Source organism: Phymastichus coffea, unplaced genomic scaffold (assembly GCF_024137745.1).
Source record: "Phymastichus coffea isolate CEN01 unplaced genomic scaffold, Cenicafe_Pcof_1.1 PCOF00053, whole genome shotgun sequence".
NCBI lineage: Eukaryota > Metazoa > Arthropoda > Insecta > Hymenoptera > Eulophidae > Phymastichus > Phymastichus coffea.
In genome coordinates, this window is record NW_026706864.1 from 1,011,004 (window position 1) to 1,285,448 (window position 274,445).

A 274,445-nucleotide genomic window follows, 5' to 3' on the forward strand; every position below is an offset into this window, starting at 1 on the left:
AAATCGTCAAGTAGACAATCTTCGCCGATTTATTTACTGACTAAGATGGCATGGACTAGCGTGACTAGAAGATTGCTTTCTCGGGTTATTCCATTATCCTGAAACTCCTTTATCTACTTTCTCATTTTTTCGCGTTCGTTTCTTGACATGAAATTTGGTCTGATGGTTACCGCGATTCGTCATCTAATAACTCAATTTTTATCTCTGGAACTTTTGTGGAGCGTGCATCGATGTGGCTTATTTGTCGATCCGTTTGTTGTACGTCAATGTAGCAACACAGAAAATTTTAAAATAATCAAAGAAAACTTTTGCAAATATCATCTTCCTTCTATTGATCAATTTTCGTTATGACATTATGCCACGTGTCAGATCAATGTTTTCTCAAGACCCAAGAAACTGGAAGTACGTTTTCAGTCACACACGACGTTTTTATGATGTTTGATATTCGCTTTTAAGGGAATTGCTTTCTATTTTTATATTCTATTCGATGATACGTTCTCTATAATAGTAATCATAATTTGTTCATTGTTTTCTACTCTTTTATTTCTTGAATCAGCGCGTGAAAAACCTTTAATCACAGGATTACGTACGTGATTTATCATTATGCGAATAAGTTTACACTGTATGTTTTTATGTGTGAGCTTTTTTTCTCGATATGCAAGATGTTGACGTAGCCCAGATATACTTTTTAAATCCGAATTGCACTTTGTATACATGCTGGAAATTTATAAACGATATACACTGTGGGACAATAGTCTATATTAATTAAAAAATGTAAATATACTCAAAATTACTTATATCTTTTACCTGAATTATGGTATTAAAGATAGGAGAAACTATCACTAACAACTTTTAACGGCATTGATATAATCCTATTTTAGACAAATTATGTCGCTCAATATACAATTTGATTAAAAAAGTTTATTTGACATGTTCGCAAGCTGCGCGTCGTGTTCGACTTGAAAGTATTTGCATGCATATCTGATATCTGAAATGCAGTGATTTCATGCATTTTTAATATCTATTTATACATAACTTTACTGCATAGCGTATGCCATTGTTCATGCAATATTATTGTAATTATTTCGTTTTTGGTAACAAACAAAAAATTATTTTTTCAATTTTCTCGGTACATTTTATGAAAATTGGACAAATAACGTTCAAAACAGAATGTAAAATTAAGAGTCGAATCGTTAAAATAGTTTCTTCCATGTAGGTAAAACTCTCAAAAATTAAATCGATTTTCCTATAAGAGCAAAATTATTATTTTCACTATTTTAACTTGTTTTCTTAAAACGGACGTTATCATATCTCTTGAAAAGTCACTATACTAAACAAACATTGCAAAGAATAGATCACATAATTGAATGCCTTCGCAAACCTGTAATTTGGATAATTTTTCTATAACAGCTGTAGTGGATCTCAATTATACTAATGTGTAATTAAATTGTATAATATATTTTATTTTAAAAGATGGGCGATAATAATTTTTTGGTGAAGTTAACTAGAAGTAATTGAATTAGGTATGGCATTTTTACAATTACTGAAGTATACAGAGATGAGAAAGAAAAGTTTCAAAAAATAGTAGAGTATACTTGATAGATATATACTCAATAACTGACGTGGTTGAAAGAATTAAGCATTTATTATTAATTATTATTTATTTCGAAATATAAGAAATATAATACATTTATGGCATTTTTTGATAAGTATAATTATAAATTTAATTTAGATTAGTAGTAGTACTATTTATTTATTAGGTGGTTTCTATAAAGATCGAAATAATAAACAAATACAGAATAAAGTTAACTTTACCAATTAATTCTAAAAATTTATTTAATTATAATAAGATGAAGTGTTTTTAGAATTATTTTGTAAATTAATAATAACAAATAGTTTACAATTTAATAATATTACTAGTTGTACTAAATGCATCTCTTCTAAAGTAGTCTCAAAAATATTTTATATCTAGTTTCGTGAGAACAACTTTGCATTGTAAATTGAGCTTGTGTCTTCATGAAATTTATAATTATTACTTTCCTTGATAGTGCCTTTTTCATAATACAATGATCCCAAAATTTTATAAAATAGTTTTTATTTTTAAATTTATTAAACCTGGAAGTAGCTGATATGTTTCAACAACACCTACTTGAAAATTGATGAACTACAGCTGAAGTATTATGATTTGGGTAAGGGCACATATCATTCTGTAGTGATTTATAAACTGAACTACATTGCTTTTCATGTTTTTTCAGATGTATTGAACTCTTAAAAAATGATTCACAATTTTTACACACTGAAAATAATATGCTTTTTAAATTAATATTTACATAATAGTTATCAAATAAAAATCCATTTAGAAATTACCCACTTGCAGATATATCACTATGAAGTGTTTTATTATGTTCATTTAATTGGCTCATAGAATACGTCACCAAATCACATTGAAAACATTTAAAATATTTTTCTTGATTGCAAATGGTCTTCACATGAATTACTAATGATTCGTAAAATAAACAAAGTTCACCACATTTCTTGCATTTATATGTCAAAGTAGACGAGCAATTAATACAGGATTTTTTTACACTAACATCAGCGTTGTCTAATTTAAAATCAATATTGCAAATTTCACAGTGATGAGTAATCGACTGTGTGTAGCCTAAAATGTTATATGAAATTAATAAATGTACACATTTTTTACGCAGAGGACCAACCGGAATTAATAATGATCGCATTTTAATTTTTTTTTAATCACACTGTAAAATTTCTTCTAATAATACAGATATCGTCACGAAATTTTTTTTATCTTAAAGTACTCTTTATAAACTACAATTATAAGTTTAAAACTTTCAATCACAAGTCCTATAGTTTTTTATTATTTTCAACATGCCATGCCATGCCATTCACATAATATCTGTCATATAATGATTACTTTTTTCACCATTGCATTTTGTTTTAATTGGTTTTGGTTTTGTTTTCCCACATTGTCTCTTATGTAGTAACCAATAATGTCCACTCATAGTTTGATAATTACATTTGCTACATTTCAGGCTGCAATCGTAAGTAAAACCATAGTAACATGTTTGCATGTGAAGTTTTAAACTACGTCGTTTCAATATTTTTCCACACTTTGGACATGGTTCTGTAAATGTTCATTTTATTAACTGAATAAATGTTATTATTTAATTTAGGGAAAATACCTGATTTGTCCAATTTTTTCTTCTTAACTTGAGATACAAAATGTTTGGTTTGCGATTTTTGTACCACAGTTTCTGGAATTCTTTCAAGAAAATAAAGAATACCATTTAAATTGATTAAAGTCTTATTGAGAAAAATACTGGAGTTGTTTATTTTGATTTCTGCAAGATTTAAAACAATAATTAAAAGTGCAAATATTGAATTTTATCCTTTTAAATATTACTGTGAAAATGTAAGTTTTACCAGGATTACATTGTGGTTTTATCTCAAAACAGTCTGATTTCACATGAATTGATGGTTCTGGTAAATCTGGTAAGATTTCCTCTATTTCCTCTTGATCAATTGGTTCTGCTTTGAAACTTAAAGTTCGTTCCATATTTGTGCAAAAAAGTTAACTGAAAGCTTTACGAATGTTGCAGTGCATGTTAACGAATCACGATGTATAATACATTAACAACTATTATTAATGAAGACTTTTATAATTCAATATTGAATTTATGAGATATAAAATACTTTTTTATTCACAATTTTTTTGCTTACGCAATAAATAAATGGAAGAAACGTTTTTCTGATCCTATCATCAGAATCAAACGAATAGGATAGTTATAATGTCGAACATTGATATATTATCTTATAATATTTAATATTCTAAAATATAATTCCTATTTCTTGAAAATAATCCTGGGGTTCTAAGACCTGGTTGCTCTGATGTTTCTATAATCAGCTGTGCGAATTGCGAATTGCGAAATTAAGCCGCGAGATGTCGGAAAAGGAAAGGATATATATATATATATATATATATATAAAGAGGAAAAAACGTAGAGGCGCGAAAATTGGCGAATTAATTTTGAATTTACCGTATGTGTTTATAGCTTATCGGAAAGATATAAATAAATTTTTACTGACTTCCTAAGATTCACAATTAATGCATTGAATGTCTGTTAAAATAAAAGTTGAAAAATATATTTATTTCCTATTTATTTTTGTGCTCTAATAATTTCGCTTGAATATATTGATTTGATTTTCTATTATCGATTACAATAAATTTACTGGAAAATATGTATACGCATGATGGAAAATTTTTATTTTTATCATATATAAGTAGTAAAAACATGAAGTATAATCACTCTATTCAATATAAAAAACGATATATTTAGATTCTAAAAACGTCAATACCTTATAGAAGTTATGATTTATAATATACGTCGCTATTTTTCTATTTTTAATCATGTAAATAAAAGTGTACACATCATATGCAGTTTTGATTCACAATATTTCAAATGAATTAAATAATTTGAGTTTTTAATAAACTTTGTATTGCATTTTGGGTGTATGCTGAAAAAAATTAAATTCAAATATCAAATTTCAAATTTTGTAAAGGACTTCAGGAGCAAAGTTAATTAAAAGTTCCTCTTTCATACCTACATGAAAACATGGATTTGTTTTTACATTTTCTGGCAGAGGATAATACATTTCTTTTCAAATCACGTTCGTTCCTACGACTTTTCTCAGACTAAAGATCTCTTCGTGTGAAATTATTTATTTTGTGCAAACCTCTATTTTTTGAAGTTAATGCTATTTGTTGATTTGAAATTATTGAATGCTTTCTCTGTTCATGTCTTAATAATTTTTGTTCATTGCAAAAAATACTCGTACAATAACTACAACTGTAATTTATCGTTTTCTTAGGACAATGAGCATCATGAAATGTTAGTTTATCTGCACTGTTAAAAGATCTGCCACAGTTTGCACACTCGAATGTAAATGTATCTAAATAAACTTTAATATGCTCGCAAGCTTTCAGATTATCAATTGCAAATGCTTTGTCGCAAATTACACACCAGAGATGCATGGTATTCTTACATATTCCACAATCTTTTAATTGATAAGGGGACGATTTTCGCTTATTGCACATAAAGCAGAAATGATGTACTCTCATCTGAGCAACTGATTATAAAAATTTATTGAATTATAGTAAATGAAATTTCATTGTTCATAAATTTATGTTATGCTAATTGCTTTTTGTAGACTTATAACACGTACCTTTGAGCTTATGCTTTAAATTGATAGCAGATTCTTTATTGATATTGATTTACTGTATTTAACTATTCAATACTGTATTTAACTATTCCTTCGTAAGGGGAATGGGCATATTGAAAATTTTTTTTATAAAGTAAGTTACAAAGTATGAAAACAATGAAAGCAAAATAAGAAAAATAATGAAGTATAAATATTACCATGAATTTCTTTATAATGCCGTGATATTTGAGATTTAGTAGTAGCTTTGAAATTACAGCTGTTACATTGAATAATTTCTTAAGGCTTACATATTGTATTTAAATGTTGAAGAGCATAACTATATTGATAAAATAATTTATTACACATCGTGCATTTAAATCTTAGAGTTGTTTTGCAGTTGCTGCATTGATGACAATAAAACTGCCGATCTCGTAGAATATCTCTGTTACATTTTTTCACAGTACCGTGTAATTTTTCGGTTACAATCTACAACGAAAATGTAAAAAATTATATCAATTTTGTTTTAGATCAATAGTGACGAAATACTAACAGGTAATTTGCGGAGGTTGATCTTTGTGAAGGTAAAAGTCTAAAGCTGTAAGTATATTCAAATACTAATTGAAACGCTTCATAAAATGTATAAACAAAATATTACTAAAAATTTACATACAGGCATTCGTATTAACTGATTTAGAAATAACAGGTTGTTGACAACTTATTATATGCTCGTTTAATTGATGAAACGTTTCAAACGTTAAGACACATATTGAACATAATGTACTTGGAGTTTAATGCCGTTTATATCTTTATGGACTTTTTCTGTTTTACACCGTTCAAATCGATCGTTGATCCCAACTGTAAGTGTGATATCATATGCTTATGTGAATTGTCAAAATATTTCGATCTAAATTCACACTGAGCTTTTAAATGAAACACCAATGAATTGTAAAAATGGAAAGTTTTGCTGCATTGTTTGCATTTCCAAAAACACATGGTTCCGCACGATGTACAATTGCTATTCGGTGAATTTGGTTTCACTATTAAGTAACAGTTTGAACATTACTGTATAAATTTATCTGCATAATAATAATAGTATATTTATTAAAATGTTATAGTAAATATACTTATGCATATTCATTAATTGTGTTTGTTACCATCGATATTTTAATATTTATATGTGTTGATAATACGAAAGCTTTGTTCATTTATCACCATGTATGAATATACCATACTTCCGTCAATATTGCTTATAAAAATAGTAAATATTAATAAAATTAATGAATTGTAGAGAATCATAAGTTACAAACAAAAATAATTTCAAGATCTTGCGGCACTAGATTTACATTATGCAGATAATACATAATATATAATTCGATAATATATGTATTTATTTAAATAGTCATAAATTAGATTTTGTAAAAATAAATTTGTTAAAAAAATTAAAACCATATTGGATATGTTGCCATTTACATATAAATAGAAAATTTACTATTTTTACATAATTATTGCGATGTAGTGTTATGTTAACCCACCGTATCTATAAAAATATTTTTTTACCGTTTATAACTGCACCTTTTGAATGTATGCTAACTTGTTTATTACGTTTCGTTAACCATTGTTTGTCTTTCATTACCAGCGAGCGACTTTTATATTCGACGGGCAGTAAACACATTTTTAAATGTGTTTTCAAGTTTTTATTAAAAATAAATTTACTACATTCATTACACTCTGCGAAAGAAAGTTTAAAAAAATATAAGATAGATGAGTTAGTATATTTTGAAATAATTAAAACAATTACAGTATATCTACCTACAACAATGTTTGCATTGTTTACATTCATTTGTATTGACGGTTCTGGGAATAATTTTTTAAAAACAACTAAATTTTTTATTTCTACCGTCTCGGACGAAAAAGTTTCTTTGATTTTATTATCAATTCCTGGAAAATTTTTCATTATTTAAAAAACATATACTTTTAATTTGGAAATTGTTATGATTAGATTGAACATCTACCTAAAATGCTTTTTGCATTGTTTTGAGTTATAATATTATGTTCTAATTCTGTCTATTGAAAGAAGAGTAAATTGATGCTAATGAAAAATTTTGCATACTTGGATCAGTATTTCTCGAGAAATCCTCGGATATTTCGTCTTTTATTTCGATTTCTTGTTTCACTATAGCGTTATCTGTCATTTTTACAATTTCGAACAATCTGTTTTGTGGATTCAAACAATAATTGTAAAATGTTTAAAATATAACCGATAAATTTTTTTTATATTAATAATTGTTAATCGTAATTTTAATATTACTATACGAAAATCAATAAAAAACCAAAAACGCAGAAGTTTGAAAAGCTTAAATTGTGTAATGTTATATTTAATAATTTATTTATGAACAGTTGTATTCAACTCAATAACTTGTAAAAATTAACATAAAAATTTATTCATTTTTCGTTTTTTATTCGATTAAAAACGTGTCAGATGTTGGAATTCAAGTAACAGTATACACCAAATATTTATATTTCTTTTATGAGAAAATAGAGATACAAAAATTTTATCAGGAAATTTAATCTTTAAATTCATTGCATGGTCTCACGTTTGAAGCAATTCAGCTTTCCATCCAGCTATGAATGAGAAATATGATAAGCGATAACTTGATTTAGTTTTTTGAGCTAACATCGATGTATATTATGTGTGCGTAATATTTATTTTCAAGTAAAAATAACCAAAAACGATCTTAACCTTTAATTCACGATTGTTTCAGTTTTGACAATTGGCAACTGGCAGACATATACGTATTGAAGATAAATCTTGCGTCGGCAAAATACCTACTTTACCGATTTGGGAGTATTATTATTGAGAATGATGAGATATATATATAGCGAACGAGCGTGAGAGACTTAAAGGAAAAGATAATGCTAGTTTTCGTATGACACGTGGATTGATGTAATTTTTTTAAAATTCGTATTCTAATAATTTGTATTGAAACAATAATTGTTTGTTATGCTATTTGAAAAATATTAATGCTTAACAAATTAAATCTTGTCGGTATTTATGAGTTTCGATGTACGACAAGTGTTGATAAACCATTTTAACCATTTTACAAGCGCGACAGAACGCTGAGGTAGCTCACCTTAAATACTTTTTTCAACAATTATGTACGTAGAAAATATTAAATAAGTACACGTAGACGAGGAAAAAATACAAAATCTCCTAATAAGGAAAAACTGGAAAATAAGTACAAAGAATAGTAAATACAAATAAGAACACGAAGTTATTGTTTCAAACTACAACTCGCAATTCTTGTTTTCAAATAATTATTAATTAAATTTTTATGTAATTATGTTTCATAATGAATTATCTACATTTTATCTGTTGCGAATTCCTAATTGATATATATATATATATAAGTATTCCTCTTAAAAATATTCTGATACAAGTATATATTAATCCTCTGCAAACATGATTAAATATTCTTATTCTGTATTTTCAAAAATAGAAAGCTTTGATAGCATAAGGAGCTAATAGAATCAAATTGCTCAAATCAATCTTCAATAATAAATAATATACATTATTATTTATCTACATTTTTTACGATTTTCAGTTCATCATTTCAGAATTAAACATCCAAAACATAACTAGCGGCATAATGGTTAAACTATTCCTTTAATTATATGTGCATGAGTAGTGAATGGGAATCATGTAATTTATATACTTTCAATTAATTCATAATGCTGAAATAAATATAATAATAGTTATATAATTATATATAATAGCACTGTACTTTTAATATTTTTCTTTGAGCACTAAATTTATAATTTTTCATGTTATTATTATTTTATTCTTTAATTGTAAAAGTTCAATTACTCACCAGACTTTTATAGCTTAAAAATTCCAAATGAAATGTCAACGTATGATAATTCTTTACAAGATGTTTATTTTATTACAGAAACGCTGCATAGTATGTAGGGATTTCTTTTTTTCTTTTTAGTTTGGAGATGAAATAAATATTATATTTATAATACAGTGATAAAATGATAAGTTTACTAAGCGGAACTTTAAAAAAATGTCTAAATTCAAGTTACAGATAAATTGAATGTTTTTAATAGTGTCATATATTTGAATTTGATAAATAAAATTATTTAACAATATATCAGTATTATTAGAAAATAATTTATAGGAAAAACTATAGCATTAGATTGGAAAAAAAACTTGAATATTTGATCAATGGTTCGTAGAATGAAACGACATCGTTTGCTCGCATGTTGATCTTGAAAGTGACCCAATAGCTCGCCAAGTTGTGTCATCAGAGACTTTGGTTTCTCGGGAATATGTCGCGATGCGAACTTTTTTTAAAATATTTTCTCTCTCTTCTCGCGTTTGGTGGTGCTGGCCTACGTCGGTTCTTCTCTTCTTCTGCTTTTCTCTTTATAGCTACTCAGGCGGCTTCTGCTCTTTAGCTTCTTCCAGATTAGGTGGGTACCAATGGGTGGCTGGGCTGGACTCTCCCGCAAGCCTTGTTCAGCGTCTTTTTGGTATAGGCGGGGGCGATGCGCGCGTAAACTGGAACATAAAATCGACGCGCCCGTCGTGGCTCAGCTCAGACGCCTGTTTACTCTGTCCCGTGCACGGTATGTACTACTACTCGCAAGCTCTAAGTTTCTTTTAATTATAAACTCTTATACTTGATACTTTTTAGTGGAAAAAGTGAATACGACAGAGAAAGCTTTTCTATTATCATTTAAATTAAAAAATTAATAGTGATTTTTAAAACCTCGAACAAATACATTCAGAATCAGTTTTCATTTTTATAGATTTTTGAGAGTCTTCGTAAAGTTCAAATATTTCTGATCATTCACTGTATACTAATTTTTGTTGCAATAAGTAATATATACGATGAAGTGTTCAACGTTACTATTAAAAATTATAGTGCGTTATTTCGTTAATATTATGAACAAACAAGCATCAAAATAATCTTTCACAAAACCAAGTGATAAAATTATTAATCAAGCGTGAGTGTTCAATTAAAAATCATGATTCGTATAGCATATTCGTAAGGCATTCAGAATAAAAAAAAAATTAATTTTTTAAGATTTCGAAAGATTATAGCGTCGTAATTAAAGCACATTACAACAAAGTTTCACGAGAAAAATCTGAATAATAAAATTCCCATTAATCAAATGAAGTTTTAAAAAAGATATTTTTATAATTTTATTTTCATGTAATTAAATATGTCAATAAATGTCATGTATTTAGCATTCAGAATGCGTTGAGAAGTTTTATTCAAGAAATCTTGATAAAAATCTTTTAATTGAAAAATGCAGATCTGAAAAGTTCTTTCTAATTTTATTCTTACACCATGTAATCCATGATTCAAATTGCATCTTAGCGAGACATTTATTATACACCCGGAAAAAATTCATGAGAAAGTCGAAATGATAAAGTTCTCATTGAAATATTAAGTTAAAAAAATCTTTTTAATAATTAATGTGTGCATAATCCCTCGCAATTGAATTTAAAATAGTAATGGATAGTTTCATATAATACTTTAATATATATTCAATAATTTGTTCTCGCAAAAATTATCAAAATTAATCGTAAAAATTCGTTATAATTAGTTTTTTTGTTAAGTTGTAATTCAATATAATTCAATAGTGTTATTTTAAAATTTAGAAATTTACATCAAACTATCAGTTGCTTGACGTGAAAAAATTATCCTTGCTCAGAAACATCTAAAATCATTAAAAAAATTTGACAAGTCTAGTGAGATCTTAAAAAATCGCCTGTACTCTGACAACCCGTCACGATGCACTACGATTTATAATCAACGCTTGAACATATAGGGTTCGGGCGTCGTTCAGCTAAAATTACCGTGACGTGGCTGAAAATAGATATTTGAATTTTCGTTCTTTATCTCATCACTGCCAATAGGAAACTCAATCGGTTGAAACTCACAATTTCAGTGAACGTTATCGACGCTACTATTAATAGAATGTATTATAAAATGAGACAGACTTTATTTCGGTCTGACCTCATCAATGTGTGTTAGGGAAAAAAGTTATTTAAGAAAGAAGATGAAATCGAGAAACGATCGGGTTACAGTTTTATGTTAAATGTTAGTAAATCTGGACTGATTGCGTAAGACTTGGCCATAAATAAATCAAAATATATAGAATAACAATTAGAAATAGAAGAGACGGCGAAAAGATGGAATATATCTGATTGGACAATTTTTTTCATTACCACGTATTTATATTGCAACTTTTAACTCAAATAATTAATTATTAGAAGTTAATTAATTAGTGAACGTTTTTATTTATGCAACTTTCATATTGATTATTAAATTAGAATTAAGTATAAATATTACAATTATTCTAGGTACTTAATACTTAATGAATTTTGATGGATGTGTTTTGATATTTAGTAAATATTGTTTTAAAACGCATTTTTTATAATTTTTGCATGTTTATAAGGTTTTTGGAGAGCATTCATACGTATTACTGTGTAATTAAAATAGTTATTTATAGTAATTCATTTTTGCAAGTAAATTTTTTTGGCACATTAAAGAAACATTACAACAGTTGGCGAGATTTCAATAGTTTTGTCTTCATTTATTTATTGAATTTATAAAGCTCTAAAACCAATGTAATCACAATTCATGCATTTTCGCACCAGAGTTTAAATCGTCTAAAAAGCTGAATTGTCAAATGCGCAATTGTTGATGTTGTAGGTAAGAGGATAACCGAACCGCAAGTATGTGCGACGACGAAGTAGCTGCCCTTGTCGTAGACAATGGATCCGGCATGTGCAAGGCCGGTTTCGCCGGGGACGACGCTCCGCGCGCCGTGTTCCCCTCGATCGTCGGTCGGCCCCGTCACCAGGGAGTGATGGTCGGTATGGGACAGAAGGACAGCTACGTGGGCGACGAGGCGCAGAGCAAGAGAGGTATCCTGACGCTCAAATACCCCATCGAGCACGGCATCATCACCAACTGGGACGACATGGAGAAGATCTGGCACCACACCTTCTACAACGAGCTGCGCGTGGCCCCGGAGGAGCACCCGGTGCTGCTGACCGAGGCGCCGCTCAACCCCAAGGCCAACCGCGAGAAGATGACGCAGATCATGTTCGAGACCTTCAACAGCCCGGCCATGTACGTGGCCATCCAAGCCGTGCTCTCGCTGTACGCCTCCGGTCGCACCACCGGTATCGTCCTCGACTCCGGCGACGGCGTCTCCCACACCGTGCCCATCTACGAGGGTTACGCCCTGCCTCACGCCATCCTCCGTCTCGACCTGGCCGGCCGTGACTTGACCGACTACCTCATGAAGATCCTCACCGAGAGAGGCTACTCCTTCACCACCACGGCCGAGCGCGAAATCGTGCGCGACATCAAGGAGAAGCTCTGCTACGTCGCCCTCGACTTCGAGCAGGAGATGGCCACCGCCGCCGCCAGCACCTCCCTCGAGAAGAGCTACGAGCTTCCCGACGGACAGGTCATCACCATCGGCAACGAGAGGTTCCGCTGCCCGGAAGCTCTCTTCCAGCCCTCATTCTTGGGTATGGAGTCCTGCGGCATCCACGAGACCGTCTACAACTCCATCATGAAGTGCGACGTCGACATCCGTAAGGACCTGTACGCCAACAATGTTATGTCCGGTGGTACTACTATGTACCCTGGTATTGCCGACCGTATGCAGAAGGAAATTACTGCTTTGGCTCCATCCACCATTAAAATCAAAATCATCGCCCCGCCAGAGAGGAAATACTCCGTATGGATCGGTGGTTCCATCCTTGCTTCTCTGTCCACCTTCCAACAGATGTGGATCTCCAAGCAGGAATACGACGAATCAGGTCCTGGCATTGTCCACCGCAAGTGCTTCTAAATTACGAAAACGACAAAATCTCTATTACTCTATTTACCTCACATTTTTACATGCTTATTGTTTTACTTGGTGTGGTGCCATTTTATAATTTATAGATTGTATAATGGCTCATTCCATTCAAAACAAGTACTGTAATGAAAGTTCATGAAAATTCATTTTCCTGAAACATCAATAAAATTTTGTACGAATGAATACTGGCGTCTTTTGTACACAGCTATAAACGTAAAAATAAATAAATATTATTTTGTGAAATATGATTAAATTATTCAATTCCAAGAAACTAATTAGATTTTATAATTTCAAACCTTGAGTTTTACATGTTTTTTACTTGCTCCTTACTATTTTTAAAGTTGATATGATCGGGTTACTGAAAATTAAAAAAATTAATTATTTCGTCGTCTACTCAATGAATAAATATAAAAATCAATACGCATTAGGGTGTATATACGATAAAATAATCTTCATATGCATGATCTTTAGATATTTACAACAGAACTTTAATAACATAGAGAATGACATTGGACAGTAACATTACCCTTACATTACTTATCTTTTGGCATTTTATTGACGAACTTAAAATAAATATTATTTTATTTAACAAAAGTCTTATCTATCAAGCGATTATCAATGAATTGTAAAACTTACTTAGGTAGAAAATATCTAATTGTAAGAAATAAATAAAATAGATATTAATATAATCAAAATTTATGAATACAAAATTCAAGTATATATAAAAAGCTATAATAATAAACAGCACTGTCGCTTGAAGTTGCATTATTTCGAATGTTTTTTCTGTAGATGCATTAATTCGTACTATTCACGAATATATCAATTTTCCACATGCATTGTCGCTTATTCTTGTATAGATAATGTTCACTCTTTAATGGTTCGCAAAAATAAGCGCTTTGTTAGATTGGCTTCGTTTTACTGTTTTGACTTGCATTATGAACATTCTACAAAAAATTGTATACAATATTACCATTATGTATTTTGAATTTGTAAAAATAATTGATTAACTAATATGTAATTATTAAAGTTTCTATCCAACTAGAAATATAAAATTAAACATAGATTATATGACAAAAGCGTGTAAATAGAATAATATTTTGAAGATACAGACTTAAGGGAAAAAGTTGAGTTTTATAGCTTTGTATAATTTTCGTAATCCTAAACTTTAAATATAGGCAAAACCCCCATGCGAGAGGCTGCAGGTGCCTGGAGACTACTTTAGAATCACAAGTAATCTTCTTGCACGTATGATCACTATCGTCGTCGATATAGCATGCTCCTAATATAACTACTTGTGCGCATACACGGCAATTGTTTGATCTTCGACGCATCTCTCACCTGCATTTTCACCGTGCTTGATTTGCCCTGATACAATTCGATCTCGAGTTCGATTCGAAGAAACAGACCCGAGTCTTACAACCAATTTCTTCGCGACGAAACAGTCCTAGCATAGCTCGAATTTTAAATGGACGTTGTGTCGTCAAAAGTCTGGAAAAGCGTGAAATGGAAATGCGCGAGAGTGCGTGCAGTCAATTTTCGGTGAACCTCTGCATTGTGCACGCACAGCTGAATTTACAATCCCCCTCCTATCAAGCGCCAAGTTTAAATGTAAACATTACACCAATAACACTTCTGATCAACACGAACAAAACAATGAAGATGACTGTTGATTATAGATATAATATATGCGTAGGAATGAAACGGTATCCTGAGTGTCCTCGGGAAAGGCTGAAAATCTCTAAGAGCTGTAAGATTATGGAGTTTCTCGACGAAATGCAAACATTTAGGGTGAAGGCAGTCTGTGATAAATAATGCAAAAGAAGTCTTGGTTGGAATACACTTCAATTATTGCATCACCATCAAAAATCGCAGACAAAGATTTTACACATCCTTAATTGAAAATCGTGATACTATGTCGAAGCCATCGAATAAAAATTCTGAAACTACCATTTCTCACGCTACAAAACTAGCATCGGCAGTCTCTTATCGTCAGCCTTCGTCTGTACGTACGTTTCAAATGTGCTCGAGCTATCATTTGAAATGACTTGCAATTTTCCGACCAGTGCAGCTATTCTTTACTGGATCAGTGACGAAGCTGTAACGGAGTGATCGACGAGCGCTATCAAGATCGTCGCAGTAATTCCAACTATAGCCTCGAGCCAGTCACCTTTTTTTGCTTGGCAAACTGACGTGCTTGCAATTTCAGAAGTGAGGTTTCTTCTGGCATTAGTGCTAATTATTTGTCATCGCAATTAACGATACCGTTGGACACACGAAAATTGAAACCGAATTCAACTGACGTGTGATTTTGAAATCCTTTCGAAAATCGTCGTGATCAAATTATGTAGTGTTTCGATCCATAAAGCAAACTCTTATTAAACGTAACTCGCTTGTTTAGTAAGTCATTTTATTGTGTGTCTTACTGTGCTATAACGTTGCTTGATGTTTTATGAAGTCTTAGTTGAAATTTTATTAGTTTTCTGATTTATTAAAAGCTGCCAACGTCAACGATAATTTATTACATAGTATGTATTATGCATTACTAAACCAATTAAAAAATATCATATTTTGAAATATATTGCGCAATACATTTATTATCTATGATATATACTTATCAGCTAAACATGACAGTTGGCAAATTAATTGGTCATCAAGATCATACCAGTCATCGTGATGCTTAATTGTTAATTGACGAACTCTTTTCTGAATGCATGCATTTTATTTTACAGGTTTCGTCATGACTCGACTTTTAAATAAATTACGTTTTCCACTACTATTAACATTCCTTGTATCGATTGAAAATAGTAATGAATTACGAATTTTGGGTATATTTCCATTCCCCGGAAAAAGTCAGTTCAACATGGACGAGCATATAATGAAAATCTTAGCCGAACGAGGCCATCAAGTGGACGTCTATAGTCATTTTCCGCTAAAAAATCCAGTGCCTAATTACACAGACTTCAGTCTTGCTGGTTCGCTTCCGATTTTCGTCAACAATGTTACCTACGAATTCTTTATGTCCGCATTCCGAACTGTGGCGATGTCTCAGTTTCTGCCTGCTTGCGGTACACCCGGCTGCGAAATTTTGAATCTTCCAGTATTTCAAAACCTCGTCAAAAATCCGCCGAAAGATCCACCCTACGACCTCGTCATCACAGAAGTATTAAATAAATAATCACTTTCGTTGCGTCAACATACATAAAAAAAAGTGTAAATTATATTTATATTATGTAAATTATATTTGACATTTAGTGGTTTACGTCGAATTGTCATCTTGCTTGGGGCCGACATTTGAACGTACCCGTAATTGGAATCGTGACGACCTTCTCGCTATTTGAATGGGCAAACGAACCGAATGGAAATCCTTATAATCTCGCAGTGGACACGGGTGTCTTTGCTCGATCTTTTCCTCCAATGTCATTTTACGAGCGATTGGAAAACTTCCTACTACATACGTACATCAAGTGTTCATTATTACATTCGAGAGCAAGACGCTTACGTTGAAAAAATATTTGGATCTGGTTACCCCAATGTCGTCGAGATGGAAAAAGACGTGGATCTCATTTTTCTCAACCATCATCACGCTGTGTATGGAAACAAGCCTCTCGCTCCAACGATTGTGCCTGTTGGAGGACTGCACGTCGTTGATAAAGGCGAGAAATTACCACAGGTTCATATTAATGTTCAACTAGTCTTACATTTAACATCATACTTATGGATGGAGAACTTATGGAATGAAATATTTTTTCTCTATGCAAATGTAGAACATACAAAAATTCCTTGACGAAAGTAAACACGGATTCATTTACGTTACTTTCGGGTCGATGATCAGGATCGAGACCTTTCCTAAAACTGTACTGGATGCATTCTACGGTGCATTCGAGAGTATTAAGCCGATTAGAGTGCTAATGAAGATAACGAAACCTGACGAATTGCCATCTAGACTACCGTCGAACGTCATCAGTAATCCTTGGTTGCCACAAATCGCAGTTCTAAGTAAAATCAATTTATTTGATTAACGTTACGATTCGATCGTCCTAATGATTTTTTATTTATTTTAGAACATAAGAATATAAAAGCATTCGTAACGCATGGTGGCCTGATGGGTACGCAAGAGGCAATACATTACGGTGTTCCATTAATAGGAATACCTTTATTGGGTGATCAATTTCTTAATATAGAATCCTACGTTCGAAAAAATATAGCTGTAAGCCTCGATTGGGAACAAATGACGCAGCAAAGTCTTTCTGATGCAATCAATAAAATCATTAAGAATCCTATTTACAAGTAAGTTATATTATATAACTTTAGACTTTTAAGTATATACTTTTAGGTTTTTTTTTCCTTCCACTTATTGTCTTTTCAATTATAAAATATACAAATTACATTAAATTTTGAAGATAACTGTTTTATGTATAATAACTATTTTTTAGAGAAACAACGAAAAAAATTAGCAAAGCTTTTCGAGATGTTCCAATAAGTCCGAAAGAGCTGATTGTTTTTTGGGTCGAATACATAGTCAGACACGGAAAAAATGCATTACGATCACCTTTGGTCGACATGCCATGGTACCAAGCGTCTTTACTTGATGTTTACGGATTTATTATCATCTCTATGATATTAATTTTACTTATTGTTAAAAGAATAATTATAAGTATGATCAAAATATTATTACCTAGCTGGAAATTGGATGCTGAAAAAGTAAAAACGAATTGAAACCACGTGGGATAGCGTATTTTTAATTTTTTTTTCAATGTAACAAAATAGCGTTTTACTTAAGCTGATTAGTTTTTTTAATTAATTTCCATTTAAAGACTGCATATTTTGGTAGACATCTCAATAGAAAGGAAATAGTTTTCAGGCACAAAAATACTTATTTATTATACGTTCTATAAAAAAATGTTTACTGTCCATTATTACTGTGTCCTTTTCTACTGTCTCTTTCGCTTATTTTTTTTTGAATCCTGAAACAGTCTCTAAAGCTTATATCAATCTTTAAAATATTAACAAAATAATGTCAAAAAGATTATTTATAACAAAATAACGCATTAGAAAAGCATTTAGCAATAATTTTGTTTCATAAATTTCAAACGCGAGTAAAAGGTAAGAATGACTACAATTGACAGCTGTCGATGATAATTAAATGAATTGGATTAATAAAATTCGAAATAATTTTGATCTGTATTACATTTTTGGCTGTTACATTTACGTTTTAAAATATCAATTTGTAAGCTTGAATGGCAAATGCATACAACTTGTTACGCTGTAAAACTATTTATCTTGCTAATTCAAACAGACCGTTTCTGCTACTCACGTGGACTATTACGAGTGTATTTTATTAATGATTGGCTTATTTCGAAATAATTGTAATATTCGTGTATATATAGAATATTTCATTAGGATAAAATTATGTTTCCGTAGATCGCGTAAGGTGTAAAATGCCATAATATTAAGCTCTGCCACTGTAAATTGCATGTCACGTCGTTATCTTACTTATGTTTTGATAACAAAATCTTCCACTTGTCATCTTCAAATGATCGCAACCGTATAAAAGAAAGTAACTGCTCGAGCATTATATTACTCAACCTATATGTTTATAAAATTCTAATGAACTCTGATTGCGATCTGTCTATAGAAAACCAATCGTAATGAAAATTTCTTATCCGTCGCTTTCTCTTCCATGTTCATTGATTAATGAAAAATATTGTCATACTTGTACAGTACCTTGATTCATTTACAAAGTATCAAAATTTCCGCAAAGTCAAGGGTTAAGCGACGTCAATCAGTAGTGATTACTACCTCTATTCCTTCCGAGAATAGTGTTATATGTAATAAATCATATATTTTATAGTTTTTTTAAATATTAGTAATCACTATGCGCGCTGCGCGCGAAGAGCACTTGTTAAATTGTACAAAGTATATAAATAATTTCCAATTCTCACGTCAAATCATTACGGCATTTCAGCAAGCCAATGGGGTGAATGGGGTTATTTCCACCACTAAGGACAACACTATTTTACGGGCGCTAGTTGAAAACTTGAAACCAATACTTAGAAGAAAGAAATAGATATAATTTTTTGTGTTAAATTTAACATTTCTCAACTCAATCAGAAAACATTAGATGATTATTTCATAATTAGAACGAATTAGTGTTTGATAGTACCACTTTCTATGAAGCTTTTAAGAACTTCTATAACAACAACATGCTTATAGTGGGTCTTTGGCCTACTGCACATTCACAAGATACTCTAATCCATTGACTTCGTGCGACTCTATTAGCATTCGCGTTTCCTTATAACGAGTTAGTTATAGTTTATGTCTTGTATTAAGCAGAAAACTTATTGCAATTTATTTTGCTGCAGTCACGCCTATCTCCGACTATATCTTCCAGATCCTTTCGCGATACGACAATAATTATTAAGGCTGCATTATACATATTTTTACACACACACACACACACACACACACACACACACACACACACACACACACACACACACACACACACACACACACACACACACACACACACACACACACACACACACACACACACACACACACACACACACACACACACACACACACACACACACACACACATATATATATAGACCGAACAAAGAACTTTTCGTATTAATCCAGCTATAAACATGAAAATTTATGATGATTTGTCATAATAAGTGTTGATAATGAGCAAAATCTGACGTTAGCAATGTTTGAGTGAAATCATTTATGTTAATGGTAAACATTAATGTATGTGTAATCGCTTTCTGGTATACGCAACGTATTATTCGCTAATTAGTTGGCGTCTCAATTTTTCTCTGCGCATAAATAAAAAACTTGATAGTCTCGTTTTGCAGTCTGAATTTTAAAAATTGCAACAGGTGACTCAAAATAAAAATAGTCACGTTACAACGACGGTTTGATTTTCTTTCATTTTTTTGTAAATTGAATTTGGAAACATGTTGTAATAATCGCACTTGGTGGTTATCATGCCAGCATCTCGACGGATACGGGAGTATGGACATTCATCTGGAGATGAAATACCGCGCGAAGGACAAAAAGTAATAAACAATCTTGCAGTAATTCCGCAACGATGGATAACTGTTTTGGCCTGCTTTCTCAGCTTACTGAACTCTTGCAACGTGCAGATTTGCTTATCCATAGCTATAATTCAAATGGTTGAACCAATAAACACAGTATCATCAAATAACAAGGCATGTCAACCAGAAATAATAGAGGTTCAATCGTATCGCAATGAAACTTTCACGAAAGGGGAGACATTCGATTGGGACGAAAAAGCACAGGTAAACATACGATTTTCGAAGCCATGATTATTACAGAATTCATCAAAGATCACTTTTTTCAGGGCCAGATTTTATCTTCCTATTACTGGGGTTACATAATCACGTGCATACTCGGCGGCTCAATTCTTGACAAACTCGGTGGTAAACATACGATGGGTACGAGTATACTGTCAACTGCGTTACTCACGCTAATGGTGCCAAAAAGTGTTGAATGGGCCGACGCAACTTCGCTCACGATCATACGATTTCTCACCGGTTTGGGTAGTGGAATGTTAAATCCAGCGATCATGAGGCTGATGAGCCGCTGGATACCTAAAGACGAGCGTTCGTGGGCTGCTGCTTGGGCTTTTTCCGGTGGAATATGTGGAATTATAGTTGGCATGGGTGGATCTGGAATTATCATTCAAAGATCTGGCTGGCCAACGATGTTCTATACTTACGGTGGCTTTGGTATCGTCGTGTTTTTCGCTCACTGCGCGATCTGCTACGACTCACCTTACGATCATCCCTTCATTTCCAAAGTCGAGTTCAAGTTTCTCAAAGAAAAATTAAGTAAGTAGACAGTTGTTGAAGTGGGTTGTAATTGATTTTAAAAATGCCAATGTTTTCTTCAAGAACACTCGTACGAAGACTTACCACCAACACCATGGCGTCGAATAATCCGTTCAAAGCCAGTCTGGGCTGTTTTAGTAGCTTTGATAGGCAACAGTTGGTGCCACATCACAGTTGTCAGCGACATACCAAAATTCATGAGCAGCGTATTGAAATTCAACGTCGAAACAAACGGCTACGTCTCCGCCATTCCCCACATTTATGCGTGGATCGTTAGTTGCACGCTGTCATGGATTGCCGATCGACTGATAGCCAAAAACATCACTTCTACCACTTGGGTTCGCAAAATTGGTAATAGCATCGCAATGTTAGGTACAAGTACGTTTCTCCTGGTTGCTACTTATGTTGGTTGCAATCGAACTCTTGTCGTTGGTCTTCACGTCGTTGCTATGATAATGTTTAGTTGCATTAACTTTAGTACATTGGTTAATGCTCTGGATTTAGCACCGAATTACGCTGGTGCCATACAAGGAATTCTACTTGGTATTAGTATAAGCGTTGGCTTGGTGTCGCCTTATGTTGCTGGATTGTTGATACCTAATCAGACTGTCGACGAGTGGAGAATTGTGTTTTGGCTGGTTTTTGTCATTTGCGTGGCTACCAATTTGATTTTCTTTATTTTTGGCAGTGCTGAAGTGCAAGACTGGAACGATCCAAACTATTTGAAATACGAAGAACATGGAAAGAATGCTAATGTTAAAGAAAATATTAAGCTTGTAACGAAGAAAATGCCAAGAAATGATATTGTATAAAGTCTGAGTCAAAATGTACATTTGTTGTGTTTTCTTAAACGTTGCTGCACTAACGCTGGAAAATATCCAAAGAAATAAAAATAGTATATTTTTTCATTTTCTTTTCATTTCTCATCGCGACCTACATTATATTTTATTTAAAGGAGAGAATATTGAGGACTGCTTTTAAAAATTTTATATGTCGAGATATTCACTACAGAATCTAAACCAAATCACTTGAATATAGGTTTCACTCACATAATCTCATTTTAATACATATACGTATTACAATATAATGCAAATACCTATTAAATTCTCATCAAATATTGTGTTATTACGGTAGAATATGTGATAACGGAGGCGCCCTTGTTTACATAATATTTTATATTAAATTTCAAAAGAAATGATAACATTGTACTGATGATTTTTACGATAACATCAATTAAGGATTGACAAATTATTAATCTAAACTAAATGACAAATTTTTAAATTAATTTTTAATTTAAACTAAAAGAATAAAATCTAGGAACATCAAATTAAATTAATTATTGTGGCTCGTAAAACATTAATTTTCCAAAAATCCATTTTGATAAGCGGCGATGAAGCGCAAAATAATATTTCTTATCCGGTTTACTAGATAACAGATATACAAGATTTTTTCCATGACTTTGATTAAAAATTAATTAAATATTATAATAACGTTTTGAAGACTTTTCTAGTATTTAAATACAAAGGTTGTTCCACAAATTGGTAACTTTGTAAGGTACTCCTTCTAGAAAATAAAACACTCGTTATATAGATATATGAACCTAATAATTATTTTTGAAACGAGCATATTTATGAGATAAATATTACGAATAGGCAATTTACATTTGAATATATTGAAAATTTATATGCATTCGATCGTATTACTTTTGAGTTATCACTAGATCATTAATACCACAGACACTCTCTATCTCTTTCTTTTTACTTATTGTCTCGTGATATGCTATGAATTCACGTTACAACGCGATTGTTTACACTCACGCTTCAACAACGGCTTGACAAGCACAGACGCGATTCTAAAACTCAAACGTGTTTTATTTCATTAGAAATGTAAAAAGAATTATATGAAACTTTTAATTTGGTAATTTGAATTCATAAAACACAGAAAATATCAATTGTCAAATAATCACAAAAACTTTAATATGTATTCTTCATCAAAAAAATCCTGCAAGTAGCAATAAGATTTATATTTTATTTTTATAATCGTATTATTAATTTAAAGAGTATTCTGAATTAATTTTATAAATATTTAGAGAATATTTGTTTTTATATTTTTCTCGCCGCTACTCGTCAATGTAGTAACCTCCAAATATTACATTATTCTTGTTTAGTTTTGAATTTGTTGTAAATATGTCAGTCGTCCGCCATTCAAATTAACTTAAGAAATGGTGGATGACTTATATACAAGTTTTAAACTGAATGAGAATAATGCAATATTCATATGTTATATGAATATTGCATTATTCACTGTATGCATTTTATATGATATATACCTATTATCAAATGACTTGTAGATGTGCGGTTGTAGATAAGTTATCGTATTACTTATCAGATTCATTATTCCAATGTTTCTGAAAGCTTATAATAAATAAAAAATTATTTAAATATTTCAAATTATTAAAGTAATTAAACTATCCATTTTAAACATAAATTAATTATCAATAATCATATTTATTTATGAAATTAGGGTCATGTATTCCACAAAGATGGGTAATAATCGTGATGTGCTGCCTTGGCCTTTTTCATTCATACACAACACGACTTTGTCTATCGATAACCATTATCGAAATGGTTAAGCCAAAAAATCATTCTATCGAGTTTATAGATGATACGTGTCCCAAAACAGATTCGGTTTCGTTGAGTAACGAAACAGTTATCATAAAAGGATCTTATGACTGGGATGAAAAAACTCAAGTAAGTAAACGTCTAAAATAATTTTCACTCGAGTATTATATTCTGTAATACACTTTAATTCACAGGGTCTCATCCTGTCATCCGTCTTCTGGGGTTACGTGTTGGCCAGCTTCTTCAGTGGCACAATCATCGATAAACTCGGCGGCAAGCACACTTTGGGTTTGAGTATTTTATCCATCTCGATTCTGAGTCTCGTAACACCTCTAACAATCAAATGGGGCGGTGTAACGTGGCTCATCATTCTACGAATAATTATGGGTCTTGGCGAAGGTGCAATACAACCGTCAATTACAAGATTAATGGCTCACTGGATACCTAAAGAAGAGCGTTCATTAGCCGGTGCTTGGGCTTACTCTGGCATGTCATTGGGTACCATTGTAGGAATGGCTGGTTCAGGAACAATCATTCAACGTTCCAGTATTGGATGGCCAGCTGCCTTTTATTTTTACGGAGTACTTGGCTTACTATCGTTTTTAATTCATTGCGTATTATGTTTCGATTCACCCAGCGTGCATCCTTTCATATCTGATGCCGAAAGAAACTATCTAAAGCAAAAATTGGGTAGGTAACAAGTTATTTCATAATGTTCAATATGAAAACTCAAAAATCGTTGACATGCGTATACTGCCAACAGAAAATATACACAAAGACTTACCACCAACGCCATGGAAGCACATATTACGCTCAAAACCAATCTGGGCCCTCCAGATCGGTTTGATTGGCAAAGCGTGGTGCCTGCTTGTATTATCCAGTGACATGCCCAAATACATGAGTAGCGTGCTGAAATTTTCCATCGAAACTAACGGTTACGTCACCTCGATACCTCACCTATGTTCGTGGTTATTCTCGTGTTTTACCTCCTGGGTCGCCGATTGTATCATTACCAGAAAACTCTTGTCGATTGGATGCATTAGAAAAATAGGATGCACGATTTCTATGATTGGTACTGGACTCTTTCTCGTAATTGCTACTTATGTAGGTTGCGATCGCTTCGCCGTTATTGGAATTCAAGTCGTTGCGATGATAATGTTTGGCTGCGCCAATTTTGGAGTCATGGTTAATGTGTTAGATTTGTCGCCGAATTACGCTGGGACAATTCAAGGTATTGCGTTTGCTGTGGCCATGGTTCCGAGTTTTTTGTCGCCGTACATAGTAGGATTGTTAACACCAAACCTGATCATCACCGAGTGGCGACATGTGTTTTTATTGCTGTTAGCCGTTTCCGTAGTTTCGAATGTAGTTTTTGTAATATTTGGTAGTGGGGAAATACAGCAATGGAACGAGCCAAGCTTCTTGAAGGATAAGCAGATATTAAAAAGTATTACGAATGCGGAACGCGAAAAGTGCTATATACGAGAATAGAATTTTTCTATCATTCAGTTACTTATGACAAAACGCGATATGAATGTTTAGAGAAGCAACTCGTTTTAATAAAATGTGTATAATCTCTATTGAATTATAGCATTTATGTCATTACAACGCTAATAAACCAAATTTTGTTATTTTTCATACATTAAACGATACTACTTGCAATGACAAACTCAACAGTTATAATAAAATACTGTTTATAATATAACATCAAAGTACAACTTTACATTCGATATTAAGCTCTAACTTTGTTACTAATGCTTTAGAATATAATTATAATGTTTACTATATATAGCTATTCATAGTAAGATGAAAATAAATTTAATACCTTTAAAATTAGAATAACTTATTTTATAAATATGTTTGTAATTACTATAAAAAGTTGGTATATTTGGTATATAATATAAGAATATATAAATGTATAGGTAATTAAAAATTATGCCTAAAATTACCACGCACCTCATTCATAAATTGTCTATGTATTTTTGAAAGTTTATCAAGTACGTCGTGTGTTAGAATGTCTATTTTATAACATTTTTTTGAGCTCCATGAAAAGTCAGATGATGCTCTCTATACATTGCTTGGTATCAAGAATTCTCATGCGGGGAATCCCCTGATGTTTCACGAGTTATAGGATAGGAGTCCATGTGAAATACAATACATATACGGATACGTAAGAATACATAGTTACCGACATATTTGTAAATTTCGTTACTCTCTCTAATTTCTGAACAATATGTAAATATCTGGCAGTCCTCTTTCTTAATTTCAAAAGATTGCTGCGTCAGATATTATACAAAGTTTATAAATACATAAGAATTACACGTAGGAGATAGATTCTTATAATGTGCTTCGAAATTCTATTATAAAGTTTTACTATAAAGATTCAATTTACATTTTGTATGATACCGAGAAGCTATGTAATTAATGAATGTAATGTCAGTACATAACGTCTTAATTAAACGTAATAATTTTGTTCTTTATATCATCGATTACAGTTTTTATTAGGAACATTTTTAAAAAACAATTACATATTAATTTATTATCATTATTTGGCTTATATGTAAAATATTTTAGATTTTTACACGTGAATTATAACAATTTTTTATGGTTTATCTTATCGAATTCGATGAAACTAATCAAGGCTGCTTAACTTTTACATACCTCAAAAATCTTCGGAAATAACGTTTAATTAATTCACGTTATCTTATCTGAATTGACAAAAAATTATTATCTATGTACGATTTTTAATAAAAAAATGCATTTATATAGTTATTTGTTAGCAGTCGCTCTAAAAGGTAGTGGTATTAGTTGCCACATCGTAAATGTAAGCATATAGTGTAGTGAGTTGTTTATGATTATTTAAAAAACATTCTAAGAATGACAATGCTAGATTTATTTCTATAAATTCGCATAATAGTACATTACGATACAAGTGCGGGAAAGTAGATTCTTGTCTCATGTGGCGTTTACGCCCGAGCGAAGCGAGGGTGGAAAGGTACACGAGACAAGAATCTACTTTCCTGCACTTGTATCGTAATGTACTATTAATTATAATGACATAACCCAATTGTATTAAATCGACTAAATTTGAACGACTATTTAACAATTTGTAATAAATTAAAATTTGGTAAATCCAATAAATGACGATATTTGTTCACTACTATTACTGTACGTTTGATTAAGTCCCTTTCAGAAATTAACAATATCAACAGAATTATTTAATTGGTTGTTTTTGTATGAAATCGACAGATTTTTCTAAAATTTATTTAAGACATATTAGGATTCGAAATCTTTTGGACACGTGTATATAACAAATAACACTTTATATTCAGTCGGAAATTTCAATGTGTGATTTAAATACCAAACTACACAATGTGGGAAAATTTAGGAAAGGTTTAACTTTACTAAATCAGTTTTCAAAGTGTGGCAACTAAGTAAATAACAATGTACTGAACACTTAGTGATAAAATGATTAATTAATATGATATGTGATAAAGTGATAAATTATAAATTTTTACTCAAATAAACAATAAAAAATAACGAATAATACAAAAATATCTGTTATATATGAAAAAGAAGATAGCACTAATATTATTGATAGTTACAGTTCTTCCATTCACTTAAATTTACAACAAAAAGTTTCATGTAAATAACAAACTAAAATCTATAATATCAAATGTTTTAAAAGAACTAGCTACCCTTTTTATTGATTCTGACATTCAATTACAAGGTGCTACTAAAGAAATATAGCTATTTTATAATGTCTACAATTGTATTAAAAGTTTCCAGTCATAATAAAGAAAAAAATAACATAATGTATACTGAACAAAAAAGCATTATATTTATTCACAGCTATGTAAAAATCCGGTTAAAAAGTATCTGATAATGTGAAAAATCTATTCATATCCTTGAATTATTGAGAAACAAAGAATCGCAAAATGGATGCTGGATGTAAGGAGTCAGAGATACAGGCGTGAGTTTACTCCAAAAAGTATATCTGAAGAATGACACTGAAAGTGATTTTGAGTGAAAAAAACTGCAAGGAATGTGCAAGATTCATTGTTCACTACATTATTTCGTACATGGTTTTAAATGAAATATTTATTATTCTGTAGGTTAGAACACCAACATTTATGAAGAAAAGTATTAAAAATTATATAAAATTTATCAAGAAAAATTAGAAAAATAAACGAAAATAGAATCATTAATAGCCAACACATCTAATGTTGAAAATATAAAATTAATATTGATAGGTTATCGTATTTCGATACCTGCACAATAATTATCTTTTAGAGGTTACCTTATTTTGATACCTGTACAATAATTATCTTCTAAATGTAATTAAAGTTATCCTATCAATAATGGAAGTGATAAGATACTTATTAGTTTAATTTAGCACTCATTAATTAATATGTTAAACGGTTTGATTAATTAAGTAAAACAGATGAAATATATTATGAGTCAACAAGAATAATACTTGATCTCAATCTCAAATGTTGCCAGATCACTTTGATAAATCTTACATTTTATGTTTACATCTGATAAGCAAAACTCTAAATTATATATATTATTTGGTAATATGATTTTGGCATATAAATTGGTACAAAAAGTAAAAGACACATATTCCAAATCTACATTACATATCTTAAAATCTACTCTATGATAATTTGACTTGAAATAAAAGTTACTTTATCAGAAGTGAATTGTTATGACAAACCATGTACTTTCTCTTGATGATTTGTAACTATTCCTTGAAGGATACTTTTGTAATTGCATTGTGAACAATGATAGTATTCTCTACTATCCTTTTTAAAAGGACAAAATTTCCTTGAATGATCCTCCATAATGGTAAATGATTCAAAAGTGCTGTGACATTTCAAGCATTTGTATCGAACATCTGTTCCACAAGTGTGACAATAAGTCTCAGTTTGTGTATTGATACTACCATTTTCGATTTGTTTGTCGCAATGCTTGCAATATAATTTACATGACTGAACCACTTTTTCTGCATCTACGTATAATAAAATGTAACTTAATACATGAATTAGGGGAAGTTTTATTTTCAAATTATTACAATTAATAATCATAATCAAGACATACTGTTGTTTAAAGTGGTTGACTTTTGGATTGGTTGGTTAAAAATGGTCTTTGGCGATATAAGTGAATCTAGAAAAAGTATAAATTAAGAATAAATTAAATAATACTTAAAAAAACCAAAGTTTTATTAAAACAAAAATTAAATAATTCACACTTACCTACATATTTATTGACTCCCAAGTCACGTCGTCTTACATTCTTAATGACCCATTCAGTGTTGCTTTGGATTACTCTTTTCTTTTTCAAAACAATTAAGTTTTCAAATCGTTTCTTATATTCTGAATCTTGATTCAATATATTATTAAGTTTTTTAATATTTCTATTACTTTTTTTGGTAATTAATTCTTTATGATTTCTCGTTATGTGATAAGCTAATATTTGCTTCTTCTTCACAATATATTTGCAATGTGCACACTTATATGAATCTCGTGCATCACAACGATACAATAAATGATCTGTGATTGCACTGTAAGTTTTGGCAATCTTTCTACATGCGTTGCATTGAAAAAATGTCAATGCCTTACAGGTATCGCACCATACTTCATCACTACTTTTATGAATTTTTTGCACATATTTACGACAAGACAGACAAATTCTTTTACATAAATTAGTAGTTTTATCTATAAAATAAAAACAAATAAAATAAAGTAAAGATATTTAAAGTTATATGTAAATTGGGAAAAGTATAAATTACGATATGAAAAAATTCTACTCACTTTTTTTGGATCTTCTACCATGAACAAAATTTCCCTTTTTGTAATTATTTTGCTTTTTGAAGGAATTTTCTTTGGCTGCATCATTTGCTTTTTCTATATTCTCATTACATTCCTGTATTCTTGAATAGGAGAGATCACTAAATTGGTTCAAAGTTGAAGAAAATAAACTCTTTATAAATTGATCTTGATAAGTCGTTGTTTTCATCTGAATTGGATGTTGTATATCAACATTACCAGAAAGATTTTTTATTAAGCTATCGGTAGTACAATTATCTGATCTAACTGGGTACTTTGGAAGATCAGAAGTAGTGTCTTCAAAATCCGCAGTGAGACAACCCATTTCTGTATTTGCAAGATACTGTTGCATCATAGGTTTGGAAAGTTCTCTTGCAAATTTATCATTCTCGAAATTCTTTTTTTTGTTTAAAGATTGATTTGAAAGAGAGATTTCTTCATTTTTGTATTTAACATTTTCTATATTTGAATTGAATAACTTTCTTTCACAATTCATTTTCTCTTGATTTTTTTCTTTCTTTGCAAGGTATTGTTGCACTATAGAATCAGGAAGCTTTTGTACAAGAACTCTAGCTTTTCCGCTCATCTTAGCTGAAATAAGTTATTCATCATTTATAAATAACACTACATTTTTAATTCATTCTATTGCTTAATATAGCTTTTTTAAAAAATTAAATTTAAAAAATTTTTTAATAAATTACCCTCTCTGTCATCCATATTCCCATCACAATCAAATTTTTCAACAAAACAGTAATCATCTTTAAAGAGATAATAATATTAACAATTTTCTAAATTAATGATTAATAATATTTAGAGTTACATGTATGTATACATAATTACATGTATATCTGAGATTATAAGTAATTAATAGATGATAATACATACCATAAATGGTCAATCCTACAGGGGTGTCAACTTTAAGTTTATCGTGATAGTGAGATGCCATAGGATTTTTGTTAGATCGAACGTTGTTATTATTTAGATGAACCAAATTCATTTTATTATCATTTATCTGTATCTATTTTTACAATGCTAGAAGGTTTCATAAACACTCACACTTGAAAATATTTTTCAAAGAATTTGGAACTTTCAAAGCAAAATTAACAAACAAACAATTCACTAATTACAATTCACAGGTAAATAAATAACTGATAACTTTTAATGGTTTTCGCAACACGTGCTTCACACTTGTCGTGATTATATGCAACAAGTGTCAAACATGGTATTTTTATTATTTACGGAAACAAAGTATGTTACCAAGAATCACAAACAAGGAACTGCCGCGGTCAACTACTATAAATTATAAATAAAAAATAATAACTGACCGAATTTTATTCGTTACGAGATAAAAAGTTTAAGTGTTTGAAATAAAAGTTCGTTATAGAAAATACTGCATGTCTCGTAACGTTAGAGCCACAGCTCTTTTATCACTATTGAATTATTCACTAATGATCTTTATAAAGTGAGTAAGTTATTAAAAAATACCCCAAGCAACTGTAGAGCGAATTACGTTCGTAACGCACAACGATTTTCAACGATCGACACTACTAGCTTCAATGCATTGAATATAGGTTATGACGCAAATGTCAAGCTTGCCACTTAGTTGTTGAGAAAAGTTGTCGAAAAATTTCAATGTTTCATGAAAAATTTTCATGTATAAACTTGTCTTGAAAAAATTCAGGAGAAAGACATCTTACAATTTGTGTTCTGTCAACGTTTTTTCGTTAAAATGAAAATACTACAGTTCAAAGACCGAATAAAACTGCATACTAAACTGACGCCGAATCGCCAAATGCCAAAGTGAAGCCAAGCCGCATTCGGCGCTGATAACAGTACTTAAGTTGATAAAACAGTTTGTAATAATAACTGCACCGATGGAGTTACCTGCCCTGTTACTCTCCTTGAATAATATTCTTAAATTTACATGATCTGTATTTGTATTTAAAAGAAAGTTATCTACAATTACGTGAATATCATATCGATTTATTAAAAAGGAAGTACAATTTTTATTAATAAGGAATTTCATCACATAAAAAGTTTTTGTATACAAAAGCCGTTTGTATTTTACAAATCTTATAAAACACATAATGCATATCTGACGCCATATTGTATAAATATTGAAACTGGTAATATTATTATATATCTTATAAATTTCAACTTAATATTTAAATCATATTTGTTAGAATTATAAATAGACTTATCAAGATGATATGTTTACTAGACATGTGATATAATTACAATTGAAAGAACAATAGTTGCATTGAAGATAAGGCTTAATAATTCCAAAAATTTGTGAATGTGTATTTGGACAATGTTTTTATTTAAATTTAGCACCATCCTTTGAGCAAGCTGTAAATAAGATGTAATGTATTCAACCACCTCTCAATCTAACCAAATAAGTATACATTTCTGATGCTACATATAAAATTGTATGTGAATAATTATTTTCATCTTTAAAATGCGAGTCATTCATTCTTTTAACCCTGCTTTATAATGTTCATTTATAAACATATATTAGATATGGCTTTTTTAATTTTTTTTATGTCAGAGGCAACTTGGTGTAACAATTAAATTTATTTTCATTTGAGTTTTATATAAAAGTTTTACAGAAAAATAACAATTTTCAATTTCTTAATTTAATTGAAATGGCTGATCTGATACCAATTCAAATTATAATCAATTTATATCTAGTCAATTTAATTGCATAATCACTATGTTTTGTTACCATTATAATAATGTCAGTTTATATAGTCTTTCAATAGTCCATACAATTATGAGTTTTATAAGAGTACCTTCTTGCCACAATATTTGAAATGTTTAATTAATGATGTACTACTTTTTAATACATTTCAAGTTTGCGTACTCTGAAAAACAATTATATATGTAACTATCTTCTACTAAATCTAAACTAATAAAAGTATTCAAAGTATTGTAAAATTTTTGAATTTACAGTTTTTGAAGGTATTGGTTGGCATCAAGATGATAGGTACTATAAAATCCTTAATATACTTTGGAGAACTAAAACTTTAAATGACATATTTATAAAATATTTAAATATTATTTGAATATAAATGTTGGAATAAAAAATAAAAAATATCTACTAAACTTAAATTTAACTCACCATTCACCAACAGAAATAGATTGATATACATTTTTGTAATGGTTAATTAGTAAGTTTTTAATTAAATTCTGATTGTTCATTTAGTTCAAAAAGTATGTTTCGTGAGTAGCATATTTAGCTTTATAATGATAAACAATACCTTTATCAGATCTATGTTGTTTTCCAAATTTTGTACAATTTCGAATAATAAATCTAACTTGCAGTCCTTACATTTTTAAAGACCATAAATACTGTTACTTGTAGCAAATTTTGCGTCTCATTTTTTACAACATACAGCCATTTTTATAGTATCTGTAAATAAATAAAATTTCCTAAAAAGAACAGTTATGTGTTGATGAAATATAAAAATATTTCAATATAGTATTGAGTCTAGGAAAATGTTGATTTCGTTGATCTGTAAAAATGAAAGATATATAATAATTAAATAAATTATTCTTAATATAAAATCCATTCAGATATTTTTGTATAATGTATGTAGTATTTTTAATTTGAGTTGGCATTTTCTTTTGAACAATATTTCCACCTTTAAATCTAACTTGATCACCATTATTTAAATCACCACATGCTTTCATGTGATGGTTTAAATAATGTAAATATCTGAATCATTGACTACATTTCAAGCATTTGTGCACATATATTCTTCTGGTTTCTGTATCTCCCTTCACATTTTCCCTCCCTCTCTTATAATTTTCATATGATAAACTAATAAATTTTTATTTAACTTTTTCATATGCACTTGGATATAAACTTCAAATGCTGATTTATAAGTACATCTAGGATATTGATAATAATATCCCTGAGATTGACAAGTAGTTTTAAAATGGTATATGAATCGATTACAACTTATTGCATGTCTTTTATACTTTTTGCACTCATAGTCTAAAGAATTTTTGTATTTTGAACAATAATTTGTAGGCTTCAAGTCACAGTTAATTCTTTTCTTAGATTTTTCATAGAATCTTATACATTCATTTGAAGTTTCTGTTAAAAATAATTTGATCAATATTTTTCTTACTTTGGACTTGTTCTCAAAATTATAAAATACTCACTATTTCTGTAAGCTTTTTACAAGTAATATATTTAATGGGTTTACTTAAGCTTTTTTCATAACATGTGGAAATTTTTCAATCAAAACTACTGTATTGTAATATACAGCTAAAGAAACATACGAGTGAATGAAAAAATTTATTCATGTATTTTAAATATTTTTATTTGCTACTTTATTATTACCCACGATAAGTAAGTAAATCGGATCACGACAATTTTTGTTCGAAGTAATTGAAAAAGTACGTGTTGCCGACTGCGTGAGTATGTAAACACCTTGCTCTCTAACGCATATGTGTTTCGTCGGTTTATGTGAAGTAACATTTATAAATATTATAAGGTATTACTCATGTCGTAACTGTATTGTGTTTAAGGACTATACATCTAGTTTTAATGCGACCTGACCTAGGCAACGTCAGTCGCAAGCAATTTATTTATGATGATTCAGTAGTTACATTCTTATGAAACGACTGGAAACAAATGCTTTTATATACATCTAATTTTAATGTTTTTCTAATAATCATTTTTATTGTATAATTTTTTTCATTTACACGGTGAATTTTCAAGCTTAAGAACTGTATAATTTTTATTTATTTTATTTATATATTTAACTCGCGTTGGTAACGCAAATAAAAAAATATTATTAAGCACTAAAAAAATATTAAATTTTGAAATTTGCTGCTCTTATATTATATTTTAACGCTCATGATATTTTTTTTGTTTTTTGCAAAATCCTGGCGAAAAATAAGCGACGACGGCGGCGGCAACGAACACGACTGTGAATATCGGCACAGAATTTCACCGTGGAAATAATACATTTAGATAACCTCATTTAGGAAGTAGGCATTTTTTTTTAAATTAACGACAAATTGTAACATCGTAAATCTAATCAGTAATTTCTTCATAAATGGTATATACATAATATATTCACAAAGTAATATAATTTTTTTCAATGTTTATAATTTTTTGACGAGTATAACTTCTAGCGCTTCAGTGTTTTTGAGATGCCTGCTTGTCCTGTGTTTTCTCAAGTTGTGGCTGTAATTTGTTCTGAAAGGACAATATTCGCACATCAAACGAGGTTCTTTTCCACAATGATGTTCAATATGTTGAACTACGTATGATTCCTTCTTATATGTTTTGCCACAATCAGGACATTCTGTAAAATAGTCACTCGACAAGTTGTGAAAATTGCTGTCATTGCTTTCAACTTGAACGTGATTTACATTTATGCAATGATTTCGTACCGTAACGTGGGCCTTTGATGTGCATTCCATAAACATGTTTTTTCATTATACCTTTACTATGAGTTTTGAAAGGGCAGTGGTAGCACTCTAAATCCTGCTTTTGGCAACACTGCAAGTGTTTTTTTAAGTAACCCTGGTTTTTATATGTCCGACCACATTTTTCACAGTCTAGAGTACAAAAAACTTGAAAATATATATATTATTTTTCAAGTGATTTTAGCTAAGGTAAAAATATACCTGCGTTGATGTTGCCATAATGTTTAATTACGTGTTTCTTCAAATCATCCTTATGCTTAGTTCTATATGTACATTCGTTACATTGTAGATACAAATTATCTCCAATAATTTCTCCATTCACGCTCACTTTCAAGTGCATTCGCGAAATGTGATTGCTTAAATTACTTTTAGATTTGAATTTTTTCGAACAATCGTAGCACTGAAATCGACTCGGACTTTCACAAATTCGCAGATGCATTTTTAAACATCTTTCGTTTTTGAATACTCTGGCACAGTTTGAACATACTGAAACGATCAATAACGTTAATTAGAATTTTTTATTATCAAATCGATTCGACTTGTCGTGTGCACGCATTGAATACCTTCTTCTGTAAATTTCGACATCGAATGCATTGATGAAATATGGATTTTTAAATTAGCATTATACTTTGTTATGAAAGGACAGTATTCGCATTGCAAGTACACTTGTTTTTGACAATATCTTAGATGATCCTTCAAAACTTTCATACTTTTCAACGTGCTGTTGCATTTGGGACATTCTGTAAATAAAATATTTCCATAATGTCGTGTAAGTTTTCCATGATTCGTGAACATATAATACATAAATTAAATCAAGCTTATGAATTGTGATGATTTAAAAAATGACTTACTGCAAGCTTCAGATAAAAGCAATTCATCGCGACTCTCAGATGAATAGTCCATATTAGAAATTTTGCACTGACCTGTGTAAAGCGGCTACTGTTGGACTGTGTATCCATACGGTGTTATACGAACTCCGAAAGTAAAGTAGGTGTTATCAGAGTAAGCTATTATGTGATAATGCTAAACACAATTATGCCATTTTCTTTGGATAACGAGTAAAGATTGCGATAACCAATGTTTTTTTTTTTTACGTAATAATGCACACTGAATAATATATTTATTATTTTACTTCATATATTAAACAGTTTTTTTTCTTCTTTCTTTGTGGCTATATAGTTTAAAATTCTTACTTACTTTCAACTTCAAATAGATTTTAAATTTTTCACAGTAATAAGAAACATAACGAACTATTGCGATTCCTACACAAGCGTTGCAGTAAAAACAATGTAATATTGAAAAAATGTAATTGCATTAATTAAAAAATTAATTGACGGCTATTTTAAGATAAAACAAATGTAACAAAATTTTAACTGATTACATTATGAAAAGACTCATGCTCATTTGTCAACTAAATCCAAAATAACCACGTCATAAAATACTTAAACATTAACGTTCATCACCAAGCTTACGTAAAATATTCTGCTTACGTAGATCTATCTTGGACATATTAAATTCACATTACAGAACTGCTTGCACAACATCTCGTAAGCCATTATTCAGTATCAAATGCATTTTCATGGAAAAATCGTATTATTAAAAAATATATTTTTCAATAATTATTCGACTTGTATAAAAATATATTTGTCAACGATAAAATTGAATAATCAAAAGAAAACTTTGCGTTAAATGCTAATTTTTTTAATTGTATCTATTCGTATTTCTTACCAACATAGTAATTGATATTTCCTTAACGGGACTTTGAAAAAACAATTAAACAACAATACAGCAGTAGTATTTATTTCGATCTTAAAACATCGCACCTTCCCTGACAATGGAGAAGAATCTATGTTTTTCATTTTACCTCAGATATTCACTTATTTTGTCTTTCTCCAAAATATCGGTGGACACAAGTACGTTCAAGACAAGGCTGGAAAAAGCTCGTACAATGGTTGTTTTTGTTTCCATTATATTTTTAAAATTTTCTAAATATATCTAAATTTAATTTTTTTTATAACAAAAGTTTAACGCAGCAAAATTCTGTTTGATTCAAAAACTGGAAAGGATCAAAGTACTTGATACTATAGTAAAATTCATTACAAACATACAGCCATCATTTACCATTTATAAATTAAGTCGTTATAAAACTTTACATATGAATCTATCACTTTTGGATTTTTATACCAAAATTTGAGCGAAATCAATAAACAATACACATCTGATAAATGATCTTCATCTATAAATTTGTTTGGTAACTGTTTTTGCCACGTTCCGTTAGTTATATTATTCGATATCTATAATCGATAGTACTAAAAGACAAAAATTCATTCGAGTCAGTCTCGAAATAATGGTAAAAAAATATTCAGTTATTTTACTTTGATTATTACTATTTAATTAGGTATTTATATATTTCTTCAGTTTGTTCGTGACTTTTTCTTCAATTTTTGAACATCTATTTGAAATGTATTTCTTAAGATCGTACTCAAACATTATTTCCTAACAAGAGTTATCATATTGCAGATGAGGGTTCAAATACTATAAATACTTTTTAATATGTATTTATCATAGATTTTTGTAGGATTAAGAACTTAATTATACAAATTATTATACAAATTTTTATTAAAAACATATCTCTTAGCAATCATATCTATTGACAAATTATCTTGTAAAACGCAATACATATTTAAAATTCATATAAAATTATGAAGTAGTATACATAATTTTAATAAAGTGCATTTGAACAGAGTACAGTTTCGACGGTAATCAACTAACATAAATGTAGTAAATGCGATTTAGGATGAGATATTGATGCTTGATTAGTTGATTAAGAATCTTACACCTAAGCATGTATATATGTTATATATGCAACAAATATATCGTTTGTATTCGTTGGTATATTTAAGTATTTTTGAGTTCGAGTTGCAGACTTATTCATTATCGACTTCATAGTATTTGAAATTGAGTACGTCTTTGACCGTACAGATAGTCTATTGAAAAGTTTATAAGGGAAAAACGTATAAACTCCGAATCTGTACATATTTATGAAAAGTGTACTTTTAAAGAAAAATAACACCCAACTAAGATGAAATTAACATAGAATATTTAATCAAAGAAGTCAATATTAATTTAGAATTTGTATAACAATTTTTATAGACGTGTGGTAATAAATCAAAAAGACCATGATAGTAGTTCATAAATATTTTATCTAAAACTACTAGAAAAGCAAATTTTCTAATTTCTATTTACAGAATTGCAAATATTCCTTTCAATTTTTTTCTTATTGAAATTGAATATGAAAAATTATTTTGTTGAGCAATGATCAATTTTCAATTAATCTTCTATCTGGATATCTTTTGTCTCTTCTTGTGTCTGAATATTGTTAATTTCTTGGGAATGAATATTTCTGAGATGAATCCGTAGTGAATATTTATTATGTGTCATGTAATAGCAATAATTGCACTTTAAATGAAGCTTGGATGTACCACAAAAACGTAAATGTCCCTTACTAAACTTCTTACTTTTAAACGCCACTCCGCACTTAGGACAAACTGAAAACACAAAATAATACATAAGAAGCATGAAAATAATTTAAATAATTTATTGTAATCAATTTACAATCGCGGTCACTGTTGCTGTTTCTCAAATGTATTCGTAACATGTGATTTTCCAATTTTCCTTTCCGCCTTAAATCGTAAAAACCATTTTTACTACTAAAATTTTCTGGTCGTCTACAATTAAATAAATGACGTTTCATTCTCATTCGATTAAGAAAGACTTTTCCACATTTGGAACAATCTGCAAAAACATATATAAATGTCTTGGAATGAAACGTTAAGACTAATTTTTCACACGTATGGTTTTAATATCTACTCACCATTATTAGTTTTTTGGAGATGTCTATTTCTGTATGTCCTTGAAGATACTGGAATACCAGTCTTCAACGAACCATTTTCATCGTTCCAAAATAAAGGTGCATTTTTGTTGCAGTAAGTTTGATGTACCCTTAAAGTTCTTTCGTTTTTCAAAGTGATACCGCATTCAGAGCATTCTACAAAAATAATAAAGTCAAAAATATTATGTATAATAATAAATATGTAAAATAATTGACCAAAAAGTGAAATAGAAACATTGATTTCTGTGAAAAAATGCCAAAATAAATAAAAATACTACGATATTAGCAGATGAAAGTTTATGTAACATTTATTCTAGTATCAAAAAATAATCATTATATGTTATTTATGTTTAATGCACTATAAGAATCCTCACCTACTGAAGTTGGTTCATGAACGTTCATATAATGATCAAGCTCTGATATTTGAATTGAATTTTTATATTCACATTCAAAATGTTTGTTATTTTTCTGAGTCGTGCATTTTGTCATTAAATGTCGAACCATATTTGTCATTCTTTTGTAAGTACGATTACATTTCGAACATTTAATTAATAAACGTTCTTTACAGTTAGAACATTTCTTTGTAGTATTTATAGAATCTTTTTCTTTATTACAGGTCGAGCAATAATACACATACATTTTATTTACAACTGAAATATTAAATAAACGCTCAAATAATTTCAAATATGAATTGGAAAAGAATGTAAATTGAGCAATACAATATTATAAATATTACGTAATTTATCTGGAATCTTCGTTGGTGATGAACCTCCTAGAAATGTAAAAAAAAGTAGAAAATGAAAGAATATCTCATCAATTTTTCAAAAATATCTTTATATTTTTATCTTACGTTCTATTTTTGTGAAATTAATTTCATTACTTCTATAAATAGCACCTTTCAACTTATTATGGTACAATTTACAATGATTTAAAAAAAAACTTTTTTTTTTAAATAATTGATTACATTTTGTGCATGTATATAAAAATTTTCTTAAATTTTTCTGAAATTCTTCACGATTTATTTACTTGATGCCGTTTATTCGTTTATTAGAATGTTTTTTCTTAATATGACATATCACTGTATACCTGAGTATTGATTGATAAGAACAATCAAGTCACTGGTAGTAAACTCCTTGAACGTTAGATTTAGTAGAAAGGTGATACTTTATCTTATTATTTATTGTTAATTCTTTGCTACATATTTTACATTTGTAAGTTAAAGAACTTCTACATTTTCGGCAACGATTGCTCAACATTTTACTTCGAAATTGTCAGAAAAAAATGTTTATAGAGATTACAATAATTTAATATTAAATATAGTAAGATTCAATATTTGAGTAGGACTCTTAAAACATTCTGAAATTTGATATTAACTAGAATAATACTTAGATGCTGTAATTTATTTGCAATTGTGAGCCAAAAAAGTCTTTCTGTGATGTAAGTCATGATATGAATTTGCATCGAGTGCATTAAATGATTAACTAGTCAATTATTCTAAAGAAAAACTATTTTTAATTACCTTTCGGATTTCTCGCTTTTGGCTCTGGATTAGGATCGCAATTTTGTTCGGCAGGTTGGAGAATTTCTTTATTCGATTTTTCTTCATAAGAACGACCATCAAGATGTTTATTTGACATCTTACGTTTGCCTTTTTGTTCCGGAATTAACTCAAAGTTCTCGTTTTGAACAATTGCGTTTTTATGTTCAAGTGTGTCAGGAAGTCTTTTTAAAACAACTTTTGCACTGAATATTTTTATCATTACTTTCATGATTGCACGTTCAAATTCGCCTAGAAAAAAATAGATTTTCATTTTAACAGGTTTGTATAGATTTGCTGAACATTATAAGATTTTACTTTTCTTTGTTACTTTTATGTTTATCTTTTTATAAAATAGTTTTACACGTAGAAGTATTTCCTGAAAATATTTTTTAAGGCCTTATTTTTTGCATATATTATATCAAATTTATATATACTGTATATATACGTATATACAGAAAAAAAAACTTCAGATAAGAGCAATTATTTCTTAAACATGAATAAGAACTATGTGTTACTAACTGCATTCTTATAGTTAACAAATATATTTTCTCAAAAATAAAAAAAGATACAACAAACTTTTTCTTTTTCCTTTATAAAAGAAAAAAGAAAAAGTATATTTAATCCTTATTTTAATGTTGGTTAAATTCACGCAAAATAAGAAGAAAAATTGATGTTAGGAAGTGCGTTAATATAAGAAATTTTTATTTGAAATAAAAGTCGTTTGTTACTAATTTTGAGGAATATTTCTTGTTAAAATAAAACATTTTTCCTTGATTATTTTAAAAATCTACAATGGTGAATGCAACATACTTATGAAATTATGTAGTGTATAGAACGAAAGATAAACATTTTTATCTTCATAGTATACATACCGTCTTGATTAGAGATACCCATTGCTGTATCTTGTTTAGATAAATCAGATCACAGCGTGGAACACAACTTTAATCCAGGTAAAGTAATAACTCAATAACTTGTTGTTTATATAGTCTCATTGATTTTTAAATTTGAAAAAACTTCCGGTCATGCAGTATCTAAATGCCCAATTTCACTCTGTTTTCAGAACCTAAACGACTTATTTTCGAGCGAATGTATCCGAAAAAATACCACCAACTTCTTAATAATACATTCATTTATTTTATTTACAATTGAAAAACTTACAATTTCAACTCACAAATTAATGTCTAGTCGGTGGTTCTACAATGGAATAACGAATGCAAACGTTGCAAATAGCAAACTAGGTGTGACGCGTCCGGTGTCGGAGTCGGAACAGCTGATCGCAAGCAGTCGTTCGTTCCCCCACTGCGTATCGTTTCGTGAACTCTGTGTATGCTGGGAATCAGTCTCTGATGCATGCATATCTATGTGATCCTTTCGTTTCGAATTTGCTTCAGCAATATATACATAAACTACAAGTAATAGCGTATACAAAAACATTACACACTTTTAATGATCATCAAACCTTTTTCTTTTACTATCAAACAGATATTTCGACAATGAATTTCATTTAACAATAATGTTTTATGTACTCCTGGTGTTCGATCATTGATTGAAACGATGAATTTTATGTTGAAAAGTATTGTTGCGCATTACACATATATAAAAAAAATTTGTTAAGCGTTTTTTCAGCAAAATGACATGATATTAACGCTTATAAAATTTATTTCGTCACTCTCTTTTCAGCGCTTCTAATTACAACTTTATCTCGATCTTCAGCATAGCTGTGAATTTTCTAGTACATTCGTCATCACTATTTAAATCTTTGAATCTCTTATTATACCTGCTATAAATTTTTAGAATAGCTCGTCGAGAATCATAAAACGCAGGTCACAAATCTATATCTTGTAAAACTTTTCGTCTCTCTGTATTGTTACTTTCTTCAGTTAGTGTAAATATAGAAAAGCTTTCATAGATTTCAATCGTTTTGATATTTGCTACTATCAGTCAATAACGATTTATTCAGTATAATTATCTGCGAGCCATCAAACAGAATTTAGATAATCTTAATTCATTTATTTATCACAAAGTAGTGGTTTGAATGCTACCTAAAACTGTAGTTTTCAGTCATGATGTGGTGAGGGAGGTAGATAGTCTACTGCTGACTATAGAGGGAACTAAGATTATGCCTACAGGTACCTAGTGTATCTCTGGAGCGTTCCACGTGGACGTAGTTTTCGAAGTAACAACAACAACAACAACAATAAAAATAAACTTGACGTACATATTTGAGGAGTATTATAAATAGAAGAAAAATTGATAATTAGCCATTAATATGTATTTCATTTCAAATATCATTTCTCGAACATTCCTTTCGAAAAATTTATAAACAACTTTGAAAGTACTGAATATAAAATGTCGAATGCTATGTATTGAAAGGTATTTTCTACAGCAGGCTGATCGTTTCATAACAATAACAATTACGTAATAAATTCTTCATAAAATATTATTAACTTCGTTGGACACTTTCGAAATGATAAAAATTACAAAATGTATGTAAATAACAGCATAGGTCAATTATTATTATGGAACTAATTTTACAAATTGAACAAGTCATGAATATAATTACACGTATCTATATACTTCAATCAGAGTTGTTAAAAATCCAATGGAAGTCTTGTATTCTTCAATTAATCAACAATCACAGTAAAACACAAATTATGTACTAATTACGATACAAGTGCGGGAAAGTAGATTCTCGTTTAATCCGCACGCTCGGCAGAAAACGTGCGATGAACACCGCACTTTCCGCAAGTCGTATCAAAAAATACGGTACGGTACATGTGCGGGTTTTCGTCTCGTGTATTTTTTCGAGTAAACGCCAGACGAGACAACAATCTGCTTTCTATGTACTACACTTGTATCGTAATGTACTAATTTCACCACATTTCAAACAACTACACTACGCTGATTCGTTTGTATCACATTTTTAAAATCCGTTATTTAAAATATCCGATTTTTAAAATATCAAGGAAGTTAACGCGAATTTCTTCATAATATTTCATAGAGCATTGAATAGCCGTTGCTTTCATCTTTGATTAAACAACTGTAGTCATTAGTTAAAATACACGTTATTTAAAATTGTACCTTTTAAAATCACCTTTAACAATTTCTTCTATCTTATTTTTCTTTGACGTTTGATATTCCTAATATGCACGTTCGGATGTTTGTTTTTCATATGAAAATTAATTTTAGCTTTCATTGCATGTTTGTAATCACATTCAGTACAATAATTATATCCCTGAAAGTCACAAATGGTTCGCAAATGACATATGATCCCAGAGAATGTCGTCAATCGTTTGTTGCACTTTTTACAATCGTATGAAATATTTCTTTGGCAATTTTGGCATTGTTTTAAAGATGATCCTTCGGTTCTTTGGTCACATAATAAACAGTAGCGCCAATATTTTTCTCCACCTATGATTCAAATAAAGAAAGTCGTTTAAAAATTTAACAAGATTATCGACAAAGAAATCGGTAAAATATGCTACCTTGGACATCTTTGTTATTACACTTTTTTACAGTTTTGTTACTGTCAGAGCAATACTGTTGAATCACAGACTCGGGAAGCTTTTGTATCACAACTTTTGCGTTCAATAATCTATGTAATATCTTATAAAGTCTATTGTGAATTGTATCTGCAGATGATACATTTTCAGAGTAAATTATTTTATTATATTTCAAGCTTAGTTTAATTTGACCTTACCGTTTGTTGAACAGGAACAATATTGCGAAGTTACTATAATATCTTGACCGAGTTCTCGGTTGCTCACATATATCAAACCTGAAAAAAATAAAACGATTTAATTGCGCGAAGATGTATAATGTAAATATTAATTCTTTTGTTCTCACGATTCAAATCCTTCGACAGTTCACTCTGGCTCAGCACATTCTTATTCACATCATACTCTGTGACGTTGTCATCGTCATCTAAAATAAAAAAATTAATTTACTTGTGTTCTTTGAAATTTGACGTATCTGCTGTCTGCATACCAGAAGTATCAGATATTCTCAACTCGAAATCTTCATCGTCCGTAATATCACCTAATTCTGCATCACTCGTAGGAAAAATTAATCTGCAAAAACTAAAAGTATTTTTTTATTCTCTAAACTTACCTAATATTGCGATTTCAACGTTTTATTACTCGTTTTCCCGAGGAGTCGTCATTTTCACGAACGCAGGGATTCTATTTTCAAACAACTGATACACGTTCACACTTGTCAACTTTATTATTGTTTTGTCTTTTTTACTGAACAGTAAACAAAAAATACTTTAAAAGTTTTGGTAGTTTTTATTATTTATACTTTTGCCGAGCTAACGAACTTTTGACGAGCAGCTGATATATCGAACACTGACGAACACAAGGTCGTATTAGGTCAATGAACAAGACTGTATCTAAAATACGACACATAATGTACATCGGCAATTGGTCACGTGTAAGTAATCATTAATTAAGTGGCGTATGTATTGTTTATGTATGAGATCAGAAGTGGTTCATTCATAACATCCATGTGATAGCTGCGATAATGAGGCTATTACCTAGTTCTGTTACTACTATTCTGTTACTACTAATAATAATTTCTAAAACTTGGAGTATAACAACTGAAACTTATAAAATGGTGTAGATATAAAATCCGTATCAATAAGATTACTCTGTTTTTGGTACTTAACTTCGTTTCACTAGCAAGTTTTGTTTGGCTATAATTCTATATCTATAAAATAAATTATATATCATGTTACAAACATTTCCAATATAGTTAGATGATATTTCTTTTTTTGAAGCATTGGCTGAAGTATGTAATCGTCATCTTTCATGTAATTTAAAAAACTTCTAGTGAATTAGAGAAAATTTATTTTTAAAATCGTCGTTCTAACGTGGGATTTCAAAGCTTTGAAAAAATTTACCAATTTGTTTTTTTTTCGTAACTTCAATTATTTAAAACTCCTAACGTTAGAAATGATTGCATTTTATCGTTTAATCAATTTACTTGTTAATTATTGAAGATTTATATTAATAGACCAAACTCGAACGGTTTTAGAAAAACCACAAATTGAAACTAAAAATATGTATTTTTATATTATTATTCGTAAAATTTTTTTATAGTAAAAATGAAAGTCAAATTGAAGTGAATGGGTAGTATTTTATAGGGATATTAAAATATTTATTAAATCACTTTGAACTTATGTACAATTCAATTAGTATGTACAGAGGATGTACTAAATACATGTGTTTTTTTGTTTGTTTAAATAATTGCTATTTGAGTCGTGAATCTTTATGAAATCCACACAATGAAAATGACAATGTAAAAGAAGGAAATCTAGAGATGCTCTATCGTTCTATTGCTTACTCTAATAATCAACGTCGATTGCTAAAATACTGTACTGGTGATTTTGAATGAACTTGAAAAAAATTACTTTTCACTTTGTTCATCCTATGGATATAATACTTGATACACAATCGTTTATCTTTAGTAGAACACTCTTTATAATCACTTGCAAATTCTCACTTTGGAGATTGCGCTTTTCTCTAATGTGTTTTATGAAAAGTCCTTTGACTTGACCACAAATGTGTCGGTGCTTCTCGAAATCGTCATTCAAAGCAAAAGCCTTACTGCAATTCTATTTTGTAAATGCTTGTAGATATCACCATATTATTTACTACGCCAGTTGCACAAGATACATTGCCAGTGTAACCGACTTTCAGGAATATTGCATTCCTTCATATGATTGGCGCTGTGCGTAAAATTTTTCAAACGCAATGGAGTCTAGAGATGTACAATGAAATTCTGTAGATTTATTCAGTCCTAGAAGAAACAATGGATGAATTAACAAATATTTGGAAGAATTATTAACAGAGCTGACTCTGTTATGTATTATATTTGATGAATTAATAAAACATTCATATACTTATTGATTCTGCTTGAAATTCTTCTTCGGTTTCAAGGTTGGTTTCAGTGCTAATATTGGAACTATTAGTAATATTAGGTAGACACACTAGTTTGCTATCTAAAAAAATAAAATTACGATATATTTTAAAGTTACTTTCCATTATTATTATTATGGTGGTAAATTCATTAGTATTGTAAACCAATGTCTTGAAAAGCACTTCTCAAAAGCATTAAATAAAAAATTGCCCATGCATTATAAACTACGAAATTGTAGTCCACTCGATCGAAACTAATAAGCATTAAAAAAATAAAAATACATTTACCGGCTTCTGAAATGAATTTCGAAAATATTTTCGGATTGTTCCAAGTAGCTAGAAAAGAAGCAACGGAAAAGAATAAACGTGTTAGTGGAAGTCAGTTAACATTATGGCATGCTAGTAAGCACTGAGATAAGTCTGATAATATTAATAAAATCAACCAAGCACGAAACTCACCTTTTATGTGAAAATTAAGAAAGTGTTTCTCAATTGCATCTTTATTGCTGTGAGTATAATCGCACATCCGGCATCGATTCTTGCGACAGACGTGCGTCTGTAACGTAACATTACATTTGAAGCTAATATTACATTCGTAACATATAAACTGTTTAATATTACTGTCCGATCGCGCTAAACATTCTTTCCTTAAATGTCTCAAAATAGCAACATAATATTTGAATCGCTGTTCACAATTTTTACACAAAAATGTTAAGTCCTTTTTGCATCGACGACAGTATTGGTTCTGCGACAATTCCCCGTACATTCGTTGCTCGTTAAGGCACCTTTCACAAATCGTGTATATGTATGATTGGGCATCTGCAACTAGAATGATTTTCATTGCTACCAGTGACGAGCGATGAATATCATGAATAACTAAAAATTAAAAATCTACTTACCAACTTGATCAAACTTATAGTCTTCTAAGGGCGACAATATTTCTTTATTTTCTTCTTTTCCCATGTCCAACTCATTATCAGCTGAGTTTTTATGGGAACAAAAAAGCATATAAGCATATTTTTTCATTCTATATTTGTAAAAGAACAAAATCAAATTACCATAAATTGTATTATCAATCTCCATATCGTCTTTGAATAAATTCTTTGATTTTTCTTCATCATTGTCTATATTTAATTCTTTGGAAATATCAACATGTGACGAAATGGTACTGAATTCATCGTCGTTATTTTCTGAGCGTGAACTCATGGGAAGGGGTGACTTATTGTTAAACATATCAAGCTGCCTAGCAAAAGAAAAATTTGTAGAATCGTTGTTTTCAATATTTACATTTACAGCGTCTTCATTAATGCCTAATTGTTCGTCATTTACTTTTGTATTGTCATTGTGATCCTCATAATACACACAATCGTGTTGAATTACATTGTTTGTGGAACGAACTTCTGTGTTGTGATTTTTATTAATATCGTGTTTACTTGTTTTATTTGTGGCATTTACTTTTAATTTGTTTATTGCCTCGCCATCTGAAAAATAATTTTATTTTTTTATATTGTACTTTCAGGTAAGATTACATCTTGATGAAGACAAATACATGCCAAAAGAATCGGATACACGAAGGATCTTAAAATTTTGTAAGTACAGTTCATCGGAGACGTTAATATCTTGATTATCTAAAAAAAATATAATTAACAAAAATTTAATTATAAACTTAATTGAATTTTTTGTTGTTTGTCGAACGATCTCCTATTAACAATTTTATCTGTTAGTTCATGGTCATCTTCAATATCATCATATTCGAAATCTAGCAGCAAATAATTTAATATATTAATAACCATATAACATAATTTTACGAAGCTTACCGCTATCAGCCATAATAACTTCTTTAATACGTGGCACTTGTATGGAAGTCATTTCTGTAAAATCATATTTGATAATTACAAATTAAATTAAATTAAAAAATTGTTCTCAATCTCTCGTGTAATATAGCGTGTTATGTCAATTTTAGAACATCTTATGTAGAAAATCGACGGGGTAACATGAAAAATTTTAAAAGACGATAGTTTAGATAAATGATGTTGATTGTACATAAAAGCCGACGATCGGTTGCCGTGATTGGATTTTTCCATCGAGAGCAAGGTCCCCTCTCTACTTTTTGGTTGACATTACTAGCTGCAGATTCCAAGTTGACCACGCGGAAAACGACGAAGATATGCGTTTAGCGTTCATGAAAATGCACCCTCACGCTTTCCGCCCGACTCTTGGTAGTTTCCCGCAAATCTCTCTCTCTATCTCTCTCTCTTTCTCTCAATAAAACTGATCATTAATCAATAATCCGCGACAATTGTAAGATCACGACAAACAAATTTTCAACACTTCTTATTTGTACAGACTACGTACGGACATTTGCATCAGCGACATCGGTTACTTAGAATGTTCATGCATAATTTTCACAACTTATTATTCTTAGAGGATGCAATACCAAAACATAAAATGGTTAAATACGTACCGTCGTTATTTCACAAATACTACAACCTTCGAAGAAGAAAAATTTTTTACGAAACGCACGCTCACACGCACATATACATATCCATATACAGATGTAACATCATTGAAATAATCTCTTTCTCTTCTGCCTCACCCTCCCTCAATAACGAGGAATGCTCCACGATTAGATTAGATTGTGCCGATTAGATGAACAACCAGTCGCTTTTATAGCTAAACGACAAGAGTGGGGCATATTAAGGGAGGGCTATATGACTCTGCCGCTGCCGTCTGAATGCGCGCGCGCCTCTGACAAGAGTTCGTTGAAGGACGTAAGGTCGCTGAAAGATATGATTTAAGTAAAATCTTCGCTCTAATCAGGCATCTCATGTTTTTAAACACTTATTCAGCTTCAAGTATTCATTCGTTTTGCGCAAAGTAGGACTTCGTCGCAGGCTTGGCGGAAAACGTGAGTTTAACTTCGGGCTTTCAACACGTTGTTTTGAAAAATACTGTATGTACATATATAACATGTTTGGGAAAGATATTCTCGTCTCGCTTCGCTCGGGCGTTAAGCCTCACACAAGACGAGAATCTACTTTCCCACACTAGGTAGGTAACATACACTTACTATTTTTTCACGCATAGAGTAAAGGTATTATTAGTAGTCGGCCATAGCTAGATTATAAAGTAGCATTTTATCTTTCGATATGATTTTATTTTTAATTCTACTCACCGTAGAGTAGAAGTGATTGAAGCTTGGAAAAAATCGACATTTCACTACACTGATCGGCTATACTTTAGTTTCAGTTATATTGGTCGGCCATCAATTATATTTGAAACCAGGTATCTTTTATAGATTAATAAAGTATTCACAGTCTTAATTCCGATTTATTAAAGGTAAACAATCGCGGACAATTGCGAACACTTGGTCAACTGCAAATGCCTTTAAGGCATTTATACCCTATAAAATAAAAGACCTAATAGTGGAGGATTGCATTTTTTGGACCAATACTAGGGCAACACAATTATCATGATTTCTCCAGAAAATATAATATTAATTTGTAACTCAAGAGTTAATTATATTTAATTAGTTTCGATTAATAAACTTGTAGATAATACATATACATTCATTCGTTGTTATTAATATGATTTCAAAGGTATTTTCATTATATTAATAATCAGTTATTATATTTGCGACTGATGCTGATGTATTCAAAAATCGAATGTCTATTGAAATTTACCTACATCTAAAATATTACATTTATGATACGCTTTGCTTCTCAGAATTGTTAGTTTGATAGAATGGCGTGAAATTGTATACAAATGATCACAATTTTTCAAATTTTTATTCATTGTTTATTACGAGTATTTTCCTGTACACATATTTACAGTTATAAGTACCTAAGGTTTAACGTAATATAGTTGCAATATACTGAATAAAATTAGTATTTTTCAGTGCTATTCTTATATTAGCATAGATCTACAACATAAACTCAAACTATCATTTCAAAATGTTTGCTTATTATAATCAATGGTTCTTCTATTTAGACAGTTATTCGAAGAAAAAATTCACGTTCACTAAATAATCGACTGAATACAGCAGTGTACAGTAGTTTTATCAGACAAATTTACAAAAACTCTTGTGTTAAATATTCTATATACGCTTTTTCCGTTTGATTGCGTTTACTCGTACAAAAAGGTAATTAAAATCTTAAAAAGGAACTGAAAAGAGAACTTAGAAAAACCTCTAACAATTTTTAACAACAAAAAAATGAAAGAAAAAAGCAATTTAACGAAGCAATTGATAATTGTCAACGACTTGTTATGTTAGTTATTTCAAGTAGTCTCTACCTGTAAAGTGAATTTGAATTTGAATTTGATTTTCATCGTAACTTTTTCAAATCCAAAATCATAAATAGCATAAAAATGAATTGTAATTATCAAGACAATATAAGTAAGATGTATAATACAAGTTAAATGTAGTCATTTCAAATCCATGTCAATGTATGATACATAATTGTTTATGCTTATATGACTATTTATACAATAGTATAAATAATATAAATACAAAACATATAAGATCATTCAACCTAAACAGAGTGCACTTTTGAAGTCAGTAATTACAAGCAAGAGCGTAGTATAAAAAATGATAGTATAATACATGCAAGAGTGTTTTAACCTTTTTTAATAACATCTCCTGAAATTTAAAAAAATTCGTCAAACCTAATATCGATTCAATAATAATTTATGATCGATCTTTCAATATAAATCACAGGTTTCGATCATTGCACGAAAAAATGTACGTTTTTGAAGAAAAAGATAAAAGTTAATACACAATTAACCTTATTCGATCATTACACTTCCTCTACCCTTAGAGCTGGTTCTTCGTCTGATTCTTCATCCAATTCGAGAACAAGGTTATCTGGAACGTTACAAAATATAATTGAGTTAATGGCTCGACAGTGATAAAACTGTATTCAAAATATAAAATATTTCGTTATAAACATAATTCAAGCAATCAACGAAAGATGAGTAGTAAGAATAATATATCGTAACCATTCTATTTAAAATAAAATAATGATCAATACCTAAAGAGTGCGGCGTATCCTCATTGTTGTCATCGTCTTCGGATAACTGGTTTGTTTCCATGTTTACTGCACTATCGTCTTCCTTCTGTTGACCTGCAGGTCAATAAAAACGATCCGTTAATTTGTGCAAATTTCCTCTCATAGCGTTACAAATGTTTCGAGCAACATTTCACAAACAATCGTCCCTAAAATTTAACAGAGAAACTCACTTTCGCAAACCTGTTGGTGCAAAATTATATCCTCGCAATTTTTGCCGCAGTAGTTGCATTTAACGAGGCATCCGTAAATATGTGCTCGAGCGACGTGCCCGACGAGCTCGGCGAATGTATCCCTCAACTCGAAGCACATCTCGCATTTAAACACCAATGGAGACGAACATTGCCCACAACGCTTCTCACGCATGTACAAAATACGAGTTACGTTGCAAGTCACACAATGTAGTGGCAACGGTGGGCCTAGAAGAAACAAAATCAATGGATCAAAATCAATAACCGAATTTTATTGTAAAAAGTATTTGTAGTTTCACGTGCGATCATACGTCTCATTGATTCTATTCTTGTACTTAGTTATTTCAATGGCTACAATAGTGTCAAAAATTAAATTACTGTTAAAAAACTGTACATTGTTCTTTTTATTCTATTTCGTTTGAAGGAGCATAATGTCAATGACTGTTAAATAGCGTAATGCAAACAAGTTAAAAATTAATTATCAACAGTTGTGAGTTATGCTGAAATAATAACAGCGAGTGATTACATCAGCATATTTTATTATGAAATGAAAATTCATCTCTCCGGTGTTAACAGTACGTTTTCTTTTGCCAACATCAACGCAATAAGGAATTCTTTCATGGATTTTTTTCTAAACAATGGCATTTTTCTTATGTTTTCCGTCTTTTAAATGTCATGCGATCATATCAAAACTCAGCAATGCAAAACGTACTTACCGATTTTCTCGACACTTACGCGCGGCACATTATTACATCTCGTGTGAGGTGTAGCTGTGCACTTAGTCTCGTGGTGTTTAAGTCGACATGCAGTTGAGTAGCCACCCTTGTAACACTCATCGCACCATTGCAAGTTGAAAGCGCCGCAACGACGGCAACGACTTACCATATGCTCCACACCAGCAGCATCGTCACTACAGATCTCGCAGCGATTCTTCAAAGCTCCTGAAAAAAAAATAGATTATTTTTTCAAACCGACAATGTAGTTTTTTGAGTTTGTTTTTATCGAGTTTATCCAAACTGTTAAAAGTCAAAGTTATTTGAGCAAAAATCGAATATTACATATCGAAACTTTTATATAGTTTTAATATAATTCTAATATATTTTTTCAGAATGTTTTGTTAATTAATTTTGTTTTTAATTTAGAAAACAATTTTTTGTTTTGCCGCATTGGATCCGATATATTATATTTATACATATTTTCAATTTGAAACTTTGAAATCAGTTTCATAATCAGCAACCTAAAAACTTATGTTAACAAAATGTAACAGTAATGTACCACTGTTTCGAAAATATTGTCTGCTGTATTGGATCCGACATTTTGAATGTTATAGATTTGTAATCAGTGAGTCCGAGAATGAATTAATTAAAATTATAATTGTTATAAAATGATAATGATTACGTTGTTGTGTGAATATGATTAGGAAATTGTTGAAATGAAAACATGAGCATTTTCCTTGTATGTTTTCATAAATTTGATGTTCAACAACTTTTACAAAGAGTAAGAAAAAATCATTTGAAACTCGATGTGTCGACGTAAGCAACTTCAGTGCACCGTGCAGCTCCACAGATATTCCGAACGATTTGACACCTCAACGAATTAGTCCGTTTTCACCTACTTTCAAATACATTCTATGTCATGTTTGTCTGCTCATGATACAAATTTTTAATTAGAAATATATTCTATTTAGTAGTGTCACATAGTAGTATATTTAATTCACGGACTCTTACTTTCATAACACTCAAACTAAAATATAACAAACTATTTTTACGTCAGACTTGCACCTGTGATAAATATTACTCAAAATCAATACCTATTACGTAAATGAAGTTATGTATTATTAGATTCATTATTAAAATTTTATTTAAATCAAGTTTCCTCTACCATACTAATTTAAATTCAACTTTTCTAATTAAATTACTAGTTTTCTTTTTTAGCAGTTTTTATAGTATTTAGTAGATGCATTTCAATTTAGATTTGCAAACACGTTTTCTAAACGCGTCGTAATTTCAATCAGCATACTTTATAGATGAAATGTAGTTTCAACATCTTAAGTTCATGTATTGTCGAAAAACGTACAAAATAGTCGTTTTTGAAGCTAAATCTTTCAAAAATATTGTTGAAGTAATAATTCAAAATCAAAACTTGCTGATTAGAGAATGTGTATTTCGACTAACCGAAACGGAGTCTCCTCTTCTTCCTCCTATATCCAAATTTTCTTCTCAAAGCTGCAATTCTAGAGCTTATAGTAGTGGACTTCTTATGACTATACATATGACTCTTAAGATGATTTATATAAGCAGTTTTATGTCCAGTATTAAAAGGACACATGGCACATCTAAGAACATCGCTAAGTGGCGTGACAGGAACCTCGATAGTACCGTACACCTTTTGACACTTTTTCTCATGGATTTTCCGATAAGCGGTTCTGGCAAACCATCTACCACATTTAGAACATTCCGAACTTTGAGGATCAGTAACTTCACACGTAGCCTCGTGAATCTTACGATTAGTTGAGTTCACAAAAGTTCTGTCACACTTGGAGCATTTAGTGCGACGTTTACCTGGTGTGCCTGTAAAAAAATATTATACTGTGATTAATTATTTGCTTATTTTATTTATGGGAACATAAAGAACTATTAAACACTTACCTTCAATATCTTCATCGTTATCAAGTGATTCTATTTCTACTTTCTGAGTCTTTTTTGTTGAATAATTCTCGTCCTGTATGCTGAAAAATTTTTCATACTCTGCGAGGTCGATATTGTTACCGAGCTCCTCCCCGGTTGGAACTTTAACTGCGATTTGAAAACAAACTTTTTTAATAACTCAACAATACTACTTCAAAATAAAGGATCTTAGTTTTCAAATATTCAAAAGTAAACCCACAAAATTTGAAAACTTAGATTTCTTAATGTACACGAAAGTGAAAAACACTATACGAGGGTGGTCCGATAAGTACTTAGCCTCACCGCTCGATGGGGCCACTCTCACAAAAGAAATATTCCATCACGTAGTACAACCTTCTCAATGGTTACTGTCAAGATTTCAGCCGGATCGGAGTTGTAGTTTATTTTTGATGAGAGCGTGTGAAAGCAAGTGTGTCCGTTGATTTTTGAAAAATGGAAAAAGAGCAGTATCGGTCGGTGATTCGATTCTTGTTTTTGGAAGGGAAATCGCGCAGCGAAATCAAAAAGCGCTTGGATGCTGTGTACGGCGACTCTTCTCCTTCGATGGCAACCGTCAAAAATTGGTTTAACGAGTTTGAACGTGGTCGCACGTCGATTTTTGAAGAGCCAAGTCACTCGCCGGGCAGAAATTTGAGTCGAATGAGAAGGTAATCGCTGCTACGGAAGCCTACTTTTCAGACCCCGAGGAAACGTATTTTTCAGACGGGTTAAAGAAGTTGGAACATCGCTGGGCCAAGTGTATCGAACTAAAAGAAGACTATGTTGAAAAATAAAACGCCACTTTTCCAAAATTTTCGTTTTTCTTTTGTAGGCTAAGTACTTATCGGACCACCCTCGTATATTAACTACTTCAAAATAATTATTTCAATATATCTCATTCAAGGATAGATAGAAAATCACCAGTTCACATCATTTGGTACTTATTTTGAACAAGATTTGATTCTAACCTCAAATTGTAAATGTTTGCTTTTTACTCGAGCTAAGAAAAAAATCTTATTCTAGGTTTGACAAAGAGTATTCATAACAATAATAGTTTATCATAAAGATTTTACCATAGAAATTGTTACATCTCCTTTGATGCAATGGTACTTCTTCTAGAAGCTCCTCTGATTCTTCTACAATTCTCATTGAGCCATCTGTGAACAATAATTATTAAGAATACAGCGAATTAAAAATTAAAAAGATAATAAATAGTAAAAACAAAAGAATTTCATGGCTACCTAAAGATTCTTCAACAACAGTCTTGTTGTCTGGTAGTAACTCTGCAACTGTAAATAAATTATTTTGAACTTTTAGTATAACAGCGTTTCGATTGTCGAATGAAATACTTACTATAACTATCAACAGATACAGTTTGCTCTTTTGCAAAGCTGTTCATATTAGATAAATCTTCCTCAAGTGATTTCATAGGTGATAATTTATTAGGTATAATATCTACAATTACAAGAAACAGTCAAGATTAACTTTAAATTTAAATCATATTTTTTATAATCTATTAATTAAGTTTCAAAATCTTACCCATTTTAATCGGTATACTTTTATCAAAAGAGGCATCATTATATTCACTGTTCACAAATGTCAACTTTGTGTCTATCAAGTTAAAATCTGCTAAATTCATCTCCATCATATCAATATTACCTTTACTATTTTGTATTGTGGCTTTAACATTATCTATGCCATTCTGAATAGTTGTATCAATATTATCTACATCATTCTGACCAGTGCTTTTAACATTATCTATACCACACTGAAGAATACTTTTAATATTATCTATGCCACTTTGAACACTATTTTCAAGATTATCTATGCCATTCTTAATAGTACTTTCAACATTATCTATGCCATTTTGGACACCATCTTCAATATTGATTATATCATTTTTAATACTATTGTCAATGATTTGAACCTTCTTTTCAGTAAACTTAGCTTCACGCTTATCCCTTTTTTTTCTGCTTACAGATTTCAAAACATTAAGTCTTCGATTTCTGACATTTGATACACTAAACTGTTTTCGTGGAGATGGATGAGAGACTTTATTTTTAATAAGTGATTTTTTATCTAATTTTTTTTTACTTATATCTTCAATGAGAGACTCTATGGCAAAATTAAAATCATCATTTCCAGTTTGCAAGTCTACATCCAGATTTTCAAATGATTTACTTGATAACTGAGATCCATCTTTGTCTCTTACAAACGGGTTTAGAAATTTAAGTTTCTTTTCTGGATTGTTTGCAGTATATAAATGATTGCTACTTGATAACTCTTGATCTGCTTCCTTTAGACAATCATCAAATACAAGATCTGTAGCCAAAGACACAACATTCCTGATACTTGGTAGACCTAATCTATCAACAGATTCTTCTATTACAAAGTTAACATTATCAGTATTGCTTTGTATGTCACTATTAGCTAACTCTATTCTTTTAACTGGCTTTAGAACTTTAAGCCCCGTTCTTGGAGAGCTTTTTTTATTCAACTTATTAATATGTAAATTTAGACTTTCCTGAGATTTATTTTTATTCAATACCATTGAATTTACTGCCTGAGCAATAACCTCTTCAATTGTGGCATCTACTGTGTTACTGCTAGTTAAAAACTTGTTATTCTTTTTAATTTTATTGTTAATGTCTTTGACTTGTTCCATAACTTTATTTTGTAAGTTCCGTTTACTTTTAATTTTTGTGGCTGGTTTTGTAATTTTGAGAATTTTTTCATGAGAATTTTTAGAAACTGCAGAAATTCTTTCAGCGAGAGAAATATCTTCCGTGCTTTGTATGTCTGTAGTATGTGTAACTGTGTTTTCAATGTTTGTAATACTTGTAACACATGAAGTTACATTTGTAATTTTTGGTAAACTTTCAGCATACGACATTACACTTTCAATTTTAGGTAATTTAAAAGAATCTGTTGTATTGGCTTTTGTTATAATTCTATCACTGATATCAATTACAAGACTGTCATTAATGTCATTTCCAATCTTTCTAATAGTTTTGCCTTCTAGTATTATTTTGCCTTGAATCACTTTCTCATTGCTTTTGATAACTGGTTTGGAACCAATATTTTTCTGTACATTTTGTATTTTAACAGACTGTTTACTATTGTCATTTACTACAAGTAAAGTAGATCTATTCTGACTGTTTACTAAATCAACATTATTGAGATTTGTTTTACTGCTCTGATTTCCAATTTTACAATTAGGAATAGTAAAACATTTCAATTTTTTACTAGACAAATTAGTTTTTTTATAATCACTGCTTTTGATAATTGGATTTAAGACTTTTGGTTCAAGCTCTGGAGTTGATGTATTTGGTGCAACCGTAATAATGGAATTGTTAATATATGAATTATTTAAAATATTGGAAGTGACATTTTTTTTTGGTAAAATTTCTGAATTATCTGATGATATATTTAAAGCATTTGCCATACTTAAATAATAAATATCATCTGAAAATTTTTGAAAATATATTTGATATTTATTACTAAACAGAATATTATTGGATTTAGACTATAATTACCTGATTGTGACACTTCACAATTTTCTTCATTATATTGAGTACCTAAATCAGTTATAGATTCTTCCAATATGCTTTTATCAGTTAAATTGGTTCTATTAGGTAAAATATGCCTATTCTTAATCATTTGGATAGGGACTAATCTTATTATTTTACTTTTTATTAATGAATCATTTATTATTTTTTTGTTCACAACAGCACTAGCACTTTGGGGATTAACATTATTTTCTATTGTATTTACAATTTTTATTTCATCTTTATCATGAAAATTTGTTTGCTTGTCTAAAAGAACATTTATAAAACATAAAATGTTTTTAATTTTGTTGTTGTTAGGTGTCAATGTTTCAATGTTTTCTTACTTTTGCTACAGATTACATAAATCAATAATATATCACAAACCTGTATGTTTTTTATCTGTAAAATGTAGTTCTAATCCATGTTGTTCAATTTTTTGCATAATTTTAACGTTACTATGTGGTTTACTTGGAGGCTTCATCATTGCAGCTAAAAAAATATACTTTTTTGTGTACTCGAGTAAAAGGAAATTGTTTTTAAATTATTAATAATATTATTACCACTGTGATTTAGAAATCTAATTTCTCCCATTCTAGGCCTAATGTCTTTGTTATCTTCATTTGTATCTATGAAATAAAAAAATTGTTTTCTTTTTTACATTTTTTTCAAATGGACAACAAAAAATAAAATAAATATTTTTATTCTACATTTACCAATAGATATTGCATTTTTCTGAATGGTTTCGGCTACGTTTTTATCTACAAAAAAACCAATTGATTTATTTTATTTAAACAGAAATAAAAATAATATGCATCATTTGCAAAAGAACGAACCAGAAGAATTATTATAATTATCTGTAGAATTATCTGTAAGTTGTATACATTTGCTAACATAAGGGGCTATTTTTTTCTGTATATCTTTATCTTCTATATTTTTCAAAAATAGAAATAGAACATCAAGATTTATAATATATTATAAATATTATAAATAATTTATTTATTCCATAAAGAAAATTTATTCATACTCATATTACCATTTTTTAATTTATTTAAAAAAAAAACTTACGTAGCAATGATTTGACATCCTGAATAGAGTCATTTTGTTCTAAAACAGTAGGTTATAAATTAATTTTTTATTCATGATATAAAGTGAAGTAAAAAAGTTAGAACTTTGAGTATTTACTTTGGGGTGATTGATTTACAACTTTTCTTCTTTTATAAACTTCTTTCGTATTATTTTCTACAAACTGTCTTTTATTATTTTTTGAGTTTATATCACTTTTCCCAATTACCTCTTTAACAATAAAGTTATCAAAAAGTTGTACTATGTTAAAGGACAGTTAATTCGAGTTTCAATAGATTGTTATTTTATACTAACCATTAATACGATGTTCATTGATTAAATTTTGAAATTTTGAGAGAAATTCTGGATTATCTAAAATAATTTGATTTCATGTGCATGAAAGAATTTCATACTTAATTAATGTGAACAAAAACATTACTTATCAATAATTACCAAATAATGCTTTCAGATCAGAGCTTGCCATTTTTTTTTAAATTATAAACCTTAGAGCCCACTGTTGTAAAATGTAAAATGGACTATTATAACCATAACAGTTATTACTTGATATATAATAATAAATTTGATTTGCATAATTTATATATGATTCAAATGATTAATGAAATTTTTGGTTCGATAATTCTTTATTTTTTTGTGAATTAATAAAAATGTTTATATTGAAAAATATCAAATAAAATTAAATGAATTTCAAATTAATATTAATTTCTTTTCTAATTAATTGAAAAGTTTATGAACATTAAAATAACTTTACTTCCAAAAGTATACTCAACCACTCTTGTAATTTCTACAATTTCATTGGTTTACTTTGAAGTGCTTTACATATTTCAACTATAATATTTCTTAATTATACATGTACCTAACGTTTATAAAATTAATTTAAACATTACAAAATCACAATGAAATTAAAATAAACAGTCGATATAAGCGAATAAGTTGCATAAATAACTGTTTATAGATGTTTAATAATGCGGTTTTGAATCAACTAATTCCGAAGATCTAACCTAACAAGTACGAGAATATTTCGTAATATATGAAAATGCTATGAAAACAAGTTATACGTGTAAAATATATTGTTTACCTACCTCGTTAACCAGAATTTCGGTTTTTAATTAAAAACTCAAGATAGTTATTTGAAAAACGTCAAAAACTATGTACACAAGATTGTACGTATTTAAACACATTGTATCCTCTTATGAGGCATGTATTATTGTAAATTTCACTTAAACCTATCGAAATCAATGGTTTATAGGTAAGTTGATGAGATTTTCATTGAAAGAACACCCTTTATTGCATTTTCGATGCAAATAAAACAAGTGTTTGTTCGCATGTCACCAGCCATTAAATAAATAACCATAAGTGAGCGCGTCGGCTCTCGCACAACGGCGCCGGGAAACTATATGAAACTTAGGTTATGAGTAAGCGTTTCTATTATATGTATTACTGTTGTACAATCATCTTATCGAAATTCGAAATCTTTGAATTCTTTTAGAATAAATCGGTTGACACTTAATTTCTATTTTATTTAAAATATATTAATTTTAAGATAATGAATATATTTGAGAATCCATTATAGATATGAAAAGAACAAAAGAAAGTTTTAGGTATTTTCAGGTTTTGATGAAATGTTGGAAAATAGAAAATTTCGATATTTTACGTCGGCACTAGCGCTGATCGGTACCCTAATCGGCATCTTGCGCGTTAACGATGTTAGTGGGTTTGATATTTTGGATAAACTGAACTATATAATTCAATATTTTGATCTTTCAAAGTTAATGCTACGTGACTATTACTTCTTTAGGTTTCAATTTAGCTAAATACTGTCAGGGTAGTCGACAATCCTTTGTTTCACAAATAAGGTAAACTAACTAATTTTTATTATTATACGATATTACATTTTGTTAATTTATATTGTCATAAATCTGCCTTAAAACATTTATACTATAATTTTCTGTACAAATAAATAATCAATTTTATAATTGCATACATTAATATAAGCCATAACGTCAAATATAATCAAATAACTACATTTTTATTATATATTTCATTTGACCATTGCTTAATATATTTAATAGATTTGATAATTAATACTGTACATATTCTGATAGTATAAATTGTATACATTTTCAGTGGAAAGTTAATTAAATAAACGGTAATGCTAAATTATCTATATAGTTCTGCTGCTTCAATTATATCTTTTAGAACTTTATTACACAGATATCTAAAAATTCTTTCTGAACATGTGTCTGGCAAATGAACTCCTAGTAGAATCCCCAATGACATTTTTGCCGAATTCAATATTTCACTTCTTACCAATCCTCTTTTCACTTGTAGTTCAATTAAATAACTGTAATGAGTATAATCAGTTTTGAAGCTACTTGATTCTATGACTTTTTGAAGTTTATCATTTTTAGCATATATTGACATTTCATTTGGATCTTTGAACAAAATGTCATACAGTGTTGAATAACCATTCAACCTCAAATGCTTCATTTTGTCTATTTCATTCTGGCATTGCAGTGGGAAGTTATCATTATTGACTGGTTCTGTGTTTGAGTCTTTTAATTTTATATAATATTGGATATTTTCCCAACAAACATAAAAACCAATAGCTCTCAATTTACGTATATGATTTCTGAAAATGTAATAGATTTGATGGAAGTCATAGATCATTCTACCTAAAACTTCAATTTGATACTGATAAAAATACCAAAATGGTGTACAACCAGATCCATCTTTGACATTTATATCTGCACCTTTATTCAATAGATTTTCAACATTTTTTGCATTTCTGTTAAGGCAAGCCATATGCAATGGTGTCTTTCCAGCATTATCTTGGCAATCAACATTACAATCCAACTCTAAAAGAGGAGTCAATCTACTAGGACAATAACGAGTTAAAGCTGCCAAGTGTAATGAAGTCTGTCCATCATTTTTCTTTGCATGTATATCAGCATTTTTTGCAAGCAAGGCATTAATTATCTCTTCAGAATCAGGTGCAAGAAGATCATTAGAAGCAGCTATGTGAAGTGGGGTACAACCACTTTCATATTCAGCAATGTTTGGGTTAAAATTGTACTTTAGGTAAATTTTGATCAAATCAAGATGAACTTTCCTTAGAGCAATATGTAGTGGAGTTGAGCCTTTCAATGACTGAATATTGATGTTTGCTCCATAATTGATTAAAATTTGTGTTATTTCAGCTTTTTTGTCATCTCTAAACACTTTTTCTGTATCCGCTATACAATGTAGTACTGTTTGCCCATTTTTGTCGGTAATGTTGACATCAGGTTTAGACTTCAAAAGGGTCTCTATTATTTTATCTCTTTTAACATAAAATTCATTGATTATAAATTGTAAAGTTTGAGTCATACGACGTCCAAATTCACATTCAAAAGTGTCATTATCAATATCACAGGCATAAAACAGAGGTGTTTTTCCTAGACTATCTTGGGAGTTGACATCACTTTTATATTGCAAGAGCAATTCAACTATTTCTATTTGTTCATTTTGACTGGCTATATTATCCAACATCTTTTTAGGTGAACTTTTGAATTCAAATTCAAAGTCAATTTTCCCATATGCAGCTGCAGTGTTCACAGATTTCCTAAGAATTGTATGAATTTTCTTAGCTGACTGTTGACAGGCTAAGTGGAGAGGTGTGAAACCATTTTTTTCTTTGATATTTGGATTAGCACCATTTTCCAATAATGTTTTTACCGTCTTTCTTCTATTAAATGTTACAGCATAGTGCAAAGGTGTATAACCAGGACATTTTGATGAGTCAGAATGAATAGGAGTATCAATCATTACTCCACTCTGAAGAAAAGCTTCTATAGCTCCTATATTATTAGTAGTACATGCAATATGAAAGTAAGACAAGCCATTATTATTGACAGGATTGGAACTTTTTGTAATATATTTGGACAAAATCAAATTTATAAATTCATCATCTGAATGAAAAAAGCTGAAAGCAAAATGAAAAGGGCTATCTCCAGCAGTATTTCTGATTGTCATATCAGCACCATGACTTAAGAGTAATTCTATAATCTTTTGTTGCTTGTTTTTTATTGCAAAATGTAATGGGGTATAACCTGACCAAAAGGGAGAATCGAAATTGACAGGACAATTTATATCTACCTTACGCTGTAAAATACATTTTACAATTTCTGGCTGGTCAACAGTGCATGCTACATGAAAGTGAGAGAGTCCATGTTTATCTACTGGATTATTATTAGTTTTCTTCAACTCAGATAACAACAGCTCAATAATAGTCAAAGAATGTTTTGATGGATAACATTGTCCTCTTAAATATTGAGCCAAATGTAAAGCTGTCTGACCAACTTTATTTTTGAAGTTAATGTCAGCTTTATAATTCAAAAGTTCATGTATCACTTCTAAATTGCCATCTTGGACTGCAAAATGCAATGGGCCACCCGATTCAAATATTGATTTGGGATTTAGAATACCCAATTTTATGAATTCATCAATAACACTTGTACGGCCTCTGATACAAGCAGCATTAAAAGCAATACAATCATCATCACTAAAAGTTGAAAAAATCTTTCTTTGATTGAAGTATCGAGACAACATAATGTCAACAATCCCGTAGCTTTTCTCCCTCAAAGCCAAGCGTAATGGAGTATCTTCAGTAGCATCTCTGCCATTGATTAAAGCTCCCTTATCCAATAATATTTCAACTAAATCAGCATTATCAAATCTCACAGCATAATACAACGGTGTGTGAAAAAAATTGGTCTTAATTGGTTTATTAACTCTGCATCCTCTGTCCAGCAGTAGTTTTGCAATCTTTTTACGACCTCGTTGAAGTGCCTGAATCAAAAGTATGTAGTCGGTCCATGTTTCATCTATGATCAAAGCATCAGGGCCACTTAGTAATTTCTTTATTGCAGAAGATGAGTTCTTCTTAATAGCGAAAGATAGAGCTTCATATCCAGTTCCACAAAAGACCATAATTCATTATCTTTATCTTGATTGCCTTGAAGAGAAACTCTACTTCTAAGACTGGTAACCTATTCAACATTTATTCATAAACTGTAGTAGGTTTGCAAAATCGACATAAATTTACACAATGAGCATATTTGCAACTTACTGTTTGGTGTTTCATGTATTTTATTTGTAACCTTGATGGTTTTCACTCTGATCTACAATCCAGATTTCTTTTGTACATGTCACTGTTATTTCTCCAATATGCAAGTTTTTTCATCAGAAATGAAAAAATAATCATCGAATAATACATCGTGTTTTCTCGTACAATTTTATAATAAAACGTTTGAAGATCATTATACGTTGTTGAAATCACAACAAAGCTGAGAAATTGCGTCTTATATGTCTGTATTATGATACTCGAGATACGAACAGCTGACTCCTTTGTTTGGTATACTCTAGCAGACGATTTGACCGCCACCACTTCAGCCAGCAACCTCCCAGTAGATATAGCAGCGCGTGCCGTCACAAAATACGACAGCATAATACGCCAGTACGGTATGACGGCAAATTGCCGTCAATGTGACAGCGCAGGATTGGAGAAAAAAGTGCGCGGGCAATATGCTGACATATGTACCCTTTTCGGTGTCGGGGAAGAGTGTTGTTAACAAACTCTTATGGAAGGTGTCTAGGAATTGATAGGGCCAAATGATTTCACTACAACCAAGATAGATAGTAAGAAACTTTATTAACTATTATAGACGAGACCGACGTATAAGTCTGGTTGAGCAAGAAGTCTTTCAGACTGACTGGCGCGAGCGGGCGAGCGAGTGTTCTCACTATTATCCCTACTTCTCGCGCCTGGAGGTGTGTTCGCATTAGTAGGTTGGGCAACGAGCCCACGGTACCCCCCCCCCCCCCTCTGGCTGAAACTTTGACAACACTTTAGTTAAAAGTGATGCTTACTGTAGTAACATAAGTTGCGATAACTTGCGCGCTATCTTTTTATTTTCTTAGGATTTTTTGACCTATCCTTGTATCATAGCGTGTTAGTGTTCAAGTACGAGTTGATATTGCTGTAATTTCTATATTTTTTTAGATACTGTAAAAGCATAGAAACAATATTTATATAAGTAAAAATGGACAGATATATTTTAAAAGCCGTCATGTACTTTTTTCAAACATTTATTTGTTACGATCTTTACGATATTTATGAAAACATGATATCGAAAAACTCTAATGATTTAAATTGCGTTTAATATAATAAAATAAATTGCAATGAAGCAATATTTTATAACATAAATATGATACGTAAATTTTTATTATATGTTAAAAATAATATATAAGAAAATTTCTTTTATCGATCATATGTATACATGCACGTATACAAGTTTTAATTTTGAGTAAAGAAAATTAGCTTTCTATAATACGAGTAGCACTACATGATAGCAATTGACATTGTTTGAAATATACGAATAAGACATAATCATAAACGTTCTGATAGAAAATCTGAAATCCTGAAGAATACAATGAATCATACATTGTTGAATTCGATTAATACATACTTGTTAATCTTTTGATCATCCCACTGTATCATAACTAACAAACTATTCCTTAAATGTATAGTAGTTATTAATAATTATTGTAGTTGTTAATAGTTATATATAGTAATTATTAATTTATATTCAAAGAACCGATCATTTTCGAAACGAAATATATGCTAGATAAAATATTCAATCCATAAATTAATACGGGATTTTACGCCATATGTCTCGTTTGTAAAACATACGTCAGAATATTGACCAGTTTAATATCTTTTGTTACACGCGGAAACGCTGTGAAGAAAAAAACATTTATGAAAGACATGGAGTAACAATTTTTTTGTTTTATTAGATCCATCCGAAGCTATAATAAAGAAAAATAAAGTAAGCCAGCTTAACTTGACTAAGAGAGGGATAATACATTATTTATTTGTTTTTCTACTATATAAATTATTTTGAAAAAGTAATTAGATAAAGTAATCAGGCGGTTGCAGTTACAATGAGCCAAGATGTAGTTTTTTCATCTAATTACTTATTCGAAATATTGAGTATTTGCAAAATTATCGCCGTTGCAAAATAGTACATTACGATACAATTAGTGCGGGAAAGTAGATTCTTGTCTCGTGTGGCGTTTACGCACAAGCGAAGTGAGGGTGGAAAGGTACACGAGACAAGAATCTACTTTCCCGCACTTGTATCGTAATGTACTATAAAAGAAATTTTTTTTTAGAAAAACCAAAAGGGCATAGTTTGAGTTATTAGCATATTGTGAGGATGCAGATGTAGATACATCAAGTAGTATGGTGTTTAATACCATAGTTTGGACGATTTGTTTTTCCTTGCTTAGTGTCTGATTTGTAACTGTGTTCTTCTACGCGCGCGCGTGTGTTTGTGTGTGTAGCTATATGTTTTGATATACGTAAGTATAGGTAATGAAGCAGTAAACAAAGTTGCACGAGTGATAAAAATTATCCTATTGCTATAGATTGATTTGTATAAGTTTTTAATTAATTTAAGTGTGATATGTATGCGACACCTTTTATCACCGTAAACAATAAGCTTATATAAGTTTAATTTTAAAATAATGCAGTGTGTCCAATATAGAAGGATAAAAATAATATAAGTTTAGATAGCATATTAGAAGAAAATAAGTTATAATGATGTTTATTTACTTCTGACTTAGTAGAAATTTATATTAATTTTACAAAAATGTTGAGCACTGTTTATAAAAATGTGCCTTGTGGTGCAACTTTTCAAAATAATATTAGGCATTTTAACAGATGGTTAATAATTATGTTTAATAGGTATGTGAATACTTAGAAATATTGCAATAAGTTTTATTACTCGTGTTTTAATACTAATATAGTATTTTGTAATCAGAATTGATGACTCTCGAGTCAAACAAGTAGGGCCTGATCGAGCATGTGCAGAATGGCTTTTGCGTAACGGTGCATCAGTTAGATGGAAAGGTTACAAAAACTATTTAGAAGATTATAATTTATTGCCCAAAGAAAGTGAAAAATTATACTTACAAGCAGTTGATGCAACTGATTCAGCTATTCATCATGATGGATTCCCACATTTTTGTAAGTTTTATTGATTTAATCAATTAATAATGAGTTAAGAATTTCAAAATTTGATTTTATTATAGTTGGATGTAAATACGTAGAAGAAGTTAAGCTTGTCAGGTGTAATTACATAGAAAATGATGCATTATCACTCTTATCAATTGTCAAAGATTCACTTCAGAACCTTGAAGTTATAGAATGTAAAAATATCACTGATGAAGGTCTTTTACATCTTAAAAAGTTAATGTATGCATAAAATATTTGAATCATAACTATATTAGAGGGAGCATACATTTTTCTACATAGTAGATCATAAATAAGTAGATTGTACTTTATTTCAGAAATTTGAAAAATCTGAAACTTGGCAATTTTCCATATATAGAGGATCATAATAAAATTAAGGAAGAGCTGAGTAAGACATTGCCAAATTGTGAAATTATTTACAATGAAGCCAAATGATAATTTATCATATGCCCTTTGGTATTCTGACAATAAATAACTGTATAAAATGCTTTATATAAATTTAAAGAATTTTAAAGTATATTAATTTTTTTTAATAATGAAATATAAATGTTACATGTGTAAATAAATATTTTAATTCTTCTACTTACAAGTCTTAAAAAAAGTTCAGTTTCAGTACTAAGAAGTAACTAATGTATATATTAATTTTCAACAAATTAACAAAAATACATTAAACTTATACTAATTTCAAACTTGTTCTTTTGTATACCTGTTTCCTCATACTCATTTCCGTTACGATACATCCGCGCGCCTTCTCTGCTTTCTTCCATTACATTTCGCGCGCAAATCCAGTTTTTCCCTAGCATTGCGAAGCGAACAAAACCGCCAGAAGTAAGGTTCCATTTATTCTTCAATATTCAAAACTTTTTTCGTTGCCAGTCAACAAATTATTGAGAAAACTATTCTTCAATATGGTTAAAAGCGAGGAAAAATGTGTGCTCAAATACGTTAAAATGAGTGACAAAGCTTTTGCTCCTGAAAAAGGTTCACTTTTATCAGCGGGTTATGACTTGAAGAGGTGAGTGATTTTCTTAGTCTTTTGTTACTATTTAATGTTGAAATTACAGTCTAATCGAACTAATATTTCGTATTTATTATTCTTATTTTTTGTATGTTCAACTAAACTAAATTGCTAAGTTTCATGTAAATTATTCTCAAGACTTTATAAAATTTGAATACATTAACAATCATACATTAACAATTATATTTTCATCAAACGCGTTTTTAAAATGTGATTAAATGCGGACAATTCGCTATTTATGTGTGTAGTGCATATGAGCATGTTGTTCCTGCACATGGCAAAGTACTCATCAAGACTGACCTGCAGTTTGCTGTTCCCAAAGGCACATATGGAAGGGTTGCCCCAAGATCTGGTTTAGCTTTAAAGAATTTTATTGATGTTGGTGCAGGTGTTGTTGATGCTGACTACAGGTAATTTATATAGTTATTCATCTATTATTTTTCTAATAAAAATGTATTATAATGAGTAATTATCAGTGATTTTCATTTCTATTTTTTAGAGGAGAAGTAGGTGTACTTCTTTTCAATCACAGTGATAATGATTTTATTGTCAAGCCTGGTGATAGAGTAGCTCAGTTGATTTGTGAAAAGATTGCCTATCCAGAGTTAGAAGAAACTACAGCCCTTAACGACACTGAAAGAGGAGCTGGTGGTTTTGGATCTACTGGTATCAACTAAGCTTCTGAACCAAATATGATAATCTAAATGTTTTTATTAATGATAGTTTTAATGTTATTTAAATAAACCTTTTTGGATACTTTTTTTTATAAAAAACAACTATTCCAATAACAATCTCTAAAAAATATATTTATTTGAAAAAAATTGCACATTTTTAACAAGGGTATAACTGTAATAAGAATATTTTTAAATCTTGGATATTGCTAAGCCAGTGCTCAATGATGGAGCTTTTACTAAACTTTGTATTTGCTTAAAATCTTTATGTTTAGCATCTCCCAAGAGTTTGAATATTACATTTTCAGATGTAGCAATGTGACATCCCATTTGTTTCATTCTCTGTAAAATATTTATTCCATTTTATTTGAAATTTATTTGACTACTACATATATTAAACTTATACTTACATCTAAAGCTAGTAACCTATCCTCTTGAGTTCTAGATGAACAGCAATCAGCAATAGTGTGAACTTCAAATCCATTTTTCCTTAGATCAATAGCTGTATTTTCCACACAAACATGACACTCAATACCAATAAGAATGATTGATTCGGGTGGTCCATTACTACAAAGTGCAGACAGTGCTGTGCTAACCTATACAATTTGGTCAATCCTTAATCAAGGTCTGCAGTTTACTTTATTCAAAACTATTAACCTGAACAAACCTCAGATGTGTACATGCTAAATTGAGTTTTTGCAAAAACACCAGATGCTCCTCCAATATCCAGTTGAGGAACAGTTTTGCCTAAAGCTGATGGGTTTTGTTCGGTTACAATCATTGGAACATTAAGTATTTTACAAGCTTGGATCTGGTGAAAAAGTTTTTAATGTGCAAATAGTAATTTTAATATAATTGAAAGTAATCCAATGTAATTACTTACTAATTTTAAAGAATTAGTTGTAATTTTATCAAATTCATAGATAACTTTAGCAAATCTTTCTTGCATATCACAAACAAAAAGAGCAGTCTTGCCCTGTTTTAGAGCTGCCTTAGCTGCATTCAAAGCCATAACTTTTTACAATTATATCTTATATTTTTTAAAAAGCTGACAGCTGATAATTTACAACAATCAACGGTTAGTCCGTGAATTTATTACGTGTCAAATAATCGCATTCAGCATTCATCAGCTGACCTGACTTACACATAGGTTGTTTTATGTATTTATGTGTGCGCGATAAAATTTAATTCTCTGCCATTTTTCTAATGTTTTCTGGATATAACAATTAAACAAATGAATTGCAAGTTATTGAATAATATTAAGCATGAATGGGAAAGTGTATTTCATTTTATTGTTTTATTTACTTTAAATTTCAAATCATAACATTATTTCAGTGCTGATCAAATAAGCAAATTTGTATTCAATTCATAATATTTGAATTTATATACGTAATCGAAGCACGCGCAAATTATAATTATAAGCACTTATCAATTTCCATTGTAAAACGTTTAAAAATTGAAAAATTTAAATTAAATTTCAGTATTTTTATTTTCAGTAAAATGAAAGCAAATTAATATTTCACTATTATTTAATTTAATGTGATACCTATAGAAAAGTTACCAATATGAACAAACTATTAAAGTATGAAAATTAATTTTCTACTTAAAAAATTATTCACAAAACTATTTATAATAATTCATGGCAAAATCGAAGAAGATATAAATAAATCAAAATCACTGTGGTCAAGAACATTCAAAAATCGATATAAAAAGAGAGTGATGGTTCGTGCAAAAGGTGAAGAAAAAAGATAATTTTAATCACTGATTTATAGTTTCACATATTTTAAAGAAATACATCGGTAATATGAAGTATTTAAAATGAAATGGAGACATTTTCCAGATGTCGCTCGTGTGCCACTAGTTCCACTCGGCCGGCTATAGCGCAAAAAAAAAACGATAAAAGTATCGGCGTCTCTTGGCAGACGACGTGCGGAAGCATAAGTTTTCTCGCTTATTCTCATGGTTCAGCATAAAATTAATAGAAAAAGAAATGGTCAATCTGAGTAACATTCCAGAGGGACCAATCTTGCATGATTTCAGCAACGACATGTTCATTATTTCTGCCGTCATAATCATCAGTCTTCGCGGTATGTAGTGCGTACACCACGGTAGGGTGATTGTTGAGAACAAACGGGTTGCTTGCATTATGTCTCAATGTAATTTGATGTGGGTCTACGATATGACAATTGAACATTGCAATTGTACACATGGAATTTTATTGATGACGAGACTATACAATCAAGTTTCTATTCGTTCTGCTTGAAATTGCAAAAGTAATTGGATTTTTGCTAGATGTTTCTAGTCGTAATCAAACCTGCATATCTTTAGGAGAACAATATCAGTAAAAGTTGCGATTTATTCCTAAGTTTCTTTGCTATTTACACGTAAATAAACGGAAGACTGCCGGTAAACAAGTCTTCAGCACTTGCGCAACTCAGACTTAAATTCATCTTCAAAATCTCAAAGAACTTTGCTGTGTTTGCCATCGTCAAATCTCAGAAAACCCTGATGCGCTGTTCTTATTAATCCTCTATGTGATTGTAAAGACCTTGACATAGAGATGCATTCGTCATAAGAAGAGCCAGAAATTAGCTCTCGTGAGTAGCTCGCTGTACCATTATCATCGCTCGGTTTCTCTCTCCATCGAAGATCATTGACTCCTCCCCCTCACAAACTCACAGCGGCCACGTAGCCGGCCCGTTATCCGTGTATAGTATGTACATGTGTGGGGAGAGAACACCTCGTGCATGCAATGCTCGTTGGCAAGTTTTAGTCGTGTCGCCGTATGTTTCCACGCGCCTACGTCCGTTAGAACTATTCTGCTACTTTTTTAAAAACCCTGCAGGTATTTCTCTTATTCTCTTTTAAAATCGATCAATTGTGAGGTGTGAAGATCACGGCGCTTTAACTTTGAGTAGTTTAAAAATTATTAGTTTTGTCAATGAATATCGAATCGTTGTTTGAAAATTACTTTTTTCCTGGATGGTTCGGCTTCGTGAATAAGCATTAAAGTATATTTCTTAGCCGGCAAGCGAAGACCGTCGGTGCGTGTATGTCAATACAATTTCCGTTTTATTTTTTTAACGAAGCAACAAATGTAATTGTAGCCTACTTTTTCATATATGAGAGTATTAATTGTGATGTAGCTTTTCACCGGCTTCCGTCTTTTTGACGAGTTGAACACTACGCGATGATTCACGTGAATTGAAAAAAAAAATTCTTTTTTCGTATATAGATTTTCTCAATCGATTTATAAAGGTGACAGCGAATTTTAAAAAAGGCAACAATTCAAAAATTCGTAATTTCGATGATAAACAAATAAAGCTATCCACGTAAACTTGCAAGTTAAGTCGTTTTGGCAATATCGCCGAGTGACACGTAGCACGCATTTGTATATATTTTTATTTTTCTTCTATATTTCGGATAAGCCTGTGCGCCGTGTCACGGCTATTGGCAAGTGCGCGCTTTATCTCTTCGTCTCGATGGTGATCTTGGGGAGGACGGAAGATAAGATAATAGAGAGCACAACAGCTGAAAATGGCTAATCCATCGTGATCACCGGTAATAAGTAAAACGTAGCAAAAAGTTATTGTTGGACCAGCATCCACGTGTGGTTCGAAAAATAAGTCGGGGATTTTGTTCTTTCGCGCGAGGGACACTTGAAAACAGACGATCTTGTTTTGCACTCTGACGAATATGAATTCCAAACAGAGTCGGCGCCGAAATGCTGTCGTTATTGCTCTTCGGTCTGCGAAGTCTCTTGGTGTCAGCAACTGCCGACGAAGATGACGGCGATGACGGCGTTGTCGAGGACGAGCTCCCGAGAAATCCGTTCCCGGACGGCAAAATGCCGTCGGCCGAAGAGCTGCTGAAGATGCTCGACTCAATGGGCGGCTTGTCCGACGAGGATAAGGAGGCGCTGCGGCGCGACCTGCTGAAAAAGGCACAGGGCGGTTTCGTCGACGACGACTTGGTTGCCGACGAGCAGCACATCGCCACCTCGTTCTTCGCCTCGCAATTCTTCATTCTCGTGGTTATGCTCGCCGTCATCACTCTCATATTCGGTATATCTCTCTCTCTCTCTCTCTTTCTCTCTCTCGTCTCGCAGTGTTTCCAAAAAACGAATGTATAAATCGGCACGAAAAACAACTAGGCAAACGTGTTTCTATTTATAAACGCAGATGCAATACCTGCCGACAAGTTTTTGTGCCTGGTTGCGTAACGACAATACGCGCGTTACGCGGCGCCTAATCAGTCGCCTCACGGCAGCCCCGGGAACGATGGCTGACCGAGTCCGTCGTTTAGAGGATATTCGAGCGCTCGGAGCCGCCGATGACGGGAACAAGAGTGAGTTTTGAGCCTGGCGAAAGGCAGCCTGAAGGGGCATGTCGAAAAGTACGTGGAGAAAGTTCGCGACTCGCTTCCCTAAGGCACTTTTCGCTGCTTCTGGTCTTTGTTTTTGGCAAACGAATGTATTTATCGCGTGCGCCAAGCAACAGACGCCTCGACGTCAATATTTCTCACGAACACCACCTAACGCTTTTCTTGTTTCTCGTTGGTTCGCAGTGTTTTTCGGTTACAAGCTCTACAGCAGTTTGTCCGAACGGGAGAGGAAGCGCGAGGAGAAGAGGAAAAACAGACAGCTGAAGAAGAAGAAGTGAAGAGGACAACTGCTGAACTGTGTGTTGTGAGAACTCGGACAGTGGCGCTTTATCACTCACGTGCGACAGTGACTGGTGTACAATAACAACATTCCTTGTAATTAATTTAAAAAATTGTTTTGTTATGAAAAAATATATATATTTATACAAAGTATTGGAGATTCGTATTTTGAAATGCGCATCGTTCCGCATTATACAGACAGGACGACTTACCTAAAAATAATATGTAATATCGTTTATTTGAGGGAAAATGTTTGTTTAACGAGTCCACGATTCCAAATAGTCGATTCTATTCAATCATTTCCATTTTTCATATTTAAGTTAGTTCATTCAAATGCCATCAATTTTGTTAATTATTTATTTCAAGTTTTTATTAAATTATACAATAACAGTTTGATGGAGTTTTGTTACGTCCAGATTAAAAAAACGAAAACATTAATAGAGATAATTAGTTGAAAAGAACTAAATTGCTTGCATTTAATTAATTGATTAATTCACTTATAAGACGTAAAAACATATTTTACGGGTCCGTGTACTTTGGTTGTAAATAATACGCGAGTGAGCATCTTTTAATATATTTAGGATTTCCACGAGTGTTTTGAGTTAGCACTGCGAAAGAAATGTATTTTGATACGAGCAATAAACGTGTATTTCGCAGATTTCCTGCTTAATTTCGGGTTAGTACACATGAATGTGAGAGCAGGTAGTTACTAAATAGGAAAAAAATTGTAGACATAATGAAAAATTTTAAACGGTTTTGTTAAAGTAAACCGTGTTCTTATTAAAAAATAAAATCTGCAAGAGGCATTTTAAACTTGAAATAAGAAAGTGAATCGTTCAGACGCATTGTTTTCCAAGCTTTTAAAAAGAGTTAGTCGAAAGGTGGCGAAATCGTTTGGTTTTCGTCCGACGCACCGTTGAGATGGCATCTCTGATTGCAATTTTCGATAACACATTGATTTTTGGCGACAGGGCGACAATGGAGCTCCAGTGATAAATGAGGAAGACCAATTGTCGCGGGATACTCTAGGAACTTCTGTGAAAGTTGAATTCATCTATCCGCAGATGTACGATAGTGTCTAAAAGGCGAACTACATGAGATGGGTGGTTAACTTGCAAACTAAAGAATAAATAGGATATGTAATATATGAATGCGCGTGCACGTGTGTAGGTATGATAACGGACGATGAATCGTATATGCATCCTACTCCAAAGACGAACTTCCAAATTAATGTGACTTTCAACAATAATTCCAATCAAGTATAACCTTTACAATTAGTTTCTAAAACCAGCCAAAGTATATATAGGTGTAGTGCAGTATATAAAATTTAACGAGCTAATCTCCTACATTTTGTTCATAGTAGTCGTTATATGGGTTCCAGTAAACTGCACACCGTTATGTGTAGCAATTTTTACTATTGCCCGAATATATCCCAAGATTATGTTTTCTAGTAACTTTTACTGTGGATAATGACAAATTTTATAATATCAATTTTATCGATGTGAAAGATTTACAGCATTATAACTGTACACGTATGAGTTCAATGTGCGAATTATTTTTGGATTAACGTTCGTCATGACTATCTTATTAAGAATATCACAAAAATCATTAAGTTGATGGCAATGAAAAATCAATCAATTATAATGTAAAGCACTGATTCTGATTTTTTAAATATACAAAAATAGCACGGAGTTGTTGAATGTACAGTACTATCACGTAGCTTTTCGAAATGATTGTCAACAATTCCAAGTCGTGAATTTGAACAACGAGTTATGTATCACGACACAACGATAAAACGACGATGCACATTAAAGCTCCACTCACGCATCTAACTCACGACTACCGTTGAAGATACCATAACTCAGCAGCTACGTTTTTTTTCGATTGACATTTATCAATAATTGGACCAATTCTAAACATCGCATTATTCCTGCTCATACGTAATTATGACAAATGAAGTGTACTGTTGTCTGCAAATTCTGGGATTCTTATTTCGTAAGTTGAAGCTAAAAATAAATAAATAAAATCTTTCAAAAATTGAAATAGATTTCAGCATTGCTGAACCAATAAGAGGTGACAACGTGGTCATGGCAAATGAAGGCGAATTTCCATTCGTGGCGGCGCTCATAAAAAAAACGAACTGCTCGAACGTTGAACGCGGCCTAATTTGCACGGGTGTACTCATCTCGGAAAGGCTCGTTTTGACAGCCGCTCACTGTTTCGAGAAGGTATCATTGGACGATATGCAAATTGTTTTGGGTTCCGTCGACCTGAGACATGGTGTGAGATATGATGTGAGTAAAAGGATAACTTACAACGAATGGGCAGAAATTGAAGGAGTTCATAAGGCAATAATAAAAAACGACATCGCCGTTATCAAGGTAAACCGAGATTGACGTGTTTTATTTTCCGTTGAACAATTGGGCAAAATTTGTTTAAAGCTCTCTGAGAAAGTCCACAAAAATGTGTCAATATCAGCTGAGTTCTCGTACAAAAAACGCTCCAAATTAGAGAACCGAAACGTGACAATGTTAGGATGGGGTCACACGAGTCTCAGCTCGAATAGAACTGTAAGATACTTAAGGAAGACAATTCTCACAGTATTGACTAGTGAAGAATGCCAACAAAAGATACACGAGCTGATAAATGAAACTGTTCACGTGGAAGACAGCGTCTTCTGTACCAAAGCTGAACCATTTGCTACATCAGGTTGTGTGAGTTAGGACGAATAATACAATGAACAGTTCGTTCAAAAGCTAAATATTTGTATATAAATCTAGGGTGACAGCGGAGGCCCTATTCTGACTGAAAAGCAAAAACTCGTAGCGATAAACTTAGGTGTATGTCCGGAATACACCGCATTGCTTCCACATCAGATGAATAATGTCGTCAACGTTCATACGGGAGTGTACTACTACAACACATTCATATTGGACATGTTATGGTATTTTTGAAAATGAATAATTGAACGGACAAGCTGCGATCACCTACGCAAAAACAATAATTAAAATGTATCAATCGAGGCTTGAGCTCGCGATTATTATAATTCCTCTTTATTCATCCATGCGATATGTACTCGGACTGTCACTTGGCTTTCTTCTTAGGTTTCTTTACGAATAGACGTGCATATATATATTTAATTATTTATTTATTGTCATGGCTATTGAATACATTTGCAAATATCTTGGATTATATTATTATGCGAGTATTGTTATACCAGATGTATGTATCACTTCCACATAAGGAAAACACTCAGGCACCAAACCTTGGATAATTAAATCAAAATAGTCGCTCATTTGCAATCAATCAAAAAATTTGTTTAAATATAAATCTTGGTTGCTCTTTGTTGGTCTTTCTGATGCAATTATCAACGATTACAAGAAGCATAACGGGGCTAAAACCAACTATACAACGTACATTAAAAACGGAAATTATTTTTCTGCGAGAGAGGATTACGGTTGTATATTCAGAAATTGAAACTTTTCGAAATTTAACCACTTAGTACACATGATTTCAATGATAAAGTAATCAAACGAAATAGCTCATGTGGCTCATACAAACGTTCGAAAACAATGTTACTACAGTACACGTTATTAATTAAATTAGCATATTTCAGTTATAGTAGTTCAAAAAAATTGTAACCCTCCAAAAGTCACGAGTACGTAAAATAAGAAAAATAGAGTAACTCTCAGAATGAAAAAGTACTAACATTGGTGTCAGTGCAATTCTGTTCGCGTAAGATGGTCGCAGGTGATGGCAAAACAGATGCAAGTCCAGAGTGTAGCGTAGGTACTATCGGCACACCCACTGGTGAGGGGCTGTCGTTTATTTTCGCCCGACCTTCTGCTGATCTATTAACGAAGGAAGAAAAATATTTTTATTGACGTTACGCGGTCGTTTCTCAGCAAAATAGCTGATCACGATAAAATCGGATCGGGGTATAAATAGCAATCCTGAGTTACCACTCACGACAACCGTTGAAAGTGCCATAACTCAGCAGCTACGTTTTTCACTTTCAAAGACACTATTGATAACTGGATTCAAAAGTATAAACGTTGCTTTATTCTTGTTCTTGCACAATGATGAGAAACCTCGTGCATTATTGTCTCCAAATTTTAGGATTATTATTTCGTAAGTTGAAACCGAAAACAAATAGCAACTAAATTTTGTTATAAATATAAACAGATTTCAGCATTTCCGAGCCATTAAGAGGTGCAAACGTGATTGCCGTAAAGGAAGGTGAATTTCCATTCGCGGCGGCTATGATAAAAAAAACCGATAGCTCGAACGCTGAACAAGAAGAAATTTGCACCGGTGTACTTATATCGGCAAGGCACGTTTTGACAGCTGCTCACTGTTTCGAAGAATTGCAACCAAACGACACGCAGGTTGTTTTGGGTTCCGTCGACCTAACAATTGGTACGAGGTACAATGTGAGTAAATGGATAACTTACGATGAATGGGAAGAAATTGAAGGAGTTCGTAATAGTTCACACGAAAAAGACGTGGCCATTATCGTGGTAAGTCGAGAATGACGTGTTTCACTTTCCGCTGAACAATCGCGCAAAATTTGCTTCAAGCTTTCCGAGAATGTCGACAAAAAGATAGCAAAACCTGCTGAGTTGTCGAAAAAAACTCGCCCCAAAATATGTCTTCGAAATCTGACGGTGTTAGGATGGGGCCAGACGAATCCCGACTCGAATGAACGTCCAAGATATTTGCATAAGGCAAGTCTTACGGTACTGACTAGTGAAAGATGCGAACAGATAGTATCCGGCCTAATGAATGAAACTATTACTCTGGAAGACAGCCTCTTCTGTACCAAAGTTGAACCATTCACCGGGCTGGTTTGTGTGAGTCAGAAACATTACAATAAACAGTTTGTTCAAAAGCTAATATTTGTGGATAAATCTAGGGTGACAGTGGAGGCCCGATTCTTACTGAAAAGCGGAAAGTCGTAGGCATAAACATAGGCATATGTCCGAAACAAAAGTATTTGCTTCCGCATCAGATAAATGATGTCGTCAACATTCACGCAAACGTAGCGTACTACAAGACATTTATAAAGAAGGTGTTGGAGAAATTTTGAATATCAATTACCACGAGTTCTAGCTGCTATGGAATTCGCGAAACAATAAATAAAATCCCTCAATTGCAATAAAAACTTGAGCCAATGATTATTTTGATTTCTCATTATTTACCCATTCCATATGTACATGTACCATCACTTCCCTTTTTTCTTATGCCAATTTTCTTTATGAATCTACATGCATATCTAAATATTGTTGTAATAACTAAAATGAATAGATTAAAATGCCTTTAATTGTATTACTATGCGGGTTCTGTATCAGATGTATGTATCATTTCCTGGACAGAATTATTTATTTAAAGATACTACTGATGTTTAGTGTGCTCATCTTCTTCATCTGTTTGTTGCATTCATTTTAATGCACGAATTTTAATCCAAACTTTTTTTTGGTGAAATGAAAATTCGAAAATTTAATATACATTGAATATTCTCTTAATATGATATGAGATTGAAAAATATTATCAATGAAGCTCTAAGTTCCTATCAGGCAATTTTTTGTTGTTGAAAATCCTCGATAGTTTAAAAAACGGCTGAACAAGTGATAAAGCGTAATATAAATTCTAAAAACATTAAAGTTTTCCATAATCATATTCCTCACGATGTAAATAATATATACTTTGGTGGACGTTCACGGTTGCTATAAGTGCATTTTCAAATATTTTTCTCATACTTCATGTAACTGAATAAAACCAAAATTATAAAACAATATTTTGTCGTGCTAATCCATTTCTTTTATCGCTTATTCTTAATTGAAAAATTAATTAAAGCGTCTGTGTAATTGAAGCATATCTTTTGCAAGCTTAATTTAATTATCAAGGTACCTGACGGTTTTTAATTTAAAATACATGATTCAATTCATGAAATAATATTAAATTCTTTCCAACTATACTCATAGACTTTTCGAACGTTCAATTATCTGCGAAAATCTGCAGTTATATATTATGATCACGTGACATATAAGATTGGCAAATAAGATAAGCAGAATCAGGTTCGATCATTTCAACCCACTGTCTTAAGAAATGGGGCAAGGGGCGGAGCAGCATAAGATTATCTCAGTAGCAATATTTTCAAAAAACAACTTCACGGCTGAAAGCTTATATATATAGTAAGGAATTAATGGTAAAGAGTGGGAAATAAATTAAGTTTACTTTTTTTTCTTAATTTTTAAAACTTTAGCAAACATCAGGCAGGAAAAAACAAAAGAAATAATTTTAAATTAAAAAAACAAACATGACATCCGATGTTGGAATCTATATGAGAATATAAGTAAACGTTTAATTTTTAATGCCTACTCAAATCTATTACTGTCACCTTGGAAGTCTGTCGCACCCAAGGGTCGAGAGTCCACATTGAATCACAAGCAGAGTATAAGGCAACCCGTTTTAAAAAGGCAAATTCCTGAGGAGGCTGCAGGTAGTATATTAGCGTCGTAAAAGACTACGCTAGAACAGTGCGGTTCTGCTTTTGGAGCCAGTGGAATCAATTTTGCCAGAAAAAATATCGTTTTTCAATTTACCTCAATATTTATAATAATGTTCTTATCGCAATTCTTTCACTTTCAATTTATTTACTTATAAAGTTGGAAATCACATGAATGTGATCAGAATCATGAAAGGCATCTCAAATCTGAGACCGCAGTGACCAAAACTCACCACATTATCGGATGTGTCGATTGTATCAAACTAATTAGAGAAATTAGATATTCTGAATTTAAAAAATTGATCAGATGCAACAGTTATGTTGTCAACGTTAAGTACTGCGCAAAGGTTGACGTCATTGAATAGTAATAAAATAAAACGCGATGGCGAGTAATTGCTAATCGTTGTACCGGAGTTTATAAACATTTCAGATTCGCGGAGATTGCAGCAATAATTAAAACTACCGAAGTTTAACAAAAAACTCGTGTTTGCGTGGTATCTACAATCCGAAAATTCTTAAAAGAAACAGAAAACCTCAGATAAAATTGTATTCGATTGTGAATGCATCGACGATTGGTAGATAGATAAAGGATGTGATAAAAGACATTGGAGCAGGTGTTTCCATTTTTCCGCCCATTCAACTAAACACGCTCCTACTTCGGCAGCCTCTCCAAAAGATATTGATTTCGACACAATAAGATTGACTTTAGGATGGTCTCAAAAATAAGTTCATCCTAGCCATTTCATTAAGGATGCTACAAGCAATATTACTTTGATGGCAATGAAAATCAGTTAAAGCACTGATTAAGATTTTTGAATTGTACAAAAAACAGCATGGAGCATGTGATTTCTTTCTCCACTCGATATGGATGTAGTCTTCCGAAATGATTACCGATAATGCCAAGTCGTGAATTTGAACGAGTTATGTATCACGACACAACGATAAAACGACGATGCACATTAAAGCTCCACTCACGCATCTGAGTCACGACTACCGTTGAAGATGCCATGACTTAGTTGCTACGTTTTCTTCTCCAATGATATTTTAATAATTGGATCCAAGAGTTTCACCATCGCTTGAGGTCTCTTCTGGTATAACGATGAGAAATTTCGTCTATTATTTTGTGCAAATTGTGGGATTTGTTTTTCGTAAGTTGAAACCAAAAATAAATACCAATCGAATTTCTGTTATAAATTGAAACAGATTTCAGCATTGCCGATCCAATAAGAGGTGATAACGTGTTTGCGGTAAAAGAAGGTGAATTTCCACTCGCAGCGGCTCTGATAAGAAAAACTGAATGCTTAAACGATGAATGTGACTTCATTTGCACCGGTGTACTCATCTCAAAAAGGCATATTTTGACTGCCGACCACTGTTTTGAAGAATTGCAACCAAACGACACGCAAATTATCTTAAACTCCATTGATTTGAGATATGGTACGAGGTACAATGTGAGTAAATGGATAACTTACGATGAGTGGGCAATGAAGAAACGAATTCATATAGTACTATACGATAACGACATTGCCGTGATAGAGGTAAACCATGAATTATGCGTATTGCATCAGGCAGAACAACTGAGTAAAATTTGCTTTAAGCTGTCGGAGGATGTCGACGACAAGCTGGTACCAGCTAAGCTGTCGAAGAAATCACGCTGCGAATTAAAGAACCGAAACGTAACGATGTTAGGATGGGGTCAGAGAAGTTTGAACTCTACAGAAAACCCAAGATATTTGCATAAGGCACAACTTCAAGTACTGAAGATAAGAGATTGCCAACAGATAATGTTGAAGCTGTTAAATCGATTAGCTGATATTGAAGACAGTTACTTCTGTACGAGAGCTGAACCTTTTATTTTGTTGGGTCATGTGAGTGAAGAATAATACAATGTACAACTCTTTGAAAATTTCAATATTTTTGTATAAAACTAGGGTGACAGTGGAGGCCCGATTCTCACTGAAAAAGGGAAAGTCGTAGGCGTTAACACTGGCATATGTCCGAATTACTTCACATTGCATCCACGGCAGATAAACAAAGTCGTAAACCTTCACGCGAGCGTACACTACTACAAAAAATTCATAAAGGATGTATTGAACGGTTTTTGAAAATCTCCCAAATAAAATTGAGACTAAACTAAACTAGCGATAACTTTTATTCCTATTTATTTATCCATGTTGTTTGTGCACACTATCATTACTCTGCTTTTTTCTAAGTGCTGTTTGTACATATATTCGCTTATTTATTGTCATCACTATTGAATACCTTTACAAATATCTTTGCTTGTATTACGATACAACTTTTGCAACTTGGCAGTTCTCAAATGAAATCAGGGCAACAGTGCAGAAATAAGTTGCATCCAGTACAGAATCATGTCAAACTTCATGCGAACAGGCGGTAGTACAATTCATTTATATAGAAGATTTACTGAAGATCAACTAAACTTCTATTGTCGCACATGTACAAGCACGATAAGTAAAAAATGTTTAAAATATGTTTCTTATAGCTAACTTATTAAGGATGTCACAAGAAATTATTACATTGATGGGAAAATGTACAAAGAACAACACGAAGCATGCAATTGCTTCGTTTTAGCTTAATTCGTCAATGCAGTATGAACGTACAGTAACTATCACGTGGTCTCTTGAAATGATTGTTAACAATTTCAAGTCGTGATATTCAGATTGAACAACGAGCTACGGAACGTGACACAACCATAAAACGACGGTGCACATTTAAGTTCCGCTCGTGCGTGGAACTCACGACTACCGTTAAAGATGCCATGACTTAGTTGCTATGTTTTCTTCTCCAATGATATTTTAATAATTGGATCCAAGAGTTTCACCATCGCTTGAGGTCTCTTCTTGTATAACGATGAGAAATTTCGTCTATTATTTTGTGCAAATTGCGGGATTATCACTTCGTAAGTTGAAACCGAAAATAAATACCAATTGAATGTTTGTTATAAATTTAAACAGATTTTAGCATTGCCGAGCCAATAAGAGGTGATAACGTGGTTGCGGTAGAAAAAGGTGAATTTCCATTTGTCGTTGCGCTCATCACGAAAACTAACTGTTCGAACAGTCATCGCAACTTCTTTTGCACTGGTGTACTCATCTCGAATAGGCACGTTTTGACAGCTGCTCACTGTTTGGAAAAATTTCAACCAAACGACACGCAGGTTGTTTTGGGCTCCGTCGACCTAACAATTGGTACGAGGTACAATGTGAGTAAATGGATAACTTACGCTGAATGGCTCAATATGACAGGAATTGTTAATGTACCCCGGGAAATGGACGTTGCGATTGTGAAGGTAAACCGAGAATGATACAAGTCATGTTAGGCTGAACAATCGAGTAATACGTGTTTTAAGCTGTTAGAGGATGTGGACAATAACGTGGCACCAGCTAAGTTGTCGAAGAAAACACGCTCTACATTATATCAACGAAACGTTACGGTGTTAGGATGGGGTCAGACAAGTTTGGACTCCACAGAAAAACCAAGATATTTGAAAAAGGCGCGTGTTACAGTACTGAAGAAGGAACAGTGCGAACACATTGTACTCGAGCTGACAAATAAACAAATTTTTGTGGAAAAGACCATCTTCTGTACCAAAGCTGAACCATTTGCTGTGCTGAGTTGCGTGAGTCAGGAATAATACAATGAACATTTCTTTTAAAAGCTAAATATTTGTGTATAAAACTAGGGTGACAGTGGAGGTCCAATCGTCACTGAAAAGGGGTCAGTCGTCGGGATAAACGTAGCCGTTTGCCCAGAACAAAGCCTAATGAGTCAGCATCAGATAAATCTCGTTATGAATGTTCACGAGAGTGTGGTCGCCTGCATGTCATTCATAAAGGATATATTACGGAACTTCTAATAATCATCGTATCGACGAGCAAGGATCGCTTTTGCAAAGCAATAGATAATATTATTGAGTTGGCGATTATTGTCATTCCTCTTTTTTCATCCATGCCATGTTAACACGTACCATCACTTGGCTTTCTTTTCAGTTCTCTTTGTGAAATGATGTCTATATATTTCTAGTTATGACTATTGAATACCTTTACAAATGCCCTTAATTGGATTACTATGCATCTTTCGTACCAGATGTATGTATCTCTTTTCCAAGAGGATTTATAGACAAATATCGATTGATGAAATTCATTTTCACGTGATAACACTTAAGCATCCAGCCTTGGTCAATTTAATTGCAATAGCAACTCATTTACAATTAGTGAAAAAATTTAATAAAACGTATAACTTGGTAGGCGAGGGCTGTACGAAAACAGAAAATAATGTATTGTATGAAACATAAGAGTATAATATCGTTGTGGATCGCTCCAATACGCAATACTTGTTTATAAATTAATAAAATAAAGTAAAGAAAAATAATCATTCGGTGATAGAGAAAAATAATTTTTCCAATGAACGTATGCTTTTATCATACCTACAGAAAGTTTTTAAGTTACATTTTTATTCAAAATCGTTTTCAGTTCTTTCATGACTAATTCCAGAAAATAAATGAAACAAAAACAACGTAAAATATATATCGACCTATAGTACCATGTAGTACTTGACACAAATTGTGAAAGTTACAAATCACAAGTCCGAATCGTTTTAATATTTGGTGTGTTCACTTCTCAGGTAAATTAAACGATAAAGAAGTACAGTACTATTACGTAGTCTTCCGAAATGATTACCGATAATGCCAAGTCGTGATTTTCAGATTTGACAACGAGATACCTATCATGACGCAATGACCAAACGACGATGCACATTAAAGCTCCACTCACGCGTGTAACTCACGACTACCGTTAAAGATGCCATGACTTAGTTGCTACGTTTTCTTCTCCAATGACATTTTAATAATTGGATCCAAGAGTTTCACCATCGCTTGAGGTCTCTTCTGGTATAACGATGAGAAATTTCGTCTATTATTTTGTGCAAATTGCGGGATTATCACTTCGTAAGTTGAAACCGAAAACAAATAGCAACTAAATTTTGTTATAAATATAAACAGATTTCAGCATTTCCGAGCCATTAAGAGGTGCAAACGTGATTGCCGTAAAAGAAGGTGAATTTCCATTCGCGGCGGCTATGATAAAAAAAACCGATAGCTCGAACGCTGAACAAGAAGAAATTTGCACCGGTGTACTTATATCGAAAAGGCACGTTTTGACAGCTGCTCACTGTTTCGAAGAATTGCAACCAAACGACACGCAGGTTGTTTTGGGTTCCGTCGACCTAACAATTGGTACGAGGTACAGTGTGAGTAAAAGGATAACTTACGATGAATGGGCAAAAATTGAAGGAGTTCCTCAAAGTTATGACTCAACCGACATAGCCATTATCAAGGTAATTCGAGAATGACGTGTTTCACTTTCGGCTGAACAATTGTGCAAAATTTGCTTGCAGCTCTGTGAGAATGTCGACCACAAGGTAGCAAAACCAGCTGAGTTGTCGGAAAAAACTCGCTCCGAAATATGTCTTCAAAACGTAACGGTGTTAGGATGGGGCCAGACGAATCCCGACTCGAATGAACGTCCAAGATATTTGCATAAGGCAAGTCTTACGGTACTGACTAGTGAAAGATGCGAACAAATAGTATCCGGCCTAATGAATGAAACTATTACTCTGGAAGACAGCCTCTTCTGTACTAAAATTGAACCATTCACCGAGCTGGTTTATGTGAGTCAGAAACAATACAATAAACAGTTCATTCAAAAACTAATATTTGTGGATATTTCTAGGGTGACAGTGGAGGCCCGGTTCTTACTGAAAACCGGAAAGTCGTGGGGATAAACAAAGGCATATGTCCGGAAGATCAGTATTTGCTTCCGCATCAGATGAATGATGTAGTCAATATTCACGCAAACGTAGTAAACTTTATGGCATTCATAAAGAAGGTGTTGGAGACATTTTGAATATAAATTGCCAAGAGGCCTAGTTGCGACGGAATTCGCGGAACAACAAATATATTTCAATGAATGCAATAAAAACTTGAGCCAATAATTAATATGATTCCTCTTTATTTACCATGCCATCACTTCCCTTTCTTCTTATGCCAATTCTCTTTATGAATGCACATGCATATCTAAATATGATCGTAATAAATATAATGAATACCTTTAATTTAATTGCCTTTAATTGCATTACTGTGCGTGTTTTGTATCAGATATATGTATCGCTTCCTCAATAGAATTATTTATTTAAAGATACTACTAATCTCTAGCGTGCTCATCTTTTTCATCTGTTTTACGCATCCATTTTAATGCACGAATATAGATTTAAACCTTTTTTTGGTGGATATACTTTAGTGGATATACTTTACGTTAGCGATTGCAATACGTGCATTTTCAAATATTTTTCTCATATTTTATGTAACAGAATAAAGCCAAAATCATTGTACTATATTTTGTCGTGCTAAATTATCGATTCGTATTATTATTGCTTATTCTTAATTGAAGAATTATTTGTAGCTATTCTTTCGAATAGCTTAGATGGAATCGAGGCATCAGACGGTTTTTATTGTAAGCTTAGTATATACGATTAAATTCATTAAATCATATTAAATTCATACCAGCTATACCGATACACTTTTCGAATGTTCAATTATCTGCGAAAATCTGCAGTTATATATTATGATCACGTGACATATAAGATTGGCAAATAAGATAAGCAGAATCAGGTTCGATCATTTCAACCCACTGTCTTAAGAAATGGGGCAAGGGGCGGAGCAGCATAAGATTATCTCAGTAGCAATATTTTCAAAAAACAACTTCACGGCTGAAAGCTTATATATATAGTAAGGAATTAATGGTAAAGAGTGGGAAATAAATTAAGTTTACTTTTTTTTCTTAATTTTTAAAACTTTAGCAAACATCAGGCAGGAAAAAACAAAAGAAATAATTTTAAATTAAAAAAACAAACATGACATCCGATGTTGGAATCTATATGAGAATATAAGTAAACGTTTAATTTTTAATGCCTACTCAAATCTATTACTGTCACCTTGGAAGTCTGTCGCACCCAAGGGTCGAGAGTCCACATTGAATCACAAGCAGAGTATAAGGCAACCCGTTTTAAAAAGGCAAATTCCTGAGGAGGCTGCAGGTAGTATATTAGCGTCGTAAAAGACTACGCTAGAACAGTGCGGTTCTGCTTTTGGAGCCAGTGGAATCAATTTTGCCAGAAAAAATATCGTTTTTCAATTTACCTCAATATTTATAATAATGTTCTTATCGCAATTCTTTCACTTTCAATTTATTTACTTATAAAGTTGGAAATCACATGAATGTGATCAGAATCATGAAAGGCATCTCAAATCTGAGACCGCAGTGACCAAAACTCACCACATTATCGGATGTGTCGATTGTATCAAACTAATTAGAGAAATTAGATATTCTGAATTTAAAAAATTGATCAGATGCAACAGTTATGTTGTCAACGTTAAGTACTGCGCAAAGGTTGACGTCATTGAATAGTAATAAAATAAAACGCGATGGCGAGTAATTGCTAATCGTTGTACCGGAGTTTATAAACATTTCAGATTCGCGGAGATTGCAGCAATAATTAAAACTACCGAAGTTTAACAAAAAACTCGTGTTTGCGTGGTATCTACAATCCGAAAATTCTTAAAAGAAACAGAAAACCTCAGATAAAATTGTATTCGATTGTGAATGCATCGACGATTGGTAGATAGATAAAGGATGTGATAAAAGACATTGGGGCAGGTGTTTCCATTTTTCCGCCCATTCAACTAAACACGCTCCTACTTCGGCAGCCTCTCAAAAAGATATTGATTTCGACATAATAAGATTAACTTTAGGATGGTCTCAAAAATAAGTTCATCCTAGCCATTTCATTAAGGATGCTACAAGCAATATTACTTTGATGGCAATGAAAATCAATTAAAGCACTGATTATGATTTTTGAATTGTACAAAAAACAGCATGGAGCATGTGATTTCTTTCTCCACTCGATATGGATGTAGTCTTCCGAAATGATTACCGATAATGCCAAGTCGTGATATTCAGATTGAACAACGAGCTACGGAACGTGACACAACCATAAAACGACGGTGCACATTTAAGTTCCGCTCGTGCGTGTAACTCACGACTACCGTTAAAGATGCCATGACTTAGTTGCTACGTTTTCTTCTCCAATGATATTTTAAAAATTGGATCCAAGAGTTTCACCATCGCTTGAGGTCTCTTCTTGTATAACGATGAGAAATTTCGTCTATTATTTTGTGCAAATTGCGGGATTATCACTTCGTAAGTTGAAACCGAAAATAAATACCAATTGAATGTTTGTTATAAATTTAAACAGATTTTAGCATTGCCGAGCCAATAAGAGGTGATAACGTGTTTGCGGTAAAAGAAGGTGAATTTCCATTTGTCGTGGCGCTCATCACGAAAACTAACTGCGACATTATTTGCACCGGTGTACTCATCTCGGAAAGGCACGTTTTGACAGCTGCTCACTGTTTCGAAGAATTTCAACCAAACGACACGCAGGTTGTTTTGGGCTCCGTCGACCTAACAATTGGTACGAGGTACAATGTGAGTAAATGGATAACTTACGCTGAATGGCTCAATATGACAGGAATTGTTAATGTACCCCGGGAAATGGACGTTGCGATTGTGAAGGTAAACCGAGAATGATACAAGTCATGTTAGGCTGAACAATCGAGTAATACGTGTTTTAAGCTGTTAGAGGATGTGGACAATAACGTGGCACCAGCTAAGTTGTCGAAGAAAACACGCTCTACATTATATCAACGAAACGTTACGGTGTTAGGATGGGGTCAGACAAGTTTGGACTCCACAGAAAAACCAAGATATTTGAAAAAGGCGCGTGTTACAGTACTGAAGAAGGAACAGTGCGAACACCTTGTACTCAACCTGACAAATGAACAGATTTTTGTGGACAAGACCATCTTCTGTACCAAAACTGAACCATTTGCTGTGATGAGTTGCGTGAGTCAGGAATAATACAATGAACATTTCTTTTAAAAGCTAAATATTTGTGTATAAAACTAGGGTGACAGTGGAGGTCCAATCGTCAGTGAAAAGGGGTCAGTCGTCGGGATAAATGTAGGCATTTGCCCAGAACAAAGCCTAATGAGTCAGCATCAGATAAATCTCGTTATGAATGTTCACGAGATCGTGGTCGCCTCCATGACATTCATAAAGGATATATTGAGGAACTTCTGATAATCATCGTATCGACGAGCAAGGATCGCTTTTGCGAATCATTAGTCAATATTATGGAGTTTTCGATTATTGTCATTCGTCTTTATTCATCCATGCCATGTGAACACATACTGTCACTTGGCTTTCTTTTCAGTTATCCTTGTGAAATGATGTCTATATATTTCTAGTTATGACTATTGAATACCTTTACAAATGCCCTTAATTGGATTACTATGCATCTTTCGTACCAGATGTATGTATCTCATTTCCAAGAGGATTTATAGACAAATATCGATTTATGAAATTCATTTTCACGTGATAACACTTAAGCATCCAGCCCTGGTCAATTTAATTGCAATAGTAACTCATTTACAATGAATGAAAAAATTTAATAAAACGTATAACTTGGTAGGCGTGGGCTGTACGAAAACAAAAAATAATGTATTGTATGAAGCGTAAGAGTATAATATTGTTGTGGATCGCTCCAGTATGCAATACTTGTTTATGAATTAATAAAATAAAGTAAGAAAAAATAATCATTCGGTTATAGAGAAAAATAAGTTTTCCAATTAACGTATGCATTTATCATACCTACAGAAAGTTTTAAGTTACATTTTTATTCAAAATTGTTTTCAGTTCTTTCATGACTAATTCCAAAAAATAAATGAAACAAAAACAACGTAAAATATATATCGTCCTACAGTACCATGTAGTACTTAACACAAATTGTGCGAGTTACCAATCACAAGTCCGAATCGTTTTAATATTGGGTGTGTATTCACTTCTCAGGTAAATTAAGACTAGCTAAGAATCTCACAAGAAGGATGTTGCATGAAATGATGAAGTAGGACGTTGAGGGCAATGAAAAATCACTCGATGAAAATGTAATACATACAATCATTCTGATTTCATAAATGTATAATAAATACGGATTCATCTAAACGATAAAGATCTACAGTACTATTACGTTGTCTGTCGAAACGATGCTGACAATACCAAGTCGTGATTTCCAGTTTGAACAACGAGCTACGTATCGTGACACAACGATAAAACGACGGTGCACATTTAAGTTCCACTCGTGCGAGTAACTCACGACTACCGTAAAAAATGCCATGACTCAGAAGTTACGTTTTTTCTCAAATAACTATTTTAATAATTGGATCCAAGAGTTTCACCATCGCTTGAGGTCTCTTCTTGTATAACGATGAGAAATTTCGTCTATTATTTTGTGCAAATTGCGGGATTATCACTTCGTAAGTTGAAACCGAAAATAAATACCAACTAAATTTTATTATAAATTGAAACAGATTTCAGCATTGCCGAGCCAATAAGAGGTGAAAACGTGGTTGCGGTAGAAGAAGGTGAATTTCCATTTGTCGTGGCGCTCATCACGAATACTAACTGCGACATTATTTGCACCGGCGTACTCATCTCGGAAAGGCACGTTTTGACAGCTGCTCACTGTTTCGAAGAATTGCAACCAAACAACACGCAGGTTGTTTTGGGCTCCGTCGACCTAACAATTGGTACGAGGTACAACGTGGGTAAGTGGATAACTTACGATGAATGGGCAGAAATTGAAGGAGTTCCTCAAAGTTATGACTCAACCGACATAGCCATTATCAAGGTAATTCGAGAATGACGTGTTTCACTTTCGGCTGAACAATTGTTCAAAATTTGCTTGCAGCTCTGCGAGAATGTCGACAACAAGGTAGCAAAACCAGCTGAGTTGTCGGAAAAAACTCGCTCCGAAATATGTCTTCAAAACGTAACGGTGTTAGGATGGGGCCAGACGAATCCCGACTCGAATGACCGTCCAAGATATTTGCAAAAGGCAAGTCTTACGGTACTGACTAGTGAAAGATGCGAACAGATAGTATCCGGCCTAATGAATGAAACTATTACTCTGGATGACAGCCTCTTCTGTACCAAACATGAACCATCCTCCAAGCTGGTTTGTGTGAGTCAGAAACAATACAATAAACCGTTCGTTCAAAAAATAATATTCGTAGATATTTCTAGGGTGACAGTGGCTGCCCGATTCTTACTGAGAAGCGGAAAGTCGTAGGCATACACATAGGCATATGTCCGAAAAAAAGTATTTGCTTCCGCATCAGATGAATGATGTCGTCAACACTTACGCATTGGTAGTATACTTCAAGGCATTCATAAAGAAGGTGTTGGAGACATTTTGAATATAAATTACCAAGAGGCCTAGTTGCGACGGAATTCGCGGAACAACAAATATATTTCATTGAATGCAATAAAAACTTGAGCCAATAATTAATATGATTCCTCTTTATTTACCATGCCATCACTTCCCTTTCTTCTTATGCCAATTCTCTTTATGAATGCACATGCATATCTAAATATGATCGTAATAAATATAATGAATACCTTTAATTTAATTGCCTTTAATTGCATTACTGTGCGTGTTTTGTATCAGATATATGTATCGCTTCCTCAATAGAATTATTTATTTAAAGATACTACTAATCTCTAGCGTGCTCATCTTTTTCATCTGTTTTACGCATCCATTTTAATGCACGAATATAGATTTAAACTTTTTTTTTGGTGAAACTGAAAATTCGAAAATTTAATATGCATTGAATATTTCCTTAATTTAATGATACAGCCAACGAAGTTATTTATTGTTCAATAAATGTGGAGTTACGTTGATACTCGTGATTAAAAAGTAATATCAATGAAGCTTTAAGTCGCTATTATACAATTTTCTGTGTTGAAAACTCATCAACAGTGTAAAAAACGGCTGAACAACTGATAAAACGTAATATAAATTCTAAAAATATTATAGTTTTCTATAATCATATTACTCACGAAGTAAATATTATATACTTTAGTGGATATACTTTACGGTAGCGATTGCAATACGTGCATTTTCAAATATTTTTCTCATATTTTATGTAACAGAATAATGCCAAAATCATTGTACTATATTTTGTCATGCTAAATTATCGATTCGTATTATTATTGCTTATTCTTAATTGAAGAATTATTTGAATTCGAGGCATCAGACGGTTTTTATTGTAAGCTTAGTATATACGATTAAATTCATTAAATCATATTAAATTCATACCAGCTATACCGATACACTTTTCGAACGTTCAATTATCTGCGAAAATCTGCAGTTACATATTGTTATCACGTGAGGAAAAATAATCATTCGGTGATAGAGAAAAATAATTTTTCCAATTTACGTATGCATTTATCATACCTACAGAACATTTTTATGTTACATTTTTATTCAAAATTGTTTTCAGTTCTTTCATGACTAATTCCAGAATATAAATGAAACAAAAACAAGGTAAAATATATATCGACCTATAGTACCATGTAGTACTTGACACAAATTGTGAGAGTTACAAATCACAAGTCCGAATCGTTTTAATATTTGGTGTGTTCACTTCTCAGGTAAATTAAGACTATCTAAGAATCTCACAAGAAGGATGTTGCAAGAAATGATAACGTATGACATTAAGGGTAATGAAAAATCACTCGATGAAAATGTAATACAATGATTCTGATTTCATAAATGTATAATAAATATGGATTTATCTAAACGATATAGATCTACAGTACTATTACGTTGTCTTTCGAAACCATTGCTGACAATACCAAGTCGTGATTTCCAGTTTGAACAACGAGCTACGTATCGTGACACAGCGATAGAACGACGGTGCACATTTAAGTTCCACTTTTTATATTTTATAAAATATAAAATTTTATATCTTATATTTTATATTTTATAATATTTTATACAATATTAAATTATTGTAATATTCCCGATTCTCACTGAAAAGGGGAAAGTCGTGGGCGTTAACACTGGCATATGTCCGAATTACTTCGCATTGCATTCACGGCAGATAAACAGAGTCGTAAACCTTCACGCGAGCGTACACTACTACAAAAAATTCATAAAGGATGTATTGAACGGTTTTTGAAAATCTCGCAAATAAAATAGAGACTAAACTAAACTAGCGATAACTTTAATTCCTATTTATTTATCCATGTTGTTTGTGCACACTATCATTACTCTGCTTTTTTCTAAGTGCTGTTTGTACATATATTCGCTTATTTATTGTCATCACTATTGAATACCTTTACAAATATCTTTGCTTGTATTACGATACAACTTTTGAAACTTGGCAGTTCTCAAATGAAATCAGGGCAACAGTGCAGAAATAAGGTGCATCCAGTACAGAATCATGTCAAACTTCATGCGAACGTGCGGTAGTAAAATTCATTTATATAGAAGATTTACTGAAGATCGACTAAACTTCTATTGTCGCACATGTACAAGCACGATATGTAAAAAATGTTTAAAATATGTTTCTTGTAGCTAACTTATTGAGGATGTCACAAGAAATTATTACGTTGATGGAAAATGTACAAAGAACAACACGAAGCATGCAATTCCTTCGTTTTCACTTAATTCACCGATGCGATATGAACGTACAATAACTATTACGTGGCCTTTTAAAATGATTATTGACAATTTCAAATCGTGATTTTCAGCTTGAACAACGAGCTACATATCGTGGCACAACGATAAAACGACGGTGCACATTGAAGTTCCACTCGTGCGTATAACTCACGACTATTGATAAAGATGCCACAACTCAGAAGTTACGTGTTTTTCTCCAATGACTATTTTAATAATTGAAATCAAGAGTTTAAAAATCGCTTTAGGTCTCGTCTTGTACAACAATGAGAAATCTCGTCTATTATTGTGTGCAAATTGCGGGATTATCTCTTCGTAAATTGAAACCGAAAATAAATACCAACTAAATTTTATTATAAATTGAAACAGATTTCAGCATTGCTGAGCCAATAAGAGGTGAAAACGTGGTTGCGGTAGAAGAAGGTGAATTTCCATTTGTTGTTGCGCTTATCACGAAAACTGACTGCGACATTTTTTGCACTGGTGTACTCATCTTGGAAAGGCACGTTTTGACAGCTGCTCACTGTTTCGAAGAATTGCAATCAAACGACACGCAGGTTGTTTTGGGCTCCGTAGGCGTAACGTAGGCCGATGTCCGCAACAAAACTTCTTGCTTCCGTATCAATTTAATCGTGTCGTCAACGTTCACGTAAACTTGTACTCATTCAGGACATTCATAAAGAATGTATTGTCGAATTTTTGAAAATGAATAATTGAACTGACGAGCTGCGATCGTCTTCGTAAAATTATAAATAAAATTTTGCAAATGCATTAACAACTTTAACTGGCAATTATTTTAATTACTTTTTATTTAACTATGTCGTATGTATATACACAGTTCCATTATTCCGCTTTCTTCTCAGTTCTCTTTGTGAATATACGTATATATTTATGGTTGTGATTATTGAATATATTTACAAATACCTTTTTTATTACTATGAGAGTTTTGTACCAGATGTATTTATCACTTCTTCGAAAGGATTTACAGACAATGTCGATGTATAAAATTCATTTGCACGTATACCAGATAATACACACCATGAACATACCTTGGTTAATTGAATCATGATAGTAACTCATTTACAATCAATGAAAAAATTTATAAAATGCAAAAATAAATTGATACGGGTTGCAGGTTTACACGCTTAACAATATCCTCATTGAGGCATGCAATTATTGTTGTTCTTTCTGTTGTAATTATCAGCGTTTACAAGAGGCAGAGAAACGCGAAAAAGAAGTACACAAAGTATATAAAAAACGGTAATTGTTTTTATGTGAGAACTGACGATGGCTGTATATTTGGAAGTTTTAGGTAACAGTAACTGATGTACTTTAAAAATTAACACTCCCTATATGTTACTCTAACAATATTATTCATCTTATTCATAAGATATATTCCATTTTATTTAAAAAGAGAAAAATTGAGCTCACACACTCCACGTATCACTGAGTCTTTATAGTTGAGATTATTGGTAGATAGGTTATAAACGAATGAAAATAACCAGTATACAGCACGAAAACAACAAAAAACAAGTATTTTGCCAATCATAAGCTCGTATATTGTTAAGGATCATTTTATTATATAATACTCAATCACTACACAACAAAATAAAGTAAGGGAGAAAAATCATTTAGTCATAAAGAAAAATAATTTTTCCACACAAACACTCGGATCTATCTACTTTTTAGTTTCATTTTCGTTAAAATTATTTTTAGTTTTTTTTAACGAATTAATAAAAGAAACAAATGCAACGTAAAATATAAATTGCACTATAGTATCATATCGTACTTAAGATAAATCATAAAAGTCATAAATAACATATCTATAAAGAGTTTAAATCGATTTTTTTTTTCGTTTCACGTACATTTAAAAAAAATCACAAAGTTGCTCTTAATTGTACGTTAAATTTACGTAGTTGGCACAATTTTTTTTAATCATATCTTGTGAGGACATGTCCATTAATATAATACATAATAGTATTCGACTTCATTTTAATTATAGCGATATCATTCAACCGGCACGACTTTCATCACTCCGAGGTTTCATTCCGAGACAACAGGTCGATGAAATAAATAGTAATTGTAATGCAAATAATAATTATAATAATAACATTCGTTTGAGATGCACATAATAAAGATCTAATAATAATACAATTAGTTATCTTTGTTACTACAATAATAAACAATCTTTATAAGTTGAAAAGACGCACACAAGCAAAAAGAATAGGCAAAAAAATGGAAATAAATATATTTAACAAATAGTTATATTCTCTTTTGTTCACAAGCAAGGGAATCCATTAATAAAGGAAAAAATAAGAAAAATAAAACGTAAACGATGTAAAATTAAATTTGGAATAATTAAAATAGCGGAATAATTCTAGTGAAACTACATCTATCTGTCTATCTATATATCTTTGTTTTTTTTTCACGTAATCCTTTTCGTTTTCTTTTTTTTTCAATTCACATTTCACAATAAAAATCAACATGATAAGTTCAAATCAACTTTGTAATTGGAGAATACGTTGTTGCCTTTCAGTGGTCGCTGCATCTGGTTAGTTTGATGATGGTTTTAGCAGGAGTTTGAATTGGTCGCTACCTGGATCTGAAAAATACAAAGAAACATCATGACTCATATCACTATACGTGACTTTTAAGTAACGATTTCGAAATTAAAAAATACATGATAAGTTTTCTTTTTTAGATCACAATTTTGAACAGCCAACAACAATTGAAGTACATCTTTCCTGTATGCAAATAATGGATCTGACGGGGTATTTTTCAATGATACTACAATCACCATTTCATAAGCTTAATTTTATTTTGAAAAATGAAAAAAAAAAATGTTTTAAAAATTGAAATAGCTTTTTCAACACTCCGTGCGGAAAGTGCGTTTTTCCCGCACGCTCGGCAAAAAACGTACGTTAAAAATCACACTTTTCACACGTCGTATAAAAAAATACGGCACGGCACATGTTCGGGAAAGAGTTTCTCGTCTCGTGTACCATTCCACCCTCGCTTTGCTCGGGTGTAAACGCTACAGGAGACTAGAATCTACTTTCCCGCACTTGTATCGTAATGTACTATTAACAGTGCCGAGTTAATTAAAGACTACACGGTGGTTATGGTAGTAGATGGATAAATGCCATTTCTTGAGTCGATCACAAAACACAATCGCCTTTAAAACACTAACCAAGGTCATGACTGTATTGGAGTGATTGTTGTAGGTAATAACAGCGCACTGTTTCATGTGTTTACTTCTGAAGTAAATTCAGTTATCTTAGGATCTTTAGATTTGATAAATTATACCAAGTATTATCCTAATACGTAAATAATATATAATCAATGGGCAGAAAGTAAGGAAATTCGTAAAATATCGTTAATCAATGACATTGCTGTCATTAATGTAAACTCAAAAGTTTTAAGAAATAAATTTTTGTATATGAACATAAAAAAAAATTACCTTTAATAATCTCGACGGCAAACATACTTTCATCCTTCATGTTAGCAATAAGTTCGTTCGTTAACAGCACGTGAATGCCTTGCGGTCCGAGCAATAGGACCGAGTGCAATCGTTCGTGAGGTAAATTCAGAGCTCCCAATAATTTGCTGATAAATACATTGCTCGTCAAACTTTCGAGATAAACTGCACGCCACAATCGATCCTCGACCGCAAAATACAGGCACAGTTTGGCTTTCGAGTGTACGGCATTGAATAAGCGTATGCCGTCGGCTAGACCGCAGATCTGAATGAGGTCGTCGCGTGATAAACGTAAGATGTCCGAGGCGGAGAAATTTGCGAATATCGACTCGAAGGTGTGGAAGCCGCGTGCTCGTAACCAGTTGCTTGTTTGTGTGGCGTTTGCGTTGGGTGGTAACGCGTTTTCTGTGGATATCTATAGGAACGATAACAAACGAGAAATTTTTTAAAATTATAGAAACATTTTAAATACAAAAATTAAAGTTGAAACTTCATCAAAGCTTAACTACTAGGTAATCATGATTTTAATAATAAATTAATCAAGTGAAAAAGCTCATGTAACTCATACAAAAGTTGGAAAACAATGTGACAATTGTATACACTGTCGTGTAAATTAGCATTTTATTGGTAGCAGTTTGAACAAATTGTAAAAAATTGAAAACCTATTGAGTAAGCAAATTAAGAAAAATACAGTGACTGCGAGTGAAAAAATACTAACATTGATGTCAGTACGATGCTGTTCGGACAAGATGACCGTAGGCGTCGACAAAGCAGGTGCAAGTCCAATGTCTTCCTTGACCAAGTCTGACGTAGGTACTATCGGCACAGCCACTGGTGAAGAGCTGCTGCTTGTCGTGGTCAGGCTCTCCGGTGAGCTATTTACAAAAAAAATGTATTAACTTTGCGCGGTCGTCGTTTTTCGGTAAAAATGCTGATCACGACAAAATGACATTGATATAAAAGAGTTATCTAACACGTGCATCTCGGGTAAATATCAGATAAAGAAATATTCATATATGCAGCACGTGAATTCCAGTTTGTAAACTAATGTTTCCTTAAAGAAGATTTAATGTATTGTTCGAAAACCAGTTGCAATCCGATTACAATTGAGTCAGTCTGATAGCGAGACATTGTTGCTAATTTTTGTTATGAGTGATGCCATAATTTCTTTCGCCAGTGACGTTATCCGGGTAAATTGGATTTTATCAGAAGTGAATGATATTTGAATAATGCTCTCCACCGGATGCTTCGATTAGCCTTTATGACTTTCAAGCGAACTAATAAAACTTCATAAATTCAGCAATTGCGACCAGTTTTTCAGGTCCCTCTAGCGGTAACATATAGACCATCAAAATGTAGAAAATTTGCCTCCCTCGTTTTGTCTCGGGTATATATTAGTTATTTGTGTACCTTGGGCGAGCCAAGTGCAAATATGGTATGGGGAAGATGTTTGTTGCGTAGAATAGTATAAGACTGAGACAACGAACGAAGCGAGATGCGCGGCCTTATAGCTCGCACTACAAACTTCTTTTGCATGCCGTACTATCGCTAGGCTCGTTTATAACATTTCATAACCTTGGCGAAGCCGTACTCGAGTTACGCACAGGAGGCACTCAATTGACAAATAGGTGGTGTACGACGTAATTGTGTACTATCCTCTCTGTTGACATGTAACCCATGTGCTAGGCCGACTACCATACGGTTGTATACAGTAGTCATCCCCTCCATTACCTCCTCGGCTTTTAAGTTTCAATACAGTCCAGGAGCTTTTCGGGCATATACGATCTATTTACCTATTGAACGGCCTCTTCACAATTTGACGCGAAAAGAACTATACGATGCAATAATTTCGATTCCATTGCAGTTCGTTTAATAAAATCGATTATTTAAAAATAATTGATGAGAATCTTATCTTATCTTTAACATAGCTCTAACCTATCATGATGACTAAACAATTAAAATTCGATGTTTATGTTTTATCTATTTCTTTTTTTATTTTATTTTTATTTTTATTATTACAGAATATTACAGAAAATGTATTACCAGGTCAACAACCATCAGATCGACCTGATTTAGTCACCTGAATCTTTCATTAAAAAATGCATTATTAAACTTCATCGTCAAAGATACATTTTTTAGTGAAATTGAAGTTTATATTTATAATTTCGAGTTTCAGAAGCGCGGCTTACCGCATTTCCATGAAAATGCACGCCACTATTATTCTTATGAAATTCCTGAACAATGTTTTCTAAAAAGTTGAAATTGAGGGGAAAAAAGTAAATAGATGAATTAAGAGGACAACAAATGTTAAAAACATTATTGGATGAATATACACAGTTAATCTAAGTCAATTTGAATCATTTCATATAAGAGTTTTATTACTTCGAATAAAAGGACCTACAAGTTTTGAATTAAGAACAGTAAATGGAGTAGTTCATGAAACCCTTTTGTAGCTCACGGTTTTATTGAAAATGGCTAATAATGGACTAATGCAATCAGAGAAGTTGTAGTATTTATGATGCCAAAGTAACTTCGTTATTTGTCCAAATATGAATTTAAATTTAATTTACCCTATTAAACCACCTAAACTTTGGGAAAATTTCAAAGACAATGTCTGAAGACTTTATACGACAATATATTAATAAAAATGAAAGTTATTCCAATGCACTTACAGGCATTCAAACTTTAATTGCAATGGAAGATAAAAGCATTGATAAATTTTTAAGAATTTTTAAGATATATTTCAAGAGGTCAACGATATTTTACCTGATAATGATATGTTAGATTTTTGTTTAACTATTAGTTGCGAATAATATCAAAAATGAAATGAAAAATAAAAATAAATAGCTGATGCAATTTCAAATGATGTTTTATCTGACATCCACGATAAATACAGTATAGAAAACTCCGACAATGAAAGTTTTGAAGGTGTTAAATCACCAAAGAACCAAATATTTCATCTATATCTCTTTCACCTCATGATTTGAAATGAAGATAAAATTGTGTAGTAATGCTTATTCGAAATCTGTGTATCAACTAAGGTTTATGTAATGGCACTATGTTATTGGTTTCAAACATTTTTGGTAATTTATTAAAGTGTGAAATTTTAACTGACAATAAAAAAGTTGAAATTGTATTTATAAATCACATAACATTATATTCATTTGAAAAGACTACTCATTTATTTGTAAACTTCTATAATTTACTATAGCATTTCTAATGACAATTAATGAGGCATAAGGCCAAACTTTAGAAAAATGGGAATAGATTTGAGAAATGAGAAAAGATATACAAATTTTCCTAATAAAACTAGTATTAAAAATTTCGTATACGAAGAGTTATATTTATAAATTTTATTGCAATTTTAATATTTTAAATTGTAATATGAAATAGATAAAATTTACTATTCAATTGCTTAAAAGATTAAAAACTAAATATTATATTACACACTGACCCCTAAACGAGATCCACGTGCGTGGTGCTTGCGTTCAATCATTACCTAGTTATTTTTAAATAATCGGCCTGGCCAAACGAGTTACGATTTAATCAATGCAATCGTACAACACGAAATTATCGAATTAACAATCATAGACTAAGCACCGCTCCGATCTGCTTCTGGTATGCTCGGTGCTGCTGTGCACACGTTTCGCGTGACTGAAAACGAGCGCGTGGCACGAAGCGAAGCGAGAGACAATTAAATTCGTTCAGGTTCTGAATCATGAGCGAGGATTGTTAGGGTAGTTGATGCGGGCAAGCATGAAGCGTCACTTCAAATAACAGAAACTTCAAATGCAGAACCTGTACCATGTAAAAATATCAATAAATATAAGCCTATTGAAACTATCTATGATATAACAGACAAATTAGCTGAAGACAGCAACATCAAGCCAAAAATATCTAAATCAGAGTATGTCCCTGGGAAACCTAAGCAACACTCGAACTGTGTTAGGATGACCTATGCGAACATCATCGATTTAGGAAATAACAGACAATATTATGTTTTGATAGAGGTACAACTGGAAGACAAATTTTCACAAATTTAATTACAACCAAAACACAAGGACCAAATAGTTGCTGACGATATAGTTTTCACATATACTTGCGAGTGTAATTCAACTTTTCAACAGCACAAACGATTGTTACTTGTTCGTCACGAATCTACCACTCAGAAAAGATCATTTATGTAAGAAATTGGAAAACTAGCATGAGATATTATACAATAGCTAGGCAAATGTTTAGCAGAGTCTGGTGAAAAAGAGGAATTAAACAGTGCAATATTGACTATTTTTGGTAGTGAAAACTATCGTTTAAGTAAAGCAGAACAAAACGTTTATATCGTATACTTTTATTTGGTTGTGGTTTAGTTTTACTTTAAAAATTGATCCAGACCAGCTTACAGTCAATTCTTTCCTCTGGTGGATAACAAACATTTTACAGTGCATTGATTTTATGTAAATATGTATATAATTTAGAATAAATAAAAACAAATAAATGTTGCGACAACAGAATAAAAGGTTGTTTTGACCGAGAGATTTAGCGCACTCTATTCCGTAGACAAGCCAACGCACTTGTTGATCGCAAATAGCAACGAAGAGTGAGTGAGTGAGTGAGTGAGAGAGAGAGAGAGAGAGAGAGAATACGAAAACAAAAATTGACCGCGGGCTACTTGCGATATCGCAGCGCTCTCTCACGAGGCAAATAATTATTGCCTACCTGTGGGAGGAGTAGGAGGAGGAGGAGGAGGAGGAAGAAGACATTGTTACTATAAACAACAAAATCTCTATGAACTAGCAGGTGATAATCGATCCCGAGCACGCTTCTTTTGGTGTGGTCTTCGGAGAGCATATATCTCTCTCTCGCGAATCGCAGCAAGAAAGGATTTTTCCGGCGAGAACAGAACAACGAAACTCAGTCGATTTCGCCGGTCACAGCTACACTGCTTCTGTGACGCGTGCCGCTCTCCCCCTTCCATTTCGCGCGCACATGCTCCTCCTAGGTGCGCTCCTGAATTCTTCGACTGGTTTCTCTCACATTCGCACTCTCTATTTTCCGTTACTGTCGTGTCTTAATATACGTACGTGCTTTAAATAATATCCATTCGTTTTACAATATACAATATACATACTTAAGGCGAAACTAGGAAGGTAAATTTTCCATATTTTCGTGATGCACACAAAGGGACCTATTATACAAAACTTCGGCCACGGCTGAAGTAACACAATCAACGAAAGAACCGCACAATAAAGTTGTTTATATAAAAACGCTGGACGCGCCACAAACAACTTCAGACTCAATAAAAGTTTCTGTGCTGATAGCGTGACAAAAAGAAGATATCGTGTAAGCACATTGACTTTGCAAAGTCGTACACAAGCACTGGAAGCTTCGAATTAAAACGAGTTTACTTTCATTAAAGAACCTAAACCGTCTCATGAGTGTCCATAGTTGAATCAATACTGACCGCATTTTTCCGTTTGTCTTTTTACAATTCCTCCCTCAACAACAACAGGTTTGATTTTCTCATGTAATTCTCGTGTCTCGACGTATGTAATTAACGTCCGAGATAATGCTGATTTGATTCTATTAACTACACACGGTTGACATTTTATTTCGAAAGCAATCTACACGTAGTTGTGAATGATTTACTGTTATTTTTCTTAAGACTGTTCATTAGTTTGCTGCGCAAGATCGTGGCAGCAACTTCATAATGGAATTTTTATTTTTTATTTTTCAATCAATAGCACGAGCTCTTATAAAGTTTTTCGTACGCCTCAACATCTCAAGTAAAATTGGTATTTTGTAGCGGTCAGACAACTAGAAAATCCTCATTGGATGAAATGTACATGGAAGTTAAGGCTGATAGATAAAAAAACTCAATAGCTCGAATTGTTATCATTGAAAATGATCTCTTTTGGCTCAAGTCAAAATTACGTGACAAAGTTAGAGCCATGTATAAGAAGAAGAAAGCGATCCGAACAGATATCAATCAATGTTGAGGCTATAAAGAGCAAAACCGTAGCCTGATTACGAGACTATAGAAGCAAGAAAAAATCTTACGCGTCCAAAGCCTTGGGCGTGGGCAGCAATAGTTTACCAACAGTAGCATTGGTGATTCTCCTCATCGGTCGTTTACTCCTAACGACGAGACTGACAAGACCACCTTGTCGCCTAGCGACGCGTCTTGCATTCGGTAGTGCGTGCAGAAATCTAGCGATGAGCTCGACATTCGAACTACTGACTGTAACCTCGTGCTCGAATAATAATCCTTGCAAACGCTCGTGCTGGCGCAGTCTCCAGCGACTGCTTACATCCCAGTGTTGTTGCAGCATCCCTTTTCTACGTATTTCCTTGGTATAACAGTTTCTTTCCGTCAGTCTTTTTTTCTTTTGTAAATCCAAGATTTCTTTAATATCTAATTTCTCTCTCAGTCCTCTTTTCTCTCTTTTTTTCGATTTTACGTGGCAGTGCAAACAAGCAAATAGCAGAAACAATGACTTCCTCGCTGGTCTCTACATTTTTATTTCGTCGAAATTGTTGAAGAAAACAATGGACTGAAAGAGCTAGAGAAATCACAAGCAAAAAAAGCAAATATGAATCCCTTTCGATTTCGTTGTTTTGATTCCGTGTTTTGTTTCTAGTGCTATTTAAGTATTGTCTCTCTATATGGGGGGAAAAGCGAGGTGTCAAAAAGCGCAGCTTGCATATCTTCTTCTTCTGGTTTCCTCGTAAAATTCGAACGTAATCATCATCATCGATGTTTATAACCGCCGCTGAGAAGTAAAACGTATATATATATACAGAGCAGCAGCTTGAGACATAAACGCTGTACAATGCACATATATTTCAATGTCTCGACAAACGATAATTAAATTTAAAAAAAGAAAACGTGTAAGCCCGGCTAGATATTAATTTATCAGCTCGGCTCGCTGGCTACTCGTCATCTACTGCACAGTCGATGATCTTGTCGGGTAAGTATCACCTGGACTACTTCCACCTTTCCATAGGTGAATAACTTTTGTTGTTGTTTCGTCAGGGTGAGTAACAGCAGCAGCAATACCTTGGCCTTTGATGCCACTGAATAAATCCAACTCGTCGGTACCATTCCACTTATGATGCACTTCTCTTAATGTGGAAAGTCGAATTCTTTAATAATATAGTCACGAAATATGCACTGAAGGATTATTTTCGATTCGAGAGTTTTATTTTTTCCTGTTTCTTGATAAAAGGCTTGTCCACACTCACACACTTCTCATGTATACGTATATGCAAAAGTGCAAAACTAGGTGTTGTGTATATCGCTGAGGTCGTTCACTATTAATAAAAGCGCGATGTGCAGCGGTGAAGGAAGAAGGGGATCTTTTTAGCGGTAGATCATGTCTGCGGCGTCTCGTTCTCTTTGCGCAATGTTGCGCAACGCGTTTCGCTCCCGTCCCCTCCTTAATCGAAAACAACGCGCGAGCAGTATAGATATATATAAATATATATATATAGATGTGTGTGTGTGTGTGTGTATGTGTGCGTATGAATACACTTGAGGACTTCGCAGCTTTTTTGTTGTTTTATGATGTTAAAAAAGCTCCGTGCGCGAGAACGTCCCGACGTAAACTGAGCGCAGAGACTATAAAGCGAACGAAAACGCGGCGACGGGGGGGCCCCCTCCGCAACTCCGAGAGGCCGGTTCGAACCAGTTTTGCCGCTCCGTCTCTCTCTCGCTCGCTCTCTGTTTTTCTGCGCGTCGCTTTCTGTTATATCTAGTTTGCTGCTGGTTTGCTGCTGCTCGCTGCCGACAATGTGTGCGGCTCATTCGATTACATCGACGATGCGGCTGCTGCTGCAGTTCGTTGACGTTTATAAAAAGATGAATTTAGCGGGAGTGAATGCGATTTTTATTCGACTTTACAATGGGTTTACTGCTGTAAACTGCACTGAAATAACACTCCGATTGCGCTTTTTGAATTGCTTGTTTTGCGCTCGCGAGGAAATTATCAATTTCGAAGTGCGCCTCCAGTCGCGCAGATTCTGCGTTTATTTTTTTGTTTTTACTTTGTTTAAGTTGTTTTGTCACCAAAGGTCGTTATGTTTTATTGACCTTTGTAACAAAAATGAAGCAGCTATTGTATCTCCAAAATATGCTTCGAATGACAAAGTCGCGTTGAGCTCCTTTTTTTGCTCATCTAAACTTGCACCTGAGGTCGTACGGACACGAGTCTGAATTTTCCTCGACTGAATCTCTTTTTTGCCTTATTTCTCCATTACATGTATAAATGTGAGAGCTTCATGAATCTTTAAGGCTGCGCTGAGGGAGTATGATTTATGCATTCGGTATCAGCTGGCGGTTGGAATAACATTGTATTTTTCGTCGTCACTCAAAATTAATTTTATTGTTTTGGTCAATGCAATACGGCCAATCAATTCAATCACTTGGAAAACTTTTCACACAATTCTTTTTTCTTTCTAGTTCGTAAAATTGATTTACTACATTAATGATCATGCATGGCAGTACAATTACAAAGTGAAAGGAAAATAATAGAACCCATATGTCATCCGTTTAAAGAAAAAAGTGGATTAATAAGGGATCAATAAATTGTTAAGCAGTGCAAGGACGTCGAGCCGTGCTTCCTTGTTCAATTCTTTTATTTTTATACGGTCTTTTTCATCTTTCGAGGAAATCAACACACTCGATAGATCAGTATTATCTTGAACGATCGCGTTTTCCGTTGTCACAAAAGCATTGAACGCTGATTGGCATTCGTAGTTAGAGTTAATTGCGCTCGCGTGCCAACAGTCACGAGGCGCCGAAGAATGTTGATCATATTTTTTTACAATGTTGCTTATTACACTTTTGACGTCTATCTAAAATATGAATTATCGAAAAGAAGAAAACAAATTGACAAAACCGAAGCAGAAGGTAGGAAAGTATAATAATATTTCACGTACAACCCAAATCGAGACTGATCAATCGATGCAATTGTTGCATAATCGACACATGCCAAGATTTCCAAAATAGTGCACGGATCAGATCGTAAAACAAGATTTCTTGCTTGATCGCGGGCGGGTGCGCGAATGTTCCTCTTACCAATTCGTAACTGTAGATTTCAGCGAACTGCCACATCGTCGCGAGCTTGTTTATTTTTGCGCACGTCAGCTTTTCTTTATAGTCGGAATCGCTTCACGGAATATTCGTTCAATTTCAAATTGACGACCTTTGTATCCTCCTACACTTTTGATTAAGCTTTTAGAAGGTTTATCGTAAAAATCCTCTAGACTCTTTGACGAACGGCTCATTCTAGGTCGCGCTTGAGCAAACTTTTACACGGGAACGACATAAGCTAGTATGTGCATCGAACTGATTTCTGGCGCGCGAAAAGAAGTTTTATCACACGGCCTTGTGCATCATAGTAATAGGCAACTTCTGCGAGAGAGGGAGCGAAGACAAGGTTTCATCGTTGATAACTGTTGCGCTGTTGAATTATGACGAAATGGTTTTTCTGGTTTCCGTTGATTACACTGGCATAAGCGTGTATTGCAATATCTGTGAGATAATTGCTCGAGAAGAAATTGCGTGTTTATCGCTTCGCGAATAAAACCTTATAGTTTCCGCAAGCCTCTGTGTTGCTTGCACCAAGGCATTTGTGTGGGCCAAGTGAAAGGCAAAAAAATCGAGCGTAGGCAGAAAACTGGTTTTTCTATCTTTAGAACGGCAAAATTTTCGTCGATAATTATAGAAGCTCGCCGTAGTGTATTTCGTAATCGACTTGTTAATGTTCCTCTCCGCTACACGAGAATAACAATAACTTAGCGGAATCGTTATTCGTTTGAAACGAATTCGACAATTTTACATGAGTAATATCCTTGGTAACTACTCGTTTGACTTGAAATTTTTGCAATAGTAATAGTTGTGTGACAGAAAAAAACAAGCATTACTGCTAGTTAAAATTTATACACCGAGTTACTTAGCAAATGCAAATTGACGCAGTCGTGAATTTAAAGAGGGAAAGATCCATGGTTTATCAAACATTACGACGTGCTATATTATTTCAAAATTCGAAAAAAACAATGTTTGCATAGCGAGTGTGCACATCAGCGCCAATAAAAATCAATCAGCGCAAATATCAAATGAAAGCCCTGCAACATATTGTCGAGCGAGTGTTTGAAAAGCGTGTCAATTATGAGCCAACAATGTATGTATTGCAAGTGATTTTCCGCGCGTCTGAATTCAGTCAAATAATAGCCGTGTTGTGTATGCCGTTGGGTGCCGGTGCGATAACGCGCACGACCAACCAAACCGATCCCGTCTTAACCGGAAAGTGTCACCGCGGCATAGCAAAGAGAGCTCTCGCTTGATAGATATTCGGTACGGATTTTTCTGGTTAATACTCACGATAACGACTCATTCGTCCAAATCAAATTAAAGGAAATATAAATAAAACAGTTCGCTCGCTGTGATCAGTGACGCGCGATCGAGATTCACACTTATATACTCGGATTGATCCCAATTTGTTTGTTTCCTTTTCTTATTGCCAAGCCATTCAGTTCTAGTCGCAATGACAAACAAAAAAAAGACTCGAGAAAACATTACTTACATAGCGTCGGAAGAGGCATAAGGGCTGCAGATATTCTGGCCAATGGAGTTGGACGGCGAGAACGAGTCCAAAGGTATCTGGAATGTCGGGGAACAAATATCAGTCTCCATTCAATTTACTTGCTGTGCCTCGTTCGATTGCTAGATGAGAATAGATACAAATTGTCTATTTCTATTTTTTTCCGACCCGTGACGAGTTCGTTCACTCTTTCATTCAATCATACGGGTGCGCTTTCAATTTGATGTTCGTGAGTGGACTATGTACGGTGAAATGAGTCACGCGTTGAATTTTATTTGTCAAGAGGCTGTGAAGTCCTTGGTGCTCTAAAAATAACACGAGCGCTCTTTATTATTACATAATTAATTATTATTGAAAATATACAAATATCAAAGTTGAACGATCAAGCTTAATATTTTCCATTAAAAGTATCATTTATTTGTTCATAAAGAATTTTCAGCAAAAGTCACATACTTTAGTTTAAGTATAGAGTATTCTACTTTAAATACAAAGTGCGAATGCTACAATAAAAACTTCATCCTGAATGTGGGTTTTATCATTCAAAATTATACTCTGTTGCTAATTATACATCCAAAACTATATTATTCTACACTTACATCAGATAGGATGGTACACTCATAACTTGGCTGATACTTGTCCTGGTCATGTGGTGGTTGGCGTCGTATTTTGTCACGATCCTGCTTATGTTTACGATCGGCGCCCTTTAGCTTGAATACTTTGACCTGACAGGAAGCAGCGTGAAGCCGTGGCCCACTAGGGATTCTCGACTCAACTTTTATACGGAATGGTACACCTTTCTCACCACCATGCTTCTTTGGAGTGAATTCCGTGCTAATGCAGTTGACCTGAAATATTAAGGTGAATGAAATTTAATTTTAGCGTAATTTTTACAGATAAATTATATTAATGACACGATAAATTTGCGATTTTTGGTCTATGAAACGCTTATTCAAAATAAACAATTACCTTAATGTAACAGCCGACTTCTTTAGTGGGATCCCACATGAATTCAATGCTGTTATTGGATGAAGTGGGTTGACAAACATCAACCAAGCCATAACTGAGGGGCACATCTACCTCCAGGAGACGCTCGCCAGGTCTGGCACGTTGCCATGTTAGAATTTGCTCGCGCTCGGTATATTGGAGACGGCGCTCGTGGAAACAAATGCGTACTGTTGACTGGAATAGTACAGGCCGAGGTTCACCGCAAAGATTTATCATATATTGAATAGACAGAGAAAGTAAATAATGTTTACCTTTAACAATTTTCCTCGGAAAGTTGATACATCTCCGAGTTTCTTCAATTTAATCTCATAAGATTGACCCTGATTGAGATACGTCAAAGTTTCTTCATTTACCTTGGTAGCAATGCTAGTCGCCGCAGCCAATACATATTGAAAGCTAAAAAACAAACCAAGAAAATTCTGTCGGTAAAAAAGTTTCTTTTTCGTTATCATCGTCCACGACTTACCGACAGTCGTCGCCAAATTCGTGGCCTTGCGAAGAGGTGACGTGATTGCCAGAATGGGAATTAGACGGGTACTCCTCGCTGGAGGTGTACAGTAATTGATGCAAGCTCGCAGGGTTCTGGCCACCATTGTTGCTGTCTGTCTCAACAAGTACGTTGCTTCCGTGACATGATGGTGGCACGCTGACATTTTGCTGTGCCACATGATTCAGACTACAAATATATGGACTTTCTTTAGTACTTTTCCTTGAATTATGTAATCGCGAACGAAATGATAGATGGAAAAAGTTGCTCAAACGGGATGCTCTCTCATCTTATCCTCTTCGATACCGCTTGGTATTTTTCTTTATCGTGTTAGTGCATGAATACGCAAGTTCGAGCGGTTATATACATCAATAACGTGATCTTACAAGAGATTGAAAAACAACGGAGGTGGTGGAACTAACGGAGGTGGTGGAACCAACGGAGGTGGCGGTGGTAATAATGGAGATGGTGGGATCCTCGGATCCGGATAACTCTTCATGAGCATCGTATTTCCACAAGAATACATTACTCTAGTAATTTTGCCTTCACGTCACTTTTATAAAGAAAATGAAAACTAAACCGTAGGTATCACAGATTTCTTTGTACAGAAAGGTATTCGCGTAATAATACTGACAACCAATCCGAAACCGTTCACATGAAAGCACGATTGTTCATGTATTTAAAGAACCGGTTCATCGCCTCGTAGAACTTGAAACATTTCATTTTTCCGACTTTCACTAGTAATTGATTCTACACGAAAAGAAAATAATGAAGAAATGAAGAAATGAGATAAATCGCTCCACGCGCGTGCAAAAGAGACTCGTGTGATTCCCGACGACCGTGCTTCTCGCTACCGAGACCGACGATAAACTGATCGCTCCGAGTTCTTGTGCGCACAAATACTTGACCCCGGAGTACGAGTTTCGTGATAATGACTACCACGAGCAGCTCTCAGATCAAGCTTGAGAGAGCGAGAGATGAAGCGGTTTCTCGCATCTCTTCTCTTTTCGGAGGATACATATAATCGATTCTCAGTTACCTATCTCTTTTATGTAATTTCAGATACGAATAGCGCTACACCGGTAGCAGCACAAGCAGAAAATTAAAATAACCATTTTTTTATCCACTGGTAAGAGTAGTTCTATCTTGTGCTTTTTAATCTAGACAGTTTTCGAGATTGAAGGGCAACGAGCTCTCTATTTTATCAACGATCGATAATGCGTTATAAATTGAGCATAAAAAAAACTCACTTTGTATTGGTCTGTTGATTCTCGGGCGATGGAGCTTCTTGCTTGAAAATTGTGAGTGACGGCAAGGCCAGCAGAGCTTCGCTGTAACACGACAAAGAAAAACGTAATGTAAAGTGCCATCACTCGATCGATCAGTCAATGGAAACTCATCGACGAACGTATCACAACGTCTATATCTAGAAGAATTGCACGTCTTATTCTATCGATCAAAATATGAACAAATTCTAATCTATAAGTTCGTACGTGCTTCTCGTTCGTACCTAGGTTTCACGTAGAGCATGGCGCACCAATCGAGAGCCGAAAAAAAAGAGATGTGATCTACACACAAAAGAAAAATGACGGCTCACGGTTATATCCTACCGAGGCACGTTGGATGACTGAAGGGACTCGACCCACGCGGCCTGCAAGTGCTATTAGGACTTATTACTGAGCTTTATTGCGTTGTACCAAGTCTTCTCTCATTCTCTCATTCTCTCTCTCTCTCACTCATTCTCTCTCTTTGCGTGTTATCATGACCGCAAGGTGCTTTCTTTACCTTTGTCCGGTATTGCCTATGACTTTTATTCAATTCTTTTTGGTCACGCGGGCATCACTTTAAGGAGAGGGAATATCGTGGTTAAGCTTTTTTCTAAAGCCAAAAATGTCAATTGTTTGATAGCGAAGACAGCCAATGCGATTTGATACTGGAACACCTAAGAAAATCTTATTGCAAATATGTCGAGTCGTGAGGTAAAGATTTTTTTATCAAGATTTAGTTAATTCTTCCCAACAGTTCTAATAATAAAAGTGTACATTTGATGCAGGGTCTAAAAACAACATATTTAGCGATCGGGTAATCGCACATCCCCAATCGCTTTCGTGCTCTACTTGTGCTTTCATCTATTAAAAATTCGTTAATTAGGCATACTTCCGAATATGACTTCTTTCGCCTGAATTACCATCGTTTTTTCCTGTATCAGAACTGAGTCTAAACAGTACGAACATACATGTATGCAATCACGTGGCGGCTTCATGAATCAAGCGTAAGTACTCTAAACCAGAACGCTACTAAACCTAATCCAGCCTAAACTGGATAAGCATCCGACCGATTTTCGACTCCCCCACCTTCATCATTAGACACGTATAACGCTAGTAACCTTTCACACGTGACCTATCGCTGAATTCTTCTTTTTTTTTTCTTATTTACATTTTGGTACGAGAAACCGTCAATCGAGATTTATTTTTGCTTATAAGAAAGATTTTAAGAATGTGTGCCGAATTTTTTTTTCCACATATTTCATATATTCGTTGCATAATTTCGGTTTCATTGATAAATGAGGATAACAGATTTTCATTAGTCACTTGCTACCGACTTTGATATATTTTAGACACAAAAAAAAAATTTTAAACATTCGAATTCAGGTAATGATGCGAGGATTAAAAAAAACGTGCACTACACAATAAAGTTTTTCTTTGTACGTGCTACCTGTATTCGAACCGGCAGACACAATTATGCCAAGAACAAAAAGCACACAAAATCTCATTTGCCTCGCAATTAATAAAAGTGATCAATATCAATCTGCTATTTCACTTTTTTTTTCAAGCTGATAAAGCTATGAGATTCATTACCGTTTAAAAAGACGCAATTAAAGGTACACATATGGAACGTTATCTTACAAGAGATTGAAAAACAACGGAGGTGGTGGAACTAACGGAGCAGCAAATTGTTCCGGTACAATCCAGCTTAAACTAATCTAATGGAGACTCTCTCCCACATTGTTTTGTCTTTATGCTACTTCGTCCGCATAATAATACTCCAGCGCATTGTTTGATTTTTTATAACCGTGCATGAACATGAAACGATCAACCGTTTGATTCTTCTGCCATTGGCTAGTGATCAGGATAAGGCTTTTTGAGTGAAAAATTGCATAATGCGATACTACACGGGGAACCAAGTAACTGGTATGAAATTTTTTGATGGAGGCTATAACAACTGAATCGACGACGCGCTATTGTCGAGTTTATTCCTTTATATGCTGGACTACGATGATTAACGATTGAATGTCGGATTGAAGAAAACCGAGCGAATCTGTGTTTTTGTTTCTATTCCACGAACGCGAGGACAGTCGCGTTGAGTCATTTTCCTACATTGACGTAAAATTTAACGATGATTTAATTTTTTTGTTTATTAGCTTTCTTATTTTTAATGCTATTTTTTATTTTATGGCAACAACTATAATAAAGTATTTTTAAAAGTATAGATTGTATGAGACTCGGTTTCTTAAGCGTTGCACTTTCGTCTTTTTGTTTACCGCGAATCAATATTATCGGATAACCATGCTAATTATCGTGAAGGTCAGGAATGCATTTTACAATGATCCTAACCTTGGTATGTAACCATTTTACATTGGATATATAAATATTTGTCGACAGTCTGTTAATGAATCATAAGAGAACAGATATACAGGCGGATTATGTGAAATTGATAACGATTATTTTTCGGGTTGTAGCAAGTTTTTATTCTGATTTTTATTTTTTGTGAATGTGTAGAGAGTAAAGAAGAATTTTTAAATTCGTTTTTTACCAAATGATTGAATGTAGAATGTCTACAAAAAATCTCTTTTTCCACTTTTACGACCATTTATGACCCATGAAATTATGTTGTAAATTGCACGTGATCATAACTTTGTATCAGCCGTTTGCATCACATGGAAAATAAAACAAAATTATTTCGCGTTGTTAGCATATTGTAATGGTCCTTGCAATAAATATGATTTTTATAAATACACAAAAAAACTACTTAAATGAACAATTTACAACACTTTGAGAGACAGTAACAATTAGCAGCGTCATAGTTTTCCTCAAAATATGAACAAAAAGAAAAACTCCAGACTCACCGACGTTTAACATAATGTTGCGTCTTCATGATTGTCTTTAGCTTATTTGTCAAAAGTGATCAAGCGAGAAAATCAGACGTACTATACCGTAACCGAAATCCACAATGAGATTGCCAAAAGTTAATTATGCAGGTTGGACACTATGCATCTTTATATGACGTGAATACCAATCGATTATTCCTGCAAATCGATAGATCGTTTACAACTTTGTAATTCAACTGTTAGAAATGCTACAACGTATTTTTAACAGTAAAATTGAAAATGAAAGACTACAAAATGGAATGCAAAAATGGAGTTGGAGGTTCTATTTTTTACAAATTTGAGAACACGCGCAATCCGGAACTGTATATACTTTTGTCCAACACCACTCGAGACAATATTACACGCGTTATCAAAAAAGGAAATCTTTTTTCAAAAAAATCTACGTTGGTCTTGTCCGATTGATTCCATTTGTAAGTGTAGTCTTATCGTTTTCGATGTACCTGTATTTTGTGTATATGGTAACGAGTGACACTTTTCACGGGAGTTTCAAAGAGAACGTATCATCAATACCACCCACGTACTGACGAATGCCCGGCAGTTAACTCTGATGTATCTTCAGTATGTGTCTTTCTGCATGTGCTCGTTCTCCTTTTCCACGAGCTCGGCTGATAAAACAGCTTTGCGCGCCTCGTTAATTAATAAAGACGGTATAATCTTTGTCTCGACTCATCCACGATGTCACGGAACTTTATCACACGACTCAAACTGATTGCAACCATATTTTTTGGTATTGTCTTAGGCACACGGTCGTTCATTCTTCTATTATTTCCTCCGCGCTAAGCGGGGCTCTTTGTTTTTTTTCTTTTCGAGGCTTGCGAGTGTCTGCACGGGAGAAGTTATTTTTGAAATTTAAAAATAATTGTTAAAACCCGTCGGTAGGAGACAGCTGATTTTACTGCAGTCGGTAAAGTGGGGCTTGAACAGCCATTGTTTTATCTTATGGTATCGGTTATTCTATTTTACCGGCATTTGTACCAGATAATGTAGGTCGCTTCATTTTATGAATTAACGATCGTATCAGAATCTCTACTTATGAATGTCAGAACAATATTATCAGTAGAAACTGATAGTCTACTCGAGTTAGCGTGTTAAATTATTTGTTTGCGATTAGACAATGAATTTAGTGCAATTTATATTTTTACGTAAGAATATTTCTTATATCCTCATTATATTAACCAAACCTGATTTTTCTGAAAGCTATACAGTTTCCATTAAATAAGATATTCCTAAAATATATTCTGTGAGCCTATCGTTTTCCTCAAGTACAATTTCTCCTATCTGGACTATCATAACAGCATATTTTAATGCGTACCTCATATTATAAGAAGCAACAGCGGTCGCAAGATCGGAGGCTGCGAGGGCTGACAACGAACCATCGAAATCTGCAGCCAGGTGTTCGGCAAGCTCGTCGACCTGCGATGACCATCCCTGGGAGTCATTGCTTCCTACTGATCCTGCAATTGAATTGTTTAACATTAACCATCATATTAAACACGCTCTGTTGAAAAAATGATAATTGAGTGAAATTTTTTAAATTCAAGATTGGAAATTTTGTACTCGATTATTGTTTACCTGGGCTTTAAACAGAAATTTAAACAAAATTATTAATTATTAACAGCAAACATAGGATTCCTAATGTAACAGATCAGACAGGAATTATGCGCTTTTTCAAGATTTTATAACGTGTAACTGTATACAGAGTAGTCAATTAAACCGAACCGCAATATGGATAAGCAAATAAAAAAAAAAACGGTTAAGCAAACAATTTTATGAACATAGCTAATCTGAAAGCTGATCATTTAAAAATCTTTCGCAATACAAATAGGAGCAACGCGACAAATCACGTAAATTATAAAGCCGTTCTCATAACATTAAACGAGTGTTTGTCTTGTTGCCTGCAAACTGGTTGGTGTAGGATAAGCGATGTGCGAAATCGTAAATGAGCGTGTATTTTCGTAAAAGATAAATAACGATCGAGAATCGCATACTCACCAATTAGGAATTGTCAGAAGATTGACAAGTTGAAGTAAGCGAAGAAAACGAGTTTGAGGGAAATAACTTTACTCTTGTACATGCTAAGAATGCATTATGAAGTTCTTTCGGTTTGTTCCATGTGCAGTACAAAACTATCATTTAAAATCATTTAAAAAAAGACGAATCATGAGAATTGAGCATGAAGTTTTAAAAGACGTTGGTATTATTTTTATATTGTATAAAGTTGCTTGGGCTACATGCAGTTGACATGTAATTCATAATTTCATTGAGAAATTTCGATTCTTTTTTTATCAAAATAAAATGGCGAAAGATGTACTTATGTTGAAGGCATTTTTACTGATGATTTTGATTAAAATTATAGGAAAAATTCTGTTTGACCGTAGTAAGTAAATTATTCGAATACTAACATACCGAAAACTAAAAGTTTAAGAAAATAATATACAGACAATAATGTTGAAAGAACGGTATCAATCAACATTACAAACCAATTGTATAAATTTTGAAATATCGTTAATAGAAACAACTATAAATTTTTGACGCAACTCTAAAGGAGTCACTTCTAATCATGGAAAAGAATAAAGAGGTCAAGCCTCCATGGATTTAGATAAACAAGCTCCTCAACGGTGATTAGCGTGTGACCGATAATGAGAAGCTAAAAGCGGGATAATTATACGCGCATACTGATGCATTCCACTGACAATCGTTGTTAACTTTTTTTACTATGAAGAATGAAGTACATTCCTTTTTTTATTGTCGCTAATAAATTGAATTGTTTTTAGCAACAAATGTGGAAATAAAATAAGCAGTCCTAAAATTGCGTAAAAAGTACTTATTCATTAAAAAAATTATTGATTGAAATAATGTCGTGATAAGCATTCTAGCACTTGACAATCTGATGACGTCTTATAGGAACAACGAAAACAGATGTTCAACAGGCGTCAAAAATTATCAGACCTTGCGAAGTTTCTCACTGTAAATTACGACGTAACACTCCATTATCGTCTGTGACGTTACAAAAGACTTCCCGAACAAAGTCTCCTCACAGTATGCAAAGTATTGCAGTAAGATAGACAAAGAGAAATATGTTGTAACCAAAACAACATTTTATTAATGGCAATCAAGCAAACAAACAAATACCAACATTGACGCTGTCCCAATGAATGAAAAGTATATTCAAGATTCTACCGCAAGGAAAAACCTACGCAGACGGGAAGAATTCGATGAAAAGATAAGCGCGAAAACAGAAAGATTAAGCATCATTGTGTGCCGTGCGTGTCCCAGGAAGATGACAATGATTAACGCTCCGACACTTGGCGCAGGAAAAAGATTACGCTGCAAGCTTTGCTTTCACACGCTCGGCTGCTGCGTCACTACGTGCCCTCCATTACGTAGTTAGCGTACGTCGGAGTTGAACAAGTAGACGAAATCGCGACAAAGACGGTCCGCCTGTTGTAAATTGATAAATTTATCGGAAGCCGATGATTGCGCAAAACGAGCGTTCTTCGGCAAGCTCTGTGCGTCGCTCGCCGTCCACATGCACGAAACTCGTTCGCCCCTCGAAAGATGCAGCTTCGCGAGGAGGCTTTCGCGTGTCTACGCGAGCGACGAGAGCCATTCAGGAAATTAGCGATTGACCCATTGGAGGACTTGGCATGTGGCGGAGCTAGCCCAGTGCCCGATTGGCGGATCAGCGCGCAAACAAGGGTGCCAGGGAGACTGTCTGCACGCGACTGGCGATGTAAAGTGGACCGAGCGATCTCGACAGCGACGGTGCCGCCTGTGCAAGCGAGTCCGTCGTACTGACCGTTTCTGCGCGAGAGTTTGCGCTCGGGCTGGTCGTCGAGCTGCTGACGAAAGGCCTCGTAGGCGGGCGCGTGGTTATTGCGCCTCTTGAGCGGCGGCGGTTGCGGCTGGCGTTGCGGCGAAGGCCTGTGCTCGGGAGACTGACTGGCGCTGCTCGTGCTCGACCTCGACGGCGGCGAGTCCGCTTGCTGGCGATAGCGTTGCAGTACCTGCTGCTGCTGTTGCTGCTGCTGTTGCGACGGCGCGGCCTTCGACCTGTCCTGCCAGGCAACGGTTTGCGCCGTGTGGCAGCCCAGCGGCGCCTGCTTTCGAGAACGACAGAGAAGGGGGGTGCGATTAGACGATTATTGCTCGCGCAAGCCACCAGTTTGAACCTCTGGATCGCGTCGAACGCGCAACTAACGTTCGTAGCTTCCGATATCGCCGAAGCGTGGCCGTTGATCGAGGCGCCGTGTCTCGAAAAACCGAAAGCGCACAGCCCTGCGCGATCAATGCATCGAGATCCAAGTAGCGCGCGAGCGCGCCTCGCACTTGAGATTCGCGAAATTGGCCCAATTGGCAAGGCGAGGGACAGACGTGGACCTAGCGCGCAGCGACTCGTCGCAGTCACCTTGAAGCGGCAATTCAAGCCGATCGCCTCTCGTTTGACCTTTCATTTTCATGTCTGCGCGGAGCTCTCGAGGACGGCACATTTCTGGGTGCGTACTGCCGAGACTTACTGCTTTCCACGCGCGGCGGGTTCAATCGCCTTTCGCGCTTCTTTATTATCCATCGTGCCAATCGTTTCGTGTTATACGCACACACATTAGTCAGCGCCGCACCATCTCCGCGGTTTCAGTGTGCGTCGCGAACAAATTTTCCACTCCGAATTCGAGGCTTTGGTACCTTCTATAACGCGCGCGTCGCTTCGTCTTTGCGCAATTAGATCGGCTATCAAACTAAATTGGCCGTAAGGTTTTTTTGAGTCAGCGCGTCACTGCTGAAATAGAAGTAATCCGTTGTACGTGCGGCTTTTCGCCTCGAGCCCATAAAAAAAATGTTCGATTCGCGTTCGCTTGGCCACGGGAAATCATGACGAGCGCGGCCCGTACGAAGCCCCCGATAAATGTTCTCAATGAAGGATTCGCATTACATACTGGCTCGTGTCGATTGATACGCGCAATCTGTCACGAGGGTATTGGAAAAAAAACACAAAAAAAATAGACCAGAAATACGCGTATACGTGATGCACACGGTCGCGTGACTAAGAAAAACCCGAGAGACGCGTCTTTTATTTGCCTAAATTAGCTGAATTGACTAAACGCCCTCAAGTAAAAAGCGAATACAGCCGACGAATCAGATCTGAAATGGACGACGATTGCTTCATCGCACTCTATTGAAGAAAGACAGACACGTGGATTTGCAGCTCTCTCATTTTATGGAGTCGTCAAGCTACTCGGCTGCGTCCTTTATAGCGAGCTGGCAATTGTCTTATTGGCAAACATTATATCGTCGCGAGCCTTCTGTGAGTCAATTTTGAAATTTACTTTTCAATGGCCTTTTATCTTATCTATAGACAATGTTCGATCAAGACACACCGCTAGCAATTTTCATCTCGATTTTCGTCGTCATAAGTTTGTTTTAATATCCGTGCGATCTGAATCGAATGCTTTGCACGATTGGGCACTCTAGAACGGCTGATGTGTCTGTTCAATAACGTGCCCGCGTACCGAGGACACAACATCTGTCAATCGGTCTATGCATGTACGTATCGACTAATACATTCGACAGAAAACATAGTAGCCTTACTCTTCACCGCCAGATGTTTCTTCACCGACCATTTTGCTAAATCTTCTTGCAAGTAAAAGAACCGTTACTCACTTGTTGGTCAATGACGCGATTGCAGTCGTTTGGTCTATCAGGTGATCGCTGTTGATAGGTGAGCGAAGCAGGCAGCCACATCGAGGCTTCGGAGTCGCCGTTGTCCATTGTAAGTTGTAACTCCATTTGGTCGCCTCCTGCCTCTTAGTCTACCTGTTGTCACCCGCTGATGTCGTCTGATCGCGGTTCCTCGTTAATTTCCCCACCGGCTATTCCCTTTCCCTTGACGACCACGAAAACGTACGACTTCGAACCAAAGAGGGACGCGGTGGTCGTAAATTTTTACGGTACAAAATTCAAATTGAAGGACGAGAAGAAAAACAGAAAAGACAGAAAAAAAAAGAAAGAACAAAAAAAAAAGAGTCCCAATATTTCCTTGATTACTACATCGCCAGCATATTCCTCTGATTTTGTTTTATCAAGTCTTAAGAAGAAGAAATTAGGGGGGTAAAAAACGGGGGCGAGGAGGAAGAGTGGCGAGAATTCTGCGATGTTGTTACTGTTAACCGCGTGAAAAAAACTTCTCTATGCAAAATTCTGACGAACAGTGCACGTCTAACTTTATGTATTTGTTGGCAATCCTTGTCGAAGAATAGAGTATCTCCTAGACGAACCTATCACCGTCCAGGCGCACGTCGTCCGGTTTTCTAGGATACTCTTTTTCGACTACTACAACTGGGGTCGTTCGCGCACACCAGGCACGCATAGCTTGCGAACAGGCTTGTTACCCCTTTTGTTAGTTCAATATCGAATAAGAGCTCTCTCTGCCCTCTCACTTTCTCCCGAACAAAAATAATCAGCGGTAACACGACGAGGACGCACACGATGATAATGACGATGTTTTGTTTTACGTCTCTTGATTATTCTGCCAACTGATCGTCCTCTATGGTTGTTTTTCGTCTTTTTGGCTTGGAAATCAGGGCCCTCTCCTCAAACTGGCGAAGAGAGATCGCCAAGCGTTGTGCTTTGCTGTATGAACTTCTCCACAGACCTTAGAACATCACGAAGAAACTGTTATACAATTTCTTGATGCCCGTTGTCTCGCGTTGCCGATGAGTCTCCAGGAGGGTACAGCCCCGTGACTTGAGAGACAAAAAACGTGAAAACACAATGTAAGCGTCCTCGAACACCATCGCAACGCCCTGGCCGCTGCAGCGCATCATCCTCGAGAGAAATCTCCTGTTCGATCTTCGACAAACGTGGCTAAGCTCGAGGAAACACTTCTGCCGTGCGCCCGTTCGGCGAGCCTCGCGCTCGGGTACTCTTTCTCGTCGACGACGAAGAAGCTCGTCGATCGCCGCCGATCTGTAGAGCCGCAACCGGCGAACAGCGGGAGCGGCGTCTCTTTGCCGTCCAGAGCTCGTAGATTCTGACTGCCCGGCTATTCCACTCCCAGACGCAGGCTGGAAGCTGACTGATGCTCGACCTCGAGCTTGCACTTGGAACGGCCCAGATAAACGACGAAAGCAGCTTATTCGGATAGTCGTCGAGGAAGCGCGATTCGCTGAGCTGGCTTAGGAGGCCGATTAGCCTCCTCGAGAAGATGGCGCTGAAGAAGATGCAAAAGCTGGCTTTTCCCGACTACACGGCTCACACACTCATTAGTGTCTCGATCGATCTAGGCATCAGCCCGTCACGCTGTCACCACATTTTCAAAATCCTCCGCTCCATGGCTAGCAGGAGTTACGAGAATGCACACCGTGAAGAACAACGAGAGGACGATGGCGCTAACGATGATCGCTCGAAGCACGATCAAACTGTCGCCGAGGAAGCAGTGCGCCTACGCACTAAGCAACGCAGCTGCCGGCTTTTCTTCAAAGTGAAATCTAAAAGTAACACAATCACCACAACAATTGCCTCAAACCACCGAAATGGAAATGAGCTGCAAACACAGCGGAAATGCGCTACAGGTGTTTACCGATGAAAGCTCGCGCAAAAAATTGGGACGAAAGGCCGTCCGTCCGTTAACGTCTCTCAAAGAGGAGCAACCAATAGATCTGGGCCATTCGGAATTTTCTCTCTCTCTCTCGCACGCGCGCTGAGTGTCCAAGTGCGCGAGCGCATCCACTCGCAGCTCCGGCGTCAAGTTCAAGAGCAAAACTGCTAGAACGACGACGACGACGACGACGACGACGACGACGAGGAGGCGCGGAACGATGTATATGTATATGTTTGCTACGGCAGCTCCCTGAGCGACTGACAAAACTAAGCTATGACAGGCCTTCCCGCGGCGCGTCAGCGGCAGCGGCAGGCTAACGATTAAGAGACGGCCTGACCAATCGCGAGACAACACTCTCAATTGGCTCGATGACGACGCGCCACAAGTTACACAAGATTGCTAACGGCGCGCTCGTACACCACAACGCAGCTTATCTATCTATCTACCTATCTATCTCTCTTTCTCTCGCTATGGACACGTCCGTGCGAAGATCTCTGTAACCTGCTCCTTGTTTTTTCACGCCATTGATTGCGCGGATCTGTAACAGAGAAAGAATATTTGGTTGGCATTCGGCTGTGATTTTTAATCGATTCATTCGTTCTTTCGTCTTCTCTCTCTCTCTCTCTCTCTCTCTCTCTCTCTCTCTCTCTCGCTCTCTCTCCCTCTCTCTCTCTCTATTTCGCTCTCGATGTGGGTTTTTGCTTACCAACTTTTCCATATCTATTTTATCTCACTATTTTACCTCACATGTTCTTTTTTCCTTTCTTTTTTACGCATTACTAGAGAGATCGATCAACGGACTGAGCTCTTGTTCGGCTACCTTTATTGCAAAGATATCGTTACATTTTCAAGTTTCAATTGACTTTAGCCGCGAAAGACTGATACTTTACACATGACTGTACACAACAAAGGATATAGCGATGCATAAAAAAAAAAATTTTTTTATCTTATCTGTATTATCTTAATTGCGTAAATCATGCTTTTCGTTAATTTTACGCCGCTCTTGATGTTGGAGTGATCGTCGTAAAGAAAACAAGATAATTGAATGCGTGCGTCGCCGTGCACTGAGCCTTCGATTAGATACCGATAATATTTGGTAAGATATAGTTTCGTGAAAATTTTATTGCATCCGCTTCAGTGACAGCTCGGCTGCTTTCAACAGTACCACAAGTGATAGTGAGCTTTCAAATAGATAATGGATCGGTTGGATAATATTTTTTCTAATTTCTAAGTTTGATCAATTCTACACGCAGCTAGTTTGGACTGTTCTGAAAATCAACTGTTTTATAAAATTTCTACTGACTAGCAAGAAAGATAACGTTGATAACTAAAATTGCGATATTGACGTAATATCAATATTTGCAGGTAATATTTGCATTATATATCTTTCAAAAATTAACGTTTTAAAAAAAATTAATCCTTTAACATTGTTCGTAGAAATGCATTTATCGTTGAATAAAATATATTGTAAGCAATCGAAACTTCCATTAGAAAAAAAACCAAAGATCGTGATGCCTTCTCGGAAACATAAAAATTGTCAACCACTAATAAAAGTTAATAAGCAACAACAAAGAGGCAATAGAAAAATCTCGTTTTTTTATGTGTGCTTTTAATCGAGCATATAATAGTGCGTCAAGAGGGAAACTAAAGCCGCGAGCGACAATTGGCTGAGTCGTCACTTCGAGAGGAAAGACGTAGCGCCGTATATTAGAGCGCGAATAGTGTCGGACGGAATATCAGGCGTGATCGATGTCAATGGGAAAGGTCGACCAACGAAGATCGCTGGGATGCTTTTTAATTTTTCTGTTTGTTTCTTAATTTTTGTTGTATTGTAAATCCAAACAAAATACTGTTAGCTTCCTCGTTGGATATATTTTTTATTGTAGGTAATGTGCATTTTTTCTAATGATAACATTTCGTTGTGCTCGTTGTGTTCGATAGGAATTTCCTCAAAGATTTTCGAGGCCGATGCTGGTAGTTTACGAGGACTCACATTCAAATCGAAATATCATTAACATTTTCAGATAGAAAGCCTCGATAATAATTACAAAGACTTAACGTGATCTCGAAAAACTTAATTTCAAAATTTCGATACTTTTTCAAATAGGTCTATATATAACGGTAATAAAAGATATCTATCTGACACAAGCTCCTTACACTTCAATGTGTACCGTATATCAATTTCATTGTTATCCAGTAATATCTCAAGTGTTATGGCAAATTCTTTATTTACTTCTATCTAACTACTATCTAATGTTTATCTACTTTACATACATTTTTCATACAGTATAAGTACAACGCGTGATCAAAGAGCAAACTTTTTATATAGCGGAAATGAATCAGTCACTCATGAATTGCGATCATTGCACAATTAAGGAGGTTCCAGCGAGGAGGGGTATTGAAAAGTTTCGATGTTAGTTATAGTGATTTCGATAAGTGAAAATGCACTGAATCCAACGGTATCCTTCTTTACCCCTCAAGCCGTGGAAAATTTCGAGATATTTCATCTCAAAGTTTGCGCTTTTTGTATAGTATCTTATGGAACAAGGTGAAAAAATGTTAGAAATTCATCAATAACTAAAAGTAATGGTGTAGTTACGCAATGAAAAACTGATCTTCTTATAGATAAAAACTTGGTCTTTCGAATGATGTACTGCAAAATATGGATAGCCGTGGAAAATTTTGAGATATTCTCCAAAAAAGTCTGAAATTGTCTACTTTATAGGTTATGTGCGTCGTACCAAACTCAAGTTCTGGAACTTCTGTTGTAAAAAGTTACCAACTGTAGTTGAAAATCGTACTAAAGAGGCTCCAGCGACTACCGCCGGGATCAAAAACACAACAAAAAATAAACTTTCAAGCTAACGGCTAAAAAATCTTATAAGCAGTTTCTAAAGCAATATTATTACAAAATAGTACGATTTTCAACTACAGTTGGTAACTTTTTACAACAGAAGTTCCAGAACTTGAGTTTGGTACGACGCACATAACCTATAAAGTAGATAATTTCAGACTTTTTTGGAGAATATCTCAAAATTTTCCACGGCTTGAGGGGTAAAGAAGGATACCGTTGGATTCAGTGCATTTTCACTTATCGAAATCACTATAACTAACATCGAAATTTTTCAATACCCCTCCTCGCTGGAGCCTCCTTAAGTTAATAATATTTTTCAAAAACAAATTTATGACTTTTGATCGAGAATGTATTGAATAAATACTTTACAATCATCGCGAGCTATGATGATAATAAAAACACAATCATCCTACATATTTTCAACAAAAGTATGGTCAAACAAATGGAGATACTGGTTAACTTCAATTTGATAGGTTAGTGCTACTGACTCAGTAGCTTTACGTGATCCTACTTTGGAATTGGAATTCATTCAATACCGATCACTTAATAACCTCAATAAGAAACCAATGAATCAAACGTGTCCCTTTTAAATAAAGGCGCAATATTTTTTCTGACTATGCTTATCAAACAACTTATTTCTTTAACTAACATTTTAAAGCAACGACTAGTTCTCGATTATTATTCAGATCATTTAACAAAAAATACATACTCATGTCCATTTATCCATGTTTCTAGTTGAGTAATATCAACGAAAACCGCATCTATCTTCGTTGGTAATAGAATGAACACGTGTGATCAGTAAAATACGAATTTAGTTGTTATCTTTCATGTCAATAATGGATGGACCGTATATTAGTATACATTATTAGGGTTTGTCTTTTAATAGTCAAAATGAAAATGTGAAAAACATACAATAGTATCTGAATTTTCTTGTTAAATTCAACATATAAGATTAAAGAAAAAAAATTCTATTACGTGGATAGAATTTTTTTTCTTAATTTCAAAATTTACTATGCTTTGTTTAAAGATAACTCAATTTATTATATTGATAATAAATAATAACGTTTTAGACCTTAACGTTTAATACATAGAAAAGTACATTAAATATTTTACTAAACTATAAGGAATATTAGACGAGCTCCACGCGCTTTCATATTATTTCTTAAATTTTATCATATTGATTAACATATATGACATAAATAACTTTTTTAAAGATGGATTTTTCAATTTTTTTTACAAAACACACATAGCGCAGTGAACAAATGTGTATTAGTAAAACAGTTCCGCGTTTTCAAAATTTATAATTTATCATATTATAAACGGCTATAAATAATCTTATAGTTCTTTTTAACTATACGAATCAAATTATTGATTTGTAATAGAAAATAATAAGAATAATTTGAAAACATAACCTCCTGCTTTTACGAAAAGATTTACTCGCTGCTTGTTGTATAAAATGAGTGTTGAAACAATAGTATATTTTTTTACTTTCATTATCTCTAAAATGACTCGTATTTATTATGATAAATTGAATTTTCATTACTAAACATTTAACTTCAAATAATGTATGCATACTTATTTCCCGTCACATAGCAGTGATGACAGCCAATCAGATCACGAATAAAATGCTTCAACATGGCATCTATTACTTTTTTATATAAGGGGATAAAAAGATTTTATAAGGGGATTGTGCGGTTGCTATCTCATTTTTTTGCATACTCAATAGAAACATCAAAGTAAATATAGAACCTCGTTCAACAAACCTTTATAATGAAAATGACATCTCAAAACTCTTAAATAATAAATTTTATTCAACATATAAAAAAATGTCATGAATCAAAGGTAATAATAAAATCGATTCGTCCGTCAGCTGTCAATTACTTGGCACGTTTCAAGTATTCTATTACATTCATCTTCTAAGATCCCACTCCAAACTTGATATCGATGATTAAGTCCTGGTACAGAATGCAGAATCGCCTTACTACCAAGAATACCGGTTCTTAAATTAGCAGCTCCATAAAATATTCTTGATACTCTCGAGTGCAAAAGAGCCATAGCACACAGAGGACATGGTTCTTGCAGAAGAATTGCCCAGTAACCTGTGCAGAGATAAGGTCCACACTTGACATCGAGATCATTTTTTAGTTTTCTTCCCTCTTTTTTCTCAAAAGTTAATTTGGATTCTTGTGAAACCTCTATCGTAAACAACGAATCTGGATATCTGAGAGGTAAATCATCGGGAAACTTTCTTTTAACCTTATCTAATTTGAATCTTTCAAAATCATTTAGCAATCTCCAAGCACCGCCGCCTTGAATCTTGGCAATTAAGTCAACAGCGATCAACGATGCATGCCACATTGGATGTTTATCTACGCTAGAAGCAGCAATAGCAAGTACTTTTCCTTCTTCTGGATCAACTATTACTGCACTTCCATTACATTCTCTTGAACCCACAGCAGTATTCTGGGCAGCTGAAATAGCAAGTCTAATACACGTTTCAAGAGATGCAAGTTGATCATCATCGAACAAGGATCCAGAAATGAAAGCTTCAAGATTTAAATCGGGATGAAAGTTCATTGGCCAAAACTTGGATCCATAAGCCATCTGAGCTCGAGTCCTAGGTGGAGCAGCAGGAACGTCAACTATTTCAAATTTATCCTCCAGAATAGACATATCAAAACCATTCTGGATCATAAATTGTTTGAGATCCTCGGGTGTACCGATGACTTTCGACAAGAAGATTCTCAATCCGGAGCAACGTTTGAGATATTGCGGACAAGGTAGACAGTTGGTCAAACCGGTTATTGATTTGGAGATGTTTTTTTTGTCTTTCAATACTCCGACATACGACTTTTCAAGGACCGGTAGCTGCGTTAATTCTTCAAATAGTACGGGCTTGGGTTTCACGCGGACTTTCCTGTTAGTCATGTCTTCTTCGTCGTCCCTCCTCTTTTTATTTGGTTGCTCTTCGGTATCCATCGTCGTTGTTACGCTGCGTTACGGAAAAACGAAGTATGTGAGACTAAACTTGCCTACAGCTTGTGTCATCGTTGTGCTTTAAAAACTATCAATCTTTTGCGCGAATCGCATTAGTGCTCTTCGGACATTCAAATTTGTACGCAAACGGAGAAATGTGTATATAGGTGATCAGTTTGCGTCTTACGTGTTTACGACAGCTATCTTCATTACCGTGATTCGAACGCACAAAAAAAGCCAGGAAGATAAAAGGGGAAGGGATACGTATAGAAGGGAGGGAGAAACTTTGAATTGCTGTCAACTTGGGCCACGGCCGAATCGTTTGATAGAGTTACCAAGCGCAATTGTGCGAACTTCTGTCACGCTGCTCCGCGAGTATGGCTATACACATACATCTCTTTCTATACACGTCAAAGTCAATGTTGGACACTTGGCAGGATAACACGGTATCCGCTTAGAGGAGATTTCAATCTATTTTCAGACGCTGCGCATCTATTTTTTTATATATAACTAAGGTGTTTGGAAATATTAGTTAAGTTATGTGATTAATATGCAAGCGTTACATTTACAATTTTTTTAAGTTTGATTTATCCTCCAATAATAGGGGACCAAATTTACATACCATTTGATATAGTGGAGGTCTAATTAATCGAATGAGCATTGAGTGAAAGTATACATAAATTGGCACATGAGTTGCAATAAATATCAGTAGTAATTAATGTATATAAAAAAAATAACAATATAAAGTTAACAAACACGACTACCCAGATTATTCATAAGGGATCTAAAAGAGAGAAAGGAGAAGGTGAATAGACCTACAAGCGATTGAATCACATAAAAGATGAGTATCATACAGCACGCATGCATGTTTATATTGAAACATTGACATTGAGGGAAAATCGAGCTGTTTCAAACTAGTTCGGATCGGTTCTACCGAAAATATATATTCGATATATTGTAGCATTCAAATTAGCATTCAAAAGTTATATTCGATTCATTTAAAGTTTTTAACTTTTCTAACGACGAATCGATGATTATTGTTGGATCGTCGCAAAAGTGAATCTTGTGTCGATTTTTTTCGGCATCGATAAACATTACTTCCCAGAATATAAGGTACTTTTTAAGATGTAAACTATTCTAAATTATAAATTCTAAATTAAAAATTGAAACCATTGCAGCAGCATATTAAAAAAAAATCTCGGATTCAGGTACTCGACACGAGTACTGCTATGCATTTCAGCTTGCTGAATTCGAATCCACACTAGAATTACTCTACCAATCGTCAGTTTACTAAGTTTACAGGATAAGCTTACATTCAGGGTACATTTTTAATAGTATTTTGACTTGTCAATTACAAACCTGCAGTCAGATTTAATTAACCTCTCTTGCTTTTTTTTTAATCGTAAAAGTTAGTCACAAAATTTGAAAAAAAAATGGATTTTGTATGATTATGGTGATGTTTATATTTAAACATAATCAACTGACAAACAGAAACTTAAACGTATGTTTGTCAAACATTTTTTTATGCGATTTACTCATTAAATACGATTCTGACGTTAAATTTGACCCAATATGTCACATTGTAACTAAAAAAAGTGACGGGAATGAAATGTCCAGAAACATTAAACTAACATTATATAATATTATTCCAATGCAAGAATCATATGTACTCCAACATGATGATTTGAATTACTTTGGTCAATTTATTTCCTATAAATCCATTCATTATACGATCGTGATACGATAAAAATAGATTAATTCGTGATTTTATCAACGAAGTTTTCAGTGCCGCTTTGAAAAGATAGAAGAAAAAATACGTGGAACAATTAACGCGTGTAAATGAGAAACTCAGACTCAGTAACCTTCTAACGATACCTCAATAGTCGAACTTTAGGGAGTGCCAAACAGGTGGTGTTAAGTGATTTGAATGGCACATCGATTTTTCGTCGTAACCGCGTCTTTTTTTTTCCTCTCCAAATTACCCGCCAAGTTCAAATGAATAACGATGATTTACAAGTATAACACCATCACGCTCGATAAATAACGTAGCAGATATATCAATCATCGTTATAAAAAAATTTTTATTCTTATTTTTCTTACCAAATTGATTTAAATTGAAACAACGTGCATTACAAAAAGTCGTGTTTTTTTATGCGAGTTCATCAATCACGAGATTCTCATTGACAATTTAACGACGCGCCCGCACGTGTATGTCCTGACGCGAGAGACTTATATAATCAGTGTACAAGGGAGCGTCAACGACCAAATTTACGCTGCTGCAATCGCAAAAATGTCGGGTGTAAAACACACACACACAGGCGCGCGCTTGTAGAGTTGTTTATGAGGATGAGTTCGTCGGTCTTCGGGGCACGTAATTGTTCAGCAATTGTAATTGTAATAAATACACGTAATTGTAATAAAAAAAATTAAATTATTTGCGAATGGTAATTATGAGGACTTATTTGTCAGGTATATCAAATTTTTTTGCACAAACAAGTAGGACGCGCGTATACTAATGTGTGCTCATTTTATAAAACATAAAAAAAAGTTGAATAAAATTGCGGTGTGCAAAAAATATGTATCATAAAAATGTTTACATGTCGTGATAAACAGAGATCATACATGAAAGGCATAATAAATAATGTAGATAACTATGATAAAGCTCGTACATTCAAAAGATAATTATTTCACAAAAATAAAAAAGAATTTATTATTATTTTTTTTTAAATTCTTTAAAAAACTGTTTCATGAATAATCAATTTCTATTCTACATGCATATATTGTTGCGGCGTCATTCTGTCAACCTGTTAATGTAATTCGTGTTTGATCAATATTAACTCAGAATATTTTTTCAATATAAGTTCAGTTCTAAAAAGTTTCGAAAAATCTATATTCAATGAACTTATTCAAATGTACTATAATTTATTACTAAAAACAACATGAAAAAAATATTATAATCTTGGATTTACCTGAAATTCATCACAAGCTTTAATAATTACGTACATGACCTAGGATTTTTTACTCATTGTCATATCACTCACACATCAAATATAATTTAATAAAGTACAAAAAGAAGTTTAAAAATGTTCAAATCCATCGTCAAAATTCTTTTCATTCGCTATATATGGAGCGATCACAGGCTACTACCCACCTCCACAATTGAATCATAGAAAGCGAAACAGTGATAGATACGACAAAAAGTCTTCTCTTCCGTATAATAATTTACACCGGGACAATTTAGTTCATTCACTAGCTGCGTCAACTAGTTCTTTCTTTTGCAGTAGCATTCTCCAAACCCATTGAAACCACCGAAAGCCTGTAGCTCATTGAATAAGTGAATTAATAGCCTCTCTCATTCGACGACGACGATCCGACATACTTTCATGCATACACAACTCGTCGCCACCGCAAGAAAACTCGCCGTTGCCTTATCATACGTATACCCGCATGAACCCCTCTCGCTGCTTTTTTTTTTATTTACTGTATAATTCGCTTGATCGCGAAAGTACACATGTTATCAGGCACTTGACGGGCGTCTCTTTCGTCTTCCTATTTATAGGTGCTGCTACTTGATACTATACACACAAACTAACAATGTAGATAATGATTTACTGCAGCTCATTGATATTTTAAAAACGTGCAAGCGAGAACGTAAAGAGACATCTGTGAATGGAAAGTTGTGAAAAAATATTTGCTTGTTTAGTTTAAGTCAATACAAAATTAAAAAATACCAAGACAGTTCAGTTGAGCGTTTGCGTCATTTTACAGACTATTACTAAAGTTCATTTATTAAAATTGTATCCAACTGAACTACACAATGTACAGAATGTAATACGCTTTAACAGCAGCCAACAAGCTTTTTAGAATGTCGATCAACAAAACAAAAGTTACCATAGCACTTCACGCCTAAAATTACGCGTAAACTCATCTAGAACCCATCAGCTGAAAAATAAGAATTTTAGAGAGCTCCCATGAATGCAAGGATGCGGGTCATAAAGTGTGTTGTCGCAATCAGACCTGAGTGTATAAATGTATGTGCCTACGGCAACATTTTTCGTCACTAAAAATCTCATGCGTCTAGAAAAACCGGTCCGCTATTATAATTTTACACCGTAGAAGACTTTCGAAACTAGTCATTCCAAATTAATTTTTCTCTCCTCTCGTCGTTACTGTTAAACGATGCTAATAACTCTTTAATCGCAGCTTAATTTCGCATCGAGTGAATTGTATGCATTCCAAAAGTAACACGAAAGCTGTTAATATTTCTCTGGTCTGATTGGAAGAGAGAGAATATAATTGTGAGAAAAAAATGCAATCAGGTTTAAGCCTGACTGTCGTAAACACACTAATGAATCTTGAAAATTCGTCGCATGCGCGCATATCCAAATAGAGATAATCGCGCGCACTAATCACCCACTCACACAAACGTCCATCTGAGACTTCATATTGTTTACACTTTATCAGCTACTCACCTAGATATATCGTTTTCTCCTCTCTCGCTCTGTCGCTTTGTATGTGTATGGGTGCTTTTTATTTATAGGTTAATTCGTCGTTGCCTATCGTTATTTGCCAGCATTTAATATACGTTTTAAGTGCGTGTATTGGTATTAAGCCTCGATGTGCTTGAAAGCAGCACACATAGGAGCAGATGTTCTAGGGAGGAAAAACAAGTTATATGAGAAAAAGTTTCCGCGAAGATTTATGTCTAATTACAATCAAAACTCACGATGATTGTTGATGCTGCAATGAACAAAATTGATTTCCTGTCGACTGTATAATGTATGTGCGGGTGATTGAATTCACTGTGTCGTATATGTTACTGTGAGACTGTGCAGTCTGCAGGACAAAGTCACAACGAATCTGTGTGGCTCACTATTCGTTATTTCGTTGCGCAAGTGCACACCAAACCAAACTGCCGCAGGCGACACCACTCACCAGACACCAGAGCTCAGCGGCTGCCAGAGCTATATTGCGGTCGCCGTATGACGCTTTACGTGATCTCCTGTGCTCATTTTTTTCGTTTTTCTTTTCAGTTTTGTTACTGCGCACTTCGCGAGTAATATTGATGGGGAAAGTAAAATTCTCTTCTTTTCTCGTTTAATACTTAATGATATTTAAACAAAAGAATTTAATTAAACATCTTTAGGGTTGCATTTTTATTTGGAATCATTCAGATTTCATCATTATTACGTGACGTTTTATCGAACATCATAAATCTTCAACCACGTTGCCATTTCGAAATTTTTCATTAATTTTTATTTATATTTTCGCGCGCTGTTAGCATTGAAAAATGTAGATTGTGGAATATGGATCGCCTGTTGCTAGAATTTGTTTTAAGGAATGGAATAATGGAATGGTTTAATATATATGAGGCCTAGAAAAGAAAACTTTAACCTCAACTATGGACGTAATATTAATTTGGCACATGTTTCTGTTATGAGTACGTTATCACTGTTTGTTAACGATACAAAGTGATTTATTGGAAGTCATTATTACGTTGTATATTTTTCTACACGAAAATTAGTATTTATTAAAATAAATAATTTTGTAATCCGTAAAAAAAGTTAAATGGAGTTTACAGAATTGTCTACAGATCTGATGCCAGAGGTGAAATCACAGATTTTATGCTGTGAATGTGCCACTCCAATCGAGCCTAATCCTACAAACATGTGCATAGGATGTTTACGTACACAGGTGGACATTACAGAAGGTATTCCTAAGCAAGCAATTTTGTACTTTTGCAGAAATTGTGAAAGATATTTGTTGCCGCCTGGTGAGTGGGTGAAAGCTGCTCTAGAATCTAGAGAGCTTTTGGCTTTGTGCTTGAAGAAACTGAAAGGGCTCAGCAGAGTAAAATTAGTTGATGCTGGATTTATCTGGACAGAGCCACATTCTAAACGGATAAAAGTTAAAATAACTGTACATGGTGAGGTAATGACTGGAGCAACTTTGGAACAGATCTTCATCGTTGAATACACTGTCAGTCATCAAATGTGTAATGATTGTCATCGTACAGAAGCTAAGGATTACTGGAATGCTTCTGTACAAGTAAGACAGAAAGCTATAAATAAAAAAACATTTTACTACTTAGAACAGCTTATTTTGAAACACAAAGCTCATGAGAATACAGTTGCCATCAAACCCATACACGATGGATTGGACTTCTTTTATGCTAATGAAGCTGGAGCAAGAAAAATTACTGATTTTATAATTTCAGTATTACCTTGTCGTTACCAGCATTCAAAAAAGCTTATTTCTCATGATATTCACAGCAATACTTATAACTACAAATTCACTTTTAGTATTGAAATTGTTCCTATATCAAAGGACAGTATTGTCTGTTTGCCAAAAAAACTAGTGCACCAATTAGGAGGTATAAATCCTATTTGTCTAGTATACAAAGTTACAAGTGGCATACATCTGATCGATGTATCATCAGGCCAAGTAACTGAAGTCAGTGCAAATGTTTACTGGCGTCAACCATTCAACAGTATCTGTAATCCAAAGCAATTGAAGGAATTTGTTGTCATTGACATTGAGCCAATAAAGGATAAAGAAATAAAAAGATTCCCTGGGCAAGGCCATATTTCAAAGAAACATGTAATTGCAGATATATGGGTAGTTAAATCAGAAGATTTAGGACTAGATCAGAATACAATACATGCCAGAACTCACTTGGGAGGAATTTTGAAACCAGGTGACTCTGTACTGGGCTACACTCTCAGTGAAAATAATATCAATGATGATAATTTTGAAATATTAGATCAAGACAGTGTACCAGATGTCATCTTAATAAAAAAATATTATGGTAATGAAAAATCAGCTCGCCGTAGAGCTAGAATGTGGAAACTTAAGCATTTGGCTGAAGAAATAGATATTGGTTCTGAGAACAACGAGTACAATGAATTCTTGGAGGATCTCGAGGAAGATCCAGAGTTGAGATCGAACATCAACATATACAGAGACAGTAAGAAACAAATTCCAGTTGACTCCGACTGCATTGATCCTATGATGCCACAGATCACACTTGAAGAGATGCTTGATGATCTTGTCATAGAAGATACAGTTATGCTTGAAGTGTACAATTGAAATTAATTTCTTAATGTTACTTCTGTTTACACTGTATACTACTAAATTATAGGGATTAATCATTTATATTTTGTTGAATAAATTAGATTTTTATAGGACATCTTATTCTATCATTCATAAATTAGTACATTACGATATACGATACAAGTGCGGGAAAATAGACTCGCTTCGCTCGAGCGTAAACGCCACACGAGACGAGAAACTCTTTCCCGAACATGTGCTGTACCATATTTTTTTATACGACTTGTGGAAAGTGCGATTTTCAACGCACGTTTTCTGCTGAGCGTGTGGGAAAAACACACTTTGCGCACGGAGTATCGAAAACAAATAATCACCATCTCCCCCCCCCCCACCTACACATATACCAATTATCAGTAGAGAGACACGTGTCACTCATTCGAACCGCGTAGTTGACACGTGCGCGCGACTGATTTGGTATGTAACTCTAACCATAGTTTTTTTCGTCTGCTTTCAACACACTGTATAAATCTGTGTTTGTTGATACGAGCAATTTTTAACGAAAAAATGAGAACAATACTCGAGCTTGGAATACTTGCCTTGGTTGTGCAAATAGGATGTGTTACCGGTGAGTATAACAAATTAACATTTTTATTGACGTGGTCAACAATTTTTGCAAGGGCTTCGGTGGCAAACTTGCACGGTATAACCTAAGTGTTAATACTTAATTTTCGGTGTTTTCAGACATTTTTTCTTGTGTTTAGTACAATTTGGAAAATATTTTATTTATCTTATTTATTTTTGTATTTATAACTGTTGACATTTCAATTAATAAGGTTTATTTTCAAAATTACAACTAATTTTTTAGATATTTAATATGTCCAAAAACAAAAGTTCTCAGTACTTTATTTCAGAAGAAAATTAATGATAATTATGCGATAATACCAATTGTTATACATTATTGAGTTTTATTATTTTTATTCCAGCTAAAGGAACAAATTTTGTAACATATAACTCAGTGATTAAATTAATGAACATAGACTACAATGTAAGACTGCATTCACATGATATTAAGTATGGAACTGGAAGTGGACAACAATCGGTTACAGCAATAGAGACTAAAGAAGATGGAAACTCATATTGGCTTGTTAAAGCACCTACTGGAAAGTCCTATACTAGAGGGTAATAGTTGACTAATGTTAAAATGATAAACTTTAATAGTTTGAGTTCGTGATAATAAAGTTGATGTTTGGCATTTTTGTAGAAAACCTGTGCAATGTGGAGATATAATCCGTTTGGAGCATACAGCTACAAAGAAGAATCTTCATTCTCATCTCGTAAGTTCTCCGTTGAGTGGAAAACAAGAAGTGTCAGCCTATGGAATTAATTCAGATGGTGACACAGGAGATCATTGGATGGTAGTATGTCCTGGTGACTATTGGGAAAGGGAAGAGCCAATTATGTTGAAACATATAGACACAGAAGCGTAACTAATAACTTATTATTTTATTAAAAAAAATTTCTTCCCTGTAATTTCATACATTGAAATATTGTCTATTTGCAGGTACTTAACTGTAACAGGTCGAAAATATGGTTCTCCAATCGTTGGTCAACATGAGGTTGTTGGTGAATATTCATCCAACAGTTATTCACAATGGCAAGCAATGGAAGGTCTTTTTATTCATCCTAATGATTTCAAGAAACAGCATTATGAGCATACAGAATTATAATACTGACAACAGCTCCATTCTCTCATATAATAGCATATTTTTCATACTTGTGTGAGATATTTTTTTCAGTATGTTATTTGTGTGATTGCTATATGTAAATACGTATGTGCTATAGAAAAAACGATTGATTATTTATAAAATATCAGTTTTATCAGAGCAAACAACGATTTTGTGATGAGATAGATGACATTAATAAATAGTAGGAAAATCTGATTTTTAATGTTTCATAGTGCAATCAGTGGTTAAATGCATTTCATGATTTGTAATGAATTTTCCAAGGAAATATACTTCTATTTAATAATAGTTTGATATCAGTTCATTACAATACAATAAAGAAAATCATGACAAATGCATAAATTAATTCTTTTTTTCAATTCAACATTATAAATAATAAACATTTTTCAATTTTTTTTGCTAAACACTTTTCAGTTCATACTTTTCATCTATATTTCTGGAGTGTAAAAATCCATTAAACGGGAAGACAAAGTTCAGAAGACCATAACTTCCAAAAATTTCATATATATCCTGTTGCTTTGCAACATAATCAGGATAATACCTCTGTCTTCCAGACATACAAGCAATCAACTTCCACAATCCATAGACTAGAGTAAAACAAGCTATCGAAACTGATACATTGAACAATGTGACTAAAAATACATGTATACTTTCATCTCCAACCAAGAAGAATTTGGCTAATGTGATTGGGAAGAAAAAATTCAGAGCAAAGTAATAGATATTCAACTTGCTAGTATCAGAATGCAAAAAATAATCATATAAATAAGGCCCTGTTGTAAATACAGAATACACACAGGCTAAAGAAGCATAGATACAGATTAAAACAAAGTTTCCCATATTCTGTCGCAATATACAAGCTCCCAGAAAAAAGCAGTGATGATCTCGATAGTAGAAGCATTTGCTACACAGTACACAATGCTGTGCAGGCCTTCTAGCGTAATGCTTGCACTTTCCACAGTACCAGAATCTTGTGTCACAGCCCTCTTGACAATTCTGTGTGAATGGTATGATAACCTTCTTGTTGATACTGTAGACAAGGTACCAGTTGAGATAAAATTGAACTGACAGGAACACAAACAAAGGTGATATTGTATTTTGTATGTACATTGTGGCAAAACCTATCAGTAGGCTGAATAATACTGTCATTGCTGGGCATGTTAGATAGGCGATGTAATGTAACCTCTTCATTCTTCATTTCAGCGTAAAATTACTCTCAGCTATGATATTTTCTAGTGTTGACTAGTTCTTCTAAAAATTTTATCAAAAGAAAATTGAATTGTTAGATGCAAATAAATTACGTTAAATGAAAAGAAGGCAAATAAATTACAAATTACCTCTGTTCAGCGCCATTATATTTAACTGTCTGCTATCCGGCCCGTGAATGTCAAATATCACGTGATGCTTGATATTGCGCCAAAATTCAAATTAATCTTTGTAAAATGAACAAGGAAATTATTTTAATGTTACAATAACCAGAAAAACCAACATGTGAGAAAAAACATCTTAATCTTAAATTTATTTTTTATCATTACAATAAATCACTAGCGTCATTATGTGTAAATGTACAACATCGCATGTTTGTGACGAGGCTACGAGAACTTACAGTCTTGCCTATACACGAGTACAATAATTTCTTTTATAATAATCAAAGATTGATATAGTATTTTAACTTCTTTTCTTTTTGTTAATGCTATACATATTTCTGTACAAGGTGTAATGAAATCTAATCGATTTGTAGACTAAAAATTTTACACCAATTATTTTAAATACAACTAGTAACAAGTTGTTGAAGTAATGGTAGCAGAAAAGAACGAAAATGAAATCAAGTACGGTCACTTTTATGGTCGACCAGGTTCTTTATAGTGGCATTACAAAAAAATTCCAATACTTTGGCTGCTACCTAATCTTAATAACCATTGTAGTTATATGTAACTACATCTGATTCCTACTATAAGTGGAAAAAAATAGGGTATTTTAGACGTCGATGGAAAATGAAATCGTTAAAGCTTCATTTCTAAATTTTTATATATATATAAAATTCTGCTCTGTTTCATAGAATTCAAAACTTTCAAAAAATTTGCATTTTAAAAATTACTTTCGCTTAATTTACTATAAGATAAATTATTCTCTCGATGATACGTCAGTCGAGTATAAATTCATCTGTAAATCAACAAATTCAGTATAGATAAAAAAGATCCAAGGATGAGAAGAGAAAGCTTGTGTCATACTCGATTTTTCAATTCACATTCCTTAGTAACTTTTTTGATTGTATATGGTAGTCGTACTTGGAGAGCTTGTTTCAAGGGCAAAGTAGGGCACAATTCATTCACATACCATCAATGATGAAAAATCATCCGTCAAGTCACAAGGAAAAATCTTTCAAATTAATTCTTGCCAAACCAAGATATCATCCTCGCCAAAAAATACAGAGAAGCTGTGATGTACATAACTTTCAGTTTTGATCCTTGTTGCGAGACTTCTGACTCAAGGGCCATAATTCGTCGATTGAGCTTGTTCATTTGTCGTTTCAAATGTTGAAATTCTTCACCAGGTGGCAAAGAGACATCCATAACACCGTACGCTGGAGTGTTTTCTCTGTGAATATATTTAAAGTCAATGCTCTGTTGTGTAACTTCAAGCACCAAAATATTTCAGAAGACATTCACCTGACATGTCTAGGAATAACTTGAGATTCGTTCAAATTATTACGTATTTTAACACCAATTTCTTCTAACTCTTGGGGGCTTGTTACATTAAGATCATCAGCTGCAGGGTAATAGTGAGTATCCAGAGTTAGCACTCTTGGCGGCGTCTATAGAAAATTTTTCAAGCAATTAAATAGTTTACATGACATGCGTGTCTTAGCTTTTAAAATTAAAAATTTACTCACAATGCATCGTACAATTGGAGGTTCAGAATGCATGACCTCATTTTCTATAGCGATTTCTCTTGGAGGAGCTTTTGCACCAACATGTTGTTCTTGACCTAAGCACAGCAGAACTTATTTGTAAACAATGACCTATTAAATTGAACTATTCAAAACAATCACAATACATGATTAGATCTTACCAACAACAAGGATTCGATCTGGAACATTCATTTCAACCTTTGGATTGACAAGACTCCAAGAAGAACCATTTGTCCCATTAAGCTCATCTTCATTGTAACCTCCATTGACTCTGATGCTCTTTGGCACCCTCATTTTTTTGTTAATGTCGAGACTGTAATTGGGATCAAACCAGTTGTCAGGATCACCATTGAAACGCGTGGGACTGTGTGCATTAGCCATTGTGCTAAATCTGAAATAACAATAAAAATTAACGTAATGTAACAATAATCGGAAATATTAAACATTTTTCTTTTTACGCAACAATTCCAAAATGCAGTGAAAAATTGAGAACATAACTGTAATATTAGCACGAGGATGTCAAAAATTAAATCGAAATCATACCTTGGCATGATCAACGCAAAAATTAGAGGGCGAACGGAAAAAAACGGGCAGCGCGAAATCGGAGCAGTGAATAAACAAAGCCAACAAAAGATTGACGTAATAACTTACCTTTATATCGAGTCTGAGCGTGACGTTGAGATGACGCGGAAGGAAAATCCTAGATTTTCGTTGGCAATAGAAGCATTCGGTAACCGCTATATACGACAACAAAGCCCTTGTATACCTTGGCTACGCTGATCTCACGATGGTTTTTCTTATTTATATCTATCTCTCTCTATCTCTCTTGCGCCCCTTTTCTTTCATCAGCAAGTCGTTAGTGTCGTTACGGCACATCGAACCGAAGTTCTGCACGGATCGCTGTAGATAATTATCGATTTAAATGTGTATCTGAATTTATTAAGATTGTTAACCCTAAAAAACGACTTATTGTTGATGTATTTTCGTGCAACACACTTGTTGCGCATTATTTTGTTTTTATTATTTTCATGTTAGGTCATTGTGTCAATAATGGTGATGGTTGATTTTCAAATTTTTTCATGATGAAAAGGTTATAGTTCGATTCGATTTTTTCCCCTAAATATTCTTAGAGGGAAACTAACTTCAGTTGATACGCGCGAATTTTAAATATACTGCCAAGCAGACGACATTTGTTATCGATGCTGATCATTGTGTCGTATAGCGTGAGTGCTGGAGAATAAGAAATAAAATAGCAAATACTAATAAGTATAACACAGCGCGATCAATTTACAGTCAAGTAAATCATTTGGAACTGAAATCAAAGTAAATTGATTTCACGTGTAATAAACGCGTTGTTCAATCGCTAAATATGATTTTTTAAAGGCCCAAACCAGAAGTGAAATTACGGTGCATACAGATTACAGACCGAAAAGGCTTTATTTTAGTGTTGGTTATGCGCACATGGAATTATCAACTTCATGTGTTAGACCCTGGTCCCATAGCTACGTATGAATGCGGACGGGACACGGACGCAAATCGCTACTCTAGTAACATCACTAAAAATATCTAGTTCGGTTATTTAGTACCAACACTACCGGTAGTGAGCAAAAGTAACTGTTATTTAAAACTGTAGCGCCGAACGTACCACATTTAATGTTCAAGTGTCAGGTCTATAATTTACTTTTCAAATTCTCATGAATATTGCTTATTGATGAGTATGCTAATGTAAAAAAAGCTTTTGGGATGATTAATACATATCATTTATATATATTTTCTTCTTCTTCTCATACATTCAAGTACTTCCATAAAATTAAGGCCTAATTCCACTAATTGTAGTTGAAAGTCTATCAATTCTCTATCATTTGCCATCTTATAGACTGCAATAATGTAAAGGTTAAATATAAGCGTTCATTAAATGTGGTACGTTCGGCGCTACAGTTTTAAACAACAGTTACTTTTGCTCACTACCGGTAGTGTTGGTACTAAATAATCGAACTAGATATTTTTAGTGATGTTACTAGAGTTGCGATTCGCGTCCGTATCCGTCCGCATTCATACGTACACCCAACGTGGATTGAATCGCGACCCCCCCAGTTAGGTTGGTATGAGAATTCCGTCGTTGCATCGGAACGAAAAAACCGCGGGAAAATTCAAAAATGAAAATTCGTTTTAAGATACGATAAAAAGCTAAAACGTTACTAATTTGTTTTTAGGTTTAAAATTAATTGTTTGCGAACAATGAATTTAGATGCTTGATTATTTGATTTTAGGTTTTAATTATATAATTTAAGAACGAGCGTTATACTATGGCCGATCTGAAAACCACCGTTACGGACTGAAAGTAGCACTCATACCAACCTAACTGGGGGGGGTCGCGATTCAATTCACGTTGGGTAACCTATGGGACCGGGGCCTAAAGCCTCTGCTAGATGGGTCTAAAACTAGCCCCGGGGGGGGGGGTATTCCATTAAACGAGTCTGTCTATCTTGGTGGGTAAAATCGTCCCACTTTTTACATCCTTGATTAATTCGAAAAAAAACGAGTGACATCGTGATTCAAGTAGAAGATTGCACATTTTCACCAACAATTGATTTGACAAAATAGTTTTTCCACACAGTAATTATATATTAGTAATTATATATCTACAATGTTGGTAAGTCAAATTTAAACATTTATTTTATCGGTTATTAGGGTTGTAACATAATTACACACCGGATACTTTTTGAAAACTCAATAGAAAGTACGAAGTTAAGCGCAATTTCCATCGAGTTAAGTTTAAGCGCGCAATTTTCGTCGACGAGGATACGGAAAACTACGGAAAGTACTTTCCTTACGACGTGTTGAATAAAAAGATAATATAACCGTTCGTTCTATGTTTACATACATACTTTTTAATCTTCCCCTTTATATGTGGATGTCCTAACGGCCTACGGCCCGTGAATGTCAAATATCACGTGATGCTTGATATTGCGCCAAAATTCAAATTAATCTTTGTAAAATGAACAAGGAAATTATTTTAATGTTACAATAACCAGAAAAACCAACATGTGAGAAAAAACATCATTAATCTTAAGTTTATTTTTTATCATTACAATAAATCACTAGCGTCATTATGTGTAATGTACATCGCATGTTTGTGACGAGGCTACGAGAACTTAGTCTAGCCTATACACGAGTACAATAATTTCTTTTATAATAATCAAAAGTTGATATAGTATTATTAAATACCATGTAGATATATAAAATAAAACTCTTGTATACCTCAGCAAAAAAATTGAATTATTGCTATAAATAAGTACCGTATTATGAAAAATTGATAATTTGGTTTTCATATATTTATGCTTCCAATATTTGCTTAATTTTTGAACAATGACAATTAATTATTTTCTAAAAGGGAAATTATTTAAATAAATTTTAATTTCTATTTCAGTTTTCTAGTGATTGTACATTAGTTTATTTAATTAACAGCCAGGATAATGACGAAGTCAAGTCGATTATCACTACTACATCTGTGCATAATGCAGTCGATGAAAAAAATAATACATTATTACATTATGCAGCTGAATATGGAAATCCAGAGATTGTGCAGTTTCTTATAGACTTAGGTAGCAATGTTGACCCCAAAAATAACCTTGGACAAACTCCAATAGTTAAAAGCTTTCAATCTGATTTGCCATGCAAAAATGTCATAAGCATTTTGCTTAGAGCTGGGAGTGATATAATGGAGCAGGACGTAAATGGTTACAGTGCATTTAGTTTTGTCAATTGCATTGAATGGTTAATGAAAGATACTAGAAGGGTTGAGATCCTAAAAGTGGTACTCGAATATCAAAATTTGATTTATTACCTAAGCTGTTTCAATGTGTTGATTGAGGCAAATAAAGAAGTCATTAAGACATTAGTGCAGACAAATATCGATTTATGCGTGCCTGATATTGACAGACAATCTTTAGTTCACGTTCTTGCAATGAACCCTCATCCTCATGTTACGGAGCAACTGCACGGTAAAAATTTCGATGTGGATATGCGTGATAATTTTGGACGGACGCCATTGATGTATGCAGCAATGAATGGAAACGTCGGTGGTGTGAAGTTTTTACTCAATGAAGGGGCTGACATCGAAGCCATCGATTACGATAACATGACAGCTTTGTATATAGCCATTATCAGCAAAATGAAGAATGCCGAAGAAAAACTTGGGGCCATTCAAGTTCTGCTGGGGCATGGCGCAAATTTACAAATAAAAATTGCTGGTGACAGCAGTAGAACAATCTTTGATGCATTGTTAAAGGATAAAAAAAACTTTGTATTGGCGAAACTTATGCTCGCTCATTTAGCTTTGCAAGAGTTAGTCGGAACATCTATTCTCGAACTTATTCGCAATAAAATCGATTCCAATATTCGATTCAAATCTTACTTTGAATATTGCCATCGACAGCTTTCTATGACAATCTACCCGTCGATCACGTTGTTTGACTTACTTACACTGAGTTCAAAAAAAATGGAGCATTATTTACGTAACAAGGAATTCAAGGCTTTGTTGAACAATTACGAGACGACAATTGATTATTTCAACAATATACTATACAAGAGGGTAGAAAAAGCTAGTCGAATGGTTGAGCTGAAGAAAGCAGCAGCTAAGAATTGTTCTACACTGATGAAGTTCGAGTATGATAATTATCCTTTCATCGCTGATCAAATAGTTGATTATTTAGAGGAGCGAGATATTGAGTGCTTAAAACTTATTACTTCAAAATAAAACACCCTAAATGAAGATTTAACTATTATTATATAATATTTCGTTTAAATAATGTACTACCACTGTAATACTATAAATTACTCATAATATTTTATTAAAATAAATTTATTGAAATAAATCACTCAGATTGTTTTCCTCTCCTCCAATTCAACTGGAATTCAACATTTTGCATAACATCTTTTTTCACCTTTAGCGCTCAACAGGATGTTATAGCAAATTAGCACTTGGAGAAAAATCGTTTTACTGGAATAATTTTCAGTTTACACGAAATATATCAGTCATCCTGCCTCCTCTAATACTTCATTAAGGCGAGATGACTGTCGCTATTGCTAAAAACTAATACTGAACAAGAGGCGAAATCTACGATACGTATTTCGGGAAAATTACTGCGTGTAATTTTATAATCCGGTATTGCTTTTTCGTGAAACAAGTTTTGATTTTATAAAAAAAATAGAGTTCTTAAAATGTTATAGAAACATTTTAAGATGTGAGGACTCACAATACATCAGTTTTTCGCTCATCATTAACTTTTATGCACATTCCAACGTTCAATCGCATTACTTAATAGAATAAATAATATATTTTATTTCACAATGAAAAATATAATTTTGAATGAAATCAATGATTCCATAAAAAGTTAAGTTATTTTGTGATGAGTTTATTCACACAGGTGGATGCATATAGAAAAAAGCGACAAAATACATCAACAGCTATAAGTTTTGAGCCATATTTAAATTTAAGAAGCTAAAAGTAAGTTCAAATTTACAATAAGAAATGTTTATTTGAGAGGGTCGAATAAACTACAAAAAGGTAAGGGATTATACGTAAGATCAATGTCTGCTAATATTGTAATTTAGAGATAAATTAAAACTTCTGTGATATAAATTGAGGTAGTATTTGTTGCTATCATTCAGAGCTATTTTTACTTCGAAATATAAGTTACAAATATTTATAAGACAATCCTAAGTAGAGCTAAAATGAGAAATGTCATATAAATGTTGAGTAAGAGCTTTTCCGTGAATAATAAAGTGCAACATGAAAACACGTTGAAAGTTTCCAGGCGTAGAAATCATAACTTCTATTATTATACAATTTACGAAATATATGACCACGCATGCCTACTTTTTTCAATAATTATTGCCATAAATATCTCTACTACAAGCAAAGTAACTGATTTTTATGAATTTAATACAGACAGCTGTTTTCGATTTAATTGGAAATATTCACTAATTTAATGTGGAAAAAGTTATAATTGCTTAATTAATTGATGAAATTGATATCGAACTCTCTGAAAGTTTGAGACCATTTGAACGTGTTTTTTCAATCAAACGATTTCAAAACTTATCAAGAGAAAAAGAAAATCATGTTTCACAAAATAATATTTATTTTTAATGTAGGGATATATACAAAAGATGACGGTATTGATTCTTACAAAATTTTACTGGTGTTCCAAGAGAATAAATATTTTGAAAAAAAATTTTCGTTACAACGTTGCTTGTGAATGAGAAAATAGTCGAACCGTTATTCGTATGGTTCGATTACAAAAAGTGGCAACGCATTACCAATAAATATAATGAACATATAGAAGTATGACGTAAATAGATAGAGATATCGCTTCGTTGTTTTCGTAGTTTAGAAGCACTTGCGGTGGACAATGCCTGGGCCTGATTCGTCGTATTCCTGCTTGGAGATCCACATCTGCTGGAAGGTGGACAAGGAGGCAAGGATGGAGCCTCCGATCCATACGGAGTATTTCCTCTCGGGGGGAGCAATGATCTTGATCTTGATCGTGGAGGGTGCCAGCGCGGTGATTTCCTTCTGCATGCGATCGGCGATACCGGGGTACATGGTGGTGCCACCGGACAGCACGTTGTTGGCGTACAGGTCCTTACGGATGTCGACGTCGCACTTCATGATGGAGTTGTAGACGGTCTCGTGGATGCCGCAGGACTCCATACCCAAGAATGAGGGCTGGAAGAGGGCTTCCGGGCAGCGGAACCTCTCGTTGCCGATGGTGATGACCTGTCCGTCGGGAAGCTCGTAGCTCTTCTCGAGGGAGGTGCTGGCGGCGGCGGTGGCCATTTCCTGCTCGAAGTCGAGGGCGACGTAGCAGAGCTTCTCCTTGATGTCGCGCACGATTTCGCGCTCGGCCGTGGTGGTGAAGGAGTAGCCTCTCTCGGTGAGGATCTTCATGAGGTAGTCGGTCAAGTCGCGGCCGGCCAAGTCGAGACGGAGGATGGCATGGGGCAGGGCGTAGCCCTCGTAGATGGGCACGGTGTGGGAGACGCCGTCACCGGAGTCGAGAACGATGCCGGTGGTACGACCGGAAGCGTACAGCGAGAGCACGGCCTGGATGGCCACGTACATGGCCGGACTGTTGAAGGTCTCGAACATGATCTGCGTCATCTTCTCGCGATTGGCCTTGGGGTTGAGCGGCGCCTCGGTCAGCAGCACCGGGTGCTCCTCCGGGGCCACGCGCAGCTCGTTGTAGAAGGTGTGGTGCCAGATCTTCTCCATGTCGTCCCAGTTGGTGATGATGCCGTGCTCGATGGGGTATTTGAGCGTCAGGATACCTCTCTTGCTCTGCGCCTCGTCGCCCACGTAGCTGTCCTTCTGTCCCATACCGACCATCACTCCCTGGTGACGGGGCCGACCGACGATCGAGGGGAACACGGCGCGCGGAGCGTCGTCCCCGGCGAAACCGGCCTTGCACATGCCGGATCCATTGTCTACGACAAGGGCAGCTACTTCGTCGTCGCACATACTTGTGGCTTGATTATTCTTTTATCTGCAACGGAATCCAATTCATTACTATTGTTGCTTGTCAAAATTACATGATAAATCGATTTAGCGATTGCAAATCATGCATTTAAAAATGAATATTTTGTTCGATTGCGTTCTGCCGCCGAAAGTTTTCAAATTATCAATTATCACTTTTAATCGTAATTTATAATCTATCATCTGAAAAATATTTTTGCAATAATAATTGAAATTTACAATTGCACCATGATAGACCTCCGCAATTATCAGTGAATTCTAATTGTTAAATAATACGATACTTACAGAATCAAGTGAAAACTTTTGACGATGAGAAATAAATTAACGTGCTGTTTTTCTAGTATATCGATGTAGCGGTTATTAATTAATTATTATTTCGACTTCTGTCTGTATGACTCGATTCGTTTTGGCAGAAAATTGTAAAATACGAAATTATCGAATATTTTGGTATAAATATACCACAAACCGTTTTTTCAAAATTAGAAAAACAAAATTATCAACTTTAAACCATTGACAAATGTTTTTCTGTAGAACATATTTTAAAATGTTTTAAACAAAAACAAAATTGATGCAATGGAATATTATGATTTAATTAATAAAAAGCGAAAAATAAGTAATACATTGAGGTGTGTATAGCATTCAAAATTAGTACTTAGCACAATCCAAGTATAAATTATTAAAATAAAAATTGAAATTCAATCTATTTCATTTCAGAAAACGATTTATTAATAACACCGTTGCCAGATACGCCAAGAAAATTCTGAACGAATTCTGCCGAAATCAAATTTCCTAACAGCTACCGTGGGGTGCGGAACGAAAATCCGAATACCTATTTTAAGTTAGGCGTCGCTAATTTTAGACGAACGGCGTCCGAACCCTATATGTTCAAGCGTTGGTTCTGAGTCGCGCTGCCGTTTTTAAAAATAGATCGAAATTTTCGACTTTTCAAACACAGCCGATTTTCCGTAGAAACGAAGGCTTGAATAGTCCAAAAAGATTTCTTTTTATTTTTCTAATTGAAATTTTCAAAAATTGCGAAATTAAGTCGCTGAAAAGTATTTTTATCGTTAGAAATTTTCCCGCATTGCAAAAATGTATTTGCATAAGATGTATTAATGCAGAAAGTGTTGCAAACAATGAAAAATATAATTTAATTAATGGTGAATATAATGGTGCGAAAGAAAAATATTGTTAATTAAAAAATGATGCTAAAACTGGTTATCGATGAAACAAGATTTGATATTCTAAAATGCATCGAAACTTGTCGACGAGCTCGAGCGCTACTCCTAACTTTGCTCGTTAGCACACATTTTAAAAGTGCTGGGCCAATTGATGTTAGAGTATGAAATAATGATATGTAAAAAGTGAGTATTTGAAATAGAGCAATTGAACTCGAGCAGCAGCACGAGCTTCCCTACTCGAATATTAGTGCGAGCTTTGCCACTTGAACGTTAGTAAGAGCTTGTCACTGTGAATGATTGCGTGTGCGTGTCGGCGGTGTGGTTTAATGTTCCGAAAGTGCTACAATATGCCGTGCGCATCGAAGAATCGAGCACTGAGTAGCGTCCGAAACGGCAAGGCGATGGTTTGGCAATGGACAAAGGGTGGCAGAGAACAAAACACTTGGCGAACTTGCAGCGGTCGGGCCGCAAACTGCTGTCGCGCGTCACAAGAGCGTCGCAAACTGGCAAAGCCGCCTTGGTAAGCGAGAGCGAAGGAGTCGGGCCCGTCGACGAGCGGCTCGCGAAAGAGGCAGAGAGCGAGCTCGTGCGCAAGGCGTGTGTGAGAGACTTACGTACCGTGCACCGGACAGAGTAAAATAGCGTCTGTGCCGAGAGGCGCGGCGCGCGTCGAATTTATGTTCTAGTTTACACGCCCCCGCGGACGACGCTGCACGAAAGATGCTGAAAAAGGCTCGCCGCGCGGCTCCTCGCGCCGCTCACTAAATTCAACCACGCTCATTCCTAACACGTACAGTGCGCTCGCCGGCTGCGCAACCTGCCCTCCTCGCTCTTTTTTCCTTTGTTCTTGCTCATTTTCTCGAGTCGCCGGAACGACCGACCCAACTTGCCGTCTCTTCGCGCTCGCTCGCCAATTTTTCCGCTTTTCACTGCAATGTCCGCGTGCTTTGCCATTGTCGATCATCGCGACGATTGTCCGAAGCTGACGCTCCCGACGATGGTCATTCGTGGCAGAGGGAGACGATTAGCAACCAAAGTCTCCGACCAGTATAAATATGCCAGCGCTATCTAAAAAAAATTAGGAGTGCCAAATTTTTTAAGTTGACCCACTTTGCTTTCTCCCACGTGGTATTTTCGTTCCTAAAGCTCAACGAGACCTCCCTTACTTCAGGCTAACTTCGGTCGCGGTTTCCTTTCTCCCTTCTTTTGTAATTCAACCTTTCGTGTGTTCCATGCGAATCTCAGAATCTCAAGCGTTTCACTTCTAACGTTGTACAAATGTTTAATGCTTAACGGTGGATTCCGCTGCAAGCTCTACAGCTTGTTCCATCGACGAGCGTTAAGTTTTCTAATGTCAACTTTTTCAAGCATATACAAATAATATAATATTTCAACTACAGTGACGCTCAAATTTTCATTGTTTGTTATTCGATGGATCTTTAGTTCATTGTTCTATTCAAAAGGAAGGTATCGCACATTCGAAAACTTACGTTTCACTTAGAATTGTTTTTTAAGTTGCTTTACATTCCAGTTTTTTAAATGTTTACAATATTTGAGCGTTACTCCGTCGACTAGAAAAAAAAAATGAAGACCTGAGTTATATTTAGCAATATCCGATGATATTATTGACAGCAAGAAGCCCCAATATGTAAATAATAGTTCTTTTGAGAATGCTAGCTATTTAGCACACTCCAGTTTTTTAAACGTTAAAAATATGTCAGCGAGTCCAAAGAGGGGGTATATATTTTCAAACAAAACAAAAGTTTTTTTTTTCCATTTTTTCCTTTTGTGACGTTGTGAATAGTTTGGATTCATTAAATCACCATTCAAAAAACAATCGAAATAAAACTACGCTAAGCAAATACAACCGGTTCTAAATGCATTTTCCAAATAAAAAATAAGCTACAAACAAAAAGGCAATTAATTTCGCGATAAGCTGCATTAGTGAGCCGATAATTGCTAAGACATTGCTAAGATAGCCCAGTGTTTTTACGTGTACTGGAATACGTTGCACATACGATTCGAGAGTATTCTATGTTAGGTAGCATCGATTGTGTGATCTTTTACATATTTTTATTTGTAAAAATTTGATTGTTCATTTAAAAACAGATTATTAATTTTCCAAACGATCGTATAACTCAAAGACCAATTTCAGCTTATAATAATATCCGTTTTCCTGAAAAATAAATTGTTTATATTGAAACAATCAACAATGAAAATTTATATTTATAAACGACACTGCGATTCAAAATCAACGCTTGAACATATAGGGTTTGGCCGGCGTTCAGCTAAAATTAGCAAGCCGCAGCTAAAATAGGCATTTGAATTTTTGTTCCATATCTTACCGCAGCTATTGGTTGAACTCTTAGGTTCTACACATTACTCAATTACCAATGATACTAGTAATGTAATTTGTTCTGTAATGTATTACAGTTAAATAATAAAATAATGAAATAAATTCTGTTCTAATGTGAAAATCTGTACCAAACATTACGATTTTCGATAATTTTGCAGATCCCTGTTGGAAATAATTTTTGCGTAAAATTGTTGCATGCAGTTATTTGCAGTTAAAATAGTTTATAAACGTCAGACTCTAGACACGTATAACAGTTATTAACAGTTTTTTTCTGTCACTAATAATTATATACAGTTATTAACAGTTATATACAATTTCGGAAATGCAACGTTTTATCATAAAAAACTTTGCTATTATTAATAGCAAAGTATATTTATCATATTTATCATATGTGATAATTAAGAATTATTTTAAACACTTATATATTGTTATTATCATTCAATTTTTGTCGCCTATAAGTACTTTATTTGTTTCCGGTATTGAAAAATTAATAATTACAATTAACTGCACATCATAGTTATTAATTTTTTATTCCAATTGATGACAACTATTAATTGCAATTATTTATAGTTATTTGCATCTATTATTTCTCAAAATAAATTTGTTTTGATGAATAAAAATGCAAATAACCGTTAGTAACGAAAAAAACTGTTATTATTGAATAATGACAGTTTTTTAACAGAAAATAACTCTTTACTATTGTTATATATGTCAAAAATCTGACATTCATAAACGATTATAAATTGTAAATAACTGTTAGCAAATCTTACTAACTAATGATTTTTATTTATTATAATTTTATACATAAATTATTTCCGATAAGATATTTCGCTTCTTTTTAACATTTTTCTCTGTCTTCCAGTCATAGTACTATCGAAGTAGGAAAGCAAACTTTTGAATCAAACCAAACTCATATAATTACGGTCTTACATTTTAAAGCAGTAAATAACTTCATTTTATTTTGGGCTTGCAACATTGTTTCTATTTCTCTAATGCAAAAAACGGTAGTAGATTTTTTTATGAATTTTTATACAGAACTTGTTTATGAAAAATTTATTGACTTACATTAATCAATAACTGTAATTTTGCATTAAAAGTCGAAAATAAAAATGAAAAAACTCATAGAATTCTTCAATGGTTTACAATTTGAAGATATGTATGAAAATATATTTTCAATGGTTCCTTTATAAAAGTCCGTTCTATAAAAATAACGACCAGGTAAATCCGGAATTACCAACATCTCAGCTGGTCAAAATTTTTTACATAACTACAAATACGAAGAATGATTCACCTGTTACCTTGATCAGACGAAATGAATTTGATAAGTCAAGGAATTTCACCTTGAAAGATAATACTAGAAGTTTCGTTTTCTCCATTTAAAAGTACAAATTTTATGGACGCAGTAAATGGTTACAAGCGAAATTGTATAATCAATTAAATAACAGAGGCAGGTTCTCATAACAAGTGGAGACGTTCCAGAACTCATCTGTCTAGAACATTAATTTGGACGAGAAAAAAAAAAATACGACGCTACGCTCATCAGCAATTAGGAACCCAGATATCATTTTATTTTTAAAATCAAGGTTGTGGCTAAAGTGCTTCCAATAAATGTTTTCGTGTCTCCCACTCCGAAACGTGTTCGCTCGAGTTTCAAGTCTGAGTCGATTGTTTCTGGTATTATGTATATTTGGAAGAAAAATCCGAGAATGTATGCGCATTTCGCGTCTGACTTTCCGTTTTTAGTAGGAGCAAACTGGTGAAGTCTAGCCGGGGCTCAGCGGCACTCGGCAGCCGAAAATTCGCGAGGGGGAACTTCTATTTCCATCGCTCTCAAACGGAAAATCAACAGTACACGTATGGGCACATCCGTGTTTTAAGCATTCATTCTTTATTAAACGTGTCGTGGTGAATCACATTAAATGTATCGTCGTAAATATTTTAAGGAAAAAATCTGAAAAACGTTCCCTTTCGTTGAAAAAGATAACATAAAGTATTATTAACTAGCAATTTTCGATGTCTCGTTATTGAATAGAAAAATCACGTTTTAGGTCCTTAATTCGAGTAGCTTTTCGCATTAGAGAAGATGAAATATTTAAAATCACGGTTACGTAATTCCAAGACAATAAAATATGTTTATAAATTAATTTCTTTTTATGGAATTTCCGCTAAAGTGTAATACAGTTTCTTAATTAAAAAATTCCGATCGCAGAACAAATTTTTCAGGTAAAAAACAAAGAATAACATTTTTATTTAGTTGCATTCAGACAATTCAAGATTCTTCCCCAATCATTACGTTACGTCTGTTAATTTTGTCGTAAAGTCACTTTGTAAACGAAAATTTTTATTTTGCGAGGCTAGGAATCTACTCTTGAATGATTGATGGACTATTAGATATAAAAGGAAACCGACAATGATCCCATTTCATCGTCGTGCAAGCCAATTAAATTGATAGATTTCTAACTAGGATTTAAAAAAATAGTTATAAGCCATCTCGCAATAAATTTTGAAACAAAATTAAGTAAATAACAATATGATAAAATAAATTAATAAATGTAACGCTTGCATGAAATGATAAAAAGTCAGCACTATGAAATGAAAAACGTACAAGCTGGCAATTATTGAATATGTCCGTTTAATTAAGTTCTACTCAACAAAAGGATACAATTTTCAAATGATTCGCGGCAGAATAAAGTTACTAACGCATGTAACCACGTTTTCGATATATTATATGTCAAAATTAAGACTCAAAACAAAAGTCGGATTGGATAGGCTGCGTACGCAGGCCTCTATAGTCACGTGATCACCAATCCCGCCAAAACTCGCGTTACCAAACACATTACATTGCTGCTCGGTAGAAGACTGTCAAAGAGTGTAGTTGCTGTTTTTTTTGGCAGATGCTTTTGACGAGAAACAATGGACGAATGTAAGTAACAATTATTAATTTGAGTACGCGACAGCACTCGTTAAATACATTTGTGATTGACGAATGGCAATGTTAGTATTATTTGCATTTGATAAAAGTACTTACCACGTGCTATCCTTTCTTTTGATCTTATCAAATACTTTTAAAAAAGTTTTACAACTGCTTTTATTTGAAACAACGTCGAATGAAGCATATATAAGGGAATTTATTTACCTATTATTTCACTCGTAACATCAATTATCTGTAAATATTCTACACGAGCTTAAATTTATCTAAACAATTGAATTTCAGCATTATCAACCCACAGGAGCAAACGTCAAAAAGTAGACAAAACAGGTCGATTGTCTGCTCTTGAACGGTTTAAACAGCTAAAAGGCAGTAAAAACAAGTACGAGGTCAATGATATAGACAATATCTATGATGAGGTTGAGGAATCAGAATATAGCAAAACTGTTCTCAAGAGGCAGTGCGATGATTGGATTGTTGATGATGGTAAATATGATTATACATTCTGCCTCAATTTCATATACTTAAAAACTTCATACTTATTCACTTAATTTACATGATATTTTATTAAAAATTCTCAAAAATAGTTACTATAATCAACCACGACTCAAGAGAGATGAGAGCATGATTATTTTATAGCGATAGTAAAATGAAAAAAAAGGCTTTTTTATGCTTCTTTTAATTATAAATTTAAATGAAAATTATTAATCTTATAAAACTACGTTCTTTATTATACTCCTAATAATTCAATTTCATCCTACCTTTATTTTTAATTAATATAACTTTTACTTTATCTTGAAACTATGTCAAAACTTTTAGAAATAATATGTTTATTGAATTCATTCAATAGGTGGAGGTTCAGGCTATGTGGAAGATGGCCGTGAAATCTTTGACGACGACTTGGATGATGAAAGCGTCCAAAAAGCATCTAAGAATCATGATCATACCAAAGGGCCACGTAAACGTAAGCGAGAAGCTGATACAAAAAAACCAAGTAGTAGCATCACTAGCATGTTTTCTAGTATGGCTAACAAAAAGAAAGCCAGTGATAGAATCACGGATGAAAACGATGATTTCCTTGGTGATCTTATGTTAGAACTGGACAGAGATAAGAAGGGCTCGGAAAATGAGAAACAAACGCCGAGATTTAACAAGTTTGCTGTAAAGAAGCCACCTACTGAGTAAGAATCTTTTGATAATAATTTTAAGCATTATGTAAGTTGTTTAATTATTTTTTTGCTTTCAGGATCGATGATAACAAACTATTTGCAAATATGATAAAAGAGACAGCAAAACCAAAACAAAAAACTCTCTTAGATGATTTAGATGACCAGATCCTTTATGACAAACCAGATCGAACACCGAAACCAAAGATCAAGCATACTGAAATTCTAGATTCACCACTGAATAAAGATGAAATTAACCGGTTGAAACCCAAGATCAAGCATATTGAAATTCTAGATTCACCATTGAACAAAGATGAAATAAACGTTCTCAAAACAACCAAAATTTCTGAACCTACTGATTCCATAATGGAAGCGGAAAGCCTGGATTTCGATGATGATTTTGGAGCTGATGATTTCTCGACTGCTGCATCATCTATTTGCACTTCAACTAGCACCGTCAAAAATTCAAAATCATTATTTAATAGCACTGCAAGTTCAGTGAGGCAGAGCATGAACAGCGCTGATATTACTAGCGAGAGTACTAATGGAGAAGATTTGAATCAATATATTGGAGATGTAATTATCATACTTAACGATATTAAAAAATGATATTTAAATGATATATATTTAACATTCTAATTCATTGGATTTCTTGTAGATCTCCGACATTGACTTTGGCAACACCGAGATGGACACATCGGTGACGCAGCCAGTCAACACATCTCAAATGTGGAAAGAGAAAGACGCAGACAAACACGACGAGAACATATTCGCGAAAATCTGGGAAGTCGAGTTTACGCAAGTATCAAAGTTAATCTCGTCAAAAATATCAGTCACGGAAGATAAACCTCTTCCGCTGCCAACGATAACGAATGAAGCTGGTGAAAAGATCTTTCGGTTCTTTTGGTGGGATGCTTTTGAAGATGCCTATAAGCAACCTGGTGTGGTTTACCTCTTTGGTAAAGTTTTCGTGAAGAGCTTGAACGAATATGTTTCGTGCAGTCTTGCTGTCAAAAATATACCGAGAAGGATATATCTGCTGCCGAGGGAGACTGTAAGGAAAAATAGTTGAATCTTAATCTCGGTCGTTGTATCTACATACATTTTCTTTCCAGGCGAGAAAAATAGAAGATGACGATTACGATGACGAGATCAACTTTGGCGATATCCACACAGAGTTCAATGAACACCTAAAAGCTTTGAGAATTGACGAATTCCGTTATCGTAATGTTAAAAAGAAGTACGCCTTTGACCGCCCTGAAACACCATTTGAAACTGAATACCTCGAGGTGCGTTACCCCGCGAAATATCCTCCCATAGATCCTAATTATTCGAGCAAACTCATCGAGGCAGTGTTTGGTACATCTGTCAATGCTTTGGAATTACTTTTGATCGAGAGAAACATCAAGGGACCATGTTGGTTGGACGTTAAAGCTGCTGTGCCGGCTAGTAATCCCTACAGTTGGTGCAAGGTTCAGGTGAGTTTGAAAATTAGATTATATATTACTGTTCTTTGAGTAATAATTAATAAACTAACGAAATTCACTGTTAAAGGCAAACTGTTTGAAACTGGAGCTTGTCACAGTGACACCTCAGCAACTCTCCTTGATACCACCAGTATCCATAGCCACATTAAACATTCAAGTATCTTTGGACCCTAAACAACAGAAGAATGAAATCGCAAATATTGGTATGTTACTTCATCATAAATTTCAACTAGATAAAGCTCCGCCGAAGCCGCCGTTTGAAACACATTATTGCTGTAAGTTTATAAACATTTTGTTTGTAAATGAAGTTGATATTTCGATGAACAAAAAAGAACTCATTTATATTGCAGTGGTTACGCATCCAAAATGCACTGGCTGGCCAATGAAAGCTCGCGACCACCTTGCCAAAATTCAGCAAACTAAAGTAATAGTTTGTGAAACAGAACTCGAGTTGTTAGAACGTTTCTTAGAGATACTTCGTACTTCCAATCCAGATATAATTGTTGGTTATGACATTGGTTTTCAATTTGAGGTCCTTATGAGTAAAATTTATGAACTCAAAGTTAGAAACTGGAGCGTTGTTGGCAAACTCAGACGTGCTGCGCCGACTTACAACAAGGTATATGAGTTATTGTAATTCAGTTTTTTAACTCAGTATGATCTTCTTTTGCGTGGTTTTAGGGGAAAATGATGTTCGGGCAAATCTTTTGCGGTCGTCCGATTTGCGATATTACCAACTCAGCAAAAGAGCTGAATTTGAAAGTCAGGAGTTATGATCTCACTTCACTCTGTGTTGCTGTAAGTTTCTACATTTTGTTTCAATTTCAAATTTCTCAAAATATAAAATATTTAATAATATGTAAATGTTTAATCTGCAGGTATTAAACAAAAAAGAATACGAATGTAAAGAAATCAAACCAGAGGACTGTTCTAAATTCTATATATCTACAGAAAAACTAGAAAATCTTATCCAAACGACTATGGTTGAAGCTTCGTACATACTTTCTATCGTAATTGAGCTAAACATTCTCCCTTTAGCATTGCAAATAACCAACATCGCTGGTAACACATTGTCAAGAACGTTGTCAGCTGGTAGAGCGGAAAGAAATGAGTTTTTACTCCTTCACGCGTTCTATAACAAAGGTTACATTACACCAGACAAAAGGTCGATGAAGAAGAAGGACGATAATGAAGCTAAGGCTAACAAGAAGAAACCTCAGTATGCTGGTGGTTTAGTTTTAGAGCCAAAAAAGGGATTGTACGATACATTGATTCTGTTGATGGATTTCAACTCATTGTATCCGAGTATTATCCAAGAATTTAATTTGTGCTTTACTACGGTGTCTGGCGCTGCTTTTGCTCCTCTTGAGGTAATTATTATAAAAACATTAATATGCGACTTAAAAATGCGCAATTTCAGTATTATTCAATTATGAGTTTTCTATTTCAGGACTTAGCATTACCGGAATCGTCAGTCGACGCCGGAATTATACCAACAGAAATCCGTAAACTCGTCCAAAGTCGAGTTGAAGTGAAGAAGTTAATGAAAGCACCAAATCTCACACCCGAGTTAAAAATGCAATATAACATTCGTCAATTGGCTTTGAAACTCACAGCCAACTCGATGTACGGTTGCTTAGGAGCAACTCACTGTCGTTTCTATGCCAAAGGTCTTGCTGCACTTGTTACTATGAAAGGTCGTGAAATTCTACAGAGCACCAAGTCCCTCGTTGAGAAGGCTAATTACGATGTAATTGAAAAATTTCAATAGAATTATTAACATATAAAAGTATACAATGATGATTATTATTTTCAGGTAATCTATGGTGACACCGATTCAATAATGATAAATACAAACATCGTGGAGTACGACCAGGTGTTTAATATCGGCAAGGAGATTAAAAAAGAAGTCAACAAGATGTACAAGAAGGTCGAGCTTGACATTGATGGTGTTTTCAAAAAGCTTCTACTGTTGCAGAAGAAAAAATACGCAGTGCTTACAATGACGAAACTACCGAATGGACAAATACAAACGAACAAAGAACTCAAAGGTTTAGATATTGTCAGGAGGGATTGGTGTGGTCTCGCCTGTGACATCGGAAAGTATGTCATAAATATCATTTGCAAGCTTCAATTCTTACATTATCTTTCCTTCATTTCAGTCAAGTCATTGATCAACTATTGAGCGATGAAAGTAGCGAGACTCGTATCAATAATATCTTCGAAACACTGCAAAATATCGGTAATAGTTTGCGCGAGGGAAAACTTCCTTTATCTTGTCTTGTAATTACCAAACAGTTATCGAAGAATCCAAATGAATACGGTGGTGATAAGAAGCAGTCGCACGTTACTGTCGCGTTGAGACTTAACGAGAGTGGTGGTCGTAAATGGAAAGCTGGCGATACGGTTCCTTATATCATTTGCCTGGTTCGTATTATCTTCAATTTGAATTTAAATATCATGAAAGTCCCTATACTGGTATTTTGACTTGATCAAATTTATTGCAGGACAATACAGATAAATCGGCACATGAAAGGGCTTATCACATTGAAGAATTCAAAAAGAGTAACAAGTTAAAAGTAGACGTCAATTACTATTTGTTGAATCAGATACACCCTGTCATCATGAGAATTTGCGAGCCTATCGAGGGTATCGACGATGTCGTACTTGCTCAATGTTTAGGTATGAAATTACATACCTTGAAATCATTCTCTTTTTCTTAACAAAAGCTTTACGTTAATTTTATCAAAATGTTATAGGGGTCGCAGATTTATACAAACCAAGAAAAGTCTATTCGAATCAAGAGGCAGGCGAGGTACCGCTTTGCGTTCAAGATAACCGCTTCGATAAATGCCACCCGTTTAGGTTCACTTGTAGAAATGAAAGCTGCAAAACTGAGATGGAAATCAAGACTGTTCTTACCGAAATTGTAAGTACTAGTCATTACAGATTTAACATGTGTTGTAATTCGTAAAATATCGTAGGATGGTGTTGTTCGACCATCGTTAGAAATGTGTTCAAATCCTGAGTGTCACATGGCACCTTGGAAATATGCTTTTGCTATACAAAATAAAGTTCAGTTGGATATTAGAAAGTTCATTTCGGAGTATTATTATGGCGAAGCCGAGTGCGAGAATCCTGCTTGTTTAAACACCATGAGAAGGATTACTTTGGATACTGCAGGCTCGTATCCCAAATGTTACCATTGTCTCGATGGAAATGTGCACAGAATTGTAAGTTTTACTAATATGAAAATTGAAGTTTTTTTTATTCGAATGTTCATAGAAATCATGGTCTTTTAGCACAAAGAAACGGAACTATACAACCAACTTAGCTTTTACCTTCATCTGTTCACATTAGATCAGGCACATTTGAAAAGTAAGAAAATTCACTACATGAATCTTTTTAAATAGATTTTCTAAGAATAAGAAATTTTTTTTTTACTTTGCATCAGGTCTGAAGCCAACACCGCAGCGTGAACTAATTTTCGTGTACGATCATCTTAAGGAATTTATTGAGAAACAGATACAGTGCAATGCTTACTCCGTGGTCGATCTGACCAAACTCTTCTGGCCAAATCTCCAAGAAAGCGATATTGACGCTTTAACTGTTGTCGAAGAAGTGCCACTTACTGTAGAAAATTTTATTGAAGACGACGAAGACATTGAAGAGGTAAGCAATTTTTATGTATAAATTATATAAAATTATATAATTGATATTTTTAAGCAAAAAAAGTTCAAATTTTTTAGTGAACAAAACGTTTTACATTGTTACAGAATGACGAAGAGTAAATACGGCTGTTAATTATTCTATTAAGTTATTGCATAGTTTTAAGGAGTAACAGTAGAAAAAATGTAATCTGTAAAGAAATTCCTTTTTTTTGTGTTTGACATACTTTTATACAAATTTTTATATAAAATACAAAAATTATAATAAAACAGTCTCAAAAACATACATTGTCATCGCGACGTATTTTTAAAAAACGTATTATAAAATAAATCGCATATATTACTACGTATCAGTAAAACTAGAGGCAAATATGTGTACAATACAATCTATTTTTTCGCAATACTCGTTTTATAAAATGACTTATTTATAAAATGACGATAGCATGTGTTTTCAAACTTAACTTCTAAGATACAAAAATTATTTTATATAAAATTATAGTAAATGAAGTGGATATCTTAATGGAACCCTACAATACTAAAATACTAATTACATTACTAATTTTGTATCAAATTTTTATCTTCATGTACATCTTATTGAATATTATGTAATTGCAAATCAATTACACTCTGGACAATTACTAATTAATTATATTTGGAATATCTGAAATTTGAAAGCACCATCGGATAGTTTCTATCCGTTATGCAATACTTTTATCGTATAATCCTTTTTTTTCTAAATGACAATTTTATTTGTAATACCACATACAATAAATTTTTAAATGTTTGATTTACACTTGTTTAAAACATCGTACAAACATTTTCGTTTATTATCTTAACAAATAACGAGTAAAAATCGTCTTTCTTTTTAATCATAGCTGTATAAAAATACAAAAAAGTTTATAACTTTACCACCAACTCGTTCTACACAATCAGTCTAGGTATAAAATTCTCGACAGTTTATCTATGATGTATAAGATCTGATTCACCAACATTAGGTATATTATAAAAATTGTAGGGCAAGTTACTTGGCATAAAGTTGCTCAGCGGCGTGGATATGGCATTGAAGTAACCTCCACGTTGATGGTTCTGATTTGTCACACCTGTACTCGACACTGAAACTGTTTCGTTATTCTCGGAGAAATTTTGGATTGCCGTTACCGAGGCACTCGAAGGAAGAGTTTGCAAGACAATTGGTTGCGTCGATACTGTTACGTGCGGTACTGCTTGGATCACCTATAGATTAAAAATTAGTAAAACAATATGACAATCATTGCATATTACAAAAAATGTTGAGATTTCTTTATGCGTACTTGAACTGTCGAGGCAGTGGCATGTCCAGACGACAATCCCATATGTTCAGTTGGACTCTGAAACGTTTGTACATGAATTTGTGATTGAAGCTGTGGCTGTGATTCTTGCACCTTTTGTTGAGTCTCTTGATTTTGCTGTTGCTGTTGCTGTTGCTGTTGCTGATGCTGATGCTGCTGTTGCAAGTTTTTCGACTGAGATGTATTAATACCATGTCGTCGTTTCATATGTTTATTATAATTAGGCCAATTAGTGAAATGTCGTTGACACTCTTGGCAACTATACGGTCGTTCCCCTGTGTGTTGACGCCGGTGGGTCTAAGACAATTATTATTAATTTCAGATTTCTTATGTTAATGTCAAGTTCAAAAGCAATAAAAGTATTTTGGTACAATTTACTTACAGTAAGTATTCCTTTAAATCTGAAATGTTTGCCGCAAAATTCGCACTCGAACGGCATAGCACCTGTGTGAATTCTATGATGTTCCCTAAGTGTACTTTTTTCTCTAAAAGTTCGCCCGCAAACAGCACACTGATGCGGTTTAACACCCGTATGTACCGTCTCATGCTTTTTCAATTGCAATGGCGTTTTAAATCTGAAAATTTCATTTTTATATAATTGTTTTTGTTGTTATTCCAGAAGCGTGAAAATTGTACAAACTCAAGCGTAAAAACTTACGCTTTAGGACACTGAGAACAATTGTAAGGTTTATCTGTGGAATGTGTTAAAAAGTGAGCTTCTAGATTGCCTTTCTGTATGAAACTTTTACCACACTGATCGCAGGTAAAGTTTCGAACTCCGGAGTGTATGCGTTTATGCGTTACGAGATTAGGTTTTGTAGAAAAACTAAATATTAATTGTTTTATTAATGTAACTAATAAAATAATAACGTTGATTAGATTAAAAAATTTCAATACCTCTTATCACACTGATCACAGGGAAATCTATTCTTCATATTTTCTGGTAAATGGCACCTACTGTGAATGTATAAAGCACTTTGTTGTCTGAAAGCTTTACCACAAGTTCTACAAATGTAAGGTCTTTGATCGCTATGTGTCGCTTTGTGTGTCTCCAAAACCTTCTTGTGAACAAAAGATTTACCACAGTGGTCACACCTACAAAAGACAAATATTTGCAAATCTCTATCTCATAAGATCTTAACAAGTGACTTAAATAAAATAACTTACGTATATTTCAACTTGTTCTTGTGTCTCTTTACATGTGTAAGGAAGCCGTAGTATTTTTCATAAACTTTGCAGCATTGTACACACATGTACTTAGCCTTTTGATTGTGAATCGTCTTGTGATGCTCCTCCAGAGCCTCCAAGCTAGGCAGTTTATCATTGCAATCTGTACATAGCCATGGATACCTATCCATGCGCATAGGTTTCTTCCTCTCAGCCTTGACATTATTGTTTTTCCTGCCTAGAACAATAGTCTCTATGTCGGAATCTGTACCTGTAATGTTACAACAATGGAATCAATTTACAACGCTATTGAATTTTTTCAGTTTTGAAACACCTACCTGTCATATAATTATCTGGTACTCTAACATTAGACTTTCCATTTTCCTGATCGCTTTTCTCTTTCTCAATTCCATGGCACAACAATTCCTCAGAGTCTTCCTGACTGTTCTTCTTGGTCTTTTTTTTTACCACAGCTGTTGTTGACAAACTCTTACTCTCATCTTCAACCTCTTTAGTTATTTGGCAAGTCTCATCTTTCACCAATTCCTCGTTACTATCTTCAATAAAATGGTCAACACCAGTAGAATCCACCAGACCTTCTTCTTTACACAACACCACTTCTGTGTTTTCAATGTAATTGACACTTGCTTGGAGTACAGGCTCAGGAATATTTTGTGGATCTTCTTTGACCTTGCGTGGGTCTAGTAACATACGACGAAGATCAATTTGAGCTTGATTCGTTCTCTCGTAGAAGTCGCTGCATTGGTTTAATTGGTCGCAACATTCTACACATACGTACTGTGGTAGGCAGTCGTTTATGAATACCTGTAGCGGTTACATACAAGTTAATAATTAAGATTTTCGGAGATCCCAATAGAGGAACGAAATAAATAAAAATTTACCTGGATACGAAGGCATTTGGCGATTTTAGCCTCGACGTCAAGCCGCCGGCCTTCCGTTTCGTAAATACCGACAAACGAGTGAGTAGACTTTGCTTCTGCACACAAACGACACAATTGGCTCATCTTTGCTCGTTCAATCGTGGCGACTGTTGACGAGAGCCAAATTTATCGTTATTACACAAGAATATACATTGTGCGCGAAATCGTTGTTGTTTGGGGCAGATTGCTACTGTAACCTAGCGTGAATGCAATTGTTTTTGTTTTTTTGGTGGTTAAGTTAAGTGCCGCACGCCATCTTTAGGTCAGATTGGCAAGTAATTGGAACACCTGTCGGCGATTTTGAAATTTCGGAGCTCACATACACACACATTAGATTAGCGCTGAGATTGATGTATGATGATAATACTCTTAGAAAGAGAAAATATTGCATATGTTGCGCAATTGAAAAGTGTGTCATAAAAAATTGTTTTTTAATCTACTTTCTCACTAGACGTAATACGCATTGCACATATAATCATAAGACAAGAAGTATATAATTATGATGTCACGCATTTTTAGTATAATTACAAAGTTTGATAACTTGGTTGTTACGAGGACGAGGCAAGAAATAAAGTAGAATAACGCTCTTCACAGAGTAATCGCGCAGCTTGAATACGATTGGGAACGAAGGCACGCTTGAAAAATGTTAGACGCAAACGGAGAAGAGCGAGTGTACCGCGGGAGCTGTAAGTGTAGAATTAGCGGTGGCCCATAGGAGTTTGCTCGCGGGATACGTGTGTTTGAACGCTCGACTTTCGCCTCGTATGAAACGAGCGCGTCGATCTCGTTTGCATATACCCACTGGAAAGAAAAGAGCCGTGGGGCTTTGTTCGTCGCGAGTTTGTTTGACTTCATTTATTTTCCGCGTTGGCTTTCAGCGGCCGCGTCTCCTATTGTACGCCCGTGGATCTCTAGAAAACTGTTCGTCTTAGATACTGTTTTTGCGTATTTGCAGGCTTCGATCGATTGCGTAATTGTTTGCTCGCACTCTTGCAGCGAGGTAGTTGTTCGGATGAGCGGAGGCGCAGTGTCGAGTGCGAGCAGTATAAGTAATATGTGAACGGGAACTCCGCGTTTGTTGTTCGTCCAGTATTCGACGGACGAGAGCAATAAAAAAGCTCATGGAGGCGAGTCCTTTTAGTTACTCCGAATTCGATTTCCTAACCGACAACGCTAACGCGCAAAGTCTTTGAATAACTTTCTATATCTTTTTTCCCAAAAATCCGGCGAATAATTAATGCGCCGCTAACGAACGGAGAAAATCGAAAGCCGCTCGATATTTACATAGGTGTGTCTCGCGCGCTTTTGTCCGGTGCGTTAGAAGTTGGTTGCCTCACGCTAGACCGGACACGCCACGACGAATGGGCCGCCGAGATTTATTGACCAACAGCCGATTTCAATCGATGAAACGCTAACTTTCTTTGGAGAGATCATCATTGAGTTTGGTGCTCGCGGTTGGCTCCAGCGGGACGGCTACGGCAAGAATTAGAACTTTTGAAAATGCTTTTCCAATTTTTATTCGTGTGCGTTATCTGCATACGCGCTCGAGTCGTTCTCTTCGCCAAAACGAGAGAAAACAGTAGTTTTCAGGAATTTCGAAAACTATTTGCCCCCATCCCGCTTAAATGTAAGATACTTTTTGCAGTGGACGAAATAAAGTACATCGAGCACGTGACATTGGCATCAGGCCGATGAAGATACCGGGGGAATCCCGCGTCTCTTTGTCATCGATCTTATCTACTTCTTCGCTCCGCTTGTCATTCAAAACAACAGAACTGAGAACGGACTTTGTCAGTCGATTTTGGATCTCGATGGGTGTATAGTTGAAGCAAAATGACGCGTCCATAGACTAATTCATTCTTGCCGAAAATAAAGACGTTGCACTCGGAAGAATATCAAGGAGTGTTTGGGACTTGCAACTTTTTTGAATCCAAATTGAAACACCGTTAGTCGAGCCCCATCGGAAACACGGGTACATTAGCAGCGCGGAAACACTGTCGTTTTCATCCCGACGACAGCAAAATCACCAAGTAGGAATCGCGACTGCCAGTTTTATTTCCAATTAATTATGCAAATCCGAGCTTTAATTCGCGTGAATATATCCAGCCAATATAACCGCACTTACCTTGTGGGAAGAATCGATTAAAACGTACCTGTTTCTTTAATGATGCCTGGATATACATAATACGGCCATTCCCATTCAATATTTCCGACGATTCGCCGATAAAGAGAAAGATCAAGACTCGTTTTCGTTCGGGCACGCGCACGCGTCGATGACACTTTCTAGTCGGTAAAAAATTTTTATCCTTGCGCATAAAAACGCCTGAGAGATTCCGAACGATCTCAATGAAGACACTCGGCTGAAAAAAAAAAAGAATATCTTTGCCTCCAGCAACGAAACAAGAAAGAAATTATTTTGCAAGCGTGAATTCAAGGACACATCCTTTTGAATTTTACGCAAAAGATGCACGGCCTCCTCGCAGCGTCGCCACGAATGCCGGTCGAGAATCGTTTGGACGAAGGCGCTTTCCAAGCGGTGAAAACGTGAAAAAAAAGTGTCGCGCCAAAACGAAAGGAAAAATCCGGTAGCGAATTCTCCGTACGCGCGAGCGAGCCAGCGGCTATGAACGCGCTGACGTAACTTTTCTTCTATACATGCTCTCCTCGACGGCCCGGCGCTTTCGTTTCCTTGAGCTTATATAGAGGACATTAGACTCGCGCGGGACGCATCGAGAATAAGCAAATAACGGATTCTCCTATTCTTATTTTGTTCATCTTTTATTTTTCTTTATTTTTGGCCTCGCGATAGTCGCCGCCTTTCGGTTTCGCACACGGAACTCTCGGCTTGTTCGAGGGTGAATCTGCATTTGACGACGATCAGCGAAGGAAAAATGCCAGCGCAGAATTAATTCTCGGAGATTGCGCCATAATTATTTCCTTATCCACCAACCGTCGTCATTGTATCAATTTTAATTATTAGTGTTACGCATAAGTGGATTTGGGTCAGCGTGTCTTTTTTGGTTTATGACTTTCATCCACGATTTGACCTAATTTCGATTCTCTCGCAAGTCGTGACGTCCTATCAACCGATAAATTGTATTTTCAAACTATTTGTATTGGAATTATCCAAACGGAAATCACATCAAACCAATACCTCAAGCGCATCGATCTAAATCGTCTGCAAAGATGAGATAGGAGTTTGAATTAACATACCGATCTATTTTTCTTTTCGCGGTTTCCCCGATGACAGAATCCAAATTAAAAAAAAAATGCACACACTTAAAAAGATGTTTCGGTAATTCAAGTGACTATTTAGCATTGATTTCATTATTTTATTGTTTGCTCAAGCAGACGATTAACCACTTAATGACACAATGTAGTAACGTCACTGTTCTCAGGGTCAACGAGACTGTCAAATTTTCATTACTAAGCAAGGATAATTACTAGGATAATACGACATTAGTAAGTCCTATTTTGAGACTTGCCGAAAAATTGACGAATAATTTGTTTCGAGTTTACTTTTCGACTATCTAGAAGTTGACATATTGCATATAATTAAGCATACAGTTACTCGACAAAATGTTTCGAGCGATATCGTTTTCTACGACGACGTTACTTAGATGATTTGACTCGTTAACCGGCCTGCCGACTATTTTCGAGAGGTTAGATCTTAATTCCTTTCAAATGCCAACAATACTACATGAACGTAAGTTAATTCTGCGTATAATTATGTTACAAATCTTTTTGATGATGAACCTCATGAAAAACCGCAAATTTTATAGACAAATCAAATTTAATTACATTTTATCTAACAGTGATACATTCCCTGATAAGTCATACGTTTTCGCGTTACTTGATTTAGTTTTGTATATTGGCGTTTGAAATTGGATGTACACAAAAATCTGAAGAAAGTAGACAAAAAGGGTTATTCAAGGTTATTATGCTCAATCAAGTTGTTGCTATCACTTACACTACAATGGGATTGTAGCATTATTTATCTACGCGAGTACAACGAGATTGCAACATTTAGATTTGTAACTGAAAGAAAAAACTTGTTACTATTGTTTGTAAAAATCCATCAGGGAACACTGATAAACACACTGTAATGTACGTTACATTGAAATTATGTTTTTTTCATGTACGACAAGACTTAATTCCGTAAAATCGTGGATTTTCATACGTTATAACGCAATCGGAATTAGCTGAAAGGATAATATGAATAGACGATATCCGTGAATGGCGAAGCTTCGTAAGATTTCGTTTTTTAAATATATTTTCATGATAATTTCATAATAATGTAATTTAAGATTTGACGCTTTCATGACGACGCTTATTGCGATTTATTGCGATGGTAGCCGCTCATCCATCACAATGCAACTTTTATTTGCAACGCGCGCGAAATAAAAAAACTGAGAGCGAACTAGTGGAAAGTCCTCTACTTCACTTACGCGTAAAAGTGAAGCATCATTTTTTTTTCAATCAATATGGAATTTGCAAGCTAGTTTTTTATTTTAGTTTCATTCCGCGGAAAGTATAGGCGCGCTTCTGTCGCATGACGTTCTTATCGGCTGTTCATTAATAAATCGACGATTGTCCGTGAAATGTAAATATTCGATTCGCACTTGCGTCTGAATAATCAATTTGATAATAATGGATTTTCCAAAGGGTTGCCACTTATTCATTGTAGCTAGCATCTACGGAATGATCGTACAAAAATCGAATAATCGACGTATGAAAATTACGAATTTCACTCGTCATTTCAATGGAAGACGCGTGTAAATTTCATGTATCCATTCAGCCAATGGCATTTTGCAGGTGGCTGCTCGGGCAACGCGCAAAGCCCGACGTCCGTAATTCCATTGTTGGACGACGGGAGAAGAAGAAAGCCGCCTCGTAAATTCGACATTCGATGCACTGGCCTGCGGAATTTGAATGTGTAACGACGAGCGATGACTAGCCGAGCTCGGAGGCGCTGAAAAACTTTCACCTCTCTTGCGCCGCGGCAGCGTCTCGATAACGGTTTTTCCCATTCTTTGTCGCCCCCCCCCCTATCTCTTTATCTATCTTTCTTTCTGCTCCGAGATAATTTTCAGTGAAGCAAATTGGCCGCGGCAAGGGTCGTCGGTTAGCCACGGAGAAGCTGAAATTGGGTGAGAAGAGAGAAGAAATGGAGGCGCAGAAAGTGAAGTACAATATATGTGCACTTGGCTTTCAAACGATGTAGTAGATTTTCAAAGAGTCCACAACGCTAATTAATCAGCTCAAACGAACTATCATTTCACCAATACATCACTGTTGTAAAGCCATTTATCCGATTCAAAGGTGAAAAGTTTGTTTTTGAATGCTCGCAAGCAAAATGAAGTGTAGTATAATCTTACCGATACTTTAACCAAAAATTAGAGATTTATCTTATAATACATCTATTCTTTTTCAATTGAATGTCGCTCTTGTATTTCAATTTTATTAACATCTAAATTGAGCATTTAAAAATGTAGGAAAAGAAAAAACCACAGATAAATTCATTTTTTATAAAAAAATATCTCCAACTTGCCGAACAAAAAATTGCCGTACAAAAATAGTTTAAACTTTCTCACTAAAAACAAAAAATGAAGAAAAGAAAAACGTGCGACGAAACACGTATACCTAAGCAGCTCATGAGTAAAGAATCACGTGGGCACGGTAGCTTCTAGAAAAGTTGCATCTCCCTTTCTTTTAGTAGAGGAGGACATTACGCGGACAGGAATTCAACGAGACGAAGATCCGTCGAAACGAAAAAAAATATATATACATATGAAGCTATATATATACATATATATATATACATATTTATACCGTTAGAAATTTCGCAACTGAAAATGTGAAATGTCACGGGATTAGCATATGTTCTGATTAGGACAATACGTTTTATGCGTACGGAGATGAGATCGCCGACGATTCCTTATCGGACGACTTGGATCTGCATGCATATCGCTCGACGATGAGGGCGTACTAGAGAAATGCGGAAGACATTGAGATTTCAAGTGCTGATGCGTGATTAATACATTGAAGTAAGTTGATTTAGCCGGATTCTGATTTATTTTCTTCGTTACGAAACGAATTTGCACGTTTCCTTTTTTACTCACACTGCTATTGTAATCTCGATAAATCTTTAGGGGACAGCTTGAGGCCTGCATTCCAGCATTGATTTTTCATAAAAAATAATTCGAAGAAAGAGGAAAAGATTGCCGAGCATACATTAAAGCCCGAAGAAGAAGCGGCGCGACATCGATCAAGCCACCACTGGCGACTCGCTTGGAAGACAAACTTAACCATCGTCGTCGTTATGTAGTCACATTGTATAATAAATCTCATAAGAAGGCAGTAAAACGTTTACTATATAAATATTTAAATATAACGAGCATAGCTAGGGAATCTAAGAAAATTATGGACAAAATCCATGAACGCTGAAGCCACCTTCATTTTATCGAGTGAGCCATTTGGCTGTCTTGCCGTTCCGATCTCGATATACTCACGCGTACATTAATATTCCAAGTAACCGATGAAATTAGTCTTGAAAAGAAGTGCGATGAACAGCTCTTGGTATTGGCGATCGCAGTCGTAGCAACATTATTAAAAACTTGTATTTTTGAAGCCCTGCCTGTCCCTGGAGGGAAAACTGAAACGACAAAAACATGGATGGAAATGAGAGATGTAATGGCAAGAAAAAAAAAGATGACGATGAAAACTGTATCGGAAGGAAGGAGAGTGCGACACAGCTCGGCCGGCACGAATTCCTAAAGAGGCGCAGGTGCGAGAGCCTGTATATATATATAGGAGTATTGGGGCCGCGGGAGGCCCGTAGTTCATCGGCGAACGTCGTTGCTCGAGCATCATCACCGTCAGCCGTACAACTTTCTCAGCACAGGTACGAAGCCGCATATAAGTGAATCGACCCAGTGACTTCTTTATTTTTCACTTTTCGCTGCACAGTGCTTCGATTTCCTTTTTCGATTTCAGCGCGAGTGCCTGCCGTTTCCTTTTCCCATTCGGCTCAGTTTCTTTCATTCAGTGCGCATTTCGCTTGGCTTTACTTCTGTGAACCCCGCGATTGGGATGTTTCACCGAACAAAACCATTTTTTCTTTGGCTTTAGTCTCTTGACGAACGTTAAAAACATCAATGCGTTTTATAGGTCAATATAAATGTGTGTCGCGTTCGCTCATAAATACAACATTCACACATTGTTTACAAATGTTTTTTTTTAATAATCCAGTATTATTTAGTACTGCAGTTAATTTTCACGAAAAATAAACGACGAATAAAAATGTGTAACCGCCTTTTCCGTAGCAAGCCCAATTAATCGTCGATGCGACACCCGGGGAGCGTCGGCTTTATTTTCAATGGACTCGCGATGGTTTTTAAAAAACGAACAAACAAAAAAAAACACAAACGAAAAAGCACAAGAGAACAGAGTTGTTGACCCGAGTCGCGGGTCGCGGGAGGCGCGGCGGTATGTGCGACGCACGGAAGAGAGAACCGGTTCGGAAGAAAGCCGCCGTGCCCTCCGCTTCATTCATATTCATTCACGAGACTCGTCGGCGGCGATTCGGAGAGAAATGGCGCGCGAGTACGTCGTCGGGATTCAAGGCCGCGCGCTAATCGACAAACTCCACTGTTTGCAGCTCATCGAGATGTTGCGATTCGCAGCAGTGTTGGCGCTGGCCGCCGTGGCGGTGGCGCAGCAGCCGAGCGGCCGGGTGCTGGAGCCGCCGATCCCAGGCGCCTGCGCCCAGAGTGAGTGACCAGCCTGCGAAAGGAGAGCGCGCGACGCGGGAAAAAACAGCCGACGTCGCAGCTCGTTTCTCTTTTCAGACGGGACCGAAGGCTCGCTGTCGCGTCGCCGTCGCGTCGCCGTCGCTCAACTTGTGCGACAGCTCGCGTTTGTGTACACGTGGCGCCCGGTCGTTCCGAAACCGCCTGATAATTGTTTTCGCGGAGAGAAACCTGGCGCTGCGACGGGATCACTTGTCCTCCCTTTCACTTGTGTCCGAAGAGGCATCGTCTTTTCTGACGGAAAGCTCTCGCCGCCTGTGCTCGCGGTATTTAGTGTCGCGCCGGCGACGGTTACGACGGACGCATGTAAGGTTTGGGCTGGACTTTTCCTTTCTCTCCGTGAATCTTGAATGCGAGCGTCGGCGGCTTTGGGAGCAAACGGGAAAGCGACGCGACGCGCTAGAACGTTCGGTCACACGGGTTTTTCGTTCGCGGCGAGCTTGACCCGGTTTTGCGTACAAATCTCCCGTGATTCGAGATTCGTAATATGCGCTTTAGCAGGTTCGAGAAAGAAAAGTTCCTGATAGAAGCAATTTTCTCACTGCGAACGTTGTCGATTACACGGTATAAGGTAACTTTATCTTCGCGAGAACATTCGTCTCGAGTAAAAAAGTAGCTTTGCGCTGGCAATAGTATTGCGACGAGTTTTGAAACGGGAAATGCCGAAGCGAGCCGAACCTCGAGCAAACGCAGAAGCAAACACGTGCGATGTGCGCGCGTGGCCGATTTGTAGGTCGAGCACGAGTGTCGACAAAAGGGTCGGTCGTCGCGATTTCCAGGCGACGCAAGCGCGGAGAAAGTGGTGCGCAAACGCGTAGGCGTCCAAGTGTGCCGAAAACGCTTTCTTCCTCCGGCGCGGCACGGACCGCGAACTCTTTTTCGGAAAGATAAAATTTCCGTCAAGCGGCCTCGATCGCGAAGGAAAGATGAATAGCCGCGCTCGCGGAGATGCGTGCCATTGAAACTAGCTCACGCGTTCTGCGATTGCGCTCCAGGAATCATCCACGAGCGTTTCAACGGCAAGGGATACTATTACTCGTGGGCCGATGGTAGAACGGCGGGCCAAGAAGTCGACTGGTTGACCGCCAGAAACTTCTGCAGACAGCGGTGCATGGACTTGGTGTCGTTGGAAACTTCGGCCGAGAACGAGTTCATCAAGAGCCGCATCGTTCAAAGTAATTCGACGCTTTATAAATTGATGGTCGACGTTCCGAAGGATCGATGCTTACGAATGCGTGCCCTTTTTCTAGATAAAGTCAAGTACATTTGGACTTCCGGTCGCCTCTGCGACTTCAAGGGCTGCGAGAGGCCCGATCTTCAGCCACTCCGCATCAACGGATGGTTCTGGACTGCCGAGCTTCAGAAACTCGCACCCACGAACGATCGTAGCCAGAACGACTGGTCGGAAAGTGGAGGGTGAGCATTTGATTTCAATTTTCCAAATACATTGCGAATTCACCTCGCATACTAACCACTTTCTCATTGTCTCTGTTCAGTATTGGCAAACCTCAGCCAGATAACCGTGAGGCTATCCAAGGTGGTGCACCCGAGAATTGCTTGGCCATCCTCAATCAATTCTACAACGACGGTGTCAACTGGCACGACGTCGCTTGCCATCACAAGAAACCGTGGGTTTGCGAGGAGAACGATGCTCTCCTGAAATACGTACGCTTCACCAATCCCAATCTCCGAGTTTAATGATTGGCTTTTTCTCCATCAAAACCACAGTCGCTAATAGCAATTTTTCAAAAAACAGAACCATTCTTTTTTCCTTCCAAAGTGATTGCGAAATGATTTCTATTGATGTTTGTGGTGATTGCTGCAACAATTGTATGAAAAAAAAAATTTCGCTTCCAATGGCCATAGATGCGATTGATGGCTGAGACGAGGTGCATGCTGATTAATTTATTATTATTATTATCACATATTGACAACTCTGTCCTATATAATAGCAAATTAGTTAAGTTGATCTATAAAGACCGAGATTAAATGATGTATTTATGATGAGTTGAGTGAGTGTTGCGGGTATTATACCATTATTTTTTTTGCATCATGTAATAATTTCACGGTGCTAAATTATGCAGTGACAAGTGACAACAAGCATTGTACAAGTACTGACTCTTTTTTTGTATACAAGAAAAAAATATCTTTATTAAACAAAGTTCATAAAATATATACCTAACTAATCATTTTTTTCCTTCGACCATGATTATGTGATAGCCAAATTTTGTTTTGACTGGTGGATCTGTATAGACTGGTGAGCCAAGACTAGATACAGGTAATGCAAAAGCTGCTTCTTGGAATGGTCCTACCATAGAGCCTCTTGTCATCCATCCAAGATCACCCTAAATAAAATACATAATTTTATTTTAATATTTTTATATAAATCTATTATGACACTTTTAATGTTGATAGAAAATAATACAAATAAACTTATTATTCCAAAGAGAAAATCAAATAATCTAAGAAACTGTCTAATGTAAGCTGACATATATTCCATTAGAAAGTGATAGTCTATTAACAGTATATAAAAAAACTAAACCTTTGAAAAAAGTAATAAGTTCTAATTAAAAAACATAAAAAATTGTTAAACACTTACACCAGATCTTGCTTTGTCCTCACTATATGCTGTAGCAACTTCATTGAATTTTTGTCCAGCTTTCAGCTTTTCCATAGCTTCAAGAATTTTAGATTGTTTTTCACAAAGAATGTGACGAACCTATCACATATCATTATTTATAACTCAGCCTTTTTTAAGTATATGAAAAGTAGTTTTATTTTATAAAATCCAACCTTAACAGCAGTTCCTCCTTTCTTTTCTCCTTTCCCTTTATCTTCATCACCACCGCCGCCACCTTTAGACTTTCCAGCTTTGGTACCACTAGGACCAGCTTTCTTCGGTGGCATTGTATAAAAATTAACAATAATGAAAGATTCTTAACGAATCACAGTTATGTATATATACATACATCTGTATATAGACAATTTGCTGGTTGCAGGTTATGATTATCATCCATTCATGTATATATATTTTATTGGAGCCGGGTATGCGCGCGCAGAGTGCGCTACACGTGGTATCATTTGAATTTTCACGTATTTCAATAATAATGAAATGAATAAAAACGCTCCAAATTATATAAAAAAAAAGATTTATTAGGATAAGCATAAATTAATAATAATCATGCTAATAAATTAAAACAATACTATGAATGTAGATTGCATTAATTTATTTAACTGATTTTGATTGTAAGCTATAAAAATAATGATAATTCGTCTCTTTCATAATGTCAATAAAAAAATTTACTCATATGTAGTTTATCGAGCTGGTACACTATTTCTTGCTTTTCTTGCGTAAATTGTAAAAAAGCTGCATAAAAAATAATCAAACATTTAATTAAATTACAAGATCAGTATTCAACTAAGAACACGAGTAACTCACATTTGTCATGTTATCTTTCGGCATATTAGACTTCTTAAACGACCTCCTAAAAGACAAAATATAAACATCATTCAAGTGTGAATACGTAAATAAACATAATACTAAAAAAAACTTACTTTCTCGAAATATCAGGAGTTGGAATCATAGAAGGCAAGTGATTATTATTACCAGGACTTTTGTTATTTTTGATCTTAACAACGTCTTTGTCATTATTCTTTAGAGCAACATTGTTGATCAGCTTCAGTGAAGTTTTAAAGACGTTATTGTCATTTTTCTTCAGACCAAAGTTGTTGTTACCAGACTTGAACGGAGTTTTATTGTCACTCAACAAAAGCTGTAGTTTCTGGTTCAATGCTTCGTTCTACAAAAACACGAATAATTCAGGCGATCAAGGGAATTTTTCCATCCTTTCGTAAAACAGTTTAAACACGCGTTGTACCTCAGATTTTATAGTCAACAATTCGTCGTCTTTGGCGCGAAGAATTTTGTCCTTCAGTGTGACCTCTGCTTGCAATGCTTCCAAATTTTCAACTGCCTCCGATATTTCTGCAAGTGATACGCGAGAATTATCAGGTGAAATTTGCAACACAAATGAACTACGCGAACGTTACCTCTCTGTAGTTTTGATATCAAAATATTCTTTTCTTGATCGCGGGCCGTCGCTTTGACAACAAAAGTCAATAGTTGTTTTTCTATAAAAACAAATAAATCGATTCCAAAATCACGAATTCATATGTGATAAATAACCCACCTCTATTCTGAGCTTTCTTTTCCGGAGCGACGGTTTTGCTTGGATCGACATTTTCAACTTTAATAGTCTGCATTTTCAATTGAGAAAACGAATTTGCTTTAAAGCGATCAAGCAATACCCAAAAGAGACGTTGATCAAATTTACGATTGTAAACATTACACTCTCACAACAATGAGCCAATAGAAGACGCGAAAGAAATTCGAATGAGGCTCGCGCGATCATGAAGTTTCGGCTTTCGAAGTTTAGGTGCATTGGAAAATTCGATCTTCGACACGTCGCGTTCTCGTGTACGTAATATACGTGATGTCTTTTCTCGGCGCGCTTCTTTTCCATAAAGAAAAAAAATTGAAATTATCCGTATACCGCATCTGCATCCGTTTCAATTACGCATTGTATAAATATGTATACTTACCGTCGCCGACGAAAATTCATCATCACTCAGAAGAAAAGATTGCACGCGCGCCCCCAAGACGTTAAGAAGTCTTGATAGCGGGCGAGTATCGTAATTCGTAATCAAACCACTAACGTGTAAGCTTATAGGTAAGTTACTTACACGTTGATTTCGCGAAGAGAGAAGAGCGAAGAGAGCATACACATGTGATTAATCACGTTTGATTATTATAACATACCGTTTGCCCACGCACACATAGTGACGCGGTCGCCTCTCGGCTCTCGCGCAGTAATAAAAACAACAGATACGCTTTATACACGCTCGCTCTCCGTGTGTGTCACGAAAAAAGACCCATCCAGAAAAATCTCAGTGTACGTGCTTGAAGTGTGTCTCCCTTATACGACTGAAAATCGGATAAATCCAAGTACGTGTGCGACTTACTATATCGTTTGTTCAGAGGTTAAGAAACTCCATCTCAAAGTTAATCCGTCCTTGGTTCGCGAGAAATAGAATTAAAAAAGTCTCGCGCATCCATGAGAGCACGATGCACCTAGTGCTCGACTTTGGAGGTTAAGCGACGGAGGAAGTTTTAGCTGCCTTTGATGTTCCAAAATAATTAAGAAACAAAATAACTATTCATGTGCCTCGAAGGTTTTGAAAGAATAGGAGTTTATCTTGTTTAGTGCCTAAATATTATCAAGTGAAGATTGTGAAGGCAATTAGAGAAATCAACTTACAGACTACAAAAGGAGAAAAGAACAACCAGGAGTGTATGTGCTTGTGTTACAGTGTAAACAGGCAATGAGCTCATATGTCCAGGTTGGGTAGGACACAGGTACTGGCAACCAGCGAGTACAGCCAGCATCAATCAGCACTCAAAAGGCCAAGATACAATAACAGTACAGTTGACGGAGAAGACCTTAGTATGGCTGACGCTGCTACATCACCTGGTGGCAATGCCCAAGCACAGCAGTGCAAAAGACCCAATTTTTCACTGGCTGTTGCCAACCCTAATGGAGTTAATAAGATGACTACAAGCTTGGCTACTGGCAAACCTGGTACTGCCAAGAAGCTTATCATTAAAAATTTCAAAGGTAAGGATTTATTTCTTGTTTTTTTTATTATTTTTCTTATTGATCAATTTTTTAAGAGATTTTATACATGATTTATTGCCTAGCACAAAATCTTATACAGTTCTGTCATGATTATTAATATTATTGATTTATGCCAAAAAAAATATGAAGTGCAATATATAGACGTGTAATATAGCATTGCCTATTCTACTTCTTAGTGTAGATAATTTAATAAACTGATTAACTAATATATTGTTGCTATTTAGTATATAATTTATTTTAAAAATACCGTTTCGAAATTATTTTTTTGGTAAATGAATTTTCATATCACTAACTTAATGTATTGAATGTGTAATTATTACATAATCATTATGCATTCTACTCAAACATATTGAATAATTAAATTTTTTCAATTATAACTCTTAAAAAGTATGACTATTTAATATAAGATTGCTCGATCAGAAATCATTGAAGTTTCAAAAAATATAGTTCCTATAAAATAATTATTAGTTTGATGAGTTACAAAAATAATAAAAAAAAGATTTATGTTAACCTTGTAATTCTTTGCCAAGAACAAAGACCTTGCAAATAAGTGCTGTCTACACTGTCAATCTAATTCATATCCATTATCCAATCTATTTATAATTTAAGAAACATCACATTAATCAACAATAGTAACCAATCTTAAATTTTATATTCTCACACTTCAATAGAAAAACCAAAGCTTCCTGAAAACTATCAAGAGGAAACATGGGAAAAGTTAAGGGAGGCAGTAATCGCAATACAAACAAGCAAAAGCATACGTTATTCCTTGGAAGAATTATACAAAGCAGTGGAGAACATGTGTAGCCATAAAATGGCTCATAATCTCTATGTTAATCTGACTGAATTGGTAGAATGCCATGTGAAGGCTAATACAGAGCAATTTTTAGCCGAGTCCATGGACAGACATATATTCTTGAAAAAGATGAACGAGTGTTGGCAGTCTCATTGTAGGCAGATGATCATGATTAGAAGTATATTTCTTTATCTTGACAGGACTTATGTCTTACAAAATCCAGGCATCTCATCTATATGGTAACAAATACATTTCAATCCTATTATATCTTCTACACAATAAACATTAATAATTAAATTTTAAATGTTGTTTTTTAGGGATATGGGCCTGTACCTCTTTAGACTTCACATTGTTCTTAATAACTTGGTACAAACACGCACTGTAGAGGGTCTTCTTATGCTAATTGAAAAAGAACGTCAAGGCGACACAGTCGATCGTACGTTACTCAAGTCTTTACTGCGAATGCTGTCAGATCTGCAGATCTATCAGGACGCCTTTGAATCTAAATTCCTTGGTGCCACTGAGAGGCTTTATGCTGCCGAGGGACAGAGACTCATGCAAGAACACGATGTACCTGAGTATCTTGCTCACGTGGACAAACGGTTGCAAGAGGAGAACGAGAGACTTTTGCATTACCTCGATTCTTCTACGAAGTAAATTTGTTAAAAAAACAGATATAATTTATTGTTGAGTTAAAGCAAACATAAATGTACTAATATTTAATGTTTTTGCGTTGCAGATGGTCTTTGATTCACACGGTAGAAAAGCAATTGCTGTCGGAGCACGTGACAAGTATTTTACAAAAGGGATTGAGTGGATTATTAGATGAGAATAGAATTAGCGATTTGTCGTTACTCTACAACTTATACAATCGTATTAAAAATGGTCTGACAGAACTTTGTATAAACTTTAATTGTTATATCAAGGCAAGTAACAAAACAACTACCTGTCTAATGTATTGAGAAATTTTATGTGATAATTGCGTTTGTTTATTATAGAAACGAGGTAAAACAATAGTAATAGATCCAGAGAAAGATAAGACTATGGTACAAGAATTACTAGATTTTAAGGATAAAATGGACAATATTGTCAACACATGTTTTCATAGAAACGAGAAATTCGCCAACAGTTTGAAAGAAGCTTTCGAGGCATTCATTAATCAAAGAGCAAATAAACCAGCTGAACTTATTGGTAAATATTGTATTTTTCTTTTAATGGATGAATTTTTTACATAAATTTAATATAGTGCGTAAAATTTGAGTATAAATTTAAATAATAATTCAATTAGATTTTTGTATAATTTCATGAAAAAAACCAGTTTATACGTTTCTTTTTACTTAATTACAATAAATCCACATACTTCGCTTTTGTATAGTATTTTACTAAAGTAAATTAAAAAAATTTACAGCAAAGTTCGTGGACTGCAAATTGCGAGCTGGCAATAAGGAGGCAACCGAAGAAGAATTGGAGCGTCTGTTGGATAAGATAATGGTCTTGTTCCGTTTCATCCACGGAAAAGATGTATTTGAAGCTTTCTATAAAAAGGATCTAGCAAAAAGATTGTTAGTTGGCAAATCAGCTTCGGTGGACGCAGAAAAATCAATGTTGTCCAAGTTGAAGCAAGAATGTGGTGGTGGTTTTACCAGTAAACTTGAGGGCATGTTCAAAGACATGGAACTCAGTAAGGATATCAACATCGCTTTCAAACAGTACTCGGGTAATCTGCAAAATGAACTTATCGCTAGTAACTTGGATTTGACGGTGTCGATTCTTACTATGGGTTACTGGCCGACTTATCCCGTTATGGAAGTAACCTTGCCAGCTGAGATGGTTCAGTATCAGGATATTTTCAACAAGTTCTATTTGGGAAAGCATAGTGGTCGTAAGTTGCAGTGGCAACCTACGCTTGGGCATTGTGTACTCAAGGCTTCTTTCAATCAGGTATGATTCAATGTCATTAACTGAACAATTATATTATTTACAATTCTTGAAACTTAATTTATTTGTTTCAATTTTGCAGGGTAATAAAGAATTGCAAGTATCTTTGTTCCAAGCTCTTGTCTTACTCCTTTTTAACGATTCGGATAACATGTCGTTGGAAGAAGTCAAGACTGCTACAAATATCGAAGATGGCGAGCTTCGACGAACATTACAATCATTAGCCTGTGGTAAAGCCCGGGTACTCCACAAAAATCCGAAAGGACGTGACGTGGAGGATAACGATAGATTTATTTTAAATGCAGACTTTACTAACAAACTATTTAGAATAAAGATTAATCAAATTCAGATGAAGGAGACAGTGAGTTTTATTGCTTTGGATACTATATTATTTTTATGATAGTTGAATAATATTTTTTTTCTAAATTTTAGAACGAAGAACAAAAAGCGACGGAAGAACGAGTGTACCAAGACAGACAGTACCAAATAGACGCGGCTATCGTTCGAATCATGAAGATGAGGAAAACATTGATTCATAACTGTCTTATAACTGAATTGTACAATCAGCTCAAGTTTCCCGTAAAGGTATACAATCCAAATAATTTTTTTTAACTCTTGAACTTAAATCAAAACATTTTTTTTCAGCCTGCTGACTTAAAGAAACGAATAGAATCGTTAATCGACCGAGACTATATGGAGCGCGACCGAGATAACGCGAATCAGTATAACTACGTGGCGTAACCTCGCAGTGTGAATGCGAATGCAGTGAAAGTTCAGAACATAGATGTGCCGACAGCAATTTATAGGAATAAACGTTCGATAATGGCAATACTTTTAGAACTGATGGTGTGTAGCATCTTTACATTCTTTTTGTTTTTTATCGACGATTTAACAAATTGCTTGTTTATTCGTTCATCACGAAAGTGAGATGATTACATCTGTCTCTTGACTGCTATATTTGTGAAATAAATAATCAGAGATATGCCTTGATCTAATGGAGATGAGCGATGCTGTATGAACCGACTTGTAGTTTTTTGAAATTCGTGAATTATTGTAGACACTTGATTGAGTATTGTGACAAATTATTTGTTATTTTTTTACTGAGAATATGTGTGAGACATAGAGCTGACACTGACGAATAATTTTTTCGTGATCTTCATTAGTAAGAAATTAATAACAAATTCGTAGAATAATCATATGTCGGTAAACAGTTTTCAGGTCTCCCGAAAGTCTCTGTAATTTCTTTTGCGTTTCTTAATAAAATAGAAAAAATGTACGTGGAGAATTTTGACGAGATAAAGCTGAATTATTGCTTTTCTTAGCTAAAAACATGAAGCAAGGATCGAATGAGATGTATTCTCGTATAGTTCGTAGGTAAGAAAGTAATAGAAAAACATGGATGATAACTGTCAAAGAAGACGCTTTTACATAAAGATTCGATATTTAATTGTAACCGCGACTATGTTTGCTTTTTTTAATAGCGAAACATTCGTTTTTACAAAATGTGAGCGACTTTAGTTTAACTGAAAAAGAAATTTCGGCTGCTATTGAAAGAAAAATTTTAGAATATTTGAGGAGAAACATTTTTTTATTTGAAAAAATTATGTGTATAAAAGAAAAATTGTTTTCTCGATTCATTCGATCATTTTTGTATACAAGGCTCAATTGTAGCTTACAAGCAGAAGAAAATATTGTTTGGCAATAACTATAACATAAATTTTGTGGTGTCAATTAATAAAATAATTTCTTTGCTTATCTCGTTGAATTGTTTAATTTGAAATAATAGAAAAAGGAAATCATTATTTGTAAAAATTAGCATAATGATTTATGTATGGGTATTATTTCAAAGAAAAAAACAAAAGAAGACAAGTGGTAGACATTAAGTACATTTAAAAACCACTGAGTTCTATAAGAATTGATATTATAATTGTAAAAAAGTCTGCATCAATTCTGTCTGGCTAAGAGATATAAAGTAACCTCGCGTTTTCGAAATGAAGAAAAGCAAAATAGCAAAAAGGAATCATCTTGAGACTGACATTTGGTAAAACAAACGCCTTTCCAGTCAGTCAAAGTGAGCATTAAATAGCGTCAGGATCAGTAAAGTAAAGAGGTACATTATTTTTATGTAAGACATATTTGTCAAAGACGTTGTAAATAGTAACACAGGTACGTACTTGTAATAAAATAACTATAATACATGGTTTTTATTCACAGTCACTGTTCTGTTTTTACTTGATTCGCTACGTTGTAACTTTTTCTTTTTCATCACTACAATATATATGCCAATACTACAGTCATTTTATTGAGCTGTTTTTTCAATCATCCACTTTCCTAGCTATTAAGTAAGATGGTGATTTTACTTCTGATAAACCTTAAGTTGTTGTAAATTATGACATAAATAAATTATATAAAGTCTAGAAACGTTGTTTAAATTTATTTGAATTCTAAAAACTTAACGTCATAGATATTAGACTTATAACATGTAATATTAAAATTAATCCGGAGTGCGTTGAAATTTTAAAGTATGAATTTTTACAAACTGAATACGTAATATAATACTCTTTAGTGTTAGATGTTGCAATTAATAAAAACGACTTTTCCTACTCGAGACCGAATCAGTGTGGTATAGCATAATAAAAAATATACATATTGGTCTGCATAAACTAATCAACACTCAATCGTTTTCATGTAAATACTATGATTTACATAAATAGCATGATGAAATCCAATGAAAACTTTATTTTTTTTACGTGCAAAAAAATAGTTCATTATTGTATATCTTACTAAATATTTTTAATAACCTGTATTCTTTCGCTCTTCGAATCAATCTCGTTAATCACCGACTTGGTGAAATTTTCCGGACTCGCTTCTTGGTTCAAAAAGTCTGCGACAACTTTGGATGGTGGTTTACCACCACCATGAGCAAGACACTCGTATCTATATTTTTCACCGGCCGAACGACTCAATGGGTCGTTTTCAAAGTACGTTTGCCAAATCCACGACGCTATCGCACGCGATATTAGATACGAGTAGTATTTTGCACCGTATCCGACGAGATGAGAGAATCTTAGCTGCCAGGCCTAAGAAAACCGTTTAACACTTATTAACTGCCGAATAAAATCTTAATAATTAATTAAGAATACTTACGGTATTTGGTACATATGGCAGACCGTAATATTGATTCTGAATTCGTGCGAGAATATCGGTAGTCGAATCTTTGACCTCACCACTGTGATACACATGATCTAGCATACTGTAGAAAACTTGGCTTTGCATTTCTGACGCAGGGAATAAGTTCTTCGACGCCCAGATTTTGTGCAACATGTTTTCCGGGATTCGCTCGCCGGTCTCGTAGTGCCTCGCGAACAAGGAGACGATCTGTCAAAAAATTTCTAGTCAATCAATAATTCAAACGAAATTTTGCACGTGTGACATACCCTTGGGTCACTGGAAAAGTATTCCATAAGAATACTTGGCACCTCAGCGAAATCAGTACTGCACCTGGTGCCGGTGACGTGTTGGTATTTAGTTCGGCCGAGCATCGAGTGCAATGCGTGACCCATTTCGTGGAATAAATTGTCCACTAGATTAGGGTTCAGCAGACTTGGCGTTGAACGCCTTGGCGATGGCAGTGATAGCATCAGAACGACTATAGGATTCTAAGCAAGAATAATTGAATCGTAATATAATCAAACAATTGAATTTTTTATGGACTTTTAAAAGGATGTTGGGCGGAGAGTCTAGCTTGCGAGTAATTCAGACGTAATTAGATATTATTTAAAGATTGAGTTTAATTTATGATATCACATTTGAGTTTACCTTTAAAATTTTTACTGAACGCTCTTAACTTTTTGTAAATTTTTATGAATATCTAATTATAGCATTGTAACCAATTCGCAAAATTTGTTTCAATTTGTTCAATAAGTTAGGTGAGCAAGTAATTAAAAAACAAACTCTACCTGATAAGTCCCATCAGGCAATTGTCGTCCACCCCTAATAGTAAAATGGCAGTCCTGGCAAGGTTTGCTTTCTCTATCGAAGAAATCACAATAAATATGTCCCAAAGTCTTTTCATCTTCGTCTATCACAGCCAATTTATGAATATTAGATGCCCAAACCTCGCCCATTTGCGTTGGTTGATATTCGAGCCGAACTCCGTAAAGTGCCTGTGTAAGAATATTCAATCCTTCCATACATGCGCCTAGAGAAAAGTACGGTGCGAATTCTTCGTTCGACGAGCCTAGCCAGGACTTACGAGCTTTCGAGAAGAGATATGCCGTGTCCCATGGCATTATTGCCTGGAAAATGATTTTTAATTAGTAGACGGTGATTGTCAGGAAACTTAAAATATTTTGAGTGTACGTGCTGTTTTATTTGGTGTCTCGGCATCTTTGATCTTCTGAAGCTCGTTGAAATCCTTTCTCGCACGATTCTGTAACTCGTCATTCATCAAACTCAAAAATTTTTTTGCGTTCTCCGGCGTCTCCACTGTGCTTCCTCTCAAGGCTCTAAATTCATCATTATCTCAATTAAAAATTTAATACTTCGAGACCAAAAAATAGAATATTACCTGTGCGCATAAGTAGGAAACCCACATATCCTAGCCAACTGATGACGTGAGTTTAATAAGTCTCGAAGCAATACTTCTTGCTTAGAATCAGGATACAAAAATATTTTGTAGCCAGCTTCTCGCAACATTGCATTGCTGGATTCAGTGTTCAAACCATTTACTATAACTGAGTCTCCATGATTCGCAAAGCTGTTGAAAAATATTATTCATTCAATTTTAATGGAAAATTAATTTCATGTTTTCGCATTATTAAACATACTGTTTAGCAATTTCTTCGGGTAAGGCACTCATACTAATTACTCGAGGTTCTGCTGCACCAGTCATAAATTTCTGTCCGTTCTGTGAAAATAATATTCACGTTCATTATTGAAGCAGTCTTTAGTATAATAGTAATCTGCAATTTATTAACCACAAGAATCCGATCGTTAAGTTCCACGACTTGCCGCCTTTCTTCTTCGGGTAAATGTATCCCGCATTGTTCGAAGTCGAATAGGAACAAATTCGACACGTGAGTATCAATCTCAGACGTCTTAACGATATCGCCATACTTTATAACATTAGATAGTGCGTCGTACAATCTGCGATTTGTGTTCAATCTTCAAATAAAACATTCGATCTTAATATAAAGTCTATGGAACAAAAAAAAATTAATTGAGAATGTAGAACATTAACCAACTTTTCGACAATACCACTGATAGTGATACAAGCATGTTCGGCAGCTTGCGTATAATTAGAATCTGGATGAGCAACCCTTACAAATTCTGCCATATCGGCCACTTTGCAAAGGGTGTCGGAAAGCTCGTCGAAAATTTCCACCATCTTCCTCGTACGTTTTCCTTCATTCTTGGTTGCTTCATCGACCAATTCATCGCAACGCGATATCACCTCGTTTTCAAGTACTTGAAAACCACTTGCATCTTTCAATTCGGGAATTTCAAAGAATCCCTGGAACAAAACAGACATGTTATAATTCTATTAAGTTCATCTGTGAGTTTTGATTATTAACATGTAATTGAAGTTAATGAATTGCTAAAACAATAAAGTATGTGCAGCCAGATTACTTATTGAATAACATCTATATTTTATTAAATCTTATAATTATTTACATTATAACACATTCAACTAAAAACAGACATAGTTCATGAAAGTCAGTGCAATAATTTTGTTCTTCTTGTTTTTTTCTTTTTATCACAAAACTTCAACAAGTCTATAGTATTTTCCAAGCCTGAAGTATTTTTCCAAGTTGAATTTCACTGATTTTTAAGTAACCTTTCTTATATTTCTCTTTTTATTGAAATATTTATTTGTTTAGGTTTCCTTTTATTCAGGTTCACCGTCTAATTCCAATTTATTCTCATAGTAAGATTTAATATCATTCCAGTACCACTCTTCTTTACCAATATACAACTTTTCATATGCTATTTTTATATTTGTTTTGCCTTCATTTTTCAAACATTTAACAACAAATCTAATAATTCTCTGTCTTTCTTTCTCTTCAGTTGTAAAATCATGATCAATCGCTATTCTTGTTCCTTTCAATTTATTCTTGTTGTTCATTATTAATTGCTTGTCTTCCCAAGACTTACACTTTAAATATATCTTTTCATCAATGCCTTTTCCGGATTTCCATACATCCTCAATCGATATTTTAACATTCAAATTATTCACTAACCATTCTTCCATTTTACTCTTCAACATTTTACTGTCATCCTTTATGTAGTTAAGTCCTCCAATCACAACATTATTTATTTTCTTTTCCTTTCTTATTTCTTTTAACAACTTCTCTTTAATGTCCTGTACAAGAACGTTAATTTAAAGTCATGATATCATACTTGCTTCTCAAAATTAGACTGCACATATTTGGTATATAATTATTGTCAAACGTAATAAACAAAGCCCGAATGCAAGTACATAAATAGAAAATGTAGATTACTTACTGTTTCTTTGCGTCCAAAGTTGAAATCGAACATGCCCGAACTTTTAGCATTAAAGGCAGTAGCAAGAGGTGACCAAGTGCTCAATCTCCTACCTACCAAGAGGAGGTTCCGGGTCGCCGGTCGCAGCATCATTTCACGGTTTAACCACGTGCTATTCTGTACACGCGTAATACAAAAGTTTTATTGTATTTTGGAGTATTTCAATTTTTATGGAAGTTAAAATTTGTGATTCTTACGTTTTAAAATCTGATCTTTGACGAAAACGTGATAATATATTGTAATCGGGGAAGAAGCGTTGTTAAACAATATCTCGCAAACTTATGTTAATCGCATGCGCGAAACGTTTTGATTGAATGGAGGACGCCCTCAACAAGCAAACACATCGCCATTTTAAAAAAATCAGCTGTGCGGCGTGATATGTTTACGTTTACAAACGGGGGGGATATCATCGTCGTGATGATAACACCTCTCTTTCTGGATGTCTGGACTCTGGATAAATGATGATAATAGTAAGCGATATTGTGAAAGTTTTATTTCACTGAAAGGCGTTTTTACTCTTTCTCTTGGTGTTCCTCCTGTTATTTCATAACCACATAAGTCGCAGCAGCATGTATGAAAAATGAGCATCCTAAAGAAGAAAGTCCAAGAGTTCGAGGACTGCCTATCAGCTAAGAAGGTTGATCCGCGTCAACTTAAAAAATTGTGTTTCAATGGTATTCCAGATCAAGGTAGTCTCCGACCACTCTGCTGGAAATTACTTCTAAACTACATGCCGTACGAGAGAGACAAATGGAATGAGACTTTAAAACAAAAGAGAGATTTGTATAAATCGTTTATTGACGATCTCATTGTTATTCCTGGAGAATCTAATCTTGAGGCTGGTAGGGTAGATGTAACAACCGATGATCATCCTTTAAATTTAGATCCAGACAGTAAATGGCAGACATTCTTCAAAGATAACGAAGTACTGTTGCAGATTGATAAGGACGTAAGGAGGCTATGTCCAGATATTTCCTTCTTTCAACAGGGTAGCGAGTATCCATGTGAGGCTATTATTAACAGTAATGGACAGAAGCGTTTGCATCAAAGAGTACATCATACTGTGTTAAAAAGTGCCAGTGTGGAGAGGAAAGGCTTGGGTGTTACTAAGATTGCTGTTCCTGCCAGAAAAGCTATTGAGGATTATGCTCCTTTAGAAGGTGGTGAAGCACACTGGGAAGTGCTGGAGAGGGTCTTATTTTTGTATGCGAAATTGAATCCTGGCCAAGGATATGTACAGGGTATGAACGAAATTGTTGGACCTATCTACTATGCGTTTGCTTGTGATCCTGATCAAAAATGGAGGGAACATGCTGAGGCTGATACATTCTTTTGTTTTACTAACCTTATGGCTGAAATAAGGGATTTTTTTATCAAGTCATTGGATGAAGCTGAATTTGGAATAAATGCCATGATGAATAAGCTTATGCATGAGTTGAAAATCAGTTCTTATGAAATTTGGATGCGATTAAACCAACAAGAATTATGTCCACAATACTACAGTTTTAGATGGTTGACTCTCTTATTATCTCAAGAATTTCCACTGCCAGATGTGATGAGGATATGGGACTCATTGTTCTCGGATGAGAACAGATTTGAATTTTTGATTCATATTTGCTGCGCCATGATTTTACTGTGCAAGGAACAGATACTAACCGGTGATTTTGCAGCCAATGTCAAAATGTTACAAAACTTTCCATCTACTGACGTACAGATTGTGTTGTCCAGGGCGGCTGAACTTGCAGAAAAAACCTCTTTGTAATGTGATGATTTACAAAGACTTGGATCAAAAGCAATTTTTTGATTAAAGATGAATATGTATTTTGTAATAAGTATATATTTTTCAAGTGAGCATTAGCTCAAAAAAGTTTCTACGTTAATAAAAATGATTTTTTCTTATTTTTGTGTTAAATTTATACAAAAAATCCACTATTTAATTGAGAAGATGGCAATTGAAAATTGCAGTTACTTTTTTGGACTTTTGATTTGTTTTTATATTTTACAGATTATTTATCAATTTCGAAAAAAAGCTACAAGAAACAATAGTGAAATAAAAATTACAAAAGTAAATTATTTATATTCTTTATAATTTATGAGCAAGTTGACAATCGTGCATATAATTATTATGCATATGGACTATTGCACCGGAAATATGGCACAGTATATTTATATATTAATTTTCATGTATGCTACAGTGCACAACAGTTTATGTGTATAATAATTATGTGCACGATTGCCAGCTTGCCAATTTATTTATCAATATTCTACACATGTTTTAGTTATTGTAAACAAAGATGAAACATAATGCCAAGACTTTATCATAAACAGTAGTTTAATTTATTTACAAATATTTACATGTTAAAAATAGACATAATTTACCATCCTATTCTCTGAGGATACTTTTCATCTTCCCAATAAAATGATTTATTTATAAATAACATAAATTGCGCCATATTTACTATGATAGTCGTAAAAGTTTCCAATAGAATCTGCCAATTTTTTGGCTCTTTTTGTCTCAATCTAAATAGTATATAAGGTATAATAAAATACCTTGGTTCCAATAACAATTGAGGAACAAGTACAATAATGACACATAATATGTAAGCTGTTAATGACAGTAATCTTAAATGACTCAATGATTTCAAAATAGCATAGATTGCAAAAAAATAAATAGGTACTAATAAGTACTTAAAGAAAAAATACTTATTCATGAAATTTTTCCAAATGTAAAAAGAGTAATGTCTGTTATCTGCCAATATGTAGGGGTGTACCAAAGTATTGTAGTGGACAATTAAAGCAATCAAACACATTATACAAAATGATATAACAAAATGTTTACATAAAAATCGTAAAAAACTCTTTGTTTCAGGTACAAGATATGGCCATGAAAAGGCACATGCAAACAAAGAATAATAAAAAATTTGTGTTAAATGAATAGTTGCTTTATGAGCAGTTCTATCTCCTACTACAATGCCGCCATTATATATTATAAAAACTACAAAACTTAATAAAACAAACATATCTGGAATGATTGTCTTACAACTTAATAGTGAAAACTTGAAAAAAGATACAAATCCTTTCTTAGCTTTGAAAATACTATACAAAGTTCTAATACATGGAATAATATTAAAAGTATTTGTGTATTCAGGTTTTTTAGTGAGATCTTCAATTAGTGTCAAACCTTTTTCAATACTTAAAAGAGCTACCCATATAACATTAGTCTGCCTGACAAATATTGAATAAGCTCCTATAAAAGTAGATATTATATTTCTATTATTAATATGAAACAAAAGCATAGTTAAAATTAATGTGACTGAAAATATTTCAGTGTAGTACAAAAAGAACCAAAAGAAAAGTGGAGGAAAGAATGTAATATTCCAAGCTGTTAAATACTCAATATCATCCCTTAAATGCTCATTAGCAACTTTCTTATTTCTTTTATCATTCATGAGCCTTATATATCTCAAAGCTAAAAAGAAATTCAAGTTTGTCAAAAGCACATTTATAAATCTCAGCCATGTGAACCTACACAAATTGACAGGTTCAAGTATTAATGCTGAAAACAAGTATAAACCTGGCAGGGTTGTAATTTTTGGATCCCAGTCATAAAAATTACCATCGCAATATTGCACAGCCTGGGGAACATGAAACTTCTCGTCAATAAAATATGAATTTTGAATTGTGTTTAAATAAATAAAAAATAATGGTACTAACATAAAAATGCCTTGACAAAGATATGTTACAAAAGAAATAAGAAAAGTTGGGAACATAGCAATTGTGTCTGGAAAATCTTTTGTTTGATTTTTCACCATTTTAATCTTACTTATTATGTAATTTTACAAGCTAGGAAAAAACTTATTAGTTAACTCTAACATCTATTTCAAAGCATATCATACTTTTTATTTCTATTTTTACATTGTTTTGGAATAATGTTGATTATTGCTCTCAGATATCGAATTCTGTAAAAATATAATATTTCATGAGCAAAATATGAAAACGGATTAAAATGTTATGATTTGTTGCTTACAAAGATAATTTATTTTAGTGCTTCAAATTATATAATTATCACCATAAAACATATATGATTTAAAATTTCTTTCTGTTCGTAAAGTGTAATTTTTTCAATTATTTTATTACTTTTTAATAATTTTAACTAATAGCAATTGTGATATTTACAGTTGTAGCGATATACACAATAAGGTTATGTAGTGGTAGCCACGAGCCGCATTGCAATCAAGCGCAGAAAAATCCGGCACTTTTGCTTATATTTTGTTTACAACGCGTTTCAGATTTTACATATGCATCGTATGGGAATCATATTGCATAAAATAAAATTGCATTAACATTCCGAAACACATATTTCACGGTATTGTACAGTCATTAAATTATTGAGATTATTTTAATCTAAGTCGTGACATTTAGAAATAATCCCGCTAAAATTCGTTAGTCGCAGAGATTAAGATTATGTGTCGATTTTGCACCTGGTTAGTCGCCAAATTGTAGCTAAAATTATAAGCAATTTCTTCTTTGTTATTTCTGGTAATATTCAAATTAAGATCACTTTCAGCCAACTATCAAAAGCAGAACTCGGTAAGAAATGTGCTTACAAGAAAAACAATATAGAACAAGATGTTCTTTGGAATACAAACGGAAACTTTGTTGATTATCAACAATCAGATATATTGCGGCCAAAAGACACTGGTTTACCCGTAATAGTTGACGGAAAACATTTGCAAAGTTCTGAAAGTCGCCTTTTCTGTCCAATGTATTGGAGTTTGGTTCCATCATGGTTTAAGGTAAAAAATAGTCTACTCTTTCAAAATTAGATATTCATGTTAGTTATTTGTTCAGGGTGATTTGCACGAGTGGCAAGCTACAACGCATAATGCTCGCGTTGAAAATCTCAATCAAAGCAAAATTTATTCAGCGTCAGTGAATGAAGGCAAACGTTGTGTTGTAGTAATGGAAGGCTTTTTTGAGTTCAAAAAAACTGGACAAGGGCCAGCTGAAGTGTATTTTCTTCAGTCTCCAGACAACAATTTGTTGAAAGCTGCAGGTCTCTTCAGTACTGTGAAAACTAAAAAGGTAAAAGTTGTGCAACTCTAAATTGTGTAACGGTTTTATGTTATAATAAAAACTGAATTATTTATAGGGAGTAACTTTGAATACCTGTACAGTAATAACAACAGAAGCAGAAAATGATGTCAAGCAAGTTCATCATAGAGTTCCTTTATTGCTTCGTGATGACTCTGATGTTGAGGTACAAATTAAATAATTCTAAGATTTTCTTACAATGTTAACAAATGGAATCTTTATCCATAGGCTTGGCTAAACTTCAAAACAGTTTCATCATCAGATGCAATATTCAAAATAAAAAACAACAAACAACTTGATTTAAAGTTTCACAAAACTTCTAAAATTGGCTCTAGAGAACCAGCTGAAGTAGGCTTTAAGTAAGTCCTTTTCTTTAAAATTACATATATTATTGACTTATATAAATTCTGTAATCTTATAATATTTTCAATTAGGAAAAAAATATTAGGATCAAGAAGTGTAATGTCAAACTGGCTTAACTCTGGATCTGGCAAAGGCGTTAAACGTAAAGCAGAAGATTAAGTTTTACTTTATAACAAAACCTAATCTTTTTACTTGAGATTGTTAGAATTCTTGGAAATTCGTCTCTTATACAAAGCTAGTACTCGTTATTAATAATTTATGTAATTTTTAAGTAACTGTTTTTGTACTCATTTGTAAAATTTCGCTCAATAAAACGTATATTTCTAGGAAATGTAAAGGGATTTTTATCAAGATAATAAATGCACACTTAAATGAAATCGAAAAAAAATTTTTATTCTCTTTCTCCACCAAAAAAGACAAATATATCGTTTAATTGACAATGATAAGACATCGAAAGTAAACGGAAGAGAAAAAAAGAAACTTATAATTGAATTATTAATAATAAAAACGCGAAACGAATGACAAAGAAAAAAAATAACTTCGAAAAAAAAGGCAAAGTCTCACAATTGATAATCGAAAAAAAGAAAAGACGCGAAATTGATTATCATAATCCGCAGCATCTTCCAGAAAAACAAGCAGCAGATTGGACGTGGGAGGTTTTTACTCTTTCTTGGCAGCAACAGCATTCTTGGCCTGGTGAGCTTGAAGTACAGCAACGGCTTCCTCCACTTTAGCCTTGAGCGACTCGTGATGCTCAAGCATGTGAAGCAACTCGCTGTTGTCGATTTCCAATAACATACCGGTAATCTTACCGGTTAGATTGGGATACATACATTGTATCAAGGGGAACAATCGTTCACCCAACATCTGCTTCTGCTCTTGAGGCTGAGCTGCAGCCAACATGGATGCTGTTAACGGCTCCTGACCCTGAATATGCACAGCTTGCTGAGTTGGTGGCTGAGCTGTGATTGGCATCTGCTGTGGTGGATTACGCATGTTTGGCGTGTACTTGTAGTTCGAGGGACGTGTCTGAGGTGTCACGCCCACTGCAGGTCCAGCCATCGTTCGATTCTGCATGTTCGCAGCTCCTGCCACTGCTTGTTGGCCAGCTGTAAATGATTAGATATGTTAAATTGCTACCTCTTGTCATATTCTTAATTTTATAAATACAATTTATTCTTTACTTTTTTTTCGATTTTATAGACGTCGAGTACTGTTATTCAAATTTACAATGGCAAATTAATTAATATTACTGTTACAGGTATCAAATTTGAAAATTTAAAACTTTCCTGATAAATATAAAAAAAAATACTATTGTTAAAACCCCATTAGTATATTCACTTATAATAAATCATAAAATAATTAACAAAAGATTTTTCCTTGACCACAAGAAAATGAAAGTACACAAATAAAAAAAAAAGCAGAATGATGCTTACCTGTTATGGGTCTAGCAGAAAGTGGATTGCGCATAGCGCTAGATTGAGCTGCTGGAGCTCTGGGTGCAGCTCTGAATGGTGCCTGCGTACCAGCGAAGCCAGAGCTACCGATTTGTGCATTTGGTCTAACCGGTTGCGCTGGCCACCTTGGTGTTGTACGTATCTGCGTCATCTGTGCTGGTCCATAGAATCGTTGCGGTTGCGGCAACGTCGGCACGAAGTAACTTCCAGCACCGCCTGCCTGGAACACCTGGCCCATGTGCTGCATGCGAATATTAGCCACCCGTTGTAGGTATTGCGACGCCAAATGCGCTTTACGATCTTCCTTGCGTTGAGCCAGTGCCACGTATAATGGCTTCGAGCCGACGATGCGACCGTTCATCTCTGTGACAGCTTTGGTTGCTTCTTCTGGAAGGGAGAAACAAACGAAGCCGAAACCCTTGCTGCGTCCATCTTCCATCATTACCTAATGAATATATGATTGATGATTAATACATTATTTTGCCAAAAAGTTCGACTAAAGAAATTATTAACGAATGTTACCTTGACAGAGGTGATTGTTCCGAATGGAGCGAACTCCTTCCTCAAGCGTTCGTCGTCAATGGTATCGTCTAAATTCTTAACGTATAAGTTCACCCCTTGGTATCTGTTGAGCCTTTCAATCTTCAGTTGTTCAAATTTGCGTTTGAGTTCCTGTTGACGTTCAGCCTTCTTCTGTGCACGACCAACATAAAGAATCTTTCCATCGGACAATTCTTTGCCATTGAGATCAGCAACTGCGCGATCAGCAGCCGATGGATCCTCGAAGGCAACAAACCCAAAGCCACGTGATTTGCCATCATCTTTACTCATCACTTTGTGACTGGTAATTGTACCATACTTCTCGAACATGTCCTTGAGCTTTTCATCCGACATGTCTTCACCAAAGTTCTTTACGTACACATTTGTGAATAACTTGGCCTTTTCACCCAACTCCTTTTCGCGTTCTTTGCGCGAGATGAACTTGCCTACATATACCTAAAATTGAATAACAATTTAAAGTGTTTTAGTTTTTCATGAGTAATATATGAACGAAGACAATGTATTTTTATTCAATTGTTCTCATTATTGAAACAAATTTTATTTGTAAAATTTTCAACTCATTTCAGATACATCAACCTAGATGAAAAACTATTTCAGAAATTCAAAAAAAAAACAATAAAAAATTCAATTTGGCATTTCATAACACATATAGTCTGTTATTTTAAATCCTGTCTAAATAGATTTATTTAGATAAAAGACAGATAAATGATGAATATAAGGATAACTCAGAGATAAATAAGGAGCTTCATATCAGGAAGTACATTTTCTTAAAACTAATTTCAATACAATTTACAACAAAAATTACTGTTCTTTTGTTGTTTTGAAGAGTTAACAAAATAAATAAATAATCTTATTCAACCAAATATAATGATTATTCAAATGTGAAAAGTACATTCATATAAAATAATTTGATAGTAAATATTTCTATCAAGGTGTTTTTCTACTCTTGTTCACCTCAAGTAGCAAATCAATAGCAAAGCAATTACCTTTTTGCCATTCAGCAACATTCCGTTGACCTTGTCAATAGATTTATTAGCAGCTTCTTCAGTTTCAAAGTGCACAAATCCATAACCCTTAGAGGAGCCTGTCTCATCCTGGGCGACCTTGCAACTCAAAATATTTCCAAAAGCCGAGAAAGTATCATACATGGCTTTATTGTCAATGTTTTTGTCCAAGTTCTTGATAAAGACATTTCCAACTCCAGAGCGTCGCAGAGATGGATCACGTTGCGACCACATGATACGAATTGGACGTCCCTTTATCATGTCAAAGTTCATGGTGTCAAGTGCTCTTTCAGCTGCAAATAAAATATTTATAATCAGTTAAATTTCGAAAGCATTTAAAATTGCAATATAGAAAGTGCAGCACGGTGCAATATCTGAAATAAATGATACAAAATACCAGTATAAAAATGTCGAAAAAAATAATCGCTAAATATTTTGATCGTTTTAAGATGTTTTATTATACTCGAAGAACATAGAAAAACTTAAACAAAAATGAAAGTTCAGAAAACTTTCCATCTGGAATGATTAATCATTGTCTCGTTACGATCTGTTCAGATAATTCAATGCTTTTTCAATATCAAGGTAAACCGTGAAGCGCTTTTCATGATAAATCGTTGCCGAACGAGCAATCGTTACGTTTCAAATAATCACCCAACGGTCATGACATTGAAATCTTAGTTTTGTTTCCATGCATATGTTTACGCTTAGCCTGATCAGCCTTTTGTTCTTGTTGAATATCCTCGATGCCCTCGTCATATTATTGACACGGGCTAATCGCATTCGTGTGTTTGGCAACAATGATAAATACTACACGGCATCAAAGGTTTTCGAAATGTAAATGACTCATCAACGACGAAAAGTTACGACATATGGCACTCTTAACAAATCGTAGATGCAACGGAAAAAAGAGAAAAATCTTTTGCCTTTCGCGTGCGGATGGAATGCATTAGAAAGTTGAACGCGGCAATATGGCGAGTCGCGAAAGGCGAAAAATGAGTCATCGAATTCATGGGGAGAGAGATACCACGCTTCCGCGTGCTCGGTTTTTCCGAGTTCTCTGGCGCAAAATCAATATGGTGGCACACGTGCTGCGCGTATACCAGACAAATAAAAAAACTTACCATCGGCAGGCTGCTGGAAGTTGACGTAGGCGTAGCCAAGAGAGCGTCGGGTAACGGCATCACGACAAACGCGGATGGACAATACAGGACCCGCCGATGAGAATTTCTCAAATAACATGGCTTCTGTAATGTCCGAATGAAGGTCGCCCACGTAAAGCGAGGCCATGGGGTAGTTCGGCGCTCCAGGATTCATGTTGTGCACTTGCTTCTTTTTTTTATTATTATGTTACTTTATTTATCTTTTTTTTTGTTGATTTTGCCTCGTTTCCTTTTTTTTATAACTTTTTTTGCTTGTAACGCGTGTATCTATGTCTCGTGTCTGTGTGTGTAGAGGAAGAGAAAAAAGTGAACGTTGACTTGATACTTCTCTTCTCGTTGATGTGTCTCGCGCGCGTCACTTGGCCACGCGGGTTGAAAAAACACGAAAACTTTCTTCCTTTGAAGAGAAAAACTTAAAAGATTCTTCTTTCTTTTTCGTTTGTCGTTTTCTTTTTGTTTTTTTACTTACGCAGGTTACTCTCGCGCGGATTTTCTCGGCTACGATTTTGCGATTTTTTTGGTTGATTTTTTTTTATTATTTTAATATTTTTTTGGATTTTTACTTTTTTTTTATTTAGTTATTTTTTTTATAGAAGAGTTATTTCACGATAACGAAGGTGGGTTGTGTGACCTATTTTTGTGGAAAAAGGAGACACAACCACACGTGAACACAACTCTACTCTTTGTGAGGAAGAGGCGAAGGAAAGTAGCGCCCACGCCTGTATTTATACCCTCGGGCCGACGCACTCATTTTACTACGCGCAGCCTTCTAGTAGCGACATCTATCGCAAAGTAGTTCCGTAAACACGATAGTTTTTCGTTACTTTCACTTGGTATTTGCTTTTTCTTATTAACTTATTAAATTTTTTTCATCTAATTAACAAATAAGTTATTTAATTTAACATATAAAATGGCGTAAAATTGCTTTGATTTCGAAAGTGAGTAACCATGCACACGTGAAACGGAAATGCGCTAATGTGGCGTGCCTCGAAAGGATAATTTACGCATGCGTGCTGTTCTAACCATCCAACGACTTTTTCAAACACAAATAAATGAAAACCACGTTTTTTCACTATTTTTCTTTAATTTTGTTGATTTGCGTTGTTGCAAATCCACATTTCGAACACCAATACTTATTAGCTTCTTGATGGAGTATATTTTTATATATAAGTACATTGAACCGTCGTGAACAAAACAAATAACATTTCATTTCACAAAGTTTTGTAATATTACGAAAATGCCTCGTTATCTTGGTGATGAATAACAAATCAATACTAATAATTCATCGTCATAAAATTAATTGAATAAAGCACTTTCTAAAATATATAGTGTTTTTAAACTTTCTATTAGATTGAAATAATAATACAGAAATCGACTCCACACCATGCTACATTTTTCATGAATCCATAGTAACAAAAAAAAATTATTTGCATAGCGACAAAATAAATAACAGCCATAACCTCTTGAGCAATCCACTGAAATATTAAATTATTTATTTCTACTTCAAAACAATTTCAAAATTTCTTTTTTTCATAAATCCGCGTTTGTAGTGACTGAAACATCGTGAGACAAGCGAGAGTCTACCCAAGCAGAAGAGCAGTACAGCCATAAGAGAACAGCCAAGTTGTCTGAATATAGTGAACGTTGACTTTATCAACTCCAAAAATGCCTGCAAAGGTACAATGGTCGTTTTTCCGTCGTTTGGCAAGTCAGGCGAAATATAACTTGGATGAACTGAAACCACCCGTGGAACAAAACAAAATCGTTGGTGAGTGTTTCTTCTGCCAGACACCAGCAGCCTTACATAACACAAAAACAATGATAGCTCATAATTGTAGGGCCCAATTTACAGCAATGGATCTACAATAAGATGGGATTCAATCAGTATGGTAAGTCTATTTTAAAAATAATGGCAAGTTGAAAGTTTTTGGTTTCAAGAAGCTTGTATTTTAACCACAATATATTTCAGGTTTAATGAGAGATGATATGCGTTACGAGACACCAATAGTAAAAGAGGCCCTGAAACGCCTACCTGAACATGTTCAAGATGAGAGGACCTTTAGAATTGTACGAGCTGGCTATCTTTGCTTGAAAAAGGATGTACTACCTAAGGAACAGTGGATGACACTGGACAAGGTGAGTGAACTTGCAATGATACATATATATATATATATATATATATTGCATCTAAATTTCATTCATTCAAATAACTATATTACTTCAACTATTACTTAATTTTGATTATATTTCTATTTTTTATGTTATATCTTTTCTTCCTTTTTTCTATTAAGCTTTCAAATTTGTACAAGTTTATTTGGCATTAAATAATTAAATTTAATGTACTGATATAATAGAGTGATTAAGGAAGAAGCTTGAATTTGTATAATTTTGTTGACAAATAAATATTTATATGTGTATTTTGGTTATTTTAGATTTTAATATTATAATCATTTAGATTTTTAATATCTGATTGCTCACTTCAATATTAGGTTTAGCTATAAGCACTTCTATATAGAGTGGAAGATACAGGTTTATTTTAAAATGTTTTTTATTAATCTACCTGTATATTTATTGTGCAGGTTGCACTGTCACACCATATGGTTGATGTTTTCTGGCTCTTTGCCACATTTACATAGCAAACAGTACGTTACATCTATTTTTGCAGTAATTCAACCATGTGGTAGTGGTTGATGCTAACATGATTGATAGAACAAGTTTTAGGTCACTTTTTACTGTGGTACTGTGATTTACTTTTTTCATTCTAATAAAGCTTGGAATATGTTTTATCTTTGTTATTTCTTAGAACATTGATCACTTCATTAGTGTTTTTATATGCTGTTAAATTTACTTCTCTGTATATGTCATAACATGGGATTTTTATCTATTCTTACTTAATCACTTAATTTTACTTTATTTTACAAATTTAACAAAATTATTCATAGTACTAATTAATTACAGATATTAAATTAGTTTATGATCAAATTAGTTCTTTTTTTATGATTGGTTTAATAATTCTCACGTAACACTGATTATCACCATGATCATACCTATGAATTTCTTATCATTGACTAAAATTATCTGACAGATTAATATTACAAATTATGTTTTTTTTCTTCAGGATGTGTTATATCTCACTCCAATCATTGAAGAAGTCAAGAAGGAAATTGCAGAAAAGGAGCAGTGGGAAAATAATTAAACAAAATTAATGTAAAGATCTATCAATTGAGTGTTACTATTAGCCAAGATTCATTAAAAGTTTATGCTCTTACATATAAATATCGCGCTACCTTTTTCCAGGGCGATTCTTGTACATACGTTTTAAGTCGTGTAGAAAGCATAAAAGGTTCACGAATAAAAATGTTAATTTGTAAACAATAGTTAGATTAACAATTTTTGTCAGCTTATCAAGAAACAAATGGTTTTGTTCCTTTTATGTTATAATTTGTACATTGTAAATAATTTCACAATTACACATGTCAATTTTGAGAGTTTTCAAACAGGGTCAAACTCCTCAAAGCAGGTTTTTGTTCTGTAAAGCAAAATACTGAAAGGCTTCAATTACGTTTTAATTCTGCTAATAGACAACCTCATTATATAGTACACATAACTTATCGAATTGGCGACTTTGACGCATATAAAAATTAAATTTGTTGTTCTTTTCAATTTAGTAAATAATATATATATTTTTATAAAAAATATCCTCTCTCGCACAAATACAAATCAGAAGTTATAATTTCAGCTTGCAAAAACCATCATGTCGTACTTCGTGACAATCGTTTTATTATTAAATTATTATATTTGTTATATATATTTTATGATTATTATATTGATAAAATTATCACAGTTGCATGCACACTGTTAAAGTAAGTAGTTGTTGAGCAAGCTAGAATAATAAATCACTGAGAACTTTTCAATTTGAATTCAAATTAATTTCTTGACAAAATTCAAACGAAGTAAATTCAATTTCATGTATCGAAGGCTAAAAATAAATAAAGCAAACTTTTATCTCGAAGTTTATTAGCAAAGCAAAAATCAAAATCTCTGTAGCTAAAAGGAGATAGTTGACTAAATTCAATTATGAAAATTTTTCAGCCTTAGGTGGCTTTCGACCATTCAAACAACAAAAAAAAACTAAAATACGATCTCGAAACAAAAATCAAACAGTGAATATTCGCGGGCACATTCCAGTCAAAAGGTCTCTGGCGATCAATACCGCAAGCTGCGCAAGGTAAACGCGCGTCCAACTCGCACGAAAGGAGAGAAAAAAAGCTGTCTACGTCGAAAACAGCAGCAAGTTAGTCGTGGCGACGGCGCGAGCTTTGCGGGGCAGTGTGTTGGGCTTTTGCCGGGAACAATTGTCAACTCGCGAAGTGTAACTTTCTCCTTTCTCTCTGTATTTTCTCAAGACATTCACCAGTGGTAATATAACGTTCGAACATTAGTTGTTTCTCAAGAAAAAGAAATCATCAGGATGACGATAACCAAGGCAAGTGAAAGTAATTCGTTTTTCCATGTCGCCATAATTACAAATTTCCTCGCGAAACGTGTTATTGGTGGGTCATTAAGTTCATCTGCAATAAGAAAAAAAATTTCTTTTATGGAGAGAAGATCGATCGTCGCCTATTGCGTGCCGGCAAGTGTACAAGCCACCGGCGGTGTGTTACGTAAAATCACGTACATCCTTGGAATCGTCCCGAAATAAATTAGAATTTATCGAACGTGCTATAATTTCCACGTGAAAAAGTTGACGCGATTATTCGTCAAAATTTTGAAAACTAATTGTCGCACCTGAAAATGTTTTATATTATCCTTTTTCTTTCACACATATACATCAAATAAATGAAGACTTTAGAAATATATAAACGAATAGTTTTAGTCCGTCTTACGTAATGATCAACATGAGATGCTATTGATGGTTTCTTCAGGGTGATATAACTTTTGATCTTTTGTGCGAGAGAGAAAATCTTTTATGAGAATACAACATATATACCTGGACATGTTCTTGAATGCGACTGATTGTGCAAGGAAGCGCAGAAATTTCTTAAATGCTTGGTTTCAAAGCTGCAGCTTTTGAATTATACTTTTGCTCGAGTATTACATTTTAGATATGATTTTTTCTCTACTGTAAAATGTGAAGTTGTCAAGCGGAACTTATGTTAAGCTATGTTAATTATTAACTTATGTTAATGTGTTTCAAGCTTGCTTGATTTTACGAAATGACTTTTGACAAAGTTGATGTGCTGTGATTATAAAATTATTTTCAAGGATTAGTACTTTTTAGGAACTTCAATACAAATCTGACGCAATTAACTTTTCGTGAAAATTTAATTAACACAATTAAGTGAATTTTAATATGTGAACAATAATTAATCGAGATGTAGATTTTCATTAGAATAACAAAGTTAAGTGATATATTGTGAATTTTATAACATATAAAAAACATTGTCTCTCATGAAAGGGTCGTGCAAGAAAAATTGATTAAAGTTCAGAAAATTGAATTTCTAATCACTTTCACGTGCAGTTTTGAAGGACTACTTTTTTAATATATTACAACGGGTATAGAGAAGGATTAAAAGTTGAGAAATGTATTTGTGGGTCAATCAGATGCAAGTATTAAAAGTAATGAAAATTGCTACCGAGCTTCTATTCTTGTTTTAAAGGTTAATGAACAATTTTACTTTCTAATTATCTAATAAAAGTCGATGTACAATGAGAAGGACACGCACTAAAAGCAATAAATTTTCGCAACATTAATCCAGACACTAGATTATCTTTTACGACGTTTGTATATTGCCTTGAAATTCATTTAATCTCCTAGAGATAGAGAAAGTGCTCGGGGAAATGTGATTTTGATCTGTGGAAAATATCGCGTAGAGGGGATATTTCGTCAGACGCCGATTGGTCGAATTTTTCAGCATCATCAGGATTCCTTCAATAATCTTATTTCACGATTTAATCGAGTGTTTCTTTTATTTGTGATCACAGAAATATCACATAAAAACGACTTTTCGCTGCCAAATTAATCTCATTAACATTCATTATTGTTTGTCTTCTCGTTCGAGTGTGAAATTTGTTTTTGTCCAGCGGCCCAAAAGTAGCATTTCCCGGCCGCGGCTCGGTCGATAACGTGCTTAATTTCGGGCTCGCTGATGGACAAAAAAAATAGTATACGCATCACGGCTAGGAACTTGGCAAACCCGTAGTACGTCTTTGACAATCTTGACTTTGCATCAGTTGTCAATTCCCACGTGCTATGAGCTTATATATACAATTATACATTCTCGGCCTAGGTACGTAATGTACTTTTCACCCTCTCTTCACGAATTCGAAGATTACACGAGTAAGCTCATTCCTACACCGTTTCAATCGTCGTTGTAAAAGAATGTAGGGAGTTCCATACATAGAGCGGCGAAACGCAGCTGCGCATGCACCCCGGCAGTGTAATATTGTTCACGTGTTCGCCCCGTGAACCCTCACGCCACCGCGATTCAGTTTCCGGTGCTATTCGCGCGTGATCACGTTTTTTTCTCTTCTCCCCAGATTGTCAAGCATTGATTTTCTTTTTTTTTTCGGGAAAAAGAAAATCAAGGGATTGTGATTTTTTGTGAGAAAGAGAGTTAGTAAGAGAACGTCTCCGCGAAGAAGAGCTATAAAAGCAACTACATTTATTTTACCGTAGTTGCTGGTAGAGATGGGGTGAGAAAGAAAGAAGAGCAGTGAGTCCTTTTTATTTTATTTTACTTTTCTTGAGCCGTATTTGTCAAGATAAACGCGAGCGTGTTTGTTTATTACAAGCACGAGCTTTTATAAACCAATTCGCAGCCCTTTTCGATTGGAAAGAGAAACCCACCCCCTCCCTCATATTTTTAAGGTTAGAATTACGTTCTATCTCACAATATATATTCCAATTCAGCAATTCTCGGTTTTCAACGCGTAAACATAGCTATTTTAATGATCCATCGTGGCACATCGAGCATCGAAATTAATTCGCCAATGCACTGCGCCGGAAATGATCGAAAGCCCTACACCGCCCCCTCCCCAAATCCACTACACGCAGAGGACACGTGCGACGGCAACTGTATCGATTTGCCGAAGAGCCAGCTCCTTTCCGACTTGCACCGGCGGAATTTTTCGCAATCGTGTATGAATGACTAAGTAGCGGCTTGTGTTTCTTTCTTTGATAGTTGGATATTTCACATCTCTCTTTCTCTCTCTCTCTCTCTCTCTCTCTCTCTCTCTCTCTCTCACTCACACACACACACACACACACACACATACATACACACACACACACACACACATACATACACACACACACACACACACACACACACTCTTTCTGTTCATTCCGCCGAATTAGATTTTCTATTTGATCCGAACGCAATTCCAACTGGTGTCGCATTGAAATGCCGCTCCTGGAAAAAAAGAGTCATTGCGCATCGCAATGACACGCGTAGCGACGTGCACTTCAGCAGTGGGATCGTGATCGACGCGAGAGAATCGACTGGTGACCCCGATTCTGTGGCTTTGTGCGGATCGATTTGCTCTGCCCTCCCCCTCCTCCCCCAAGTCAGTTACGTGCACTCTTTCGCAAGGTCGTCGGAGATTCACCTGTCGCGTTTCAGGCCGGACGCCTCATGAGCCATCCGCGCTGATGATCGGCGATTGACGTTCGAGCGCACGGCAAACAGGGGAGATACGAAAAGTTCTCTGCTCGACGACGACGGCCAATGTCATTTCGGCTAAGAAGCTGCGGGTGAAAATGCGCGTCGCCCAATCGATTCGTTTCCTTATAGCGGGTTGTTAATTGTATCGTGGTAGCAGCGCCTCAAGAGATATTTCGATCAACCGTGAAGCTACGCGACGCTGAATGCAATTGTCGCGGAACGACCTTTGGCCCGTTGTTTCTTTCTGCCGTGTTCTAAGCATTCTAAATTGAGCTCAATACAATTGGGCTCGTTTAATTCGAGTCAGGAAGTGCTTATTTTCGTTTTTAATTGCCTGGCGGTTTTCGACAATTGACGAACGACTCGAGACATTAATCGCGTGATTCATGCGCTTCGTTTTTTTTTTTTTTTTTTCAGCGCATCCAAGTCCGCGCTTTTTACGTATGTCGAGCATGCAGGTGAGCGGTAAGTATAGGTTTGGGGAGCGAAAGAGTGGGACAAACCAAACGGATCTTGAGATATCCCACATCGATTGAAAAAACATTTGTCTCCTTTGTCGAACAGCTTTGATTTTCCCTGCGCGCATTAAAAAACAAACAAAATCACTGGAAACTCTGAGTGATCCGAGTGGCGAGTTATGAAAAAATGTCCCCACCGATGTTCCAAGCCAAAGGTCCCATTAGTCCGGGCTCCGTGGACGCGCCGGTGTGGCCAAAGCAAAAAGAGGCGTGCACCCACGTGAGCTCGGCAGCGGCGCACAGAGCGGCGCAAAGCGCAGTTATCTCGCTGGAATTGAAGCGGTAATTAATCCCCACTGTACCTTGCAGATGCGGAAACCACGGGGCCGAGCGATTCGGCGGCATGAGGCATCGTCAGAGTCATCGCCACGTGCAACGACGAAGTCGGCCGTGAGGAAGACGAGGCTGAGCCGGCGCCGGCTCGCGGCAGCGGCAGTCGCCGCCACTCGGCCGTCGCCGTCGCGCCAGCCGGGGCAATGAGAGCCGACCTCGGCCGCCGCAGCATCGCCAATCTCCGACGGACCGCTGGCCGCGCGACCCTGCGCAGCGCGCGCTGACTCGTCCCTCCCGGGCCCACTGCACGCCTCGACCCCTCGGGCCTGCGCAGCTGCCGACAGGCGCGCGTGAGAGGATGATGCCGCCGTACGACGAGAGCCTCGTCTGGCTGCTGGTGCTGGGCTTCTTGGTGGCGTTCGTGCTGGCCTTCGGCATCGGCGCCAACGACGTGGCCAACAGCTTCGGCACCAGCGTCGGCGCCGGTGTGCTCACTATTTTCCAAGCCTGCTGCCTCGCCACCTTCTTCGAGGTCGCCGGCGCCGTCCTCATCGGTTACAAGGTCGGTCGGCCGGTCGCTCGTTCGACCTTCGACTCGATGAAAGACAGAACGCGAGCGCGTTTTTCCGATTGCAGGTGTCGGACACGATGCGCAAGGGCATACTGGACGTCTCGCTGTACGAGAACCACGAGAAGGAGCTGATGCTGGGCGCACTATCGAGCCTTATAGGCTCGGCCATTTGGCTGCTACTCGCCACGGCTTTCAAACTGCCGATATCCGGCACGCACTCGATCGTCGGTGCTACCGTCGGTTTCTCGCTCGTCTGCCGTGGCACCGCTGGGGTACGTTTCGCAGTGCGCCTGTTTCACCAAGCTCCCATCGTTCCTTCTCTTTCGGTCAACTTTCCAATGCCTGTTGCAGGTCAAGTGGATGGCTCTGTTGAACATAGCAGCCTCGTGGTTCGCGAGTCCAGTGCTCAGTGGAATAGTCTCGTCATCGATATTCTGGCTGATTCGCAAGTCGATCTTGCGCTCGACGAAACCACTCGATCAGGGCCTCAAGATGTTACCGTTAGCCTACAGTCTCACCATCGCCATCAATATACTGTCCATTGCTCACGACGGGCCTAAGTGTACGTATTTTTTTGCTTTCTTTTTCGAAACTTGACAATGAACAGGTCGCGAAAAGAGACGTTTAGGTGCCTTACTACAGTTGCATGAAAAGTCAAAATGCGCTTTTCCTTTTTAAATATGCAACACATTCTTGTGAAAAGAAGATATGAAATAAATTTCGCCATTTCCCGTGTTTTCACGAAATAAGATGAAAAATTCATCGACAAAGATTCATAAGAAATTGTTCTCTTCGGACACACGAATGGAAAGCTTCTTTTTCGTAAATCAGGAAAGTTGTCGTTAGCGAGGAGAACGGTGCGACAAATTATTTCATTCCCACCGAAAGTCAACCCTGTAACTTTCGAAAAGAAGAGAGGAATTGAAAGTTGATCCCGTCCGCGATGAATGTTCCTTCACACGTTGTTTTGACAGTGCTGAAACTGGACAAGCTACCCTGGTGGATAAGCGTAACAGCTTCGATGATCACCGGCGTGGTATCGGCTACGGTGGTCTACTTGGTGGTGGTGCCATGGCAGCGCCGGCGCATAATGCTGTCTCACAGCGTGGCGAACAACGGGCGAATAGCCGATATCGACCTGCAGTCAGCGGCGAGCGACGGCAACAACGATTGCAAGGAGACTACCGCCCTGTCGGTCATCTCGCCCTCCAACGTTAATGGCAACTCCGTTCGCAACGACGCCTGCAGGTGCGTGAATCATCCTCGCGGCAATTGATGCCAATTAGCGCCATCGGTGCGCGTTGCTCGCGCGCGTGTGCGACGGCGTTGTTCGATGACGTCGGCTCGTTAGGCAACGCGGACCGACGGCGGCCTGCGCGCCCGATCGACGAGAGTATAGCTTTGCGATCGCCGGCGACAGAGCTCACTTGGACGAGGCGGCGCTGCCCGGCGCGAAAGGCCAGCTGCGCGGCAACAACAGCGCGAGCCCGCTGCTATTGTCGGCGGCCGGCGGCGATCCCGAGTCGGTCCGCGATCTGGACGAGGCGGCGTTGATGGACGCCGAGCATCCGGACGTCTCCAAGCTGTTCGCCTTCCTGCAAGTGCTCACCGCCGCGTTCGGCAGCTTCGCTCACGGGGGCAACGACGTCAGCAACGCCATCGGGCCGCTGATCGCGCTCTGGGCTATCTACGCCGAAGGCTCGGCAATGCAGAAGGCCGAGACGCCGCTTCTGATTCTACTCTACGGCGGCTTGGGCATTTCCACTGGCTTGTGGATCTGGGGTAGACGTGTTATTGAAACGCTAGGAAGTGATTTGGCCAAGATTACGCCCACTACGGGCTTCACCATCGAGGTAAATTACCCTTTTCTTTGATCCTTCAGATTTTCATTTTTGTTTTTTAACACGAGTCAATATCGAGGATCACTCCAAATGCAAAGCCTAAACGTTCTTTCTCTTGCGTTCAGCAATGTGTTTATTGCTTCTGCAAAGAATATTGACCTTTAAGAATCCCCTACACGAATGACAGTTGATCTTTTTAAGTTATTTGACTTGTATTGTTCTTAGGTCGGCGCAGCGTTGACGGTACTGATGGCGAGCAAAGCAGGATTGCCAGTATCGACGACGCACTGTAAAGTGGGCTCGGTCGTTTGCGTTGGTTGGGCCTCACAGGGCAGCAAAAGCGTAAGCTGGGCGCTGTTTCGTAATATCGCGTTCGCTTGGCTCGTTACCGTGCCCATTGCCGGCCTACTCTCTGCCAGCTGCATGGCCATTTTCCGACAGTTCATCGATGTCTGATGAGCTTTTCTGACGATTATATGGAGATGGGTGCTTCATTTCTCTTTTATCAATCGTCAATGTGTACATTTTTTCGTATAGTTAATGAAAGCGCAAGCTTCTTTTTTTTTTTCTTTTCTTTCTCTTTATAACGGATGCAAACAAATGCTTGCTGACGTATAAACCAGATTGATGACGCTGTCGCATCTTAATTTACAATGTAAATGATTTTTTTTTTCGAAATATAGCGATTATCAGGAATAGTATTTTGATTTTCTTCGCGTATACTTATAACACCCATCTCCGGCAGTTATTTTTTTCTATATTTGTAACTGCTGAAGAATTAGGCGCAAACATTCACACAACAAAAAAACACAAAAGTGTAGATCACGCAGTGCGTCAAAGTTTACTAATAATAATAATTGAACCTTTGTCGACGAAGGAAGATCTTTATATTAGGTGCATCGCGATTTATTGATGATGAGCGATATTTCATTTTTTTACCTATTCTTTTGTTCGAAAATATCGATTGTAAAAGATTGGCGTCAAGTGAAATGATTTTTTGATTACTTTTCTACGTTGCTTCTTTTCATGGGCACGACACGAAAAAAAAAAAAAGAAAAAATATATATAATAAAATACAAGAAAAAATACAACAGACTTGTTTTTGCTTTGAAAGAACTGTGATTAAAGAAGGATCCGTCGAAACAAAATAAACAAATCACAAGTAATACAAAAACATTCTGTTGTTTGTTTGCTTGAGAAAGCTTCGTAATCAATAATGAAACATTACAAAACACTAAAGTCTAAACATTAGACAGCATGTAAATGCAATAGATTTAATTAGTTTCTTGAGCTTACGTGTTATACTTTTTACGACTTACCGACTAAGTAAGATATTTACCATATAAATATATACCGTAGGGTTCAGTTCTTTCGCTGAATTCCATTCTCTGTCAATAAAAAGTCGATGCATCTGAAGAAACAAAAAATTAAAACACGTTTACTCTTAAATTCTAATTGTTATTTAGACATGCGCGCGTGCGTTGCTGCTGTCATAACGACGAGACAAGAATGGTCGATATTTGGTTGTTATAGTGATGATTATAAACAGCGGCTAGGGGAATTAAAAAATTGGTGTGCATGTGTGCTTTCTGTCAGCCACGTTTTATTACTTTTTTCTATTCAATAAAAAGTGCTTTCTATACATAGTGCGATTATAATATATTACCGTCGTTTACGGTATTCAGGTTATAAATACAATCCTATCATTCATCTGTTTTTTTAATAATGGAGAGTTTACCGCTGCTACCAGGATACATTTTTTCAGATACAGATCCTCTGGTAGGTTGATTTTTTCCCTTCGTTTATTTGTTGAACGGAAACTAGAATACATTGTTATGTTATATATTGTTGTTCCAAAGAAGTACAAGTCAGCCACATTGTTGAAGGAATGAGGTTGAAATGAATTGTAAATCGAGGATTTGAAGCGTAGAAGATTATTTTATTTGTCAGGATGAAGTCGTGATACAAGTTTTTTTTTTATTTTTCTCTAATTTCATCGTTGCTCGTATTACTATACCAAAATTAGATTAGTTATGGGCAAAATATTTTATTTCGGCACAATTAATGAATTGAAAAAAGGACGATTAATGAAAAAATACAGTTAATCGAATTAATGACAAAATAAGAAAAAATCAATTAACGTTAACTGTTCAAGTGATATAACTAACATTTACGTCAGACACGCAGTCCAATAAAATATAGATAATTGAATCATAAAAGAAAATTGGTATTCTAGTTTTAAGGATTTAACGATCGACGTGTGATAATAAAAAGATAAAGGGTGAATTTCACAGCTGAAGGATTACAAAGTGAAACAAAAGCTGAAATACTCGAACGGCTTGCCAGTGATAAGGGACGACTTGAATCCTGATGATGTCAAGTGCAACGCAATGTTCGTCGAGTAAGTTAACAAAAATTTGCTTCTTTTTCTCTTACTAATAATAATAAATTGGAAGCAGTAGACTGCATTGAAGAGTTTCTATGCCTCCTTGAAGAATTTAATAGACAAGCAAAATTTAAATAATAGTTAAACAGAGTTAAAACCAAGAATAATATTAGTGTAATAAAAGCAGCCTCTAAATATGTAGTTCTACTTAAGTGTGCAAAAAAACATTGATGTGGAACTTAAACGCAAAAAATAAGTGCAGTTATATAGGCCATGTGTAATTCGCTCTTTAGTATGTTACATCACGACACACACATGCTCTATATATATAAATATATTTTTAACGGGAAATTCTGAATATTTTTGTCACACATACACGTATACATAAACCAGCAACAACAGAAATGTGTATTATATAATTATTTTGATAATGATTCACTAAATGACATTTACAAAAAAAAATGGCGGTCGACATATTGTATTTTAATTTAAAAGCAAATTATGTATTTCACAATTTTGTAACAATTACATTTAATAAATCGTGCCAATTTCAACTTTTTCGAATATACATACATTTTCTCTTTTCGCTCTCATGGCTCGCTTCATCGGCATTCAATTTCTCTCCTTTTGTTCGTTTTGTCGCGTAGACGAAATAGAAAGCGATGCATTTCTTTTTTTGCTGTCAGTGTAAGGTATAACGCCGTTTAATAAAAAATCGATGCAGTCGTGCAGTTGGAAATACATTGTGTTACTTATAGACAGACACGTGTTTCGATGACATTGAAATCAGCTTACCTTTTCTTATTTTGTTCACGCATTCGACCGTTTCAAACAAAAAAAAACAATAAGGCACATCCCCGAGTTAACATACGGTCGTCCACGTGGTTACAATCTCTTCGAGCACCAGCGTTTCCAGCCGCACTACGCGCTCTACGCACGCAAATGTCTCAGTTTCGACGCTTACTTCAAGCAAAGTGTCCACGGCTCGCCACTCGAGTATTATCGCGTACGTCGCGTGAGAATCATTTATTATCTCGAGGATGACACGATGATGGTGAGCGAGCCGAAGGTCGAGAACGTGGGGTTTCTTCAAGGGAAATTGGTGAAGAGACATCGGATCCCGAGATCAAATGGAGAGGCTTATCATTGGAAGGATCTCAACGTTGGCATTAATCTCGGTAAGGTGTGATTTAGAGATCGTCTGGCGTCTTTTTTTTCTGCGTGGAGGGATGTTTTGGTTCTACGTATATACTTTATTTTATTTGGAGGGAGGGGGAGGCAGGATTTCACATGGGAGTTGGGTTAAATTGATGTTTTCTTTGTGACGTAAGTTTCTCTTGTGTATTTTTTTGAGAATGCCGATAGATTCACGATGAAGTGAAAAAAAATTTTACTTTAGATGAGAAACTTTGTCCTTGAATAAAAATGTTCTTATTCCATTAAAATTTCATTAAAATTTCATTAAAGTTTGTTGTTAACCATGCAAAGTTTTCAGAGACACATAATTTGAAAAATGTAAAATAGAAAATAAAACTCGAGCAATAGATACCCTAAATTAAATAAACGTTTATCTGCAAGCGTCCAATATATCCTTTATTCTTCAGAAATCTACGGGATTGTGTACCGCGTCTATTCTTGCGACGCGTACACACGAGAATTTCTCACGAGTCAAGGCATTGACGTGTCAGAGCCAGAGGACCTACCGCAAGATCCGTATACGAAGAATCGCAAAGAATCCGGTGTGATCGGTGTACTCTCACACACTTCCAAGTCGTTCGACGACAAACTTTACAAATTCCTCGAGTACGACGGCATGGTGTTGTCGTTCGAGGCAAGTTGGAACGACGAGCAGTACCGGATAATGTACTTCTTGGTGGATGACACGATCGCCGTATGCGAAGTCAGAAGACCGAACGACGGCAAAGACATGAGAGGCTGTTTGATGCTGAAAAGAACGAAGGTGCCGAAGAGCTGGACGGACGTGCCGTCGAGCTACGCTGGAGCTTATTTGGAGAAGACCGACCAAGAGGTTAAGGAGTATTATTCACCGAAAGATCTAAAGGTGAGATGATATGACTTACGATTGTCGATGTCCTTCTTTCGCTCGTTAACTATTATCTTTTACTCATGCAGATTGGTGAGACAATTTTCATCTTCGGTCGGCGTTTCTTCTTGCATGACTGTGATCCTTTTACTCGTCGTTACTACTCGACGATATTGCGCTTCGATCAGCCAGCAAGGATACCATTGCTGGATCTCTGCCCAAAGCCCAAGTTCTGCATTAAACGATCGGATGAGACAAAGCATCGCGACCTGATACGTCAACTTTACAATTTTCCAAAACGACTTCGTTATAGTTTGGCAATGGAGGCTTGTCATCCTGAAGACGTTGGTCGTGAATTCATTATGGAATACAGTTTAGCTGACGGTTGCATCAGAATTAACGAGCGCGACAAGAAGAATTCCGGTAGAAAAGCTGGTCGTTTTCTCAGTTGGGTACGAATACCAAAACCTGCTACCGACGATTATTACACACCTGAAGATTTTGCTATCGGAGCGAGATTGAATATATTCGGGCATTGGTTTTTGATTACTGGGACTGAAGTTTTCGTGTACAAGTATATGATGGCCAATCCTGACAAGTTTGATGCGAGTTTGAGGGATGCGGTGAAGAGATTTTTAAAGGATAAAGGATTGATTGATGAAGAGGAAAAAGTTGAGTGTAAGTGTGAGGATGAGAAAGAAGAAAATGATAAAGATGATCAGGTTGATTGTTGAGGGGGCTTAATAAAAATAAGGATTCGATAATTGTGCGTGTTTTTACCCAACCTAGAAAATATTGTCTCAAATCGGTCAAATAAAAAGATAATGCAACTGAGACAAAAGAAAAGAAATAAGTTTTGAGAATGTTTATTAATATTCTTTACAATAAATCAAAAGAATACGATTCAATTTTGGCTTTCTTTTCGATATGAATTTCTTCTTTTCAATAAGAAATTCTTTTTTTCAAAATTAAATTCGAACAACCTATTATTCGAACAACTATATTAAAAAAATACGTAGTTTGAGATAATACAAATTGTTTTCTTTTTCATGTCTCACTGAAAAACCATTTAAAAAAGGAAAAAAAAAATAGTAAAGTAATAAGTAGTTCTGCGTAAATCAAACGCATCGCGTACTTATACATTAAAACAATACATGAAAATAAACATTAAATGGATGCTTTATTCTTTTGATTGCGTCGAATCTCCTATTTAGAAAAAGAAAAAAAGAGATTTTTTTTAAAGTTCTAAATCTAAGATAAGAAGAGGTGGAGATTAAGTTTTGATCAAACCCAGTAACGTCACGCAACTCAGCAAAAAACGACACCCTTCTTTATTCAGCGGCGATTAATTAATATACTTTCTTCTCCCTTGCTTTGCACGTGTACTCTCAGCTGTCCTACAATTCAACAATACGTAATACCGCATGTTGGAAAAGTTACTTCAAACAATTGCATCGCAAAGAACAAAAATATAGTAATTAACGCTTATTTGTTTTTTTCTCCATTTTTTTCTTGTTACTCTCTAAAAACATCATGACTTCTAAAGCAAGAGACATAAAGTTCCGGTTTTACAAACGATAAAGAAGCATCTCATGAGTTCATATCTTTTTTTATTTCTCATCATAAACGATGAAAAAAATAATCGTCAAACAACTCTAGGAACGACAACTGGATTACGTGTTTTATTTTCTCTCTCTCTCTCCACAGCTCCATTCGCTTTCTCGCAACAACGCATATATCATGTGTTTGAAAAGGAAAAAATGAAACAGAAAAAAATAATAATAAACGAAAATTAGTACACACGGAGAATATTGTTACTTTTTGTTAAAATCATCTTATCAAAATATGTAAAAGATATTCGTCACCTTGAGAAATCCCGAGGCTAACGAGGAAGAGACAGAGAGGCAGAGACCTACAAAGTTTTTTTATGTATAAAAAGATAGTATATCGCTGGATAAGCTTTCGTTCATTCTCTCGTATTATTTTTTTCGTTTGTTTTTTCACAAAAACGTAATCTTACAATTGGAGAAGTTACATTTCACTATTTTTTTCCCTTCTCGAGATTTTTTCTACACACTGTCCGAAAGAAAAATAATAACATACAATCGTTTAACAATTAAGATTTTATGTCTCTAGGTTTTTTTATCGTTATGTTTTTTTTCATTTTATCTTTTCACAAAAAAGTTACAATGATTACAATTATAATCACCATCAAGTTGCAAATAACGCGACGTAAAATCGCTTGCGTTATATGAATTTTCATCGCTCGCACCCTTAAACCTTCCTTCCATTATCATTATTTTTTTGCAGTAGTAGTATTACGTGAAAGTTCGTGTTGTATAATGATGTTTTCTCATTCGCTCGTCGCATTTAAAATCGCACGTGTGTGTATGTATTTATTCAGTGCGTGAGTGTATACATTTTTTTTCTTGTGTACATCGTTCAAGTAGTTTTATGCAGAATAATGAAGATCAAATGACACTCTTTTACAATATGACCGCACGCTGCGCTTATATATAGAATTTGTTCAAACATTTGTCAACAAAAGTACGTTCATCAAGCATTATACAAGAATTCCAGTGTCCATTTCGCTGCGTACATCATATATTCAGTCAATGTCCTTGCCGTACCACATAATCTGCGAACATGCCATTAACCTGCCTTTGCTTATATATATATACATACATACATACATATACATATACATACATACATATATATATATATACATATACTTTCTTTAATCAGATTTTTTCGCATGTCTTCTGTTGTTTTTTTTTTCGTTTTTGTATAGTCAGTTCAAATGGTTGAATAAACACCGTTTTAGCAATAAGAGTCAAAGCACAAGACACACCACCGCACTAATGAACTCCTAATCGTCTTGTCCATCGGCTGGTCGATCTAACGATCATCAAATAAAATACAGGATTAGTTGCAAGGCTCTGCGCGACAACGTTAATCATCATCTTGTTCGTTGTCGTTAACGTGATTTTTTGTTTGTCTCCGGTCCTGGTGGCATGTTCGAGCAGTCCATCGAAGTTCGGTGAAAGCGAAGAATAAGTTGCACTCGTTACTTCCTTTATTCGAATACTAGTGCTGGCTGGACTCTCGAGCAGTTGCTGCTACTGACGTGATCCTCCTCTACCTCGTCCGCGGTTGTCTCGATCCTTTAAAAAACGTCATTTATTATTACGATTATGTCAAAAGCTAATTTTACAGCAGTAAAATAAACAATAACTTAATTATTTATAAGATTATAATTTTCTGAACAAGAATTACAAGATTATAAAGTATGTAGGATGATGCGAAACGTACTCTGCGTTGATGATGGGGGTGATGATGCGGCGGTGGACCATGATGATGATCCCTATCGCCAGAATCTCTATCGCCCCTAGGAGGTCCTCTACCTCCAGCACCTCTTTGATTGGTATGTGGTATCACACTTGGATGCGGAACCTTTCGTTGATCCTCCTCCGCCTGTCTACGCTCGTAATGTCCAAAATCGTCAAAAATACTCGTCGAATGACGATAGCTGTGCAAAATCCTTAATACTGCTACGCCTTTGGCATGCGGTACTTCCTGAGCGTCACGCGAATTCGTCACCGGTTTATTCTCGTTGTTCTCCAATTTGATGTGTCTCAGCTGTACATTAGGCACGTCCTTAACATAAATCCAGCGAACGCGAAACTGTCCCTTCCACTTGTCCTGCGACCACACGGAACTGTTGCTCTTGTAGTCGACAGCTGAGACCATTTGTGCCATACCACAAAAATGACCTGAGCCGTTGACAGAAAAAAATAGGAATAGCGGTGCTTGATCGCGCGATGCCTCACGATACGCTTGATCGAGACGTTTATTGCCGTGCTCCGTGCTACACCAGATCTCGTACTTGATCGAGCGATGAATGTCGTCCTCTGAGTAGGACTTTATCACGAAAAAACGCGCTCCTGGCGCCGATGTATCGAATTCTACTGGGTTGTAATCGTTCTTCACCTTCAACTCGTCCAATACTGGATGAGATACATTTTGCAATTGTTGTTGTTGTGCTTGTTGCTGATGTGATTGTTGATGGTGATGTTGTTGCTGTTGTGGATGAGGTGGAACTGTGTGGTGTTGCGATGAATGCTGCTGACTTTGCATATGATGTTGATTCTGTGAACATTATTTTACTTGATATCTATTTTGCCACAATCAAAAAATACCTATTAAATCAAAATGTCATTAAAGGATCTACACTACGGTATCGCAAAAATTCTTACATTCGGACTGGACTGAGGAGATGTGAATTGCTGATGATGTATAGGCCCAGGTTGCATTTGAGGCGGTGGACTCCGATTCCATGGACCCCTTTGTTGTTGTTGTTGCGACAATTGTTGCCTCTGCACCGGTGGTTGTGGCGAAGATAATGCTGGTTGAACTGTCGGTGGCGACGGCGGTGGTGGCGCCTTGGGTGGTGGTACTTTACCCTCGCCCCAAGTGCCAATATCTATATTATGTTTGCCTGGAATGATCGGCGGTGGTGCTATTCCAGTTTTTTTCTTGGGTCCTTGTGAAGCGGATAACTGGGGTACTGGTTTCGCTGGTTGACTTGCTACGCTCGCCCACGTTATCTTACGAGGTTCTTTCGGTTCCAATTTCGGTGGCGCTGGTGCTTGTTGCTGAACTTGAGGTGTTTGCTGTGTTGATTGATCTGGTCTCTGTACCTATTGATTTTGAAAGATGAGCAAATGAAAAAATTATAAATTTGATTAATTGATTTATGTCACACAATTTTTTCGTGAGAAATTGTTTACCAGAAATGATTTTTCTTCATTGACTTTAAATTAATTGTAATTCATCATAATAACAAACACATAATGAATAAAGTCATTATAACAGAAAACTTGTTATAATCATATCAATATAATTGAAAGAGCTGCTTTACTGTAGTTGTATATATCAAGTTTACAACGTATTAATTTTTAAAACTGAGAAATCAATAATTATTGATTTTAACATTATTTTGGTCACCGGTTGAGCTTCATAAATTATTTAATGGTATATCCAAGCAGAAAGCGTATATTAACTGTGAGAGGAAAAAGAAAAAACTCAATGCTGATAACAAATTATCAAATTTCCATAACTTAATGGAAAACAAACTTAGTACAGTATATAAATTATATTCACCTTGCTACCAATGGACAATCCTTGGACACCTTGTTCAATAGCTTTACCATCCCCAATGGTAGATCCATAATTGTCGCCACTACGATGAGGATAATAGTCCTCGTATCTAGCCTTTCTAGGTGTGCCCCAGGCACTGAAATCTCCGTTACCATGGAAGTAATTGGGAAATGTGGGTTGTGCAAAGTTTCCAAAGCTCCCACCAGCATTGGAACCAAAAACTCCTTCCATGCCATAGGCATCATGACTCATTTGACCTCCATATCCAGGTAAAAAAGTTACAGGATCAGTGCCATTGGACCAAGTGCCATCGCCACCACCAAAGGGTGTTTGATATTGGAAAGAGGTGCCTGCATAATATGGGCTATAATGGTCATTGCCTCCACTACCAATGGGATAATTGGAGTGATGTTGGGTGCTGTTGCCACCTCTCCATGATTCAAAGCCAATGTCCTCTCCAGTCGAGTGATCACCAGGTTGATGTTCTTTTGGTCCATTGTTCACTGAAAATATTGGTTGCATAAATCAGTGATGTATGAAAGAACTATCACTGATAATAATAATCTTGTCTTAATTAGGCAAAAACATATGTCACACAATGTATTTACAAGCGATAAAGGGCGCAAGACGTCGCTAAATCAATATTGCCGCTTTATCATTTTTGAAAATTGCCAAATCAATCTCCACCGCTGCAAACTCTCACTATCCATCTCTTTCTCGCTCACGAACATAAATTTCACACTGTATATAATCAACGGTAAGAATTTGCTTTTTTACCTTGACTGTTAGATTGCCCTTTCATGCGCTGCATTCCGTATCATGGACGAAAGGGCTGCTTGACGTTTCGCTGCTCGTTGAGAGAAACCGGTATGCTCTGATATACAACGACAGGTAGTGACACTATCTCTACGAGGAAGACGCTGTCGCGGGTGGCCAAATTGACATAACCTCGTGGTAGGTCTATTCCCTCCCTCTCTCGTTACACACTCCCCCGCACACACACTTGTACTCACTCACACACGCACAGACACTCTGAATTCAATGCACAATTCCGATTTTGATATCGGGATGTTGAACGCACTATTGTTTATTGGACGAGGCGGCTTTTCTGGATTGTATGATTGTTAAATATTATACACCGACGACGACGACGACGACGGACAAACGGGAGACAACCGCACCGCCACAGAGAAACAACGTTCCACGTACACTTGCGCCGCCTGTAGCTTTTTTGCGATCTCGTACGAGCGAGTTTGCTATGAGTATACGATTGGCGACTAAAGATTCTGTGTGCGAAAGTGCGTTATACGCCGAAAAAAATAAGTTGGTAGATTATTGGACATTTTCTTCTTTATCATCCGGTGGTGTGGTGTGCGTCATACGAGATGATGCGCGAGAACCAGATGAGCCATATATATATATCATCCGGAATTCCGTTTTCGTTAATTCGTATTGGCTATTGCTACTGTGCTCAGATGGCGTTGCTTGCTCATTTCACGCGTGTTTATCTTCTAGACATCTTACTGTATACTGTATAGATAGTGGCGATGCGCTGCCGCAGCGCCGTGGTTACTTCATATTCTTTATAATACAGTGTCTATAATTCGCATGCGATTCGCGACCGCGACTCTTGATTTTCACTGGCGGTTCTTCGTCGCTATGAAAATGTTTTCTTATTTTAATTGGAAGATTAACAGGTGGCTCAGCGAGTTAGTTTCGTTAAGCTAGTATACCATGATTCTATGATCACTAAACCAAGGCATGTATAAGTATAAAAACTATTCATATAAAAGTGCAGTATTAAAAATTATAAGAGGTTTATTGAGAGAAATTATTGGTAGGCTGTAATAATGTTAAAAAATCAACCCACTACGGATTCTTTCGAGCAACAATTTTATTTTATAATTTCATCACCAACCTTTCGAGAATCTAATTCATTCCTCTCTTTACGAGCTATGATTTAATATATAATATGAATTTTCGAAATGGTATAAAAAGAAACACAAACAATAACAACGATCACCTTGAACAAATTAAATAAATTTGACGAGTTACATTATCCCGACAATTAAACGTTGTTTCGTAGCCTGCAAGTGCTGTACACATACTCTTTTATTTAATTTGAATACTTTGACCTTTTCTCTTTTATCTAGTTTTCAAGTAACCATTTAAAAAATATTCTACCGTAAAAAATCATACATTTAGCTTTTTATTTAACCTCAAGATTTTTCAAGCAGCTTATAAAGATAAGTTTTTTGTTTCGTTGTTTGAAAACTTTTTAATTTAATGCATGGTTAATTATTTCAATTATATGTATTGTATCAATTATATTTCCAAATCGTTCCTATATTATAAATGATATTTTATATCATGTCATATTCTTTTATATTCTTATATCATTATATATTAAATTACATTCTTAATGTATATTATTTGTGATATATTAAATTACATTTTTTAAGGTAGTTACACTCGCCATTTTTGATTGTCGATTGCCCATAACATAAATTTGAATTGTTGCCTTTTTGCCTATGAGATCACGAGCTGCGTTTATTTTATTTTTTTATACTTTCTTTAATTCTTTTCCTATTATTGTTCAGATTAATTATAATAATAAATTATCAGATTTTAATTTAGGGTAGTTCGTTTGTTTATTTATTTATTCCTCTTACCTTATTTGTCACGATAGTTGTAATAGTCATTCACAATGGAGTTCAGTGAAGAGTTAGCTGATCGCGTTGAGTCGATTGAACAAAAAATGAGAACTTATCTATCCGTCAATCCGGAATCACGACAGGACTGACCAAACTTTTTAACGACTACTTATCTAATAATGATTAACAAACCCAGTTACAACCCGACAACGAACTTCATAAACAATTCTACTAGGTGTGTTTTGAACGTCGAGAATACTTTCTCTCGACGCCGTTGTTTTCCCTTAGGGAAAATCCAAACCACTGTTTTCCCTTGAATATTATAACAAATTGTTTATAACAAAATCTTTTGTTTGTAAAGACATCTTCCAATTAAATATAAAGGTGCTTTCTATATAGTCTTTGATATTTTTTGTAGATCCATCTTTAGGCTCGTACGGCCTTTCTTTCTCTATCAATCAACTTCAATCACATAACAAATATATGCTAATTTAATAAATCCTTATCACATACAACAGACTGTTCCAAGAAAGTTATCTATCTCAAGAATTAAATAACTTTATTAGAATTTAAAAAGATATTTAAATAGTAGATTTGCAAGGATAGTTTTATTGCAACCAACATGTAAAAATTGAATTAGCATCAAAATAATAATATGCTATTTATAGGCAAACAGAAAAACAAATTACTGGTTTTTTTTATGTTATTTATAATTGTTTATAAAAACTTATTTCAACAATTAATCAAAATAATTTAAAACAAAATGCACCAATTAATTTTATGAGCGAAATTTAAGTGAAAACCTATTTAGCGAACTCTATTTTGTTGGTGTAAATACGTTATAAACAATTCTTTATTTGTAAAATTTTTAATTAATCACACTAATAATTGTTTAAAATGAAGAAATCAAAATGGAAACCTCGATAGCAAATTTTCAACAAACTCTATTTTATTGACGTAAAATCATTACAAATAATATCGTCCTGTCAATAAAGTAATTATATTCAAATAAAGTAATGATTATTTATACCGATTTTAAATCAACAATATAGAGTTTGATGAAAAATGCTAAAGAGGTTTTAGTTTTAGATTTTTTTGCATAATTGATTGTTTCTATTAATACTTCTAGATTACAACATATTTTTTTATTTCTAATTATTTATAATGGTTTTTAATATGACATTTTTGAGAATTTGTTTAAATAGCATTCAAAAAAAAATGAAAATGACAAAAGAAAAAACACAGATAATTCATTAAATTTCTCTCTGAAGTTGAAATTTTCTCGTCACGAAGAAAAAGTTGTTGGAATCGCTTGTAGACCTACATACGTTCTATACATACATACATAAAAAAAGATAAGTTAGATATATTCTTTTACATCAATATCATGCTAATTATAGATATAATGATTTAACCTAGATGTGCCCACGTTATATCAGTAATTTTATAAAGTTTATTCTAGTTACAATAAAAAAATATATAAAATATCAAAAACTATTGAAAAATGTAAAACTATCAATGAATTCTTACAAGAAAAATGAATGAAAAGAAAATGCTACAAATCCTATATAAATTTAACGTGCAGATTACCATCAATGCAAAGAAATTTATGCAAATCTCGATGATTACTGCGGGTTGTCTTTCGCAGCCATTATCTCCTTGAAAGGGTTAGACCCTCGCTACATATGCGCATACGCGCGCGTACGAGCGCGTACAAACGCATATGTGGCGAGGGCCTTAGATGATGCTTCGTATTTCGGGCATTTTATTTTAAATAATTGTTTAAAGTGTAATATAAAAATAGAAAATACGTCAGTACAATCCGTGGCAATGAATGTTTCGTGGATGAATAAGCACTCATTCAAGCCAAGCATTCAACTATTATAAGCTTTTTTGATATTCAATATTTGTTTCCATTTGTATACTCTTTACTTCCCCTCTACAAAGGCCCACTCCTTCACTGAGAACTGACAGACGTTAATCGCTCTTCTTCCTCTACTGCGACAGATCTTCAGTTTTCTCTCTCTCTCCTTCCCTCTCTCCCACCCTTCCTCTATCCCTCTCTTATAATAACAGACAGGCGACAGGCGACAGTCGTTCTGCAGTCGTCTGCAGTCGTTCGTACTGTGTGGCTGTCTCAACGTACATTGGCCGTTCATGGGTAACTTCGCACGCCGCTCTCGCGAACGCACGAAGCACAGAGAGCTTGTAATATTTATAAAATATGTCATGATTTCGAGATGTTGTCCACTTTTTTCGAAATAATACCTCCCTCTCGTATAGCTGCTGAAGTCGCCTTAAATTTGGCCTTCTAGTGTTAGTCTGCTTTTTTTTATTCTTAATGACCATGCTAAAAAATCAATTTAGTTTTTTCTACATAGTTGCCTTAGTGTTAAGTCGCAAGCATGTATTCACGTTCAACATCGAAGTAGAGAATTATGCAGTGTACAAAGGTGATCCTAGTTCTATGTTTGGCTATGCTGTTGCTGAATATCGTGATAAGCATGGAGGTGGTTGGGTGATAGTTGGTGCACCATTAAATCAAACAAGGCATTTAAATATTGACAGAGGTGGTTCAGTGTTTAAATGTGATATTGCAGAAGACAGCAGATGTTTTCCTATTGAATTTGACAAGAAGGGTGTGGACTATGTAAGGTCTCACAAACATGTCAGTGGTATAGAGCCCATTGATGAAAAGTCAGGTCAGTGGTTTGGAGCAACAATTGCAGCATCAACTGAGGCTGGTGGCCCATTATTAGCATGTGCTCCAAAATATCATTGGTTTGGCTATGTCAAGGTAAACTGGACAGTTGCTGGCTTCAAGGACTTTGTAGGCGCATGCTGGATTACCACATTAGATAATGAAGTAGCTACTGAATATTCGCCATGTCGTAACAATGAGACTGCGGGCCATCATCGACAAGGTATGTGTCAAGCAGGTTCAGCTGCTGCCATTACTAAGGATGGTAAGAGATTGTTTATTGGAGCTCCAGGAAGTTGGTATTGGCAAGGTCAGCTGTTTTCTGTAGACAGTAACATAAGTTTACCTTTCACACCTGCTGGCAGTGGGCTTAGACCTTATGAGCAACCTCGGTTGCTAGCAACAAAAGAAGGTCCTGCTTATGAAGACAATAGCTATCTTGGTTACTCTGTAGCAGTGGGAGATTTTCTTGGTAACAAGGACAGTGGTGTTGCGGTTGGTGTACCGCGAGGAGCAAATCTCAATGGAAAAGTTTTACTATTCTCTTCCGAATTGTACAATCATCAAAATATCACTGGTGAACAGATGGGTTCATATTTTGGCTATGCATTAATTGTTACTGATATTGATGCTGATGGTTTGGATGATATTGTCATCTCTGCTCCTTTCTACACTTCACCAAAGTTAGCTGGAGTAAAAATAGAAACTGGAAGAATATATGTATTTTATCAAAAGGCTGATCCAATCAAATTCTCAAAGTTCCATACTAGAGATGGTCAAAGCAACAGGGGACAATTTGGTCTATCACTTGCCTCTTTGGGTGACATTGATATTGATGGATTTGGTGATTTTGTTGTTGGTGAACCTTACGGAGGAGATGAGAATCGTGGTGCTGTCTATATTTATCGAGGAACTCCAAAGGGTGTAGAGGAAAAATATTCTCAAGTGATATACTCAGAAAATTTGGAGCAACCAGTATATACATTTGGTTGGTCTGTTGCTGGAGGATTAGATTTAGATAAAAATGACTACACTGACCTCGTTGTTGGCGCTTATGAGTCAAATACAGCTTTTTATTTTCGTGCCAGACCTGTCATTGAGATGGTAGCTTCTTTAGTATTTTCTAGAAATTTGATCTCACTGACTGTACATAATTGCGCTCTGTCCGACGGTTTCCCTGTTGCTTGCGCTGATTTTAAAGTCTGTTATATGTATGTCGGCAAAGGTGCGTGGTCAAAACACGACTTCAACGTGATGATCACGTTGGACGTCAAGAAGAGGAAAAGTCCACGCATGTTTTTTCTCGATTACGAAACCAGGAGTGTGTTGACCTACCAGGTCACGTTATCGTCTGGTCTACAGAACTGTCGACAATTCAGAGTTTATCTAGCAAAACAAGTGCGTGACAAATTGACGCCGTTAGATGCTGAAGTGCACATAGAATTGCAGAATAGTTCTACGAGGGCGGCCAATCATTGGAAAAGCCGTAATCCAAAAAGTAAATTACAAGCAGTATTGAGCCCGAAAAGTATAAAACAAATTGGTTCGCTCAATATTCAGAAAAATTGCGGACTAGATAATATTTGTATACCAGATCTGTCAGTGAGAGTAAAAAGACACCCTGGCGAGTACGTATTAAATTCACGACATGTTCTTGATTTGGACGTGAACATTCAAAATAACGGCGAGGATGCCTTCGAAGCTTCTTATTATTTGTTCTTACCCAAGGGTATAGATTACGTCAATGTAGAAAATTCCAACTACTCCAGGGAATTGATTGTACAATGTTCTGCTCCGAAAGATAGTAATAATAATACTCTACGCTGTGACATCGGCAATCCACTGCCAGCAAAGAAAAATCTCGATTTCAAAGTTCGCCTTCAGCCAGTTTTATTCCACGGCATGAAACCGAACTTTGAGCTTAACATGAAAGTCAATTCATCCAACAATGAGCGGCCTAACAGCGTTATAGATAACGCTTATAGAATCAATGTGCCTGTGCGTGTCAACACTGTTTTGAAATTGTACGGTGAAAGCAAACCCAAAGAAATTGACTTCAATTGGGCCAAGTATGTCAATACTAACTTTTCCAAGTCGAGTAATTTTGAGAAAAGCCCGCTCGTTATGCACAATTACACGATTCGCAACAGTGGACCATCCGCAATTTTAAGTACTGTTGTGAATCTTACTTGGTCGGCCGAGACATTGGCGGGCGATATTTTGCTATATTTGTTCGAACAGCCAGAATTTACAGCCGGCAAAGTTGTATGTGATTCAGCTAATGCAGATTTTTTGAGTATTAAGAAGCTGAGAGACCGTCTTTCTTCGCCGCAAGAATTTAATAAATATAATAACAATTTGCGCAACAAGAGGCAAGCATATAATCATGATAGCTCATATAGCATATTTTGTACAAGTACGAGGTGTGTCTATTTGACATGTAAAATTGGACAGCTGCAACAAAACGAAGAAGTATTTATTGTTATGAAGTTCCTTGTCAACATGACGACCTTGTCGAACATAACTAAAGAGAGATTGCAGCTTTCGTCCTTCATGAATGCAACGGTAACTTCGCAGCCGTTCATTGGTGAGCCGTCTGAAAAGATCAGGGAGTCCGTTGAAATTGGCATTACCGTTCAACCTTTGATTCCACCACCAAAGCCTGACGTGATTGACCTGTGGATAGTCATACTGGCTGCTTGTGCTGGAATGGCTATTTTGTTACTGTTAATGTGTTTGCTGTATAAATGTGGCTTCTTCAAGAGAAATCGACCTACGCCGGTACATCTTGACAAACAACCACTTAATTCAAGGTCTTTTTTGAGAGAAGAATACTGAAGAGGATATGAACCCTAAAAGTTGACATAATATTCATTAAACTATTTTGAAGTGCCTTTAACTCAAACGGACTGATGTTCTGAGAAAATTTGCTTTACTCAGATATTTTTAGAATATTTTACTTTTGTTTTATAGCATTTTTACGGGAATTTTAGTGTCCCAATATATAAATTAATTGATTATTAATTAATTTTCAATTAATCGTAATGTGTTCCTAATACCAAAAATTATTAATTCAATATCGACTAGAATTTTATGAGACAAAAATTTACTAATTGTCATTTTTGTAGGCAAATTGTAAATAAAAATGGTTGAAAAACAAATTTTACGTTTAGAAAAGCATGTGAAACTAAAATTTTTCAAAAAATAAGATATTATGCACAGGTGACTCCATAGAGCTTGTGATTGAGCTTATTTTATTTATAATGAAGAAAATTGTATATCTTATCTAGAATACTTAAAGTTGAAAACAGTTTCACGGTGATATCTATATTAAAGTGATTTTTAGACCATGATTATGAAAATTAAACAAATTCACTAATACACTCTTAAACTTTAAACATAAAACAAAAAATTTAATTGATATTATTTTTATGTATCTTAAAAAATATTCAGATCGTTTATTTACTTTGAGAAAGTTTTATTATTAATCTTTTGCATGTATGTAACGCGATACTAATTTCGAAATGATAATTTTATTTAGTTGTTTTGGAATTAAAAAAAATTTTTTGTATGAATTGGCTGTATTCTATTGTTGAATTTAATTAAGGTCACTTTTATATAAATAATTCATTTAAATTTAGATGTTATAAGTAAAAAAGAAGTTTGTAAATTAAAAATATGTATTTTTAAATCTGTCTGTAAGCCCGAAAAAACCGCTCGTAATATATAGAATATCTTCTTTTCATTTTTCGATTAATTTTCGAGTTTCAATTAAGTTTATGTATTTTAATGAAAATAAAGGACATTTATGACTCATTTGAATGCTACGTACATATAATTCGTGTTGTATGTATATGTACATTTCAATTTTCATTTTTTTTGCTTCAATGAAACAATCATTAAAATGAAGAACTAGTACAGATCATACTCGTACATAAATGAAATCTATCTCGGAACTCGTATTGCAGCTTCACGCATCTGGCGACCAACTGGACAGGATGTTGTCATGCGGCGCATATTGTGTTAAGAGTTTAGTTCTTGAGATAGGACTTGGGTTCTTGGGAACATTTGGAAAGAGAAAACTGCATCGAAAATGCGGAATTTAATATTTCTTTCGTTGAGGCTCAAAATATTCAATAATTTTATGCACGTAATTCCATGTTTTGTTAATATAACTTTGTTTGGTTATTAAATATACTTATAACGTCGCAATCTAGAATGTCATTGCGTTTACCAATAGTTCAGCTTCCGTTCACTCCAAAAAAATGTCCTGTTTAACATTGAGAAAATATAGTAAGATAGAGTCAACGTTTCATGAACTTGTTATAAAAATGTAGAAATGTTGCAAAAAGGCTGCCACATAAAATGAAAAATTATAACTAGTATTCCAGAAATATTTTGATAACATTATTCTGGAATCAAAGGCGCAAAACATTTTGCACTTTATGGCAACATTTCTGTAACATTTATGTTGGTTGCTGGAAATATTGGAGACGTTACAAACTAAATATACTTATTATTGGTCGAACTCACGCTCCTATTGGGTGCGAGGGGAAGGTCAACGCGAGTTTCACTTTCTATATATTGTGCCGGTGCCGCCTTCGTAGATCTATTCTTATCAATTCAGTTGATCGATACCCTGGTGGAAAGAATTCATGCATAAAATTTTAATAAATAGAAATCATCAGTTAGTGTATTTACTAACAGTTATTTACAATTTATAACCACTTATAAACTTTAGATTTCCAACACATATAGCTGTTATTAACTGCTATTAATAACAAATTTTTTATGATAAAAAAGTACATTTTCGAAGTTGTGTACTATTAATAATTGTATATAATTATTACTGACAGAAAACAACTATTAATAACTGTTATACGTGTCTAAAATCTGACATTTATAAACTATTTTAAACTGGAAATAACTGCGTCCAACAGTTTTACGCAAAAATTATTTTCAACAGGGTATGTCAGGATTTTATTCCTTTATTCAAATTAATTCAACAAATACTTAAATTCTATAACGTATTGTAAAAATCTATTTTTAACGCAATGAATGTGGCTATATTCACATACAAACGATATATTACATTTTCTAATGGGACAAAACTTGTCTATATGTACATTTTAAAGTAGAATATACTTAATTATTATTCGTTGATCTGTTGCTTTTAATTATCTACTGGGATCTTAATTGCATTTATTTATCAAGGTATATGACAAGCGATGATAGATTTTTATTTTTTTCAGTTGCAATTGATTATAAGTATACAATTTACTTGTTACAAACAATTTATATTGTATGCTATAAAATTCAAGAGCTGCATCTAATTTATTATCATAGTAAAATATTTGCCTTGTCTACAAATCCATTTTGGTTCTGTAAGAATTACTATGAGCACATTTTTATAATCAATATATAAATAAATCTTATAGTACGCGTAACTGACTGATTATCATGTCAAAATAACATCTTTTAAGAAAAATTGTAAATTTAAACAAAATGAATCTGACCTTTATTATTTTTTTTAACTTAATGAGAAAAGATAGAACGCTCGGAATATTCACTGTTCTGTAGTTGGCATTATCAACATTTTTAGTGATTTGTACTATTTGTAGTACATGTTTGTACGCATTACATATGCGCATGTGGCCGGTTTGTTTTTGCATATATCATATCAATGACATTTTTCTAAACCAGTCCTTTGATTTTTCACTCTGCTTAATTATCACTCTAATCATCATACAGATAATTATTATACAAAATTTGCTTCCCGGCGCGTTCAATTATAAAGATTCACAACACGAATAATTTAAAATTAGTAGAAAAGAATAATGGAAATAATTGACGTTATCAGAGCTTAAAAATTTTAATAATGAACTAATGTGACTGTATTTTGATCTCAACTTAATTCTAATTAATTTATTATAATTAGATAGAAAAGAAATCTTTAAAAGTTTTAATTAGGTATTGCCAAGTAAAAAAAATTTATTAATTATAATTTAGTAAATTGCTCGTCAATTACTTCAGATTACTCTTCTACTTAAGGTAATGCGAGTCAACAATCTGACCTGGAGCATTTATGTTCTGAACAATGCGAAAAGTGCATTATGCAAACTGATTGATCATTTTTGTAATTTATAAGGATAAGCTACGAAAAATTAACACTGAAAATTATTATTTTCTTAACTTAACTCATTTATTATATAAATATATAATGTTTAATTAAACAGTGAGAGCTAAAATTACTCTATATCAGATCAAATTTTCATAAATCTTGTTTTAGAAAAATAAATTAAATAACAAATATAAGAAACAATATAACCTAAATTTTTGAAGTTACATGTTGGTATAAGTATTTGAATATTCGTTGATAAAATTCATTGAATAATTTTTAATATTATAATAAGAATCTAAAGGCTCACTAAAAGCTATTATATGTATTTTGCAGGTGTAAATTGGAATAGTCACATTTTGTATTAATCTTCATATTCATCAGTTCATTTAAAAATATCAGTTATGGCAGTTCTAATGACAAAACATGAGTATGAATTATTGAAAGCTGTAAAGAAAGGCTATATTATCACCGTAAAAAAACTTATAAATTCTAATTTAAAAAATTTAAATGATGAACGATACCTTGATTATCAATTAATTATCGAAGCTTTGATTAGATTTCAAATTGATATTGCCAAATTGTTAATAAACAAAGGTTTTCGTGTTTATAAAATGTCTCAAGATGAAAAGACAATTCTAGAATATGCAGTTTATTTGGAAGACATAGACCTTATTACAAGTTTGTTAGCAAAAGGAGCCTCTCCAGATATTTTAGTTTCAAATAAGCAGAATAAAACTCCTTTTCATTTGGCTATAGATAGAAATCAGCCATTAATTATTAAACTATTTTTGTCTCAGTTTGACATTAAAACTTACGATAAAAGCGATCTTCTTTATTATGCAATTAAACAAAATAAAATTGAAGTTGTAATACAAATGATTGAAAAGGGGTTTTCTTTGAAGACAAAAAATGAAAAAAACTTAACACCATTTTGTGTAGCATTAATAAACAAGAATTACAACATTGTAGATTACCTTTTATCATCACACCATATTGTAGAAGGTATGAACTTCAATAATTATGATGATATAGCACCAGCATATATAGCCAGTATGAATGGCCACTTGGAAGTCATTAAAAAATTTATAAGTTCTGGTTTATCAATCAATAAGCCTTTGAAATCAACTACTGACATTTGGTCATGTTTAGAAAATTGTTCTGGACTTACATTATTACAATGTGCAGTTAAGTTTACAAAGATTAAAGTAGTTAAATTTTTAATAAGCAAAGGGGCAGACATTCTTATTCATAATGAAAATGAATTATCTGCACTTCATATTGCTTTTAAAATTAAAGCAAGAGGCATTTGGAAAACTTGGCAAGAATTTAATGATAACAATTCAATAATTGATCTCCTTTTAAAAGCTAACATGAAATTCAAGTACAATCCAGTGGAAAAACACCGATTGTCTCACTTCCATATAGCTTGTTGCAGAGATGAACCCAAGATTATTGAATACTTCTTGAAATTTGGTGCTTTTATCAATCAGCCAGTCAGTCCAGAATGTTACCTTTATAAAAGTTTTACCCCTTTGCACTTTGCTGTCAAATTTAGATGTAGTAAAACATTGGAATTACTTTTAAAAAATGGAGCAGATGTCAAACAGAAAGATTTTGAGGGTATGACTGCATTGCATATTGCAGCGAAGGAAGCTTACTTGGATGGAGTACGTTTACTTTTACATTATGGTGCTTACATCACTTCCATAGATTGCCATGGCAATTCACCAGTACATTGGGCTTTTGAAAAAAAAAATTATAAGATCATTGATCTCCTGCTCTCAGTTCACAATGTAGCTAATTCAAATCCAATAAATATTGAAGGCTTATCTCATTTTCATATTGCCTGCTCAAGAAATAATGTTAATGTTGTAAAAAGTTTTATTGAAAATGGAGTCTCCATTGACACTTGTGTTCTTAAACATGATAAAGGTACAGACTCTAATGTTGAGAATTGGAGTGGTTATTCCCCATTACACTTTGCTGTTTCTCATAACAGATCAAAAATTGTTCAACTGCTCTTGTATAAAGGAGCAAATGTTGCATTAAAAGATAAAAATGGGTTTACTCCACTTCATATAACTTATCGTTATACTAATGAAATGTTTAGAGAGTTTGTAAAAAATATCCTAGATGATTTGGGTAGGAATGAAAAATTAATGCAACAGCTTGAACCACACACCGATATTTTTAAAGTCCATCAAGATCAATCTGTTGAATTTCGTGGTTTTATAAGAAAAATTAATTGGTTACCTAACAGAAAAGATCATTTTAAAATCATAAATTCACTGTTAAGCTACAATAGTTACATAGATTGCTCTGACAACCATGGTAATACTCCTGTACTGTATGCTTATGCTGTTGTATCTAATGTTGAACACATATTAGAAAATAATTTGAAATGCTCAGTATCATTATGGAGTCAAATAATCGACAGCTTTTCCGAAGAAGTTTATAAAAGAAGAGATTTAATTTTGAACAATCTATTAAAACTTCATGTCAATTTGGATCAATGCTATAAATATGGTTCTATTTTAAACTGTGTTTTTTGGATACATGATAAAGAGTTAGAAAAAATGTTTGAATTGTTCTTGAAAAACGGTGCAAATGCTAATATTATTAACGATATGGAGATAGCACCTCTTCATCAAGCAATTTTGATATTGAATAAAAAGCTCATTAGTATTCTATTAAACTACAATGCCAATGTGGATGGTATTCATAAAGATGCAATACCCCTTTTGATTGCTACTTCTACATCAATGCCTTTCACGATTTGTATTGACGTTATCAAACTGCTTATAGATGGAGGAGCCAATGTTAATGCAAGACAAGCCAATGGAAGAACTGCACTACATAATTTAGCGTCACGACGTATTATCTACAATCAAACCGCGTTAAATGCAGTATTTATGTTGACTAATGCAGGCGCTGATATTAATAGTAAAGATTTAATGGGACTGACTCCTCTTCATATAGCTTGTTTAAAAGAAAATTATGATATCATGAGGGTACTGCTAGACAGCGGTGCGGATATAAATATTGAAGATAATCAAAAGAGAACCGTTCCTTGTTTATTATACCAACACTTAAAAAAGTCAAAAAACTTTTCGAGAAGTTACATACATTCATTGATTTCTCTTTTGAAAAACTACATTATTAGTATGCAAGTGGTTGGTTTGACAGTAAGTAAAAAAGCTTTGTCATCGCAAGTTCAATGTAACAAACTCGTGATACATTTAGACCAAAGTAAGTTAATTAATAAATGGAAATCTGAAGTAGAGAAGCTCAAAGGTAAAAAAATTAACAGTAATTGTACTCTTTATAATGTTTTATTTAAAGACGAAAATTCTTTGTCAAAGCTCGTGAAAAATTACACATTCAAGTATATCGTACGATTGAAAACGTTCAAGTATATGTATCCGACATATGGCTATTTAATTCAATTGAAATATCAGGCAGGTTTAGAAAGAGCTAATCTTTTGCCGATAGCAAAGTATGCATTAAATTCATTAGCAAACCGACATTTGCCAGACGTGTGCTCTGAACACATCTGCTGTTACTTTACAAACATTGAATTAAAAGAATCTATTGCAACATTGTCTTGTTTTCTTAATAATAATGTCAAAAGTTTAGATGATACCGTAGAATTGAGAACCCGTAATTGGAACAAGCGCCAGAAAGTAAATAGATTAATACAATGAAAAATTGTTTTACATAAGGTAATAAACTAAGAAGCGAGTGTTTCCTTGGGAAAAATTTATTTATTTTTCTACTTATTTGATAATTTATAGTAAAAATGGAGTAACAAATATGTTTGTTTATGTAATAAAAGTAAATTAGATATTTACATTAAATGTGTAAAAAAACATAACATACGTTAAAAACATACACCAAAAGCGAGTGATTCTAAAAGAACAACTTTTTTTATTTTTTACCTATTTGACAATTTATGACAAAATTTATGTAACAGATATGTTTCTTTATGCGATAAAAGTAAGTTAAATATTTATATTTAATGTGTACGAACATCGTTATAAGTAAAAAACGTAATAAAATAATACTTTACTAACTAACACTATTCGCATAAAACTTGTTTGCATGAAAACATCCTTCTGCTCATTATATCATAGCCAATATTACGAAAAATAATCAATAAATAATGTAAGTAATCACAAATTTCATTAACTCATTTTAATTCATCTTTTTTCTTGGCAGCAAAGAATTTAGCAATCACCTGAACAGCGCTTCCGAATGTTGTATATATGTCGAGACTACGTCTGATCCAACCAGGTAGTGAGTTAGTTTTGTTAGCATAACGTTTGTCCAGTAGAACCACTGTTGCGTAGTCATTGATGTGACGAACTGCACGACCGATACACTGATTCACTGCCTTCATACATGTGTTCTCATAGTAGATTGTACCAGCGTTGGGACTCTATAAACCGAAAATGTAAATAAAAATAGTAGCGATTTTTAAATTGATATAGTTAAAATATAAATTTGTCCAGAGAAAGTAATGAAATTATTTAATGAAATTATTATCATAGTTATATGTATTAGATTTGTTGTACAAATATACAATATAATAATACTAAGAAAGAATGCCTAAATATTGTTAGTTACTGTGGAGTGTAGAATTCTTAAGTAGTTCATATTTGGTCAGATTTAAAAAATGTCGTTCAAGAAAAATTGATTATCATTTTTCAATGGTAAGAGAATTCCTTTGAATACTTTTTGTACTTACAACATTCTCTTTCAAATACTTCATTTTTTCTTGTAACTCCGGGGATTTGATATTCGGATAAGGCATACCAACAACTATGACGCATCGTCCCAGGTCATCAGAAAAGTTTAGCCCTTCACTTAATTTACCACCTAAGAAAAAAATATGTCAACTAAGAAAGAATATATAGGGATAGTTTTTAAATTTTTAGAAATTTTGGTATTTAACATACCTACTACACTAAATAATATCGAACCATTCTGTGGTTTCATCGGCTTTCTTATTGCACTCGCATATTTTTCTAAAACTTGATTTACCTAAGAATATGATAAATTGTTATTAAACTCATTCTTCTAAATGCAAATATATTTTGCAATTGATTTGTGTTTGATTACGTGAGTAGCAACTTTTGGTTCTCGAAAAATAGACTTTTTCTTACGAATTTTTGCCAATACTTCTGTTGAGTCTAAATGTTTGAATAATAATTCTTCATAACCATACGATGGCAAAAACACTACTATACCCGCTGGTACAATGTTGCATAAATTGACTAGTGTTCTTCCTAATTCATTTAACTATAACATATTTTATCCTAAAAGTTCAATTACAAGAAAATTTTATAAACATAAATGTTATTATACCATTTTAACATTTTGCCTATTTTGATAGTTGAACTCAAACTCCATTCCAGTTGGCCCTGTCTTCATGATGCAAGTCAAAATATTTTCTTTTGGTATTACATGATCGCAGGAAAAAGTAATGATTCTCTCGGATTTAGCTCCAGCACCAATGAACAACTGCTCTTTGAATTCTGACATTGGCTCCATGGTTCCACCAGCTAAAACAACAGCTCGCGCTTCCTGTACTGTAAAAATTACAAAATTTTATTATAAAAATTATTTTATTTGTTGTATGATAACCAAACAACGTACTTATCTCTGAAAAATGAGCTGCAGGATTTAGTAACAGAAACTTTAAATATCCTTTACCAATTGTATCTCCAGGCGTTACAAAAATCCTACCATCAGAGCAATTAGTTTTTAAAGTTTCTAAGAAACTTGTAATTATTATCAAAGAACTGGTAATTTGCTCTTTTTCTTTCTCATCTATAGGTTTTATTACAGTATTTTGCTTTACATCAGAACTGTCCTTTTTTTGCAAAGATTGGAGAAAAGCTGTAACTCCTTTCTTCTCTTCCACATTTTCTTTGACAATAGGATCATGTTCATATTTCTCTGCATACCCACGTAGTTTATGAATTAATTTAGATTTCTGAATGAAATCAATTAGATCAAATATATTGACTGTGTCTATCTCTGCCATAGCTTCAAAATCTTCAATGCCATATAATTTAGTGTCTGATACTTTCGTAATTTTATCATCTGGATGAGATTTTGAAGTTCCTCCTAGTACTTTGATTAACTTTTTTAAGCAGAAATTTAGTTGACTTAAAAACAATACGTTCTTAGCTGTCAAAACAGTTTCAAACCTGTGAGAAGTAAATATTTTATTATTTTGAATACCATAGTATTTCAATATTTAATTACTTTTTTTGATACTGAGATAACTGATTGTAACAATGAAGAATATTTTTTCCAGTAACAGTAACACTGTGCATCCTTTCAATAGCTTCTAATAAATTGTGTGCCTCATCAACAATTAAAATATTATTTTTCAACTTGATCCCTAAGCTATCTCTTGTTGTCTTATGTAAAATAGAATTATATGGAACTAATATCACTTGTCCATCTTCCACTGACTTTCTTGTAGAGTAATAAGGACATGTTTTTAACTCTTCACTTTTCTTTACAGTATCCTCAATGTCTCTTACACTCATTATAATTTCTGCTATTAATAAAGGTTGATTTCCAGGCATAAAAGGGCAAGAGGTTGAAGTTTTAGACCGTTTAAGATCTTTTTCTTTTTTTGATGTAGATTTCTTTTTCTGCAACTGCTGACACTGCTCGTTCATCATACTCATATTTTTCAAAGCTTTCACTGATGGATTTATACAGTAATTGTTTCTACAAATTTGATGTAATAAATGCAATGGTAAGTACTAATGCTTTTTTATACCTACCTTGATGCTAAAGATACTAAAGAGACTTTTTCAGAGTATGGACTTTTTTTAAGCTCTTCTACAAATTGAGACAGTTGAGAATGAGTTCTTGAGCAGAAAAATATTTTGCTATGTTTAATATCATCTGCACCATCCTCTTCTTCCTCAGAATAGTTAGATTGTTCATCAATGTCTTTCAAAATGAGATTCATGTCGACAAAATCTTCTTCAATTGCATCAATTTCTTTGCTCTCAAGTTCCTTTTTATCACTGCTCTTAGAGTTTTTCCATTTATCATAATGCTTTTCCTTTTCATTAGTTTCTTTGTACTTTTTGATTAACTCCTTGTACTTTGCTAGTTTTTCCTCTTGCCTTGTAATAACATCTAATTTATTTTGTACAGCTTGTTTCTCTGTATTTAATTTTATTTGCTCTGTTTGGACAAAAAACCAATCGCTTTCCATTTTCTTTTGCAATTCATTAATTCTGATATCTAATTTTACTTTTTCAGCCAACAAGGAATTTTTCTTATTTTCCTCATGATCTACTAGCCACTTTATTGCACCACATATGATTGATAATGTTTTACCAGTTCCTGTGGGACTTTCGAAAATGCCTAAATTTCCATTTTCCAAACAAACATACAGATTTTTCATAAAATCAGTCTGAATCGGATATGGAGGGAATGGAAATGGAAATTTTTCTGGTGGTTCCATGTCGATTAATAATCAATTCACTGATTAGTTTATTACTTACAACTGAAAAATGTAAATATGATTACGAAGATAATATAAATAGGTTTTTAAAATAAAAGATAACCTTTAAATAAGACACTTACCAGAGTCTAATTTGAATTTATTGAACAATTAGCGAGTTTTGTAATTGTCTAAAAAACATATGTAAAACATATTATTAATTTTTAATGTTTTTTATATCACTTGCCAAGTGAATTCAATCAAGAAAAATAATATTATTTACAATAGGAAATAACTATTAAAAAGTTCCGGTTTAGCAGAAGACATAGAGTTCGAGCGCCAAACTCATGCGGGACGAACGGAATATTATCTAATCACCATTTGACAAAACGCAACAGGTGATCGGCTATCTTTTTTAGAGCTAATCGACTAATCGAATTATTATTTATGAAAAATAGATAATTCTTTTTAAAATGCCATGCTATTTATTTTATTTTATAAAAATAACAAACTCAGAAGTATAAATAATTTTTTTATTGCCGATAAAACTTTTGAACCGCATCATAAATGTCTTAATCGTTGGCTGTGATGAATAGTGGTTGGATATTTTCTGGAAGGAGGTATTGCATTAGCTAAATTACTTTTACAAAACACAAATATTGAAAATAATGAGGATAAATAGTGAGGATGAATAAATGAAAAGTAACAACAGAAAAGCATTCTTTAAACTTTAAATTTGTTGAAATGATGTACTTTATTATGTACCTTTTATTAGCAAAAAATATTGTGCCATAGACTACTAATAGATTATTTCTCAACAAACAAATCAAACATTTTACTATAAAAAAACTGGAAATCTTTTTACAAAAATAAGCACATAATATTATTACTCATAAAAAACACCAGATTCAAAATTTCGAAGCTTTAAGCAAATAATACTTGTAGTTTATACGTTTTTTGTTCAAAGAATTAGTTATAAGAAAATTTTGTAAATTTTATAAAGTTGAAAAAAAAGGTTTTTCTTTATTTAACGGTTATTTTATGTATGAATGTTTTACCAAATTTGATACATTTTAGTTAGTTATGCATAATCTTTTATGTATTATAAAATATTATTAAAATTTAATTTATTATAACATAGATCGAGAGTTAATGACTTATTATTCAACATTTTTCTTTAAAATAAAATAAGATAATAAAACGTTAATTTATGTAAAAAATATTTTGCTTTATTTAGTTTTATAAGTAATTTACATTAATAATCAACATTTCTAAAAAGAAATCTATAAAATTGAAAAACACCTAAGTTATCAGTTTTATAAAATGATTTAATATTTGAGTAATAAATTTTTTAATTAATTGAAAATGCATTACGTTTAATCCTCAGACGTTTACAACTAATAATTCCTCTTTTCTCACAACAGTTTTTGCACAAATGAATATAAAAAGTATTTTATTCAATAACCTAATTAATATAAAACTGCTCATTAAATACTGTCCAGAAGTGCTTTTTTTATAAATACTTGATAGTTTGCTTTTCATGATTTCACAAGAAAGTGTTACATACATAAACAAAGATACTGAAAAAGTAATGTTTCAGCTTAAAGTATTAGAGAGTAAAAATTTTACAAAATTTTACATTGAATTTGAACTAAATTACATGAATAACAAATTGCCCTATAAAATACTTATTTACAGTAGATATCAAAAGATTATTCTTCATCACCCAATAATGCAGTAATAAAATTATGAATATGCTTATAATAATAAGCTGCAACATTTCTGGCATCATGCTTTGATTGAATATGCAATCCACTAGTACTCAATGTGTATAAATAAGGCAGCACTGCATAATGCTGACAAATATTCAACAAACTATCAATATCACAAGTTCCATTACTTTTGACAATCACTTCAGATAAACTTTTCAGAAAGTATCTTCTTACCTCTAATCGAGTGCTAAAACAATTATCAAACCATAGGGCACTTACAAAATCTTCTGCAAATGTTACTAACCACTTACGACTAATAATAGAAGTTTGGTTTTTATGTTGAAAATACTTTCTGTATTGCAATAGTAAAGCACATATTCTTGATAGCAAGGCGCAGCTTTTGTTGATAAAGCAACTGTAAACTAATGCAATTGGAGGCAAACTTATTGGAGTTTCTTTATATATCTCGAGAATATCTATTTGTTCATAAAATGAAAGAGCCTCTGATACCAAACTTGCATTTTCGGAGTGTATATTCAAAGAAGACACTATCAGTTCTTTAGTGAAACTTTCAATAATTCTCACTGATTCAGGAATGTTACCAATGAAATTTTGTCCCAAAAATGGAAACGATTTGTTCTTGAATAAGTTATTATTTATCACAAATAGATTTAACATCAATGTTCTTAATGTTCTAATTATCATACATTTATTTTGTATGGATGAACTGTAAAATACTAATTTTATGTGTTTCAACACATAATCTTGTAACTCTGGTAAAGAAATGGAACTCCATTGCATTAAGCCCAATAATTTTAACTGATGATCATCAACATAACAAGACATGTATTCATTTACAAAATAACTGACAATGGGAATTCCATGCTGCATGTATTTGGAAAATTCAATGGTCATATCTAAAATTTTATTCATTTCCTCATTTGAGTACCTTCCATTTTCAAATATAAAAGATCTCCAGAATGTGTTGTACAGATTGTGTACAAATCTTTGCTGATACTCAAAATCAGTATAAGTCAAGAGATGATATCCTATTATATTTGACAATAATGATGTGGAGTTGCATGGCATTCTTATAGAAGACTGATGGTTTCCAAGTTGTACAGTAGTAGTTATATCAAAAATGGATTTCTCTATCTTTTCATTAAAAATATTTGAACCAAGATTAAAATATCCTACAGAAGGCACCAGAGGGTCTTGATTTTTTTTGACTTTTTGTATATTAAAAATATTCCAATTATAATAGAGTTCATTACTTCGTTGAGTTTGTATCAAAATTATTCTATCTCTTGCATCTTCAAAACCTAAGCGTAAAAACTCTGGTATTGGCTTCCAGATGCCTTGAATGTTTATTGTTGGAATTTTTTCAGGTACAAATTCTGGTTTATATGATTTGAATAGCGACAGCAATGCAGTGAGATGCCTTGGAGGTTTTCTATAATTGCCATTCAACTTTATTAATCTTAGAACTTGTCTTCTTGTCACATCCTCTGGTTTGGTTATTAAGTATATTAATTGAGCTAACTTTGCCTCTAGTTTATCTTGTGTCACCATGAGATAAAAGAAAGCATCGTAAAATATATAGATTGAGTTTCTATTTACAAGCTGGTACTCCCAACAGCCAATGATCCATTGCAATAAAGTTGTAAGTGTCGTGACTGCAGCAGAAGTACGCAGGAACCAGACTATCAGTTTTTTAGCTTCATTGTCGTTTACTTTACCTTTTGGAATCATGCATTTTATAAAGGGAACAGCATTGGTTGCACTTAAATCATTACGTTGCAAGATATCCACCATTGTTTTTATGGTTGAATCACTCAAACCTTTCGATGCAGCTTCTTCTTCTAGTGTTACTAGACATGTTCGAAAATCTGCGAATACCTTGCCTTTTTCTTTTAATTGACGCAGGAACTTTTTAATGGCACTAGAACGGCTCTTTTCTGTCATTTTGAGTTATAGCCCTAGATATAAAATTCAATTTGATATTAAAATAAATTCTATTTTATATTAATCTTCAAATTACCTTACACAGTCCGATAAAAACTGAAATTTCTTGTTTAATTTATTGTTATTTCGTTCATTTGTTTCATAAAATAAACCTTCATCAGTTCATGAAAAATCAATCATTCACTGATTATTTTGATTATAGGTTAGGTTTATCTGCGTAAAAATAAAGAATAAAATGAATTATTAAATAGACTGATATCTGCTGAACATTTTGAAAATAATATATCTCACTTTTAGATTATATTTATAATGAAAAACAAGCTTCGCTTAAATAAAACAACATTTCTACATATCGTTTTATTTTTCATAACTTAATGTGAGAAAAAAGAAAGTTTCTTGACTTAAAATCTAATTCCCCCACTTTCTTCACTCATACAGAAGAGCTACCTTTTCATTGATAATTTTATTTTGTAAAAGCTATACATTTGTCATTCAACAAATAATGAATAACGTTGACCGGTAAAATCTACGTCAACTGTGAACAGTTTTCATAGTTTAAAACGTTTTAACTCAAAAAATAACGGTCGCGGCGCCACCTTCGAAAAAAGCGGGAAGGGATAGGTACGAATTCAAATTTAATACGACCGATGGTAATATCGACAGTTTCAGTGACTTGTTGGAAAAAGTTGAAATACTATATAGGTTTTGATAAGTTTGACATTACAAATGAAAATAATAACCACATCTATAAAAGACAGGGCAGATTTTTTAATTGAGTATCCGGTGAACAATCAACATTAGAATTTTCACAGTTTTTACAGCAATTTTTAGGTTCGTTCTACACACATTCATATTTTAGATCGAAATGTCAATTTGTAATTAGGTAATATGTGTACGTGTGTTGGGTGACATCCAATTACAATATTATGGTTCTGATAATTAATGGAGCTTTTGTTTGATAAGACACGTATACAAGAGATAGTTAGATTTGTCTTTCCGAGTATTTGTACAGTTTGAGTATTATCGAAAATTGTTCAGTTGACACTAATTATCACTTACACGCATTGCAAACGGATTATTGTTGAAAATTAAAAACGGGAATTACGAAGTTGCGCGTTCAAACTAAGCCATACTTTCGAAAAAAATTGTAGGAATTTGCCAATTCAGTTGTTGCAAGCTCGCTCAAAGTTATTTTCACGTTTACTTGGAGATGTGCACGGTTATAGTTGCACAAATGTTTTTCGAACTCTTAACTTGTAAGTTTTATAAGTTTGAAATATTAAATGTCTCATACGCTTTCTAGACTTGACGTGATAGCGTATAAGTAACTTTTTCAACTTTGTCGAACGTCGAGCGAATGAATTCTCCGTGCAATCCACTGCATTCCATGTATGCATTCCAAAGGCCATATAATATTGATTATCGCGTTTGTAAAGCACGCGTCTTCGTTATCCATTCGAAAATCTTACGATTAGAACATTTGGTACGTTGATATGGAAGAAGAGAGAAAAAATAGCGTATTTACATTGATTTGTAGAATACATCGAACCATTGTTGTACTTTGTTATTACGTTCATTTGTTTACACATTGACGACGATACAGACTACGATTTTCTTTGAAATGTAACGATTAAAAGGAGCGACGCGCCCAGCACGTTGACAAATACAATCATAAAATTAGGCCATCGGCGATATAAGAATTGATCTACGCTCTACGTGGTTTCGTTGCATGTAGTATGCCGAAAGTGAAACGAAACGGGCGAAATGTGCGCTTTCAACGAAAAGAAAACATTAGCCTCGGTTCAGTAATTGTCCTCCTTGTCGTCGAACGGAGTCTTGACGAAGTAAGTGGTGAGGGTTCCCTTGCCCTTGACGTAGGTAGGTCCGCGGCAGACGAGCTCGTAGCCGGCGTTTCTCAAGACCCTGGCCGTGTCCTCGGTCACTTGGATCCTGCCCATCTGGCCGCAACTGTCCATGCGAGAGGCCACGTTGACCGTGTTGCCCCAGATGTCGTACTGCGGCTTCTGGGCGCCCACCACGCCGGCTATCACCGGGCCGTGGTTGAGTCCTGGGGAGAGCGATCGCCCGCGGTGAGAACTGCGAGCTGGCGCTCGGCCCTTGGCGCGCCCACTTACCTATTCGGAGCTTGAACCTCTGAAAGGACTCGCGGTTGATCTGGTCGAGCAGAGTCATGAGGGAGATGGCGAACTCAACGAGGACGATGACGTGGTGCTCGTGCTGCTTGGCCTGGTCGATCTTCAACACAAAGCAAGAAGCGGGCGCGGCGATTAAAACGGGGAGCAGCGCGAGCGGCGAGCCGCAATTACCAGGCCGTCCGTGTCCTCCTTGCCGGGGCTCAGTCCGCAGGCCAGCATGTAGGTGCTGCCGATGGTCTTGATCTTTTCGATGCTCGAGTACTTGGGCTTGAGCAGCAGCTTGTCGAAGTCGCAGATGATCTCGTTGAGCAGCCGCAGGCACTCCAAGCCCTGCTTGTTGATGTCCGTCTCGTCGTAGAACTCCTTGTAGTTGGGTATCGAGGCGAACATGACGGCGATGCTGCTGTAGCTCTCGTGGTAGAGGTCCTGCTTGTCGCGCGTGGCCAGGAAGTGGCCGGCCACGTGCGCCGGCAGGATGTTCTCCAGGAGGATCTTGTTGATGCCGCGCATCGTCTCCACCTCGTCCTGCTCCACCTTGAGCTTGGTCCGCCAGAGGAAGTGCGTGCGCGAGGTGTACTCGATGCGCCGGTCGAGCACGTGCAGCACCAGCCCGACGAGCGCGAGCGGGAAGCCGAGCTGGGCGAGGTAGTGCACGCGGAAGAACCTGAAAGCGAGTCGGGCCGGGGTGAGCGCGAGCGGGGCCGCGAAGCGAGGCGACCTACTCGTTGCTCGGCTGCGAGTAGTAGTCCCGCATGGGCGGCCACTGCGAGAGCGCGCCCAGCAGGCAGCCCGCCGAGGCGACCATCACGCCGAGCTTGAGCAGCGAGCCGACCCGCAGGTGCGTCCAGCCGACCACCAGGCCGATCGCCGCGCACTCGACGTACATCTGAAAGTGCCAAGCCGTGTGTGTAGGTAGCAGCGGCCTAGGGCCGGAGGAGGAGGAGGAGGAGAAGGAGGCGGCGGCGGCGCGTACCGGCGCGATGCTGCTGGGCCAGTCGGCGGCGCCGGCGTCCACCAGGCTCACCGCCGCCGAGCTGCAGCCGAGGAGCGCCGTGATCAGGTACACCGCCGTCCTGATGCCGCGGCTCAGCAGCGCGCGCTCCTCGCAGCCGACCTCGCTGCCCTTGTGCGCGCGGCTCGCCAGCCACGAGATCGCCGACAGCGCGGACAGGCACAGCAGGCCGCCACCGAAGCAGCCGCACACCACCAAGTTGCTGCGGACACCAGATCAAGCGCACCCTTTCGTTACGGCCTCCCCTCTACCGGCTCGCCGGGGGCTCGTGTCGCTCCTACTTTTCCTACTTTACTATTACCAATTTTCAGCCAATAACAATTTTAAGCCAGACAAAACAAATCGAACGGGCAATGCTCGAGTACCCTGTGAAAAAATATATTAACCCTCGTCTATTTTTCGAAATCAGCTTCATTGTTGTCGTAGTCGCGTAAAAAATTAACGAAAATTGTCGTCGATTAATTTTCGAAGCTCGCTACGAGCAGTACACATACTTTTGACTGTAATAAGCAAAGTCAAACCGAAAGATACGAATGTAGACGGATACGAGGGATCTGGATGATCCCTGATTTTAATTAGGAGATTATATTTGCCGACGGAGAATGAATTAGTAGCAAACATTGACTCGATTACGTTGTCGGGTTTGCTCATTACCGCGTAGCGCGCGAGGGTTGAAAGAAACCTTGACGTCCTTGCTGGACACAGTTCGCACTTTGCCGACGTAGCCAAAGTGACACGGCCGAAACTACCTTGACGATCCCTTCGAACTGGCACTCACCCAGGCAAGTAGACGACCTGCACGAGGAACATGACGAGGTAGAGCAGAGTCGAGACCACGACGTACCAGGGGTACTGCTCATCTCTCTGCTCGCGATACTGGTGCTCTTGATTTGTGTCCTTGAACCAGTAAGTCAAGCTCGACATACCCTCGCCTCTACCGCACCACTGTCTGTAAATCGCAATGTAATCTTCGTCGTTGGTTTCCATCGCTTGGCTATTCTTTCTTTTTTATTATTATTTCTTTTTTTTTGTTCATTTTTAAGAATTTCCTCTGTCACGGCGATATCGATTTGTGATTATGACTGCGGATCAAGTAAGACAGGGGCAAAGAAAGTTTCCAGACATTTAGTGCGCGATAAATTTTGTCAGACGCGCGTGACGAAAATCAGCAAAGAGCATCAATTGACTCACTTGACGTCGAAGCACGTAGAACCGTTGGCCAATAAGTTCGATTCGATCATGGCGATGCTCTGCGGGAAAAAAAAAACACTTTCTTACGGATCGTTCTTTGCTGACGGGTGCACGTAAGGCCAACTCACGGTAAGGCCGATGTTCTTTGCCAACGTCGACTCGGCAATGTTGGCGAACGGCTTGTCCGCGCCCCAGCACTCCACGTATTTGGTCATTTTACTACTTGGTCGGGATCTACAAGAGTATTTTCATTATTCCCCAAACCGGACGTCGGACCCTGAGATTTCTCCTGATTACCTCGACGGCGTGTGTCCAGGACCTTTGAACGATTTGCCATTCAGCAGCTCGGTCTCATCCGGATTTTTCTGTCGAAAGGTCATTCGAATTTCAATGAAACGGAGGAAACCTAAATTTTAAGGATAGAGGAGGCCGTCAAGAGAAGAACAATCCTCCTTTTTCTGGTCTACTTGTGCGCGCAGTGTATAACGGCGAAGCAAGGAAAAATCACATCCCGCGCTAGAGCCGAGCTTCGATTAACGAAGAAACTCGAAAAAAATGACAGAGCACACATGCAAGTCTGTGTAATGAACCTTGGGTGGGATGATGAGGAAAGTTTCGACTTTATGTTCAGCCAGGTAAGCTTCTCGTGTACCGCCGTTGCCAGGCTCCACTTCGAAACGATCGCCCAGCTGCAGCAGCGTCGCCTTCGTCACGTGTACTCGACTGCGGACATGAAATTGTTGCATTTTTGCGAAAAAAAATGGTCTACTTCGTTTCGCTAATTTTATTTTTTCGATGCAATTGTTGATTAGTGAAAATACACAAATAAAGCGCAGTCGTTTTCCATCGGTGGGAAAGGTAGCGGAAAAAAATGTCATTTTTATCGAATTCGAAAAGACGCAATTTTGGCAATATTCGTCGTTTCCCACGAAAAGATTGTCTTTTTTTCAATGTAAAATATCGACCTGCGGTATAAAAGCGATGACGATTTTTTTTTTCACTTGGACTTTGTTTCGAGTATTGTTTCATTATTTGGAATTGGAATAAAAAACAAGGGCATTATTTTTTTAACAATTCGTTAGCCGTCCATGTAAAAATAATGACCGTAGTGAGAACAACGTGACCGAATCCGTCTCCTGTCGCGCAGTTGATTTAATCGTAAATTTCATTAGCCCGCGGGCGCAACTAATCACATTACTGTCCTCTGCGCCCCTTTGTACAAAGAAAGGGTCGACGGAATCGCATGGGTGACGAGCTTATGAAGCACGCGCTCCGCCACTTAGCGACAGCGACGCGTGGGCAAAAGTAAGCGAAACAGCGAGGAGCTGCAACCGACTGTTTGCCGAATGGATTTCGCTGCGACGGAGAGGCAATCGCGTGCGTGCGTACTCACCCAGGTTCACCGCCGCTCTCCATGTGATTGGCGAGAGTGACGTCGTCGCTCCACACGTCGAATTGCCATTTCCGCAGACCCAGCACCCCGCACAAGACGTTCCCCGTGTGGATGCCGATGCGCATGTCCACGTTGAAACCCGTTGCCTCGCGAACGAATCTGCGCGTGATTTGTTTTCTCTTTTAGTATCAGCGCTCATCGCGACTTTGGAATTCATCACTGGAATATCTCGGTTATTGCGAGATGAAAATGCGAATGAAGCGAGGCAAATGCTGGGCATAATAGAGCGGATTGTACCGAAGACAATTGGAGATGCTGTGTAAATGCTGTGCCACGCTGAAATTCGTCTGACTATTTTTCATCGTTAAACAAGTCACGAATCTCGTCGAGATATTCGATATTTTTATGATATTTTAGCTGACGCGCATCGTGGTAAAAAGTGCATTTTAAAAATTGTTGAATTCCCAGTGATGATGCTGTTCATCGATACAAAGCGCAAGGCTTTGTTATGCGGCTAATTATTCTCTCTCGAGGGTAGACGACGGAAGCTCGAGTGAAAAACAAACGTAATTTTGAAAAAAAAAATTTGACAACGGGCAAAAGCTACGAAGTTTATGGCAGAGTGTCGAAATGGTCTCTTGAAATTGTCCGTTTAGCTCGCACAAAAACGTTGGAAAACAAAAATCGATCGAATAAGCTAGGAAAGGATGAGCGCGCGGCACTCGAAAACTGGGAAAAGCGTGGAGATTTAAAATTTCGAAGTTTGTTTCTCGAGAGAGGGAAGCTCGCAGAACGAATATGAAATCGATGAGCGGCTGCGGCTGACTAGTAGGGAGCGCGCAGAACAGCGGAGAGACGATAAAAGTAATTCCCTCGCGACACGCTCGCTACTGGCGTAATCAGCCCGGGTCATGGAAATGGTGATCCGTGCGTTTTTGATGCGCGCTCTCCGACCTAATTTCTCAGATAAGTCCCTCGCAGTGCTCTCCGTTCTGGCGCGAGGGTAAGTTAATCTTTTTCGGGCTCTCCGATTGGCCTACGAGCGAGCGGGGATTGATGCTGGGCTTCGTTCGCTGTATAGCCTTTTCCAAATGTCGCGCAGTACTTTGAACGGCATACCTGATGGCTTCGATCATTTGTAGGCCCATGTTGACGCAGTTGTAGGCGTGATTCGGCCTCGACACGGGCAGCCCGGACACGCAGTAGTAGCAGTCGCCGAGAATTTTTATCCGCATGCACTGATTGTCCTGCGAAAAGAAAGCAGCGACGAACAGAGAGTCCGCGCGTAGCTTGGGTTCGCGCACGCGGGAGAGAGAGAGAGAGAGACGCAATTCCGCCGTGGGGCGCACGATAGCGCCTCAAAGGAATAGGCCGCAACACAATGTAGCGCGGCTGCGGCAATCGATGATGGCGCTGCGAAACACGGCTAATGCACCTGTGGCTCCGATACACTCTGCGTTGCGCTTATATTAATGCGGCGGCGCGCGAGCTCGCCTTTGCGAGACGCCTGATTGACTTTGCGCCCGGCTCGTCTGATTTCAGACGCGGCGGCGTCGATCGATGCGTCTCCCGCCGCCGATCTATTGGTCGTTTTTTTCCTTTTACCTCCAGCGCGAACTCGCCGACCGATCGATAAAGCCGGATTAGCGAGGCTCGAGTCTACGTCGAATTCGCCGTCGACTCGGAGCGACGGAATAGCCGATGTCCCGCGCACGGATTTTTGATGGGCGCACGCGTGAACGCGGGGCTACGCACGAACCGGGAGGGGCCTTCGTCCCCCGATCGTTGCACGAACCTCGTGGCGCGAGGTGAAACTTTTCGCGCTGACGCGCGCGGAAAACTCTCGTCGGCGTCCCGATGCTACGCGTTTTCCGCCTCAGCGACGGCATCGTAGCGAGTATTTGCACGCTTCCTTTATCCCCGATCGAGCGTCCCCGCGGGAGAGGCCATTCCGAGAAACGCGCCCGTAAGAGACAAACAGCGGCGACGGCCACGAGGTCCAGCTGGCTGCTTGCAGTCCCTCGAGGACGCCGCGCGCATATCGATTTCATTCGCTAATGGACTAAAGTGACGCGTCGTTTCTCTCTTCCTCGAGGGATCTTTTCGCTCGCGCGCACAGGACGATGCTTATGATCAGCCTTTTTCGGGATGCGACGTATGATTTATCAGCGGAGACTGATTTTTTCCCCCCCTCCCGATTGATGGACTCATTTTCCACCGGTCCGGTTTGTTTATCCACTTTGAACGTCATGCGACACTGCGGTTTCGATTGTGTCCTCGGGTCATTCGAAAATGCTTAGTTAATCGAGAATATTGATGAGAATTTGCAAACCGAATATAAAGCCATATTGCAATTATACATGTTATTCGTTCGCCCTAAGCTATGCCCATTCGCGTGATTGTAATTTATCGGAGCAGTCGGTCCCTCGCATTCAGATTTAGCGTTGCTTTTCCAACTTTCAATGGGAAAGCTTTCAATTTTCACCAAGCTCGTTCCATTTCCCGATTACGAATGTCGGCGAAAACAGCCGCGAAGTACACTTCCGCGCGAAAAAACAAGCGACGTACACCTGCCTGCCGCTACGAAATTTTGAGCGATAAATCGCCAACTTTTCTCTCAGCGCGTCGCGGGCGCAGCCGTGGTCTTGAAACTCCACGGCATCTTGTTTTAAGAGAGCAATTTTTTATCGTTCGCGGTGCAATTTCCCGAGGAAGAAGCATTCTTCGCTCGGCGCCTCCGCATGCATAAGCCAGCCGACCGCGCGTAAATTAACGTCGATTCCGACGATCAGCCTTCGCTTTAGAGCGCTCGATCAGACCGCGCGCGGGCGATAAACGACTGCTTGAGATTTCTTTTCCGTTGATCCTCGTCGGCTTCAGTGGGGCAGGACGCCGGCTCGCGTTGAGTATTTCTAATTGAAAGCCATTTCACCGTCGCGAATCGTAGTTTGACTCTCAACGAGCGTCGACTTTTCTCTCTCTCTCTCTCTCTCTCTCTCTCTCTCTCTCTCTTTCTCCATATCGTCGTCATTCAAATCCAATCGATCGCACCTCCTTGAACCTTCTCTTTTGTTTCCGCGCGAGCCGAGTGTCGGAGGGACGCATTGCTCGTCTCGCTGTCGGAGCAAGCGAGCGATAGGTGGGCCGTACTCACGGTTTCCGCTCTGCTTACCTGCGCTATCTGGTCGAATCTGCCAAACAGCTCGTTCAGCGTTCTGACGAGGTCCGAGGCCGACAGCTGCTCGGACAGCGGCGTGAAGTTCACTATGTCCGCGTAGAGTATGCTGGAAGCAGGCAAGCGCACAGGATAGAGAGAGAGAGAGAGAGAGAGAGTGAGAGCGCGCGTCCGCCGGCGACTTCCGTTGGCCGCTGCCGAGGCGCGCGCGCGCGCCCACCCGCTCACCTGACGCTGTTGTGACGCTGCACGTACATCTCGTGGAATCTGGTCTGCTTGTGCTTGCTCGCCTCCTGGCAGGCGTCCGCCATTTTCAGCATTATGCTCCGCTTGACCTTGTCGCGAACGAAAGCAAATAAACAGTCGGGGACGCTCGCGCGCGCGGCGACTCTCTCACCTCGGCGGCGATGTACGCGGGGATGACGCTTAGCAGCAGCTGCTCCTGCTGCTCGCGCTCGCACTCGAGCTTGATCCTCGACTCGATGATGGTGGCCGTGCTCGCGAAGGTCTGGCTGTGCGCTCGCGACGTGAGCACGCGGTAGTAGAGTCCAGCGAGCAGCGCGGCGGTCACGAACAGCACGTCGCTCTCCACCTGTCGACAGACGGGACTCGGCCCAGTCAGCCAGTCTCGACGCCGCCGCCGCTGCTGCTGCTGCCTGCTTACCTCCGCGAGCTTCGGCTCGCCGTAGACCAAGTGGAGGGCCCCTCTCTTGGTCAGGTAAGCGGCGGCGAGGCAAAAGCCCAGCACCGAGGGCCGGTGTCTCTTGATCCTCGGCAGCGAGGCGACGAGCGCGAGCACGGCCACGAAGGCGGCGCTCGGCGACGTCAGCAGCAGGCAGCCGGCGCCGAGGAGCGCCGAGGCGAGGAGGCCGAGGGCGAAGCGACGTCTGCGCGAGGCGAGGCTCGCCGGGAACTGGGAGACGGCGAGCAGGCAGCAGCTGCTCAGCAGCATCGCCGTCAGACTGCTTATCGGTAGGATTAGGCGTTTCATTTCGTCGCTGCTCTGTAACAAGTCCAATTGCCGCGGGTAACTCGGGCGCCTGCCGTTCGCCAGAGTTCCAATTTGCGACCGAATAACTGCGCGTTCCGCCACGGGAGCCTCCCGACGTAGCTGGAAAGTTTTTCAAAAGCGCACGCTCCGCCGACCGGCGCGGCGCGCACAAAGGGCTCGCACGGAGATATGACGCGGTGGAAACGAGACGGAAGCGTTGCCGGGCGTCGGCGCCGGCTTCGAATGGCGAACGTTCATTGGTCGCTGCGACAAGCGGTTCGGGGGAAAAATCACAACTCGAGTCTTGACGATCGCGTTATCGAAAGCGAACGAACGGAAGCCACGAGCTTGGAGAGGCTCAACTCGCGCGAGTGATCGGCAAGCTCGGAGGACGCACCGAAGCAAATCTTTATGGCGCGAGCCGACGTTGATTTAGTCGGGCGTTAATGGCTCCGCGACGACTGAAGTTCGCGTTGCGTGCCTCTCTCTCTCTCTCTCTCTCTCTCTCTAAATCGTAAATCGAGTATGTTTGTTCCGCGAAAGCGAGCCAGACGCGTTGTCGTTATTACGCGTTTCATTTCGCAATGGGCTTTTCGTTCGTGTCCAGCTTTTATTGGACATTAAAGTCAGCAACGAACGGCTGGCAAGTGCGAGGTACTCGAGTGACGCTACGCAAAACAGCACTAAAGAGGCAAATGAAGAAAACAAGATTGCGCGTTCAACTGAAATTTATTAAATCAAGAGTGGGACATCCGCGCTCGTTCCGAGCATATTTTTCTGAGTTTCAGGAAAACTCGATTATTTTGAATGAATGTGTCGCGAAGCAACCAATTTCTTTTGTAATCTTTTTTATCTATAAATAGAAGAAGATGAGAATGTTCGACACACTCGTTACTCACATAAAGGCATAGAAGAGCGACGAGAGGAGGTAAAGTAGCGAGTACAGTGACACTCAGGAGGCCAGTGTAAAGCGAAGCTGTTAGCTTGCCCTCGTATCTGTCTCGAAGATCCTCCAGTTCCTTGTCTCCGCCGCCAACGCCACCAACGCCGCTGCTGCTGTTTGCGCGTTCTGTAGCAAACACAAAAGAACCACTTGAAATTTCGGAATGCGGACGACAGAGGATCACCTCCCGTCCGCGCGTTTGATGGATTTGACTTGGAACGAGAATGGATTTTCATTCCCCGAGCGAGGCGTTTAAAGCATCGATCGTCTGGCGGCGAGAAATGACGTTAAGCGAAGTGCATTTCACCCTTCGTCGAATTGTCCAGGACGTTGATAGCCTAGGTTTTCAGCTGGGCGCGTGGATTGCGCAACCCGTTCGATCGGCGAAATATGATCGAGGAAAGAGGCGACGAGGGGTCGGCCTGCCCGGTATCTCCTTCTGCTTATCGATGGAGCGCGGGAGACACGAAGAGCAAGGCAAAAGCACACCATGGCCGGAGATCGCGTGCGAGGTGCTGAACCGTGGACGGCGCGTCGGGTGAGAAGAAGCAACGACTCGACGGTGAGATCCAGGTGGTGCGGTGAGTTTGGTAGGATGCGTCTTTGTTTTTGCCGCTGCTCCCCCCGCCGCTTTAATATAGTCGCCGGGCGGGCTGAGTGGAAATTATGGCGGCAGTTTCGCCCGCTCGCTGCGCAGCTTAATGCTTGCGTAATGACGGCGAACGGCGCGCGGCCGTGTGCGCGCGTATAACGATTGAATTAACTCGCATGTAGCCGATGCACTTGGCTAATGGGCGTCGGACGCTCGATGTGCTCGACCGCGACGAGTTGCGTGGACCAACTTTCGCGCTGAGCGTAGTTGTCGATCCGCGACTCGATTGATTCATCAAAGTTAAGTTAGGCGCGGCCCCTCTCGCTCGACTTTGCTGTTGGCGGGCAGAGCGATCAGTTTCCGATCGGAAGCTGGCCAACGACCACGACGACGCGCCCGCGATCGCTCGATTTCGAGGTTGCAGCGTCTTCGTCTGGCTCTGCCTGATTCACAAGTCTTTGAATTGGTGCAATTGCTGAGAGTACGCGTACCTTTGTGTTAAGCTGAAAACACAGAAAACGCGCGGCACATTCAGAACGAAGAATCCCTTTGATGGCTGAGCTGTTCCTAATTTTGGAAAGCTCGCGCCCAATCTGGCGGTAATTTTCGTAGATTGCCGTGCTCTTCGTTACACGCAGAGCCGCACGCGCTCATCTTGACGGCGCGTCGTAAATTCGTTGCACGCGGCACTTTCAATCCTATCGTGACAGTTGGAGAACTTTTCTCTCGCTAAGCTCCGCAAAGCTCCAGCGCGAGCGCGAGTATCCCTCGAAACCTTTGGCATTCGGATAAATTGACCGAGTATACGGCGATAATTCGCTCGCCCGTCGACTAAATACTTTCGCCGTGTATACGCGAACGACGTATTCCGTGATCCCGTCGCCACCGATGATTTTTTTGGGCACGTGCAGAGCAGTGCGCGACGACTTCCAATTATTCCAACCGTGAGAAAGGCGTAGAACTCGGTAACAAAATTTACTGCGAATTAGACGGCAGAATTTGCAGACCAAGCAACTCGAACTTGCCCGGCAGCATGGCCCTGTTATTATTAGTATTATTCAACCAGACGATCGTTACTAAAGTTGCTCGTCAGTCTAGCAAGTTAGATGCAGTCGTGTAACGTATATGCTCAGGGAAGGGGCAAGTTTGCGACACCTATAAGCGAATTCGAGGCAAACTCGCCGCGAGCGAACTAGTTTCTTCGACACTCGCAATGGAATTATCAGAGACACTCGCCGTGATTTTAGCTTCTGTCGCGGAAAGTGGGCTACGCGCGCGCGCCTAGTCCTTTTGTCGCGCTCGTCCAAGATTTGTAACGGACAATTTCAAGGCACGCCGGCGAGCATGGAAAAGCGCTGCCGGCCTGTGCACGACGAGCGAAACGCCTCGCGAACGCCTGTCTATCTATTTCAGATGTTTTCATGGATAAATATAAAGCGCGCGAGTCGGAATCGATAAAATGAAGGATGAGCGATAAAGAAAAAAAGATCGACTGTGTGTATATTGGCTTTTAATCCTTTTTATTCTCGACGGCCTTGAAATAATTGGCAAGCGAAAACAAAAAAGAAGGAGAAAACAAAAAGTAAACGATTTGATTAACGACGGTCGCGCGCGAATCAATTTTCCTTTTATCGAAACGCTCCGTTCGTTAAATCTCGATGCTCCGGAAAAAAAAGACGGCGGCCATTCGCTTGCCATCAGTCTCGAGTATACCCGCGTGAAATGATCACGCCGAGTGTATTTTGGTGTCGCTCCGGAACAGCCGCAGCTGATGCTCTCATCAATCTCCTTGCAAGTGCGAAATGAAAAAAATCCATTCCTTTTATTTATTTTTTTTTCGACGCTGTCGTTTATTTTGAGGCTGCTCGCTAAAGCGCGGATTTCGGAAAATTATGCGAAAATAGAATGAAGTTCATATGTGGAGTTCGAGGTCGAGAGAGCAATATCAATTTCGCGCGTGATTGACTTGCGTAGCGCCAGCAGTTTACAGTACCAAATGCGAGTTTATTAATACGACGGGGATGCAAATATATCGCGCGGCGACTTCCTCTGGAGGTTTATTCGTTGGTCGTTTTCACGCCTGCATCCTTCTGTCGACAACTCGTTACCTTGTATGCTTGTCGATTCGCTTGATTCCCAAGCCGCACTCGTCACGGGCAAAAGAAGGTTGCCCGGCCTTCCGTCCAAATTAATTACCCATTCGATTACCCGGAATAAGCGCCTCTTACAGTCGCACTGAAAACGCGCATTAAATATCCGCGAGAGCGCGCGAGCTGACAATCTCGCGCGACGCCCGTAAAACTTTGACGCCGCTTTGCCGTCGGTTTCGAGGCGCGCAGTTTCTAATTGCGTTTACTTGAAAGAGGTTTTCCGTCCTCGGCGTGGGTCGTATTTTATTCATCAGGAAGTATTCGCCAATTCTTTCTTCTGTTGTGCATTGGCAAATTTTTCTTCGAAGCTCATGTGAAAACCAAACACTTCATTTTGTAAATTACATGACGATCTATTCGCAACTTATGATCGAAAGGACATAAAGATATTATTCATGATATAATATAATATCAAGATTCCGTTATCAACGATATCTAGAGATAGTGTTGAAAAATGAATATGTTTAGAAAAAGTAATTCCTTAATTTTTCAAAAAGTAACACCTTTTTTTATTTAATGAATATGCTAGTGAACGTTTGCACAGACTCGGTACGTGCGCACGCGCACATGTCTACAAACTATTCTTCGTAATATTTTTGAAAAATTGAGAAAACTATTTATTTTGACTTTTCATTTGAAGCGAAATCCACGTATTTATTTCATCTATTATTCACTGCACTACTCATATGAATTGACTGAGCGAGCAATATCGAACCACTGCAATCTCAAGCAAAACTATTGCCAGCACGATGAGATGTCGCGTAAAAATGCTACGCTAAGTCCCATTGAAAAGACAATCGAAAGTTCAATCGCACGTTCGCTAACGGACGTTTGCCGCGCTCGAAGGGAGCTTTTTTTATTATCGCGCGCGAGCTTTCAATAACGAGCGCCGAGCGAATGGCAAATTCAAACTCCGACAGGCGTACGACAAGCTTTTACTTTTTGCTCGAGTTGTCGGGGCGAGTTATGGAGCTTTTATTTTCGCATCGGGGAGGACGTGGAGAGATCATCGAGTAATCCGCGAGGCGTGCCATTTCAACGCTGTTTACCCGCGCTCGTGCGCGCGAATCGATAAAATGTGTGCTGGGCGTAATTACGCGGGATTTCATCCGCGATGGAAATTCGGCCGGCCATCGAGCCATCCGCGGACTTGCCGTGACAAAAGAGCGACATCGGCACGCGCGCTCAAGCTCGATTTGCGTCGCACAGTGCGTCCCTTCGCCGTTCGCGCGATTCGCGGACCCGAGGATCCTTCGCGGTTTCGAGCCAGCGGAAAGAAGCGCGCATCAATCGCAGGCGCGCCTGCGGGGCGAGGACTCGAGCTAATCTCGCGGTTTTCATCTCCGCGTCCTTCTCGTGCCGCGCGTCGCTCGTTATCTTTGCAATCAGTCGGCGGAACTCTCGCGAGCTAAAACTCCGAGCAATTTAATTAGCTCTCGCGCAAGAGTCGGCGAACAACGCGCAAATTTTCCGACGGGAAAGGGGCGCGCGCCACGATTTTTCAGCCGGGCGACAGTCGGTGGGAGTCCTGCCGCGGCGCCGCGCCAACGTAGGTCGCTCGAACCGGCCTGCGACGCCCTCGCGAGCTCTCTCGAAATACATGCGCTCTATTTATAAAAGTGCCCCTTGCGACCGCGACGCCGACGACGACGAGGAGCCCACTGTGAGAGCTGCAGCTTCGTCCGCCCCGCGGCTTCCCACATCGCTCGACTGTTCTCCAAGTCTCCTAACCAAATGAAGCGACGCTTCGGCGTGTCTCGCCCCTTGCGAGACAATGCAGCGCAAACTGTGCAATCCAAGTGATTTTCAGAATAAGCACGGCATTGTGCGTCTGACGCGACATTTTCTCTCTCGCTGCGTAACCCTCGAGGGAGAGAGGAAGCTGGTTATATCAACTTGCTCGCGACAAATGAAAAACGTGCTATTTTCGCAGATCATTATCTAAAATGGTTGTTTTCATTTTTCATGCTGTGTATCAAATTAGATTCGTTCGGGTACATGCCCGGCGGGCCGGGCTAACGCAATTAGTGTCGAATGGATTTTTCATAATTCCGAGTAAACAAGGCAATTTTCTTCAGTCTCTCGTTCGCTTTATCAAGACGGAGGAAATGAAAGGATCAAGAGCAGAGCGCAAAGAATTTTGTTTGTCTTTTTTCTTTATGCGTCGTCAGGAACGTTTGAGGAATTCGTATTTATTTTCTCGATGATGAAAAATGGATGTTCTTATTTATTGATTAGACATACGTCACGAAGATGACAGTATACTTTCGTCAACAAATCGTTTCCATCATCGTTATCTATAGCAATTTTCGATTTCCAAGCGAATTACACTTCGAGAACTGTAGGAATACTCGTGAGACTCATACAAAATAGCTTGGGTTCGGGATAATTGATTTTAATCAATCGTTATAAATGAATGTCAATTATCCTGATCGCTTTCGCAATTTCCATGGTTATAATTATGAAATATCGAGGCTTTCTCTCGGTGTAAAGGCAAGTAATTAGAAGAATTCAAGCCATTTGTTGCACCATCAATCGTCTCTCCAAAATCTTGGTGTCCATCGCACATACTAGACTTCAAAAGCTTCTGAAGCACGTACGATTTCGTGTACTCCGGGACCAGCGTCGCGACGACCGCGATTGGAGTCTGGCCAAAGCAAACTATTTTCATTCGAACCATAAATTCAAAATTTTTCTATTTCACCCTTTTGTTATCCGTCCAGTTTTTATACAATCGATATACGCGTCGCAATTATGCGACTGAAGTTGTAATTTGAAATTGAAATAGGCTCATTATGCGGCGATATTTTAAAGAAATACGATTAATTCATTATATTTATAATAATGAATCATTCTTGGGCATAAATAACTATGTTTTTAGTCAAATCTATCGAATTTATCGCATTTCAGCTATATGCTTTTTTTCAGACACATAGTATTTGAGATTCTCTATGGAGGGCTCCATCATCATACAAAAGTTTCGCGATTCACTTAACCACATCAGCATTTTCCAACTTGATTTATAAACGTGCTTTCCTCTATAGTGAATGTTTCAGGCGGAATTCCTAATGCAGCATTTTCTTCAGTAATGAAAAGCTTCACAGTATTTGCCGTTACATTATTCAAACGATGAGAGGTATGTTTTTTATCCATACCATATCCACGTATTTAAATCCAACAGTACTTTTATAATTTTATAAAATTTAGTATAAACTCCTAAGTATATCTAGTTTCCATTCAATATTCCAATTATTTTGAAGGATACATGGGTGAATTACAAGAAACTATAACAGAAAATAAAAAATATAAAATTTCATCTAGGAATCCACCTTACTAAACTAACATAAGACGGAAAGTATGTGAAATGAAAAGATTTTCTGACGTTATAACTAATAAATTTTCTAAAAATAATATTAAAATACGAAGAAAATCATAAGGAGTATAAAGCATGAGCAACCAAATGAAACACAGATACCCAGAATTCCGAATAAAACGCTCTAGTAATCTCGCCTTTGAAAATTAAGACAAGAGAAGCGATAAAAAAACCGAAAGAGGGGAAGAGAGGGAGAGAGATGAGAATTGCGCTTAGAGAAAACAAATCGCGTAAGCCTCAAACTCTCAAGAGACCGTCGACGACGAGTTTCGCGTCCAATTACGTATTAATTAGACAGGCGAAAACAATCGACGCCGCGTCGAGTTTCGCGCTGACCATGAACTGTTCCTTCTAATTGATTCATGCGCTCGTCTCTCCCGGCTGCGTGTTTCTTTTGCGATCTAAATTCTGCAAGGCATATCGAACGGGACGGATTGCTTTTTCGGTTTGACGTTCATTATTAGTTTCTTTTTTATGGCGTAATGGAAGATTTAAGAGGTGTTTCAAAATTTGCAGGATGTTATGTACTATTGCAAGATGCTTTACCAGAAATATACTTTGGCTTTTCAAACTCTTACGAAAGACCAATTTAACATTATAATTTCTCCAATGAAGATTTTTCATTGTTTTTTTTATTTCGAGATATTTTATGGGAAACGCTTCGTCTCTTAAAAAGTTTGTGAAAGTTCATTTTGAAATTATGACTTCCAAGCCAATGTAATATTTCATTATTATATTTTGCCAACGTCAAAATAAATGTACCCAACAAAAATTCTTTATATAAATTTGATCTGTAAGATTCACTCGGATCATAATTTTATTAATGTTCTTCCTCACCTACTTCGCAAAGAAATTACATTTCTAACAATGTAAATCCTCGACACAAAAGAAAATAAAGAAGCACCTTTCCAAAATGTAAATGCTCTTCAAGAAAGAAAACTGACATTTGCATATTGAATGCGAAGATAGAGGGACGGTTAGAGGGAAGGTCGAGGTTATGAAAAATTCGCGTGCTATCGTTAGATCAATTGACGTTGAGGCCAAAGACTCAATTGACGGTAAACGTCGTCTAAGCCGTACATCGTTTTCGAGTGTCTGGATGAACTGAAATATGTGTATGGCATCATGTGTCTCGTCAAATTTTTAACAAATACAGCAAAGTTTATATGTATACGTCAAGTGTTTCAATTACAGCGAATCAATAGCAATAGTCGTCTTTTAGATGAAGTTTGCTTGGAATCCTTTTTCCACTTTACGATACTATAAATCGATGCCGCGATATTAGAAGAGTTTGTTTGTGTTCTATATAGAGAGGAGATTAATAAAGAGTGTTGCAATTTTTCGTGGAATTCCCGCTGGTAAGCTTTATTTTTTATCCCATACCTTTTTTTTTGCGTAACGTAATCTGGGTTGCTCGAAATGAGTAATTTATCACTTAAGTTGAGTGATCGATTACTCAACAAAAAATTCTTATGCTGAACTTGCTGAAAGTGAGAAGTGAACTGTTTACATTGAGTAATTGTCAGAATGTCTCGAATTTGTCAGATGAAAAATCGATTGGTTCTTATGAGCTGTTGCTTACTGAATAAAAGAAGATAAATCGATTTAAACAATATATTGACTACTCACTTAAAGCAACCTTTCAATTGAGTACATTTTTCGCGAGGATTTAATTTGAATGACTCGTATGGCTTAATTTAGGTAAAACTTGGTCTAGTGAAAAGAGCAGTATATAAAAGCTTCCGTGATAGTCATTCGTATGCTTAGTGCTCGTTATCACGACAGGCATAAAAAAGACATAAATTACGAAGAAACTTAGGCAAGCCTATCGCATGATAAGCTTATCAAATACGATGATCTCCCGAGAAAAGCTTCCTGCTTGTTATCAATCCAAGTCTCCAAATAACGATAGCACCGATGCTCGCGTAGATAAGTCAGTCTCGTGCGGTGCGTGCGCCAGTATAGCGATTGATTTTCGCCGCTTGCATGCACTGCAGCTCGTGAGATGGCTGAAAAATTCTGTTTGAACATTTTTCCACGATGAAAGGAATGAATTATGATTCTGCGAAGAGCAAGAGAAAAGCAATCTCAAGTTGGCGCGCATTTTTAAGTGCGCGGATGAAAATGAGATTCGAAACGTAAGACCTTGTCGGTCGGACTGGAATTCCGTTCGCTCGTCAGCTGCAAACGCGAGTTGGTCAAGAGAATGACACTCGCGTAAGCCACTTGGCTTTTCGGCTCTAACGTGTTCAATAACGAACGACACGGGCTGACAATTGACACTGTAGTAACCTTTGCCAGCCCAGAAAGTAGCGTCAATTGATTTGCCCGGTATACGCGGCAAATGGGCTCTCTCGTCTGCTCGTTTCTTCATTTCGGTCGTCGGGCTTCGCATCGGATTAAGCGCGTTCGCTCGCGCGTCTGTAATACTCGGCGCGCGCAATATAATGGTTGCAATAGGTGGAGCGACACAAGAAAACAACAGAGTATCGTCCTTGCGTGCTTTCGCCCAAGTGACAGAGGAATCAGCGAGCGGCAATTCGGCGTTGGAAAAGCACGCGCAGACTTGCCGATGTGCCGGCTAATCACGCCCTATATGAGCGAAAGCTCAGCGTCGCGTGAAACTTCTCGTCAACGCGAAGGATGCCGCACTTTGTCGAATTTCGGCCGAATGGGAGCGGCGTGGCAGTCGACGCGGCATCGACAGGCGCGCGCCTCGGCTTTCGTCCTCGACGACGGATGCAACGCTGCTTCGCCAAGATACGCGCCTGTAACAATGCGTCTCGTCTACCGCTGCCGAATAAACGAGAGCGCGGCACCGGCACCGCGGAACGGACGGCGTAACCTACTTGCCGAAAGCGTTTAGCGCCGACGAGACGACGCGCGTGAGAGACGCTCGTCCAATAAGCCTCGCATATTGATTTCCCATACACGCGCGCCTTTCAAAGCGCGCATTCTTTCGAGAACACTTGCTCGTCGCGCCGCCGCCTTGCCGCTGCCTTGCCGCTGCCTTTATCGCTCGGTCGCACACGCGCGCCTACGTTAGCGTTAGACAGTGCGAATTGGATGAGCATCTGGCTTCCGGCTGCGCGTACGCACTCGCGGCTCTCTCGGTTCGAAGCTTCCGGCACGGATGCTGCGTACCCACTGAAATTGACGTCGGCGAGGGCTACGCGTAGCCTGCGCTCGTTGCAATCGGCAGTACGCCAGAGCTCAACTTCGCGCTCGCCACTCGATCGTTGATCCAGCCGGCGGACAGCGACCGGGATTCCGATTATCATTTCAGTCGAACGCTCCGCTGATGTACCGTTCCGATTTGACGACTGCGCGAGCTCGCTGCAACTTCGGTCGTCTTTCACTCGTTATTTTCGGCATCTTGTTTTTTCGTTTTTTTTTTATTGCAGCCCCCTCCCCCCGCCACGAAAGTCGTCTATTTTCTTATCGCGTGCGGACCTCCGGGTTTCGGAAATTTCTGCATGGATTTGTGTTTGTACGAACGTAAATAACGTTTTGTCCCTTTTTTGTAGAAACGTTATGTGACATCCTTATCTTTTTCTCATGGGCGGTCGATTTTTTATCTTTCTTTTTTTCTTTAATTAGGTGAGTGAGTATTCGATATTGAAGTGGGAATGTTTTTATCGGATCGATGAATGAATAGTTTAGTATTGTTATTCCGGCCTAAAAGTCGTTCGAAGTTTCATAAAAGTAAAATAAAATATGCTCGCTAATAAAAACTGCAGACCGTAATAGTTCTGAACGCCTTTACGCGCGCTTTAGCCGCGTACATGCAAGCTCGTAAAAGGAAAACTTTACTTTCATGCGGCTTTCTTTTTACGGATGCGTGGAAGCTAGCTCTAATTTCGTTTTGTGACGTTGGCCTGCGGTATCGAAATCGAAAAATCGCAGGAGCACGTATCGCTGGGAGCGAAGCAAGGACGCGAAGCGACGACGTCGCGTGTACGAACAATCAATTAGCGTGGCTTGTAATAATCGTCAATTAGCACGACCGCCGCATCGCATTAATTGGCTAAAGGTTGCGGCGAACGGTGCCGCGAGCGTCCGGATAAGAATTCCGCGAGGCACGAGCAAACATCACCTTCTTCTTCCATGGCTGTCGTCCAGAGCAAACGATTCCCTTCTGATTCCTCTTCTCGGCTCACTGCTCGTGCACAAACACCCTCGTCTTGCACTGTTGCATATTAAACTGCGCCTATTGGCTGTTTCTCCTCGTGGCACTAAACGCAGATGTCTTTTCAGATGTCGGTTTCTTCGTTCTTTGGTTCGGGCTCTTAGGCGGGCGCGTTTTTCAGTCGCGCGCGGGCTTTCGAAAGCAAGGATCGTTCTAAGTTTAGACAGACGGTCAATTACTCGTTGCGGAGCGTCGCTGTCGCGAAGCAATGGAAATAATAGAATATTCGGGTGGCGTGTAAAGCTTTTGGCCTCGCGTCAAAAATTGTCAAATTCGCTTGCACTTTCTCCGCGGCGCGAGCTGCGCGCGAGCGAGGCGCGTGACCAAGTTCAACTAACCCTTCTGATAGGTCTTAAAATAAATGGTCTGTGGGCGCCGTCGCGCCTTTCCGCTCGCGCGACGGCAGCGGCAGCTATGCTAATTGAGCTTCCTTGCTGAAATGGAAAAGAACACGCGACGGCAATGGTTCTCGTCGAAGCACACGCGCCGTTTGCCGTTCGCTTTGTCTCGGAGTGATCGAGGAGAGAGAACAAAAGAGAAAAAACGAGCTCGTCCGACTAAAATCCAACGACGAGCCCACCGGAAAGAACGAGAAACCGACCGTCTCGGGTTACAGAAAGGAATCGTCACTGGACATGGCGATGGACCGCACGCCGCCGGCTCTCGGCTGCAACTGGTGGCCGACGCGCTTTGCACGTTGCTCGCGATCCAAGCGAGCCAAGCGAGCCAAGCGACGCTCTGTACTGCCGATGATGATGAGGAGGCAGCGCGCGCAGCGTGCCCCCAAAAATACCGACACAGCGACAGAGCGGCTTGTATATACCTTCTACGAGTTGCTTCTTTTCCTCTAGGTTTAGAATTAGATTCCTTCGTTCACAGCGAAATCATGTCGCAACAAAAGCAGTTTTATAAAAACGTTCAACTGACTTAAGAAACTATTTCTTCATTTCGTCGTAAAATTTACGGAAAAAGGAAACGGTCGCATCGTTTTATCATTATTCAACACGTTATAGTGAATAGTTATAAGATTTCATTTCGAATTCAATAGCCAATAAAATTATTAGTCTATCATAAAAAGTTTTGCCAATTTCAAGTGTATTGTCAAAAGTTAATTATTGGAATAAAAAACAATTCTAGACATTGACACGCGTTCTCTGCCTCAGTAAGTCTTACTTTTATATCATTAAACTTCTTTCGTTATGCGAAAAATTCTCTTACATATCAAGAAAAATCCGGTTAATTCAAGAGAATTCGTTTTCGTGAAAGAATTATAAATATGATTTCTAATTGGAGCTTTTCATTTTTAAGAATCAACGTCAAAATATACGAACAAAGATGAATTATACAAGCTTGATATTACGTAAATAACGTTCTGAATAATTAATAATGACGCTTGAAAAAAAATGTATTTACAGGTCATCGGCGAAAGTACCGTGACGCAATTGGAAAAAGGAAGAGGGATATTGAGCTGCCTTGATGCGCCAGCACAATACGCGGCGTCATTGATATGCACAGCTAGAATGCTTAAGCAGATTATGAATTCGCTAGCACGCGTTAAAAAGACAATTTTATTCTTTTTTCGAATCGATGGAACAAATTCACATTGGAATATTGAAATTGAAGCCCAAAAACTTCTTTCGTCATTATATTGTACGTACACATACATTAATGTTGATAGTATATTACGAATGATATGTTAGAGCTTGAAACACCATTAAGTGTCCTTCTCCCGTTCACTTGGCAGCTTTTGTTCATTTAACAAATTTCTCTTATTTTTTTTTAGTATTTTCATGCTTTGTGTACCTTTTTCTTTTGTTAATGCATCAATTTTATTGCGCACTTTAATACCCAAAAATGAACTTTTTTTCGGCTAAAACTAACAATTGGAACTTATGCAAAAAAAGAAATATATGTAACCAGAAATCAAGTCATTTCTTTCTCTATATTCTATAAGGGAGAGAGAGAGAGAGAGAGAGAGAGAAAGAGTGAGAGAAAACAATGAAAACTGCTAATCATGCGGAATTTTTCTTTTTTTTCTGGTCCTTCAATGTAATTGTAATGCGCGCTAATGGCTTCGCTACTTAACGGCTGTTCGTGTGCACGTTCTTTCTCTCGTGTTAGAGTTAATTAACTAATTAATTTGCCGCCTTCGCACTTTTCGTGACAGTCGTCGGGGCTTATTGTTATGCTCGCTCGGACAGAAACTGAAGTGGAGCACCTGGAAAATGACGACCGATGTTTGTTTCTTCTCCGGCTGTTTTAGATTGACGGATTTAGGTTTTACGTAGGGATGTTACTACTGTAACGATTAATAAACATCATCATTGTTGTTTGAGAGTATTCTGTGCTAATTTGATATATGTTTGATTGAATTATAAATTTATCGATTTTCACTGGACGGGTGATATGGCCACGCTTAATTAAATATACGCAATAATAGTCTATTAAGTTTTGTTTCGAAAATAAAATGCAAAAATTATCGATCAATTTTCTTTTACTTTGAATATTTTAAAATGAATTATCTTGTTTAATTAATACGAAATAACGTTATTTTATTAACTTGTTACAAATAGATACAACGCTTATGACGAATCGAAAGTACGCAAAATACTTCTGTAGTGATGAGGTATAATCATAGATGATGAAGTCAGGGCGAAGGAGATGAACATGATTTCTTTCTTGAACTAAATAGCCAACATTAATCCACGTTGCTTCAATTTTATTACAAAAATTCCATCTCGCGTTCGATACCAACGAACTTTAATTGTTCGGTCGGTCCATAGCTGCAACAGAGAAATTTGTTTAATTAGAATTCATTTTAATCAAGATCTCTGGCAATTTTATGTGTTATCGTACCGATAATCGAAAAATAGTTCCTCTCCCGGCTGAATAGGTCGCTTAGCGAAAATCCCAATTCTGTGATCGCCATTAACCATCATAACTTTGGCATAACAATTTGGATTTATCGAGTGATTAGCGAATCTAATCTTGTTTCCTTTTCTAGTAGCGTCAACAACAAAGTCTAAAATGAAAACGGTTAAAATTACAGGCTTTTCAAGTTCTACGAGGTGTGAAATTTGCATACATACCATTATTAAGATTGAATAGAAAACTGCACATGTATTTGTCATATACTTTTCCTCTCCTATCAGCCTCGTCTTGGCTAATGATCTCTCCGCAATACTCGGAAATAAATTCGTTCTTAACAGCTGATTCTTTCAAGAAAATACCCCAACCAGCAACGTCCGACGGTGCCATGAGCAAATGTTTATCTGTAAATAAATATTTTCTGTTATAAAGCTAGGTCTGTTGACTACTTATATTAAAAATACTGAATAACTCACGTAACCCACGCTGAACGCTAACATTTTTACAGGATATCTTTTGTATGTGGAACTGATCAGCCCCACAAGTCTGGCACAGATCAGGATCGCATTCGCGTACAGCAAGATAACAAGGACATTGTTTTGTGTTGCATTGTGCTTTGCATCGACAACCGGGGAATCTATTTTGACATTCAGTACTACATTGGCAAAACTTCTCGCAGAAATTTTGTGCTTGAATACATGGGCAGGAGTTATCGCATGGTCTATTTGGATGATCGCATGGTGCGAAGTTGTGTACGTGGTTCGCACCTGTTGCAAACAAAAAGAACGATAATGTGACGATAATGTTAAATTTATATTTTAGATTTCATTGAAAAATAGTTTTACCGGAGTCTTTCTTGAGCTGAATCTTACGACAATGCATGGACCAAAGACGATGCTTCTTCTTCTTTTTCCTCGGCGGTGTGAAGTCTTTAAGACTTTCCACGGCTGGTATGTCACTGGCTTCTTTTTGTGCAAACTCATACACTTCTTTACAGCTTTTGGTCAACATTATCTGTGCCAGAGCACACGGGTTGCCTGGAAAAACTTTGTGTAGTGCACGAAACAGACTTTGCTCCGAACCTGTCCATGACGGTTCACTTTCAGTCTTAATTTTCGTTCCCAGTAATGAAAACGGTGTTTGATGATCCCGTTGTAGCTGTTCTTGCAGCGAATCTTCGTCAGGCTTTGAATCTTTGTTCACGTTTTGTTTGAAGTCTGATATTTGGTTTTGTTGTTATTAGTTACATAAAAATAGATTTTAGTAAGATTAAAAGAATTTTTAGGTTAAATTTACCTTGGCAACTACCACCTTGACTGTATTTATTACTATCGTTGCTATCCTCGCTACTCGCCTCGTTACCTGAATCAACACTTGTTTGTTTACGTACTTTTCTCGGCCCGCCTCGTTTTTCTTCGTCATCCTCTTTGTCAGCTGCTTGCGCTGCAAGTTTTTCTTTTATACCTTCCTGTAAAATTTAAAAGAACAATTAAACACTGAATTAATGGATTCAGTTGAAGATTAACTTACCAAATGCATGTAGCACTCAGTACCACAAGGCTCTGCAAAAGGTTTGAGATCTGGACCTTTGCGCTTCTGTAGATTTGGTCCTGGATGACAAACTTGTAAACCTGTGAAATAAGAGAAAGAATTTTTAAGATTACAAGAATATGAAGAGTTTTTTAATCTAAGGTCCACGATAGTCAGAAAGGAGACACATCGATGAACAATGAATGAATGATTGCGAAGATGAGTCCTGGTCAAGTTTTTTTTTATTTCTTGGTGCTAAACACATAGAAAGCTTTTGATTCAATATTTATATTGTTACCTTGAGGAAAAGCTCCCCTGCTGTCTTCAGTACATAAGGAATCAAAATAACAATTACGTTAATAAACTGCTTATAAGTAACGTAATAATTTTTGTTTTAGAAAAACGAAAATTTTTTTAATTTGTAACATTTTAATTAAAAAAGTTTAATTGTAGTAATCATATACTACATTCAGAAAAGGTGAAACTTACGATGAAGAAAACAGTCATATTTGAAACATCTTCTGCAAAATAATGTGTGGAATGAATGCATAGTTTGCTCTCTAGGAACGCTTTTTGCATTAGGTCCATCAATGTTTGGTGTACATTCAGGTGGCAGAGCATTGGGATCTGATCTCTCTGTAAGTTCAATGTACTTCTCTTTCAATTCTTCTGGCCTTCCTTTATCAGGAAACATATTTGATATTGCCTAAAATGTAAAATTTTAATACAGAAATATTTTATTTACATGTAAAAATAGTACCGAAACAGATAATATTTACATTGAAAATTTGCATAGAAGGAAATGGAGTTCCATCTTCTTCTCCTTTATTATCAGTCTTTTTATCCTCATCCTCATCTTTATCTTTATTTTTATCCTTATCTTTATCTTTGTCTTTCAAATCTCTCCCTTTCTTTGGAGTCTCTTTCTCCTTGTCTTCTTTCTCATATGCAGCCAAGGCATGTACAAGATCAACAAATAAGGTATCATCCATAAAACCAGATTCTCTATCACCATGCACTTTGCCATCATAGTTCTTGATCAATTCTTCAATAAACGTGCCATCTTGATCAAGAATCTCATCACCCATGTATGGAATATTGTGGAGAACAGTCTCATCCTCTACCATAAAGTTCTGTTGAATGGGTGCCCATGTATACATTGTTGGAATTGGAGATACTGCACTGATTATCTTTACAGGACACGTTTGAACATCTCCATCAGAACTTGTTACTTCAGCCTTTTTCATACAGGATGCATGGGCTGGAATATCTTGCATTGCTAACCACATGACTTTGTTATCGGTAGCCCATTTCTTATGCTCAGCTTCTAAAAGATCTATTGAATTAAACATTATCACGATACGAAAAGAAGTATTACTTCTTATATAAATTTGAATTAATTCATCAAGCTTTTAAACAAGGAACTTGTTGATTCTACTATTTAAGTGTTTCATGATGTGAGAAAACTACTTTTGAATAACGTAATTTTTTTCCTAACAATATGTACTTCATCAATAATAACTATACTTGACAATAATACAAAAACGATAAATTTTTAAGGGAATAAACGTACCTGACATAACCTTACGATTCTGATTCCATGCAATCTTTACTTCGTCTGCGCGCTTATAACGTTTTATTTGCCTTAGCCTCATGTATTCGGATTTCACGCGTTTTCGCCATTCTGCTGTGATTTTTGCCTTCGCCATTGTTTAATCTTCACAAACAATAATAATAAACATTAAAATACCTCAATAAAAATTCACCTCCGCTACATGAATCAACAACTGAGTAAGGGACGCGTGAAAATTATTGAAACTTGACGCTTATGCTATCTTCCGCCCTCCACAGTAGGTACAGTCAAGGAATAAAAATACATTCGTTGGTACAGTACACTACAGAATGATATGATCGCATAGATGAATTGATATTTACTACTTTACCGGCGAAATGACCTCTGGGTGTTGACTGTTGGTTTGAGATATATCATATCATTGAAGTTCATAAGTAGCGGCGCCACTTGTCAATACGATTTTGTTTTATAATCATGTCATCACTCGACGCTCATCGTGTGTGCATTGTTGCATTGATTAGCAGTTTGCATTGTTCGCAATAGGATTATGTCCGTCGTTTAGGGCTATACTATTCTATGGAGGCTGTGTTGCGGAAAAATTAAAAACCAATACTTAGAAGAAAGAAATAAATGTAACTTTTTGGATCGTTTAGATTGTCTTATGGAAAAAGGAGTTTATTTATACCCTCTATCGATTACCGTTTAAAAAAAAATGGGTAGCGGGATGATTTTTAAAATTATTGAAGGAAATGTTCAAAATCGCATTTACTGTACGGCGTTCATTAATTAAATCGAGTTTGTAAATTTTTCTAATTAATATTAAGATTTAGAAATTGATAAGCATATACTTGGAATGATAACAAACAATGTAGTATTGAAAATATATGAATTTTCGAAATTTCATAACAGACTTTTGTTGATAGTAGTTACGTATTTCGTAACTTTTTGGTTTATAATTTTTTTTGCTTAAACAACATTTATTATCGAATTTCAGAAAAACCTATGAAAAGATAAACACTATAAGGAATACCTCCAAGTTTTTTCACTTCAATCTATCGATAACTTTCAGAATACGACTGAGTTGAATTCAAATATCCAATTTGTGATTGTGCGGAGCTAAAATTGTAAACCGTTAGGCAAGAGAACGTCCGTAAATGATTTATTTCAAGAAATAAATACATGAATTTTTGGTTTCCGATTATAAATAACAGTAATTTTCCAATTTATAAATTTAGTATTTTCATCACTGAATATTATCTGAAGACATCGGTTAAATTTGATGTAGTTATTAAAAATTTTTTTAATTATTTTTTCTTCATTATGTTTTTGTAATTTTTTGTACTGGAAAAATTCAGTCTAAAATAAAAAAAAAACAATGATATTAGTTATCTTCAGTAACAGAGTTCATCGGCAATATGTTGATCCACGAGCATTGGAATAAATTGCGAAAATCGGTTAAAGTAGAAATAATCTATTTCGACACTCCGTACGGAAAGTGCGTTTTTTCCGCAAGCTCAGCAAAAAACGTGCGTTGCAAATCGCACTTTCCACACGTCGTATCAAAAAATACGGTTCAGCACATGTTCGGGAAAGAGTTTCTCGTCTCGCTTCGCTCGGGCGAAAAACGCCACACGAGACAAGAATCTATTTTCCCGCACTTGTATCGTAATGTACTATTTCCACGCGTCGTCTTGAAAAATATGGTACGGAACATGTTCGGGAAAGAGTTTCTCGTCTCATGTACCTTTCCACCCTCGCTTCGCTCGGGCGTAAACGCCACACGAGACAAGAATCTATTTTCCCGCACTTGCATCGTAATGTACTATACCCTCGTCTCGGTCAGTCAAGTGAAAAATGTCCAACTTGAGTCAGCTGCGAGGTTATTTTCAAAATTACCGTAATCTCATTGAGCTTTGCACGCGAAGCATTTTACGACTTGACGTGTATGTATTAGAAATCAAAATATACAAGCTGTTTTTTTTTCGATGATTACTACACATGTAATTGAAGGTTAACAACACGTATAACAGCTGTCAAACTTTAATTTTCTATTGAATGTAATATATATGTTACATAACTCATGAAAAAATGCATATGTAGACAGTTTATATCGTATTGTTGCAAATATTTGATTTAAGATAAGGCAGAAATTCGAGTGAAAAGAAAGGCAGATTTTTTTATTTGGCAATTATTCCGACTTAATTTTGGCAAAAGATTACTTTAATGCGCGAAGTTACTGTTATGTAACAGCCTGCAATTAAGTCAGACAGATGATATAAGGCGCGCGTTGTAAGTACATAATAAACGTGAAGTTTTTAGTTGTTATTATGTTTTTTTTTATTAATAACTATGATAGCAGAGCATCTTGTACTTGAAGAATTATCATTTCTGAAAAGCAAAGAATCGAACGATTGTTTTGCATAAGCGTGTTTTGATAATTTCATGTGATAATTATAGCGCATCTGTAATACATTTGAGCATAAAACGCAGGTTTGATTACGTAAGCGTCTAAGACTCAAAATTAATATTTTGCGCTTTTTCCTTCAAGCAAATTACGGTTTCCTTGATTACTTTTTAGATAGCTGCTTTTACTGCCTGGACAAATAATATATCGTTTTTACTAAAAATACTTTTACATGAATTTATTTAAAATTCTGTAGAAAAATAAAACCACTTTTGGTCGTATCTAAAAAACTTACATTTTTAACAAATTGTAGCAACATCAACATTAACTGGAGCAGTGTTTGCCGAAACGTTGATCAAGGGCGAGATGAAAAAAAAAAATACTACGTGAAATCATTTTGATTGTTCTAGATCACAGCTGAAATCAATACATATTGTATTGAAATAATGAAACCGATTTTACAGTAAAGTACGCGTGTTCTCCTATCATTCGATACGTTATCCGCAAATTAACATAACTAACTAAAGCCACTAATAACAACTGGAGTACATTTAAAATAATGTGATCAATTACTATGTACAGTCATTTATTTTGTTTGTCCAGAAATTAATCAACAGTGGAATTCACTACAATATGTTAAGCTACTTGTTACATGCAGTCGGACTTATAAAACAAATAAAATGCAAGGATTTGCGTAAAAGAGAGAGAGAGAGAGAGAGAGAGAGAGAGAGAGAGAGAGAGAGAGAGAGAGAGAGAGAGAGACAATATCTACCATAATAGTACGTTTATGGTAAATTTCGAATAAATTTAATACGTCGTAGGAAAATTCAAAGGGGCTGCTAGTGTAGATCAGTCAAAATTATAAGTTTTCCTTAGTGTGGTGTAAAAAACATTATATTACAGTTATCACCATAAACATTTATCATCTTGAAGTACTCGGTAAATGCTTCTTCTTTTTATGATCCCAAATCTCATTTAGATTCCCTAGAATATCACCTTCACCGTAACACCTTATTTTTAGAAAAAGAGCGGTTTATAACGCTTTTCTGAACATTAGAGTGGACGAAAATAATTTTTCAAGGACTCATTTTCTTCTTTTAAATTAGTACTCCAGATTAAGTGAAGAATTTTTCGAAATATCCAATTTCATCATTTTTGTAAGAACTTTTATAAATTTCTTTAAAAATTTTTTTTTGAATAAATTTGTAAAAATGTTCATAAAAATGGTAAAATTGACTATTTCAAAAAATTCCTCTCTTAATTTGGAGTAATTATCTAAAGAAAGAAACTAAACCCTTAAAAAATAATTTTTGTTCACTTTAAAGTTAAGAAAAGTGTGGTAAAGCGATTTTTTTTAATAAGGTGTTGTGGTTAAAAAGACTTTTTAGGGCTCTTATGTGAGATTTTGGAATTTAATAAGAAAATTAAAGCATTTACCAAGTACGATAATGAACAAATGTTCATAATGATAACTTTAATCGACTTTTTTACATCACAGTAAAGTAAATTCATGATTTTCACTGTTTAACACCAGCTGGATTCCATAATAGGTAGATACCAAACAGGTATCCGTGCAAGGATATAATTGAAAAAAATAGTTACATCAACGGATCTTCTTGATAATACATATTCTTATCTCCAATCGTTTTCAAAATAATTTATGTTTAATGTAATATGTACAATTTTGTAGTTATGTGATTGGTTATTGAACTATTTGCAATATAATTTATTTAAAACATAACTTTCAAACGATTATGGTAATAATAATAATGCTCTTTTCTTTCAGATTTCACTAGACCAAAATAGAAGTGTCCTAGCTAATGGTTTTCAAACGTTGGATCAACTACGCTTTTAATCCTAATTTCTCTTTTTCCTTCGTTCATTGCACTTGCACGTGCACTTTGTATCACAGTGTGTCATAATCGCGCGATATATCAGTTAGCAAATATCGCGACAAACGGGCCATTGATTTTCCGGAAGAGTGAATTCAACATTTTCGCAATCCTGGAGTCGTTTTTTAATTAATTTGCGAAATTTGAAAAGTATGTCACATAACACTACTGTTAATTCAACATGTGGCGAAAGTAAGAAAAACAACTGTATCTAACATACATGTCGTGGATAAATAATTATCTTTATTCTCTCATTCAGTCATTAGCATAATATTAATGATATTTGTTTTTCACAAAGTGATTTTTGTGGAACAGAAAAAATTATGAATTTTTCCATCTACGTTGTTTTATTTGATGCCAACAGCACGTTTTAGATTTATTAGCTCATCTTAGAAGTGAATATGGATTAATTTAGATTCAATTATTATGATATTGATCGGTATTTGATTGAAAAATTTGCGTTTCGTAAGATCATCACTATTGGACGTGATATACGAAATGTAGGATGTTATGAGCACTTAATTGTGCAAAGAGAAATGTGATTATATATTGACTTTTAAGGAGCTTATTTCTTGTTCGAATGTTTGCAAAAATAAGTATTTTTCAAATGATTAAACATTGAGTTTAATTTACTACTGAGAAAATAAGGATAACCGGTTGTACTATTATTTCATCTATTGATAATTATTCAACAATGCGCATAATTTTTTATTGTTAATAACAATATATTTATTCGCATAGTCATCTTTGCCTTGTGAGGTTTCGTAACTATGATGATTAATCCGTTTTTAAGGCGAGGATATATGAAATTTGACTTTGAAATTTGAACGAAGACTCAAAAATTAATCATAAATTACTTTTCAGTTTCTCGTGAATGTGACGTAAACAAATCAATACAAGATTAGTAAAATTTCACATAATGAAACCCAAATATAGCTGTTAATGTGCTCTCATTATTAACAATCAATGTATGAAATATTTGAGTAATATCATGGATACAGCAATAAAATGAAGTTTATAATAAAATTTATTGACTACTTTATTACTGGAATATGTGGAGTTATTTGTATTGTTTACTTCATATATAATATTTTGGAAAATCGATCTTAACTTATTAATTTGTTTTACAGTAATTATATCTCAAATCTTTATAAATGCGGTCCGGTAGGGGCGTCAAACTTCATGATGGTCAGCATCGCCAGTAAAAACGTGAAATGAAATTGGCACAGATAATGAAAACTACTTCGTTATCTTCGGCAATGCTTCAGGAACCAAGCCAATGTCTTCAGGTCATCTTTATTTGGAAACCAAAATTATAGGAACTGTATTTACAAAAATTTATGAAATTTATATTTTGCATTCGTACATTAAAAATTTGTTAATTATAATCACGCAAATTGAAAATAAATTTGTCAACATTCTGGTTGTTCAAGATAATGTAGAAATAAAACTTTTGGTTTATGAATTATGAAATCGTAAATTTACACGTGTATTTAATAAAAAATCCATTAAAATTATTTCATCAACAACTTATTAAAACTAGCGCTCTCTAAGTAGGTCATGTACCGAAACCACTATAATATTCTGCATAAAAATACAGCTAAAGAAGATCCGGTAAGTGGCAAATTTCATCTATTTAGATGTAAAAACCACCTACCAATTCGTTGATGGGATCCATTTACGTTCTTAATTTGACTGTATTATGGGAAGTACCCTCCTTTGTTAAATGTTCCACCGGTTGACTCATATGCGTAGAATATTTTTCTAAAGGTCTTATAAATGAAATTGATTATTATTATCCATTATTTTGTATGAAATACAAATATTTGATAATTATTATTTATTAAAAAAGCACTTTAATAGAACTGGACTCTTCTGCTAAAGCAGCTTACAATCGTAATTCTAAATTTTTGGAATACGTAATTTAATTATTTTATATTCAAAAGGATGAATTCCGCGTATAACCGCTTGCATTCATTCGTATAGTTAGTATCTACAAATGTTTGATGTCCTTTTATAGAGTAGCCATTAATAAGAGGTTTAGCCATTTACAAGTTACTAGTATAGTTATGCTACATTAATTATTATTTCTGAAGTCCCACCTGTGTAGTAGGAGCAATATAGAGACCCTAAGCTACTTAGAACAACACAGATTTAAAAAATAATGGGTTAATTGTTGTTGGTCAACTAAGGACCATTTCCAAAGTAATTTTTTACAAGAAATGCGAATTCGACATTAGAATTACTCTATTACGTCAGATTTCCTATATTTAAAGTTATATAACAATAAGAGAACATTTGTTTTTCTGAAAACGAATCATACCATCAGAAACAACTGTTCTTACTTTTCTAAATTCACCCTTAAATGACGCTATACGATGTATATCCTCTAACACTTGTAGCCAATTTTATTTTTGATTTCAAAAATTCAAGATAGCGAATCCAATATGGTAGATGGATGGTGTGGATTTTAAAAATCATCAAATTTATGTCAAATTTGGTATACCGAGGAGTTTGGTTGTTAAATGCTTAAATCTGTTGATTTTTAAAAACCTTATCCTCTACAATGCACGTGCTACTTGGAATTTTTGAGATTTGAAATTAAAATAATCACCATTTTTAAAGGAAAAATCATATATATATTATTTCAGACTACATTTAGAAAAGTAAAAATGTTAGCTTTTGATGGTATGATTACCATTATTAGAAAAGAATTTTCTCACGTATTGTATAACTTCAAATAAAATAATAAATTGTGTTTTTCACATTTTTCAGTTAGAATATCTCGGAAACCTGACATGATGCAGCAATTCTAATGTATGAAATTCGGATTCTACGCTAAAAATTACTTCAAAAATAACTCTCAATTAGCCTTAATAAAACCTTGCTGTGTATCTGCGTAATTCATCAAGCTTTCATTCATTGATCCACCTTATATCCCGACACAAGAAAAGTCCTTGCAAAGTATTTTATATGAAAAATATTTTTGAAATTGAACAATTAAGCAATGCAAATTTTATTTGCCAATATACGCACATTTGATTACTTCTTTTTTGGATAATTTACGGGTTTTTTTAATTATAATGAATTTGATGAAAAGTTTGGATAGAGCGTTGCATTTCAAAGTCCTATCATATTAATCAGGATAATTGTACAACATTTTTGAAATTCATTTTAATTAACACTTGATTTGACGTTTATGGACGTTAAATCAAATTTATCTGCTAATGCTTTGTCATAATTTTCAACGTCATTAAGCCTATTGATAACAGAAAAGATAAAATCAATGTCATAAAGTTACGAAATAAATTTTTTCGTTGTAACGCATTTGTACAAATGCTCAATTCCTATAAAAACCGTATCAGAATTCAACATTAGCACATTCGATCTCAGTTGTGATCTGAAAACAATCAAAATGGTTTCTCGCAGTCTTCTTGCTCTTTTTGCCGTCGCCTTGATCGCCGTTTCGGCGAACGCTTCTTCATCTGATGAAGTTGAGATAGAATATATCGAGGAATTTGACAGATCATTGGCAGACTGGTTCAAGAAGGTTAGTGTTTAGGATTTATCGAATTAATTAAATTCACTTGTTTTAGTTGAGAATTGTTAAAGTTAATTATCTCAATGCTATCGTTTGTACACATTGTCTTTTTTATTGAAAAATTTAACACGGGGCATGGCTGTGGACGCTAGTGCCATGAGTGGTTCTTTCTTGTGATTTTCCGTTCTGTACAAATTTATTTGTAAAATAAATTGTATCACAGAGTAACGTTTAGCAATTTAAATATAATAAAATAACAAGAGATACTGTAAAAGTAAATGAGCTCGAGACTATAAATTGTATATGTATTATTTAGAGCGTTTGAATATGGTTTAAAATCACAACTGACGTACGAAATATGCATTGAACACGCTTACATTCTAATAGATTTCAAATAGTTTATAATTATTCAAATACTCCAATTCAAAACTAATTACCTGTAACCTCGCATACTCAGGATTAACCAAAAAAATTTTTTTGAATTCTCAGTTTCAGTTATGATCTGTACCTGAATCTAGACTCGATTATAAATATTTATAAATTAGTTTTTATCATAAATTTAACAAATGTTTTTAAAAAACTCCGAAGATTCAGCTGTAGTTGTAAAGGATGAGCAAGTCTGTTTATTTAAAAAATGCTCAGCTTATGCTCGAGTATAAGTAATACTAAACAGAACCATTTTGATACATGTTTTTGGTTCAGTTCGAGCTTGTGCATCGTGTACGATATGAATTTCCTTAATAAATAAGATGATGAGATCGTGATTTATAATTGAGATTTTTAACTTAGAACAAAGAAAATAAAATCTTATTTTGAGTACTATATGATGAAACAAGTTGCTGAACGATATCCATATAATAATAACTAAACATTGAACGTTTGTTCCTATGTTACCATTAGCTATGCTGATAAAATCTAACACATTTCTGGCACACAGATGTAAAATTCTAATAAAACTCGTATCATTTTCGAATACTGCAAAAATTAAGTAATAAAACCAATAGTTTCTTATTTATTTTAATTGACATTTTCATATTAACTATTTACATCTTACACAAAGAAGAAGTTGACAAATTTGAATATAAGAGCTATTGAAATCGTTTCAGGCGGGTCAAGATGCAGGTAAGAAGATCATCAATGAAGTCCTGAAGTATGTCAAGGGAAAAGCTGGTAGAATCAATCTCGACTGTGTCCCAGAAGTACTTGCTAAATGTGATATGAACCCTCTGTCCCACCCTAAAAAATACTACAAGTGCGCTGTGAGTATCAAACAAAATGTCAATATTCAACAAATATACGATGGTTTTAATAAATAAATTTTTATCTTACAGCATGACTACATAATAGCAAATAAGGCACATTGCTACCCTAAGAACGAGTCCGTTGAACCTGAGGAATAAATAAAAATTTCTAATTTATATTCTTAAAGTTTGATAAAGCAAAAATAAAATATTTTGCAATTCAATCTTATTTGTGAATATTATTATTTAAAAATGTTATCCTACCAAACCAAAAAGTCAAGATAAAGTCTGATATACGAAATAAAGTTTTTGAGTAACTTATCAGAAGTTCTAATGCGGAATCGGTTATTTTATGCCAGCACATCCTTATTTTCAGCGAATCATAGATATCAATATTTTCATTGTTTATGATTTTGAATTTTTTGTGAAGAAAAAAAATGGATAATCAGTGATAATCAATTTACATTACATTTCAAACGTATTTTTGTTCCGTTATATTCACTTTGAAGCACACGTTGCACGTATCGTTCAATCAATAATTTTTTCGGTTAACGTTTATATACATAATATTAACGTCAGTCAATAGTGTATGAGCGTTAATCATATACATAATATTAACTGACGTTAATATTATGCAAATGACCATAATTAAAAGACTAGGGTATAGCATTAAAATAACCTACAAAAACGTGGTGGAGGAATACTTAGAGAAAAATCAATT

The 274,445-nt window shown here is 35.3% G+C and overlaps 50 protein-coding genes across 82 annotated transcripts; 25 read left to right on the forward strand and 25 right to left on the reverse strand.

The window, feature by feature from the left end:
* Positions 1-1,757: 1,757 nt before the first annotated feature.
* On the reverse strand, positions 1,758-3,907 carry LOC131665610 (zinc finger protein 62 homolog). Of its 4 annotated transcripts, none has more exons than XM_058937634.1 (7): positions 3,739-3,907; positions 3,442-3,593; positions 3,201-3,359; positions 2,933-3,142; positions 2,372-2,659; positions 2,150-2,296; positions 1,758-2,051 (listed from the first exon to the last, which is right to left on the reverse strand). In XM_058937634.1, exons 2-7 carry the CDS (start codon positions 3,572-3,574, stop codon positions 1,969-1,971), a joined length of 1,020 nt encoding a protein of 339 aa, XP_058793617.1. In that variant the 5' UTR covers positions 3,575-3,593; positions 3,739-3,907; the 3' UTR covers positions 1,758-1,968. The 4 variants fall into 4 exon arrangements, 3 of the variants coding, with proteins under 3 accessions (XP_058793617.1, XP_058793614.1, XP_058793615.1); XM_058937631.1 differs by having other exon boundaries at positions 3,442-3,600; XM_058937632.1 differs by having other exon boundaries at positions 3,442-3,907.
* Positions 3,908-9,815: 5,908 nt separating this feature from the next.
* LOC131665609 (actin, muscle-like) lies at positions 9,816-13,237 on the forward strand. The gene is made up of 2 exons (XM_058937630.1): positions 9,816-9,846; positions 11,946-13,237. The coding sequence occupies exon 2, from the start codon at positions 11,971-11,973 to the stop codon at positions 13,099-13,101; it is 1,131 nt and encodes a 376-aa protein (XP_058793613.1). The 5' UTR covers positions 9,816-9,846; positions 11,946-11,970; the 3' UTR covers positions 13,102-13,237.
* Positions 13,238-15,596: 2,359 nt separating this feature from the next.
* On the forward strand, positions 15,597-18,999 carry LOC131665606 (UDP-glucosyltransferase 2-like). The gene is given in 7 exon segments (XM_058937620.1): positions 15,597-15,635; positions 15,840-16,270; positions 16,363-16,580; positions 16,582-16,780; positions 16,875-17,106; positions 17,172-17,397; positions 17,544-18,999. Coding segments are annotated over 6 exon segments (1,581 nt in total). The 5' UTR covers positions 15,597-15,635; positions 15,840-15,847; the 3' UTR covers positions 17,827-18,999.
* A 957-nt stretch (positions 19,000-19,956) lies between these two features.
* Positions 19,957-21,784, forward strand: LOC131665694 (sialin-like). Its single transcript, XM_058937751.1, has 3 exons — positions 19,957-20,420; positions 20,483-20,972; positions 21,036-21,784. Exons 1-3 carry the CDS (start codon positions 20,106-20,108, stop codon positions 21,782-21,784), a joined length of 1,554 nt encoding a protein of 517 aa, XP_058793734.1. The 5' UTR covers positions 19,957-20,105.
* A 1,701-nt stretch (positions 21,785-23,485) lies between these two features.
* LOC131665695 (sialin-like) lies at positions 23,486-25,219 on the forward strand. The gene is given in 3 exon segments (XM_058937752.1): positions 23,486-23,722; positions 23,788-24,314; positions 24,385-25,219. Coding segments are annotated over 3 exon segments (1,464 nt in total). The 3' UTR covers positions 25,085-25,219.
* Positions 25,220-26,106: 887 nt separating this feature from the next.
* Positions 26,107-31,197, reverse strand: LOC131665605 (uncharacterized). Of its 2 annotated transcripts, XM_058937618.1 has the most exons (6): positions 30,307-31,197; positions 30,123-30,179; positions 29,407-30,012; positions 28,849-29,310; positions 28,694-28,759; positions 26,107-28,604 (listed from the first exon to the last, which is right to left on the reverse strand). In XM_058937618.1, exons 1-6 carry the CDS (start codon positions 30,416-30,418, stop codon positions 28,300-28,302), a joined length of 1,608 nt encoding a protein of 535 aa, XP_058793601.1. In that variant the 5' UTR covers positions 30,419-31,197; the 3' UTR covers positions 26,107-28,299. The 2 variants fall into 2 exon arrangements, with proteins under 2 accessions (XP_058793601.1, XP_058793602.1); XM_058937619.1 differs by lacking the exon at positions 30,123-30,179.
* Positions 31,198-34,360: 3,163 nt separating this feature from the next.
* On the reverse strand, positions 34,361-35,856 carry LOC131665611 (zinc finger protein 711-like). Of its 2 annotated transcripts, none has more exons than XM_058937636.1 (5): positions 35,793-35,856; positions 35,433-35,609; positions 35,071-35,355; positions 34,834-35,001; positions 34,361-34,745 (listed from the first exon to the last, which is right to left on the reverse strand). In XM_058937636.1, the coding sequence occupies exons 2-5, from the start codon at positions 35,575-35,577 to the stop codon at positions 34,543-34,545; spliced, it is 801 nt and encodes a 266-aa protein (XP_058793619.1). In that variant the 5' UTR covers positions 35,578-35,609; positions 35,793-35,856; the 3' UTR covers positions 34,361-34,542. The 2 variants fall into 2 exon arrangements, with proteins under 2 accessions (XP_058793619.1, XP_058793618.1); XM_058937635.1 differs by having other exon boundaries at positions 35,721-35,799.
* Positions 35,857-37,506: 1,650 nt separating this feature from the next.
* LOC131665608 (zinc finger protein 510-like) lies at positions 37,507-41,592 on the reverse strand. 7 transcript variants are annotated; one of them, XM_058937624.1, is made up of 8 exons: positions 41,473-41,592; positions 41,174-41,372; positions 40,281-40,550; positions 39,498-39,533; positions 39,136-39,411; positions 38,744-38,917; positions 38,485-38,664; positions 37,507-38,417 (listed from the first exon to the last, which is right to left on the reverse strand). In XM_058937624.1, exons 2-8 carry the CDS (start codon positions 41,193-41,195, stop codon positions 38,200-38,202), a joined length of 1,176 nt encoding a protein of 391 aa, XP_058793607.1. In that variant the 5' UTR covers positions 41,196-41,372; positions 41,473-41,592; the 3' UTR covers positions 37,507-38,199. The 7 variants fall into 7 exon arrangements, with proteins under 7 accessions (XP_058793607.1, XP_058793605.1, XP_058793611.1 ...); XM_058937622.1 differs by having other exon boundaries at positions 41,460-41,552; XM_058937628.1 differs by having other exon boundaries at positions 41,174-41,240; positions 41,460-41,543.
* A 990-nt stretch (positions 41,593-42,582) lies between these two features.
* Positions 42,583-44,682, reverse strand: LOC131665612 (uncharacterized). 2 transcript variants are annotated; one of them, XM_058937638.1, is made up of 6 exons: positions 44,441-44,682; positions 44,289-44,371; positions 44,148-44,225; positions 44,002-44,079; positions 43,787-43,933; positions 42,583-43,712 (listed from the first exon to the last, which is right to left on the reverse strand). In XM_058937638.1, the coding sequence occupies exons 1-6, from the start codon at positions 44,461-44,463 to the stop codon at positions 43,411-43,413; spliced, it is 711 nt and encodes a 236-aa protein (XP_058793621.1). In that variant the 5' UTR covers positions 44,464-44,682; the 3' UTR covers positions 42,583-43,410. The 2 variants fall into 2 exon arrangements, with proteins under 2 accessions (XP_058793621.1, XP_058793620.1); XM_058937637.1 differs by having other exon boundaries at positions 44,289-44,380.
* Positions 44,683-45,449: 767 nt separating this feature from the next.
* LOC131665607 (uncharacterized) lies at positions 45,450-48,956 on the reverse strand. Its single transcript, XM_058937621.1, has 9 exons — positions 48,684-48,956; positions 48,037-48,090; positions 47,773-47,847; positions 47,278-47,700; positions 47,119-47,199; positions 46,679-47,044; positions 46,508-46,555; positions 46,204-46,302; positions 45,450-46,100 (listed from the first exon to the last, which is right to left on the reverse strand). Exons 2-9 carry the CDS (start codon positions 48,086-48,088, stop codon positions 45,997-45,999), a joined length of 1,248 nt encoding a protein of 415 aa, XP_058793604.1. The 5' UTR covers positions 48,089-48,090; positions 48,684-48,956; the 3' UTR covers positions 45,450-45,996.
* Positions 48,957-49,846: 890 nt separating this feature from the next.
* On the reverse strand, positions 49,847-60,205 carry LOC131665599 (GRIP and coiled-coil domain-containing protein-like). The gene is made up of 20 exons (XM_058937611.1): positions 59,853-60,205; positions 59,206-59,266; positions 59,068-59,124; positions 58,873-58,983; positions 58,756-58,794; positions 58,524-58,616; positions 58,404-58,448; positions 58,251-58,316; positions 58,075-58,179; positions 57,679-57,957; positions 55,682-57,607; positions 55,496-55,597; positions 55,384-55,431; positions 55,216-55,299; positions 54,125-54,271; positions 53,651-54,046; positions 52,193-52,417; positions 51,459-51,704; positions 51,250-51,342; positions 49,847-51,083 (listed from the first exon to the last, which is right to left on the reverse strand). Exons 2-20 carry the CDS (start codon positions 59,234-59,236, stop codon positions 51,016-51,018), a joined length of 4,161 nt encoding a protein of 1,386 aa, XP_058793594.1. The 5' UTR covers positions 59,237-59,266; positions 59,853-60,205; the 3' UTR covers positions 49,847-51,015.
* A 345-nt stretch (positions 60,206-60,550) lies between these two features.
* On the reverse strand, positions 60,551-64,580 carry LOC131665602 (serine/threonine-protein phosphatase 6 regulatory ankyrin repeat subunit B-like). The gene is made up of 2 exons (XM_058937613.1): positions 63,881-64,580; positions 60,551-63,800 (listed from the first exon to the last, which is right to left on the reverse strand). The coding sequence occupies exon 2, from the start codon at positions 63,739-63,741 to the stop codon at positions 60,931-60,933; it is 2,811 nt and encodes a 936-aa protein (XP_058793596.1). The 5' UTR covers positions 63,742-63,800; positions 63,881-64,580; the 3' UTR covers positions 60,551-60,930.
* A 1,352-nt stretch (positions 64,581-65,932) lies between these two features.
* On the forward strand, positions 65,933-67,459 carry LOC131665614 (ATP synthase subunit s, mitochondrial). Its single transcript, XM_058937640.1, has 4 exons — positions 65,933-66,559; positions 66,636-66,841; positions 66,907-67,069; positions 67,165-67,459. The coding sequence occupies exons 1-4, from the start codon at positions 66,465-66,467 to the stop codon at positions 67,280-67,282; spliced, it is 582 nt and encodes a 193-aa protein (XP_058793623.1). The 5' UTR covers positions 65,933-66,464; the 3' UTR covers positions 67,283-67,459.
* Positions 67,460-67,623: 164 nt separating this feature from the next.
* Positions 67,624-68,641, forward strand: LOC131665617 (deoxyuridine 5'-triphosphate nucleotidohydrolase). Its single transcript, XM_058937642.1, has 3 exons — positions 67,624-67,862; positions 68,114-68,275; positions 68,365-68,641. Exons 1-3 carry the CDS (start codon positions 67,756-67,758, stop codon positions 68,540-68,542), a joined length of 447 nt encoding a protein of 148 aa, XP_058793625.1. The 5' UTR covers positions 67,624-67,755; the 3' UTR covers positions 68,543-68,641.
* A 15-nt stretch (positions 68,642-68,656) lies between these two features.
* Positions 68,657-69,640, reverse strand: LOC131665613 (isochorismatase domain-containing protein 2-like). The gene is made up of 4 exons (XM_058937639.1): positions 69,420-69,640; positions 69,204-69,347; positions 68,947-69,132; positions 68,657-68,878 (listed from the first exon to the last, which is right to left on the reverse strand). The coding sequence occupies exons 1-4, from the start codon at positions 69,546-69,548 to the stop codon at positions 68,729-68,731; spliced, it is 609 nt and encodes a 202-aa protein (XP_058793622.1). The 5' UTR covers positions 69,549-69,640; the 3' UTR covers positions 68,657-68,728.
* Positions 69,641-71,246: 1,606 nt separating this feature from the next.
* LOC131665641 (uncharacterized) lies at positions 71,247-73,367 on the forward strand. 2 transcript variants are annotated; one of them, XM_058937679.1, is made up of 3 exons: positions 71,247-71,381; positions 72,248-72,600; positions 73,103-73,365. In XM_058937679.1, exons 2-3 carry the CDS (start codon positions 72,261-72,263, stop codon positions 73,195-73,197), a joined length of 435 nt encoding a protein of 144 aa, XP_058793662.1. In that variant the 5' UTR covers positions 71,247-71,381; positions 72,248-72,260; the 3' UTR covers positions 73,198-73,365. The 2 variants fall into 2 exon arrangements, with proteins under 2 accessions (XP_058793662.1, XP_058793663.1); XM_058937680.1 differs by lacking the exon at positions 71,247-71,381 and adding an exon at positions 71,970-72,097 and having other exon boundaries at positions 73,103-73,367.
* A 1,688-nt stretch (positions 73,368-75,055) lies between these two features.
* Positions 75,056-78,366, forward strand: LOC131665624 (venom serine protease-like). Of its 3 annotated transcripts, XM_058937651.1 has the most exons (7): positions 75,056-75,193; positions 75,245-75,579; positions 75,640-75,912; positions 75,979-77,329; positions 77,384-77,718; positions 77,779-78,051; positions 78,114-78,366. In XM_058937651.1, exons 1-4 carry the CDS (start codon positions 75,145-75,147, stop codon positions 76,150-76,152), a joined length of 831 nt encoding a protein of 276 aa, XP_058793634.1. In that variant the 5' UTR covers positions 75,056-75,144; the 3' UTR covers positions 76,153-77,329; positions 77,384-77,718; positions 77,779-78,051; positions 78,114-78,366. The 3 variants fall into 3 exon arrangements, with proteins under 3 accessions (XP_058793634.1, XP_058793635.1, XP_058793633.1); XM_058937652.1 differs by lacking the exons at positions 77,384-77,718; positions 77,779-78,051; positions 78,114-78,366 and having other exon boundaries at positions 75,640-75,907; positions 75,979-76,118; XM_058937650.1 differs by lacking the exons at positions 75,056-75,193; positions 75,245-75,579; positions 75,640-75,912 and having other exon boundaries at positions 76,148-77,329.
* A 2,391-nt stretch (positions 78,367-80,757) lies between these two features.
* On the forward strand, positions 80,758-82,345 carry LOC131665589 (chymotrypsin-2-like). Its single transcript, XM_058937581.1, has 4 exons — positions 80,758-80,854; positions 80,910-81,244; positions 81,305-81,574; positions 81,638-82,345. Exons 1-4 carry the CDS (start codon positions 80,806-80,808, stop codon positions 81,809-81,811), a joined length of 828 nt encoding a protein of 275 aa, XP_058793564.1. The 5' UTR covers positions 80,758-80,805; the 3' UTR covers positions 81,812-82,345.
* An 84-nt stretch (positions 82,346-82,429) lies between these two features.
* Positions 82,430-85,710, forward strand: LOC131665587 (venom serine protease-like). Of its 2 annotated transcripts, none has more exons than XR_009302035.1 (5): positions 82,430-82,626; positions 82,682-83,016; positions 83,077-83,346; positions 83,410-84,350; positions 84,433-84,593. XR_009302035.1 is itself a non-coding variant. In XM_058937580.1 (5 exons), the coding sequence occupies exons 2-5, from the start codon at positions 84,624-84,626 to the stop codon at positions 85,628-85,630; spliced, it is 831 nt and encodes a 276-aa protein (XP_058793563.1). In that variant the 5' UTR covers positions 84,165-84,350; positions 84,433-84,623; the 3' UTR covers positions 85,631-85,710. The 2 variants fall into 2 exon arrangements, 1 of the variants encoding a protein (XP_058793563.1); XM_058937580.1 differs by lacking the exons at positions 82,430-82,626; positions 82,682-83,016; positions 83,077-83,346 and adding exons at positions 84,727-85,061; positions 85,122-85,394; positions 85,457-85,710 and having other exon boundaries at positions 84,165-84,350; positions 84,433-84,672.
* Positions 85,711-87,845: 2,135 nt separating this feature from the next.
* LOC131665593 (venom serine protease-like) lies at positions 87,846-89,886 on the forward strand. Of its 2 annotated transcripts, none has more exons than XM_058937594.1 (4): positions 87,846-87,982; positions 88,038-88,357; positions 88,418-88,687; positions 88,751-89,886. In XM_058937594.1, exons 1-4 carry the CDS (start codon positions 87,934-87,936, stop codon positions 88,922-88,924), a joined length of 813 nt encoding a protein of 270 aa, XP_058793577.1. In that variant the 5' UTR covers positions 87,846-87,933; the 3' UTR covers positions 88,925-89,886. The 2 variants fall into 2 exon arrangements, with proteins under 2 accessions (XP_058793577.1, XP_058793578.1); XM_058937595.1 differs by having other exon boundaries at positions 88,418-88,682; positions 88,751-88,891.
* Positions 89,887-90,023: 137 nt separating this feature from the next.
* Positions 90,024-91,178, forward strand: LOC131665594 (venom serine protease-like). 4 transcript variants are annotated; one of them, XM_058937597.1, is made up of 4 exons: positions 90,024-90,156; positions 90,211-90,530; positions 90,591-90,857; positions 90,926-91,178. In XM_058937597.1, exons 1-4 carry the CDS (start codon positions 90,108-90,110, stop codon positions 91,022-91,024), a joined length of 735 nt encoding a protein of 244 aa, XP_058793580.1. In that variant the 5' UTR covers positions 90,024-90,107; the 3' UTR covers positions 91,025-91,178. The 4 variants fall into 4 exon arrangements, with proteins under 4 accessions (XP_058793580.1, XP_058793582.1, XP_058793581.1 ...); XM_058937599.1 differs by having other exon boundaries at positions 90,026-90,156; positions 90,916-91,178; XM_058937598.1 differs by having other exon boundaries at positions 90,027-90,156; positions 90,591-90,863; positions 90,916-91,178.
* A 4,631-nt stretch (positions 91,179-95,809) lies between these two features.
* Positions 95,810-119,749, reverse strand: LOC131665663 (transcription factor CP2-like protein 1). Of its 2 annotated transcripts, none has more exons than XM_058937711.1 (12): positions 118,760-119,749; positions 116,901-117,204; positions 114,414-114,555; positions 110,184-110,264; positions 108,913-109,122; positions 108,698-108,842; positions 108,408-108,620; positions 108,038-108,286; positions 107,424-107,500; positions 97,562-97,718; positions 96,826-97,258; positions 95,810-95,967 (listed from the first exon to the last, which is right to left on the reverse strand). In XM_058937711.1, the coding sequence occupies exons 1-12, from the start codon at positions 118,883-118,885 to the stop codon at positions 95,918-95,920; spliced, it is 2,187 nt and encodes a 728-aa protein (XP_058793694.1). In that variant the 5' UTR covers positions 118,886-119,749; the 3' UTR covers positions 95,810-95,917. The 2 variants fall into 2 exon arrangements, with proteins under 2 accessions (XP_058793694.1, XP_058793695.1); XM_058937712.1 differs by having other exon boundaries at positions 96,826-97,248; positions 97,558-97,718.
* Positions 119,750-120,135: 386 nt separating this feature from the next.
* On the reverse strand, positions 120,136-131,441 carry LOC131665664 (probable inactive tRNA-specific adenosine deaminase-like protein 3). Of its 4 annotated transcripts, XR_009302040.1 has the most exons (4): positions 131,255-131,441; positions 131,001-131,181; positions 120,678-121,236; positions 120,136-120,585 (listed from the first exon to the last, which is right to left on the reverse strand). XR_009302040.1 is itself a non-coding variant. In XM_058937713.1 (3 exons), exon 3 carries the CDS (start codon positions 126,529-126,531, stop codon positions 125,419-125,421), a length of 1,113 nt encoding a protein of 370 aa, XP_058793696.1. In that variant the 5' UTR covers positions 126,532-126,544; positions 131,001-131,181; positions 131,255-131,441; the 3' UTR covers positions 125,122-125,418. The 4 variants fall into 4 exon arrangements, 1 of the variants encoding a protein (XP_058793696.1); XR_009302038.1 differs by having other exon boundaries at positions 120,136-121,236; XM_058937713.1 differs by lacking the exons at positions 120,136-120,585; positions 120,678-121,236 and adding an exon at positions 125,122-126,544.
* A 123-nt stretch (positions 131,442-131,564) lies between these two features.
* Positions 131,565-133,673, forward strand: LOC131665628 (60S ribosomal export protein NMD3). The gene has a single exon (XM_058937659.1). The coding sequence runs from the start codon at positions 132,097-132,099 to the stop codon at positions 133,615-133,617; it is 1,521 nt and encodes a 506-aa protein (XP_058793642.1). The 5' UTR covers positions 131,565-132,096; the 3' UTR covers positions 133,618-133,673.
* Positions 133,674-134,006: 333 nt separating this feature from the next.
* On the forward strand, positions 134,007-135,702 carry LOC131665631 (stromal cell-derived factor 2-like protein 1). Its single transcript, XM_058937663.1, has 4 exons — positions 134,007-134,203; positions 134,562-134,757; positions 134,840-135,061; positions 135,140-135,702. The coding sequence occupies exons 1-4, from the start codon at positions 134,143-134,145 to the stop codon at positions 135,303-135,305; spliced, it is 645 nt and encodes a 214-aa protein (XP_058793646.1). The 5' UTR covers positions 134,007-134,142; the 3' UTR covers positions 135,306-135,702.
* LOC131665696 (palmitoyltransferase ZDHHC22-like) lies at positions 135,347-136,769 on the reverse strand. Its single transcript, XM_058937753.1, has 4 exons — positions 136,655-136,769; positions 135,742-136,568; positions 135,395-135,414; positions 135,347-135,351 (listed from the first exon to the last, which is right to left on the reverse strand). Exons 2-4 carry the CDS (start codon positions 136,506-136,508, stop codon positions 135,347-135,349), a joined length of 792 nt encoding a protein of 263 aa, XP_058793736.1. The 5' UTR covers positions 136,509-136,568; positions 136,655-136,769.
* A 67-nt stretch (positions 136,770-136,836) lies between these two features.
* Positions 136,837-139,086, reverse strand: LOC131665629 (transport and Golgi organization protein 11). 3 transcript variants are annotated; one of them, XM_058937660.1, is made up of 5 exons: positions 138,692-138,823; positions 138,390-138,619; positions 138,211-138,305; positions 137,987-138,132; positions 136,837-137,915 (listed from the first exon to the last, which is right to left on the reverse strand). In XM_058937660.1, the coding sequence occupies exons 1-5, from the start codon at positions 138,721-138,723 to the stop codon at positions 137,705-137,707; spliced, it is 714 nt and encodes a 237-aa protein (XP_058793643.1). In that variant the 5' UTR covers positions 138,724-138,823; the 3' UTR covers positions 136,837-137,704. The 3 variants fall into 3 exon arrangements, with proteins under 3 accessions (XP_058793643.1, XP_058793644.1, XP_058793645.1); XM_058937661.1 differs by having other exon boundaries at positions 136,839-137,915; positions 138,772-138,836; XM_058937662.1 differs by lacking the exon at positions 138,692-138,823 and adding an exon at positions 138,880-139,086 and having other exon boundaries at positions 136,844-137,915.
* A 1,641-nt stretch (positions 139,087-140,727) lies between these two features.
* Positions 140,728-142,987, forward strand: LOC131665697 (E3 ubiquitin-protein ligase MIB2-like). The gene is made up of 2 exons (XM_058937754.1): positions 140,728-140,881; positions 141,659-142,987. The coding sequence occupies exons 1-2, from the start codon at positions 140,876-140,878 to the stop codon at positions 142,985-142,987; spliced, it is 1,335 nt and encodes a 444-aa protein (XP_058793737.1). The 5' UTR covers positions 140,728-140,875.
* A 1,421-nt stretch (positions 142,988-144,408) lies between these two features.
* On the reverse strand, positions 144,409-147,715 carry LOC131665716 (actin, clone 205-like). Its single transcript, XM_058937773.1, has 2 exons — positions 147,565-147,715; positions 144,409-145,775 (listed from the first exon to the last, which is right to left on the reverse strand). Exon 2 carries the CDS (start codon positions 145,748-145,750, stop codon positions 144,620-144,622), a length of 1,131 nt encoding a protein of 376 aa, XP_058793756.1. The 5' UTR covers positions 145,751-145,775; positions 147,565-147,715; the 3' UTR covers positions 144,409-144,619.
* A 4,430-nt stretch (positions 147,716-152,145) lies between these two features.
* On the forward strand, positions 152,146-158,791 carry LOC131665637 (DNA polymerase alpha catalytic subunit). Its single transcript, XM_058937675.1, has 19 exons — positions 152,146-152,225; positions 152,517-152,717; positions 153,082-153,412; positions 153,478-153,973; positions 154,056-154,451; positions 154,513-154,875; positions 154,952-155,159; positions 155,235-155,503; positions 155,566-155,682; positions 155,763-156,254; positions 156,335-156,634; positions 156,701-156,987; positions 157,047-157,311; positions 157,392-157,566; positions 157,644-157,813; positions 157,869-158,117; positions 158,187-158,262; positions 158,339-158,556; positions 158,661-158,791. The coding sequence occupies exons 1-19, from the start codon at positions 152,216-152,218 to the stop codon at positions 158,673-158,675; spliced, it is 4,638 nt and encodes a 1,545-aa protein (XP_058793658.1). The 5' UTR covers positions 152,146-152,215; the 3' UTR covers positions 158,676-158,791.
* A 715-nt stretch (positions 158,792-159,506) lies between these two features.
* Positions 159,507-162,189, reverse strand: LOC131665638 (zinc finger protein 329-like). Its single transcript, XM_058937676.1, has 8 exons — positions 161,950-162,189; positions 161,386-161,872; positions 161,048-161,318; positions 160,778-160,975; positions 160,539-160,706; positions 160,263-160,455; positions 159,863-160,177; positions 159,507-159,785 (listed from the first exon to the last, which is right to left on the reverse strand). Exons 1-8 carry the CDS (start codon positions 162,070-162,072, stop codon positions 159,510-159,512), a joined length of 2,031 nt encoding a protein of 676 aa, XP_058793659.1. The 5' UTR covers positions 162,073-162,189; the 3' UTR covers positions 159,507-159,509.
* Positions 162,190-168,800: 6,611 nt separating this feature from the next.
* On the forward strand, positions 168,801-171,506 carry LOC131665579 (uncharacterized). Of its 2 annotated transcripts, none has more exons than XM_058937560.1 (5): positions 168,801-168,892; positions 169,649-169,760; positions 170,795-170,974; positions 171,050-171,215; positions 171,296-171,506. In XM_058937560.1, the coding sequence occupies exons 2-5, from the start codon at positions 169,658-169,660 to the stop codon at positions 171,495-171,497; spliced, it is 651 nt and encodes a 216-aa protein (XP_058793543.1). In that variant the 5' UTR covers positions 168,801-168,892; positions 169,649-169,657; the 3' UTR covers positions 171,498-171,506. The 2 variants fall into 2 exon arrangements, with proteins under 2 accessions (XP_058793543.1, XP_058793544.1); XM_058937561.1 differs by having other exon boundaries at positions 168,804-168,892; positions 169,674-169,760.
* A 370-nt stretch (positions 171,507-171,876) lies between these two features.
* On the reverse strand, positions 171,877-172,783 carry LOC131665580 (peptidyl-prolyl cis-trans isomerase NIMA-interacting 4). The gene is made up of 3 exons (XM_058937563.1): positions 172,593-172,783; positions 172,399-172,518; positions 171,877-172,144 (listed from the first exon to the last, which is right to left on the reverse strand). Exons 1-3 carry the CDS (start codon positions 172,704-172,706, stop codon positions 171,986-171,988), a joined length of 393 nt encoding a protein of 130 aa, XP_058793546.1. The 5' UTR covers positions 172,707-172,783; the 3' UTR covers positions 171,877-171,985.
* A 170-nt stretch (positions 172,784-172,953) lies between these two features.
* LOC131665570 (uncharacterized) lies at positions 172,954-174,200 on the reverse strand. Its single transcript, XM_058937536.1, has 6 exons — positions 173,990-174,200; positions 173,850-173,930; positions 173,678-173,784; positions 173,355-173,599; positions 173,239-173,284; positions 172,954-173,166 (listed from the first exon to the last, which is right to left on the reverse strand). Exons 1-6 carry the CDS (start codon positions 174,060-174,062, stop codon positions 173,131-173,133), a joined length of 588 nt encoding a protein of 195 aa, XP_058793519.1. The 5' UTR covers positions 174,063-174,200; the 3' UTR covers positions 172,954-173,130.
* Positions 174,201-174,348: 148 nt separating this feature from the next.
* Positions 174,349-180,618, forward strand: LOC131665567 (cullin-4A). Its single transcript, XM_058937532.1, has 10 exons — positions 174,349-174,804; positions 175,170-175,474; positions 176,167-176,530; positions 176,609-176,944; positions 177,031-177,217; positions 177,290-177,482; positions 177,700-178,232; positions 178,312-178,590; positions 178,662-178,814; positions 178,875-180,618. The coding sequence occupies exons 2-10, from the start codon at positions 175,192-175,194 to the stop codon at positions 178,968-178,970; spliced, it is 2,424 nt and encodes an 807-aa protein (XP_058793515.1). The 5' UTR covers positions 174,349-174,804; positions 175,170-175,191; the 3' UTR covers positions 178,971-180,618.
* A 194-nt stretch (positions 180,619-180,812) lies between these two features.
* Positions 180,813-185,113, reverse strand: LOC131665568 (mitochondrial intermediate peptidase). Its single transcript, XM_058937533.1, has 11 exons — positions 184,973-185,113; positions 184,737-184,892; positions 183,476-183,744; positions 183,209-183,395; positions 183,059-183,138; positions 182,800-182,988; positions 182,596-182,737; positions 182,189-182,527; positions 181,667-181,888; positions 181,377-181,607; positions 180,813-181,309 (listed from the first exon to the last, which is right to left on the reverse strand). Exons 2-11 carry the CDS (start codon positions 184,866-184,868, stop codon positions 181,013-181,015), a joined length of 2,088 nt encoding a protein of 695 aa, XP_058793516.1. The 5' UTR covers positions 184,869-184,892; positions 184,973-185,113; the 3' UTR covers positions 180,813-181,012.
* On the forward strand, positions 185,087-186,644 carry LOC131665569 (TBC1 domain family member 13). Of its 2 annotated transcripts, XM_058937535.1 has the most exons (2): positions 185,087-185,245; positions 185,459-186,644. In XM_058937535.1, exons 1-2 carry the CDS (start codon positions 185,215-185,217, stop codon positions 186,535-186,537), a joined length of 1,110 nt encoding a protein of 369 aa, XP_058793518.1. In that variant the 5' UTR covers positions 185,087-185,214; the 3' UTR covers positions 186,538-186,644. The 2 variants fall into 2 exon arrangements, with proteins under 2 accessions (XP_058793518.1, XP_058793517.1); XM_058937534.1 differs by having other exon boundaries at positions 185,156-186,644.
* A 506-nt stretch (positions 186,645-187,150) lies between these two features.
* Positions 187,151-188,938, reverse strand: LOC131665656 (putative Dol-P-Glc:Glc(2)Man(9)GlcNAc(2)-PP-Dol alpha-1,2-glucosyltransferase). The gene is made up of 2 exons (XM_058937701.1): positions 188,803-188,938; positions 187,151-188,734 (listed from the first exon to the last, which is right to left on the reverse strand). The coding sequence occupies exon 2, from the start codon at positions 188,585-188,587 to the stop codon at positions 187,151-187,153; it is 1,437 nt and encodes a 478-aa protein (XP_058793684.1). The 5' UTR covers positions 188,588-188,734; positions 188,803-188,938.
* A 70-nt stretch (positions 188,939-189,008) lies between these two features.
* On the forward strand, positions 189,009-190,791 carry LOC131665657 (abasic site processing protein HMCES). The gene is made up of 6 exons (XM_058937702.1): positions 189,009-189,259; positions 189,343-189,571; positions 189,627-189,860; positions 189,928-190,035; positions 190,098-190,228; positions 190,304-190,791. The coding sequence occupies exons 1-6, from the start codon at positions 189,240-189,242 to the stop codon at positions 190,389-190,391; spliced, it is 810 nt and encodes a 269-aa protein (XP_058793685.1). The 5' UTR covers positions 189,009-189,239; the 3' UTR covers positions 190,392-190,791.
* On the reverse strand, positions 190,605-195,114 carry LOC131665652 (polyadenylate-binding protein 4-like). Its single transcript, XM_058937697.1, has 5 exons — positions 194,376-195,114; positions 193,237-193,547; positions 192,212-192,685; positions 191,669-192,134; positions 190,605-191,341 (listed from the first exon to the last, which is right to left on the reverse strand). Exons 1-5 carry the CDS (start codon positions 194,566-194,568, stop codon positions 190,893-190,895), a joined length of 1,893 nt encoding a protein of 630 aa, XP_058793680.1. The 5' UTR covers positions 194,569-195,114; the 3' UTR covers positions 190,605-190,892.
* An 834-nt stretch (positions 195,115-195,948) lies between these two features.
* On the forward strand, positions 195,949-200,148 carry LOC131665659 (cytochrome b-c1 complex subunit 7-like). Its single transcript, XM_058937703.1, has 4 exons — positions 195,949-196,182; positions 196,253-196,303; positions 196,384-196,550; positions 197,533-200,148. Exons 1-4 carry the CDS (start codon positions 196,080-196,082, stop codon positions 197,608-197,610), a joined length of 399 nt encoding a protein of 132 aa, XP_058793686.1. The 5' UTR covers positions 195,949-196,079; the 3' UTR covers positions 197,611-200,148.
* A 794-nt stretch (positions 200,149-200,942) lies between these two features.
* LOC131665654 (sodium-dependent phosphate transporter 1-A) lies at positions 200,943-208,552 on the forward strand. The gene is made up of 7 exons (XM_058937699.1): positions 200,943-201,130; positions 202,909-203,434; positions 203,509-203,715; positions 203,795-204,005; positions 204,418-204,691; positions 204,864-205,296; positions 205,510-208,552. Exons 2-7 carry the CDS (start codon positions 203,231-203,233, stop codon positions 205,738-205,740), a joined length of 1,560 nt encoding a protein of 519 aa, XP_058793682.1. The 5' UTR covers positions 200,943-201,130; positions 202,909-203,230; the 3' UTR covers positions 205,741-208,552.
* Positions 206,999-210,462, forward strand: LOC131665655 (EF-hand domain-containing protein 1-like). The gene is made up of 5 exons (XM_058937700.1): positions 206,999-207,063; positions 207,579-207,685; positions 208,520-208,848; positions 209,275-209,732; positions 209,804-210,462. The coding sequence occupies exons 1-5, from the start codon at positions 207,010-207,012 to the stop codon at positions 210,446-210,448; spliced, it is 1,593 nt and encodes a 530-aa protein (XP_058793683.1). The 5' UTR covers positions 206,999-207,009; the 3' UTR covers positions 210,449-210,462.
* Positions 210,463-210,637: 175 nt separating this feature from the next.
* Positions 210,638-216,464, reverse strand: LOC131665653 (YTH domain-containing family protein 1). Its single transcript, XM_058937698.1, has 5 exons — positions 215,655-216,464; positions 214,881-215,380; positions 213,974-214,417; positions 213,030-213,866; positions 210,638-212,881 (listed from the first exon to the last, which is right to left on the reverse strand). Exons 1-5 carry the CDS (start codon positions 215,686-215,688, stop codon positions 212,837-212,839), a joined length of 1,860 nt encoding a protein of 619 aa, XP_058793681.1. The 5' UTR covers positions 215,689-216,464; the 3' UTR covers positions 210,638-212,836.
* Positions 216,465-219,541: 3,077 nt separating this feature from the next.
* Positions 219,542-223,729, forward strand: LOC131665626 (integrin alpha-PS2-like). Its single transcript, XM_058937656.1, has one exon. It carries the CDS (start codon positions 219,873-219,875, stop codon positions 223,068-223,070), a length of 3,198 nt encoding a protein of 1,065 aa, XP_058793639.1. The 5' UTR covers positions 219,542-219,872; the 3' UTR covers positions 223,071-223,729.
* A 3,025-nt stretch (positions 223,730-226,754) lies between these two features.
* On the forward strand, positions 226,755-230,156 carry LOC131665698 (ankyrin-3-like). Its single transcript, XM_058937755.1, has one exon. The coding sequence runs from the start codon at positions 226,755-226,757 to the stop codon at positions 230,055-230,057; it is 3,303 nt and encodes a 1,100-aa protein (XP_058793738.1). The 3' UTR covers positions 230,058-230,156.
* A 22-nt stretch (positions 230,157-230,178) lies between these two features.
* On the reverse strand, positions 230,179-234,170 carry LOC131665627 (ATP-dependent DNA helicase DDX11). Of its 2 annotated transcripts, XM_058937658.1 has the most exons (10): positions 234,117-234,170; positions 233,977-234,024; positions 233,160-233,896; positions 232,627-233,103; positions 232,012-232,568; positions 231,721-231,944; positions 231,475-231,654; positions 231,312-231,396; positions 231,101-231,231; positions 230,179-230,791 (listed from the first exon to the last, which is right to left on the reverse strand). In XM_058937658.1, exons 3-10 carry the CDS (start codon positions 233,852-233,854, stop codon positions 230,543-230,545), a joined length of 2,598 nt encoding a protein of 865 aa, XP_058793641.1. In that variant the 5' UTR covers positions 233,855-233,896; positions 233,977-234,024; positions 234,117-234,170; the 3' UTR covers positions 230,179-230,542. The 2 variants fall into 2 exon arrangements, with proteins under 2 accessions (XP_058793641.1, XP_058793640.1); XM_058937657.1 differs by having other exon boundaries at positions 233,977-234,135.
* A 1,375-nt stretch (positions 234,171-235,545) lies between these two features.
* Positions 235,546-237,510, reverse strand: LOC131665699 (uncharacterized). Its single transcript, XM_058937756.1, has one exon. The coding sequence runs from the start codon at positions 237,508-237,510 to the stop codon at positions 235,546-235,548; it is 1,965 nt and encodes a 654-aa protein (XP_058793739.1).
* A 75-nt stretch (positions 237,511-237,585) lies between these two features.
* Positions 237,586-259,330, reverse strand: LOC131665583 (adenylate cyclase type 2). Of its 2 annotated transcripts, none has more exons than XM_058937574.1 (19): positions 258,583-259,330; positions 248,328-248,497; positions 247,102-247,440; positions 246,835-247,029; positions 246,693-246,772; positions 246,435-246,546; positions 244,382-244,509; positions 243,263-243,421; positions 242,460-242,592; positions 242,167-242,234; positions 241,998-242,103; positions 241,870-241,928; positions 241,457-241,627; positions 240,640-240,880; positions 240,389-240,552; positions 239,838-240,330; positions 239,646-239,766; positions 237,802-239,578; positions 237,586-237,723 (listed from the first exon to the last, which is right to left on the reverse strand). In XM_058937574.1, exons 1-18 carry the CDS (start codon positions 258,593-258,595, stop codon positions 239,313-239,315), a joined length of 3,018 nt encoding a protein of 1,005 aa, XP_058793557.1. In that variant the 5' UTR covers positions 258,596-259,330; the 3' UTR covers positions 237,586-237,723; positions 237,802-239,312. The 2 variants fall into 2 exon arrangements, with proteins under 2 accessions (XP_058793557.1, XP_058793556.1); XM_058937573.1 differs by having other exon boundaries at positions 246,666-246,772.
* A 1,873-nt stretch (positions 259,331-261,203) lies between these two features.
* Positions 261,204-264,924, reverse strand: LOC131665584 (histone-lysine N-methyltransferase E(z)). 3 transcript variants are annotated; one of them, XM_058937576.1, is made up of 11 exons: positions 264,647-264,924; positions 263,853-264,400; positions 263,563-263,779; positions 263,372-263,395; positions 263,074-263,174; positions 262,840-263,011; positions 262,389-262,760; positions 262,020-262,310; positions 261,765-261,947; positions 261,532-261,697; positions 261,204-261,458 (listed from the first exon to the last, which is right to left on the reverse strand). In XM_058937576.1, exons 1-11 carry the CDS (start codon positions 264,780-264,782, stop codon positions 261,398-261,400), a joined length of 2,271 nt encoding a protein of 756 aa, XP_058793559.1. In that variant the 5' UTR covers positions 264,783-264,924; the 3' UTR covers positions 261,204-261,397. The 3 variants fall into 3 exon arrangements, with proteins under 3 accessions (XP_058793559.1, XP_058793558.1, XP_058793560.1); XM_058937575.1 differs by having other exon boundaries at positions 263,853-264,409; positions 264,647-264,923; XM_058937577.1 differs by lacking the exon at positions 263,372-263,395 and having other exon boundaries at positions 263,853-264,409; positions 264,647-264,922.
* Between the last annotated feature and the right edge of the window lie 9,521 nt (positions 264,925-274,445).

Bases quoted from the DNA above. Each gene is read 5' to 3' on its own strand.
- LOC131665613 (XM_058937639.1), bottom strand. From the start codon at position 69,548: ATGGCTTTGAATGCAGCTAAGGCAGCTCTAAAACAGGGCAAGACTGCT. The intron at 69,348-69,419 runs GTAAGTAATTAC...CTTTTTCACCAG, and splicing joins CAACTAATTCTTTAAAATTA to ATCCAAGCTTGTAAAATACT. The intron at 68,879-68,946 runs GTAAGTATAAGT...AATATTTTACAG, and splicing joins ATAGGTTACTAGCTTTAGAT to AGAATGAAACAAATGGGATG.
- LOC131665608 (XM_058937624.1), bottom strand. From the start codon at position 41,195: ATGGGTATCTCTAATCAAGACG. The intron at 38,665-38,743 runs GTGAGTAGATAT...ATGTTTTTGCAG, and splicing joins TCTCCAAAAAACTAATAATG to ATTGTTCCAAATGTGGAAAA. The intron at 38,418-38,484 runs GTAAATTGATTA...TTGTGTTTTCAG, and splicing joins CAGCAACAGTGACCGCGATT to TTTGTCCTAAGTGCGGAGTG.
- LOC131665664 (XM_058937713.1), bottom strand. From the start codon at position 126,531: ATGGATACCGAAGAGCAACCAAATAAAAAGAGGAGGGACGACGAAGAA.
- LOC131665579 (XM_058937560.1), top strand. From the start codon at position 169,658: ATGTTGCGATTCGCAGCAGTGTTGGCGCTGGCCGCCGTGGCGGTGGCG. The intron at 169,761-170,794 runs GTGAGTGACCAG...ATTGCGCTCCAG, and splicing joins CCCAGGCGCCTGCGCCCAGA to GAATCATCCACGAGCGTTTC. The intron at 170,975-171,049 runs GTAATTCGACGC...CCCTTTTTCTAG, and splicing joins CAAGAGCCGCATCGTTCAAA to ATAAAGTCAAGTACATTTGG.
- LOC131665652 (XM_058937697.1), bottom strand. From the start codon at position 194,568: ATGAATCCTGGAGCGCCGAACTACCCCATGGCCTCGCTTTACGTGGGC. The intron at 192,686-193,236 runs GTAATTGCTTTG...ATTCAATTTTAG, and splicing joins TGTTGCTGAATGGCAAAAAG to GTATATGTAGGCAAGTTCAT. The intron at 191,342-191,668 runs GTAAGCATCATT...AATCATTTACAG, and splicing joins TTCTGCTAGACCCATAACAG to CTGGCCAACAAGCAGTGGCA.
- LOC131665631 (XM_058937663.1), top strand. From the start codon at position 134,143: ATGAGAACAATACTCGAGCTTGGAATACTTGCCTTGGTTGTGCAAATA. The intron at 134,204-134,561 runs GTGAGTATAACA...TTTTTATTCCAG, and splicing joins GCAAATAGGATGTGTTACCG to CTAAAGGAACAAATTTTGTA. The intron at 134,758-134,839 runs GTAATAGTTGAC...GCATTTTTGTAG, and splicing joins GGAAAGTCCTATACTAGAGG to AAAACCTGTGCAATGTGGAG.
- LOC131665610 (XM_058937634.1), bottom strand. From the start codon at position 3,574: ATGGAACGAACTTTAAGTTTCAAAGCAGAACCAATTGATCAAGAGGAA. The intron at 2,297-2,371 runs GTGGGTAATTTC...TATTATTTTCAG, and splicing joins TCATAGTGATATATCTGCAA to TGTGTAAAAATTGTGAATCA. The intron at 2,052-2,149 runs GTAGGTGTTGTT...ATTATGAAAAAG, and splicing joins TGTAGTTCATCAATTTTCAA to GCACTATCAAGGAAAGTAAT.
- LOC131665656 (XM_058937701.1), bottom strand. From the start codon at position 188,587: ATGGTGAAAAATCAAACAAAAGATTTTCCAGACACAATTGCTATGTTC.
- LOC131665698 (XM_058937755.1), top strand. From the start codon at position 226,755: ATGGCAGTTCTAATGACAAAACATGAGTATGAATTATTGAAAGCTGTA.
- LOC131665699 (XM_058937756.1), bottom strand. From the start codon at position 237,510: ATGACAGAAAAGAGCCGTTCTAGTGCCATTAAAAAGTTCCTGCGTCAA.
- LOC131665583 (XM_058937573.1), bottom strand. The intron at 241,628-241,869 runs GTGAGTCAATTG...TGCGATTTACAG, and splicing joins TCTACGTGCTTCGACGTCAA to ACAGTGGTGCGGTAGAGGCG. The intron at 240,331-240,388 runs GTAGGTCGCCTC...ACTCGCTTTCAG, and splicing joins TACTCGCAGCCGAGCAACGA to GTTCTTCCGCGTGCACTACC.
- LOC131665617 (XM_058937642.1), top strand. From the start codon at position 67,756: ATGGTTAAAAGCGAGGAAAAATGTGTGCTCAAATACGTTAAAATGAGT. The intron at 67,863-68,113 runs GTGAGTGATTTT...TTATGTGTGTAG, and splicing joins GCGGGTTATGACTTGAAGAG to TGCATATGAGCATGTTGTTC. The intron at 68,276-68,364 runs GTAATTTATATA...TCTATTTTTTAG, and splicing joins GTTGTTGATGCTGACTACAG to AGGAGAAGTAGGTGTACTTC.
- LOC131665696 (XM_058937753.1), bottom strand. From the start codon at position 136,508: ATGAAGAGGTTACATTACATCGCCTATCTAACATGCCCAGCAATGACA. The intron at 135,415-135,741 runs GTATGAACTGAA...TTTTTTCTATAG, and splicing joins TCCAGAAATATAGATGAAAA to CACATACGTATTTACATATA.
- LOC131665629 (XM_058937660.1), bottom strand. From the start codon at position 138,723: ATGTTCTCAATTTTTCACTGCATTTTGGAATT. The intron at 138,306-138,389 runs GTAAGATCTAAT...TGCTGTGCTTAG, and splicing joins AGATCGAATCCTTGTTGTTG to GTCAAGAACAACATGTTGGT. The intron at 138,133-138,210 runs GTGAGTAAATTT...AATTTTCTATAG, and splicing joins CTCCAATTGTACGATGCATT to ACGCCGCCAAGAGTGCTAAC.
- LOC131665638 (XM_058937676.1), bottom strand. From the start codon at position 162,072: ATGAGCCAATTGTGTCGTTTGTGTGCAGAAGCAAAGTCTACTCACTCG. The intron at 161,873-161,949 runs GTAAATTTTTAT...TAACCGCTACAG, and splicing joins CCAAATGCCTTCGTATCCAG to GTATTCATAAACGACTGCCT. The intron at 161,319-161,385 runs GTAGGTGTTTCA...GTAACATTACAG, and splicing joins ACCAGATAATTATATGACAG to GTACAGATTCCGACATAGAG.
- LOC131665653 (XM_058937698.1), bottom strand. From the start codon at position 215,688: ATGCAGCGCATGAAAGGGCAATCTAACAGTCAAG. The intron at 213,867-213,973 runs GTAAGAATTTTT...TAATGTTCACAG, and splicing joins CTCCTCAGTCCAGTCCGAAT to AATCAACATCATATGCAAAG. The intron at 212,882-213,029 runs GTACGTTTCGCA...CGTTTTTTAAAG, and splicing joins ACCCCCATCATCAACGCAGA to GATCGAGACAACCGCGGACG.
- LOC131665580 (XM_058937563.1), bottom strand. From the start codon at position 172,706: ATGCCACCGAAGAAAGCTGGTCCTAGTGGTACCAAAGCTGGAAAGTCT. The intron at 172,519-172,592 runs GTTGGATTTTAT...GATATGTGATAG, and splicing joins AAGGAGGAACTGCTGTTAAG to GTTCGTCACATTCTTTGTGA. The intron at 172,145-172,398 runs GTAAGTGTTTAA...TATTTTATTTAG, and splicing joins AGGACAAAGCAAGATCTGGT to GGTGATCTTGGATGGATGAC.
- LOC131665694 (XM_058937751.1), top strand. From the start codon at position 20,106: ATGCCAGCATCTCGACGGATACGGGAGTATGGACATTCATCTGGAGAT. The intron at 20,421-20,482 runs GTAAACATACGA...CACTTTTTTCAG, and splicing joins ATTGGGACGAAAAAGCACAG to GGCCAGATTTTATCTTCCTA. The intron at 20,973-21,035 runs GTAAGTAGACAG...GTTTTCTTCAAG, and splicing joins GTTTCTCAAAGAAAAATTAA to AACACTCGTACGAAGACTTA.
- LOC131665594 (XM_058937596.1), top strand. From the start codon at position 90,108: ATGAGAAATTTCGTCTATTATTTTGTGCAAATTGCGGGATTATCACTT. The intron at 90,531-90,590 runs GTAATTCGAGAA...ATTTGCTTGCAG, and splicing joins CCGACATAGCCATTATCAAG to CTCTGCGAGAATGTCGACAA. The intron at 90,864-90,925 runs GTGAGTCAGAAA...AGATATTTCTAG, and splicing joins CATCCTCCAAGCTGGTTTGT to GGTGACAGTGGCTGCCCGAT.
- LOC131665584 (XM_058937575.1), bottom strand. From the start codon at position 264,782: ATGGCGAAGGCAAAAATCACAGCAGAATGGCGAAAACGCGTGAAATCC. The intron at 263,396-263,562 runs GTAAGTTTCACC...TATGTACTGAAG, and splicing joins ATATGACTGTTTTCTTCATC to ACAGCAGGGGAGCTTTTCCT. The intron at 263,175-263,371 runs GTAACAATATAA...CTTATTTCACAG, and splicing joins CAGGGGAGCTTTTCCTCAAG to GTTTACAAGTTTGTCATCCA.
- LOC131665624 (XM_058937650.1), top strand. From the start codon at position 77,278: ATGATGAGAAACCTCGTGCATTATTGTCTCCAAATTTTAGGATTATTA. The intron at 77,719-77,778 runs GTAAGTCGAGAA...ATTTGCTTCAAG, and splicing joins AAGACGTGGCCATTATCGTG to CTTTCCGAGAATGTCGACAA. The intron at 78,052-78,113 runs GTGAGTCAGAAA...GGATAAATCTAG, and splicing joins CATTCACCGGGCTGGTTTGT to GGTGACAGTGGAGGCCCGAT.
- LOC131665659 (XM_058937703.1), top strand. From the start codon at position 196,080: ATGCCTGCAAAGGTACAATGGTCGTTTTTCCGTCGTTTGGCAAGTCAG. The intron at 196,304-196,383 runs GTAAGTCTATTT...AATATATTTCAG, and splicing joins GATGGGATTCAATCAGTATG to GTTTAATGAGAGATGATATG. The intron at 196,551-197,532 runs GTGAGTGAACTT...TTTTTTCTTCAG, and splicing joins AGTGGATGACACTGGACAAG to GATGTGTTATATCTCACTCC.
- LOC131665657 (XM_058937702.1), top strand. From the start codon at position 189,240: ATGTGTCGATTTTGCACCTG. The intron at 189,861-189,927 runs GTAAAAGTTGTG...AATTATTTATAG, and splicing joins GTACTGTGAAAACTAAAAAG to GGAGTAACTTTGAATACCTG. The intron at 190,229-190,303 runs GTAAGTCCTTTT...ATTTTCAATTAG, and splicing joins CCAGCTGAAGTAGGCTTTAA to GAAAAAAATATTAGGATCAA.
- LOC131665568 (XM_058937533.1), bottom strand. From the start codon at position 184,868: ATGATGCTGCGACCGGCGACCCGGAACCTCCTCTTGGTAGGTAGGAGA. The intron at 183,396-183,475 runs GTTGGTTAATGT...TTTTATTTGAAG, and splicing joins ATCAGTGGTATTGTCGAAAA to ATTGAACACAAATCGCAGAT. The intron at 181,608-181,666 runs GTATGTCACACG...ATTTTTTGACAG, and splicing joins ACTTTTCCAGTGACCCAAGG to ATCGTCTCCTTGTTCGCGAG.
- LOC131665716 (XM_058937773.1), bottom strand. From the start codon at position 145,750: ATGTGCGACGACGAAGTAGCTGCCCTTGTCGTAGACAATGGATCCGGC.
- LOC131665567 (XM_058937532.1), top strand. From the start codon at position 175,192: ATGTCCAGGTTGGGTAGGACACAGGTACTGGCAACCAGCGAGTACAGC. The intron at 176,531-176,608 runs GTAACAAATACA...GTTGTTTTTTAG, and splicing joins CCAGGCATCTCATCTATATG to GGATATGGGCCTGTACCTCT. The intron at 177,483-177,699 runs GTAAATATTGTA...AAAAATTTACAG, and splicing joins TAAACCAGCTGAACTTATTG to CAAAGTTCGTGGACTGCAAA.
- LOC131665637 (XM_058937675.1), top strand. The intron at 154,452-154,512 runs GTAAGGAAAAAT...TTTTCTTTCCAG, and splicing joins ATCTGCTGCCGAGGGAGACT to GCGAGAAAAATAGAAGATGA. The intron at 157,814-157,868 runs GTAAGTACTAGT...AAAATATCGTAG, and splicing joins AGACTGTTCTTACCGAAATT to GATGGTGTTGTTCGACCATC.
- LOC131665602 (XM_058937613.1), bottom strand. From the start codon at position 63,741: ATGGTCTTTTGTGGAACTGGATATGAAGCTCTATCTTTCGCTATTAAG.
- LOC131665641 (XM_058937679.1), top strand. From the start codon at position 72,261: ATGCTGTCGTTATTGCTCTTCGGTCTGCGAAGTCTCTTGGTGTCAGCA. The intron at 72,601-73,102 runs GTATATCTCTCT...GTTGGTTCGCAG, and splicing joins CGTCATCACTCTCATATTCG to TGTTTTTCGGTTACAAGCTC.
- LOC131665587 (XM_058937580.1), top strand. From the start codon at position 84,624: ATGAGAAATTTCGTCTATTATTTTGTGCAAATTGCGGGATTATCACTT. The intron at 85,062-85,121 runs GTAATTCGAGAA...ATTTGCTTGCAG, and splicing joins CCGACATAGCCATTATCAAG to CTCTGTGAGAATGTCGACCA. The intron at 85,395-85,456 runs GTGAGTCAGAAA...GGATATTTCTAG, and splicing joins CATTCACCGAGCTGGTTTAT to GGTGACAGTGGAGGCCCGGT.
- LOC131665609 (XM_058937630.1), top strand. From the start codon at position 11,971: ATGTGCGACGACGAAGTAGCTGCCCTTGTCGTAGACAATGGATCCGGC.
- LOC131665611 (XM_058937635.1), bottom strand. From the start codon at position 35,772: ATGGACTATTCATCTGAGAGTCGCGATGAATTGCTTTTATCTGAAGCT. The intron at 35,356-35,432 runs GTATTCAATGCG...TGATCGTTTCAG, and splicing joins GTCGAAATTTACAGAAGAAG to TATGTTCAAACTGTGCCAGA. The intron at 35,002-35,070 runs GTATATTTTTAC...TTTGTACTCTAG, and splicing joins TTATGGCAACATCAACGCAG to ACTGTGAAAAATGTGGTCGG.
- LOC131665607 (XM_058937621.1), bottom strand. From the start codon at position 48,088: ATGACTTCCATACAAGTGCCACGTATTAAAGAAGTTATTATGGCTGAT. The intron at 46,556-46,678 runs GTGAGTTTCGTG...CTTCTTTTCTAG, and splicing joins TCTTAATTTTCACATAAAAG to CTACTTGGAACAATCCGAAA. The intron at 46,101-46,203 runs GTATATGAATGT...TGTTTCTTCTAG, and splicing joins ATTTCAAGCAGAATCAATAA to GACTGAATAAATCTACAGAA.
- LOC131665626 (XM_058937656.1), top strand. From the start codon at position 219,873: ATGACCATGCTAAAAAATCAATTTAGTTTTTTCTACATAGTTGCCTTA.
- LOC131665663 (XM_058937711.1), bottom strand. From the start codon at position 118,885: ATGGAGTTACAACTTACAATGGACAACGGCGACTCCGAAGCCTCGATG. The intron at 97,719-107,423 runs GTAAGTAATGTT...TTTTGTAAATAG, and splicing joins TATGCCTCTTCCGACGCTAT to CTCACCGGAGAGCCTGACCA. The intron at 97,259-97,561 runs GTTAGTATTTTT...TCGTTCCTATAG, and splicing joins AGCATCGTACTGACATCAAT to ATATCCACAGAAAACGCGTT.
- LOC131665589 (XM_058937581.1), top strand. From the start codon at position 80,806: ATGAGAAATTTCGTCTATTATTTTGTGCAAATTGTGGGATTTGTTTTT. The intron at 81,245-81,304 runs GTAAACCATGAA...ATTTGCTTTAAG, and splicing joins ACGACATTGCCGTGATAGAG to CTGTCGGAGGATGTCGACGA. The intron at 81,575-81,637 runs GTGAGTGAAGAA...GTATAAAACTAG, and splicing joins CTTTTATTTTGTTGGGTCAT to GGTGACAGTGGAGGCCCGAT.
- LOC131665654 (XM_058937699.1), top strand. From the start codon at position 203,231: ATGATGCCGCCGTACGACGAGAGCCTCGTCTGGCTGCTGGTGCTGGGC. The intron at 204,006-204,417 runs GTACGTATTTTT...TTGTTTTGACAG, and splicing joins TGCTCACGACGGGCCTAAGT to TGCTGAAACTGGACAAGCTA. The intron at 205,297-205,509 runs GTAAATTACCCT...TATTGTTCTTAG, and splicing joins CTACGGGCTTCACCATCGAG to GTCGGCGCAGCGTTGACGGT.
- LOC131665612 (XM_058937637.1), bottom strand. From the start codon at position 44,463: ATGACGACTCCTCGGGAAAACGA. The intron at 44,381-44,440 runs GTAATAAAACGT...AAATACTTTTAG, and splicing joins ACGACTCCTCGGGAAAACGA to TTTTTGCAGATTAATTTTTC. The intron at 43,934-44,001 runs GTAAGGTCAAAT...TATCATCTGCAG, and splicing joins TTGTTCCTGTTCAACAAACG to ATACAATTCACAATAGACTT.
- LOC131665614 (XM_058937640.1), top strand. From the start codon at position 66,465: ATGTTGAGCACTGTTTATAAAAATGTGCCTTGTGGTGCAACTTTTCAA. The intron at 66,560-66,635 runs GTATGTGAATAC...TTTTGTAATCAG, and splicing joins TTAATAATTATGTTTAATAG to AATTGATGACTCTCGAGTCA. The intron at 67,070-67,164 runs GTATGCATAAAA...ACTTTATTTCAG, and splicing joins TTACATCTTAAAAAGTTAAT to AAATTTGAAAAATCTGAAAC.
- LOC131665628 (XM_058937659.1), top strand. From the start codon at position 132,097: ATGGAGTTTACAGAATTGTCTACAGATCTGATGCCAGAGGTGAAATCA.
- LOC131665627 (XM_058937658.1), bottom strand. From the start codon at position 233,854: ATGGAACCACCAGAAAAATTTCCATTTCCATTCCCTCCATATCCGATT. The intron at 231,945-232,011 runs GTACGTTGTTTG...TAATTTTTACAG, and splicing joins AGCTCATTTTTCAGAGATAA to TACAGGAAGCGCGAGCTGTT. The intron at 230,792-231,100 runs GTAAGTACAAAA...TTCGGTTTATAG, and splicing joins AGTATTTGAAAGAGAATGTT to AGTCCCAACGCTGGTACAAT.
- LOC131665605 (XM_058937618.1), bottom strand. From the start codon at position 30,418: ATGAATTTGGTTCATCTAAATAATAACAACGTTCGATCTAACAAAAAT. The intron at 30,013-30,122 runs GTAATTTATTAA...AACTTATTTCAG, and splicing joins GAATATGGATGACAGAGAGG to CTAAGATGAGCGGAAAAGCT. The intron at 28,605-28,693 runs GTATGTCTTGAT...TATTATACGTAG, and splicing joins GTCAACCACTTTAAACAACA to ATGCAGAAAAAGTGGTTCAG.
- LOC131665599 (XM_058937611.1), bottom strand. From the start codon at position 59,236: ATGGCAAGCTCTGATCTGAAAGCATTATTTG. The intron at 54,047-54,124 runs GTAAGTGTTTAA...ATTTTTTTACAG, and splicing joins TAACGATGAAGATATTGAAG to GCACACCAGGTAAACGTCGC. The intron at 52,418-53,650 runs GTTAGTCGAAAT...TTTTTTTTTCAG, and splicing joins GAAGAGGAGACTCCGTTTCG to GAGCTTTGAAGAATCGCTGC.
- LOC131665569 (XM_058937534.1), top strand. From the start codon at position 185,356: ATGAGCATCCTAAAGAAGAAAGTCCAAGAGTTCGAGGACTGCCTATCA.
- LOC131665655 (XM_058937700.1), top strand. From the start codon at position 207,010: ATGGAGAGTTTACCGCTGCTACCAGGATACATTTTTTCAGATACAGAT. The intron at 207,686-208,519 runs GTAAGTTAACAA...AAAAACAATAAG, and splicing joins TGCAACGCAATGTTCGTCGA to GCACATCCCCGAGTTAACAT. The intron at 209,733-209,803 runs GTGAGATGATAT...TTACTCATGCAG, and splicing joins ATTCACCGAAAGATCTAAAG to ATTGGTGAGACAATTTTCAT.
- LOC131665593 (XM_058937594.1), top strand. From the start codon at position 87,934: ATGAGAAATTTCGTCTATTATTTTGTGCAAATTGCGGGATTATCACTT. The intron at 88,358-88,417 runs GTAAACCGAGAA...ACGTGTTTTAAG, and splicing joins TGGACGTTGCGATTGTGAAG to CTGTTAGAGGATGTGGACAA. The intron at 88,688-88,750 runs GTGAGTCAGGAA...GTATAAAACTAG, and splicing joins CATTTGCTGTGATGAGTTGC to GGTGACAGTGGAGGTCCAAT.
- LOC131665570 (XM_058937536.1), bottom strand. From the start codon at position 174,062: ATGCAGACTATTAAAGTTGAAAATGTCGATCCAAGCAAAACCGTCGCT. The intron at 173,600-173,677 runs GTACAACGCGTG...GTGTTTTTGTAG, and splicing joins TGTTGACTATAAAATCTGAG to AACGAAGCATTGAACCAGAA. The intron at 173,285-173,354 runs GTAAGTTTTTTT...TTTGTCTTTTAG, and splicing joins ACTCCTGATATTTCGAGAAA to GAGGTCGTTTAAGAAGTCTA.